Source organism: Miscanthus floridulus, chromosome 3 (assembly GCF_019320115.1).
Source record: "Miscanthus floridulus cultivar M001 chromosome 3, ASM1932011v1, whole genome shotgun sequence".
Classification (NCBI taxonomy): Eukaryota; Viridiplantae; Streptophyta; class Magnoliopsida; order Poales; family Poaceae; genus Miscanthus; species Miscanthus floridulus.
This window is the reverse complement of record NC_089582.1, coordinates 46,820,689-47,109,046: the sequence shown is the minus strand read 5'-3', so window position 1 is coordinate 47,109,046 and position 288,358 is coordinate 46,820,689. Positions and strand designations below refer to the sequence as shown.

General features: G+C 43.9%; 3 protein-coding genes, 2 long non-coding RNA genes and 2 pseudogenes across 14 annotated transcripts; 1 reads left to right on the top strand and 6 right to left on the bottom strand.

Moving 5' to 3' along the window:
• Window positions 1–19,226: 19,226 nt before the first annotated feature.
• On the bottom strand, window positions 19,227–25,812 carry LOC136541623 (phospholipase D delta-like). Of its 5 annotated transcripts, none has more exons than XM_066533603.1 (11): window positions 25,583–25,812; window positions 23,529–24,597; window positions 22,560–22,676; window positions 21,759–21,953; window positions 21,400–21,660; window positions 21,234–21,302; window positions 20,954–21,101; window positions 20,394–20,542; window positions 20,130–20,294; window positions 19,837–20,034; window positions 19,227–19,738 (listed from the first exon to the last, which is right to left on the bottom strand). In XM_066533603.1, the coding sequence occupies exons 2-11, from the start codon at window positions 24,450–24,452 to the stop codon at window positions 19,445–19,447; spliced, it is 2,520 nt and encodes an 839-aa protein (XP_066389700.1). In that variant the 5' UTR covers window positions 24,453–24,597; window positions 25,583–25,812; the 3' UTR covers window positions 19,227–19,444. The 5 variants fall into 5 exon arrangements, with proteins under 5 accessions (XP_066389700.1, XP_066389701.1, XP_066389702.1 ...); XM_066533604.1 differs by lacking the exon at window positions 25,583–25,812 and adding an exon at window positions 25,441–25,566; XM_066533605.1 differs by lacking the exon at window positions 25,583–25,812 and adding an exon at window positions 24,682–25,414.
• Window positions 25,813–35,580: 9,768 nt separating this feature from the next.
• Window positions 35,581–50,191, top strand: LOC136545642 (uncharacterized). 6 transcript variants are annotated; one of them, XR_010781111.1, is made up of 6 exons: window positions 35,581–35,835; window positions 36,000–36,247; window positions 36,325–36,432; window positions 36,572–36,655; window positions 44,676–44,794; window positions 49,906–50,191. It is a non-coding gene; the product is annotated as an uncharacterized lncRNA (long non-coding RNA). The 6 variants fall into 6 exon arrangements; XR_010781114.1 differs by lacking the exon at window positions 49,906–50,191 and having other exon boundaries at window positions 36,000–36,103; window positions 36,188–36,247; window positions 44,676–44,921; XR_010781113.1 differs by lacking the exon at window positions 44,676–44,794.
• A 44,206-nt stretch (window positions 50,192–94,397) lies between these two features.
• Window positions 94,398–95,382, bottom strand: LOC136545641 (uncharacterized). The gene is made up of 2 exons (XM_066537642.1): window positions 95,125–95,382; window positions 94,398–95,015 (listed from the first exon to the last, which is right to left on the bottom strand). Exons 1-2 carry the CDS (start codon window positions 95,380–95,382, stop codon window positions 94,398–94,400), a joined length of 876 nt encoding a protein of 291 aa, XP_066393739.1.
• A 349-nt stretch (window positions 95,383–95,731) lies between these two features.
• Window positions 95,732–97,116, bottom strand: LOC136545640 (protein ALP1-like). The gene is made up of 3 exons (XM_066537641.1): window positions 96,580–97,116; window positions 96,271–96,496; window positions 95,732–96,183 (listed from the first exon to the last, which is right to left on the bottom strand). Exons 1-3 carry the CDS (start codon window positions 97,114–97,116, stop codon window positions 95,732–95,734), a joined length of 1,215 nt encoding a protein of 404 aa, XP_066393738.1.
• A 6,446-nt stretch (window positions 97,117–103,562) lies between these two features.
• LOC136546853 (uncharacterized) lies at window positions 103,563–251,662 on the bottom strand. Its single transcript, XR_010781439.1, has 4 exons — window positions 251,630–251,662; window positions 251,477–251,546; window positions 103,775–103,873; window positions 103,563–103,686 (listed from the first exon to the last, which is right to left on the bottom strand). It is a non-coding gene; the product is annotated as an uncharacterized lncRNA (long non-coding RNA).
• On the bottom strand, window positions 123,499–134,263 carry LOC136542886 (uncharacterized; annotated as a pseudogene).
• On the bottom strand, window positions 195,178–207,645 carry LOC136542885 (uncharacterized; annotated as a pseudogene).
• Window positions 251,663–288,358: the final 36,696 nt, after the last annotated feature.

Below are 288,358 nucleotides of genomic sequence, written 5' to 3'. Positions count from 1 at the left end.
AATGATTACAAGCTTTTAATCTGGATCCTTGAAGACTATGGTACTCATAATTGGACATTGGAGCATATGGTCACCATGCGGATCCTGTTTGGAAGGATTAATATTAGATTTGGTTACCTAGATTTTGATGACGAGGACATAGTGATCACAGTTCATCCAGAATAGAGTTTAATTTTCTTTGCTAGGGAGGATGGAACAATCATCGCATATAACATGGACCGCAAGAAAGTTTATGTCATCCCTGTCCATGTCTTTTGGTATGGTAGACGTACCATTAAAAAAGAGTTCATCTGCAGACCATACTATCTTTCTTATGTTCCCTTATTCTTGAATTCATTAGTAGAGCAGTAAATAAAGCTGCATTTGATGTATCTCTCTGTCATGCATTTTAAATGGACCAATGTTGTTTGCTTGTCTATGGACATGTTAATTTCCTCAATGATGGATGTTGTCATTATTTCAGCTAAACTAGTGTGCCATCTTTGTTTTGTTTGCAAATTGAATTATTTGTTTGGTGCGCACATGTGCTACGGTGGTGTTACAGCTCCCGTCACTGTTTCATCTATTAATTCAGCTGTAGACTAATACTTATATTGATTTCTAGTGTCATGGGTACATGGGGTATGCTGATGAGGGCACTCCGAAATACAAAAAATGACACTTCAAAAGCACTACAATGCACCCACCAAATTGTACTACTAGGCTATCCTACTATTAAGTTAGCTAAACTTAAAATCATAAACGACACAGTAACAAGCATCACAGTAAGACGAGAAAACCTACAGAGTATACTGTTAGACGCGTTTAAATGTACAGAGGTCAGACTTTCTTACGTGTGCAATAACATTTTAACACCAATGGCTCCTCCGCTTTGCATTAGACTGAGGCAAGACTTCAGGTCAGACTTTCTTATGTGTGCAATAACATTACGACACCAATGGCTCCTCTGCTCTGCATTACACTGAGGCGAGACTTGCTCCTCACTGCAAGGTTCTTGCAAGTTCAACAAAGATTGACAAAGACATCAAGGCAACAAAAAACAAATAGAAACCAAATGACCTGAGCTACATCGTGCTCAACAGATTGTAAGTGCGAGACTTGCTCCTGGTGCGGAAATTGTAATGGTTGTCGCATGTACCTTCTTTAGATTTGTTTCCTTTAGGGAGCCACATAGGTATTCAAATTTACTAGGCACGCAAGAAAGTCCCACCATCATAAATCTGACCGAGCCGGACACATCTCACGTTATACATGGAAACATGTTTCGTACGAGTACTTTCATTGAATCCCTAACAAAAACAAATAAAATTGAAATAAAACAATAGAAAAGCAAAAGTAAAAGCAATATTTTAGACTTGTTCAGGTGAATCCTCGTTGCATGGTTCTTTCAAGTTCAACAAATTTTATCAAAGACACGAGTTGGCTTAAGCAGAGATCAAAGGCACTCATAAATGTTTAGCATATTATAGATCATATCAAAGACAACTAGAAAGAAGTCTGCAGCGAAAAGCAACCAATAGGGGCTACAAACTATCTACAAAATGACCAAAGGACCTGAGCTACACCACACTCAACAGAGTTTAACCCACCTAAGGCCTTGTTTGGATGCGCATGTATTCTTCTCGATCCACATGTATTGAAGTGGAATTAAACTAAATTCCATTTCATTGCACTCCAACACATGTGGATTGATGTGGATACACATGCATCCAAACAAGGCCTAATACAAAGTTCAACAAAAGTTAACACCAACATGCAAATAAAAGTTCACATATTTTGCAAGGGCATCCCGCAGATCAAACTTATTCATGACTACTAATACTACTAATATGTCCCACAGATCAAGGGCTGAGGTTGGCATGTAGGATCTCGTCCACGTCCACCTTCGGTAAGACGGCGTTGGCGGCTGGCTCGAAACTCTCTATAAGATTGGTGATGTCATCGTCCGTCGAACGCGGTGGAAAACCCTGCTCTGTCACTCCGAGGTTCACTGTTGTGCCAATCTGAAGCTAGATAGCAGCCAGCACCATGGCAGCCCCCTGACGAATGGCTTCAATTAGCATGGCTCGAATTCAAGCCAACAGGCCTTGGAGGTGCTCCTCTGCGGCCAACAGATTATCCACTCTTCCAACGGGGAAGGCTGAGTTACAGGCGGCTAGCACGGACATCTGTAGGGTGTCGACCCGCGTGCTCAGCACCACAACAAGGTTCATCATGTGTTGGGCCTGCTGTTGGGCGATCGCCAAGTCAGCTCACGCCTAGGAGGGTAGATTCTTGGAAGCTTGAAGTGCATCGCGCGTGGCGTCCAGCTTACTGCGCAGCGTCTCTGCGTTCAGCCTGGTCGATGACAAATCTGCTTGGACCTCGCGGTAATCCTTCAATAATTGATGGTACTCTACGTCATGTGAGGATTCATACTCTTCTGATGATTTGCCCACTTCGGAACCAGAGGGCTATGCGAGGATAGACGGGCTCGGCGGTGGCAAGCGGCGACAGGACGACTCTCTGGCACCACTAGGGGTAAGCCCCATGACCTAGGATGGCGCCACCATGGAAGAAGCGCTGCACAATGCAAGCCAAGTTCAAGCCCATATAGGATAAGGGGGAGAGCAATTTGATTTAGAAGGGAAACAACTTTTATCGAATTGACCGGCGTAGCATGGCATGGAATCATAGGTGGCTGCCTCCATCAGGGAATGCCTCGTGGGGCCGCTTTCCATGCACGAACGCAGACAAAGAACCGGGCTCCGGGGCAAACAAGGCTCGGGATGCCATCATGCCCATGAACACCCATTGAGATAGTAGGCAAATTCCAAATACTAGTTAAATTAAACAGCATGGGCACAAATACTAGTGTGAACATTGCTCGCATACTCTGGTTAAATGACGATAAACAACATGAAGAGCGGTGATGATCCACCTCGAAAGGGGGAACTGGCGGGTTAGAGAGCAGGCCAACAAGAGATCCATCTATCGGTGGAGGATTGCCGGCATTGAAGGCCTCCGGGGACTCCACATCAACAGACGACCTCCTCCGCTCCGCCATGGTCCTGGCAGGAGGCGTCGGCGGTGCAGTAGGGTGGAAGGCAAAAGCTTTGGGATGGAATTAGGAGCTCTGGAGAGAGAAGGCAACAAGTATAACCTTCCCTCTTGCCCCTTGTCTTTGCTGTTATAGTTTGGGGCCGTCGATCACCCCACGACCGAGACATTTACGTGGGTGGGCGACGGGGCTTTGCCCCGTCACGTCAATGCGATGGGCCAAGAGGTGATTTCCCTTGCTGGAACAGGCTGCTAACGCCACCCACGCACGCGCGCCTGTGCAAGAATGCAGGAGCACGTCATTCGGGTAGTCAAGATTTTAGACGGCCGAACCTTGTGTGATCCTGTAAAGTATAAAGTTTCTAAATAAAAATAATCCTTAATGCATGGTTCTTGCAAGTTCAACAAATCTTATCAAATACACAAAAATAAGACGAGTTGGGTTCAACACAGATCAAAGCCACTCATGACTACAACTACTACTGATACAAATGTTGTGACCGAGTGCACTTCGTAGGCAATAGTTTTACTCATAGCTCTGTACTGTATAGTGTTCGATGAGATCAAATGTGCCGTATTTGGACTTACTTGCGAGCGTAGTAAAATATGAGAGTGAAGCGAATGCGTTAGGAAAGCTGGACACAAAGAAGTGATTCGAGAAAAGGAGCTTTTCACACGCTTGAGACTTGAATGCCTAGTGCGGTTGTGATACGTCTTTTCTGTACTTATTTGATTCCAATCCAAGCAGTCACAACAGTTGAGGGGCAGACTTAAGGCGTGTCCGGCTCAGTCTGATTTACAATGGTCGAACCATCACAGGGACTCTAGGGCAAGGCAAGATAAATAATTTTTTTCAATCGGTGTGCTTCGCCTCGGGTGCTGTCGCACTCCCTCGGGAACCTCAACCAGTTGGACCACAGAAGGCGTGTTCGACCAGACATGTAGGAGTATTGACATTCCCAAGCATATACTGATGAAAACAGAGCACGTCTCCTCCATTTACGCCGATGAGATGGCGTCAGTCTTGGTGCTGATTTTTACTACATGTTAGCTCCTCCAGTAATGCCCTAATAGTGTGTGCACTCCTTGCGTTTGTGACAACACCAGAAACATAGAAAAAGAAAGCCCCCCCCCACCACCACGAGAGGAGATTGAGAACAGAGACATACCAGCAAGGATTCCTCAAGACTGTCAATTTCCCTAGTTGGCATGGCGGAGCTGAAAGAAGACATGGCAAGACCGAGCTAGAGTGACCTAGAGTGCATGAAGATCCTTCGTCCTAGATTGTATACAGAAACATTGGTAAGTGCCCGTTTTCTATGTGCTGAATCTGATCTGCTAGGGTTTGCCTTTGGGAATGAACTTGTCCCTCTATCTGGCTATGTTGATTGTTGTGCACATAGAAACTGCCGGCGACAATGGCCCAGGCCATCGGAGGTCATAGGAAACTCGAGCTTTGTCTAGACGATGAGCAGAGCCTGGCCCGGTGGAAGGTGGAGGTGTTTCCCGACGGCGGTCACTTGTACCTCTGTCGGGAATGGAAGCACTTCGCCCGCACCCTCGACCTCCAAGACGGGTTCTCTCTTGTATTACGGTATGACGGTCGGTCATAGATTAACGTTAAGGTCTTCAACCTTACCACCTACCACAAGTAGTACCCACACGACTTCAAGGCCAGTGGTAGTCAGCTCTCCCTGCCCATCGCGGAGCCAAGGAGTTTTGCAGTGATCCTGAGGAAGTACCACCTCAAAGTGAAATATCTAGTTTGCATTCATGCGAGATGCAGAATATACTGATGATGTCGCAAGTTACCATTGTCCTCTTTGTCATCAGTCTTATTTTGTTCGAGGCGAAGAACGTGCCAGTGGACTTCAAGAGAGCGCATGACTACAAGCAGTGGCGCATGGTCGAGCTGCAGATGGCTAGGCAGTCTTGGTTCATGGGCTTGGAGAGGACCCGCATGAACAAAGTCTTGCGAGTGTCATTCAAGTACGGGTGGGGCGCCTTCTGCACTGACAACAACCTCAACGTCGACGACACCTGCTTCTTCAGCATGACATTTCTATGCCAATGGTGTCTACATGGCTGTTGGATGTATTAGGATGCACCTCATATGTTTGCTTTCTATGTCTTCTCCTTATTGACAGCCAAGTTATCCATTTGGTTCCAAACAGGAGGAAGGCATCGAAAGCAAATCAATGCTTTGTGTCCACCATTCACATCACTAAGGCCAATAATGTTTAAGCTACTGATATGGAGGGAAACACATGGAGGAAAATTGATAGGCCAGATGGTCTTCACCACTCCATGCATCAAGCTCAGGGTCACTTGTATTTATGTGCTGTTGATGGTCCCAATGATTACAAGCTTTCAATCTGGATCCTTGAAAACTATGGTACTCATAATAGGACATTGGAGCATACGGTCACCACACGGATCCTATTTGGAAGGATTAATATTAGATTTGGTTACCTAGATTTTGATGACGAGGACATAGTGATCACAGTTCACCCAGAATGGAGTTTAATTTTCTTTGCTAGGGAGGATGGAACAATCATCGCATATAACATGGACCGCAAAAAAGTTCATGTCATCCCTGTCTATGTCTTTTGGTATGGTAGACGTACCGTTAAAAAAGAGTCCATCTGCAGACCATACTATCTTTCTTATGTTCCCTTGTTCTTGGATTCATTAGCAGAGCAGTAAATAAAGCTGCATTTGATGTATCTCTCTGTCATGCATTTTAAATGGACCAATGTTATTTGCTTGTCTATGGATATGCTAATTTCCTCAATGATGGATGTTGTCATTATTTCAGCTAAACTAGTGTGTCATCTTTGTTTTGTTTGCAAATTGAATTATTTATTTGGTGCGCACATGTGCTATGGTGGTGTTACAGCTCCCGTCGCTGTTTCATCTATTAATTTAGCTGTAGTAGAATACTTATATTGATTTCTAATGTCATGGGTACATGGGGTATGCTGATGAGGGCACTCCAAAATACAAAAAAATGACACTTCAAAAGGACTATAATGCACCCACCAAATTGTACTACTAGGCTATGCTACTATTAAGTTAGCTAAACTTAAAATCGTAAATAACACAGTAACAAGCATCACAGGAAGACGAAGAAACCTACGGAGGATACTGTCAAACACGTTCAAATGTACAGACGTTAGACTTTCTTACGCGTGCAATAACATTTCAACATCAATGTCTCCTCTGCTTTGCATTAGACTGAGGAGAGACTTGAGGTCGAACTTTCTTACGTGTGCAATAACATTTCAACACCAATGGTTCCTCTGCTCTGCATTACACTAAGGCGAGACTTGCTCCTCGTTGCAAGGTTCTTGCAAGTTCAACAAAGATTGACAAAGACACCAAGGCAACAAAAAACGAATAGAAACCAAACGACCTGAGCTACATTGCGCTCAATAGATTGTAAGTGCGAGACTTGCTCCTAGTGCGGAAATTGTAATGGTTGTCGCATGTTCCTTCTTTAGATTTGTTTCCTTTAGGGAGCCACATAGGTATTCAAATTTACTGGGCACGCAAGAAAGTCCCAACATCGTAAATCTGACTGGGGCAAACACATCTCACGTTATACATGAAAATCTATCTCATACGAGTTCTTTCGTTGAATCCCTAACAGAAACAAATAAAATTGAAACAAAACGATAGAAAACCAAAAGAAAAAACAATATTCTAGACTTGTTCAGATGAACTCCTCGTTGCATGGTTCTTACCAGTTCAATAAATTTTATCAAAGACACGAGTTGGCTTCAACAGATATCAAAGGCACTCATGAATGTTTAGCATATTATAGATCAGATCAAAGACAACTAAGAAATCTGCAGCGAAAAGCAACCAACGGGGGCTACAAACCAGCTACAAAATGGCCAAAGGACCTGAGCTACACCACGCTCAACAGAGTTTAACCCACCTAAGGCCTTGTTTGGATGCGCACGTATTCTTCTCGATGCACATGTATTGAAGTGGATTGGAGTGGAATTAAACTAAATTCCATTCCATTGCACTCCAACACATGTGCATTGATGTGGATACAACACACACCCCTTGTTGCTTAGCCACCTACTCGTTGGTTCGCCGCCGCCGCCCGTGATACTTCCTCGCCCTCGACCCGTCTGATGTACCGCCTCACAGTGTCGTTGTCGCCTGCATCGCCATTGTGCCTATAGAGCAATAGGGCGACTAGATAGGCCGCCAGATTATGCCTGCCATCAGCGGCGCGGGCAAGATCGTCGAGGCATGGCCGAGGGCTGTGCTTTTCCATGAATACGGTTTGTATCCCGGTGAGGAAGCAATCCTCCGGTTTGCCGACTTGGGTCAGGCCAGCTAGCGGGGGCGGAGGAGGATGAAGCAGAGGAGAGGCGGCAGACGGCATGGAGCGACGGGGTGGCGACGGCGAGGGAGTTCGCTGCCAGCGGCGGATCAGCAAACACATCCGCATTGATGGCCAGCGGCGGACCGGCGAGCGCGGGCAGTCGTGGATCGGCAAGGGTGGCGGCGGCCAAGTGCTGAGTCCAAGGTCGCCGCCAGCGGCGGACCAGCGAGCGCGGGCAGTGGCGGATCGACGAGGGCAGCGGCGGCCAAGCGCTGAGGCCACCGAGCCGCCGGGTGTCGGCGGCGGCCGGGGAGAGGAAGAGAGGGAGGCGACCTCGCGGGGTAGCAGCGAGGCGGCGGAGATTTTTTTTAGCGCCGGAGACGGGGACCGGCTGCGATGGATAGGAAGGGACGGCTGCGATGGGTGCACTGTTTGCATGCGCATGTTAAAGCACGTGGATTGGAGTGGATACATGAATTCGTTTGCTGCGATAGGAAGGGACGTTGGATGACTTCGAGGGCAACTCTGCACTGCTTGTCAGTGGATTTTTATTTCAGTATTATATATGTCCTCCAGTTCATTCAACACGTACACCACATTTCCTCTGCAGCTAACTGTGTCTGATTTCTGCTTGTAACTTGACTGAAGAAACAAACATCTCTGTTCACCATCTATAGACATATGCTCAGTTCCATTGTTGATTGTTGTCTGCTCTTGCACTTCACATTCTGAAACCCTGTCTGAATTGTTTCCTTTTCAGGTTATGTTCATATGCAACCACTGTCCATTTGTAAAACATCTGAAGAAGGACATTGCCAAGCTCACCTCTTTCTATGTGGAGGTAACGACCTGGAAGAGCTGGCAGAGCTTCCTCTTCTGTTTACATTTGTAATGACTTCTAGATAAAATATGCAGAAAGGACTTGGTGCTGTTGCCATATCATCGAACTCAGTTAGGACACATCCACAGGTTAGGAGTTGCAACCGATGATTGCCTTACTTCTCACTTAGTTTTTCTGCTTTTTTTTTTTCTGAAACAGCACCAGGAGTCTCTTTTGGACACAACATAAGGATCCCCAAAATTTATTGTGCCTTTTAATGCTTAAGGTCTGGAATGCAAGACTTTGACTATGACTACTCCGGTAAAACAAAACTACAGACTGTAAAGCACTCTTTCTTTTTTAGAATTATAGGGCATAGCCCCAGTCTTTCAACATTAGTTAAAAGACAGTTTAAACCGTTATACAGCACCATGATGGCATACCATCTGAAACCTTCAAACCAACAACCAACTACCAGCCAGAGCCTCAACGCTCAAGAACACAAACTCCAGGAAAAACGCACAGTCCTCCAAGACCTGACGAACATCAAAAGGAACACTACCACCCACCACTAAGCACAGCTAATCACACGAGGACACCAACTACGTGGATGTTACCACAGGGGATCCAGGCAGTCCTCCACCAGGGCGCTCCAGATCTTGGTACCACGCCCACCATTCTGTCGGCATCATTCTGGGAGCCATCGCACCATACCAGCAAAAGCACTCTTTCTATGTGCTCTTACATCTATCATACTCAAATTTTCAAAATTTAATCAGCATATATTACACAATAACTTTTGCTTAGTGACAGTGAGGTGCTATGCTTTTCAGTGCCCATGAATATGTTTAGTTCAAGTGCTATGCTTTTAGCATCGGAGTTCTTCCTTTTGACTAATTTTATTTATTTTTTGTTTGTCACTATTATTATTGCAACTTACAGTCTCAAGAAGTAGCTAAGGCTTTTGGAGCAGTCTGCACACCTGAGTTTTACTTATTCAAAAAAGTAAGACCACCGAGTCAAGCGTTCACCAATTGTGCAGTATCTGAATAATAACTGATTCTCTTCGTCGGAGAGCAGGACGGGCGAAGGCCTTTTGAACTTTTCTACCATGGACAGTTCGACGATTCAAGACCCAGTAACAATGTGCCAGTAACTGGAAGGTAAATTTTGCGACGTTGTATTAGCGTGCACATAACTTTGCAGCCTCCCCCTGTTTTAATCCATTCAAATTACGTTAGATTTTGTTGACTTAACCTACGTACTAGTACCTCGCCGTTGCTCGAGGCGCTCGGCAGCCGTGACATGCCGTGCGTGATGTGCCACCAAAATCGTATATCTACTCAGCGACGGGGCTAGTTCTGGTTCTGGTTGCCTGCTTGAAGACTTGATGCCGGTGCCTCCGGTGTTGTTGCATCATCCAAGGCTGTCGTTTACGTACGACTTCTATGCAAACTCTGGTGTCCGACCCGTTCCGGAGTTCATCATCGCCCCGGTCCGTTTCGACTTCATCGTTGCTGTGCTTTGGTAAGAAATCGCGCACAATGGTTCTCTCTATCTTATCTGTTCGCTTGTCCGGTTGCTGATCCTCTCGCTTTTGATCACGTACGCTAACCATGGAGCCTGTGTGCCATGCAAGCTCTATGTCCACATACGTGATTTACATCTGAATATCTGTCAACGCCAATTTGCTGATATCCATGTCTGCTGCGGCAGACCCGTAACGCCAGCACGAACCTCATCTGCAGTGCCTATACCTTGGTCGCCTGACTCGCAAGGTCCGCAGTCTTGAGACTCTAGCACCGGTCCGATGCAATCTAAGCTCGCCTCTGTTCTCCAACTTGGCTAAAGCGGTGCTCTGGTGCAGCACGCAGGACCATGCAGCTGCTGCTCGATCATGATGGATAGAGGATCGTGTTTTAAAAGGTGAGCTGCAACTCCAATTAGTTTCCTCATAATTTTATTGGTTACCACACATTCCAGACGTCATGCTTGCATCTGAAATTACATACATTATTCATCCTGTCTCGTCATGCTCCCATCATCTAATTCCATCTTATGTACATGGTTAATTCCATGTAAACTCATATCATGTGTCTTTCCGGTGCGGTTCACTGCTCCTCTGTTCATATTTCCATCGATCTTATTTCCTGATAATTCTTCTAAAGTTAACATGTTCACGCCGTAGCTATGTTTCAGCTTGTTCTTTCCGCACTAGATTTGTAGAGACGTAATTTATATGTTTATAATTAAATTGATTAATGTGCTAGCAACTAGTTTTCTAATTTAAAAGCCATATAGGTATATATTTCGGTGTTTTATAAACAAATATTAATATGACTAATTGCAAACATTAACATGCTTTTAAATTATAAGTTTGCTTAGTTTAAACACGTATATACAATTCGATTAGATGCTCGCACATGTCAATTTGCATCTGTAAGTTAAAGTTATCAGTATAAATGATGTTCAACTATTTATAATAGATAAAATATAACTAGTTTTAACCCTGTCTTTTTAAACTGAAATATATAACTTCTCTAATCTACATTAGTTAGCTCACATGATTTTGTTTAATTAAAACAAGCATGTAGGCTTTACCTTTTCTTTTATAATATAAAACATCTGGTAGCCATTTCTTTTTAACGGTAGTTTCGTTATCGACGTTTCTTGTGATCTCGTGACCGTAGAATTAGCTCTCTTTTAGTACGTTGTTTTTCTCTCATGTGGTGTACTGTTCTTAGTTGCTTTCTATTTGTTGCCTATGCATGGTGCTTGCTATGAGTAGAACTAAGAACTGTTTATGAGCGCTGAGATAAGATAAGAAGGTCATGACCGAAAGCTGATGGTGTGAGAGTTGAGCAAGTGTTTAAGGCAAGTATAGCATGGGACGATCTTTGTTTCCTATTAACCTTAATCCATTTAATTCATATATGCATGTGTCACCTTGATAAGGATTTTCTAGAATTGTACTTATGCCTCTCCTATCACTACTGGAATCTCGATTTTTTCTGTGGGTGCGAAAACCCACGGAAAAATTCGAATACCGTCAGAAAAATATTTTTCTGACGGTGTACCGTCAGAAAATAACCCACAGAAATAGAATGACAGAAAAATCGACTTTTTCTGTGGGTTCACCGTCAGAAACAATTTTTCTGTGGGTCTCACACGCACAGAAAAATTGTGTTCGCCCAGATTAAAACTAATTTTTCCATGCGTTAATCCACACAGAAAAAACGAAATAAACGCACAGAAAAAAAGAATTAAACACACAAAAAAAATTATTTTAAAACAGTAGCAACAACGTATTAAAATATATATTGTCCATACAGTAATGAAGTCTACAAGCACGGCTCATAACTAATGACTATCATCATATTTCATCATACATGAATAGTATTATTTAGCCATGCATCAACATGTTACATTCAGCAATCTCGATACATATAATCATCATGAAAGTTGTTACATATCATTGTTGTTCATAACAATGGACTCAATGTTTCAATGTCATTATACAGTTACAAAACACAATGTTATTGAAACCATATAAACAAAGCACAGCTACTGATCAACATATCTACAATCTGTTCTCAAACTAAGAAATTCCCAAAGCCTCCTGCAAAAGACCATTTTTCATTAATTAGAGTAATCTTGTGAATAGGAAAAAATATTCAGAGGTAAAGAGAAAAGTAATTTCAAATAGACATTGAACTGAATTAACAATAACTCAAGATAGTTTTTAGGCACTAGTCCACAAATTTCAGTAAGTTTATGAACCCAACCACAAGCCAAGCTGTGAGCAAGGTAACAGGAGACAGCATGCATGCAAGGATTAGCTAAACATATTTGTTATATGATGAATGTAACAGAAACAAGTTGTATAATACTATAATCCAATGAATTAGCTAAGTAAATATGGATCAAGTCTACCTTGTTAATGTGACCTCTCTTTTCTTCTCCCAGGCCACAAGCTACAGGAATAATGAGGAATGCAGCAACGTTAGAAACAACGAGGAATGTAGCAAACATATAAACAAGTTGTGTAAGCTAGGAATCAAATAACAGGAACATGGGTGAATAAAATATGGCATAAGTAGCATCATAGTTAATATGGTCCACAACCAGCCAGCCACATTAGAATTTAGAAGTAATCCACAACCACAAGGTAGTGAGCTACTAGTGGCATAATTAAAAGTAGTCCACATCCACACAGCATACATTTCCAAACCCTAGAAGCACAAAAATAGACCAATTTAGCAATCACAGACATCCCATTGATAAAAGTACAAAAGCAATAGAATGACATAAGAATAATACAAAAGCAACAAAAAGGTTCTTATCCGATACAGACAAGTGCAATAGAATGACATAAGAACAATTCCAGCTTATAAGATTATACTCAAAACCCATTTGGCACAGTGTAGCAACTCATAAGTATACAGCCAAGTGCATATATATTACACAGAAAACATGGACTCTTCTTACCATAGACACACATCTAATTAAATAGGATGTACATTCATTCTCAAGAAATGAAAAGAGAGTTACAGTAGTTCACTACAAGAGTGATCAGTAGAGGAGAAGAAATGGCACAACAATGAACTCAAGTTGGGAACAACAGTTTGAACTAACAATAGAGGAGAAGAACATTCTTCTAGAAGTTGAACCCATAATATTCTATTGTTTCTACCGGTTACAAAGATGTTCAAAACTGCAACCTGCTCAGTAGGAATCTCCAGCTCTTATTTGAACAATCAAGTATGGCAAACCTTATAAGTGCATTGCTAGACCACATCATCGATTCAGATTTCAGAAACTTTGGTGTTGCATACATACTTATCTCATGGACAAGGTTAACTGACAGACCCAAGCCCTCGATACCCTACTGGTAGACCCAAAGTTGGTCATGCACACATGTATAGGTGGCGACAGTCAAATTGTCACACAAGAAAGAGGAGCCAAACCTGATCCAATTTGAACAAACATTCAAGTCCTAACTCTTAGCATCAATCGGAGCATAAAAGCACAAGAACTACATATATTTCACCTGGAGCAAAAGAACAAGAGCAAAAGAACTCGAGAAATGGCTCAGATTTACCCATTATCAGCATGACAACTGCAACTTAATTTCACCTAGAAATTAATTTAATTCTCTCTCTAATGGGAATTGAACTGGCCACAGAACTGGTTGCTTGTACTGGTACAAGCCATCCTAGTTAAGCAGCAAACAGAACAAAATATCCCAAGTACCAGCTCATAAGGTGCTAAAGTGCAGAAGTTCTCTAATGGAAACTTGATTCATCACAGCCACTCAAGAGTAGTACAAAACAAAAAAAGTCACAAGGCATAGTTAGGGAAGGGGAGAGCAGCACGGCACGAGACTGGGGTTTCATATCATCTCAGCTCCAGATACTATTTTCATAGCATCTCACCTAAAAAGCAACCAGGGTAACAAAACAAACAAGTTAAAACATCATCGCAGATTAGAGTCATCTAAATAAAAAGCTGGACAACTTCTCAACAAACCGACTTCACCTTTATCAAGTAGTTACTAGAAAATTTTCAGAGCTCTATCATTGCCCAAGACTACTTGTAGACAATCCTAGATTAGTTAATTTTGTGTTCCATCTCTAGCAAGTTTAGTCATTTTTCACTTTAGGAGTTCAATAGACAAAAAATATCTGCACATATAGATAGCTAGCAGCTTGGCATACATCTGATTAAAAGTTAATATCAATCTGCATAATTTGGTTTACAAGAGCAAGCGATTGAAACAATTCTAGAACAAAAATGTTTTGATTCATGGGTATTGGGCAGTGTATTTCTTACTTCTTACCTGAGCATCTCCGGTTCAAATATATTCTACAAAGCTTAGAGAATGCAAATAGATAGGACACCATCAGCTAAAGCAAGAGCAGCAAACAATATCCACAGTTCTAGTAAAGAAAATCAACAACTAGGAAATCGACAACCGTCCCTTCGTTGGAGTCAAGAATAGCTTCCTAGGATCCGGGAGAGGAGGGCCGCCGCCACCACCATGCCCCGCCGCCGGCCACCACCACCACCACCGCAGCCACCGGCCAGATCCGGGAGAGGGAGGGCCAGATCCGGCTGGGTGAAGATGGGGGAGGGGAGGGGCACCCGCCGGGGAAGAAGAAGGGAGAGGGGAGGGGGGCCAGCGAGGGAGAAGAAGGGGGAGGGGAGGGCCACCGCCACCACCACGCCCCGCCGCCGGCCACCACCACCACCACCACCACAGCCACCGGCTGGATCCGGGAGAGGGAGGGCTAGATCCGGCCAGGTGAAGATGGGGGAGGGGAGGGGCACCCGCCGGGGAAGAAGAAGGGAGAGGGGAGGGGCACCGGCGGGGGAGAAGAAGGGGGAGGGGAGGGCCACCGCCACCACCACGCCCCGCCGTCGGCCACCATCACCACCACCACAGCCACCGGTCGGATCTGGGAGAGGGAGGGCCAGATCCGGTCGGGTGAAGATGGGGGAGGGGTGGGGCACCCACCGAGGAAGAAGAAGGGAGAGGGGAGGGGCGCCAGCAGGGGAGAAGAAGGGGGAGGCGAGGGCCGCCGCCGCCACCACAGCAGCCACCGGCCGGATCCGGGAGAGGGAGGGCCAGATCCGGCCGGGTGAAGATGGGGGAGGGGAGGGGCACCCGCCGGGGAAGAAGAAGGGAGAGGGGAGGGGCGCCGGCGAGGGAGAAGAAGGGGGAGGGGAGGGCCGCCACCACCACCACGCCCCGCCACCGGCCACCACCACCACCACCACCGCAACCACCGGCCGGATCTTGGAGAGGGAGGGCCGGATCCGGCCGGGTGAAGAAGGGGGAGGGGAGGAGCGGCCGCCCGCCGGGGAAGAAGAAGGGGGGGCGCCTGCGGGGGAGGAGGGGCGCTGGGGCTGGGGCGCCCGCGAGGAAGAAGGGAGAGGAGGGGCGCTGGGGCCGGGAGGGGAGGGGCGCTGCGGAAGAGAAAAGGGCGGGGTGCTCGGAGCGGCGCAGGGGCTGTGGTTTATCCGGTAGAATTTTTGTGTGCGTGTATGTATTTTTTCTGTGCGTTTTCGACGAACCGACAGAATAATGTCAATTTTTCTGTGTGTATTGACACGCACAGAAAAATCATGTAATTTTTCTGTGGGTTTTAGAATATTTCTGTCGGGATTTTTGTAACGCACAGAAAAATGACGAATTTTTCTGTGTGTATAGAGAAACACACATAGAAAAATGCAACACCCACAGAAGTATTCGAGTTTCCAGTAGTGTATGGGATATTGCATTGGGTAGCTAATGCTAGTGCTCAACGAAACCATGATCTTGTAACTTGACTAATGGTATATGCAATAAACGTTAAAATATGCTTTTTAGCAACTTAGTTTAAGAGGGCTGGAGCATTGGGTTTTATGGTGCTGTAGATTCCTCCCTATAAGGACTTATCTATAAGTGATCATCCGGGACTTACAGTACAACTATGAGGGCCACATGGCTTTGGCTTTAGCTCAGTACAAGGACCTTTTTTGTAGCTTGTTAGAGGTTACTAAAAGGCGCAAATGGGGTGTGTTTCGGGTTGGGTGTAGTGCGCCCTCTATCCTTGTGTGTATAGCCTGCGCGGAATGTGCCATCGGAAAGGGGAGCCCTACATTTGCAGGGCACAGAAACCTAGCGGCCCTAACTTGTTAGACGAACCTTTGAAAGGTTTCATAGTGTACCCTGCCTGCTTACCTTGGTAGTGTTTTGGGCACTTGCAAACCCCGGGCAAATAGGAAACACGACTCATAGTGAAGTGTACAACCTCTGCAGAGTGTAAAACTGGTATATCAGTTGTGCTCACGGTCACAAGCGGCTTTGGAACCCTTATGTAATAGAAGATCACTATTAATTATTTGTTTATGCTATTCATTAATCATGTTTACACTGATCATGTGTTTACTATGGGATTATGACAACTTGATGCTATTCATATGCTAAAATTGTGATAACTAAAAGTTAAATGTTGTTAAACCTGTGTCAAACCTTTTGAGCCTCATGAACCCCATGTTATATTTGCTGAGTACGATATGTGCTCACCCTTGCTATTTTTCCACACCACCCGACTTTAGAAAAGTTGCTAAGAAGATTGATGGAGTTACGAATAAGTTCCCAGAAGACTGATAGAAGTGCTAGGCATATGATACCCTAGTCAGCTGTCCCTGTGAAGGATGGAGCCTCAAGATTAGCTACCGTTCTATGATACTTTGATGTAAGTATTAAATATGAGTATATTTTTGTTATATAATAAAGCATTGTCTCTTAATACTATTATAATTTATCACTATATGTGTGATTTGACTTCCTAGACACATATAGTTAATACTCAGTTTTTTAAAACTGGGTGTGACGATGAGGTGCTCGTACCTCGTAGTTTTGGGCTGTGGCGAGAAATATAGCAATGTTTCACTTCTCGGTGCAATACAAAGATGGAACACGTAATTGAGGTGGGTCGTGCTCCATGTTCATATTTTGGGATTTACATCATGTGGATGAAATTAAACTTTGTTCGGCATTTGATTCTGCGCAGGTGCACAGGGGGCTGAATTTCAAGTCAGTGTTGACTGCCTCTGGGAACAGAGTTGTGCGGGAGAAACCTGGGAACTTTTCTTGTGTAACAAGGGCAAACAGTGTAGCGCTAGCACAGCAACCAGCAAAAGGCCCGTGTAAAGAATTATTTTTACACAGAAGTGCTTTACTTCTACCTTTTGTAGGATATGTAAGAGGTAGCACAAGATGTCCGTTTCACGTGATAATCCCAAAAGGCAGTGATATTATTACCTTACCTTATGATAGTATATGTTTGTGTAAGTGATAGCACAAGATGGTCTAAGCCTGGTGGAAGCAAGGTTAGAGAGAGAGAGAGAGAGAGAGAGAGAGAGAGAGAGGAGCAATCCTGTTTTGCGATTAAAAAAATTGGCTTCGCCCGGCGGACCGGAGACCTTCAGTGTGTTAGACTGACGTGATAACCAACTACACCACGAAACCATGCGTTATTTCAGAATGTATCTCTGTTTCAAATCAGTAATAATGTGCTGTCAGCTAGCCACAATTCGGTGTCGACACAATGACACCACCAATGCCAAAAGAACAGAATTCCCCAGAAAAATATTGCTATGAACCCTTCAGGCATTAGTCGTTGGAACTGTGCTCCTTTGCACATATTCTTTTTTTTTTAACAAAAGGCAGTGCCGCTCAATTAAGTAAGGGGTAAGAGTTTTACGTAAAGGAGGCACCCCTGGTGCCAACACTACGGTCGTAAGACCAGAAATGAAACACATGTCCCACCCTTAAGAGGATTTACCTATCAAAGGACACAGCCTGCGACCATGGTTTCCTTTTTCGGCCGAAATCTCTTGATATTTCTGATATATCCTTTTTATCCGTAGGTGCCGATAAGAAAATATCTATCTTTTTTGTACAAATTTTGTTTAAATTTATTTAAATTTACTTAAATTCAAATTAAATTTTATTTGAATTTGGTCCGATATTTCCGATATATCATGTTTATCCTTTTTATCTGTGACCCTCGATAAATTTTAATTCCCGAAAATGAAAACCTTGTGTGCGACGTTGCATTATATCCTCTTTTGTCAAGTAGGCCACCTGCTGGGCCGTTTTCTGGGCGTTGTTGAAGATCCTCTTATTCCTCTCATTCCATAAGTTCCATACAATGTAAATGATGATTCCATTGAACCGCCTTCGGTCTTGTTTTGGCACCTTGCTTGCCGCCTCCTCCCACCAATTGGCAAAGCAGGTACGGCTGTGGTAGTTGCACACTGAAATTTTCCTAGGACAGAATTTGGTTCCAAACTGCTCTAGCGAAAGGGCACAACAAGGAGAGATGTACCCCTGTCTCCAGGGGCCATTACACATGACACAGTGCTCTTGGTGTGGCCATCCTCTCTTCTTAAGATTATCTGCCATTAGGATTTTATCATCATGAGGATCCAGGCGTGGACTTTGCATTTGCTTTCCACATGTGCTTTCCAGATGAGGTCATGGTGAAATTTCCGATGTGAACCTCGAAATTGTATCCTATATGCCGAGCGAGTGGAGTAATTTCCTTCAGCCGTCCACTTTCAAGTGATTGAGTCCTGCACGCCCTCCGGCAGCTGCACATCTAGTAATTTGATCCACAGATCGAGATGAACTCCCTGATTTGCGCAGTTGTTGTGATACGCGTCTGCAGCGATATGATCCAACTCCCATTGTGTAATTCCTGGCTAACCGTCCTATTTTTTCTGCGTGCCAGCTTGAACAGGTTAGGAGCTAGAAATCTGGGAGCCTCCCCTTCTAGCTAGACGTGGTGCCAGAACCGAGCTTTGTGTCCATTGCCAATTGTGACCGTGGTGGAGGCATTGAACAGGAGGTGATCTATATCCTTAATTGGTACTTCCGTTGCCACCCACGGTTTGGAGTCATCCGTCCATTCCTGCCATAGCCATCGGAGGCGCAACGCTCTCCCAAATCTCTCTAAGTCTGGCACCCCCATTCCCCCAAGTCCTTGGGCATGCAGTTGGTCGGCCAATTTACTAGGCAGTGGCCTCCATTAGTATTCTCATCTCCTTTCCAAAGAAACCATCTTCGGTTTGCACATATTCAGTTTAGTCTGAATTCAGTACTAACCTGTCCTTGGACGTTGCAACATTTTTTCCCTGAAATCATATGATTCGAACATACATAGCATGAACGCAGTTTAGTCTGAATTTCAGTACTAACCTGTCCTTGGACCTTGCAACATCTTTCCCTGAAATCATATGATTCGAACACACACAGCAAGAACGACGGGAACTGAAGTGCCAAATGGGTATCTTGTATTCCAACATCTTAACCAGAACTCTATCCAGTAATCCAGATCCCTGTTTTTTAGTCGAGAAAAGATCTTTACTTAAGGTTTTTAGCCTCAATATAATCAGCTGTTACCAGAAGCTAATTTAAGCAAAGATGGCATTGAGCCCCAACGAAATTGCAATGGCCAAAGAATAATATTGCCATATGCAAAACCGTTACCGTGCACGTCTCTTTTCATCATAATGTATAATACATACACTTTTTCATCATATCATACATTACAGCCTTAGAGCTAGAAATCGACCAACAACTTTCCCAAGTATCAACCACTTGTTGGACCACGTCCAATGATTCTGACGAGCAGAGCTTCAGCTCTCCATGTGCCACCTTGGAGCTTCTTCAAGCTCCATTCAACTCACGTCGTCAACGCATTGGGGAGCGACGAGTGCGTTCCCAGCACCTTGCCACCGACATCTGGGAAGCTCTCCTGCCCAGGCAGCAGTCCCACCGTCCCATCTTGTTCAACCCTCACGGGGTACTTCATGAGGTGGCCCTTCATATCCACCATCTGTGGCGAGACATAGCACGCCCAGTTGTCATCTGCCATCTGGTTCACCCGCTGCACGCACTCCTCGGACTCTGGCTGGCGGAAGCACTCCTCCACTGTGCCCAGGTGCTCCGCCCAAAGAGACATCCTGTACCCATACACCTGCAGATGAACAGCAATGCAACCGGCACATGTGTTATGGCTTATGTGCTTCAGTGCTATCTGTGGTGCAAAGAATTCCATACAGAGGAGAGACGTGCCTGTCCTCTTGGAGGGCTGCCGCTTCCAGCCCAGCTGTAGTGAGGCTGGTACGCACCCATGGCGATCTCTGTGTCCCGTGAGCCGTCCATGGATCTCTGGTTTATGTTAGCTGATCCGATGAGCACGTACTCGTCGTCGATAATCATCCCTTTTGAGTGCACATAGATCATGAACCTCCTGAACTTCTGGGCCAAACGCTGGAAGAAAAGAAAGGAAGTCAGTCTATCCTTGTAAAACAGATCTAGTTAAATAGCACATTTGAGCAACTTATTCAAGAACGCAGTGTAGTTACCAGTGCAGAGTTCTCATTGGAATTGTTTGTCGACGAAACTTCATTCAAGACTTCACGCTTGCCAAGGCAATAGAAGTTCAGGTACTCCTGTGGATGGCTTTCATGTAGACCCTCCTTTCGTAGAGCATCTGCGACGATCTTGTACATCATGGACATGGTATGCCCCTTGAAGAGATAAAATGGAAGCAATGAAAAAAAAACAAAAGGGAAAAAACAGTGCATCAAATATTTTCAATGAAAATGCGACCATGACGAGGAGCCAACCTGCCAATAGAGTATCTCCTGCATAGCAGCAGTTGTCGGATTGCCTTCAGGCCACATCGGTATAACAATGTATGCTGCAAACCTTTCCTTTGCCTTAATCTTTCTTGCAATCTTTATGGCCAATTCAATTGGTATTAGGTTCTCAGCACCTGTTGCCAAAAGAGTAGTTCAAATCATAAGTTGGATTCGCCTTAGTGATCTTGATATAGAAAAATGCATCAAATGGTATATGCATTACATATTACTAGTTTCTTCCATCACCTTATGCAATCAAACCAGTCATATTTATGCTCTTTCTTTTTACCTTGGATAAGTGGTAAAAGGTTCAATTATTCCTCAGTCAATACTTACGAGTGCTAAAATAAGGTCGTTATTTGCTTGTAATGACAGATCTAGAACTAAACTAGGTTATATGTCTAGTAGTGGAAACTGAAGCAACAAATATTACAAGATCCAAAAGCAAGTCCTGATGTAGAGGGAATGGTGGTACAAATGGGAGGATTAAAAACAAGCGAGAACAAAACAAAAGTAATTCATGTAGCTAACAGTCAACTTGTTACCTGCACTTCGGTGTGCAGACCAGTAGTATGAAGACCCAATAAAGTACTGATTTTCAATATAGACAAAGTGCTGCGCAGATCTGATCGCTTTAACATATGCATTGTGTATGCTTTTGTCTATCTGCAGATTCTTTGCACAGACAAGATTCTGCACAACAAAAGGGTACAACAGCATCTTACAGATAGAAAGCTTGCATTTTAATGTTTTTTAAATTAATTATGCCAGGTCTCCATTAAAACAAATTCACATTCCATGGCTATTCGCTGAAATGGATCATACCTGGGATTCAGCCTCTTGAACAAGTTTTGGGAATCCTTTTACAGATCCTGAATCAATTGATCGGAAAACCTAACCAAATATGAGAAGATAAACAAATCTACAACCTAGTAGAGTAATAATAGAATAGAGCTGTTACATTGATCCCAATATGAATAACTCATTGTACCTGTACATGCCAATTTTCAGGATCCTTTTCTTCAACAACATGTGCATTTAATTCATCTGCAGAGGGGGAAACAATCCATGACATCCTATCAATTTTTACCAATGTATCATGATGCCAACTCACAGCTCTTCTGACACTGACTTTCCATTTTGCAGATTTTCTCCATCTCTGTTCAAAGTTTGTAAGTATATCATATGCAGCAGGACCCTCGATTTTACAATGTAAATCATGCCATGGCTGTCTGGGTCCATGCTTATTAACCTGTCATGATGCTGACTTTATCAATACTAGCATAGAAAGTTCTGTAAGAGAGTCAGCAAAATAGTTGGAGAGGAAAAAATAGATGGTAGAGAACTTACAGGGAATGTGGGGTTGTGGAAATCATCCTTGAAAATAGTATCTAAATCCTTGAAAAGCCTGTGTTCAGGTGTATCATATCTGCCATCACACAAGTCTAGACCACCAATAAAAGCAGTTATTTTTCGATTGTTTCCTGTGGCCTGGGTGTCTACAATGACACATTTCTGATGGTGTGTAAATAAAGTTCCTACAACCTGGAGAAGATAACTTGTTTTTTTAACATATACTAGTAGTAACTGTTACAGAACTCAGAGGTAAGGGTGTAAAGTGCTATAAAATAAGTAGGACCTATGAACTACGGATTCTAACTCCAAACCCAGAACTTCATTACGAATACTTCTGTATTCAAATTCAGTTAAGGAGACTCACCAAGAGCACTATGCAAGCAGCATGCTCATATACCTAGCCAACAGTTCATCACTCTTTTCTACCCAAGGTTTCTCCACAAGAATGCTATAACATACACAATGCGAATTTGAGTCTTCGTTTTTCAGCAGCATATATATCAAACTGCCAACTTTATCACTAACTCGCAACTTTTTATTTGAACCAAAAAGTATATACAGCTTTAATAAAATGCAAGTGGGCATCTTCTGTACAAGTTCAACATTCTATCAGCTCAAAATGTAAGTTTACGTTTTGGAGGACAATGCACAGGATGTGGAGAGTGAGTCACAATGTACATGAGAGGACAAAGGACTAACAGAGACAATAAGAATGAGTGCTTGATACGATGAAACCAGCAATGTAGCAATTCAGTGTACATGTATGTAACAACAAGGGAGAAACAATATCCAAACCTGCTGCTTGAAAATGCTAAGTTTGTTGCTAGCATAGCGAGGAGACAGCACACAATGGACACCTGAATGCCTGAAATATTTTCGAGCTTCTTCATCATGTGTATGCATGAGACCATCCTGCATTCCACCTACATCATTTCTATCAGACTATTCTTCTTTAAAGGAAGCAACAAACATGCACTAATAGTCAAAACAATAAGAGCAGTAACTGAAACTTGCAGTTTGCATTCTATTCTTCTTTAGGCTTATCTTGTTCATAATTTTTTTCAAGAAAAACACAGATGACTGATTATCATTATATTAAGATAGAAAAATATAAATAATTACAGAATACACCAAAAATTCAACATAAATAACAAAGAAGACTAAAAAGACACAACATATGCAGGTTTAAATAGTTTAACAATTGACCTTATTAGCTTAGTTCTTTGTGTATTCATCTTGACAACAATCTTAGGAGAGACACCAGGGACATTGACCATAAGGAATTACACATCCTCAAAATACCTCTAGCTTTTCAGTTATTATATTCTTCCTTTCATCATTATCACCTAGTAATTAGACAAGAGTACTATCTAGTCCTTGTTTGCTATCTGTCTACCTCTTGACAACCATTTAAGCAAAATAGTGAAAAAAAAAAACTGGACCTGCGAGGGTATGACCACCCCCAGGCATTGCATTAAGAAGAAGACCTTCTCACGCAGGCCCAGAAAACCCCCGAACCCCTGCCCCACCCTTACACAGCGGCACCGTCGCCCTGTGAGAACGGGCCGGTCCTTAGACCTGTGCTTTGGCGTAGGACAGACGAGGGGATTTTTTTAACCCCAGCCTGAAATTCGCTCCCACGGGGAGTCGAACCTAGGACCTGAGGAGTGCCGCCGGAACGCTCTATCCAGTTGGACTAGAGGATATTTATCCATTTCAGCAAAGTAGGAAATGAAGAGGTTCTATGGGAGGAAAGAATCCTACTGTTTTTAAGAGAAATTTGTCATGTGATGTTTTGTCATCCCAAAGCAACACTATAACACGGACTCCTTCTTGAACTTTGCGCTTCAAAATTTCCCCAATGGTGACAGGGTTTCCATTGGGAACAGGTTTTGTTGACTCCCTTACAAGCTTCACAGGATGATACAAGGACCAGCCGACTATGTAGATAAGGTGATGAGCCTCAATGATTGCATGACAAATATCTTCCCAGCATTTGTTTTGTTCATATGTCCTCCCACCATCCATCTCAATCTGAGGTTGAAAATTGTCAGGAACATGAGCATCTTGATATAGTGTGACCCTACCACCCTTCCTAAGAGGGAAATATGCATTTGGGACACCAACACTCTGAGGGCCATCAGCACCAACTCCATCCTTGTATAGTGGGTTCATGTCGATTGGCTTATACTGGATATTTAAATGCAGCTCAGGAGATGGCTTCATAGGATTACTGTACTGACCAGAAATTGGAAACCAGCCACCGACCATATCACCTGGTGTGATGTGCTCAACTGGTATTGAAGCCACACCGATAAGCTCTGCCCCAAAAACATCGTTGTCCTTTACAAGAAACTCAATTCTGCTAACTGAATGAGCAACTTGAACATAGAAATGTTCATCCCATTTAGGGTTCTCCGAGTTGGGAATGACTCGAGTTTGTGCCACCGTTGCTCCTGAGAGACAAACTGAAACATACGGATCACTAGTAATGATCTTCCTCATGTCTGGGTGGGTGTTCTCCGACTTCCCACAATCAGTGCTGCAAGCTCCATACCCAGTAAAGCATTTTCGCATCCTTTCTGTCATGAGATCCATATTGGGGAGACATTTTGCTTCAATTATTTGTATATCCAAGTCTCCATGCAACAGCATACTAACCCCAGATTCAGCTGAGTGCTTTCCCATTTTATCACGGTATAAAAAAGATCCACAGGACAATAAGGTGAACCAGAAACTAAACTGTCATTATCCTAGAGAAAACATCCTTTGCCAACCAAATCATACTGAAGGGCGCTGAGACCTTTATAGGTCATACAAATACAGAAGGAACCTGCAGAGTGAACTCAATTTTCAGAGGACGCATTCATAATAAACATCAGAAAAGTGAAGACAGCACATATTTTGCAATGTTTACCCCATGGACCCGAAAGCCTGAATCCCTTGGTTATGCAGTGGCATTCAGTTTCAGTAATTTGTTTTTGACAAAAGTCCAAGGAGTTTTTGGATTCTCTGAATAACATGAGATCCTATTGACTGGTTGGGAACACGGGCATTGGATCAAAGTAGAAAGAAGACACTCCACAACTTTGACATGATTGTATTGGTGCTCCCTCCTCCACTTGTATTTGGTTTGTGTAAACATCTCAAATTCATAATTGCATACGTCTGTCTAATAACTCCCTACTCCCATTCAATAGACTCACCCTAGAATCAGTCCTATGAAATCAAGTTTTCACAAGATACATCTATTGAATGATTGTATCACCAACCGGCTGTAGCAAAGAATCTGATTCCACGAGCATAAGAAGCAAAACGATCAAATCAACATATCTAGCATCTTAAGCTAAAGTGGAGGTCATCTGATTATGCGAGCAAAGGCCAAAAAGAACCTTATGATTGTTGGATAATGTATTGTGCTAGAATTCCACAGCTCTTAAGCTAAAGTGGAGGTCATCTGATTATGCGAGCAGAGGCCAAAAAAGAACCATATGATTGTTGGATAAGGTATTGTGCTAGAATTCCACAACTATATTAATATATATGTAACACACATTGTAAGGTAATCGAGTTTTACTCTCCTAAAAGCATATATATACGCTGCAATATTTCAATGATAAATGCATAACTATCACTGAGCGCTAATGCACCTAGCAATTCTAGTGGAATAACATACCTGAGCATGCAAATACAGTAACTGATTAAAACCAGAAGCCAATAAACAATCCCCAATCGGAAGCCGGAGAGAAAGGGAGAGAGGCAGAGCGGAAAGAGAGAAGAGAAATAGAAGATAAGGGAAGAGGGGACGGTGGGCAAACCGATAAATGTCCCGGTTGGCCATTCCCGTGGCGCGCGGAGTGCACGGGGCAACGAGCGGCGCAGGCGGCAGGGCCAGGGGCGCCGGTGGAGTAGCATAGACCGGGGGCTCATGCGCCCCGGTGAAAGCTGACGAACGAGCGGCCAGCGGTGGACGGGGTGCGCGCAGTTCGGGTCCCGAGCGCGCCGGGCAGAAGAGTGATGCGGCGCCTCCGTCGGCGGCGGCGGCGGGCGCGGGCCTCGTCTGGAATAAAAGAAAATTTGATAAATTTGTTTTTCGAGTAGCTAAAAAATACTGTAGGAAATATATTTGTTGACTTTCTCCTATCATTTTCAGCATTTATAGCTTTTAAAAAGTCAAAAATAATTTTGCATCAGAAATCCCGCACTATTTTAAAAAATTTTCAACCATTTTTATATTTTTTTCTAATTTATATTTGTACTGGAAATATATGTTCTCTTTATTCTGGTCACATCCTTTCACCTCTATATTGACTGATTGGATATTGTATCATGAGTCATGAATTATTTTTATAAGTCATCCTAATTATTTTATTTTTTCGCTCTTGTACATTTACGTTAGAAACCTTATTCTTTCCCCCACATTCTCCCACCTCCATATTCATCTATGGGTTACTTGCGCTTAGAGTATCTCCTAGAGTTTCTGAACTCCACTCCCCATCTTGATCTTTTAGTAATAATACTAAAAAAAATAGCTCTCCAACAACTCCATATCTCACCTCATAATCTTTACGCGCTTGGAAAATTGATCCAATAGCATGTGTATTGATCGGTCAATCTAGAGGTGGAATGACATAGGGGAAGAATAAGGTGTACGACAGGGTTATCAATGCAAATGTACAAGAGATAAAAGTAAAAAAGTGGTTGGTATGATTTAGAAATAGTCTAGGATTTCTGATATAAAATTATTTTCTATATTTTGCAAGCCAGATTTTACAAACCATTAGAGAAATACAACAAATATGTTCCCACACAGGCTACAGCTCGCTGCCCGAACCCCGAAGCCGTGCAAGTCAAAAAAAAAAGAACCCCGAAGCCACGCCCAGGGCATGCTGTTTTTTTTTAATTTTAACATTTTTTATAAACTAATTTTAAATCTAACACTGTTTTTTTTTTCAAAACTAACACTTTTGGCCGCGCCTATTGCCATGGCGCGACGAAAAGTCTGTGCCGCGCCATACATGGTGGCCCGACGGGTGGCTGACGTGGCGACGACCGGAAAGGATGACCGGTGATGTGGCAGGGCCTGCCGCGCCACCGATCTTGGCACAGCAGTGCCGCGCCTTGATCCGTGGCGCGGTAGAACCAAATAAAAGCCCCGCGGCCAGTCCCACCTGTCCGAGCAGCAAGCCCGCCTGGCTGCCGCGCCCACGTCCGCCTGCTCCAGCCCGCCGCCGAGCACGCCGGCCGCCGCGCCACGAACACCGGCACGCCATGGCCCACCGAGGCCAGCAGCCGCACCTCCCGGCCCGGTCTAGTGCGCCACCGCCGCGAGGACGAGCGCCGCTGCCGCGAGGTACCCCCTAGTGTATTTGTTGATTGAATTGACATTGTTAGTATAATAAGTTAGTAAAATAAATAAAGTTAGTATAATTAGTAAAATACAGTTAGTATAGTTAGTGAAGTTAGTTAGTTTAGTTAGTATAGGTAATATAGTAAGTTAGTATAGATAGTAAAGTTAGGTAGTTTAGTTAGTACAGTTAGTGAGTCTAGTTATACATTGGATTTAGTCTAATTAGTTGTTGTAGTTAGCCTTGTATAGATGTTAATATTAAATTAGTTAGTATAGTTATAGTTAGAATAGGTATTAATATTACTATAGACATTATGTACCACAATTTCGACGACTTGATGAAGTTTTTTGAAATGCTTTTGCAGATGGATTGTTGTGTTAGAGTTATATACGGAGGAAGTGTTAGGAGAGAAGACGGTATATTTGAGGATATGGAAGAAGAATTGGAATGGTTTGATAAACATCTTAGCTTCAACGACATTTGTGTCCGTTTGAATACAAAGTTTGGCGGTGATTTCACACCGAAGGGGAGGTTTGAGACTAGGAAGACTAGGACACACTATGTCCTCATGCCCTTACACGACCCTGCTCACTGGTCCTGCTACACTACAATGCTCCAAGGTTCCAATATGCCCATGGCTGAGGTGGTGATGGAGAATGGGTACATGATGCAAGGTATTTAGGTCGGCCCGTCCATTGATGGTGTTGGAGGCAATGAACAAGAATTAGGGGTCGAAAGGGAAACAACTCAGGATAACATGGATTTGGACGGTCAGTTGACGTAGGAGCAGTTTCACTCAACTACAGTAGGCTGTATAAGCAATGACTTCGATGTGAATGAGTTCAAACGGGTAGAGGAGGAGCAGGAGGAGGACAGGATTGGTGATGTAGTTAGCAGTGATTCAGACGATTCTGATGTTGATCAAGGAGGTACAGATACTATGCCAACACCGGTTGATGCCATACTAGTACCGGTTCATACTATGCCATTACCAGTGCCAACTGAGGTTTTGCATGGTATCCAGCTCAGGGTAGACTAGTCACAGATTTGGCAGCAGATGATACCCCCTATGATTCATGGGCCAGAATTAGCGAAGCGCAACAGTATGTTCCACCACCACCTTACACTGCGATTGAGCTTGAGCAACTAAGGTCGATGAACGTACCTTTCAGGGGCATTCCGAACTATAGGGATGTCAACATGACGGATATGGTAGTTTGTGACACCGGTCTCCAAATGTGTAGGAAATCATTGTATGACCATGAGAAAAAAAACCCTTAGGAAGGGGATGATATTCAATACTATGTCAGAGATGAAGCTCTTCCTTCAATACTATAGTGATGATATTCAATACACCGTCACTCATTCGGACCAGGAGTTGAGGTACCATGTGATATGCAAAAATGGTTGTATGTGGATGTTAAACGCACGAAAGAGACAGAGTGATGGCAAGTGGAGGATAAGTAAAGTTGTCAAACCCCACACTTGCCTATCAAATAGGGGGAAGGAAAATCATCATCAGCTCACTACACGTTATCTTGCCCATCGTATATTAGGGCTCGTTGATGACAATAACAATATTTCGTTGTCTTCTTTACAACAGTCCATATCTAGATTCATTAAGTACGATGTAAAGTACGGAAAGGCTTGGCGTGCTAAGCAAATTGCCCTAGCGATTCGATGGGGTAGTTGGGAGGAAGCGTACAATAGGGTGCCCCGCATCTTATGTGCAATGCATTACTACAACCCTAGCTTGAAATGGTTTGTGGACACCAGAGGGATGTGTTTTCCGGACCTATTGAGGCATGTCCTCTATCGTGTGTTCTGGTCGTTCGCGCAAACGGAACATGCATTCCAGTTTTGTCGGCCAGTCGTACTTGTTGATGGCACTTTTCTGACAGGAAAGTATATGGGCACCTTGATGATGGCTGCTACTATTGATCCTGAGGACCAGATAGTACCCATGGCTTTTGCTTTGGTAGAGGGAGAGAACAATAAATCGTGGTCATGGTTTGTGCGGCTTATACATGTACAAGTGCTTGGCCCATCTCGCACTATATGTTTGATCTCGGACCGTCACCTAGGGCTTCTTAATGCTGCAGCTGAGCATATAGATGGGTTCCCGCCTCTAGTGCATAGATGGTGCATGAGACACTTTGCCGCTAATTTCTGGCGGTGTCAGCGGAAGCAGGAGGTATGTGACAAGGTAAAGGCTCTATGTTGTGTACGTACAGAGCACCAGTTTAAGGAGACAAAGAGAGAACTAGACAAGATGGTAAATGGAGCGGGAAAGGCCTGGTTAGAGGCACAGATAGAATAGAAGGCTCAGTGGGCGTTAGCATATGATGAGGGAGGTTTTAGGTATGGCATCATGACCACTAACTCCTCGGAGTCCTTCAACCGTGTATTCACCGAAGTTCGATCGTTGCCTATGTCTAGAATTATTGAGTTCTCCTTTCATAAGTGCAACAAATATTTTGTGAAGAGGTGGGATCTTGCGTAGAGGAATATAGTTGAGCAGGGGTGTTTTGGAAAGGCCGGAGCTGAACATTTGAAGGAGGCCGAGGAATTGGCCAAGCAGCACACCACCGAGCCGTATGGACCCCGCGCGCCATATCTTTAGTGTATGGGGCAAGGGTGGTACAAGCTTGGGCGGCGAATGTTATGGTGGATGAAACTACTGAGTTGATCTTGAAAAGGTAGAGTGCAGTTGCAATGTCCCTCAGATCATGCATGCCCCTTGCTCTCATATGATCACGGCCTACAGGGTTCGTGGGTACAACTATGAGGATCTGCCATATATGTCACCCTTTATATCTCCGTTCGAACACCGTTAGTATTTGGGAGATGAGCTTCGAGCCATATCTTGACCCGACACAGTGGCCACCTTATAATGGTTATGACTACGTGCCGCTTCTAGATCTAATGAAGGTAGGGAAGGGTAGGAGGAAGAAGAAGCGACTCAAGGGGGACATGGATGCTATGAGAGGGTACGGTGAAGACATGTACAGCGGGGGAGACTTCAACGAGACCCGTGGTAGGAATCTTTGCTCCGTTTGCAAAGAATCTAGTCACAAGGCTAGCAGGCATAGAAGACAAGGGCAATAGGTGCTTTCATATTGTGTTCATATTGCATAACAAGTAGTTCAAATTTTGCAATGCTACATAATGTTAATTTGAATATTGTTAATTTGAACACTCTAACCCTTTGTTTATCAATTTGTAACAGGATGGCCCCTCCCACGCCGCACCAGATGTACCCCCTTCTTGAGGTGGAGTACGACGATCCCCTTCTTCCACCGAATGATGAGGTTTCCAAGATGCGTTCGAGGGATCCTTACATTCCTGGGACTTAGTTCGTTACGTCGAACTTATGTCGAACGAATATTGTCATCTGAAACTTGCAGACTCATAAACCAATGAAAATGTTATGTGGCAACTTGTCATCCATTTATTTGCTTCATATTCATTTCAACTTGCACACGGTCGCGGTAGCACTTATAGTTGTTTACAGCACCGATAACACCTCAATTGAGGCTGGTCGGTTTCTGTCTGCGTCACTGCCGCGCGCGTGGGATATGGTGCGTCACTGCCGCGCCATGGACTATGGCATGGCAGAACCTGGGCTATGGTGCGGCAGAACCTGGGCTATGGCATGGCAGAACCAGTGGGCTATGGCGCTGTATTCAAGATAATTTCACTCGATTATATTCGTTTTAGAAATTCTCAACGCATGATACAAACAGATGGGATCACTTAAGATTGACCATGGGTAATCCGAGTACATGATATATGGGTACAATACATCAATAGTTCAAATGGAATATAAGACAACACAATAGAATTTCTAGTACATAGCTACATTGATCATTAATAAAACATGGAACTAACAGACGGCGCAATCAAAAAACCCTTAGTTAGAAACATACTGAGTAAGCAACTCGTCGTCCGAGTACCAATCCTCAACCACATCCCTGTTGTCGTAGCTAGGCTCACCTGCATTGCCCTGATCTACCTTTCGCCTATAGTAAGCAGCCTCCCCTTCATCTATGGCCTGAGTCAAGAACGTGTTCTCTTCCTCCTCGTTCATGTGGCTAGGCTCACCTACATTGCTCTAACCTCCGTGTCGCCTGTAGTAAGCGGCCTCCGCTTCATCTGCGGCCTTTGCGGCCTGAGTGAAGAACACATCGTCATCCTCCCCCGCCTGCAAGCCCACCTCTACTAGAGCGATGAGCTCGCTCAGTCTGTTAGTGTCGTCCTCAGCCTCCTCCGCCTGCAAGCCCGCCTCTGCTAGAGCAATGAGCTCGCTATCTCTAGCAGTGTCGTCCTCATCCTCGCCCCCTCATCAGACAACACAATCGGTGATTCAACGGTGCGGCCAGCTCACTTTCTGTGCTCATCTAACTTCTTTTCCTCGTACCTTGCACGAGCCACCTCTGCAGCATGTCCCTCGCTGCATCCAATCCTTTCATGTATAAAATGCAATCAATTAGCAACGCAATTATATTACATTTAAAATCAGGCAACGAAAAAAGGCTTTCAAGCACTCTCTGGCACATAATGCAACAACATGCTCGTTCAAGACCTACATATGTACTCTTGTCTCCTCCCTTGCCTCCTTCCTTGCCTTCTCCTCTAACGTCATTCGTCTCTCCAATCCCCATTTGTCAAGTTCAACATCGATTGGGTTACAAATACCGCGCTGTCTAGCAAACTCACACATCTTGTCTTTGTGATGTTTAACAAAAAGGTTGACGTAGTCAGGTCCATATCCCCTCTTCCGTGCAATTACTTGCTTCCCCTTCAGTTCATCCAAGAACTTAGCTTGGCCATCATAACATTCCTACTTGTATTTCCTAGTGCTCTATTCAAACAAAAAATTATATCATATATGTCTTAGCAAAAGAAACAAAAATACAATTTCATGGTTACCATAAAAATAACCAACCTCATCATAGTCAACCATATGGCCACAATAATGGCCTATTCCAAGCTCCGAAGGGACTAGACCGTAGTTGGATTTAACACCATATTCGCACTTGACTGGAGTGCTTTGTAAATTAACCTTTCTTTCTTCTTTTGCTTTGTCTTTGGAGGTTCTTCTGGCCATTGGTTCTTAGGACCATACAACCACTCCTTGAAATGACACTTCACCATTGAATACACCTAAATAAGGTGACATTAGTACATGAACACATATAGCTCAACATTTCAACACATACACTTTGCACTTACTTCATGCTTGTTTGGACACACAAACTCCAACATATTCTTAGGGTTTATCACAGCTCAATCTCCGCAATCGCATAGAGGAGGTTCCTTGAGCCGTCTAATTGCGGCTAAGTGCTTCTCCTTAGCCGTCATTGGAGGGGGGTTAGGGGGGTGGTGGTGGAACCCACCGCTTGAAGTGCTCTCGTGGATGTCGCCCTCTCCACCAATCGTCGAAAAAGAGGTACCTAGGGTCAAACTTGTCTGCACCATCGATCCACTGAAAGAAAATCACCTCTCATGGGCCTACACAACAAAATTCCAACAAAATATTAGTAACCTAGTAATACAAATGAAGAAAAGAAACATACGAAAACAATTACTTACATTAAAACGACTGTATGTGTAGAAGCAACGAGTCACTGTGTCCGAATGTCTCGATTGAAACACGTCGGCCGGACGACCACAGTCATAGTTAGGGACAGGGAGTTCAAGAGGGACGGGGGCATGTTTGCTAGACTGTCGGGGTACAATTCTCTAGGACGACCCCATTTTCGCCATAACTGCTCCCGAAACATGTCTTCCATCTAATAAAATGGTTTAAATTAAACATCAATCAAAACAAACACAAGTTAATGTAAAATATAATCATTTGCATTGCAACTAAAATAATATAACCAACACTTATAACAACAAAAATATAAATGGTAAACATACTTCTAACTAAATAATTAATCTTAACCTTGCTAATATCTTCCTTCAAATCATAGCCCATAGTTCCCAAACATAATTTTTCTCCTAACCTTAACTCCCATTTATAATATTCCTATCCACCATTCAAACGAAAATAAAAAGTGCGTCATTACCTTGAACGAGGACGAGGAGGGAGGGAGGCGGCCGGGGAACAGAAGGGAAGGGAGGGAGGGAGGCGGCAACGGAGGGCCGAGCGGGCGGCGGGCACGGGCAGGCAGGCCTACTGCTCGGGCAGGCGGGATTGGCCGCGGGGCTTTTATTTGGCTCTGCCGTGCACGGATCAGGCGCGGCAGGCCCTGCCATGTCACCGGTCAGCATTTCCGGTCGTTGCGACGTCAGCCACCCGCCGTGCCACTATGCATGGCGTGGCACAGGCTTTTCACCGCGCCATGGCAAAAGTGGCGGCCAAAAGTGTTAGTTTTGAAAAAAAACAAACAGTGTTAAATTTAAAATTAGTTTACAAAAAATATTAAAATTATTATTTTTTGACATGGTCAGCCTAGGCCGCCGCGGCAGCTCACCCTCCATCGGCCCATGCTTGCCCACACGAACAGGAAGAAGAGAGCTCATTTTCAATATTTATAGCTTTTAAAAAGTTAAAAATAATTTTGCATCCGAAATACCGCAGTATTTTAAAATTATTTCGATCACTTTTATATTTTTTCTCATTTATATTTGTACTGGAAACATATGTTTTCTCTTTATTCTTGTCACATCATTTGACCTCTATATTGACTGATTGGATATTGTATCACGAGTTATTTTTATAAGTCACCCAAATTATTTTATATTTTTTCACTCTTTTCCATTTACATTAGAAACCTTATTCTTCCCCCACATTCTCCCACCTCCATATTCATCCATGGGTTACTTGCGCTTAGAGCATCTCCTAGAGTTTCTAAACTCCACTCCCAATCTTGATCTTTTAGTAATAATACTAAAAAATAGCTCTCCAACAACTCCCTATGTCACCTCATAATCTTTCCGCACTTGGAAATTTGATCCAATAGCGCGTGTATTGATCGGTCAATCTAGAGGTGGAATGACATAGGGGAAGAATAAGGAGTACGACAGGGTTCTCAATGCAAATGTAAAAGAGATAAAAGTAAAAAAGTGGTTGGTATGATTTAGAAATACTCTAGGATTCCTGATATAAAATTATTTTCTATATTTTGCAAGCCAGGTTTTACAAACCATTAGAGAAATACAACAAATATGTTCCCACACAGGCTACAGCTCTCTGCCCGAACCCCGAAGCCGCGCAAGTCAAAAAAAAAAAAAACCGAAGCCACGCCCTGGGCATGCTCAGCCTAGGCCGCCGTGGCAGCTCACCCTCCATCGGCCCATGCTTGCACACACGAACACGAAGAAGAGAGCTCGCCCCTCAGCGTCCCCAGGTTTTTATGGATTAAGGCATCCTATTTTCAAGAAATGTTCCGTGGATATTCCGAGGAACCCACAAAGCAACGCTCCTTTAGAGTGGTGCCTAGAAATCATCACTAATTGGTGAACTTGCAGATTAGCACCGGGGCACTACAAAAAATCACAAAACAACACTCCACCTCTATTTTAACCTCTTTCATTTTTACATAACTTTGTCAATATTTCTTGTGCTCCTGCAAGGCATGTCATCTAACCTTGTACCTTAGTCTTTTAAACAGAGACACTACTCTAACTAAATAAAAATACATGCATATAGGGTCAGTCTTAAAATGGATTAATGGAAAGATATGGAAGCTACATTAATCATAAGAATTTTAGAAACGACATAATGAATAACAAACATGAAGAAAATTGCATATTGAAAAGAAATCCAGAAAAATTCATATTGAATAATAATAATAACAATAATAATAACAACAACAACAATAATAATAATCCACTTAAACTTTACCGAAAGTAGTATCTGTATCTATTCACTATCGGTAATTTCCCCACATGCATGGGTTTATTTAGTATTTTTGATAAAAAAAATACACATAAGGGGCACAATGGGTGATTGTTTGCGCGCAACACGATTTAATTACATGCTATATTGAAAAGTTATGGAAAAATAAATAAAAGAGATTAAAATAGACTCAAAGTTTAGTGGTTCTAGTGCTACTATGTGAATTCATCAAATATTCTGTTTCTTGAAAGGAGTGTTGTTTTCTATATTTTTCTGGATATTCTCGTAGGGAACGAATCCAGTCCTAATTCCCTCTAAGCCAAACACTATTAGAAATGGATTGCTTTATTCTGTCTCCACTGTCCTCCTACCAAAACACATGCTAAGAGCTCGATGATCCTAGCCTTGAAGGATAGGAATAGGAATAGGGATATTCCATCTTTGAAGCTAGCTATCTATTCTTTATACCTCATTTAATCTTGGTCATTCATCTATTTTTCTATCCCTGTCCCACTCCCTGTATCCCTTTATCCAAACGCCCTGTAAATGGCCCAATACAGCCCATTTATATAAATAGACAAGGAAAAAAGATTTCTGCCTTCTCCCGTACCTTAGCCACCGCCGCACAGCGCCTTTGCAAGTTCGCGACGGTTCGCCGATCGGCCGGCTCCCCATCTTCCCATCCCATCGGATTGGATCGCCTTGACAGTTGACACCCGGCCGCTGAGTCCGATCCCATTAGCGGTGAGCGATGATTTGTTCCAGTTGCTTGCTGCCCGTGTTTCTCTCCTCTCCTCTTCTGATTTCACCATCGGCAGCTGCAGCAATTCTTTATTCTTTGAGATGCTCGTGGTTCCAATCATCTGGTGAGGTATATACATATATGCATTCCCCTTTCCCTCATTTTACCAGTTCTCTTATTCTCACAAGATCTAAAATAGTCCCCACTCTCAAATACCTATGGTTACAGTGTTGTTTGATGTTTGTGCTTGGTTAAATTACTGGATTTAACAAGGGCACTGATCTCCTGTTCAGTTTGACAGTCTGGAAGCAGCAGGGGATTTCCTTCAGTTCACTGCAGCTCGACAGTGACAGTGGGTTCCATGTTCCCTCTCTTGTTTGTTGCGATCACCATCCATGTGAGTGCTATTTCATCTGAATGTAATTGATTTACAGACCAAGAGCATCTCCAGCATTATCTAAAAAAATACTCTAAAAAATAGGTTTTCTGACTTTGCAAAATATACAACAGTTTCTAAAATGTCACGCCTAAAAGACAAAAGGTAATTTTACATCAGGAATCCTAAACTATTTCTAAATCACATTAACCACTTTTATAATTTATTTCTCTCTGTATAAGGAACCCTGTCTTACTTTTTTTTTTTCTTCCCCACATCCTTCCACCTCCATATTGGGCGACTATACGCGCCGTGGGAGTGGTTTTTTTCAAGTGCCAAAAGATTGTAAGGTGGGTTTGTGAGTTGTTGGAGATGAGTTTTTTCAATCTTGCCAAAATTCCTGGATTGATAGACTCTTCAGAATACTCTTGGAGATGCTCCAACAACAAATAGAGTCACTTTTTAATGCACTGCCTATTTTGTTAGCAGAATTGATACGATGAATTATGAAGAGGAAATTAAAGGGGACAATGCATTGCTTTTTCGATGCTGAAAACGTGGGTCAAACAAGTAGTAAGCTTCTTTTTTTCATATATATGAGTTAATACGTTGAACTATTTGTATTATAATTTATATGCAACTTGTGCACTTGATTGTTGAATTTAAGACTTCCAATGATATTTTTAACCTAGTATACAAGACTTCTAAGCAAAATTTTAAATTTCTTGTCTAATTCACTAATAAAAATCGTTACTATGCCATCGATTATAAAAATAAGTTATTTTCACAGAGGGCTTTAAAACCATCCCAATAAATTGTTTTTCAGGTATGGTTTTTTTTAAGACAACCACCTTTAAAAATCAGTTTTTAGGATCGGTTGACTTAAGACAGTCGTCTCTAAAAAATATTTTCATATTTTTTATAAATCATTTAGAAGTCATAAAAATAACAAAAAAATTTATGTGATCGGAAGCGCAAAGGACCACCACCGCTCAAATATTTAATTTTCACTAGTTCTAAATAAGGGCAGCCGCACCACATTGTCACTATTAATTATTTATACGACGCTATCCATTTGTACTAATATGTAAGAATCATGCAATCAATATTTTGTTTCGTAAACAATCTTAAATAGAAAAATTTTCAACTATAAAATTTTAGGTCGCCGAGCACTACAACTTTGATATTGAACATGTCTCTACCCAAGGTCTTGAAAAATTCAAAAATTTAAAATTCGATCTGAGAAATTAATATATATCTCTGGTCCCCTAAACGACCTCGAATAAAAATTCCATCAACTACAAAATTTTAAATCTCGTTGATCACTATAATTTTGATATAAATTTTGTCTTCATTCGACTTTATTTAAAATATTTACGATTTTTTCTACTGTAGCTATGTTTAAGAATGGTTGACTTGGTCATCAACCTTTAAAAATTGATTTCTAGGGGCTGTTGACTTAAGTCAACCTATTTTCACAGGCAGATGACATGAGCAACCTTCCTTAAAAATAGATATATCACTACTACACAAAATCTTTTGTGAGACGTTTTGAAATTGGCCTTAGTTAATGCGTGGGATTAACTGAGGCAGCCATTTTTTACTAACCGAGGCGGTTACAGTCAACCGCCTCGCAAAATCGATTTATGGAGGTGGTTAAAAATCTATTAACAGAGGCCTAAAAAATGCCTCTATTTTGGGAGGCGGACCTCCTAAATGTTCCGCCTCAGAAAAAAGGCGCAGAGCCCAGCCGACCCATTAGCGTAGCCATGCATGGAAGGAGCTCTTAGGGTGTTCAATCCTTCATTCCACTCGCACTCTCTCCCTCCGAAGTCGAGTGGCCGAGCGACGCCCGCACCCGAGCAGCGCCCCGGCGTCGTGACTCCACCCTCCCTCCCTCCACTCTCTCCTTCCCTCCACTAGTTCACTATCTCTCCCTTGCACCTACCCATTCTACGGCGGCGGACCAGAGCAGATCCCGGTGAGCGGCGGTGGTTCGAGCACCCTTTCCCTAAGATTCGGTGAGCCCAAGGCCATCTCCCTCATATCCCGACGATACGAGGCTTTGAGCAGCGGATCTGGCTGCAAGCGGCGGTGGTGCCCTCCCCCACCCAAGCGGCGCCCCTCTCCCTCAGATCCGGTCGCGGTGGGTCATGGCGGCCCCTCTTCTGCAGATTCAGTCGCGGCAGCGGCGGATTCGGTCGTGGCTGCAGCGGATCGAGGCACGGCGACGAGGGTGGAGGGAGGACCGGCGGATCGAGCACCCCCGACTACGGCGGCATGCGGAGTGGGGCCTGCTCCCTCAGCGGCGGCGGAGGCGGCACGCAGGGGCGACAGAGCTAGGCCCAGATCCCGCCCGTTTAGGGCTGGATACAGGTTTTTTCTTCTTTTTTGTTTTTTATTCAATTTACCGAGGCGGGCATTGAACCGCCTCGGAAAAAGATCCCATTTACCATGACCTTTTGACAGAGGCGGTTGCGATGCCCGCCTCGGTTAATAATTTCTGCCCGCGTCAGTAAAGTTTCCTGTAGCAGTGTATTTTCAGTGACGGTTTACATAACAGAGCCGCCACTAAAGATGTAAAGATGTATTTCCAGGGACGGTTTATTAGCTATATTGCTCCCAGAGTTAGTTACAAACGGTTTGCTAAGTAAATTTTTAGGCGTCGTTTGCTAAATAAAGTACCCTCAAAAGAAATAGGAAGCGCATGTAAAAATCATTTTTGTACTGGTGATTATGTATGGATTATATGAAAGTTATCTATGGATTATATGAATTGTATATAAGAAAATTGTTGGAGCATACCCTTAATAAAAATTCTGTGTCCGCCACCTGTTCAGGTGCTCCCCAAGTCCAACCACGACTCCAACCCACCTAACCGCTAACCCGGTATGGGAAAAGTACTACGGCCATCTATTTGGTGTGAAGGGGTGGTGGGCGTCATCTCCGTGGCGAGGCAGGCGGGCAGCTCCGTAGCTGGCCGGCGGACGGGCGGAGGGCGGAGCGGCGCACGTCACCGTGTCGGCAGCGACTCGCGGCAACAGACGGGGGCTGGTGCAGCTGCTAGTCTCAGGACAGGGGCTGACGCTAGGGTTGCTCGATTTGGGCTGGGTGTTGAAGACCTGTTCCCTTCTAATTCGGCCCACGACCAGGGCTGCAGCCCCAACAACCCCCCTGCCCTCTGCTCCTTACCATGCATGTGCGATGACATCACCACCAACTCCTTGTAATTGTTAAGCCCATCCCCTCAACTATATAAGGATGGGGAGCACACACAAGTTACTCACAATCTCTTGTAGCACACCTCTACCCAAACTCCGAGCACTCGGGCACAACAATAAATACTTCTTTATGCATTAGACGTAGGGATCAATCGCCTAAACTAACACTACTTAAAACTCAATTCCCTTGTCAGTGCAAAACTGACAAGGAAATATAATTGCTCTGATAATAATTAAGTTTTCTATCAGTATCACCCACCTGACAGGATAAGATATAATTTTTCTGTCGGTGGAGGCCATACCGACAAGGGAATTCTAGCTTTTAGTAGTGCAGTATAATCCTCTGTGTCATGTATGCTACCCCATCAAAACACCATGTGTGACACAAAATTTTACTTGCTGGTGGTACAAAACGTCAACAATAGGTATCCGGGAGATGGCAAATATGATTTTTGGGAAGCGCTTGATTGCCCACGTTCTTCACTATGGGTTGTATCATGTTCAATCCAAGTGGTGCCATGTACCTTTGTCTTCATTGCCAACTGCTTCAACCAGGCCCTCCCAAATATCATCGTCAACAACATCGCTCGTCCACTAGCCACAATGACATCATCTATAGACAATCAACTCGGTCATGGTTTTTTCTCGAGCAACGTAGGAGAGTTGCGTGTCATTTCATTAAATTGAGAAAAAAGAACCAAATGAGAGGCAAAGTCAACTCCACTAGGACACCTAGTACAAGGCTAACAGCGCCACACCTAGAAAGAAAACATGACAAAAAAAAACCATCTAGAGCCTAAGCAGTCGATGGAAACAACCTACAAATGAGTTGATGTGAAGCCTTAGCACTAGCCTAGCACCACAGATTACACTCATGCACTACAAGCAGAACCTTTTGAAAGCAAGAACTACCACCCTCAAAGACAAATTGGTTCCTATCTTTCCAAATCTCCCAAGCGACTATGATTATTAGCGAATTAAGCCCTTTCTTTATTTCCTTAGGATCTGCCTTGATTGTCTTGCTCCACCAGCTACTAAACCGAGAGTCCTCTGGTTGTGGTGCAAGATGAAGCAACCCTATCACAAAAAATAGTTGTCCAAATTTGCCTTGCAAACACACAAGCAATCATGTTATGTTGTGTCACTTCATTAGCCTAATCACAAGGGACAAACTATAGGTGGGAAAGCCGCTGTCTTGCAAGTCAGTCAGCAGTCTAGGAACGGTTCTTGATCGCTAGCCAGATGAAGAATTTGCAATAGAGGGCCCCCAAGACTTCTAGTATGCTTCCAAGGAGCAAACTTGATGGTCCCTGTGAAAAACACCATATAGGCTTATTTGCTAGAGTAAGAGACAGATTGTGTGAGTCTCTAATGGTGTTGATCAAGAGTGTCTTGTTGAGAGGTCATATTATTAACCATGTCCCAAAATTGCAAGAATTCCAATGAGACCTCAATTGTCAAAGCCCCCTTGATATCAGCCATCCAATTTATGTTTTGTAAAGCTTGTGCCACCTTACGTTGTTTCAAGGATCTCTTGGGAATGACTTGAATCAGGTTGGGGGCATGCTCTGCAATTGTTTTACCATGAAGCTAGCAGTCTAGCAAGAACTTAGTTGAAGTTCCATTACCAACTATGGTCTAGATGGCAATGTCAAAGAACACTTGAGCATTAGGTGGAACTTGCACAACCAAACCTTAGCAAAGACGCTCCTCATCATCTTTCTTTGGTGCCCACAACCATTGGATACAGAGTGATCATCCCATGGTTTCAAGGTTATGAATGCTAAGTCCCCCAAACAGAATAGGGCGTTGAGCCTTTTCCCATGACATAAGATAGTTACCCCATTAGCATTTTCATGGCCCTTGCACAAAAAACCACATCTTTTCTTATCTATGGCTTTTAACACCCATTTTGGCAAATCCATGGCAATCATAAGATAAATTGGGATAGTACTAACCACCACCTGTACAATGATCAAATGACCAGCCTTATTCATAAGAGATGCTTTCCATCCAGGAAGATTATCAACCACCTTGTCTATAAGAAGTAAGAGGTCAGACTTGGTGGGTTTGCGAAGAGCCAAAGGTAAGAAAAGGTAAGTACATGGAAAGTCCTTAGCTCTCATGGGAGTGTTTCTGAAATTGTTCTCAGCTCAAGATCTCTACACTGTATGTGCAAGACTGAACTTGTGTTCATATTAGTTTTGAGTCCGGAGGCATGGCCAAATAACTCTAGGTTGGGAATAATAATTTCAAGGTTAGATCTTTTTGGTTTTAGAAATATTGCCACATCATTGGCATAGAAAGAGTGCCTATGCTTAACTTGTTGTAAATCGATGGACTGGAGTTTTTGCGAGTTGCATAGCCAATTAAAGAGTTTAACCCTTCCATCACTAGAATAAATAGCACAGGAGAAAAGGGTCTCCTTGCCCAATACCATGTTGATGTAGCAAACTCACTCCTGCCCCCCATTGACTAGGACCCTAGTGGATGAAGTGGACAACAACAAGCAAATGAGATTGCACCATTTCTGTCCAAAAGCAAGTCTTTGTAGAATCTCTAGCAGAAAGCGCCATGAGACTTAATCAAAAGCTTTTTGAGATATCATGTTTTAAGAGAAAAGTGTGGCATCTTTTTCTTGTGGAGGCACTTGGCCATCTTCTGTACAATATAAAAAGTTATCTTGGATGCACCTTCCTTGCACAAAACCCACTGTGATTTATTGAGACCAATTGCTTTAGAAAAGGGGGCAAGTCGGCTGGACATGATTTTTTATACTAGTTTGGCAAAAGTATGAATTAGACTAATGGGTTGATAGTCCTTCACCTGCAAGGCGTCAACTTTCTTTAGTAGGAGCATGATGATTGTTGTGTTTAGAAGTTTAAACTTAAAGACCTGACTACGATGTACTGCATCAGGGGCCAACGACATGTCTTCCTTAATGTTTCCACAGCTAGCACGATTGAAGCGACCTATAAAACCATCTGGTCCAGGTGCATTATCAGGTGGAAAATCACAAATTGTTGACCATACTTCCTCTATAATTCAAAGGCCGCTTGAAGCTTCTCTTCATGTGAGGTGACAATATGATTTTGCACTTGGAACTTGGCTATAAAGTTTTTCTTGTGATATCTGGACTATTGATGAAAAAAGGATGTTTTGGCATCCCCCTTCTGGAGAATGAGGACCCAAGAGCATAGCTGTGCCACCATGCGCTCGAGAGATGCCATCTCAAGGCAACGCAGTTTGAGTTTCCGATGAAGCCAATCTTCACCTATGGTCTCTAGCAATTTCAAGCCTATGAAGAAGTTCCTTAGCCATCTCCAGTTGCAACTTGGTGTTGGTGATTCTTTGCTAGCAAGCCTTTGCTAAGCCACTACAGCTTGATAAAGACCCACTCAACTGAACAGGTGGTCGCAACATGTGCACTCCAAATTGAGTGGATAATGATCAGAAACTCCAGATGCAACACTTTGCAGTAGCGAATCAGGAAAAATTTCTTCCCAATCCGAACCACAGAAAGCCCGATCAAGCCTTAGCAGAGTAGGTGAATATCACTCACTGAACCAAGTATATTTTCTACCTTGGATTTCCTTTACCTCAACATCATCCAGGTAGTGGCCAAAATGCCCCATCAATGCCCTATTTAGATTTGCATTCTTTTTGTTCATTGCTTGATAAATCAAGCTAAAGTCCCTGGCAATGAGAACTGGTCCATTACAGAGGGCCCTCAAATCACGTAGCTCTTGGAGAAAATTCAACTTCTCATCATCCTCATGGGGACCATAAATACCAATAAGCCACGAATTGCGCCCCTCCATCTCGGCAAATTGGATAGAAATAGACAAGGAGTCTACCCAAGAGGTAATAGCCTGGCAGAAAGAGCTCTTCTAAGCAATCAAGAAGCAAGCTCGGTCATCAATATACATATTGTTGCTATGTCATGTTACTACATTGCGTTAGTGGAGTTTGTGTAACACCCTAGAAGAAAACAACAACAACATCCTTCTGGAGTATTACCACACTACACTATAACAAGAACGCATCATCAAAGAACATGGAAACATCAACGATCATCTAAATTGAACATTAAAATAAGTCTTCTATGATGACATAAGAAACGACATCTTCAAGCACAACCAACAAACCACAGATGTTTATTAAAACATAGAAAACCAAGGGATGGTTTTGTGCATCTGCTGCATATGTGGTGAGTTCCTAAGGGCGTCAACCCTTAAGGGGGTGAATGTAACACCCCAATGCATTAGGAGCCTGTAGTAATTGTGTTGTTGGCCCATGTGGCATGTGGAGTTGTAGTTGATGGGTTTAATACCACTTTGGAAGTTTAGGTGGGTGAGTGCGAGCTTATAATCCTTGTTGCTCCAAATGTAGCACCTTTGGGTTAACCTTTCTACAAGAAGTGAGGATGAAATTGTAAGAGAGGTGGCGATACAAGCAGGTTTTGGACGCGGGTTGTTACAGTTTTACTATAGCAATGTGGCTCGGTTATATCCAATAATAGCGCTGCTGGTGCCCCCGGCACGCACCGGATCAACGCAAGGGTATAATTTCCTAAACATTCTATTATGTTTAGTTTTTTTCTTTTAGTACTACAAGTTATGTGTTTGCTAATTTATGGAAATAACATGCTCTAATAAATTAGTAATGGAATCGTGCATATATTGCCTCTCTCATGATTTATATTCGAATATAATCCTGCAATTGCCTAAAGTTTCCAACAAAAACAACCTTGCTTGGTGAGAGATCACATTCAGGATGAAGCTGGCACTGCCAGCTATATATAAGTAACGGCTTCCATGGTCTTAATTGAGTATCAACCATTCATCAATTGCCAGAGTAGCCATTTATTTTCATCAATTGGCGATGTACAGCTAGCAGGACAACAATTCTGCCAAGCAGTTGCTTGTTGCATTGCACCCTCTTAGGGCAGTTGGAAGAACAATTTGAAGGATAATGGAGCTGCTTTCGACCTTTTAGGAATGAGACATATGGTGCATGTAACAAGTTAGGAGTCACTAGCCCGGGCCTAGCTATTTTTTGATGGTATCCTAGTATAGATATATTACCAGGTAATATGAAATGAGTTTGGAGCATGAAAACGGTGGCACCAATTCGAAGAGAGTAAGATAAACACAAACAACAGAAACTCATACAAGGTTACATCACCTTATGAAGAAGAAAACATGACTTCTTCTATTAGACACAAGACAAACAAGTACAACATACCCAATGAAAAACAAAGACACATCTACTTTTATTACTAGACACATTGCATGCCCCATATTTCAGACTGTTGCCCTGCCCCTTTCCTTATCAGCCAAATCGAGCCTCAATCATGTTGTCCTTTGCAGAATAGCAGACAGGGCATACTGTAAGATTGATTCCACATGACTTGCATGCGCAGAGGTGTTGGCATGGCAGGATTATCATACAAGCATCACGGGCACAACAAATCTTACAGAGAAGACTGGTATGTGTCCTCCCTATAGAAGCTCCCTCCATGTTCGGTGCTTGACTACAAGAGCCAGTAGACTCTAATTCAGTGGATAAACCATGTGCATGGACATTTGTTGCTTGCATAGGAGGCAGCTGGGAAATAAGCGACTTATTCATTTCATAAAACCATGTAGCAAAGTACTGCAATTCATCCCTTTCCTGTAATACAGTTTGGACAAACTCTTGAGTGTTGTGCAGTTCCATGCGTAAATGGGAAATTTCTTCATTCTTTCGCACCAACACATCTCTTGCCATTGATTCAGCAAAGTTTAATAGAGTTTCATTTTGTGAAGATATCTGTTGATGCAGTTCTACTCGTACCTGTTCATTCTGTTATAAAAATTAAATGAGATGAAATGGACAAGAAGAATTAGAAAATGTCACCAAAAACTTCAGAACAAATAGCTAAAGTGAAAACCTACATGTGCTTGAAGAATTCGGTCTACTTGTTGCTTGTGATGATCAAGAGCAGTCAAGAATGGTAACTGGGCTATTTGTTGATCACTGTCCATATGGCTATACCTAAACCTTGTTGTTCCGTAGATTGATTGTCTTGCCTTGGATAAGAGTTATGGCAGTCCACAGCAGGTTCCTGAACAGATGGGTGCCTTTTATAGCGAAGGACCAAGGGTGGGCAATCTACAGAATGATATCTTTGGCAAGATACAATAACTCAACACATTTATTTTTATGACTCATGTTCATGAATAACACATCTGCACACAAATCGAGGTACTCTGCTTCTTACCTAGCATAATTCATTGCTAAAAATACATGGTGTGGGCTGCACCTAATTCAAAGGCTGGTCAAACCAGTAGTTGATAAGCACATGATGTCTTTTGTCGTAGATGCGCGTGTATCTGTATCCTGTATAATAAATTTCTACATATATTAATGTGTAGGATTGTGTGGTAGCCCTCAAAGGCAGATCGAAGGATTCAGTCTTCCACCGTTCTATAGAATCAGATAAGAGAATAAATACATGGGATGCTTTGTTCATAAAGCTAAGAAAACAAGTTTCTTAAAATACTATCAGGTTGGTAGTACATTTCTTACACTCATTAGTCATTACTGATCCACATTCTACACATAGTTAGTGGATATTATATCATTACTTATTAGCTACCACTACGCCAGAATTGATAATCACTGTCGGGTCGAAAGCAATCATCACTACCAGCATCTATGTCGACAGAGGTTAATCGATAATGATAGGGGTGGAATATAACTGCTAGGTCGGTGACTCGGCAGTGATAATAGGAGCAACACTACCGGGTCACAGAATTACCGCGGCAAGCACTGTTGTTCGTCGGGTGTCACTGAGTGTGTGTCTCTGGTGGCTCGGGTGGACTCAAGAACACAAGAATCTCAGAGGGGACGCAACAGTTTATCCTGGTTCAGGCTATCGGGGCCCTACGTCTAGCAGCTGATGATGCTTATACTCAAGAGCACCTAAAATTTGGGGGGTTACAACAGAGTGTAAGAGAGAGATTTGGTAGGGGATCGCTCGGTGTTATCCTAAGAAGCCTCGCCGCCGGTGAGATCTTCCCCCTCATCGAAGAGGAGGAAGACGGTGGAAGCGGGGGAGGAGCTCTCAGTACTCCTCTCGGGGTGGCTCTGCTCTCATTGCAGAGCTCGAGCTATCTCGTGACGACTCGAATGATCTGTCTCAGTTTTGGAAATCGTCCTCCCCCCTCTAGGATCCGACCTCCCCTTATATATCGAGGTAGGTCGGGTACATGACTGTTTGGGGGGTTTCGCCTATGATCTACATGCACCAGAGTCCAGGAGTGTCTTGCAGCGGCGTCGTGTGTTCCTTGGCGTTGTCATGGAGCCGAAGAAGCATTGGGAATCGTCCGGTGGGTCTGTTCTAACATGTTGAGTGCCAGGCTATGTTGGCTTCGACCGGCCTCCACTAGGTGCACCTTCTGGAGGCTTCTTGGAGCCCTGAAGCCAGCGGAGAAGTTTGTCTTCTTGGGTCACGCCCCGTGCATGACCCTATCAGAGGAGCGGTTGATAGGGCCGCGCCTACTGGGCAGCACTGAGGAGCCCATGAGCCTCGGTGGCTTGGGGCATCTGTCTCTGGCCCGAGCCTTGGCTAGCGCCGAAGGCTAGGAGGGGGCCAAGGATCGGGTCCAGGCTTCCGTTGATCAGGAGCCTGAGGCTCGGGTGAGCCCCTGAGCTTTGAGCAGAGGCAGCGGGCGTGCTCGGGCTCAGCCCAATTCCTTAGCCGGATGGTGCACGTGAGCGCACCCGAGGGGTGTAGCCCCAAGCCCCCAGGCGATCCTAGAAGGGTCGATCAGAGGGTCTATCGGTCGGGAACCTTGGATCCCGAGGCTTAACATACCCCTATGTTAGGATCTCGTCAGGTGGCACTCATGACACCATGACACCACTGCTGGATTAGTGGCACTCAAAATTTTCTATGTAATTACTCAAAATTGACACCCCTCACCCTCAAATATAGGGGATGCCAAGGTCTCTCCTACCCAATGGTTGGAGCTGGTGCCATGACGCGGAGGTAGTTGAGGATGCAAGAGGGGGCTTGAGATGAACGTGGGAAGGCTTGGCCGTGGCAATGTGGCATCAGCAATAGTGTTGTTGAAGCGGTGGTCATTGTGGTCGCCGCGGCATGAAAGTTTAGCTTGCCTCTCTATGGTAAGCATGTGAACACCACCACAGCCTCGAGCTCCAGGCGGCGTAGTTGTTGGATGGGGAAACCTTGAGCTCCCAACGATGGTGGCAGCATCATGGCAGCCCACACAGACCAGGCCTAGCACCAGTGGCAGTACCTAGAGGGCCCACACACAGATCTTCACCCTTGCGATTTAGGGACCGAGGAGCTATTGTAGGGTGATTTTGTGAATGGCTCCTAAATGAGAATTTAGAGTGCGAGTTAATTTGGTTCCTAGGAATTGTGAGGAATTGACAAATAATCTAATAATGAAATAGAAAACACTTTCTAAATATTGGTTTCAATTTAAAGCATCCAAACAGACCCTTAGATATATAGAGAAACACACCATACCAACAATATATCTCTTATAGTTTTATATATGTTCTTTTTGAGAGATAGTGGATAATTAAACTGCGATAGATACTAACACATCACGACAAACTAACTGTGCTTGACTGGATCTAAGGAATACGACAGAACCATATCAGGATTAGGGTTCTTACGATTGAGGATGCCCACGAGATGTAAGGAGGATGAAGTGGTCGGAGAGGTAAGCGTCTGGCTGAACATCCATGATTTACCTACCCCATGACTCCGATGGTGGCGGAGCGGTGGTGCCTGCCGTGGTGGAGTCTGCTTGATCCATTCTGATCCGCCATGAAGCCCACGAGGCGTCGAGACACTCCGAGTCTGTCGGGTGGGGGCACGCACTGCATGTGTTCGGACACCTAGCTCAACGGAAAATTATAATAAAAATAATATAAAGTTAGCAAATTTTATAGGCCCATTTCGCACATTATAGGATCACTGAATTCACCCCACTTTAGTCAATGAGGTGTTGGAATCTCCATGTGGTTGCTAGAGTTTACTGAATTTGATGATTTGATAAAAATCCATATAGAAATTGAAATCAATAATCACATACTACAATTGAATATGAGCACCCCATCCAACACATGGATGTTTCCTTATTAGGTGCCTACTGGTTCGATTGCCTTGACTCACAGCATCCACTGCTCTCTCTTTCTCTGAATGTGAAACGCAACTTTGTCGGACATAGCCCTAAAGTCTCATTAAGGTAGTCTTTGGTTGGACATAGCTCGGCGTCGCGTTTTATAGGAGGCTGGCCGGGTAGGGGCTGTGCCACCGGCTCGCCTATTCGCCTTGGTGTCCCTTTGGTGGGACAACGGTGGCACGGAGACGATGAGGCATGCTAGCGAAGTAAAGACATGATGGGATGGAACGGGCAGACTAAACAGGAGAGCAACACGTTCTGGGGTGGTTGGCAATGCAGAGCGGCCTTGGTTGCGAGTTCATCCTTGTGCTGCTGCCTTTGTATGTGCTTGTTTGCTATGCTGTGCGTGTGTTGCTTCTGTTGTTTCTGTGTGTGCTGCACGTGCTGCAGGTGTGTACCATGTTGGTTGCGTTGCTTCTCGTGCATGGTGAAGGAGAAGGGAAAGGGAGGTAGCCAGGTAGGTAGAGCCTTTATATCATGATGGCGTCAGAGTAGTTGTGGTCGGCGGAGGGGTCTGATGGGGTGATGCAAGCTGATGTTGCATGCGGTGATGGCAGGTGTGGATGATGTTGGGTGTGGGCGATTGCTGGTGTCGCATGCCGGGGAGGGGGGCATGCAGATGCTATCGGGTGAGGATGAGCAGAGTGAAAGAGATCGAGACCTGGAGGTCGGCTCATTATGTTGTCACCGGGCACAATGTGCAGCACACATGTTTGGGTGTGGAACTCATAGGCATGTAGGTGGAGCTTGAGATGGATATGAGCTTCAGGGGAAGTTCAAATAGAGCTCAAATGATGTCTGGTTTTTGAAACAAATTTTAAAAATACTTTTGAGTATGAGTGATTTTAAAAATTTGAATTTTTAGGGTGAGCCGAATCATCCACTGAGCCGGCGGTGATTAATTTTATCACTGCTATTTTTGAACCGGTGGTGATAACCTTGTTTATCTCAGCCCACTTTCACAAACCACGTCGAAAACCGGCAATGAAGGGGGCTCACAAACCGGCAATGATGAGCATTGCGTAGAGTGAAGGCATGCAATGGTGTTCAAATATAGATTAAGGTAATATTGAAATATGTTGGGATCATGGATCATGGAAACAACTACATTGGTATGAAAATAAAATAACATAAATAAATATAAATCACTGTACTACAAGGTTACATCACATATAGGAAATACAAGCCTCCTTTCTCAGTCACATCTGATAGACTACATTTCAAATTGTTGTCTCCTCTTTACTTCTCAGCCAAATCGAGCCTCATTCATGTTGGCCTTTGCCGAATCGCATAAAGTTACATGTTTAGATTTGCTACACAAGACTTACATGCACATAGGTGTAGGCATGGCAGGATTAGCATACAAGCATCACTAACACAACAAAGCTTGCAGATAGGAGTTGGATGTGCGTTCTCTATAGTTGTTTCCTCCATGTTCATTGCTTGATTACAAGAACTTCTTGAGCCTAATTCATTGGATGAAGCAAGAGCATACACATTTGTCCCCTGCATAGGAGGCACCAGAGAAATAAGCAACTGATGCATTTCGTATGTCCCCTCAGCGAGGTACATCCACTCATCTCTGTCCTGCAATGCAGTTTGCAGAACCTGCTGAGTGTTCTGTAGTTCCATGTGTAAATGGGCAATCTCTTCATTCTTTTTCATCAGCACGTCCCTCGCCATAGATTCTGCGAGGTTCAACAGAGTTTCCTTTTGTAAAGATATTTGTTGTTGAAGTGCAACCTGTACCTTTTCGTTCTGTTAAGTGAAAAAGGAAATAACAGAGAATTAGATTTAGAGAAATTCAGCTTAAACTTCATAATTGAAGTACTTCAAAAAACCTTACATGGGCTTGAAGAACCTGGTCCACTTGAACCTTGTGCTGCTCAAGGGAAGTCCTGAATTGTGACCAGTTTATTTGCTGTTGGCCATCTATATTGCTACCTGGAGTCTCATTCAGCGATACAACGGAAAGGAGGTTCTGTGGTTGTTCTGAAGGCTGATTGGCATACAAAGGATGGGAGTTCGAACAATCCATTGCAAGTAGCAGACTTATATGGAATGTGTGTTTGACTGAATGAGAATAGAAGGTCGCTATTTATAGCGAAGAATGGATGGTGCGCAATCAACCGATTGAATCACCTATATCTTTTGAATGATACAATATTAACTCTACTCATTTAATTCGTGTGTTTCCAAAGGGCATCTACATGCAAGTCTAGGTACTCTGCTGCTTACCTATATTAATCACTGCTAACCGACAACTCCTCAAATGATGAAAAACAGATACCATCAAACTAATTCAAAGTCTAGTCAAACTAGTAGTTGATAAGCGCATGACGTCTTTCCATTCATAAATGCTTAATTGTCGTATTTATTTTTCTTACACCTTATGATCTTTTACTTACATATCATATCCTTTGTTCATAGTACTAAAACATAGCATATCTTTGTTCCCAGGGCAAAGAAAATAAGTTTGAAATTTCTTATTTGATAAGTAATATATTGTTAGTGCTTGCTATTCATCATCACCATTTCGTACTTAATTAGTGGATTCTATAAATTTATTCCACTTAGTGATGACTACCCCGCTCCTAATCGCAAGTATTTATGAGCTTCGTATCCAATTCAACTAACTTACAGATTTAAATGAGACTTCTAGAAGAAAACATAAATTTTGTTTAGCTGGTGGGTGTGAGTACTATGTGGGCGACATAGTCTACCCTATAGTAAAACTTTGTAATAAATTTATGGTCACAAACATCTCACGATGTAGAGACCGGGATTTTTTTCATTTGCTTGATGAAATAAGTTTCCCTTTATATAAAAAAGAAGAAAACATAGTGGCATAGAAGACACATGATTATCTGGAATTAGATAATCATTCACATGGCTTCATCGACAACCACCACGTGACGTTGACAACCCCACCTCTAGTAGATTCCTTGAAAAAAACAAAGTCATTCTTGCCAACAAGTATGATCTAACACCGACATAATAACTCATAAATCATTTGTGTAAAATTACAGTTAGGGTAATGCCACAAGATAACAACCATTGCTACATGACAAACATGCTCAACATGAATTCCACCTAAAAAAATTTATCAAATGCTAAATGGTAAAAAACTATATATGCAACACTAGAAATAACCTCATAGCCAAAGAAGTGATGTGATACAATATACAAGCTCACTAGTCTCAAGAAATATCATGCTCAACCTTGCATTGAGGGTAAGTTTGGTCACTAACTAGAAGCTCGATATGACCATCCTCGATGAGGTGGTCGACTGTTGCATGATTTGCTTGGAAATTGTACATGAGAACATATGTAGACAAATGAGTTTTTTCATTGTAGAATAGAAAGAGAAAATATTTGTAAACCAAACAACTATAAAAAAGATGGAGAACTAACAAGTGGGTGAATGGAAGGATCTTATGTCACATGGAAAGGAGCCCTAAAACCATATTAGCCAACATACCTGGCTCTTGAAAATAGAGCTTATGAGAATCCATAGGCAAGAACATGAATCTTGTATGTGACTATGTTACATAGCACCTAGGGTGAAAAAGGGGAGTGACTCCAATAACATAACAACCTGTTTTGTTAGCGAGTCCTGAAGACTAGCCACGAAACCATGAACCTCTATTGTATTACTATGATTACCTCAACAAATCCAGCTCTAGGGTACAGGGACTTCTTGAACGCGAGGATGAGCACAGATTCTACTGGTGTGAGCTCTCCTAGTGTCCTCAAAGAGTTAGGACTGAATGAGTTTCTAAAAAATAACCGATACAATTTGGCTGGCCGGTGGTAGCGTGCCGCCTGGAAGTGCATGCATAATGAGGAGGTACTGCTCCTGGGAAACATAATTCACAAACCGAAGTGATGGGAACTAATTCAACACCAAGAGCTTAGTTATGTAACAGAGAATATCCTCACCTAATCCACCACATATTCTTGTGATCTGGCCAACAAGTCCAGTAGTCCTGCCATATATGTCAAATGACCCCTCATCTCTTCCTCAGTGTCTCCTATAGATTTTGCCATGCCTTCAACTGTAATTCGATGGTGCACACAGAACTTCACACTGCCGTCTTGGATGGCCCTCATAAAACTGGTCTGCATTGCAGTCCAAAATCGGCCTTGTGACGTGGGTCTTGGTTCTAGAAACCAATCCTCTAAGAAAAGAAACCTCAACTCCTGAATCTTGCTACATCTCATTCTCAACAACTGGTTGGCAAAGGAAGCAAGGGGAGTAAGAATCATGTGTCATGCTACTTAGTCAAGTTGTCTCTCCCTCCTAGTTTTGTCCTACAAAGTTTTCCAAGCTAAACTAATGTAAGAATGGTGCCCACAGCGTCGTGAATTGTAACATTGTGTGGTCCGCCGCTTGGTTCTCAACCTCATGATCTCATCCTTCTCGCAATCCCATTCTTGCTGACCTTCTCAAAGGCTTGGTGGTGTTCTTTTCAATGGATAGTATAGAGTAAGTGACTCTCTTTCCCTATCTTGACTCCTTGTCCTTGTCTAATGCACATGACTCCCTTTCCCTACCAGATACCCATGACTCCTTCTCCTAGCCTAACGCTCGTGAGGCTGCTCCCCTAGACATACTAATTAATCCCAAAGTACCAAAGATACAGATGAACAATTACTTGTGTAACCAATTACATAGAAGGAAATTAGACTCCACTTGAAGAATTAGATGTATAAACTGAGACGTTTTGGATTTGAGGGTATAGATGTGCACAAGGATATTACCAGTAATGACAACACAAGCCTGTAACAGTTGAGGATAGTCGAGGAAACAGCAGGAGGAAGACATTGATGCAGAGGTATGGTGGTAGAACTGCATGCACCAAGTCTTCAGGGTTACCGCTATATAGGGATAGGAAACCGTTGGTTGTCACACTAATATGATAGACTTACATCTCATCGCTTGGTGAAGGTTTCATGCAGGGATCCTCTAACAAAGGTCTCGTGCAGAGGTCCCTGGATGGAGTAACCCAGACGAAGGATCCAAGTAGAAGGTCCTCAGACGAAGGTCCCGGACGAAGGCCTGGGGAGGGGACTCAGTAGTTGCCAGGGAGAAGATCCCTAGATGAAGGCCCAGGGCAAAGGCCCGAAGAAGGGATTCATTAGGGTTTGCAAATGAGTGGGAAGAGAGAGAGCCCATTGCCCTCATGCTCTTGGCATTATATATATTGGCAGCGGCAATTTACGTGCGGCCCCTTGCGTGGGGTAGAATTCATAAGGTACTACACTAACCCCTATTGGCAGATGTGATATCATTGAAGATGGTGGCAAAGCCCCCAATGCCGATGAGCTTGTTGAAGGTGATGCCGATGTAGACGCTGACGGTGTTGGTGAAGCCCCTTGTGGAGAAGGTGTCGGCGCATGCTATGTTTGTGTAGACGCTGAAGTTGTTGGTGAAGCACCTATGGCAAAGGTGTCGACGTAGGCTAATGTTGTTGTAGACAACGAAGGTCTTGGTGAAGTTCCTTTTTGCAGAAGGGTGAAGAAGTCTTATGAAAATGCAGCTGAGTTGATAGGGTGCATTTTTCATCAAATATCAACTTGTTGAAAGTTTTTAGACACTCCAAAAGACACTGGCTTTCTACTTGCTACAAAAGATGGTTAGTCATTTCATATAATATGCGAGTGATGAAGTTTTTATGCTTTTTATAGAGCAAAGGTCAAGATGCCTGATTATGGATAGGTCTTTGTCGGGTGAAGTTTTTGAAAGTGGCGGCCTAGATGCCTGATTTTAGATAGGTCTTTGTCGGGTTACCGCGGTGCCATACATTTGCATGAAAAATGTTAAAAGGGATAAACTTGTCATGCACCTTGCAAAAATGATAGTTATGCTTGAGGAAAGGCTAAGGTCTGCGCATAAAGAATGATGCCCTCAAATGAGAGAGGGTCATAGTTTCAGATGGCTAGCGAATCCTACCATTTAGTATCCTATGTGGTTAGTTTCATGTGAAGGTTAGCTCAAACAAAATTTGGTTGATGCATACTAGAAAGACGTGAAAAAAACAAAAGTTGAACAATACAACCTGCAAAAAAAGAGAGATAAATGTTAGCGTTTAGAGGGTTCGATGGGTGGGTGTCTGCCGAAGGTCGATTATTGATGGAGTTTGATTGTTGGTGAGGTCTGATGGTTGATGAAGTCTGCTGACTAACAAAGGTCGCTAACTGATGAAGGACGATGAAGGCAAATGACTGACGTAGGTAACTGATTGACGAAGTCTAACGACTGACGAAGGATGCTGACTGACGAAGGCCAATTAATGATGAAGGTTCCTGACTGATGATAACCAATTGTAGTTGAAGGCCACTGACTAATGAAGGTCATTGACTACCGAAGGCCAATAACAGACGATGGCCGCTGACTAACGAAGGCCAATGAATAATGAAGGCTAATGACTGATGATAACCAATTATAGATGAAGACCACTGACTGATGAAGGCCACTGACTATTGAAGGCCAATAACTAACAAAGGCCAATGAATGACAAAGGCTATTGATTGATGATAACCAATTATAGATGAAGGCCACTGACTGATGAAGGTTGATTTTTGTGAGGGATACTAACTAATGTAAACTAATGTAATTTCGTATTGTCAAAAAATGTGCATACAACAAAGAAAATATACTCTATGGGAGGGTTAGCTTGGGAGGATAAGAGATACTTACAGTGATGGTGACCTGCATGTTAGTAGCAAAAAGAGATTCAACAAAAATAAAAAAGTGTTTTAAGTTAGCCAGTTAGGGCCAAGCATGTATATCCACTCAGGCCATGCTTTTGATGTGGCGAAGGTCGCAACAACTTTCTTAGTCACAATGGTGATGAGTTGTATGCAAAGGTTAATTATCAAAATTTGCCTTAGAGGTGAAGGTTAAATCAGAATTGTGACAAGATAAATCACAAGAGGAGAAATTGCAGCTGATGAGAATTTATAGGCTGGTGAGAAATACTCACTTGTTCTAGTTTGGTTCCTACACGATGATACTTTTAGCATATGTAAAAATTAAAGTTAGTGATTGATATATATGTGCAATAACAGTCATATAATTGCGAGAAGCCAAGATTAGGATATTGCAAGGCATGCGTTAGATATGCTCAAGGTGCAAGTGCCTTAGGCTGAGCTGTTATTATCACCTTGGTCAAATGGCAAGTTCGAGAGCACTTTTGATGTCTATATCAAAGGTTAATGTTTGAGATACAAACTATTATAGTGTAGCAAGGAAGAAACAAGAGATACTTATCGTGTGTATTGGTGATCTGGAGTCCAAAAATCCAATTCCAAACTACCAATATTCAGCAGATATCCGAAGTCCAAAAATTTCAAGCGGAAGTTCCAACCCGAATTTCTAGTCCGAAGGTCCTAGGTTCAAAACCTGAATTTTGGGCTTCACTAAGGAAGGCTGATGAAACTGATTGAAGACTGATGCTCCTAGAAAAACCTGAATTTGTGGCTTTGCTAACGAAGGTTAATGAAACTAATCAAAGGCTAATGCTCCAAAAACACCCAATTTTTGGCTTCGCTGATGAAGGCTTTGAAACTGATCGAAGGCTGTTGCTCCAAGAAAAAACCCAATTTTCGACTTCACTGACGAAGGTTGATTAAACTGATCGAAGGCTGATGCTCCGAGAAAAAAACCTAGTTTTCGGCTTCACTGACAAAGGCTGATGAAATTGATTGAAAGCTGATGCTCCGAGAAAGAGTTTTCCAAAGTAGTAGGTGTCAACCTTCATTTTCTAGCTGTATATGGATGTGTATATAGATATGGATGAGAAAAACTAAACATGGCAGCTGCTGACGGCTAGCAAAAAGAACTCAGAGATTCTTCGAGGCTAACGGCTGGTAAAAAACCTAGGGATCCCAGTGTTGTTTGTCGGCAGTTTCAGACCCAGAATAATGTTGAAGCCTTCGACGCGAGAAATAAGCCAAGTGTTGTCTACCAGCAGCTTTGGGACGATAACCTGGCCTTCGCATATCAAGCACTAAAATGACCTACACATGTTGGGCATACATCCTTGCAAGGTTTGCTAGTTAGCAAATTGAGATGCTCTTAAAGAGCCATGGAGGTTCTGTGCTCAAGTGCTCTGCCAAGGTTTAGGAGCAGTTTGCTTTTTCACTTATGTTTGGCAAAAGCTTATAGCTTTCTAAACCGACAGAAGGTATTTTTCCTCTTCTTTAACAAAACTGGCCAAAGGTTTGGAAAGGCTTCGTGGTTCTAGTATTTCTATATATAAGGTATAAATGGAGATAAACACGGCAGCTAAGTTAAATTGATAGAAAACATTTCCATAGTGCAGTGGAGAAGCCCCAAGGTACTTTTTGGGGTCTTCGGTGGTTTTGTAGAGTTTTTTTTAATAGTCGAAGGTTTGGAGCTTCGCCTTTTTTGAAAAAAGTTGAACCTCTACCAGCTTTCACGCAAGGGTTTAAGGAGATTATACCTTTTCCTAAAGGTTCTTACCATCCCTCAGGGTTCTCATAGTTTCATGATGAAATCCTGATGTGAACGTCCCGTGATGAAGTGTGTACGAAGTGATGTCACATCCTTGGTACATCAAAGTTGTACTGCTTGGTCCCATGGCCAACGCAACAAGGTCAGGGTCACCGGTTGCAACTTGCATCAATTTTCCCGTAACTATGGGGCAAAGTTATCTCTGTGTTGCTTCGAGATCCATGCCACGGACCTACCAATGCTACATGCAGATATTTCTTTCTTATGCATCTCAACATTGGGTGAAAGTATGGATGCTAGTTGCAAGACATGTAAATGTGCTTGCATTGAGAACATTGTAGTCACGAACACGGATAGATGTCTCCCTAATCGCCCCCTTTCCTTGTAGCCATCCCTCATGCTTGTAACACACGAATGCCAAGTCTAGGGTCACCCAAATATTGAATGCAGGACTCCAGTGCTTCCTCTATTGACCATCATTCTGGTGCATGAATCTACAATGGCATGGGTGAGTCTAATTTGATTAAATCAACACAAGAGATAGAGGCATTCTTTTAATATTGTATCAGAAAGTGATATTTTAGGTGCTATTTTAGGGGTACCCTTGCTTTAAGTTTTAAATTTTGTTAGCTAGCTCAACATTATAATCCAAAAATATATCAAACTTGCTTGCAAGCTCATCACAGTTTTGTATGAGCTAGATAACTTTTGTTTATGTTATTTTATTTTTAATTGTTACTTAGTGCAAGTTTCTTGCAATTCTTCCACCATTTTAGCAAGATCACCATAAGACACTACAACATATGTGGCATTTTGTTACATAGAAAGCATGACAACAGGTTAAGATGTCACTAAATCATCCTATTTATGACGTTTTGAACCCAATTTGACATAGTAACAAAAAAGTAATGCACATCACAAAAAGTATCATGATTGAAGTACAATTCCAATCTATGATATTCTTTGTTGTGTCACATAGGCTGCTAATCTATGACAAAGTTTTTGCATCATGACTTATTTGGTTGATTTCTTAAACATTGTTGTCTATGTGGCCTTATGGGCTCAACTGTTAAGACAGGTCCCACTACCACGTGGAATTGGAGGAATTTCCTTCTTCTCCCAGTTCATCTTTAAAAATCATAACTTTTATATGACTTGAATGGAGATAAAATTTGTATGTGAAAAATGAGACCTACAACTTTGTAGTTTAGGGATTTTTTATTTAAGGTTGATACAATACCTAAAATATTTATGAATATTTACATACATGTTTGTAGGTTTTGACATTTTATCGACTATTTTGGTACCAAGATGGCTTCAAATGAAAATCATGTAAACTAAATGGTGGTAAATTTCATCATTAAGTACAATTCTTATATAAATTTTATCTTTATATGTGACTATATGAAAAAGTTATAATTGTTTGAAGATGTGTTGTGCAAGGGTGTGAATAAATACGCCCTCAACAACCGGACTTGGACTTCTGACATAAAAGGGGCTCTTACTGTTGGTGTAATGGTTGATTACTTCCACCTATGGGACGTCCTAGCTGATTTCCACTTGCAACCAGATGTTGAAGACAGACATATTTGGCGGTTTTCTTCAGATGGACAGTATTCGGCGAAGACTGCATACAAAGGATTTTTGTGGGGTCTATATCTTTTGAGCCATGGGAAAGAGTTTGGAAGACTTGGGCACCACCCAAATGCCGTTTCTTTGTTTGGTTGGTTGCTCACAACTGATGTTGGACAGCGGATCGCCTTGCACGCCGTGGACTCCCACATCCTGAGCATTGCCCTTTGTGTGACCAGGCTGCGGAGACTATTGATAATCTCTTGGTCTTTGCAAGAGAGTTCTGGTTCCAGCTATTTTCTTAGATTGGACCCCAAGCCTTTTCCCCACAACCCACAGAAACATCCTTCCATAATTGGTGGGAAAGAGTGAGCAATGCTGCTAGTGAGATGTTAAGGAAAGGAATGAACTCTCTCATAATCCTGGGAGCATGGACCTTATGGACACACTGTAACAAATGTGTATTCAATGGTGCAGCTCCAAGTGTTGCCGGCGCACTTGCTGTAGCTGAAGATGAAAGAAGGTCGTGGTCTTTGGCGGGGGCTCGAGGTCTATCCCTCTTGGTTGCCTTCGCTTCGGGTGGTTAGCGCCCTGCTTCTTTTTGGTTGTGTTTAGTTACTGTAACAGGCGCTTTGTCTACCTAGCAGCAGCAGTGAAGTGTGTGTGTGGGTTTAGAGTTGTGTGGGGTTTTCTTGTCCCATTTTTATCTTCTTAATATAATGATGCACAACTCTCCTGCATTTTCAAGAAAAAAGGGTGTGAATAAATTGCCTCAATTTATCCACTAGCTAGTGCAGTATATTTTAGAAAATTCATAATTTCTTCATATAACCTCGTATAGGGCAATATTTACGTAACTATTGTAGATACATAAGGGATCCCAATTTTGTAGTTCACAATTTTTTTGTTTGAATCCATTTTGGTACCACAATAATCAATATAATGTTTAGATCTACAAATAAACATAAGAACATTACATTATTTTTTAGGTATTGTTACGACCTCATATGGAAAAAAAATAATAAACTACAAATTTGTAGATCACATTTTTCTTTGTAACTTTCATGTAAATTTTATTTCCATGGAAGTTCATATGTAAAAGTTATTATTTTTTTTATAATGAGTTGATAGAAAAAAAATCTGTAGAATTATTAAATATAAGGAACCACAAGTGCTCAAATTCAAGACCTAGCTAGAAGATTAAATGTTTTGGGCAAACCACCTAGCTACGAATGTGTCGGGAACCTAATACCGGGGTACCCAAGGAGGTGGAACTAATAACCATCGAACGTTAAAAACTCCCGAACGGACAAGAGCACCGCTGCGCTTCTTGCCCGAACGACGAGAGTTTGGTTCCACCTCGCCCGATGCCCATCGACCAGCTCCGCCTCCCCCGACGGCTAGGGGATGGCTCCGCCTCGCCCGAGGGCTGAGGGCTAGACTCCGCCTCACCCAGTGCCCGTTGGCTAGGTTCCACCTCGCCCGACCCTCGAGGGCTAGGCTCCGCCTCGCTCGACCTCCGAGGGCTGGGCTCCGCCTCGCCCAACCTCCGAAGGCTAGGTTCCACCTCGCCTGATGGAACTCGCCTCGCCCGATGTCCAAATACTAGCTCCGCCTCGCCTGACAACCACTCCCCGCTCCCTCATGATAATAGGTACAGGGTAAGACAAGACGTTTGGCTCAACTGCGACATCGAGGACCATACCCTGCGCTCCTGCAGGAAAGTACCATCAGGGCGTGACGGGATAGGCGCTTAGACCCTTCTAGGCATGGCAGAGCCTAAATAGTGTTGTGGGCGCGTGCTCTTCGCCCTACAGTGTTGTAGGCGCCGCCTTCAACCTCCGGGCAAAGAACCCGACACGGACATACGACAACCACTACATTCCAAGCGGGGACTCCTGTCTTCTGCAGTGACAAACGAGCAGTCACTACGCCATCCGCTCCCCACGGGGTTAGAGATCAACAACCCCGTCCAACACGCCGCCCGTAGGGGTGGGACGGGATGCACCCACTTGCTAAAAGAGGCCAGGGCATGGCCTACGAAGATCAACAAGCACACCGCTTCTGACATGGTCTGCCATGTTATACAGGGCAGGCGCGAGAAAAAAGGAAGACCCGGCTCCTTCGAAGGACCTTCTATACCCTTGGTATTTCCTTCTTTCTCCCATCTATAGCCCCTGCTCCCCCTTGGTCTATAAAAGGGAGGGCAGGGCTCCCCACTAAGGGGACCGACTTTTGACGAACACACATCACACACAGTCAAGCTGCTATCAGGCTCTTGACATCCTTTCGACCCTTCCATCAGAGACCTAGGACCAGTCCCTCTCTCGACCGTTTGTACCCCCTACTACGAACCATTTTCGATGCTAATAACACGAGCAGCAACAGACTGGACGTAGGGACATTCAACCCGAACCAGTATAAATCTCGTGTCCTTTAGCTCACCATCCGGGCCTAACGCGCATAAATATAAATTTACTTGCCGGTGCTTATTCGAAACACCGACAGTTGGCGCGCCAGGTAGGGGACTTTGCGCGTTCCAAATCAGGCCTTGGATGGCTAACCACGCAATCAGCTAGGTCTCGGGCGCACACGTACGTTTTGGTGACCTGGTTTTCATCGTCACGCTGGGAGGAGAGCTGGCGCTGGCCCACGCGTCCGTCCAGTCTCTCCCTCCCGTCAACTTCAGCCACCGGAGGCTTGAGGGCCAGCCTGGCATCTCCCTTGGACCCCAGTCGTCTAGGGAGGCCCCATGCCGCATCACCCTCCCTCCAGAGCGCCATGTACGGAGTGCCCCAATAGCGTTTCCATTCGGCCTTCGCAACGCTACGGCAACCGCTGGCCACCTCCTGGCATTACGCATGGTTCAACCGCCTACAGACTCACCTCTTAGCCTAGGCGCTCCAGATGATCCCCATCACATGGCCCTTCATGGTCTGGGGGCTCGACCTAGTTGGGCCAATCAAAAAGGCGCTCAGGGGCTTCACCCACCTGCTTGTCACCATAGACAAGTTGACGAAATGGATCGAAGCTCGACCGATCTCCACGATCAAATCTAAACAAGCTGTGCTGTTTTTTCTCGACATCATCCACCACTTTGGAGTACCGAACTCCATCATCACAGACAACGACACATAGTTCAACGGTAGGAAATTCATTCGATTCTACAATGAACAACACATCCGGATCGATTGGGCTGCCGTCGCGCACCCCCGGATGAACGGGCAGGTTGAGTGCGCAAACAGCTTGCTCCTACAGGGCCTCAAGCCTAGGATCTTCAACCGATTGAACAAGTTCGGCACGCGCTGGGTCGCTGAGCTCTCGGTGGTGCTCTGGAGCCTAAGGACAACTCCCAGCCAGGCCACCGGCTACACACCTTTCTTCATGGTTTACGGTTCTGAGGCCGTTCTCCCAACGGACCTTGACTATGGAGCACCAAGAATTAGAGCATACAACGAACAGGGGGCCGAGGCATCCCACCAAGACACCACGGACCAACTAGATGAAGCCCGCGACATCGCCCTCCTCTGTTCGGCCAAGTACCAGCAGGCGTTGCGACGGTACCACAGCCGGCGGGTGCGGGGTCGAGCCTTCAACATAGGGGACCTTGTCCTCTGCCTCGTGCAGAGCAACAAGGACCGCCATAAGCTCTCCCCGCCCTAGGAGGGGCCGTACGTCGTTGCGGAAGTAGTCCACCCAGGCGCCTACAAGTTGAAAACCATCAACGGCGAGGTCTTCACCAACGCCTGGAACATTGAGCAGCTACGTCATTTTTACCCTTAAATAAACACATGTTTTTTCTTATCAGTTTTTGTCTTTACAAATCCCCGATCTTTAGTGACATCCGACCCCTGCAAATCGCGAGGGGCCGAACCTCACTCGGGGGCTGAAACAAATAATACAAGTATGTTTATCTTGCAAACACTTCCTATGTTATCTTTGCAAACTTTCTCTAAGTTTCCCATTCTTCTCATAACAAGTCCTAAAGACTAAGATCTCGGGAACAAATTCTGAGTACGACGGGTAGGACTACGGGAGACCCACGCCCTAGTGGCTACAACCTCTTTGCTCACCAGCATGATCAGAGCTAATTCACCTGCACTCCTAGTTTTTACAACTTGAGCCATGGGAAGGCATCGAAACCTCTTCTACAAGAAGAGGAAGCTGGAAAGCTGTTTGTCGTAACAAAAGATGGAAATTTTGTTCATTTTTGCACAAATTCACCACTTACAAATCTCTACTTAGCTTTACTACAAGTACTACTACGGTTGCCGCACCAAGCTCTCCATCGGCAATGTCCAGGCATGTACACGGGCCAGTTCGTCTACTGCGGCTGCCGCACCACGCTCTCCATTGGCAACGTCCCACGGCTCCACGGGATCTTCGAAGGCACCGTCATCTGCAACATCGAGCACCACCCCGGCGAATGCAGTGCCCCTCTGCCGGGGTGCCCAGGGACTACGCCATCATCATCAGCTCCAACCCCAACAATGGCATCGGGGCAGGGGGTGCTTCCCACCGAAGGAAGGCCGCAACGAACAACGGTAAGGTCGACGACGCTCGGCAACCTCCAGTGCCCCTCCTCCATCGGTGGCGGCGGTCCCTCCACAACAAGTGTGGTTCACACCATCTCATCTATGGTTGATGACCTCCAACTTGACATCACGCTCCTGATTCACAAGCAGATCTGTGAGTTGCTCTCTCCCACGCATCACCCTCTCTTACTTAGGAACCGCCGCATTCGGTGGAAAGGAAGGAGAAGTGGTAGCGGCTCAGAGGCTGGCTAGGGAATGGGATGAGAACTCCTCTCCCCCTCCCTATTTAAAGAAGGGTCACAGTAACGGAGAAAAGGCGAAAGGTTGGGGCAAAAAACTCTCTGCCTTCCCCTATTCAATACAAATGCAAAATCAATGCTGACAGAAATCTGAGGGGACGCGCCGGAAACAACGAGATGCGCTCTGGGCGATGGGACGCCACCTGGTAGGACCATGGAACAACCCAACAACAGAACCTCCCTCCAGGGGAGCCCAACGGGCCTCCTGGGTCGATCGGGCGGCCCAGGCAAAACAACGAACGAACAACCAATGGAAAGATAAGCACCCCTGTTTACTTACTTTGAGTGTTGAATTCTTTACCGAGCCTCCGACCCCAGCAACGGCAAGGGCACAGACATCGCTCGGGGGCTATCGAGGGCGCCTATTTGTTTAAGCACCCTCTTAGCCCGACCCCTCCTTACATTTGGGAAACCAGAAGCACGGCGTGTGGGAATATAATGGTGAAAACAACTGGACGAACCACCAGACCCTACGCCCTGATGGCTATGGTGTTTTTGTTCACCAGCATAATCGCGTTCACAGTTCCTCACATTACTAGCCTTAGCTCCTGCCTTCCTGAAAGGAGTTTGGAGGGGTCCACCTGCAGAGTCCCATTTCAGGGGGAGGCTGATAGATCACTTAAAAATCAATCGAGCGGCTCGGATCGCCGCTAAGAGACGAAAACAAAAATAGAGACACTTATGCAGGTTACGCCGGCCTCGTCGCAAATGTCTGACCCGAACCTGGCATAGACATATTTGGTAAGAACTTCCCATGGCTCATACCACCAAGGTAATGTTACCAACCTTCGCTTTTGTTTCGATTAAACTATATGCTAAATCCATATATCCAAATGTTGCATATGCAAATTCTTGCATCTCAACGCTTCGTGTCGCGTCACGAAGTGACAGCCGCCTCATTCAATATGAGTGACGCCTGACCAGGTTCAAAGGCCGACCCACAAGGGGCTCGAGGCCGCCTCATGTCAAATAGAGCTAGGGGAGAAAAACCGAAATGAGCCCCAGCGGCCTCGCTCGACCCCGTTCAGAAGCGGACAGGGACATCTCGACCTTTCTCATTTGATTCTAACCTTGAGCCAGACCCATAGAATCTCCATCGAGGAGAGGCCAACGGGCCACCTGAGCCCAGCGAACGGCTCGAGCATCTACCGGGAGGCGAGTTAAGAAGTAGTGGAATGCCACATGAGGGCCCTACCGGCCCCGTCAACGAATGATGGATCCGGATTCCACATGAACATACCCGTTAGCGAGCTCATTGAGTGCGACACTCAAGCCATCGAGGCAAGTGTCGTCAACTCAGCCCCTCCAGTCATGGAAACTGAGGACGGGGTAGCGCGCGAAAACACGGTCAACCCCTAACTGACCCTAAAGGGCTCCAGGGCTCGAGCCGCTCGATCCAAGATCGAGAGATCGATGTTCGAAGGCTGACCAGCGAAGGGTCCTGGGCCACCTCGCGTCAAACAAGAGCCAGGGGAGAAAACACAAATGAGCCTCAATGGCCTTTGCCCGACCCGCATTAAGGCAAATAGGGTCATCTCAACCTTCTTGTTCAATCCAGCCTCTAGCCGAGCCCATAGAAACCCCATTTAGGGGGAATCTATTGGAAGGCGGGCCAAGGAGTAACGGAACACCACCCGAGGGCTTCACCGACCCTACCGTGAAGCAAACGGGATCGGATTCCATCCGAACATCCCCATTAGCGAGCTCATAACGCACGGTCACGCAGTGATCATCAAAGTCCTTGGTAAGGGGTATGAGTAAATACAAACGTAAGTTCACCTCCCTCGCTCCGGTCTCTAGTAACATCCGACCCCAGCAATCGCAAGGGGTCAGATCTCACTCGAGGGCTGATAAAGGTATGGGTACCCCCATTCTTTTTTTTCCAAAAAAACATTACATTAGACCTCCTCTTCGCATCAAGACTGGTGGCAAGGTTCAGGGGAATAGACTGGTAAGACCGCAAAAAGCCCACACCCTGACAGCTACGGTAATTTTGCTCACTAGCACAATCAAAATTTCCCCTAAAATCCTCGGGCCCTATGGTCTTAACAAATGGAAGGGTCGATTGTCTAAATCTTTTTTATCGCAAAAAGAAAAGAAGGTAAGATCAAACAAACAAAACGAAAATTACGAAACCGTTTCCAGGACACAAAAGTACTGACACTTGTTCACATATTATAGATAAGTGTTTATCAAACTAACTACTTCCGCGAAGGGAGAACATCTTCTTTCAACCTATTTGCCAGGTTCCTCGTGAGGGGAGCCACTACCTTTTCCATCTCGTCCAGCTCATCGTCATCATAGACAGGCTGGAAAGCCATGGCTCATTACCTCCAGGTTGATCTCCTGAGCATAATGGGAATGGGTGACAGCAAAGGCTTGGGTGATCCCGATGTGAAGGGCGTCCTCCTCAAGTTGGCCCACCCGCGCCGTGATACCCACGGCATGAGCCGTGAGCGAGCTGGTTCCCATCAGTTGCGCCACCCCCAGGGCATCGATGACCACCCTGACAGCGGCTTGCAGAAGGTCGTGCTCGTCGCTCTCGGTTCGGAGGATCCCTCGCACCTCGGTAAGCTCTTTCTCCCACCTGGCAGCAACGCTCTCAACATCCAACCTTCGGTTCACCGCGACTCCAAGATCTGCCCAGAGGGAGTCGGCCACCCCACGTGCCTCGTCGTGCTCCCGGATGGCTCGGTCGCGATCCTCACAGACTGCACTGCGCTCCGAGCGAAGTCTTTCCTCGGTCTGGCGTAGCTCGTCCCGCTCGCGCAACCGGGTGATCATCTCGGTGTCCCAGTCCACCCTCTGTTGCAACGCCGCGGACCTCTCCTTAGTCTTCAGCCTCAGGTCTCGCTCTGTCTCCAGCTCCGCCAGGAGCTCACCGGCCCACTCACTGGCCGTGGCGTCCTTCTATAGCAGCTCATCCTGCTCCTTTCAAAGCCTAGCGGCATCCTCCTCGTCTAGCTTCACCCTCGCCGATAGGTCCTCAAACATCCCATGAGCCTCCTCCGTGTCCCGACGCGCCTTGGCCTCCCGCTGCTGGGCGGCGGCTAGTTATGCGCCCACATCTCCTCGTAGCCTGGCCTCCTCGGTAAGGCGGCCCCATTCTGCCTTTTGCTCACGAAGGAACCAGGACTTGTCTCGGCTACAAGCAACAATATTCTGAAAAGAGGACCAGAATCAGAAGACACGAAAACACAAAATGTGTGAAGAAAGAAGAAAACAAGTGAGAAGATCAAGCAGATACCCGGCTAGAAGGAACGAAGATTTCATGCAAGGCACCATTGGCCTCCCTCAGGGCACCCATCACCGCTGAGAGCCCGACATCAAGATTTTCCCGCTCCAAGCTCTCGGTAGCATCGTCAAGCGAAAAAGAACCGACGCTGGGTCCTAAGCGGTCTTCCATTGGACCGGCGGCTCACCCCGTGTGGGGGAGCAGCTGCCTCCCACCAATAGGGCCAAAGGTGGCTCCCTTTTGGTCCTCCCCACCACCGTCACGATGCACGAAGACCCTCTGGCCACATCCTCCTCCATCCAGCCTGCCCCGGGTGCCACGGCCTGGACCGCCGGTGGCATGGATTGTGCCACCCCCTCGGATGCCACCATGGCAGTGTTCGACCCCACTGGGCTTGTCGCGGTCGCGGCCACCTCCATCTAGGCCTCCGGCGGCACGAACGACGCTACTCCATCGGACGCCTTCGTGGCTGCACCTGACTCCACCCGGCCCGTGTCAGCCGCCGTCATTGAGGCTGCCGAGGGCACGAATTGCGCCACCCCTTCGGTCGCCACTGTGGCTATGCCCGGCTGCTCCTGGCTTGGCACGATCGTGGCCGCCTGCTCGACAACCTCCGAGGGCATGGGCGTCACCGTGGGCGCCTCCGGACCGACCAACAAGGCCGCAACGTTAGCACCGCTCCTTCCCAAAGTAGGGGCGACGTCGGGCTACATCATCCATCCCATCTGAAGGGCAAGGCTCTTCTTGGGCGCCAGCCCCAGAGGGCGGCCCCATCGTAAGAATCTGCAAGAGAGAAAAAGGCGTAAAATCGGAATAGAAGAAACAAAAAGGGAAAACGAGGGGAATCGGTGACATACTCTGTCGCTTTAGGGCGACGGGTATGTTTTAGGGATGAACCCCCGGACCCCTGCTCCAACTCATGTGGGCGGGACTGCTTCATGCCTGCCCCCTGCTCCGTGGTAGGGGGCTCATCTCCCATGTCTCCGAGGGCGCGGCGACAGGGTCGCTCCCCTCCATCGGCTCATAGGGTGTGGCGCCAAAGCCGCCCCCCTCCATTGGCTCATGGGGCGCGGCGCCATAGCCACCCCGACGATGATGGTGGATCCACTGGCTCCCACTGGACCCAGGGGCAGGCCCGGCTCCACCGTCCCTGTGGACTCGCTTCCCTCCACGTGGAACAGGAAGGGTCCCTGCGTGGGCAACGAGTCCTCATCCACCAGGTCACCCCAATCCACGCCGGCTGCTTCCTCATTTGACTCATCGTCATCATCATCGTCTTCATTGCTTGTCTCCTCTCCTCGATCTCGAGCTTGTTGCTTCCATATCGCCTTCTTCTTCGCAAGCTCCCATGTCTTCTTGTCCCAACCAGCCGTGGCGTGGTTCGTTGCCGCCCGGGTTGGGTCCTTCGACAATGGAGCCGGGCTATCCTTGAAGTGTAGTCCCCCCGGCTGGTCCCGCCATCCCGAGGTTGACATTAGGGGATCAGAAATTTCAAGAGAAAAGAAGAGCAATAGGCAAGAAAACTTACGAAGTCAACAAACCTCGGTTCCGGTCGCATCGGGGGATGCCCCGGCACCGGATACATGAAGTCAAGGATGGCGCCAACAGAGTCCTTCGTGGGCTCCATCACCTCCTTGATGCGCTACGCCACTTTGGAGTAAGGGAGCGTCTCGTCGACAAGCACCGTCCCTTCGAATGATGCTTTGGGCACCATCTGATACAGGGGAAGCACACGTGCCCTCAGCGGCGCAACCCTCCTCACATGGTAGGCGTCGATGATCCTCGACCCCTTCATGCCCCTCTACTTTAGAGTTTGGATGGCAGCGAGAAGGCCATTGAGTTGCTTCTTTCCCTTGCCCGGGACGCCCCACCCCCATGACCCCGGGGCCTCCAAGATGTAGCGCCCGGTGAAAGCTGGCAAGGGGGCGGCGGCGTCATTCTTGACATAGAACCATTACGAATGCCACCCCTTGTTGGAAGTGGACAGACGCATTAGTGGGTACGCCCCCCGGTTGTTGCGGAGGTGGATGCTGGCGCACCCCACCGATGCATGCAACTCTTGCTGCCCGACCCGCCTCTTCACAAGATTGACGGCAAAGAGATACCGCCACAGGTCAAAGTGGGGACTGATCCCCAAGAACCCCTCGCACAGGGCGACGAATGCTGCAATGTGCTGGATCCCGTTGGGGGTGAGGTGCTGTAGTTCCACCTGATAGTAGTCCAGCAGTCCCCAGAAAAATTGATGAGCGGGCATGGCGAATCCCCGCTCGTGGAAGTGAGCAAAAGACATGATGTACCCTTCAGGCGGCTATGGCTCCTCCTCCTCACCAAGTAGCCACCACTCCTCGGCGGCAGTCAACGGGCGAATGAGGCCTCGGCGGACAAGGCCCTCCAGGTGCAGAGTGGAGATGTTGGATTTGTACCCCGGGTCCATTGCAACGGCGGGAGCAGCACGGGGAAGAAGGCAGCAGCGAGTTTGATGGCGAGAGTAGTGCGGGTGCGAGAGGCCCAGGCAATTGGTGGCGAAGGCTGAGAACGCGAGGGCAAGGAGGCGAAGTACGAAACCCTAGGGGCAAACCCCGTGGTTTTATAGGGGCGGCGGACGCGAGAAGGGCATCGGTCCACCTCGATCTCTGAGCCCACCACGACGATCCCTATCCCTTCCCATGAAAGTCGCGCCGAGCGGTTCGCCTTCCCTAGGTGGACCAGGACTCTCTTCCCACCGAGGGAATATGGGCCACAAAGCTTTTTTCTCTCCGGCCCACCTAGGACCCCGGAGCCCAAGGGCCGTCCCAACGAGGGATGGGCCTGCAAAATGACCAGGAGTCAAGGACGCAAGCATCGCCAGGGCCTCGATCCGCAGTCAAGACCGAATCAGGCCAGCCCTGAATGAAATCCCCGCGAACGGGATACCACGATTCCCTTAAAAATATCCAGTGGACAAAAAAAACCAAGTCTTACGGCCTTACCCACGAAGGGCCCAATACTACCCCCGGGCGATTCTACTCAAATCACCCGGGGGCTCGGGGGCTACACCCACCGGGTGAGCTCGCGCGCACCCCTCATGGATTAACTCCGATGAAATCGAAACACCCCCCTGCGATTCTACTCGAATCACCCGGGGGCTCGGGGGCTACACCCATCGAGTGCGCTCGCGCGCACCCTCTGGTGAACTAACTCTGATGAAATTGAAACACCCCCTGGGCGATTCTATTCGAATCACCCGAGGGCTCGGGGGCTACACCCATCGGGTGCGCTCGCGTGCACCCTCTGGCGAACTAACTCTGACGAAATCGAAACACCCCCAGAGCAATTCTACTCGAATCACCTGGGGGCTCGGGGGCTACACCCATCGGGTTTGCTCGCGCGCACCCTCTGGCGATCTAACTCCGACGAAATCGAAACACCCCCAGGCGATTCTGCCCGAACCACCCGGGGGCTCGGGGGCTACTATCGGGAACATAATACCGGGGTACCCAAGGAAGTGGAACTAATAACCATCGAACGTTAAAAACTCCCGAATGGACAAGAGCACCGTTGCGCTTCTTGCCCAAACGACGAGAGTTTGGTTTCGCCTCGCCCGATGCCCGTCGACCAGCTCTGCCTCCCCCGACGGCTGGGGAATGGCTCCACCTCGCCTGAGGGCTGAGGGCTGAGGGCTAGACTCTGCCTCACCCGATGCCTGTTGGCTAGGTTCCGCCTCGCCCGACCCCCGAGGGCCAGGCTCCGCCTCACCCGACCCCCGAGGGCTGGGCTCCGCCTCGCCCGACCTCCGAAGGCTAGGTTCCGCCTCGCCTGACGGACCTCGCCTCACCTGATGTCCAAAGACTAGCTCCGCCTCGCCTGACAACCGCTCCCCGCTCCCTCATGATAATAGGTACATGGTAAGACAAGACGTTCGGGTCAACCGTGACATCGAGGACCATATCCTACGCTCCTGTAGGAAAGTACTATCAGGGCATGACGGGATAGGCGCTTAGACCCTTCTAGGCGTGGCAGAGCCTGAATAGTGTTGCGGGCGCGTGCTCTTCGCCCTACAGTGTTGTAGGCACCACCTTCAACCTCCGGGTGAAGAACCCGACGCGGACATACGACAACCACTACGTTCCAAGCGGGGACTCCCGTCTTCTGCAGTGACAAACGAGCAGTCACCGCGCCATCCGCTCCCCACGGGGTCGGAGATCAACAACCCCGTCCGACACGCCGCCCGCAGGGGCGGGACGGGACGCACCCACTTGCTAAAAGAGGCCAGGGCATGGCCTACGAAGATCAACAAGCACACCACTTCTGACATGGTCTGCCATGTTATACAGGGAAGGCGCGGGAAAAAAGGAAGACCCGACTCCTTCGAAGGACCTTCTATACCCTTGGTATTTTCTTCTTTCTCCTATCTGTAGCCCCTGCTCCCCCCTTGGTCTATAAAAGGGAGGGCAGGGCTCCCCACTAAGGGGACCGACTTTTGACGAACACACATCACACACAGTCAAGCTACTATCAGGCTCTTGACATCCTTTCGACCCTTCCATCAGAGACCTGGGACCAGTCCCTCTCTCGACCGTTTGTACCCCCTACTACGAACCATTTTCGGTGCTAATAACACGAGCAACAACGGACCAGACGTAGAGACATTCAGTTCGAACCAGTATAAATCTCGTGTCCTTTATTCGAAACACCGACAGAATGTGTTTGTGATAGTTAGTGCTTTCATACTTTGTAGTTTGGGGACACTTGTAACTGCGAAGCTATGAATCTATATGTGGAAACCGTTACACCATTTTTCCCATGTTTTAAAAGGCATCAAAATTTACCCTTTCTATGTAGATAAAATCGTTGTGCAAAATTAATATAACCTAGATTTGTAAAAGTTTGCGACAAGGTTTTTTTAGAGAACTAAGGAATTTTGGTAAATTTTCGAGTAGGTATGTATGAAATTCTTTTGAAGTTTCCGAATAAAATCAAAAGAAAAAAGGCTAAAAACCCAACCCACGTTTCTTTTGCTGAAATCTTCCCTGGTCTAGGTCTATTTTTACATTTTTTTCCTACGCCAGCTGGCCTCAATGGCCTAGCTGCTTGCTTCTTCCCCAGCGCAGCCTAATGGTCCAGCTTGGCCGCCTGATCTGCAGGAGAAAATATACAAAAAGAAAGCCACGGTGTCAAAAGTTGGGATCGAACCCAGGCAAAAACCAAAAAGCATAACTTAGCCTTATTTGATCTCGGGCATTGAAATTTGGTCCCATGGAAATGGATGGCTATAATGTTTTTCTCTGATTAACATGACAGGTTATTGAGGTTAAACGAGAAGATACAAGTAGATATTGAAGTAAGGAAAATAACTTTAGAGATGCCATGAATTTCTCTTGATCAATCACGAAGAGTGTCAAAAACCTAGAATTTAATCAAAAGCTATAATGCCCACTTTAGAGCAAACGTTTGACCAACATTGAATGTTCTAATCGTACTTTTGGTCGTCCAAATGATTAAGAACTAGGGGAAATATAATGCCTGACATAGATGGCTAGATCGGCGACATCCTCTTACGTCTCAAATCGAAGTATCCATAATCCTAAAGATAGCAGATAACCAAGAAAGACCTAGCTAGGTTATCTGCCAGCGCAGCCGCATGCCACTCGAAATCGGCCATCTCGATCTCTTGAGGCTCTGGATGGCTGGATCTCGATTCTCGAAGAGTGCATCCTTTCTGGCCAGGTTCATACTCTGCTGCAGCGTCCAGGGCAGCCGCCCAACTGGCACATGCTGCCAATTGAGTCAATAGAAGGGGGAGATGGCGGCGGCAGACAGAGCATGGGCGACCAGAGCCGAGCGCACAGCACCTGATTGCGTGGGAGGCTAGCTAAAGCATAGGTGTGAAGCGGATGAGCGCTGGAGTGTTCACCTCCACGTGGTAGTAGATTGGTGGGTGTATGTACGGGAGGCTCCAAGGGTACTGCACACACGGAATTTTCTCAACAAATGGGTATACATCTGAAAGCTACCGCGTTGGGTGTCATGGGTTCCTGATACCGCTCAAGCCTATATTATATGCATATAGCAAAGATACCCTATAGTGTTGTCACCAAGCTAAGTGTGCACCCGATGGTGCAACGTCTAGAGCGCTATATACAGATTCTTGACCTTGTGCAGGGCATTTTTATAAGCATGCATAGTGGAGCCGATCTAGAACATCATCGTACGTTACAATAATGCAAGGGCGACAATAGCCAACTACCGATGATTAAATCAAAACTCAAAATCCTGCAGTATTCCCAGCTATATCTGCAGCAAAAGTTGAACATTTTCTTGCCTCATGAGTGAAATGAAGTAACTACTATGCAGTTCCACGTAATAATTTGTTTTATTTCATTATGACTTATTTGATCCCTGGCACAGTATATGATACTGACATCATATCAGTACTTCCTGAACTTATTTGATTTCACGATGACTTATTTATGATCGCGTATATCAGTACTGCAGCATTTATGAACTAAAACATGAGAAACTTACATATATATTACTCACTGTTAACTGTTTGACATTTCACAGGTCAGGTCAAATCTGACCAATGACTCCGAAGTTGTAAAGTTACTATATCTGACTAATTTCCGTTAAGCTAAACACATACTCGCTAGTACACAGAATATTAGTACATGTGGTTCTAAACCTAATTTCACTGGTGTTTCTGCCTTTCGCTAGTGTCAAAGGCTAGTGAAAATCACGAATTTCACTGGCATTTTCTAGAGAACCGCGTGTGTAATTTAGTTTACACTAGCGGTTTGCTTAAGTGAACTGACAGCTGCCAGTGTAAATCCATTTAGACTGTCAATTGGGTTAAGACGAGAACCATGTATGCATGAGGCATTGAGGTGCGTAGTATGTTATTTAATTGCTAATGTGCAACTCATGACAATTAAATGAAGACGACATAATAAAATTTATTAAAATTGTATGGTTCAAGTAATGACAATCTAACACGATCTGACCTCAAAGCCATCCACCGGACCAGCATGCTGACCGATTGAATCGCACGCGTGTGCGATGACAACTGACTTGAGCCAGCGTCCTCCAGTCTCGAGTCTATGTGCCTAGTGCCAAACATTTAACAACAACACGTCCAGCTGCATTCAGCTTGAAGACAGCATCTGACGAAGGCGATGGTGTGTACAAAAGCTAGCTAGAGTGCGTCAACATAAGACCAGACAGAGGCGTGCATCGTGGCTTCCTGATGCTTCTCAATCCTAAATGTCTTTACAGACAAGATGCTCTTGCTGCATTTTGCATTATATTGCTTCATCATTTCCTGGCCAGCATAAAGCCTCTTTCCTGAGTGGTAACGTTATGGTAAATATCTCCATGTGTTATAGTAACCCAACTATCGTAAATATGTATTGACATTATCGTAAATTAGTATATAAAATTATCGTAAATGGAGGTGGCTACGGAATAACTTATTTTGTAGCTGAATATACTCTCCCTATATATATATATATATATATATATATATATATATATATATATATATATATATATATATATATATATACACACACACACACACACACACACACACACACACACACTTCAGTCCTGCTACTTTCTCCATTTCTATGGCTGGAGAACTGACTTTCTTTAGTGAGACACTAGAATTGCAATCCATCTGCAGCAAAAGAAAATTTTCTTGGTTCATTAGTGAAATGAAGTAACTAATAGGCACTATAAGTTATCATCCCTGACAGTCTATGATACTGACATCAGTAGTGCCTGAACTTATTGAATTTTAGGATGACTAATTTGGAACCATGCTTATTTGTCGTTAAAGTTCTCAAGCACACAGTATTGATTACCTAAAACAAGCAAGAACGGGAACCTCCACCAGTAGAGAAACGACCTTTGATCCACTTCGAAATTTGGCTTTAGTTCCGGTATTTTTCACGCCCGGGACTAGAGAAACCTTTAGTCCTGGTTGGTAGATCCAACCGGGACTAAAGGTCCCTGCCCAATGGCTACTGCGGCAGGCTTTTGCTGCAGGGGACCTTTAGTCCCGGTTGGAGCTACCAACCGGGACTAAAGGTTGATTTTTACTTCCGGTTGGTGCCTCCAACCGGGAGTAAAAGTCTACTCCCGGCTGGAGGCTCCGTCCTGGACTAGAAAGTGACCTTTAGTCCCGGTTTCTGTCTTCAACCGGGACTAAAGGTCCCCTCCTATATACCCCTTCTTCCTCCCCGAGCCCGAGCCACTTCGAGCTCAGTGTTCTTGCTTCATCACCGGCCTCTCTTCTTCCTCATCGCCTTTCTTCGATTCCTCATCGATTCTTCGGTTCTAAAGGTTACCAACTTTATACTCTCATGTTTCATCAGTAGCATATCTCATTTTATGGACTAGATACATGTGGTTTTTTATGGTGGATTTTTTTTATTTGTAAGCCATTTAAGCACAAAATCACTTTAAAATTTGCATATTTGGATGAAGGTTAAAGTAGTTATTCAAAACTAGTATTCAACTTTCATTTCTAGCATGCATATCACACTTCATGGTTTAGAGATATAGAGAATTTTAGAGTTTTTTTAATTTTATTTGTTTATAAAATGAGAAATTTATATTATATTAAAAATGAGTATAGAGAGTAGATGGCAACTGCTTCTGTGTCCTCGGCTTCTCATCGGGTTCCAAAACGACTGAGGCCGGACCTCCCTCTCATTGCATGCGGCAAGTGTGAGGAGAAAATTGTGGAGTACCGGGTGAGGAAGGAGTGTCCCAACAAGGGCCGCATCTTCTACAAGTGTCCGGATCGCAATGTGAGTTATTTTATCGCATTTGATGATTATGGTTAATTTATACTTATTTTCATGATGATTGTGATTAGAGTTCTAATTTTTTGTTTTAATTTCAGTGGGATGGCACTGGATGTTCAGGCTGATACTGGGAGGAAAAGTATGTTGAACACTTGCAAAACTCTCTTGCACAGGCGGCTGATGAGGCAGTGATCCTGCGAAAGAAGCCCATAGATGTTGAACAAACGCATGATCTGTCTATTATAGTTAGGATTGGTCGCGAAATCCTTATGCTGCTGAAGTGCATTTTAGCTTTAGTTTTTTAGTGGTAGTTGGGATTGTCTACATTGTAGCGAGACTTTCATAAATTAATACCTTGTGTGGTGGCATGCATGTCGTATAATTAACTAATTATGTTCTAGGTTTTAATATGGTATGTATGTCATGTAATGCAGATGAGCCGGTATTGGATGTACAATGCTGATCGCCGCTCCCAAGAGTTCATTGAGGGCGTGCATTCTTTCTTACGTGTGGCCAAGGCAAACAAACGCGATGGTTTCATGTGCTGCCCATGTGCCATATGTAAGAATTTGAAGGAATATGCTAGCTCAAGGAGTCTTCATTCACACTTGTTGAAGTCAGGTTTCATGCCAAACTATATTTGTTGGACGAAGCATGGAGAAACTGGGATTGTAATGGAAGAAGGTGAAGAAGAACAATGGGACGATGATGACATTATTGCTGAATATGGTGCCTTCAATGATACTGCAATGGGGGAAGCTGAAGAAGAGGTAGGGGCAGAAGATGAGCCCGCTGATGATCTTGGTCAGGCCATTCATGACGCACAAAGAGAATGCGAAAGTGAAAAGGAGAAGATCAAGTTCGAGCGCATGCTAAAGGATCACAAGAAATTGCTATACCCAACTTGTGATGCGGGGCAGAAAAAGTTGGGTACCACACTAGAATTGCTGCAATGGAAGGCAAAGAATGGTGTATCTGACAAGGGATTTGGGGAGTTACTAAAAATCCAAAAGAAGATGCTTCCGAAGGATAACGAATTGCCCGCCACTACGTACGAAGCAAAACAGGTAGTATGCCCTTTGGGATTAGAAATGCAGAAGATACATGCATGTCCTAATGATTGCATCCTCTACTATGGCGAGGAGTACGAGAAGTTAGATGCATGCCCGGTATGTCATGCGTCGCGGTATAAGATCAGGCGAGATGACCCTCGTGATGTTGAGGGTGAACATCCCATGAAGAAAATCCCTGCCAAGATTATGTGGTATGCTCCTATAATACCACACTTGAAATGTCTGTTCAGAAACAAAGACCATGCAAGGTTGTTGCAATGGCACAAAGAAGACCATAAGGTAGACAATATGTTGAGACACCCTACTGATGGGTCATAGTGGAGAGCAATCGATAGAGAATTCCCGGCGTTTGCAAATGACGCAAGAAACTTAAGGTTTGCTTTAAGTACGGATGGTATGAATCCTTTCGGGGAGCAGAGCAGTAGTCATAGCACTTAGCCTATTACTCTATGTATCTACAACCTTCCTCCCTGGTTATGCATGAAGCGTAAGTTTATTATGATGCCAGTGCTCATCCAAGGCCTATGGCAACCTGGCAACGACATCGATGTGTACCTGAGGCCACTAGTTGAAGAACTTCTACTTTTGTGGAATAGACCAGGTGTACGTGTGTGGGATGAGCACAAATAGGAGCACTTTGACCTGCGAGCATTGTTGTTGGTAACAATCAATGATTGACCTGCTCTAAGTAATCTTTCAGGACAATCAAACAATGGATATAATGCATGCACGCACTGTTTCGATGACATTAAAGGTATATTCTTGAAAAAATGTCGAAAGGTCGTGTACCTTGGTCATCGTCGATTTCTTCCTGCGAATCACCCCCTAAGAAAGAAAGGCAAGTATTTTAAAGGTAAGGCAGACCACCAGACCAAGCCAGGCAACCGAACTGGTAAGGATGTACTCAATATGGTCAAGGATGTGAAAATAGTATTTGGAAAGGCACATGGAAGCGAACCTATTCCAAATGACACCGACGATCGCGCACCCATGTGGAAGAAGTCCATATTTTGGGAGCTACCCTATTGGCAAGTCCTAGAGGTCCGTAGCGCGATCGACATGATGCACCTGACGAAGAATCTTTGTGTGAACCTACTAGGCTTAATGGGTGTGTATGGGAAGCCTAAGGACACACTTGAAGCACGACAGGACCTGTGGTGTTTGAAAGAATGAGACAACCTGCATCTAGAGAAGACAGATGATGGACGCCATTACTTAAGTCCTGCTAGCTACACTCTTAGCAAAGAAGAGAAGGAAAGCATGTTTGAATGCCTAGCAAGCATCAAGGTACCATCTAGATTCTCCTTGAATATAAAGGGTATAATAAATGTGCCAGAGAAGAAATTCCTAAACTTAAAGCCCCATGACTGCCACGTGCTCATGACGCAATTGCTTCCAGTTGCATTAAGAGGAATTCTACCTCCAAATATACGTCTAGCCACCGTGAAGCTATGTGCATTCCTCAATGCAATTTCTCATAAGGCAATTGATCCAATGGATCTAGCTAAACTACAGAATGATGTGGTTCAATGTCTTGTCAACTTTGAGTTGGTGTTCCCTCCTTCCTTCTTTAATATCATGACACACCTCCTAGTTCACCTGGTCAAGGAGATTAGCATTCTTGGTCTTGTGTTCCTGCACAACATGTTCCCCTTTGAGAGGTTCATGTGAGTCCTAAAGAAATATGTTCACAACCATGCTCGGCCAGAAGGAAGCATCGCCAAGGGCTATGGAACAGAGGAGGTCATTGAGTTTTGTGTTGACTTTATTCCCGACCTTGACCCGATTGGTGTTCCTGAATCGCGACATGAGGGGAGACTAAGTGGAAAGGGGACACTAGGGAAGAAAACATATATTGGTACATAGGACAATTATTTTAATAAAGCACACTACATAGTTCTACAAAACTCCTCCTTGGTGGATCTATATATCGAGACACATAAAGAGTTGCTCCGATCCGAGTTTCTAGGGAAGTCTGAAGCTTGGATTACACATCAGCATATGGAAACTTTCAGCGACTGGTTGCGAAAAGAATGTCAGGGTGATGAGAGTATTGATGAGCAACTGTATTTGTTGGCTAGGCAGCCATCGTGGCATATCCTCACATACAAAGGGTACGAGATAAATGGGAATACATTTTACATAGTAGCCCAAGATAAAAGGAGCACCAACCAAAACAGTGGTGTCCGCATAGATGCCACCGACCCTAATGGAAATAAGCAAACATATTATGGCCGCATAGAGGAGATATGGGAACTAAACTATGCACCTACTTTTAAGGTACCTTTGTTCAAGTGCCAATGGGTAAAGGCGATTGGAGGTGGGGTAGCAGTCGACAACCAGTATGGAATGACAACCATGGACCTCAACAATATTGGGTACAAAGACGAACCGTTCGTCCTTGCCAAGGATGTGAATCAGGTGTTCTATGTCAAGGACATGTCTACAAAACCGAAGAGAGGGAAAAACAACAATGACCCAATCAATGAGCCAAAGCACCACATAGTTCTTTCAGGGAAAAGAAACATCGTCGGAATTGAAGACAAGTCAGACATATCAGAAGATTATGAAAAGGATGACCGAATTCCACCCTTCACAGTGAACAAAGACCCAAGTATCTAGCTAAATGATGAGGACACTCCATGGTTATGGTGCGATCATAACCAAGGGATATACGTTAAGAAGAAGTTCACTACTGTGCCCGTTTGATATATATAGTGTATTCATATTTCTGCCGTGTATTCATATTTTCTATAATTTAAATGAATTTTCTGCTTGACGTTGGATTTCCTGTGGAGATTGTGTGATGAGAAAACAAATGATCAACGTCAATAAGATGTGAAAACTAATTTTCTGTCGAAAAACAATAGTTTTAATGATTTTAATTAAGTAGTATATTTTTGCATGGTGAAAATTATGATTATTATTTACACTATGTTAAATATTTATACGGTAAAACTAAAGAGTTTAGGTTATAGATTTTTCTTATGTATAATAATGCAAAACTAGGTCCCGAAATTCTTTTTGTAATTTTTTTGCTAATATTTTATTTACTAGGCAGTTAACAACTCTCTGCATATTTATATAAAAGAAATATATAAAAAAGGAAAAAACTTCTAGAAACTGGCGAAAAGCCAAACTGCAGCCCACCTTTACTCCCAGGTGGACCAACCACCCGGGACTAAAGATGGGCTGCGTTTTCGCGGCCCGCCAAACTCACCTTTACTCCCGGGCCATGGCTACACCCGGGACTAAAGGTCAGACCTTTAGTCTTGGTTCTAACCATCACCCGAGACTAAAGAACCTTTAGTCTTGGTTCTAACCATCACCCGGGACTGACTAAAGATGGGCTGCGTTTTCACGGCCCGCCAAAATCACCTTTACTCCTGGGCCGTGGCTACACCCGGGACTAAAGGTCAGACCTTTAGTCCCGGTTCTAACCATCACCCGGGACTAAAGAACCTTTAGTCCCAGTTCTAACCATCACCCGGGACTACAGGTCCCCCTTTATAAACCACGCCCTTCTCCCTTAGTTCTCTTCCTCAATGTCTCCGCCGCCTTCTTCTCCAACCGGATCCAGTAGCCATCAAGCCTTCTTCTCCGTCGCCTCATCTTCTCCACTAGATCGATCCGATCCAGCAGTGCCGCCCCCCTAGGCGACCACCCTAGCCTTGCCTCGTCACGCGTGCACGCTGTCACCGGCCCCACACGCACACGTGCTTCTTCTCCGGCTGGCCAGCGCACGCCTCGCGTCGTCCTCATCCCTGGCCCACCTCGCTCGTCATCATCGACGATGGCGCGCCTGTCCTCCTCAAGACCGTCCTCCTCAACGACCAAGAAAAGGCCGTCCTCCTCAACGACTGTAAGGAAAATGGACCCTAAGCCCATTTACTTTGGATTTTGGTGTTTGATGACCAACACAACCAAATTGGACTAATGAATTTGCAAGTGTTTGTTTTGTAGTCCAACAGGGTGCAAGACGTGACTTGGATGAAGGTGATGTGATGATCCGATGATCAACACCTTAAGCAAGACCTTAGGAGCACAAGAAAAGACCCAAGAGATCAAGCAAAGTCCAAGCATGAAGATAGGAACCAAGCCGTACGCAAGATCATGAAGAAACGAGCTCGCAGATGCGACTGGACGCAAGGACCGGACGCTGGACTAGTGGCTCAGTAGACAGCCAACCGGATGCAAGGACCGGACGCTGGCGGCAACCGACCGGACGCAGGAACGCAGCGTCCGATCGAGTACAGAAAGGTTCCAGAGCGGCATATCTGTGACCGGACGTGTCCGGTGGCAGGCGACCGGACGCTAGCCAGCGTCCGATCAGTGTTTTGCCGGCTCAACGGTCGGGACGACCGGACACGTCCGGTCAGTAGCAGTTTCACGGGAATTCGACCCCAACGGCTACTTTCTCAGTGGGGCTTATAAATACAACCCCCAACCGGGCATTTGAGGTGTGTGGAGCTGAGGAAACCTACCAAGGGTGTTGATACACCATTTTAGTGATCTCCACATGCAAGGTGCTTAGTGCTTTATTAGGTGATTAGCATAAGTGCTTTGCGAAGTGCTTAGGTTGATTAGACCACCGCTTATGCGCTTGCTCTAGGTTTATGCCTAGTGTTTAGTGAGGTTTGCATACCTCTTGCCACCCCATGCTTGCGAGCACAAGTGTTGTACATCGGAGGGGCTTGAAGTCTTGCGAGATCACACCAACCACGTTTGTGGTGTGGCTGCCACCGTGTACCAGAGGGAACAAGGCCCATGGTGTTTTGGCCAAAAGCTTGATAGTGAAGACGGCGGGGAGCTTCCGGGAGAGGCTTGCCGGAAGGCACGTCGGAGACCCACTTGCGCATGGGGAAGGCCTGAGGCTATCTATGGAGTTACCCGACCGGGAGCTTGGCCCTTGTGAGGGATTCCTTGCGAGGGGCTCCAACGAGGACTAGGGGGAAGCTTGCGCGCTTCTCGATACCTCGGTAAAAATACCAGAGTCATCGACGGGAGTTTGCATATCTCTACCTCGCTCTTTAGCTTCCGCATTTACATTGATTACTTTACTACGTTTGCGGTAGAGATAGCAACACACTAGCAAAACCATAGTTGCACATCTAGATAGCTTATCTATTGCATAGGTTTTGCTAGGGTTAGAAAAAGAGGCCATAGTTTAGAGTTAGAATTTTAAGTTGCCTAATTCACCCCCCTCTTAGGCGTCATGGTCCCTTCAATTGGTATCAGAGCCGGTTGGCTCATATTTGGACCCTTGCCTTAACCGCCGTTGAGCCGACGCTATTATAGAGTGGTTGGGATGGATACCGCTAGGCCTCCACAATTTGATAACACTAACTTCCTCTACTATAAGGCTAGAATGGCTTGCCACCTTGAGGCGGTTGATTTAGGTGTATGGAGAGTCACTCGTGATGGGATGAAACCCATTAAGAATCCCAAGAGTGACGAAAAAGAAATGTCTTTTAATGCTAGAGCTAAGAATTGCTTGTTTGAATCATTTAGCATGGATGTGTTTAACCAAGTGTTCACCTTAAATACGGCACATCAAATTTGGTTAAAACTCCAAGAGCTCCATGACGGCACAAGTAATGTCCGTGAGCAAAAACATTGTCTAGCTAAGCAAAATTATGATTCCTTTGCTATGAATGATGATGAGCTTGTTCGTGATATGTTTTCTCGATTGAATCTAATTATCAATGATCTCCATTCAATAGGATTATTAAAGCTAGATGATGCGGACATCGTAAGGAAGATCATCTCCATTCTACCATAAAAGAAATATGCAAGCATCATCACCATCCTTCACAACATGGAGAACTTGAGCACCATGACCCCGGGCATTGTCATTGGCAAGCTAGCGGCATTTGAAATGTCACGTAAGATGGGTCAAGGAGAAGCATCTTCATCAAGCAAAGGCAAAGCTCTCGCTTGTAGCGAGAAGAAAAAGATGAAGGGCAAGAAAGTTGAGTCAAGCTCAAGCTCAAGCTCCTCAAGTGAAGAAGAAGAAGATGAGGATGATGATGATGATGAACAAGAATCAAGTGATGATGATCAATCTTCCTCCTCCACCTCCGACTTGATGAAGAATCAATCAAACTTATCAAAAAGGTGGAGAAGATGATCGTAAGGCTCAATGTCAAGGGTGTGCCCATCCAAATTCAAGACCTCATTTTCACTAATCAAAGAAACGAGCAAAGAAAGAGAGGATGCTATGGATGCGGCGAGTTGGGGCACTTTGTGGAAGTTTGTCCAAACAAGCCCACACCCAAGGCAAAGAAGAAGGCGTGCAAGAACAAAGCCCTCACATCAATAAGGTCATGGGATGATTCTTCAAGTGAAGAAGATCATCACAAGAGTCAAGGGCGCAAGCACTCATCATCAAGCTCTTCTCGTGTGTGCCTTATGGCACGAGGTAATGAAAGCTCATCCTCTAGTGAGAGCGATAGTGATGATGATTTGCCTTCTTATAATACAATTGTGCAACAAAATCTTAAATATGCTAAAGTTTGCACTAGTCAACAAAAGAAGCTCAAAAATTTAAAAGAAGAGCTAGGTAGTTCACAAGAAGCATACAAAAATATGCTTGAACAATATGAAAACTTTGCAAATCTCAATGTTGAACTATCCACTAAAATTGAGCAACTTGAGGCTAGTGTAACAACAAATGCATGCACAATCAATGATGAGCAACTTTTAAAGAAAAATGAAAAATTAAAAGAAAAGTTAGCTAGCTCACAAGAAGCTTATAATAGTTTGCTTGCTAAAATGGAAACCATGTGCAAACATTGTGATGAGCTAACTAATAAAGTTGCTAATCTTGAAGCCGTTAGCACAAACCCCACCAAGGCATCTAAAAAGAAAAGTTATATCTTTAACATGTCAAAAAGGGATGCCCCTACTTCTTGTAATGATTTATGTTTAGACTCACCTTTGTGCAACCAAGTTTGTGTTAAGAAAGTTATTGTAGATACATGCACACAAGAGGTTGCAAAGGAGAATGAGCAACTCAAGTAAGAAGTAGCTTGCCTCACCATGGACTTGACTCAAGTAAAAGGCAAGGCGAAGCAAACCCAACTTCATCAAGATAACACCGTCAAGGGAGTGAAGAAGCTTGATGAAGGACAAACCGTGGTTTGTTACGTGTGCCACAAGGAAGGTCACAAGTCCTATGAGTGCAAGGTGAAGAATGGGGGAGGAGCAAAGAAGAAGGAGAAGAAGCAAGCAAGCAAGCTCTCCAACACCTACACCAATAAGGTGGACAAAAAGGCCTCCACACCTTATCTCTTGAAGAAGAAGAAAAATGACAAGGTGGTGGCCATCAAGGTGAACAAGGAAGCCAACAATGGGTTCAAACGCTTTTGGGTGCCAAAGGAAATCATTTCCAACATGAAGAGCACTAAGAAGGTTTGGATCCCGAAAGGGAAGTGAGAAGTTCGTCGGACTTCGGGGAATTTGGAGACTTGGCAAAGTTTGGGAGCATTTCATAGGGTGCATCATGATGGACAAAATCATTGCCAAGTGGGTTAGTGAATATTATGGACCCAAATTCCCCTTCCCATGTTAGGTAACTAGATGTTATTACTTTTCAATTGGTACATCTTGCAATTAGATTTTCCTACAATTGGTATCTTTAAGCATCTAGTTACTCTTCATGCCTAGGTCTGCATTTGCATGCTTATATCTTTTGTCATGCATACACTAGGTATTTCATATGGTAGGCTTGCTTGGTTACATTCTTAACCCTTGGAGCAAACCTACATGGTGTTAAAATTGCTTAGAAGCACGACACATAGCTTGTCTTACTTTTGTTTATCAAATATGTGCCAAAGTCCAAAATTGTAGATAATCTCTCCCGAATATCTATTTTGAAAATGATTCTCACATTCATGAGATGTCATCTTTCAAGTGGTATTTTTGATTCTAAAATCAATGTGCATGATTTCTACAAAGTATTCTACTTTTGTGTGCACATATTTAGGGGGAGTAATTCTACAACTTGGATGCTTTGAGACTAACACTTTTTCAAATGGTATCAATTTTTCAAACATATGTGTAGTAGTCTCATTGTAAGGAAATTGGAGTCCCCGGAGTTAAGCATCATTCTTTAATTGGCATCATCATGTTGATCTCATTTCATATTTATATGCTTTCTCCATGCATTATATAGATTAAACTCTCTTGTGCAATAAATTGCTATTTATGCATATGCTTTGCGTTCTACCATATGTATGCATACATTTAGGGGGAGCTTAGTCTATATAATGTGAGAGTCAAATTTTGTGATCCATTTCATTCTATACACAAAGGATCATGAAATTTGACCCTCCCTTGTGCTACTAATGTCTTCCTTTTCGGTGTTTGATGCCAAAGGGGGAGAATTTGAAGGACCAAAGGCAAGCATCAAGTTGATGTCTACAAGTGGTAATGGTCCAAGAAAGGTAGGAAAGTGGATTATGGATTAGACTAAGTAATGGTAAAATTTGTAGGAATCCATAATGACACATAGGGACTTTTGTAAGGGCAAGATGGTCTTCGATTGGTATCTAAGTAGGATTTTCTAGCATCATATAACCTTGCCCTTTGTATTGCATCCTAGCAAGTAGGTAGTTTTTAAATTTCAAAATCTCTATCATTTGCTTGCTTTGGTCGTGTTGTCATCAATCACCAAAAAGGGGGAGATTGTAAGGAAAATGGACCCTAAGCCCATTTACTTTAGATTTTGGTGTTTGATGACCAACACAATCAAATTGGACTAATGAATTTGCAAGTGTTTGTTTTGTAGTCCAACAGGGTGCAAGACATGACTTGGACGAAGGCGACGTGATGATCCGATGATCAACACCTTAAGCAAGACCTTAGGAGCACAAGAAAAGACCCAAGAGATCAAGCAAAGTCCAAGCATGAAGATAGGAACCAAGCCATACGCAAGATCACGAAGAAACGAGCTCGCAGATACGACCAGACGCAAGGACCGGACGCTGGAAGCGCGACCGGACGCTGGACCGGTGGCTAGGCAGACAGGCGACTGGATGCGAGGACTGAACGCTGGCGGCAACCGACCGGACGCAGGAACGCAGCGTCCGATCGAGTACAGAAAAGTTCTAGACGCGGTCGGTCAGGACGATTCAGCGTCCGGTCAGTAGCAGTTTCGCGGGAATTCGACCCCAACGGCTACTTTCTCAGTGGGGCTTATAAATACAACCCCCAACCGGGCATTTGAGGTGTGTGGAGCTGAGGAAACCTACCAAGGGTGTTGATACACCATTTTAGTGATCTCCACATGCAAGGTGCTTAGTGCTTTATTAGGTGATTAGCATAAGTGCTTTGCGAAGTGCTTAGGTTGATTAGACCACCGCTTATGCGCTTGCTCTAGGTTTATGCCTAGTGTTTAGTGAGGTTTGCATACCTCTTGCCACCCATGCTTGCAAGCACAAGTGTTGTACATCGGAGGGGCTTGAAGTCTTGCGAGATCACACCAACCGCGTTTGTGGTGTGGCCGCCACCGTGTACCAGAGGGAACAGGGCCCATGGCGTTTCGGCTGAAAGCTTGATAGTGAAGACGGCGGGGAGCTTCCGGGAGAGGCTTGCCGGAAGGCACGTCGAAGACCCACTTGCGCGTGGGGAAGGCCCGAGGCTATCCATGGAGTTACCCGACCGGGAGCTAGGCCCATGCGAGGGGCTCCAACGAGGACTAGGGGGAAGTTTGTGCGCTTCTCGATACCTCGGTAAAAATACCGGAGTCGTCGATGGGAGTTTGTGCATCTCTACCTCGCTCTTTAGCTTCCGCATTTACATTGATTACTTTACTATGTTTGCGGTAGAGATAGCAACACACTAGCAAAACCATAGTTGCACATCTAGATAGCTTATCTATTGCATAGGTTTTGCTAGGGTTAGAAAAAGAGGCCATAGTTTAGAGTTAGAATTTTAAGTTGCCTAATTCACCCCCCCTCTTAGGCATCACGGTCCCTTCAATGACCAAGAAAAGGCCGTCCTCCTCAATGATCCTATCCTCGCCAAGACGGAGCGCATCAAGGCCGTCCTCCTCAACAACCAAGAAAAGGTCCCTTCGTTTTTATCGCCGCTGGTTCCATTGGTAACTCGCACTGAATCTTCTCTGCTCTCACGTTGTTGCAGCCGGAGTCCGATCGAGTTGCTGGAGCTACTCCGGCGGCTGCAGGAGCTGTACCTCATGTTTGACACCTTGGATGTGAGCCACTGCCGCCACCATAATCCGTTTATGATGGATTAATTGCTCCAACCTTTTGTAATCGGATGGATGCGTGTGCCGAGCCCTCATGCCGGCAATCTTGTAATGCGATTTTACGCTGAGCCATCAAGCTCAGTGGAGCACAGGCACTGCCCGGTGTCTCGTCGTTTCCTCCTTTTTGTGCGGTAGCTTATGACGACACCAGCCCCTAGATCCGAGATATTCGACAGCGTCCATGACGTTGTAGTAGCAGGGCACGTAGTTCTCGTACTCGGGTGGGCATACCTCCGCCTCCTTGGCGTGGACGCCGCCGCCCGTGAGCTCGCCAATGTCGAGTAGGTCACTTAGAAATCATGCCTTTTATTTTTTAGAATTAATTTTTCCATGAAATGAAAAACTTAGAAAATAGTTAGAAAATTGTAGAAAATTCATACTAGTTGAACTTGCGGACCGTGTTCATCTCGGCTAGCATGTTCTTTGCCGAGCAGTAACGGACGTCAAGGAGGAGCTTTGATTCTACGAGGGAGAGCGGCAACGGTCGTGGAAGACCGTGTTCCCTTCCTCGTAGAATCGGTGTTCTTCCGTGGCCAAGTACGGTGCCATCCGGTAGAGAAATGCTTGCCGAGATTATCACATAAGCAAGGTCAACTAGTACAGATGGTTATTTATTTAAACATGTTTTTGAGCTAGAATTTGATGGATATTTGATAACTTCAGACCTACAAATGTCATCTACAAATGTTACTATCCTCGAGGTGGCACATCCTGCAGGAGTCCATTTTATAGACATAGTTTTTATTTTTTATAGATATATCTAGTGGTGTAAAAGCTAGATGGCTGCCTCGAGAGACAACATGGATGAAGAAATGATGGATATTATCAACACCGGCACTCAATTTGCCAATGGTGACTAGCAGGATGCAGATGACGGGAGTCAATACCTGTCTCTTGAAGATAACCAAGAAAATATTGTGCAATAAAATACTAGCGAGGTATATATATTTATATATATATTTGAATATTATATATATATATTTGAATATCTATCATCTATTATGTGTACACATGATATATTTTTTTAAACGTAGCCCTCTGGATCGACGACCACAACGGTGAAAAGCAAAAATATTCGAGGCCCAAAAAAACCATTGGAGGGGCGCTACATAATATCGGAATTCAATATCGAGACAGGCGAACCACTTGGTCCACATGCAAGGAAATTCGTGCAACACTGTGGGTGCCTTGTAAGGGACAGACTTCCGATCAGTTCCCGTGAATGAAGCAAAAGATCAACGAGCCTCATGTTAGTTTTGTCTCTGATCTTGATAAGAATTTAATTTGGGATAATATCCTTCAACATTTCACATTGCAAGCGGATGATTTTGATGATATCAATGATGATGAATTGAAGGAGCTAGTTCGAAAGTGGGCTATGAAGAAGATGGCCACATAATTCCAGACTTGGAAGAAATCCCTATACACAAAATACGTCAAGAAGAACCTAACGCCCAATTTCAATACTAGTGGCCCGCTCGTGAAGTTGAGGCCCTACTAGAATGATTTTGTACAGTACAAGACATCGGAAGAGGGTGAGGAACAGGTGAGAAGGAACCAAGAGAATGCCCGATAGAAGGTATACCACCATGGCATGGGATCAGGTGGCTACGCGACTACCATTCCTAAGTCAGAAAAATGGAAGCAAACATTCTTGCCAAGGGTATCACACCAGAATCACTCAATTGGCCCAAACGCGTGAAGAATTGGTTTTTTGCTCATGGGGGAAGACTGGACCTAGAGACCGGGAAGTTGGTTCATGGCCCAAAACTCGAAAGAGCAACACAAAGATTTTCTTATGCTCTACAAGCTAAAGCTATTGGTGCGTTCAGGCCCAATAGAGAGAAGAATGAACTGACGTATGCCATCGGGACTGCTGAACACAGTGGCTGAATGAGAGGTTTAGGACGGAACATTTCTTGGGAGCATGGTTTCCCTAATGATAGAGATACCTACAGAAGCCGACAGAGAAGGAAGGATGAGGAAGCAGCGCAGATCAGCAGGTTGGAGGAATATGTTCGTGAGTCACGGGAGGCGTTGCTTCAAGCATAGGAGCACGAAAAAGACATGCAAGCTAGAATGTAGGACAAAATCATAAAGCAAGTGAAAATAGCAATGAGTGCCCAAAGGCAAGCATCAGATCCAAGAATCAACATTAATATTAGCCCCCCTGATCAGTTGAAAAGTAGCTGCGCTTCCACGAAGTTGCCAAATCAAGATGACGTAATGCTACATTTTCCCGTGGATGACATCACTGCACCGTTTACATCATGTGAGCTACATATTCCAAAAGGCAATGCCACAATCATGGTGGCTCTCGGTGTTTTTTCTCCTCCAGATCCTACCAAGACACCAAGAATACATGGGACAATAATACCACCTGGATATGTTAGCGTCTCAGTGGATAGAGTTAACAAAAGTTTTAGTGATCTGGCTCTTGACATTCCAAGAGGTGATGGGGAGAAGACTCTAGGAGAAGCAGAGAATACATTCATACTATGGTGCAAGCGCTACATCATTATTCCTGGAATCTCTAGTCCACCGCCGCTTCCTCAACTGCCAGACAATAGGTGCGGACAAAAGTGAACGAAACAATTTTTTCACTAATTTTTTATTGACATGCATGATTAATAATAAAATTTTCTTATACCTAATTATTCTTTTTTGTACTCACACAGCAAGGCCTCCGCTAACCTAAGTCCAATTATTCAATCTCCAGATCATCTTAGTGCTTCGGGCAATGATTATGCAACGCCGCCACCGCCGCCACCTCCAAGGAGGTCTCCAACGCCTCCAAGGAGGTCTCCAATGGCTGCCCCGCCTCCCTTCATGACCAAGAAGCAGCCAGCTCCTAAGAGGTCCGCCCCGCAAACGAAGCCGTTGGCCCACCAGTCGGCAAAGAAGAAAGCCTCCTATAATCTAGTTATTCCCCAAAAACTGGCTTACGAGAAAAGTGAAAAGGAATTAAATGCTGCAGTACCAAAAGATGTGAGCAGTTTCTTTGAAAAAGTAAGAAAGCAACGAGAAGCGAGGGAGAACCCGGAGAAACCGTACTTCTACCTACCTCTAGATCTTCTAAGAAAGAAGGTGGACCAGAAAAAAGCGGGAATCTCAAAAGACCCTGCCAAAATCGGACTACGACCGCTCTCTCACCAAGTCATTTGAGTCGGCGCAGAAAAAGACTAGAGTAGGGAAAGGTGTTGCACAACTCGGACAACAATCGCAACAATCACTCCCCCCTCTTGTCATTTGTAATAAATATGGTTCAAACTTAGACGTACTGGATGTCGATTTTGAGGACCTGGCTTGATTTTACGAGGATACCGTTTAGACCTTGCCCAAGTGCTCACTGAAGGACCATCTGCTCCGAAAGTGGATCCTTGGAAGAAATTTGAACATGGAAAGAGTCTATACAACCCTGAGGCCTTAGGTGAACTGGGTATACAAATGTACCTGCTAAACAAGTGGTACATGGCGGCATATGAACAGGAAGAGAACTTTGTTTCTGTCAGAGTTAGAAACCAACATTACTTCCATGGCGATGACGTTATATATGTTGAGTTTTTAGAATTACAACAACTATGCCACCTGGACTCTCTCGACAAAAGTCTCATTAGCTCCTATTGTTTGTAAGTGTGATTATTTTCTACTATTAAAGTGTATATATATAAAGCTACATGTATATATATAAATTATATATCCTCACACTATATTTTTATATATGCAGATATGAGATGACAGAACTCAGAAAGAGAAAGGATAATGATGTTGGTTTCGTTGATCCAAATGTCGTATTCAAACACCCTAATCCCCCGCCTCAATGGAAATTTGAACTCGAGAAAAATCTCATGAGGTTCTTAGTGAACCAACAAAACAAGGACATACTCTTCCCCTACAACTTCAAGTGAGTGTTAAATAATTAATGTCGATCATATGGACATTTGTTCAATTATTTGCTTACTAGCTAAGCTATCTCCCATATATATATATATATGTTGACTCTAGTTAATGTCGATCATATTTGTGTATAAAAACATATGCAGCAATCACTGGATATTGATGGTCATCGATATGGCCAATAGTCGGTTGAGCATCTTAGACTCGTTAAGAAAAGAGCAAACAGAGTACCAAGACATGATATATATTATCCAAGGGTAATTTGGTCTCTCTAGCAACTATATATACCCCGATCTCTTAAGTGCAACAATTATTAAAGGCCAAATTAATTTTTTATTTTATTGGGCGCAGTGTTTGGAAAAGTTTCATTGAGAAACACCACATGAAACATTGTAAAGCGCCACTGGATGTAATCGCACACAAAGTAAGTATTAGCTATATATATATATATATATATATATATATATATATATATATATATATATATATATATATATATATATATATATATAATTCAATTAACACCATGCATACTTTCAATTCACCGGATCTTTTTTCTCGTAAAAGAGGGTTCTGAGGCAAGAACAGGGGAACAACTACTGCGGATACTATATTTGCGAGTTCATCATGGTGTACGCAAAAAGAACTCCTGAAGAGACCCTCAAAGTACGTTATATAAATATATTCATATATTCATAATTTCTTTTATTGCTCATATATATAAGTAATCACGTGACCAACATATATATATATATATATATATATATATATATATATATATATTAATACTTTTCCTTTAACTTTTATTGAAGACTCTATGGTTGAAGGAAAAAGTCATATGGAGTGACCAACTGAAAGCAATTCAAGAGACCATAGTAGGATTTCTTAATGACCAGGTCTTAAACCCCGCCGGCGAGTTCTACAATGACGTGAACGAAACATGGAAGCCAAACTAGATGTAGTGAATTTGTTATCCCAAGGATATGATAGAATATACAATACAAACTTTATTTGTAATATATATATACATATTATATGTACATAAAATAACGTACAATATATGTATATGCATGTAATATATACGTTAGTTTCATACTTTAGTTTGTACAAAATGTTCGAACATTATAAGCGTGTAGAATACGTATATTATTAGCAGCGTACAATGCGTATTCGAAAACCAAAACGAATCATCAATTGAAAATAGAAACAAAAAATAAAGAAAAAAAAGAAAACCGGGACTAAAGGGTCGGTCCACATGGCCAGGCCGAGAGGCCTCTTTAGTTCCGGTTGGTATTACCAATTTAGTCCCGGGCGAGAAACCGGGACTAAAGGAGGGACCCTTTAGTTCCGGATTCGTGCTCCCGGTTGGGAAACCGGGACTGAAGGAGTTTTCCAACCGGGAGTAAAGCCTGTTTCTGTACTAGTGCTCTAAAGGTATGTCAAACTTGTATATTTCTCACGGTTCACTGTTTTGCATTTTTGTTTTGGAGTCTTGGCAGCAAAACAATCTCTTTAGGTCAAATCGGACCAATGACTCCGAATTTGTAAAATTACCATATCTGACTAATTTTATTAAGCTGAACAAACATTCAGTAAGCTTAATGTGTTCAGAAATGCCCCAAATAGAAGAACAACATGTGCCTCTCCAGGTATTGATCAATAAACGTCCTTCCAATTGCACAACTCATCAGGGCAGTCCCAATGAAAGAAACTAGTAGTTTCTATAATATAGGATATCGCATCAAAAAATTACTGCTTTTCAACCCATGGTTTCTATGAGTAATAACTATTTTCTCTTTCTCTCTCCCAACTCTATCTTTTCCTCCAATGGGGGTGCGACACGAGCTCCCTAGAAACTGGTGGTTTCTCCCCAATAGCGATTTCATGGTTTCTTGGTGCATTGGGTCAAGAGTAGACCTGGTTTCTTCATGAAGAAACAATTTCTATGATTTTTGCTCTCTTTCTTCATTAATTATGTTGCCATGTCAGCATTTTGCCTACGTGGCAAGTCATTTAACGAGGATAGAAACCATCATCAATGCACCATTAGGACTGCCCTCAATACACAGTGCCATGTGTGGAGGAAGCCAAGGAAAATAAAGCAACATTTATATATGTGCGAGGTGTTAAATACTCCATCATCTACGGAATTGAAGTGGATTTGATCATTGATGCACACGAGGTGAATTCCCGGCGCGTTGCTGTGGAATATTATATTACCGCGCAAGGTTGAATATTATATTGCTGGCAGCAAGGTTGAACCATACATGCATGCACCAACAGTGGGGTTCGAAGATCAGCGATATGTCTATACAAAATCAGACAGGAAAATTAAATGTAAAATGATATAAAGCAATATTATTGGCCATGTTTGGATCCGCTTCTCAGCCAGCTTTTCATCATAAATAAGCTAAGTGTGTCCCAAATGCCAAGCTTCTCGGTTAGTATTTTTAATCGCTTCTCAACTTTACTGGTAGAACTCATAAGCCCAGAAGTCATGCAGGGTCAGTAAATACATAGTTTCACAATAGAGAAAAGTCCGTTGATTCATCTTGCAGGGTCAACACAAGTACGCAGCACATCAGCAGCAGAGGCTTACGAAGTGAAGAAGGATGGTGCAATGGAGACGACTTAGCAACTGATAAGGTGCAAGGGGCGATAGTCCACATTAGACGAAGAAGCCTCCGAATTTGGTCCCGGTGATCTGCCATTGGAGAAGCTCAAGGAGACACATGCCATTGGAGAATCCTCCGAATGTGGTCCCCCTCTGAACTGCGCCTGTGTTGTGCATAGAGGCGAACTATATATAGTAAATTACAGATCGACCACTCTCCTCCTCTGTGGTTCATCATTGTACTCATCGTGGAGTCAATGCTACAACAGTTGCATGCGAGCTCAGCACAGCAGACCAAGCAGCGACAGCTCAGTCCCTCAGGGACCACTCGAGGAGGGAGGAGAGGGTGCAGGACAGGGAGAAGTAAGGATGGAGAGAGTGCACGATGCGGGTGAGATGCACTACCCCAGCCAAGTTTTCTCCTGTCCTTATGTGCTACTCCCCGCGGCTGGGCTGGCCAGGAATCGTGCCTGACGGAGTCAGGGCTTGTTTGGTTTCCAGCCACAATTTGCCATGACTAATGTTAGGCACCAGCCACATGTGTGGCTTGCCATAATCTGTGGCAAAAACAAGGTGTTTGGTTAGTGACTAAGGTTTGGCAAATAAAGTGTGGTTGCTGTTTGGATTTCAGCCACAAAAATTTGGAAAATTGTTGTGGCATATGTTTGGTTTGCTGCCACATATACCTCAAGCCACATATATTACCAGTTTGCCAACCTTTACACAAAATCAGTAACCAGGAAAAACAATCAACAACCGGCTGTTTATTCTTCACGAGCAAAATAAGAACACACCATCTTCTAGCCATCATTCATTACCAGACAACTAAAAGTTCCTGAACATATTTACAAAACAGCCACGTTCAAGCTACAGGCAGGTTTAAAGGTCTAGATTACAATATTAATTACAAAAGCAGCAAGCAGCTAGGCATGGATTAGTACTACACTGCCAAAATGGGCACACATCGAACCAAACAGCCTAGTTCATGTACATCCTAAGCCATCAGGGTCATCACCACAGCCAAAATAAGCTTGCATATATATCCTAAGCCATCAGTCATCACCACAACCAAAATAAGAACCCAACCAAGTTTCTGGGCTCACCACAAGCTAAGCTTCACAGGTTAAAGCCTTCTCTGTCACATAAGAACTTGAACACCCAAGCATTCAGAGTATCGGCGCTTGCATTACATAACCAGCCACGCTTACCTTTATTCTCCTTGGTAGACAAATGTTCACCAATAAGAACCCTCTGATCTGGTGTCATTGGGATTGCCTCTAGTTTTTGCCATAATAGTGCATGAGGATCAGTAAGCTGTGGCATTTGGGGAGGGGCAGTGGCAGCAAGTGTTTCCCGAAGTGACTTCATTGTAGCAGTTATTTCATCAGTGGAACCTGCAAAACGGCTCTTGTTTCTTGGTTTCTTAGTTGGTGACTTATTGGCTCTTGGACGCTTCCTCCTAGCTTCACTAGTGCTGGAAGATGTGTTATCAAATGTAGCATGTCTGGTTGGAGTTGGCAAAGTGTCTGAATCCTCACCTTCTAGATCTTCAGGCTGTGTGTAGCAATTGAGGTCAATTAGTTCTCTTGATTCATCACTATCTGAGCCATCATCAGCATCCATGCATGTGTTCTGGTCCATAGCCAAAGATCCATCAGCATTGGATCCTATGAATAGTTCTCTCATCTCATAGTAGAACTTGATGGGCTTAGCAAGCAGGCGTCTTGCTCTATCCTGCAATCATGTGAACAACGAAATTGATTTCATATACTGCGAACAAGTGAATTGGTTTCAGATTCTAAAATAGAATAAATAATAATTAAATTTAGTGCAAGCAACTTACAGATAATTCTGCTTTCTCATATTCTGAAACAATCACCATGCATCTGGTTTCATCAAATGTGTTGCCACTATTCCTCAGAGCTGTTGCAATGTACTTCCAATTTTCTTTGTGGTACCTATAGTGACGGTCCACTTGATCAACGGTCACCCCCATAGCAAACTTCTTGTTTAACTCATTGGCACACAGCAGGAGATGTGATTTCTTGAACTTAAATCTTGTATGCTGTTTTTTCAAATACTCAATGCACCACTCTAGCATGTACTTTGACTGATCCTCATGCCAATTCAAGGACCTCTCACGGGAGGGTGCAACAACATCAACCTTAGCCTTTCCCTTGGCCATGGCTGTTTTCCATACAAGAGATATTTAATTAAAATCACAATTAAATTTGCAAGGAAAGGTACATAATAGAGATCACAGAGACTCAAATAAATTGGGATGACAGAACAACAGCCAACCTGTACCAGGTACATGTAGGTACAAAGCATCGCATTATATATGTTCCATACATAGAAAAGAAAGCATCACACTTGAATATATGTTCGATACACAGAGGTAAATCAACAAGAATTAATTTGCAAAGATAGTAGCACACAATTTCTTGAACCTAATCTAGAGCAGCTCCTACTTTATCTTCCCACATCCTTTGAGCCATGTCATCTCTTTTTCTAGCCCATGCCACATTTTCCTGGTGCATATCACTACGATTTCTAATACTTCGAGGCAAGGTTGTGTACCAAGCAGCATCATCATAAACATACTCGTCAGGACCGTCCTGTAAGATCCAATTATGAAGAGCACAACAAGCCATCACAATTTTGACTTGTGTTTTCAAAGGGAAGAACGGCTGACTCTTGAAGATTTTGAAACGATTCTTGAGGGTACCAAATGCTCGTTCAACAGTAGTTCTAAGTGAGGAATGGCGAAGATTGAATAATTCCTTCGGGTTCTGAGGCTCCCTGGTCCCCCTATATTCTTGTAGGTGATATCGAGTACCACGGTACGGAGGTAATACACCAGGCCTTGCTGCATATCCAGCATCAGCTAGGAAATATTTGCCTACATCATTGGTTTTTCTAGATTAATTAGTTAAGTATATAGGTGAAGTTTCAGATTGGAGGTATTAGGACAATGGAGTATTCCTACCTGTTGGTATGTTAAGCCCATTAGGACGTGATAGAGCATCTTGAAGCACATAAGAATCATGGGCTGATCCCTCCCATCCGGCAAGAACATATATGAACCTTAGGTCAAAATCAACTGCTGCTAGCACATTTTGGCTTGTATATGATTTTCTACCCCTAAACCGATCTTGCATATGGAAAGGTACACATGCTGGTATATGTGTACCATCGAAGGCTCCTATGCATCCCTACGGAAATATTTTTTTCAAAAAAAAGATTAATATGACACCTAAACTAAACTCCAAATTATTGATTAACAAATTTGATGTACCTCAAAATAAGGGTGAAATCTGCCCGGAGAACTTGTTATCTTTGAATGTGTCTCAACAGATCTGATACATATGAGGTCACGACCAAGGGTACAAAGGGCATCTAAAACATGATGGAAATACCTACTAACAGTTTCACTTGACCTCATGAACTCAAAACCAATTGATCTGTTTGACCAATGGTGCCCAACACAATGGATAAACATGGCAACTTGTTCCTCTATTGACACATGAAAAGTGTCCTCTAGCAAGGCACGTGATCTAAGTTCATGACAGAGTTTATGAAATACAGCTTTCCTCATACGCAACTCACTTATGCAATGGGCCTCAGTACCATGATACAAACGATTTAGACGTGCCAATCTATCAACATCTCTATCTATCATGGGAGCATAAGTTATGGCCCTTCTTCTTTTTCTTGATTTAATCCTATGCAGATACATGGCCAGACACACAAGAATACCAGCAATTAACCTTCTCCTCCATATATAATGGAAGTAGTCCAAGTAATACTGCAAGTATAGTTTTCTTTGACCCATCTAAAACATATGTTCAGAAATAAGGATGAATCAGTAATAAACTAGCAAGGCATCTCATCATTGATTTTTTTTCTCCACCAGAAAATCAATGCCAAAGGGGATAATGGAATTAACCTTCTTTGTGTGCAAGGGCTTTCCGCACTTGAACCTTCTTTATCTGCAGGGACTGATTGCGCATGACCAACACCACGAGATGGATGGATCTTCACCTGTTTCACTGATTTGTTTCAGATCTGCACACATGGAGAGAACAACCAGAGCTCAACAGGGAGGGGAGAAGCAATGCGACTGAGATGGAGAAGACGGTTGTGGGACTGATAATTTCAGATCTTTACCTGGTTGACTGAACACCACGAGAAGCAGAGGCAGTCAGGCAGTAGGGGCGGCGGCGTCCTGGTCCTTGGACTTGTGCATCGACGTAGGAGAGGCGGTGGCAGCAGGGAGCGGGCGAGCGGCGGCTCCTGTGTGGCGGCTCCTGGCCGCGACGGCAGTAGGGCGCGGCGGCCTGATGCCTGGTCGCGAAGCGCGCGGGCAGTCCCTACGGGCGGCGTCGGCGGCGGACCGGCTGGGAGGATGTTGGCATTTTTTTCGATTGGGAGGAGTGTCGGGAGATGATAGGGAGCCGGGATGCTTTTCTACTGCGGTGAAAATCCAGGTTCGACGCGCCACGGTGGGCTGGGGCGGCAAAAACGCCGGCCACCGCCCGCCACACTTTTTGCGAAGGAATTTTGTGGCGGGGTAATTTCGTGGCGGTGGCGTACCGAATCTGAATGCTGAACCAAACACCTACCAAAAACCTTGTGGCAAACTTAAGGTTAGGCGTGGCAGCCTGTGGCCACGATCCAAACAGCCCCTCAGAACAACCGACCGGGAATCCGGTGCATCGAAGGGAAATCTTTTTTTGTGGCTGGTGGGGTGCACTGGCACGAGCGCAGAAATCATTTTCGGCTGAAAAGCAGTAGCAAGCCCCACACGGCAGAGAAACACAGAAAAAAAGAGCGCGAATAGAGGGCGCCTTGCCGCCTCCCGAGCCATCCTGTCACTCCAAATCTCCCGTTCCTTTTCCCCCAAATGTGGCAGCCTCTCTCTCCTTTGCATTCCATGGTTTACAAAATGAAATATGGATAAACAATGGTCACTGATAATTGCTGTTTAAGAATGCTAGATGGTCCATCAACCAGTTGAGTAGACAATGGAGGAACTAATTTGGTACAAGAGCGTAAGAAATGATGTATAAATTAGAATTGATGGTAGGTGTATGGAAAGCGCCTTCGAGCCATCTCGCCACTGCCAAGGAACTCCAGGACGCCACACCATTGTTATTGATAATAGAAAGAAAAACTATTGCATCTGCAATTAGCAAACTGGATAGACAAAATAAAAGGTAAACAGATTGTGCAAAAGGGTTTACTGACAGTCTGACATAGATTATTCAAAGTAACTAATGGACAACTTACACGAATTCTACAGAAGATTTCACAAACTGAGAACAACAATGCACTATCACTACCGGAAACAGTAGATTTGCCGAGTGCAAAAATGTTTGCCAAGTGCATTCTATCGGGCACTCGGCAAACAAGCTCTTTGCTGAGTGCTGCAAAAAACACACTCGGCAAAATAATGGTAGTCGGCAAACAAACTCTTTGCCGAGTGCTGAAAAAAACAATCGGCAAACTAGGAAAAAACACTCGGCAAAACAGAGACACTCGACAAAAATCCGCCACGTAGACATTCGTCAGTTAGTGTGTCGGCCGTTAGGAGTTTGCCGAGTGTCTGTTAGTGGCACTCGACAAAAAAATAAGTTTGCCGAGTGTTTTTTTGCACTCGGCAAATAAATAAGTTTTTTTTCTCTTCTCACCTTGAAACTTTTTCTACCGTCCACATACAACATGTAGTACTCCATGTTAAGATTTGGTATATTTCTGGATCTATTTGCTATATTTAATTAATTTATTGCGTTTTAAGGAATTTTTTGGTATAAGTCAAATTTGAACTACAAGTGATTCAAATAATTGAATAAAATGAGTAAAAAATGATATTCTTGTTATTGAGTCTGGTGTGAGGCCTTACCCAGGAAATGAAAAGAAATTTTGAACATCTTGTACAGGAAATATGACCACGAACGTGTGGCCAAATGGCTTTTAAATTCTAAAAAAAGCAAACGAAGTCTGAACATGAGATTTGTCAAGATCTCATGATATCATACGTGGAGGCCATAGTAAAAAATTGATAAGGTTTCGCACAATCTGTCATGTATGATGTTTACAAACCGAAGTATCTCAGAAGAAGAATCGTAGCGTTGAGAAGGATTCGGTAAGATTTGGAGTCAAAGTGACGGTCGAATTGGGGTTTGACTTCAAAACTTTATGTATAGGCAATAGAGAATATAGATTGATTCATGTGTAATTTTGGTAATTTTTTGGATCTGTTTGATAATTTTAATTTATTAAGTGCAATTATAGAATTTTAATTGATATAAATTTAATTTGACCTATAACTGCATGAAATAATAAGTTTTTTTTCTCTTCTGACCTTGAAACTTTTTCTAATATCCACATACAACATGTGGTACTCCATGTTAAGATTTGGTATATTTCTAGATCTGTTTGCTATATTTAATTAATTTATTGCATTTCATGGAATTTTTTGGTATAAGTAGAATTTGAACTGCAAGTGATTCAAATAATAGAATAAAATGAGTAGAAAAATGATATTCATGTTATTGAGTCCGGTGTGTGGCCTTACCCAGGAAATGAAAAGAAATTTCGAACATCTTGTTCAGAAAACACGACCATGAACGTGCGGCCGAATGGTTTTTAAATTCTAAAAAAAGCAAACGAAGTCCAAAAATCATGAGATTTGTCAAGATCTTGTGATATCATACGTGGAGGACGTGGTAAAAAAATGAGAAGGTTTCGCACAATCTGTCATGCACGATGTTTATAAACCGAAGTAGCTAAGAGGAAGAATCGTAGCGTTGAGAAGGATTCCACTACAAGAAATACGTGGCTTTTTGATAATCTATTACGTCATAATATTTGAAAATTAAGTCATAAATTATGATTTGTGACGAACAGTTGATGTAAATTCAAATGTCAAAAAGCCATCGTCACAAATTAATTATGTGACGTTTGTATATTTATTGTCACAAGCATATGACATTGCTTAATTATCACAAAATCCTAGGCCTTGCCACGTGGCAGCTGACATGGCACAAAAAAAAGTTACAAAATGAGATTTGGCATGCTAAAGGCCACGTAGCTCATGGGCCACAAATATTTTTTATGGGCTGTTGCTATCTGGCCCATTATTTATTTTTGTTTTTTGCCATTGCAGCCCATACAAATTTCCAGCCCACACTAATTCCACCAATATAATTTTTTTAGCCCACACAATTCAGCCCATATATTTTTTTCAGCCCACATATTTCAGCCCATATGTTTTAATAGATCACACAATTGAGCCCATATTTTTTTCATCCCATAATTCAACCCATATACAATATTTCAGTACATACAATTGCATCCATATAATTTTTTCAACACATACAGAATCAAATTCAAATAAATCAACATCTCCATGAATGGTTGCAATATCACAAGCATTTCACATTCCACAAGTCTTAAAATGCAATATCATTACATCCATCCATCGATTCAATGCACATCCAAAGTCACAAGTCTCAAATTTCAACTTGCTGCTACATCCAGAGCAGCAGCAGCAGCGCAGCGGCCAAAAGCACAGCGGCACCAAAATACCATCTCACAAGCACAGCGGCCACAAATGCAGTGTCACCAAAATATCATCTAGAGCCTAATTGAGTATGAGAGCTTACTGCTAAGCATCAGGTGATGCAAACTTGCTACCAAACAAGGAGTGAAGAAAGCTTTAGATTTCACTTCCTTGCTGCCTCAACTTCTCTGTTTCTTCTTCATTCTTCCTTGTTGCCTCTTTTTGGTCCTCTACTTCTACAGATCAGACATCTGTGATCGCAGTCCTGTAGATCCCATCTTCTCAGCTTGCAATTCACTCTTAAGCTCATGTACACGATCATTCATTGCAATAGCTTTAGCATTTCTCTTCATCTCTGTGGACTGCATGCCAATATTGCAAAGAAAAGTTGATTTGGGCAGAGAACATGAGCTACAGCTTGAACAGGAGTCTTCAGATCTTTGCCTTCTTCTATTAGTTGAGCAACCTAGCAATAATAACACAAAAATTCAGATTCCTATGCTAGTTGTGTGTGTCCATAACAATATGTATGTAATGATGTCTATATAGAATGCAACCTGGTGGAAGAAATGAAGTGATGTATATGGAATGGATCCTTCTATGCTAGTGTCCAGAATATATATATATGCAATGTTGTCTATATGGAATAAAGATATGTACTAATCCGTCGTGTTGTTCATCATAGTAACAAGATAGGGAAAGGTACAATGACATCCTTCGCATTCTCATTAAAACCTGACTTGCTACTGCAGTTGGTGCCCTTGAAAATATGAATTGCAGTTGGTGGCGCATCCTTAAATTTGGTTTGCTTTTGAAATTACATACAAACAGAAAAGTAAATAACTAAAAGCATGTGAAGAGATAAATGAATAGTAGCAGCACAAAAATCCCTTTTAATTCCCTCGGGCTAGAGATGAACCGAACAAACCATTATTGACAGTGAACACATCATTTAAGGAAAGCAGCTGCACTCCCTAGTACTCAGACTTGGAATAAATTATATAGTTGTGACTGGGACAGCAGCAACATTATCTACTGTATGTATAATTCAAGGACCAAATTGTAGCAACACAACAGCATTAGCAAGATAGCAGCAGTAGCCACACAGTAGCAGCAGCAGCACAGTAGCATCAGCATTAACATTTATTCACTTGTATCCTAAGGTAGCGACCAAGTAGCAGTAGCACAGCAGCACAACAGCATTAGCAAGATAGCTAGCCCAACCAACAAGGTCCTAAATATGGGTGATTTTAGCCTAGACACCACCAAAGCACAATTCTAAAAATTAGACAACAGTACCACTCTGGACACATACAAGCTGCTAGTGGACATTCTGGACACATACAAGCTGCAGTATCAACTAATAATCATAAAAGTTTGTAAAGATGCAGCGATTTATCTTACCATGACATAGCATTTCGCAACATAGCTCCGAGATCCTGTCATCTGGTGGTACTGAACTAACTCACGGTTATCTTTGTTTTTAGACATTTTTCCTATACAAAGACAAATATTAGTGGACAAACAAACCATATTCTGTAAGGTAACATTTGTGATTGATATTAAGAAAGGATACCTTGTGCTTTGGGGTAGACCACATGTCCACGAGTTGTTTCCACTCCATGTCAGTCATGGTGGTCAGCGGTGATGTTGTTCTAACTTCATTTGCTAGTATGCCATTGAAGTTTTGCTTCTTCAGCCTGTATCTCATCTGCCGTTGTCCTTTTTTGAGCAAATCAGAAAATGCATCTTTCACTGGACCAACATTTGCGTCAATGGTGAATTGACTCTGGACAAGAGCATGAACATATCATTAAACAACATTCAAATGATATTATGGGAGTGTCCAGCAACAGCGAGCAATAAGCAATATAAACATGTGTCAACTCTAGATTATGTAGCACTATATTATGAAACAATTTGAATATACAGATAGACAAAGTGTTTGAGCTACAGCAATAGAAATATGTTTCTAACATCCACACATTTTTCTAGCTGCAGTGAGACAACAGCTGCAAAACTCTCTAACCAAAGATATTAGCCTTATGTGAACATGTGTAGAAAAATCTGCATTGGAGGCAACTTATAAAACAAGTGTAGAAAATTTCATGCGATAATTGCATATATGGAGTCTACTCCTTGATGCCAACACTACTACAGAATGGACCTGTTGTCCCGGGCGGTAACAGCCTTTAGTCCCGGTTACCGCGCCGGGACAACGATCCCGGGACTAAAGGTGGAACCTTCAGTCCCGGGTCATCGAGCCGGGATTAAAGAGGGACCTTTAGTCCCGGTTGGTAACACCAACCGGGACTAAAGGCCCTCCAGCCGAGCGAACCTGGCGCACCCTTTAGTCCCGGTTGGGGTTACCAACCGGGACTAATGGTTCACCCTTTAGTCCCGGTTGGTAACCCCAACCGGGACTAAAGGTTCCTTTTCTTTTTCTTTTTTTTTGTTTAATTTGTTTTCAGTTCAGTTACACGTATTTGTTTAATATATAATATGTTTTTATGTACGTATTCTACGTTGCTAATATAAATACACGCATGCATATAATTACATCTAATTCTCATCTTGAGCATTATTATATTCGAATAAAGTATGAAACTATATATATTATAGATATATATATATATATGTATATATACAACACTTTCATAATCTTGTTCTCGAAAATAACGATATCAATAAACATTTAATTTACATCATTTATTCCTTAAGATCAAAGTAGAACTCGCCGTTGGGATTTAGCACTTTTTCTAGAAGATATCCTGCTATTGACTCTTGAACTGCTTTCAGATGGTCTTTTTGCATGACCCTTCGTTTCAACCATTCAGTCTTGCATTTGAAATAAAAGGAAAAGTATTAATACACATATATGTATATATATTCATTTAAAAATAAATAAAAATTGATATATACGTACTCTGAGGACATCTTCAGGAGTTCTTCTTATGTGCGCAGTGATAAATTCACAAACATAGTATCCACACAAGTTATTACCTGGTTCCTGCCGCAAACACCACTGTACGAGAAGAAGATTATTCTCATCATCTCACATGTAAATTGAAGTACGATATAGTAATTAAACACGTGGGGAAGTGTATATAGTACAACTTACTGGTATTTCAACTACATTAAGTGGTGCCTTGCAATCCTTGCGATGTTGCCGAATAAACTCTTTCCAAACCCTGTGCGACCAATAATGTACGATCGTTAATAAATTATGGCAAAGTCTATTCAATAATAGTTGTGCGCGAGAGATCGAAATTACCCCTGGATAATGTCTATCATATCTTGGTATAGTGCCCGTTCTTTTCTCAACGAGTCAAAGATTAGTAACCGACTTGAGTTTAACTCAATGACAATGAGTATCCAGTGAAAACTGCATTGGTTTATACACACACGTACATGCATATAAGTTGTATTGATATTACATAAAATGTGTAGACTACATTATTATTAACACTTACTCAAAGTTGTACGAGAAAAGTATTGTTGTCTTGTCGTGCTGCTTCACGAAGAACTTCATGATATTCGTCTGTGCTTCAGATACCCAGTGGTCCTTGACAATAATATCGGTTTTGAATACGATATAAGGATCAATGAAGCCAACACTGGTGTCTTGTATTCTTTGGAGCTCTGACATCTAGAATCTATATATAAATATAAGTTACATGTGAGGATAATTATATACACGTACGCATGGAAGTGAGTTTATTAAATAAAAGTAAGAATCACTTACAAACAAAAGGAGCTCATGATTGATTTGTCCAGAGCGTCCAAGTGGAATAGTTGATGCAATTCTTCGAAACTAATATGTAAGATGTCATCGCCACGGAAGTAATGATGGTCTCTAAATCTGACAAAGATCCACTGCTCACCCCTGCCACACGCCTGCATGTACCACTTGTTGAGCAAGTACATTTGCGTACCCAATTCATTCAGAGCCGCAGGGTTGTATAGACTTTTGCCATATTTATAAGTCTTCCAGGTATCAACTTCCAGGTTCTGGATTGGAGCTTTGCCCGTCAATTGATCCAAGGTTAAACCAGTATCTTTAAAAAAAGCATTAAGGGCTTGAACCGACACTTCTCCAGAGTTGTCTGGTCGATAGACTTCTATGTTGGAACCATATTCATTAGCAACAACAAGATTTTGCATTGGTTGCTTCTGTTGTCCGAGCTGTGGGACATCCTTCCCTGATGCTCTTTTCCTTTTCTTATCTGCATCATGTGACTTCACGAGGGAGCGGTCATAGTCTGATAGTGGCGAAGGCTTACGAAGTTCAATCATCTTTTTCTTGTGAGCATCGACCTTCTGCCTCAGCACATCTCGTGGTATGTAAAAGTACGGCTTCTCCTTAAGCTTTGCTTGACTCTTGTTTTTGATATCTATAAAAAAATCTTTTACTTTTTTGTCTTCTTCAGCTGCTATTTGCTCATCAGTCTTTTCAGGAAGTATTTCTTGAGAAATAACTCTTTTTCTTGGGGTCTTCTTTGCCGCCGGGACCTTAGACGTCTTTGTAGTGCGTCGCTGTGGAGGGGGTGGGGGCGGTGTTGGAGATCGGCGTGGAGGCGATGAGGCCAGTGTTGGTGGAGACCGGCGTGGAGACGTTGGAGATCGTTGTGGAGGCGGTGGGGCCGGTGTAGGAGTTGGAGATCGTTGTGGAGGCGATGGGGCCGGTGTAGGAGTTGGAGATCGTTGTGGAGGCGATGGGGCCGGTGTAGGAGTTGGCGATCGCCGTGGGGATGAAGTCATCTCGCCCCCCGCGATGCTGTGATGAGATGGGGAATAAATGATTAGGCTAGGCTGGGGAGAGACCCTGCTATAAAAACAATTTGTGTGTCAATTATTTTTGAAGCCAATAGAAAATTAATGGAAAATAATATTTCATTCACTTTCATTCGTACCTAGGGTGAGGTAGGGGAAGCGGTGGCGCCCCAGGAATGATGATGAAGCGTTTGCACCATTGAATAAATGTCTTCTCTGTTTCTCCTAGTGTCTTCTCCCCATCACCGCCTTCAATGTCAAGAGGAACATTGCTGTAACCTTTGAGCACTCTATCGACCGAGACGCTAGCATATCAAGGTTGAATAACTGACCCATGGATTCTTGGTGTCGTCGTTCGGTCTATTGGAGATACAACCCCGACAGCCACCATGATTGATGCATTACCATCTAGAATGTGCAGCTCACATTTTGTTAGAGGCTCGGTAATGTCATCAATAGGGAAGCGCAACCCAGCGTCGTCTTGAATAACTAGCAGCTCCGTAGAAGCACAACTGCTTTTCATCTGACCAACGGGGCTAATGGTGACTCCCGGCGTTGATTGCGATTGCATTTGACTCATTGCTAGCTGCACTTGCCTCTTGATCTCCTCCTGCATTCTTGCCTCAAGAGATTTTTCTCGTTCACGTGATTCAAGCAATGCTTGTCGTGACTCATCAACAAATTGCTCCAATGCACGAATTCGTTCTGCCTCCTCATCCTTCTTTCTCTGGCGGCTTCTGTAGGTATCCTTGTCTGCTGGGAATGCGTGTAGCCACGGAACCGCCCCATAGCCTCTTGTTCGACCACCGTGTTCGGGATTCTCTAGGACATATGTCAATTCATCCTTCTCTCTGTTGGGCTTGAAAACACCACTATCAGCTTCTTCCCTAGCACGAGCTAGTCTCTGTGTTGCTCTCTCAATTTTTTGGCCAAAAATTAGCTTGCCAGTGTCTGGGTCTAGGCTTCCCCCATGAGCGTTGAATCAATTCTTCGCGCGTTGAGGCCAGTTCTTTTCTATTGTTTCAGGTATGATTCCCTTGGCAGTAATCTCTGCTTCTAGGTTCTGCCACTTGGGAATAGCACTCCTATAACCACCTGATCCCATGCGATGATGGTATTGCTTCTGTCGGGCATTCTGCCGATTCCTCATCACATGTTCCTCACTGTCTTGAGATGTCTTGTATTCTACGAAGGCATCCCAATGGGACTCCAACTTGACAAACGCCTTAGCATTGAAATTCGGCGTAGCATTCTTCAAGATAAACTTTTTATACAATGTCTTCTTCCAACTCTGGAACAATGTTGCCATCTTCTTCATTGTCTAATCCCTCACTAGCTCCTTCAAAGCATCATCTGCTTGTAATGTGAAATGCTGAGTGATATCTCTCCAAGCTAGATTCTTATCACGATCAGATACAAAACTAACATTAGGAGCGGATATCTTCTGCTTCCATTCACGAGCACTAACTGGGATCCTATCCCTTACAATGAACCCACATTGATTGACATATGTCTGAGCATGTGGTTCCAATGGTTTGCCGGTGTCGGTGTCGAATTCTGATATTATGAAACGGCCCTCTAATGGCTTTTTTGGCCCTCGGACTTTCCTACTTTTGTCGGTGGTTGATGTAGATCCAGAGACCGGCTACATGAGTAGAAACACAACGATTAACAACAAATATACGTACGCATGCATCTATAAGAGATGATAGATAATCGAATATACCTCGCCAGTATTTTCTTGCGCGACAATTTGTTGATCTTCAACCACCGGCATATTCAGGATATCCTCATAATCAGCAAAGTACTGACTCGTGTCATCTACATCCACATTGGTGCCGGCGTTGATAATATCCGCCATTATGTCATCACTCAAGTTATCATCCGGAGCAGCCATTTGTATCTTCAAGATAACACATAGATAGAATTATTATGGTACATAACATAAGTACATGTGATAACACATATAGAATTACTAAATCCAATTAAATATAATAACACATAATATTTCATAAGGATAAACAATAATAAGGTATAGGCTTTGGAATCGAATCAAAAACACTTTCGATCCAAAAACATGGAAATAAGTACATGTATATATATACACATAGAATGATACAATATATTTTCTCTCTCTCTCAACACATAGAAATAAGTGCATATGTCTATATCTCTAGATATGCATGTGATAACACATAGAATGTCTCTCTAGATATAATTTTCTCTCTCTCTCAACACATGAAAATAAGTACATGTATATATACATATAGAAATAATTAATTAAGTACCATATGTATACATATAGAATCTCTCTCTAGATATATATATATAGAGAGATAGAATATATAATTACTAAATCCAATTAAATAAATCTAACATGAAATTAGATAAACTAGTAATAGATAATACATTTTAATCTAACATATATCAAAAACTATAATAAAAAACTATCTAAAAAAAACTATCTAAATAAGTACTAATTAAAATTTAATACATTTTAATCTAACATATATCAAATACTATAATAAAAAACTATCTAAAAAAACTATCTAAATAAAGTACTAATTAAATTTTAATACATTTAAATCTAACATATATCAAAAACTACTAATTAAATCTAACATTTTAATCTAATATTGGCCGGCCGAGAGCAAGCTAAGCTCTAGCAGGCTGTGGATCAAGGCGGATGGCGTGGGCCGGCAGGGCGTGCTGGCCGGCCACGCGCGGGGCCGAGCTGAGCACCTCGATCGCGCGAGGACGACGTACGGCGGCGGAGACGGCGGGGCTCGACGACGAGGCCGCCGGGCGCGCGGGAAGCGGTCGACGGAGGGGGCTCGGGTGCGGGTAGAGACGGGGCCGGGCGAATGGCGCGGCCGGGCGGGGGTAGAAGACGACGGCGGCGCAGCAGAGACGAGCTCGATGTACGGCCGGGCGGGGCTGGGGCGACGGAGGCGAGATCGAAGATGGCGGTGGCGGCGGCGATGATCGACGTGTAGATCGAAAGGTAGAAGATGAAACCGTTCGATATATATAGGCCGGGACCCTTTAGTCCCGGCTAGTAACACCAACCGGGACTAAAAACCCTTTAGTCCCGGCTTGTATTACCATCCGGGACTAAAGGCCCAACCCTTTAGTCCCGGCTCGCCTTACAAGCCGGGACTAAAGGGTTTTTAGTCCCGGTTGGTGTTACTAGCCGGGACTAAAAGTATTTTGGGCGGGCACCGAAATTGCCGCTCACCCTTTAGTCCCGGTTCTTGGTCTGGGCCGGGACTGAAGGCACCGAAAATTTTGGCAACCCGCCAGCGTAATTGGAAAGACACTAAATGACCTCAGATGAAAAAACTCTGAATACCAAGTTTGATCATCTCAGCAAGATCTACAATTGTTACATAGATCATTTTCCCATTTGAGAAATTTTTATCAAACAGTAGTCACAATTTTCCTTATCTCTTATAGACTTTCTAAAACTATGTCACACACTTGTGAAAATTGAACTACATTTTGTTCAAGCTTTCTCAAATGAAAAAATGGTCTATATAAGGATTGTAGATATTGATGATATGAACAAACTTGGTATTCAAAACTTTTCAATTTTAGACAATCTAGGGTTCCGAAAACTAGTTTGTAGGCGTCGAAATTTAAAAATCATAAATTTGAACCGTCCAAACTTTCTCAAATGGAAAGTTGACCAAAACAACAATTGTAGATCTTTTTGAGTTTAACAAACTTGGTATTCAAAACTTTTCAATTCGAAGTCATTTAGAGTCCATAATACTAGGGTCAAAGTGTTGTTTTTTCATTTGACCAAATTTGACTTGGTCAAACTTGCTCAAATGAGACACTAAATGACCTCAGATGAAAAAACTCTGAATACCAAGTTTGATCATCTCAGCAAGATCTACAATTGTTACATAGATCATTTTCCCATTTGAGAAATTTTTATCAAACACTAGTCATAATTTTCCTTATCTCTTATAGACTTTCTAAACTATGTCACACACTTGTGAAAATTGAACTACATTTTGTTCAAGCTTTCTCAAATGAAAAAATGGTCTATATAAGGATTGTATATATTGATGATATGAACAAACTTGGTATTCAAAACTTTTCAATTTTAGACAATCTAGGGTTCTGAAAACTAGTTTGTAGGCGTCGAAATTTAAAAATCATAAATTTGAACTGTCCAAACTTTCTCAAATGGAAAGTTGACCAAAACAACAATTGTAGATCTTTTTGAGTTTAACAAACTTGGTATTCAAAACTTTTCAATTCGAAGTCATTTAGAGTCCATAATACTAGGGTCAAAGTGTTGTTTTTTTATTTGACCAAATTTGACTTGGTCAAACTTGCTCAAATGAGACACTAAATGACCTCAGATGAAAAAACTCTGAATACCAAGTTTGATCATCTCAGCAAGATCTACAATTGTTACATAGACCATTTTCCCATTTGAGAAATTTTTATGAAACACTAGTCACAATTTTCCTTATCTCTTATAGACTTTCTAAAACTATGTCACACACTTGTGAAAATTGAACTACATTTTGTTCAAGCTTTCTCAAATGAAAAAATGGTCTATATAAGGATTGTAGATATTGATGATATGAACAAACTTGGTATTCAAAAATTTTCAATTTTAGACAATCTAGGGTTCCGAAAACTAGTTTGTAGGCGTCGAAATTTAAAAATCATAAATTTGAACCGTCCAAACTTTCTCAAATGGAAAGTTGACCAAAACAACAATTGTAGATCTTTTTGAGTTTAACAAACTTGGTATTCAAAACTTTTCAATTCGAAGTCATTTAGAGTCCATAATACTAGGGTCAAAGTGTTGTTTTTTCATTTGACCAAATTTGACTTGGTCAAACTTGCTCAAATGAGACACTAAATGACCTCAGATGAAAAAACTCTGAATACCAAGTTTGATCATCTCAGCAAGATCTACAATTGTTACATAGATCATTTTCCCATTTGAGAAATTTTTATCAAACACTAGTCACAATTTTCCTTATCTCTTATAGACTTTCTAAAACTATGTCACACACTTGTGAAAATTGAACTACATTTTGTTCAAGCTTTCTCAAATGAAAAAATGGTCTATATAAGGATTGTAGATATTGATGATATGAACAAACTTGGTATTCAAAACTTTTCAATTTTAGACAATCTAGGGTTCCGAAAACTAGTTTGTAGGCGTCGAAATTTAAAAATCATAAATTTGAACCGTCCAAACTTTCTCAAATGGAAAGTTGACCAAAACAACAATTGTAGATCTTTTTGAGTTTAACAAACTTGGTATTCAAAACTTTTCAATTCGAAGTCATTTAGAGTCCATAATACTAGGGTCAAAGTGTTGTTTTTTCATTTGACCAAATTTGACTTGGTCAAACTTGCTCAAATGAGACACTAAATGACCTCAGATGAAAAACTCTGAATACCAAGTTTGATCATCTCAGCAAGATCTACAATTGTTACATAGATCATTTTCCCATTTGAGAAATTTTTATCAAACACTAGTCATAATTTTCCTTATCTCTTATAGACTTTCTAAAACTATGTCACACACTTGTGAAAATTGAACTACATTTTGTTCAAGCTTTCTCAAATGAAAAAATGGTCTATATAAGGATTGTATATATTGATGATATGAACAAACTTGGTATTCAAAACTTTTCAATTTTAGACAATCTAGGGTTCTGAAAACTAGTTTGTAGGCGTCGAAATTTAAAAATCATAAATTTGAACTGTCCAAACTTTCTCAAATGGAAAGTTGACCAAAACAACAATTGTAGATCTTTTGAGTTTAACAAACTTGGTATTCAAAACTTTTCAATTCGAAGTCATTTAGAGTCCATAATACTAGGGTCAAAGTGTTGTTTTTTTATTTGACCAAATTTGACTTGGTCAAACTTGCTCAAATGAGACACTAAATGACCTCAGATGAAAAAACTCTGAATACCAAGTTTGATCATCTCAGCAAGATCTACAATTGTTACATAGACCATTTTCCCATTTGAGAAATTTTTATGAAACACTAGTCACAATTTTCCTTATCTCTTATAGACTTTCTAAAACTATGTCACACACTTGTGAAAATTGAACTACATTTTGTTCAAGCTTTCTCAAATGAAAAAATGGTCTATATAAGGATTGTAGATATTGATGATATGAACAAACTTGGTATTCAAAAATTTTCAATTTTAGACAATCTAGGGTTCCGAAAACTAGTTTGTAGGCGTCGAAATTTAAAAATCATAAATTTGAACCGTCCAAACTTTCTCAAATGGAAAGTTGACCAAAACAACAATTGTAGATCTTTTTGAGTTTAACAAACTTGGTATTCAAAACTTTTCAATTCGAAGTCATTTAGAGTCCATAATACTAGGGTCAAAGTGTTGTTTTTTCATTTGACCAAATTTGACTTGGTCAAACTTGCTCAAATGAGACACTAAATGACCTCAGATGAAAAAACTCTGAATACCAAGTTTGATCATCTCAGCAAGATCTACAATTGTTACATAGATCATTTTCCCATTTGAGAAATTTTTATCAAACACTAGTCACAATTTTCCTTATCTCTTATAGACTTTCTAAAACTATGTCACACACTTGTGAAAATTGAACTACATTTTGTTCAAGCTTTCTCAAATGAAAAAATGGTCTATATAAGGATTGTAGATATTGATGATATGAACAAACTTGGTATTCAAAACTTTTCAATTTTAGACAATCTAGGGTTCCGAAAACTAGTTTGTAGGCGTCGAAATTTAAAAATCATAAATTTGAACCGTCCAAACTTTCTCAAATGGAAAGTTGACCAAAACAACAATTGTAGATCTTTTTGAGTTTAACAAACTTGGTATTCAAAACTTTTCAATTCGAAGTCATTTAGAGTCCATAATACTAGGGTCAAAGTGTTGTTTTTTCATTTGACCAAATTTGACTTGGTCAAACTTGCTCTAATGAGACACTAAATGACCTCAGATGAAAAAACTCTGAATACCAAGTTTGATCATCTCAGCAAGATCTACAATTGTTACATAGATCATTTTCCCATTTGAGAAATTTTTATCAAACACTAGCCACAATTTTCCTTATCTCTTATAGACTTTCTAAAACTATGTCACACACTTGTGAAAATTGAACTACATTTTGTTCAAGCTTTCTCAAATGAAAAAATGGTCTATATAAGGATTGTAGATATTGATGATATGAACAAACTTGGTATTCAAAACTTTTCAATTTTAGATAATCTAGGGTTCCGAAAACATATTACATAATATCCGTCTCTAAAACATAATATATTAAACATGCATCGTTGTATCATGCAGGCACAACAGTGAATTTCTTCTTGACGTATGACCCTTGGTTATGATCTTGTCGTAACCATGGAGTGTCTTCATCATTTAACATGATGCTTGGATCTTTCTTCACTATGAAGGGTGGAATTCGGACATTTCTTTCGTAATCTTCTGACATGTCTAACTTGTCTTCAATTCCTACTATATTTATTTTCCTAGAAAGAATTATGTGGCGCTTTGGCTCATTGATCATTGAGTTGATGTCTTCGTTTTTTCCTCTCTTTGATTTTGTAGACATGTCTTTCACATAGAACACCTGACTCACATCGGCAGCAAGGACGAATGGTTCCTCTTTGTATCCAATATTGTTGAGGTCCACTGTTGTCATTCCATACTCTTTGTCGACTGTTACCCCTCCTCCGGTCAGCTTCACCCATTGGCACCAGAACAAAGGGACTTTAAAATTAGGTGCGTAGTCTAGTTCCCATATCTCTTCTATGCGGCCATAATATGTTTGTATATTCCCATTTGGATCTGTGCCATCTATGCGAACACCACTATTTTGATTGGTGCTCCTTTTATCTTGGGCAACTGTGTAAAATGTATTCCCATTTATCTTGTACCCTTGGTACGTGAGGATATGCCACGATGGCTGCCTAGCCAACAAATACAGTTGCTCATCAATATTGTCATCGCCTTGACATTCTTTTCGCAACCAACCACTGAAACTTTTCATGTGCTGACGCCTAATCCAAGCTTCAGTCTTCCCTGGAAACTTGGATCGTAAGAACTCCTTATGTATCTCGATGTACGGATGCACCAATGACGAGTTCTGAAGAACTGTGTAGTGTGCTTTATTGAAATAATCGTCTTCCATGCCAATATATGTTTTCTTCCCTAAAGTTCCTTTACCACTGAGTCTCCCCTCATGTCGTGATTCGGGAACGTCAATCGGAGCAATGTCAGGAATAAAGTCAACACAGAACTCAATGACCTCCTCTGTTCCATAGCCCTGGGCGATGCTTCCTTCAGGCTTAGAACGGACTTTCACATATTTCTTCAAGACTCCCATAAACCTCTCGAAGGGGAACATGTTATGTAAGAACACAGGTCCAAGAATACTAATCTCCTTCACCAAATGAACTAGGATGTGTGTCATGATATTAAAGAAGGATGGAGGGAACACCAACTCAAAGCTGACAAGACATTGAACCACATCGTTCTGTAGAGTAGCTAGTTCCACTAGATTGATTGCCTTCTGAGAAATTGCATTGAGAAATGCACATAGCTTCACGGTGGCTAGACGTACATGTGGAGGTAGAATTCCTCTTAAAGCAACTGGAAGCAATTGCGTCATAAGCACGTGGCAGTCGTGGGACTTTAAGTTTAGGAATTTTTTATCTGGCACATTTATTATACCCTTTATATTGGAGGAGAATCCCGATGGGACCTTGATGCTGCTTAGACATTCGAACATGCTGTCCCTCTCTTCTTTGCTAAGCGTGTAGCTAGCAGGACTTAAGTAATGACGTCCATCACCTGTCTTCTCTGGATGAAGGTTGTCTCGTTCTTTCATGCACTGCAAGTCCTGGCGTGCTTCAAGTGAATCCTTTGGCTTCCCGTACACACCCATGAATCCTAACAGGTTCACACAAAGATTCTTTGTCAGCAACTTCCTATGATCCTCAAGCATGCGCTCCAACTTAACTTTCTCTTTTTCACTTTCCCATTCTTGTTGTGCATCACGAATGGCATCGCCAAGAGCATCACCGAGATCATCTTCTACCGCTACCTCTTCTTCATCTCCCCCCATTGTAGTATCATCAAAGGCACCATACTGAGCAATAATGTCATCAATGTCTAAATCTTCTCCTTCACCTTCTTCCATCATGACCCCACTTTCTCCATGCTTAGTCCAACATATATAGTTTGACATGAAACCTGACTTAAGCAAATGTGAATGAAGACTCATTGAGCTTGAATATTCCTTTAAATTCTTACATAGGGCACATGGACAGCATATGAAACCATCCCGCTTATTTGCCTCGGCCACACCTAAGAAATAGTGCAAGCCCTCTATAAAGTCTTGGGAGCGACGATCGGCATTGTACATTCAATGGCGTGACATAATCTGTATTACACGATAAATTATGAAAACCTTGAACATAATTAAGTATTTTATTACACAACATAAATGACACACACACGGTTGATTAATTAACTAAGCCTAGCTACAACGTAAGCAATCCCAACTATCACTAAACAAACTAAAACTACAATGCACTTCAGTAACATAATTATTTTGTGATTGTACGCAACTAAAACAGACAAATCATTCTTCTGTTGAATATCAATAAGCTTCTCCTGCTGGCTCACTGCCTCATCAGCAGCATCCGCTACCTCAAGCGCACCCAAATTCTGCACGTATGTAGCATAATCTTCCTCCCAGTACCAACCATCGCATCCATTGCCCTCCCACTGAAATTAAAGCCAAAAAATATTTAGTCAAAAATATTCAAGAAAAGCAGGTCAATTAGCCATAATTATAAAATGCGTAAGAAACTCACATCGCGATCCGGGCACTTGTAGAAAACACGACCCTTGTTGGGTCCCTGTCTCTTGACTCGGTACTCCATCACAATCTTCTGCTTACACTTGCCGCAGATAATGAGAGGGAGTTCTGGCCTCAGTCGTTTCGCAACCGAACGAGAGGCCGAGGATCCAGTAACAGTTGTCATCTACTTTCTATACTTATTTTTGCAAACTAGTGTAAATTTCATATTTTCAAATATCCATCAAATTATAGCTCAAAAACATGTTTCAATAAATAACCATCCGTACTAGTTGACCTTGCTTACGTGATCATCTCGACGAGCATTTCTCCACCGGACGGCACCGTACTTGGCCAAGGAAGAGCTCTGATTCTACGAGAAAGGGAACACGGTCTTCCACGACCGTTGCCGCTCTCCCTCGTAGAATCAAAGCTCCTCCTTGACGTCCGTTACCGCTCGGCAGAGAACATGCTCGCCGACATGAACACGGTCCGCAAGTTCAACTAGTACGGATTTTCTACAATTTTCTAACAATTTTCTAAGTTTTTCATTTCATGGAAAAATTAATTCTAAGATCACGTAAGCCACCGGGGACGAGAATGGCGCGTGCTCCAGCGAGGACGAGCGAGGCGTGATTTTGATGAACTAATTTAACTTTTGTTTATCCAAACATATATGCAAATCATCATGTGATTTTGAGCTAAAAATGACATATAAAATCATAATAAAGTCCAACATATAAAGTTACACATGCATCTACATCGCAAAATGAGATAAGCTACTGATAAAACATAAGAGGATTAAGTTTGTTACCTCCAAAATCGAAGAGCAACACCAATGGAGGGGGAGAGTGCAAGAACAATAGCAAGCTGAAGAACAGAGGCAGTGAGTTTGAATAATGGAATGGCTCGGGCTCGGGGAGGAAGAATTGAGCAGAATTATAGGCCGGGATAATTAGTCCCGGTTAGGGGTCCAAACCGGGACTAAATATTAATCTTTATTCCCGGGGCATAACCCAAACCGGGACTAAAAGCTTTAGTCCCGGCTGGTATTACCAACCGGGACTAAAGGTAAACCTTTAGTCCCGGTTGGTAATACCAGCCGGGACTAAAGATCCCTGCCCCGCGGACGACCGTTGGGCAGGGACCTTTAGTCCCGGTTGGTATTACCAACCGGGACTAAAGGGTCCTTTAGTCCCGGGGGCAAAAAATGCCGAGGCTAATGCTAAATTGGGACATCGTTCTAAAGTCTGTTCTCTAGTAGTGCAATTCTCACTCTAGTAAATAAGGAGCAGATTTAGACCAAGGCAGGACCATAACATGGGTGTGGACTTGTTTCAAGTGCACCAGGTTCACATGCTATGTTTACTATAGTATTAGCACGATTAAACGGTATGTGTGTGCAGCAAGGAAAAAAATACACAAATTGAACCAAGGTCACTAAAATAATTGATAATGGACAAACACCAAATAAAATTTTGAAAATGCAAGCAGCCAGGTATCTATTTAGTAATCCATAAACCACAAATAGGTATCTATTTAGCAGCCAGGTTACTTACACCAACTTTGTCATTGAAGTTCTTAACAACACCTTCGGCTTCTACCTTCTTATAATACTTCTAGTGAGTGAAGATTGGGACATGGTTCCGTAGAATAATACTAGCCTCTGATGCTAGTTTTGCAGCTTGCAAAGGCTCCTCTGGCCGCAGGTTTCCTTCAGCAATGTGCACTGGGATCTTGTTGCTTAACCCTCTTGAAATGTTATCCAAATCTCTACCTACATGTCTGCTTACGTGACTTTTGCTGATACATCGCCCTATCATGGAATTTGGAAATCAGTTAGATGAAATCATAGACCCATTAATGTAAATATGTAAACCATTAATAGTGGAGAGAGATTAGAATCACTTGCCTTCAGTAGACAACTCATTCTGGTTGTTGGTCTGGGTATTAGCATTGGCAGCCACCAACCCATCTTCTATGGAACCATCTTCTAGGCCTGCTGCTGTATCTTCATGAGCTGCGACCAAATCCCTTGTTCTCTGCCTAGTAATTCTTGCAGGTTGGTCTTGCTCCAGAAGTGCCACTGCCATCACTCTCTTCATTTTTCTTGTTCCTCCAGCAGGGATTGACACGTTCTGTGCCAAACTCTTGCTAACTTAAGGCTCCAAGTCCTGCATGGACTCCTACATGATACAACAAATTACAACATAATAAATAATTCTGCGTATTTAACACAAATGACTAAGCTTTGCTCATGTATTGCATATTTAACATAAATGTTGGGTTGTCATCAAGGTACTTCATCAAATACTCCTTGTTCAACGTCTTCACCATCTCCATGTAGATACAATGAGCCAGAGTCTTCGCGTGTAGCATCAGTGGCCTTTGGTCTTGAATTTCTCAGAGCAGCCCCTGCCTCTTTTATTCCAAGACTGCAGAACTTCTGACTGTTCCGCATCACTTGTTCATTCCTCTGCATCTCATATTCGTTTAGTGGAGCCTCTGTACTTGCACGAGAAAAAGAAATCACACATTAGTGAAAACATAAATGAAGAAAAATAATGAGAAAATGATATGCTCAATGCACTTAGAGGAACACAGACCATGTAAATTAAGCATGTGAGAACAAAATCTACAGATGCAGAGGTTCTCTTTAATTAGTACTGAAGTTTGACAGTGAAATATGGAACCAAATACACAGCCTTATCACTTACTGAAATAGATTTTGTGCTAATTCTGAAAAAAGAGCATACAACTATTTACACATTTAATAGCATCTCTAGTAGCCTAGCCAATCAAAGAAAAAAAGAATATCTCCCCTCAAAAAGGTTCTCTTTAATACAGCTATTTTCAGCCATGCTAATTCTAAAAGCCATGACGGAGCATATAACTAGTTAGCCCAATCGGAAACAGAACCAACTATCTCCAAATTCCTACCGACAGAAAAGGAATGTAGGGGTAGATGAGATCCAAATCAACAGTAGCCTCCCCTTGCAAATATCTAGTTCTGAGGTCAGAGCCTCTGCAGTAGTTCCCCGCCATATGGATTGCAAAATGTAACACCCTAAAATTTGCCGCTTTTCGAATAGAGCTAAATTGATTTAATTATGTATTTTTGTGCTCATGAAAACCTATGAAAATAATACTTTTCTCTTCATTAAATTAAAATTCATCATAAGTTGTAGCAACATCGTTGATGCATTATGCTGGTGCATATGATTTAATGTACTGAGTGCTTTTGATCCAAAACTCAAAAATAATTCAAATTTCATTTAAAAAGGATTTGCAAAAAAAACATTGAAATAAAAGAAAAAGAAATAAGAAACATCACCTCTCCTAGTTGTAGCCGCACAGCCCAGCGTGCTTCCTCCCGTAAGCACAGCGGCCACCGTCCGGCCAGCACCAGACGTCGGCCCCATCCTTTTCCTGGTGTCGTGCAGGAGCCGGAGACGGTCTCCGTCCGATGGAAACCGCCGCCGCCTCTGTTTTCTACGAGATTCATGTGATCCCCACGCCCAACCGTCCCTATAAGAGTCTAAGCCCTTTCCTTGTCCGTGGTTTTGCATCTACGCCGCCAGAAACTACCCATAGCTTTGCTTTCCGCCGATCGTGATCTCGCCGATCTCGACTACAACCGCTGCCACCAAAGACCTCACATGCTGCTTCATCGTCGCGCCTAGACGATCGTTGCCGAGTCCCTCCCTTCCCTGCCTGCACGAACACAGCAGCAGCAGGCAACCTCTTTGCCATGGCCACGTACGTCCAGATGGAGGAGGCCAGAGGTACAAGATGATGTATTTACAGTTTTGCCACCGATCGTTAATCCTTTACCATTTCATCGTCTTAACTCCGTTTCGAGCGATTCTAGTTGCGTTAGTTTCGTAATTTTGTGCTCTACACAGTAGTAGTAAAGTTTATCATGATAGTTAATTATGAATTTATTAACCTAATACTAATTACATTAATAATTAGTTAATGGTTTCCCAATTAAAAACAATCAGTTTAATTTCGTTCTTGTTCTTTTACGACTGTTCTGATCATGAGGTACACATTAGTAGGAAAATTTATCATGCTTCACATCTTTGAATTTTATAAGTAAGTATTAATTTGATTTGTGCTTATGCAATTGAGTTTCTAATTAAAAGTAACATAGGCATATACTTCGGTCTTTTATAAATTATTGTAAATCTAATTAATGTGCAACTAGCTTTCTAAATTAATTAAAAGCAATATAGGTTTTCCACGTCGGCCTTAATAAATGAATATTAAACTGGTTATATCAATTTAAATATATGTTTTGATTATAATTTGTTTAGCTGAACCCACGTCATATTCAGTTATAGTGTAGATGCTCTTACATGTTCTTTTAATTTGAAAAGTTAAAGTTTATTTTGATTAAATAATACATGCACATCCGCTCCTTAATACATTATTAATTATTCCATTGATAAATCCTAAACTGATGTAATGCTTACATCATTTTGGTTTTCCTTTTAAAAATAATAAATGCAAGGGCTTATACATGCTATATATGTTTTGAATATATACTCTCACTTGTTATTATATCTTTGTAAGTCAAAATTTAATTTGCATAAATGATATCAAAATAACTATAATTAAGATATGAATAGTTTATCTTAGTTTTCTAAATCTAATAACTCAAGTATAAAATGACTTAACTCAATTTAGATATTTCTCTGAGATATCTTATACATGTTTTATAATCATTAAAATAAATAAAGCATATCGATAGACATTTTCGTTTCACCATAGGTCTGATTAGTGTGATTTTCGCGTTTGTATGATCGTAGCAATGCATAGGCTAGTTTTCAAACCTTTTTATTGATTGGTGTATTGTTCTAAATTTTCTATGTTTGCTATGCATGTTTGATCGGATGCTTGTGTGGTGTTCTTTGATCATGTCCTGTCGGTGAGATTTGCGTCGGTGATCTAGAACAAGTTGGTGAGCAAGAAGCAGTTCTTTGAAGGTTTGGACTTGAAGAAGGATCTGAGTTTAAGGCAAGTATAGCTTGGGTTTTCTTTCTGTGACCATGATCTTGGGCTTGTTTAATGAAATGTGATATAAACATAAATGATGAATGTTATCCTTTGGCAAAAGCTGGGACTTACAGTACAGCTGTGAGGGCTATATGGCTCTGGCTCTAGTTGCTTAAGAAACCCTTTTCTAGCTGGTTAGAGGTCTACGAGTTGGGTATAGGATAGCCTCTGTCCTATTGAGCCTAGCTTTGGAAGCGACCTTTTACTTTATTTTGGAAGGGGGTTCCTATATCTGATGACCCTGCGGCCCTGGCCGGTTAGACGAGCTCTTGGGTGGCTTTATATGGTTCTCTGTGTTTTGGGCCTAGCTAACCCAGGCATATGAGAATCATGACTCACAGTGAAAGTGTACACCTCTGCGCAGAGTTTGATAAACTAGTATACTAGCCGTGCTCGAGGATACGGGCGGCCCAGAAAACTGAGGGAATTGTTGTATGTTCATTTAAATTGTTTATGTGCAATTCATTATTCAATTACACTTGATCATGTGGTTATGGATTACACTACCTTGTTGCTATATTTGCGGAGTTCGACATGGACTCACTCTTGCAATTTCCCCCACACCTCAGGCTGGATAATAGTCGGTCAGAGACTTGAGAAGTTGGGCTTGTGGTCAACTAGTCAGTTGGATCTAGTGGAGTGGAGTCTACACCCGGAGATTGAAGTTGTCTATCCGTTGATTGTTTTTAAGGTTATATCTTTTATACTGTGTACGTTATGTAATTAAGCATTGTTTATTGATACTACCCTTTACTTGTAGCTATATGTGAGAATTGAATTCTAAGGCTCACCTATGGTGCATATCGGGTTTTGTCCTTAAAACTGGGTGTTACACAAAATAAGAGGGGGCAATCGACAAGGTACCTTCTGTTTCACGTCTAGTTTAGGGCTGGGTCGCCGGTTTCCGACCAGGAGCCATCTTCGCGAGTTTAGGAAGCCGAGGGCCGAGCACGGAGAACGCCGTCGGAGGCGCAAGGCCTCTTCGGCGACGGAGGGCAGTGGAGGTTCCCAGGTTGCAGCCGATGGGGGCAACAAAGTGGCGGCTGCTGAGAGGAGTGAATTGGATTGACTATGGTTTGGGGGAGTGGAGAGAGGAGTAGGTCATGGTATGGGGCAATTTTACTGTACTATCCTTGTCCAAAGGATACCTGTTGTGGTATATGTCTGGATAGAAATGACATTTTGATTCTAAATTTTTTGGTGTGGCGCGGAGACATCTCGCCACTGCGCAGCTACACCAGGTGCCTAGGCATCCAATTTTTGGCGCACGCCCTGGTTTCTTATACTACTATAAAATACTGCTTTTTTATTACAAAACTAGTAAATAATGGTACAATTGATAAGACGTGTTTAATTGATAGGACAAAAAATCATTGTGCCCAATGAAAGTCATATTAGGAACAAAAACATGATTAGTTGTTTCCAACTGACTGGAATCAATTGTGTATACTACCTTTTCTCATTAGAAACTATTCGTAAAATCCACGGAGAGAAAAATTAGAGTACTACTTGGATGTCCGATCACATAGTAGTAGTACTACTACTCAGACAAAACTTGAGACAGTTGTTCGATCACATGCTCAAGATTTCCCCTGTTGTAATGCCCCTACAATGAGCCGCACCTATAAATTGACGTCGAATAATAAAAATTAAGCACTAAAATTTAAATTTTTTTAAACAACCTTGGATAGAGAAATAATTAAAATAAAAGTTGTAGATCTTGAAAAGTTATGAAACTTTGTTTATTACAACTTTTTCATTTGAAATCATTTAGTGCTTCAAAATACTATTTGAAATTTAATTTTGAAATTATCGAAGAACTCTGATTTCTCTTTTTAATCTCTAGCTAAAACTTGTAACTAGTCTTTCTCCCTCGTACTAACTTCAAATTTGATGATTTTTTCCTAAAATTTTCTAAAATTATGCTCTATCAATTTATTATGTTGTCACCGCTATTATTTTGTCCATCTTTTCATGTGACTGTGTCTTATCTATTTAAATTTTGAATTTTAAAAAATAATAACTTCAAATGTCATTTTGAAACATTAAATGATTTCAGCTGAAAAAGTTATGAACATAAAAGTTGTAGAACTCTTCAAGATCTACAACTTTTATTTTGGTCATTTACTCATCCGATGAAGTGATAGTAACATTGTTCACAAAATTTACATCTCACGAATAATGTTACTACCACAATGTCGAATGAATAAATGACCAAAATAAAAGTCGTAGATCTTGAAAAGTTATGAAACTTTGTAGTTGAGAACTTTTTTTTAAATCATCTTGTGAAGGAAAACTATGTTTGAATTTCTGATATTTGAAATTTGGATCTTTTAAACGATCTCGAATGGAGAAACAACTAAAATGAAAGTTGTAGATCTCAAAAAAGTTATGAAACTTTGTAGTTGACAACTTTTTTATTTGAAATAATCTTGTTAAGGAAAACTACGTCTGAATTTCAAAAAATTGAAATTTGAAAAGTTACGAAGCTTTGTAGTTGATAACTTTTTTATTTGATCAATATATATGTCCTTGCTATTCTAGATAATGGACAAAGATGAGGAAAAGATTTAAAAATAAGCTCTTGAAATAGGTTTCGTTGGGATAAAAAAAACTGTAAAAGATAATAGTTAGATACATGCTTGAAAACAGTTTGAAAAGTAGCAAAAAAAACAACAATCTGAGCAGGCACGGATTGGGTTCGGATCCAATCCCCAGTGAAGCACAACAACACAGCATAACATAAAAAAATAAAACAAACCAAGGCCAATGGCCCAATTCAAGTGCACTGTCAACAACTGCAGTACAGGTTATTTAAACAAAAAAATCCACATAGTCTAGATCTCCATTTTACAACAATTCACACATGACACATTCAGTCCTTGAAATAAATAACAGTAGCCTGACGCCTTCATCTTCATTTGGTGAGTTCATCATTCATTGACAATTAAATTGAAACCACAACTAAATCTGCTCGTAATCGCTATCATCGTCATCTTCTGGAGGGATTGTCGGACCTTCATTATCACTCACATATTGCCATCCAGTTTCATCTTCGCTGTCACCTAACTCATCTTGTTGCCCTTCCGCTTGTCTTTGTCTACGGAAGTCATCAACTACACTAGCATCAACACGAAAACCATCTTCACTAACTGGCTGCTCATTTTCCAGACATCCTTCAGTATGTTGAACATGCACACCTTCACAATCATCATCTTGGTAGGACAATACCGCGGCATTGGGTATATTCTCATTGTCATTTTCAGCCACACTCCACAAGTGTCTATGTGAAATTTTTTGAACAACTCGCCATTTCTCACGATACTTGGTGTCTAATAAATAAAATACCTTTGTTGCCTGTGTTGCTAGAATAAAAGGATCATCCTTGTACCACAAGCTACCATGGTTTATGCTTTTGAAGAACCCATCTTCCTTCATTTGGAACTTCTTTCCATGAGTGTCAAACCAATCACATTGAAATAGAACCACTGTCCTATCGCCACTTGAATCTGCGTTGTATCTAAGCTCAATTATTTCCATCAAGGAACCATAGAAGTCAATATCCTGGTTGTCATGTGTACCCTCAGCCATAATTCCGCTATTTTGTGTTCTTCTATTTTTCTCATGGTCTACAGTGTGGAATCGAACACCATTAACAAGACATGCTGAATAAATTTGAACTCGTAGATCAGGCTCACATGACAGTGCAAATAGCTCATCATTTATGTCTTGTCTCTCTACGTAACGAAGTTTTGTAATCTGTTGAAAAAAAGTAAAGGACATAAAAAAATTGCTTCTTAAACCAGGAAGAAAATGATGAAATAAATTAATAGAGATCAAACTCACGTGCTTCTTAAACCAGCGAGAAAATTGCTTCTCAAGGGTTTTTTGAAGATTAGGACATCCTTCATTCTCCAACTCTTTCTTGTATATCCTGAAAATGATAGATAATTCAAACATTAGAGCTAATAATTAAGTTACAAGAAATAATGAAAATAGTAGACGGGCTGACATACTCAATATATGGCTCAACCTCCGGACAATTGTTTAGCACGAACCAAACTATTTTTTCATAATCATGCTCAAGATATGTAAGATTTGGTGATCCAAGAAGATTAGTTCCATGCTGGAAAACAGATAGGTCTCTTTTCACAATAGCAACACGCTCTCTATTTCTGCCCTCCCGATTGTGTCGTGTCTCAACGTCATCACCAAAGTACCTCGAGCAAATAGTCAAACACTCAGTGGCAACATATGCTTCTGCAATGGGCCCTTCAGGCCTTGCCATGTTCCTCACAAACCGTTTCAATGTTAACAACCTTCTTTCTACTGGGTACATCCATCCATATTGTGCTGGACGTCTAAGAATTGCCTCTTCAGGTAAATGGACAGTCAGGTGTAGCATCTTTTTCTCAAGCTTGCACAGAATGATTGGGATGTCAGCTTTCAGTCTTTCCAACACATCTAACTTCAAAGTTTTTGCACAAAGTTGCCGAAAAAAATTACCTAATTCAGCAAGTGCTTGGTATATGTCCTTGTGTATGATTCCTCGGACAGCAGCAGGTATAATCCTTTAAAGAAGAATGTGACAATCATGAGTTTTCAGTCCTTGGAGGTTGCATCCATCTGCAGTAACACATGTTGCTAAGTTGGAAGCGTATCCATCTGAAAATTTTACACTCTTCAAAAAATCACAAAAATCAGCCTTCTGTGTTTTAGTCATTGTGTAAGGGGCATAGGGAGCACTATATGAATCTCCATCACGGATCAAGTGTAAATGCTTCCTAATGCCCATATCTTCCAAATCAAGCCAAGAATTTGCACTGTCCTTTGACTTCCCAGCCATGCCTAGAAATGTACTAAGGATGTACTCACATATATTTTTCTCAATGTGCATCACATCAGGATTATGCCGTAGCTTCAAACTTGACCAATACGACAAATCCCACAAACATGACCGTCACTTCTAACATTGGCCCTCTTCGTCCCGCTTTCTTTTTTTGCTTTCAGGATGCTTTCTTGCTCTGACATCCTTGACCCTCTCCAGTTGCTCCATCAGCTCATCCGTGGTAAATTTCTCTAGCTTCTCATGATTTTCAACATTACCATCAAACTCCTTCCTTCTCCTCCATGGATGGTCCCTAGCAAGGAAACACCAATGGCCAATGTAACATATCTTATTCCTTATCCTTTTGGAGCAAGGGTTTTTATCACAATGCACACAAGCATAATAACCTCTTGTGACTCTACCTGACAATGTGCTCAAAGTAGGATAATCATGAATGCACCATATTACAACAGCATGTAGATCAAACTTCTTCTTAGTAAGTGCATCAACAGTAGGGATGCCTTTCCAAATCTCTAGCAACTCCTCAACAAGTGGCACCAAGAAGACATCAATGTCCTTTCTTGGGCATTCTCGACTAGGGATAAGCAGGCCCGTGATAAAGTTTGATTGCTCTACACATTCCCATGGAGGAAAATTGTATGGGATAAGAAACTCTGGCCACATGCTATACGAGGAGCTCATTTTACCTGTAGGGGACCGTGACGCCTAAGAGGGGGGTGAATTAGGCAACTTAAAACTCTTACTCTAAACTATGGCCTCTTTTTCTACCCTTAGCAAAACCTATGCAAAAGATAAACTATCTAAATGTGCAACTACGGTTTTGCTAGTGTGTTGCTATCTCTATCGCAAAAAGGAGTAATTCAAACAATGTAAATGCAGAAGCTAAAGAGCAACATAGAGATATGCAAACTCCCGTCGATGACTCTGGTATTTTTACCGAGGTATCGAGAAGCGCACAAGCTTCCCCCTAGTCCTCGTTGGAGCCCCTCGCAAGAAATCCCTCGCAAGGGCCAAGCTCCCGGTCGGGTAACTCCGTGGATAGCCCCGGTCCTTCCCCACATGCAAGTGGGTCTCCGGTGTGCCTTTCGGCAAGCCTCTCCCGGATCGCTCCCTGCTGTCTTCACTATCAAGCTTCTGGTCAAAACGCCGCGGGCCTTGTTCCCTCCGGTACACGGTGGCGGCCACACCACAAACATGGTTGGTGTGATCTCGAAAGACTACAAGCCCCTCCAATGTAGAACAATAGTGTGCGCAAGCACCGAGTGGTAAGAGGTATGCAAACCTCAGTAAACACTAGGCCTAAACCTAGGGCAAGCGCATAAGCAGTGGTCTAATCAACCTAAGCACTTCGCAAAGCACCTACGCTAATCACCTAATGAATCACTAAGCACTATGCAAGTGGAGATCACTAAAATGATGTATCAACACCCTTGGTATGTGTCCTCAGCTCCACACATATCAAATGGCCGATTGGGGGGGGTCTATTTATAAGCCCCACTGAGAAAGTAGCCGTTGGGGATGAAATCCCACTTTTCTGCTACTCAACGGACGCTGCTTTTGTCCTAACCGGACGCGTCCGGTCGTCCCGACCGTTAGAGCGCGATCAACTGATCAGATGCTGATGGCGTCTGGTCACATGCCACCGAACACGTCCGGTCGTAATTTCACCGCTCTAGAACCTCTCTGTACTCGATCGGACACTGTAGTTCCTGCGTCCGGTCGATTAGCCACCAGGGTCCTGTCAGTGTTGAGTGTGTTGTCGGGATAATGAACAGTGCTATTGGTGCATCCGGTCACTTTACTATTCAGCGTCCGGTCGCTGCTGCTGATGGCTGCTGTTGTCGAACCTCTTGATCGGAGCGTCCTGTCGCTATAATAGCTGCATCCGGTCACTACGTTCAGTCACCTCTGTGAGCTTATTTCTTCATGATCTTGCGTCCGGCTTGGTTCCTATCTTCAGGCTTGTATTTTGCTTGATATCTTGGGTCTTCTCTTGTGCTTCTAGGGTCTTGCTTAAGGTGTTGATCGTGGGATCATCACGTCGCCTTTGTCTAAGTCATGCCTTGCACCCTATTGAACTACAAAACACTCACTTGCAAATTCATTAGTCCAATTTGATTGTGTTGGTCATCAAACACCAAAATCCATAGTAAATGGGCCTAGGGTCCATTTTCCTTACAATCTCCACCTTTTTTTGATTGATGACAACACGACCAAAACTTGCAAATAATAAAAGTTTTGGAATTTAAAAACTATTTACTTGCTAGGATGCAATGCAAAGGGCAAGGTTATATGATACTAAAAAGATACCACTTGTATGACTAAAAGATACCAATTGAAGATACCAATTGTAAAGCTAAAAGGTACCACATGTAAACATCTTTGAAAACTTATCTTGCCCTTGCAAATGTCCCCATGTGGCATTATGGATTTAAGCCTTGCTTTTTGGTCCTACAAATTCTCCCCATTACATAGACTAATCCATAATCCACTATCCTCCCTTTCTCGAACCATTACCACTTGTAAATTATTATGATCGGGCTTGGTCCTACAAATTAATGCTTGCTTTTGGTCCTACAAATTCTCCCCCTTTGGAATCAAACACTGAAAAGGAAGACATTAGTAGCACAAGGGAGGGTCAAACTTTGTGATCCTTTGTATGTGGAGTGGAATAGGTCATAAAATTTGACTCTCGTATTACATAGACTAAGCTCCCCCTAAATATATGCATACATATGATGGAGAATGTAGTTTATTCATAATTGGCAAATTAATGCTCACGTGAGTTTAATCTATATAATGCATGGAGAAAGCATATAAATACCAAAGTGAAATCAACATGATGATATCGGTTTTGAAATACCATATGTGGAAACCAATTTGATTTCTACCACTTGCAATAGGTGGTGGATATTTGAAGTATGATGCTTAACTCTAGGGACTCCATTTTCCTTACAATGAGACTACTACACACATGATAAGCTTGAAAAGGTGTTAGTCTCAAAGCATCCAACTTGTAGAGTAACCTCCCCTAAATTTGTGCACATAAGTATGGAATACTTGTAGGAGACATGCACATTGATTTTTAGAATCAACCATACCACTTGAAAGATGATATCACATGAATGTGAGAATCATTTTTGAAGGTGATATTCAGGAGAAATTATCTACAATTTGGACTTTGGCACATATTAGATGAACAATTATAAAACAAGCTATGTGTCGTGCTCCTAAACAAGTAAAACCATGTAGGTTTGCTCTCAAGGGTTAAGAATGAAACCGAGCAAGCCTACCATAAGATATACCTAGTGTATGCATGGCAAAGTGTATAAGTATGCAAATGCAAACCTAGGCATGAAAAGGAACTAGATGTTAATTACAAGAATTTGAATCTTGATACCAATTGTAAGAAATACCAATTGAAAGAAATTACATCTAGTTACCTAACATGGGGAGGGGAATTTTGGTCCATAGTATTCACTAACCCACTTGGCAATGACTTTGTCCATAATGATGCACCCATACTTTGCCAAGTCTCCAAATTCCCCGAAGTCCATCAGACATCTCACTTTCCTTTTGGGATCCAAACCTTCTTAGTGTTCTTCATATTTGAAATGATCTCTTTTGGCACCCAAAAGCGTTTGACCCCACTGTTGGCTTGCTTGTTCACCTTGATGGACACCACCTTATCATTTTTCTTCTTCTTCAAGAGATAAGGTGTGGAGGCCTTTTTGTCCACCATGTTGGTGTAGGTGTTGGAGAACATGCTTGTTTGTTTTTTCTCTTTCGTCTTTGCTCCTCCCCCATTCTTCACCTTGCACTCATAGGACTTGTGGCCTTCCTTGTGGCATACGTAGCAAACCACGGTTTGTCTTTCATCAAGCTTCTTCACTCCCTTGACGGTGTTATCTTGATGAAGTTGGGCTTGCTTTGTCTTGCCTTTCACTTGAGTCAAGTCCTTGGTGAGGCGAGCCACTTCTTGCTTGAGTTGCTCATTCTCTATTGCAACCTCTTGTGTGCATGTATCTACAACAACTTTCTCAACACAAACTTGGTTGCACAAGGGTGATCTAAACATAAATCATTGCAAGAAGTAGAGGCATCCTTTTTAGGCATTTCAAAGATAGAACTTTTCTTTTTAGGTGCCTTGGTGGGGGTTGTACCGATGGCTTCAAGATTAGCAACTTTATTAGTTAGCTCATCACAATGTTTGCACATAGTTTCCATTTTAGCAAGCAAACTTTTATAAGCATCTTGTGAGCTAGCTAACTTTTTCTTTAATTTTTCATTTTTCTTTACAAGTTGCTCATCATTGATTATGCATGCACTTGTTGTTGCACTAGCCTCAAGTTGCTCAATTTTAGTAGATAGCTCCATATTAAGATTGGCAAAAGTTTCATATTGTTCAAGCAAAGTAGCATAAGCTAGTTGTGAGCTATCTAGTTTTTCTTTTAATTTTTCAAGCTTCTTTTGTTGACTAGTGCAAACTTTAGCAAAGTTAAGATTTTCTTGCACAATTTCATCATAAGAAGGTAGTTCATCATCACTATCACTATTATTGTCACTATCACTAGGGATAGACTTTTTGTTGTCTCATGCCATAAGGCACACACATGAGGTGCTTGATGATGAGTGTCTGTGCCCTCGCCTCTTGTGATGGTCTTCTTCTTCACTTGAAGAATCATCCCATGACCTTATTGATGTGAGGGCTTTGTCCTTGCACGCCTTCTTCTTTGTCTTGGGTGTGGGCTTGTTTGGATAAACTTCCATAAAGTGCCCCAACTCACCGCATCCATAGCATCCTCTCTTTCTTTGCTCATTTATTTGATTGGTGAAGATGAAATCTTGAATTTGGATGGGCACACCCCTAACATTGAGCTTTTGGATCATCTTATCCACCTTGTTGATAAGTTTGATTGATTCTTCATCAAGGTCAGAGGTGGAGGAGGAAGATTGATCATCATCACTTGAATCATCATCATCATCATCCTCATCTTCTTCTTCATCTTCACTTGAGGAGCTTGAGCTTGAGCTTGTCTCAACTTGCTTGCCCTTCATCTTCTTTTTCTCACTACATGTGAGAGCTTTGCCTTTGCTTGATGAAGAGGCTTCTTCTTGACCCATCTTGCGTGACATTTCAAATGCCACTATCTTGCCAATGACTATGGCCGGGGTCATGATTCTCAAGTCCTCCATGTTGTGAAGGATGGTGATGATGCTTGCATATTTCTTTTGTGGTAGCACGTAGATGATCTTCCTCACAATGTCCACATCATCTGGCTTGGTTAATCCTATTGAATGGAGCTCATTGATAATTAGATTCAAATGATAATATATATCACAAACAAGCTCATCATCATTCATTTCAAAGGAATCATAATTTTGTTTAGCTAGACAATGTTTTTGCGCATGGACTTTAGTTGTGCCATCATGGAGCTCTTGGAGTTTTAACCAAATTTCATGTGCCGTATTTAAAGTGAACACTTGGTTAAACACATCCATGCTAAAAGATTCAAACAAGCAATTCTTAGCTCTAGCACTAAAATGCATTTCTTTTTCTTCCCTCTTTGTGGGTTTATCGGGATTCTTAATGGGTTTCATCCCGTCACGAGTGACTCTCCAAACACCCAAATCAACTGCCTCAAGATGACAAGCCATTCTAGCTTTATAATAAGAGAAGTTAGTGCCGTCAAAGTGTGGAGGCCTAGAGGTATCCATCCCAACCACTCTAAATAGCATCAGCTCAACGGCAGTTAAGCCAAAGGTCCAAATTGAGCCAACCTAGCTCTGATATCACTTGTAGGGGACCATGATGCCTAAGATGGGGGGTGAATTAGGCAACTTAAAACTATTACTCTAAACTATGGCCTCTTTTTCTACCCTTAGCAAAACCTATGCAAAAGATAAACTATCTAAATGTGCAACTACAGTTTTGCTAGTGTGTTGCTATCTCTACCGCAAAAAAGGAGTAATTCAAGCAATTTAAATGTGGAAGCTAAAGAGCAAGCTAGAGATATGCAAACTTCCATTGATGACTCCGGTATTTTTACCAAGGTATTGAGAAGCGCATAAGCTTCCCCCTAGTCCTCGTTGGAGCCCCTCGCAAGGGCCAAGCTCCCGGTCGAGTAACTCCGTGGATAGCCTCGGGCCTTCCCCATGCGCAAGTGGGTCTCTGTTGTGCCTTCCAGGTAGCCTCTCCTAGACCGCTCCCCACCGTCTTCACTATCAAGCTTTCGGCCAAAATGCCGTGGGCCTTGTTCTCTCTGGTACACTATGACAACCACACCACAAACATAGTTGGTGTGATCTCGCAAGACTACAAGCCCCTCCAATGTACAATAATGGTGCGCACAAGCACCGTGTGGGAAGTGGTATGCAAACCTCACTAAACACTAGGCCTAAACCTAGAGCAAGCACATAAGCGGTGGTCTAATCAACCTAAGCACTTCGCAAAGGACCTACGCTAATCACCTAATGAATCGCTAAGCACTATGCAAGTGGAGATCACTAAAATGGTGTATCAACACCCTTGATATGTTTCCTTAGCCCCACACATATCAAATGGCCGGTTGGGGGGTCTATTTATAAGCCCCACTAAGAAAGTAGCCATTGGGGACGAAATCCCGCTTTTCTGCTACTAACCGGACGCTGCTTTTCTCCTGACCGGATGCGTTCGGTCATCCCGACGGTTAGAGCGTGATCAACTGATCGGACGCTGATGGCGTCCGGTCACATGCCACCGGACGCGTTCGGTCACAATTTCACCACTCTAGAACCTCTCTGTACTCGATCGGACGCTGCAGTTCCTACGTACGATCGATTAGCCGCCAGTGTCCGGACAGTGCTGAGTGTGTTGCCGGGATGATGAACAGTGCCATCGGCATGTCCGGTCACTTTACTGTTTAGCGTCTGGTCCCTGCTGCTGATACCTGCTGTTGCCGAGCCTCTTGATCGGAGTGTCCGATCACTATAAGAGCTGCATCCTATCACTGCGTCCGGTCACCTCTGTGAGCTCGTTTCTTCGCGATCTTGCGTCCGGCTTGGTTTTTATCTTTGTGCTTGGACTTTGCTTGATATCTTGGGTCTTCTCTTATGCTTGTATGGTCTTGCTTTAGGTGTTGATCGTGGGATCATCACGTTGCCTTTGTCGAAGTCATGTCTTGCACCCTATTGAACTACAAAACACTTACTTGCAAATTCATTAGTCTAATTTGGTTGTGTTGGTCATCAAACACCAAAATCCAAAGTAAATGAGCCTAGGGTCCATTTTTCTTACATTACCAAATGGATTGAAACCATAAGTAGCAAGGCCAAGTCTTATGTTCCTTGCATCTTTTGCAAACCACCCATACTTTCTGTCAAAATCTTTCCATGCCTCACCATCAGTTGGATGGCTAAGCTCATTCTCCACTAGGTTCCTCTTCAACTTGTGCTATTGCACCTCCTCTACCGTTCTTTTGGAAAAAAGATTCTCTTCAGCCTATGAATCAATGGAAAATGTCGCAAAACCTTCTTAGGAACCTTCTTTCTTCCACCATTGTCTTTCCATCTTGATGCACCACAAACTGGACAAACATCATTTTTTTCTAGATTCTTCCAAAATAGAACACAATTATTCAGGCGCACATGGATTGAATTGTATCTGAGCCCCAATGCATAGATAAGTCTCTTTGCTTCCACATATGATGCAGGAATAGAGCAATTTAGGAATGATGATGACAACAAATTCAGTATCACTATGAATGCAACATTAGAAATTCAGTAAAATGACTTGATATGAAGTAACTTCACCACAAAAGAAAACATTGTGCAAGGACCACTAGGATACAATTCTTGCTTCATCTTTTCCAATAGAATTGCAAACATAGATTTTTCCCTTTACCTTCATCTTCAGTTGTGTACAACTCCTCTACCATACCATGAATTCCATTGTCAGGGTCATCTTCTTCATCCACATTCGTGCCAAAATCCTCATTCAGATTAGTCTGTTCATCAACATGGTCATCAATTTCATGTGGTACAACCTCCAATGGTTCTCCATGATGTACCCATATAGTGTAAGTAGTAGCCATCCCATGAATATACAAGTGATCCTGCACCTATCCTTTAGGTTTGCGAATCCGATTCAAACACTGACGACATGGATAGAGCATCTCTTCATCATCATTGAATCTCTTGGAAACAAAGGTCATGAATTCATTCACCCCATTCACGTGTTCCCTACTGAACATCCTACTCTTGATCCAAGATCTATCCATCTACACCAAATCATGAGATACACTTGCTAAAAAATAACATATATATGATATTTGACCAAAATTATCAAACATGTGACATGTCATTATTTAAATGCAATCTATACACAATAGTTGAGCATTGCTTTATCTTCCATAATGGGTTAAATAAATCTACACAAATCTTTTTTGTCCAAGTAACCACATACTCTTTATATATATTTCTTGCTAACAAACAAACACTAAGATACAAAATTGTATTACCATGAACTATTGTCCTGCAATTGGCGCAAAGCAGTAAGAACTACTAAGCACTAAGATGCAAGACTGTACCACTCTTGTAGGCTAGCACTGTGAGGAGATCAGGAGACCAAATCAAGGGTTCTCTGCTGCTTGATGGAGATCAGCTCTAGCCATGTTATTGGCAACACCGGTCGGCCTACTCGCCAAGCCATTACTCTACCACGTGCTGCTCCACTCAATGCTGGCCTTGGGTAGCACCGTTGGCCGCTGGATGCCACGCTGCGCGCCTCGTGCCTTGCCAGCAGCGCCGCTCGCCTCACCGGCCCTTAGATGTAGTAGCTCCCCTAGCCGCTGGATCCGCCACTGCTGGCCATACCTGTAGTACACTCGAACCAAAGTCCATGAACACTAGTTTGTTCACATATGGTACATTACCTGCTATAGATATAATATATAGAATAAAATGCGTTTCATGACAAAACCACGCACATAGCTCAGTGGTTTGCTTGCCACTTGTGAACCATGAGATCATGGGTTAGAGACCGCGCCCACTATTTTTTAGCAATTTTGCAGCCTTTAGGCTGTGTTGCCAGCGGGTTTTCTGGGGCGTGGCTCTTGGGCATGGTGCAAGCAGGCTTTTTGGGTCGCGGCTATTAGGCATAGCACACCAGATTGGCCCATTTAAGTGCCCATTTTAGCTTCCACGAACAAGTGGCCCAATGACATGGCAATACGCCTTGCCAACTTGGACAACAATATTTAAAATAATTTAATAAATATTTTGTGACACATAAATAGGCCTTATGACATAGCAAATATTGTTACTGGACCTAGTCGGACTAGTTGTTTGACATTTTGTGACACATAAAATGCACATTTGTTGTATGACATTTGTATGACATTTTTATAATCACTAAATCGAAATACCTAAAATATAATGTCATAAATCAGATGATATAGTGACATTATGACTTGTTGTCATACTAAATACGTCAAAAAGCCACATATTTCTTATAGTGTTCGGTAAGATTTGAAGTTAAAGTGACGGTCGAATTGGGGGTTGACTTCAAAACTTTTTGTATAGGAAATAAAGAACATAGATTGATTCATGTAAAATTTTGGTAATTTTTTGGATTCGTTGGATAATTTTAATTTATTAAGTGCAATTATAGAATTTTAATTGATATAAATTGAATTTGAGCTATCACTACATGAAATAATAAGTTTTTTTCTTTTGACCTTAAAACTTTTTCTGCTATCCACATACAACATGTGGTACTCCATTTTAAGATTTGGTATATTTCTGGATCTGTTTGCTATATTTAATTAATATATTGCATTTTAAGGAATTTTTTGGTATAAGTCAAATTTGAACTGCAAGTGATTCAAATAATAGAATAAAATGAGTAGAAAAATGATATTCATGTTATTGAGTCCTGTGTGAGGCCTTACCTAGGAAATGAAAAGAAATTTCAAATATCTTATTCAGGAAACACGACAACGAACGTGTGGTCGAATGGTTTTTAAATTCTAAAAAAGCAAACGAAGTCTGAAAATAATGAGATTTGTCACGATCTCGTGATATCATACGGGGAGGCTGTGGTAAAAAATTGAGAAGGTTTTGCACAATCTATCACGTATGTTGTTTACAAACCGAAGTATCTTAGAAGAAGAATCGTAGTGTTGAGAAGGATTCGATAAGATTTAGAGTCAAAGTGACGATCGAATTGGGGTTTGACTTCAAAACTTTTTATATAGGCAATAAAGAACATAGATTGATTCATGTGAAATTTTGGTAATTTATTGGATCCATTTGTTATTTTAATTTATTAAGTGCAATTATAGAATTTTAATTGATATACATCGAATTTGAGATATAACTGCATGAAATAATAAGTTTTTTTTCACTTCTGGCCTTGAAACTTTTTCTACTCTCCACATACACCATGTGGTACTCCATGTTAAGAGTTGGTATATTTCTAGATCTGTTTGCTATATTTAATTAATTTATTGCTTTTCAAGGAATTTTTTTTGGTATAAGTCAAACTTGAACTACAAGTGATTCAAATAATAGAATAAAATGAATAGAAAAATGATATTCATATTATTGAGTCCAGTGTGAGGCCTTACCTAGGAAATGAAAAGAAATTTCGAACATCTTGTTTAGTAAACACGACCACGAACGTGTGGTCGAATGGTTTTTAAATTCTAAAAAAGCAAACAAAGTCTGAAAATCATGAGATTTGTCAAGATATGATAATATCAAAGGTGGAGGCTATGGTAAAAAATTGAGAATGTTTCGCACAATCTGTCATGTACAAAGTTTACAAACTGAAGTATCTCAGAAGAAGAATCATAGCATTGAGACAGATTCGGTAAGATTTGGACTGAAAGTGACGATCAAATTGGGGTTTGACTTCAAAACTTTTTGTATAGGTAATATAGAACATAGACTAATTCATGTGTAATTTTAGTAATTTTTTGGATCCGTTTGATAATTTTAATTTATTAAGTGCTATTATAGAATTTTAATTGATATACATTGAATATGAGCTATAACTGCATGAAATAATAAGTTTTTTTCACTTCTGGACATGAAACTTTTTCTACTCTATACATACAACATTTGGTACTCCATGTTAAGATTTGGTGTATTTCTGGATTCGTTGGCTATATTTAATTAATTTATTGCTTTTTAAGGAATTTTTTAGTATAAGTCAAATTTGAACTACAAGTGAATCAAATAATAGAATCAAATGAGTAGAAAAATGATATTCATGTGATTGAGTTTAGTGTGAGGCCTTACCCAAGAAATGAAAAGAAATTTCAAACATCTTGTTCAGGAAACATGACCATGAACGTGTGGCCGAATGGTTTTTAAATTCTAAAAAAAGCAAATGAAGACTGAAAATCATGAGATTTGTCAAGATCCCATGATATCATACGTGGAGGCTTGGTAAAAAATTGAGAATGTTTCACACAATCTGTCATGTACGATGTTTACAAACTGAAGTATCTCAGAAGAAGAATCAAAGCTTTGAGACGAATTTGGTAAGATTTGCAGTCAAAGTGACGATCGAATTGGGGTTTGACATCAAAATTTTTTGTATAGGCAATAGAGAACATAGATTGATTCATGTATAATTTTGGTAATTTATTGGACCTGTTTGATAATTTTAATTTATTAAGTGCTATTATAGAATTTTAATTGATATACATTGAATTTGAGCCATAACTGCATGAAATAATAAGTTTTTTTTCAGTTCTGGCCTTGAAACTTTTTCTACTCTCTACATACAATATTTGGTACTCCATGTTAAGATTTGGTATATTTCTATATCCATTTGCTATACTTAATTAATTTCTTTCTTTTTAAGCAATATTTTGGTATAAGTCAAATTTGAACTGCAAGTGATTCAAATTATAGAATAAAATGAGTATAAAAATGGTATTCATGTTATTGAGTTTAGTGTGAGGCCTTACTCGAGAAATGAAAAGAAATTCCGAACATCTTGTTTAGGAAACATGACCCCGAACGTGTGGCCGAATGGTTTTTAAATTCTAAAAAAAAGCAAACAAAGTCTAAAAATCATGAGATTTGTTAAGATCTCGTGATATCATATGTGGAGGCTATGGTAAAAATTGAGAAGGTTTCGCACAATCTGTCACATAAGATGTTTATAAACCGAAGTATCTCAGAAGAAAAATCGTAGCGTTGAGAAGGATTCAGTAAGATTTGGAGTCAAAGTGACGATCGAATTAGGGTTTGACTTCAAAACTTTTTGTATAGGTAATAGAGAACATATATTGATTCATGTTAAATTTTGGTAATTTTTTAGACCCGTTTGATAATTTTAATTTATTAAGTATAATTATAGAATTTTAATTGATATACATTGAATTTGAGCTATAACTGCATGAAATAATAATTTTTTTTCACTTTTGGCCTTGAAACGTTTTCTACTCTCTACATACAACATGTGGTACTCCATGTTAAGATTTGGTATATTTCTAGATCCGTTTGCTATATTTAATTAATTTATTGCTTTTCAAGGAATTTTTTGGTGTAAGTCAAATTTGAACTGCAAGTGATTCAAATAATCGAATAAAATGAATAGAAAAATAATATTCATGTTATTGAGTCTAGTGTGAGGCCTTACCCAGGGAATGAAAAGAAATTTCGAACATCTTGTTCAGGAAACACGATGACGAACATGTGGTCGAATGGCTTTTAAATTCTAAAAATAGCAAACGAAGTCTGAAAATCATGAGATTTGTCAAGATCTCATGACATCATACATGGAGGCTATGGTAAAAAATTGAGAATGTTTCACACAATCTGACATGTACGATGTTGACAAACCGAAGTATCTTAGAAAAAGAATCGTAGCATTGAGAAGGATTCGATAAGATTTGGAGTCAAAATGACGATCGAATTAGGGTTTAACTTCAAAACTTTTTGTATAGCCAATAGAGAATATAGATTGATTCATGTGTAATTTTGGTAATTTTTTGGATCCGTTTGATAATTTTAATTTATTAAGTGCAATTATAGAATTTTAATTGATATACATTGAATTTGAGCTATCTGCATGAAATAATGAGTTTTTTTCACTTCTAGCCTTAAAACCTTTTCTACTCTCTACATACAACATGTGTTACTCCATGCTAAGATTTGGTATATTTTTGGATCCGTTTGCTATATTTAATTAATTTATTGCTTTTCAAGGAATTTTTTGGTATAAGTCAAATTTGAACTACAAGTGATTCAAATAATAGAATAAAATGAGTAGAAAAATGATATTCATGTTATTGAGTCCAGTCTAAGGCCTTACCCTAGAAATGAAAAGAAATTCCGAACATCTTGTTTAGCAAACACGACCATGAACGTGTGGTCGAATGATTTTTAAATTCTAAAAAAAGCAAACAAAGTCTAAAAATCATGAGATTTGTCAAGATCTCATGATATCATACGTGGAGGCTATGGTAAAAAATTGTGAATGTTTCGCACAATCTGACATGTACGATGTTTACAAACCGAAGTATCTTAGAAGAAGAATCGTAGCGTTAAGAAGGATTTGGTAAGATTTAGAGTCAAAGTGATTATCGAATTAGGGTTTGAATTCAAAACTTTTTGTATATGCAATAGTGAACATAGATTGATTCATGTGTAATTTTGGTAATTTTTTGGATCCGTTTGATAATTTTAATTTATTAAGTGCAATTATAGAATTTTAATTGATATACATTGAATTTGAACTATAACTGCATGAAATAATAAGTTTTTTTTTCACTGCTAGCCTTGAAACTTTTTCTACTCTCTACATACAACATGTGGTACTCCATGTCAAGATTTGGTATAATTCTAGATCCATTTGCGATATTTAATTAATTTATTGTTTTTCAAGGATTTTTTTGGTATAAGTCAAATTTGAACTGCAAGTGATTCAAATAATAGAATAAAATGAGTAGAAAAATAATATTCATGTTATTGAGTTCAGTGTGAGGCCTTACTAGGGAAATGCAAAGAAATTTCGAAAATCTTGTTTAGGAATCACATCCATGAACGTGTGGCCGAATGGTTTTTAGATTCTAAAAAAAACAAACAAAGCCTAAAAATCATGAGATTTGTCAAGATATGATGATCTTATACATGGAGGCTTTGTTAAAAAATTGAGAAGGTTTCACACAATTTGTCACATATGATGTTTACAAACCGAAGCGTGTCAGGATAAGAATCATAACGTTGAGAAGGATTCGGTAAGATTTGGAGTCAAAGTGACGATCAAATTAGGGTTTGGCTTCAAAACTTTTTGTATAGGCAATAGAGAACATAGATTGTTTATGTGAAATTTTGGTAATTTTTTAAATCTATTTGATAATTTAATTTATTAAATGTAATAATACAATTTTAATTGATATAAATTGAATTTGAGTTATAACTGCATGAAATAATGGAATAATATTCGTAGAAAAATCCAATATATATTGTTGAGTGAATTTGACAAGGTATTTTCAAAGTTCATTGGAACAAATTTAGAAAAACACGGTATGGAATAGAAGGAAAATAAAAAAAAAACTAGGTTTAACGAGTGCCCCTAATCTGCCACTCGGTAAACCGGGGTTTGCCGAGTGTTAGGTCTAGGACACTCGGCAACCCCCCCCCCCCGACTGCACACACGCACAGTGTGCAAAAGAAAAAAAATGGGTTTACCGAGTGCCCCTGTTCTGGCACTCGGCAAAGCTAGGGTTTGCAGAGTGTCAGATCAGGGGCACCCCACCTAGGTTGGTCGCACGCACACACACAGCCACCCATGCCCAGCCGCCTGCCCCACGCTCATAGCCGGCCCCGCTCACACGCTAGCGCTGCTTGCTATGTGCCCACCGCCTATCCCGCCCCCACCACCTACCATGCACCCACACCCCACCGCCTGCCTCGCCCTCACCACCTACCTCGAGCCTCAAACACACGCACGTGACACACACAGCACACACACTACCGCCGCCGCCCTAGAAGCCCGACGCCGCTGCCGTCCTAGAAGCCCGATGCCGCACCTCATCGTTCACTGGTAGACGAAACAATCCACGTGACTCTTTCTCATGTCTCTGACCAACGGATGTAGGTGTGGCTAGCAAGTGCAAGGCATGGCGGGCAGTGTGTCGTGTATGGTGCGGCACGGCGGCATGAGCACGGCTCCTCCACCGGCGGCACTTGGCCCCCTTCCCCGACCATAGGAACTCGGTCACCTCGCCACGGCAGCGGCGCGTGGCATAGCGAGGGTAAGGCAGAGCGGTAAGCCTCTGCTCCATGCCTCCATCATGCCTAGAGCCGAGGTCGTCACCGCCACTAGTGCATGCTAGGCGCTTAGGTGAGCCTGCTCTCTACTGCTACTGGGGATCGACCGCATCACGCTCCGCTACCACTGTAGTACGCCATGCGCTCGTCATCATCGCTGGAAGCCATGATGCTGAAACCTCACGCTAGGCGCTCAGGTGAGCCCGCTCTCTACGGCGCTGCTGCTGGGGATTGACCGCATCACACTCTACCACCACCGTAGTACGTCGTGCGCTCGTTGGCACCACCAAAAGACACGACGCTAAAATAGCCAGACCGAACCCTGCTCTATGCCTCCATCACGCCAGGACCTAAGGTTGTCGTCGCCGCCACCGCACGCTAGGCGCTTGGGTCTTCATCGGCCCCTTCGTTAGGTTTTTGTTAGCCACCCAACAGGTATGCCTACCCCTTCTCTTCCCTTTATGCTTTGTGAATTTGTATTCGGATCTGATCTATTTTCATTTTAGCATACGGTTCTACATTCATTGATCTCCTTAAATTTGAATGTTCCTAGCCCTTATGCTACTAGGATCCTGATTAGAGTTCATACAAATAAAATTCAGAAATAAGTAGATTTGGTGAGTTTGATGGTGAACCTAATGTCCAACTAGAGAAAAGCAATGTCATGTTAATGGGGCCTGCTTACTCTGCTTTGGTTGATAGTTAGATCATGTAGTAGTTCATATGGTCACACATGGCATTGTGTCATCAGATTGAGGGTGTAATACTTATTTGGCCAAGGGAATATGTGACTTCTTATTGAGACCTATTTGAAAATTGTGATGTGATCTTTTCTTTAGTCCGATGGCTATGGTAATGATGAAATGGGAGCAATGCATTGCACCTTATTTTTTAGGTTTGAGTCATGATTAGTTCCAAGGCTCTAGGATGCTCACACTTTCATGTAAACTCTGTTAGCTCTACAACAAGTTATTTCAGCATTATTTCTTGGACTCTGTATGTGGTTGCGACCATCATGCCATTGGTTTGTTGTAGGTTTTGGTTACCTCACCCTTCAGGGGAGGTGCTGCCAAAATTTATAATTGACACTATTATGTTCGTTTGTTGTAGGAAAGGCTATTGCTAGGATCATTCCCCACCATCCTCGACTCGTCACTTTGTAGGACAGGAAGGTGAGGCATCCTACACCCCTCTTTCCATATCATGTTCGTATATCACGTAACCTAGCTAGGCGACTCCCGTTCGAAAGAGATACGATTGGAAATATGCAGATTTTTGCATATCTATAACCGTATTATTTCAAATTGTCCATGTTTTTTGGATAGTCCGAGGATGTGTAGATGGAGTTAGTTTCCATGCTCTACTTAGATCTAAGATAGAGTTTCAGTAGCATCTCCCTGTTGTTCTCCGGATACACAATCTCCCTGCCAGGACGTGTATTTGGAGAACAGCGGGAAGGTGCTGCCGAAATTCTGTCTTGATAGGAGTAGAGCATGGAAACTAACCCCATCTCCACATCCTCGGGTGGGATTAGGACCTATCTTCACCTATTAGATAGTATAGGAACTTGTAGATTCAATTGATTTTTATATTACTTGCTGATATGTTAGAGGATGGATGACCATGAGTGGATATACATGGGCCGCTCTAGTTAGGGATCGTTGACCGATGAATGGATTGAGAAGACCAATGCTTTCTTGGAACTAGCATTTGCAAGGGTTAAAGGAGCACATGCCACTTGGTGTCCCTGCAGCATTTGTGCAAACATGCGTCGACAAATAAAGGTGGTTATGGGTAAACATCTTTACAAGAGTGGATTTACGGCAGACTATACTCGATGGATCTACCATGGTGAATTTGATCGTGTGAGAGATGAGGTCATGAGACAACGCATCGAGGATTATGATGCTAATGCCGGGGTAGGAGACATGTTAAATGACTATCATGAAGCACACTTTGATGAAGGACGTAGGGAGGAGGAGCCAGAGCCAACCACAAAGGCGTATTACTATATGTTGTCTATGGTGCAGCAACCCCTTCATAGGCATGCCAAGGTTTCTCAACTGGATGCCATTGCACGCCTAATGGTCATAAAGTCCCAATTTAGCTTGAGTCAAGAAGCCTTCGATGTTATGCTGATAGTTGTTGGTAGCCTGCTCCTGGATGGTCACATCCTGCCAAAGAGCATGTATGAGGCATAGAAACTCCTTCGTGCACTTAAGATGCCATATGAGCAGATACATGCTTGTCCAAAGGGATGCATCTTATTTAGGAAAGAACATGCGCAAGCAAAGTACTGTGTGAAGTGTAAATCATCTAGGTTCCTAGAGGTAGACTCTTGTGATGGTCAGAAGAGGCAGCTCACTGTCCCCGTGAAGATCCTATGGTACCTTCCATTCATACTGAGGATCCAACGGCTTTATATGACTAAGGAATCCATGAAATAGATGACATGGCACAAATATGAACATCGATACAATCCTGAGAAGCTGGTGTATCCATCCGATGGTGAAGCATGGACAAGGTTTGATATGATTCATCGTGCGAAAGTTCTAGAGGCTCGTAATGTACATGTTGTGCTGGCAATAGATGGGTTCAATCCTTATGGAATGGTGGCTACCTCATACACTTATTGGCCCAAGTTCGTTATCCCTCTCAATCTCCCCCCTGGTGTTCTCTTTCAAAGACAGAACATATTATTGTCGTTGATAATTCCTAAACACCTGGGGAATAATATGAGTGTGTACATGGAGCCTCTGATTGATGATTTGGTCCATGCTTGGGAGGAAAGGGTATGGACATACGACCGAGCTACAAAGACAAACTTCAAAATGCATGTTTGGTACTAGTACTCCCTGCATGACTTTCTAGCGTATGGGATATTTTATGGCTGGTGTGTTCATGGGAAGTTGAAAGGTCCTAATATGGCTAGAGGGGGGTGAATAGCCTATTCAAAAAATCTACAAACCAACTAGAGCAATTTGATTAGTATAACAAATAGCAAAATGCAAACTTGCTCTAGCTCTACAAGGGTTGCAAGCCACCTATCCAACAATTCTAGTTACTATGATCACTAGACACTTAATTTGCTAAGTCACTACTCACTAAAAGCTCTCACACTTGCTACACTAAAGAGGTCCACTAGATGAACTCAAAACAACAAAGCAAGCTCTCAATTCTAATTACACTAAAGAGCTTGCTAGAACTAGTTTGCGAGAATATAAATGAGTGAGTAGGGTGATTATATTGCCATGTAGAGGAGTGAACCAATCACAAGATGAACACTAAATCAATCATCAGGAGAATACCAAAGGGCAAGAGACAAACAATTTTCTCCCGAGGTTCACGTGCTTGCCATCACGCTATGTCCTCGTTGTGTCGACCAACACTTAGGTGGTTTGGCAGCTAAGAGGTGTTGCACAAACCTCGTCCACACAATTGGACACCACAAGAACCTACCCACAAGTGAGGTAACTCAATGACATGAGCAATCCACTAGGATTACCATTCGGCGCTCCACTAAGGAAGGCGCAAGTCCCCTCACAATCACTGGGAGATGGCCATGAACAATCACCAACTCATGTCAATCCTCCTCCGCTGCACCAAGCCATCTAGGTGGTGGCAACCACCAAGAGCAACAAGCGAATCCTGTAGTGAAACATGAACACCAAGTGCCTCTAGATACAATCACTCAAGCAATGCACTTGGATTCTCTCCCAATCTCACAAAGATGTTGAATCAATGATGGAGATGAGTGGGAGGGCTTTGGCTAAGCTCACAAGGTTGCTATGTCAATGCAAATGGCCAAGAGGGTGAGCTTGAGCCGGCCATGGGGCTTAAATAGAAGCCCCCATGAAATAGAGCCATTGGCTCCTCAGTTCACTAAAAATCAGGGCGACCGAACGCGCCGGATAGATCGACCGAACAATGGACCCTAGCCTCTGGTCGTGCGATGCATGCCACGTGGCACCTACTTCAAACGCTGATCGCCCGATCTCAACGATCATCAGTACATTTATGTTGTGACCAGACGAGCTACTTTGAAGTGACCGGACGCACCAACACCAGCGTCTAGTCATTTCTAGTAAGGTTCCACTCATGACCAAATGCGTCCAGTCATTCCTGACCGGACGTAGGACCCTAGTGTCCGATCACTTCTAGTAAGCTTCTAGAGATGGAAATTCGTGACCGGACATGTCCGGTCGGTCACTATCAGACACAACATCAGTGTCTGGTCCTTTCTCCTCTTTTCTGTGCTACCACGTCAGCGGGACCGGACACACCCTGATAGCATCCGGTCACAAAGTGACCCAGCATCTGGTCGAAGACTAATTCCAGCGTCTTCACTGCTTCCATTGACCGGACGCTCCGGTCCAGTTGAGGCCAGTGTTTGAACACTCTGCCAGTGAAGTTTCTTACCCTTGCTCCCAAGTGCTAAACACAATGTGTATCACCTTTGTGCATGTGTGTTGGCATATTTTCATAAACATTTTCAAGGGTGTTAGCACTCCACTAAATCCTAAATGCATATGCAATGAGTTAGAGCATCTAGTGGCACTTTGATAACCGCATTTCGATACGAGTTTCACCCCTCTTAATAGTATGGCTATTGATCCTAAATGTGATCACACTCTCTAAGTGTCTCGATCACTAAATCGAAAAGCTCCTATCAATTTCACCTGTGCCTTGAGCTTTTTGTTTTTCTTTCCTATTTTCCAAGTCCAAGCATATGATCATCACCATGCCATCACCATCATCATCATGTCATGATCTTCATTTGCTTCACCACTTGGAATGTGCCACCTATCTCATAATCACTTTGATAAACTAGGTTAGCACTTAGGGTTTCATCAATTTACCAAAACCAAACTAGAGCTTTCAAAAGTTCTCATGCCTAGTATGCAAGGCGTCTCTAATGTTCATTTGGTTGACGAAGGGTGGCAAGTATTCTTCGTTTGACAAACATCGACAATTCCTCCCTCTTCACCAACCATTTAGATGAGACATCAAGAACTTTACGAAAGATGTAGTTGAAGGCCCTGCACCCTAGATGATGATTGGTGCCACAGTTCATGCGTAGTTAGATGCTCTCAAGGTCAATGATCAAGGAGATCATTTTCTAGGATATGGTGAGCAACATGCATGGACTCACAAGTCGTGCTTGTGGAACCTCCCCTATTTTGATGACCTCCTACTTCCACATAACATTGATGTAATGCACACTAAAAAGAATGTCACCGAGGCAATTTTTGGTACAATCATGGACATTCTTGATAAGACAAAGGATAATGTTAAGGCTAGAGTGGATCAAGCGAGGTTATGCAATAGACCAAAGCTAGACATGGTGCCTCCCGGAGGTGGGAAGTCATGGAGAAAGCCTAAGGCTGATTTCATTCTGACAAGGGCCCAAAGGAGGGAAGTACTAGAATGGTTCCAAATGTTAATGTTCCTTGATGGGTATGCAGCGAATCTAAAGAGGGGAGTGCACTTAGCTGCTTTGCGAATCAACAGGCTCAAGAGTCATGACTACCACATATGGCTTAAGCGGCTACTGCCGGTGATGGTTAGAGGCTATGTCCCTGAGCATGTCTGGATAGTGCTGGTGGAGTTGAGCAATTTCTTCCGCCAGCTTTGTGCTAAGGAGTTATCTCGTACCATGGTTGCAAACATGGAAAGAATGGCGCCTGTGTTGCTCTGCAGGTTGGAGAAGATCTTTCCATCTGGCTTCTTCAATCCGATGCAGCATTTGATTTTGCACCTCCCGTATGATGCATGAATGGGGGGCCTGTGCAGGGCTGTTAGTGCTATTCAATTAAGAGATTTCAAAAGGTTCTGGCATGAATCAAGGGAACCTACCCCATAGGAAACTTTGACCCTTCTTAGAGAGGGTGCGGGAAATGGAATGCTCGATTTCATTTCTTGGTTCAAACGGAAGGTACTATCCAATTTGGCTCATACTTAGTTTGACATTACAAGTTGCTCATATGTGTGACTAACATAATGAACTACCCTGCTTGAACTTGTAGGGACAAACAGATGTGTCTATGAGTGCTGAGTTGAGACAGGTTGCCAATGGTTGTGCCTATAGGGTCAGGTCATTTACCGGTTATGACGTGAATGGATATCGCTTTCACACAACAAGCCACGAGCAGAGTCGGCCTAATCGAAGAACCACAAATACTAGAGTTTTTACGCAAGGCTTAGATAGGGTTGAGTATTATGGAAGAATTGAAGAAATATACGAACTCATGTATCATGGTTGCAAACCTTTTAATCCTGTTATATTCAAATGCCATTGGTTTGATCCTGAAGTAGTGATGCGGACCCCTAATCTTGGGCTAGTCGAAATTCGACAATCATCCGTCTTACCAGGAGACGATGCCTATATTGTGGCTCAACAGGCCATGCAAGTTTATTATTCCTCATACCCATGCCAAACTATAGACCGTCTTAAGGGTTGGGATGTTGTGTACAAGGTATCGCCACATAGTAAACTATGTGTCCCAAACAATCAAGATTACAACATAGACCCCAACACATATGATGGAGAGTTCTTCCAAGAAGATGGGCTCAAAGGGAGTTTTGAGATAGACTTAATCGAAGCTCAGTGTATGGAAGTAGACAATGAAAGTGGTGCTGACGAGGATGCCGGAGACGAGGTTCAGAATGTGAAGGACTTAGAATTACTTCAGCGATTACATCTAAGCAATGACGGTGATGACAACATTCCGCCTTCGAAGCACGGGGATGATTATATCGGCATGTGTGATAGTGATGATGAGACTTATGATCCAGCTAATCCCGATCATGATGATTATTTCTAATACATGTATGATCCGTGCTAATTGATTTATTATTTGTCATACCATGTTATTTTCTAAGTATGTTTTGTTTATTTTGCATCTATTTTGATGTATTATCTATGCTAATTGGTTTACTCTTTTTAATTGCAGGTGATTGAACAATGGTGGATGGTGTGAGGAGGATAACGTCACTTTACTCAAAAGCGACAGCGACGCGTAAAGGGTCCAATGCAGCTGAGGGGTCCGGGAAGAGACCTTGGGGTAGACCCAAGGGTCATGGGAAGGGTGGAGGCAAGACGAGGCCACCGTCTGTAACACCCTAAAATTTGCATAATTTTGAAATAGGAGAAAATGATTAATTATGCATTTTTGTGAGCATTTGAATTTAGGAAAAATAATAAATTTTATCAAATTAAAATCAAATATAGGTTTACAATCATGTGTGTGCATTCATGCCGCTGCATATTAATTTTTGAGTCGTGTGATTTGAAATCAAATTTCAACTTGATTTGAATTTCACATTCAAATTGGTTTGGAAACTGGTTTGAAAAATAGAAAAGAATTTCCTTCTCCGTTTCTCAAATTTGGCATGTTGGCTTGCTTCTCTGTGCCAGCCCACTCGCGCTCGCGCCTCTCTTCTCTCTCTGCGTGGCCCAGCATTTCCCCTTCCCATGGCCCACTGAAGTTGGCCCAACAGTGCTGGCCCAGGTCTGAGCCACGCCCGCGTGTTCCCCTCCCTCTTTGAGTCATTGATCGCCCTGGCCCACATGTTGGAGCCGTCTTCTTTGGCTCTAGTCTGAGCCGGACATCGTCGCCGCCGACGCCGTTTGTGTCTGTCTCCTCTACGTGCCATGCCATGCCGCCCAAGCCAACCTAGCCTCATAAATAGCCGGCCGAGCCCGCGCTGCCTCCCTATTCCGCCTTGGAGCAAGATTTTCATCCCTGCTCGAGCTCGTAGCCGCCTAGCCCTAGCCACCTCCATTGCCATCTGCCTCGCCGAGCGCCACACTGCCTTTGTCACTCCCCCGCTTATTTTTTGGTTCTGGTGAGTTCCCCATCCTCTCCTCTCGTTTGGAAGACCGTGCACCGTAGGCTCCTAACCAACATCTCCAACGAGCTCATTACCGCTCCGGCCATGGCGCCACCGTGTCCGTCCTATTCCGGCCGGCCGCCATCGTCTCCTCCCCGCCCGATCCAATCACGGCCGTCCAAATCTAATTCAGCGGCCCAAGATCAAGGATACCCCTTCACTAGCGTTTTTGCAAAAAACCCCTTACAATTAATTAGATCTTAACCCATAGTCCATAGCGTCTTTCTAGATTTTGTTTCCTTCTTTTGAAAGCGTACTTTGTTTCGGTTAAATCTAAAATATGTTTTCACCTATTTACAGTTTTGCCACTAATCTTGTTTTAGCCATAAAATCTCCGTTTTAACTCCGATTTGATCCATTCAAGGTGCGTTAGGTTTGTAATTCCCTAATCTACATGTTTATACTACTGTTAAGTAGGTTTTTAACTTTTAAAATTCAAGGTTAGATTTAATCTATTATTTTACTAAAGGAAAACTTGTTTAATTCATAACTTCTTCGTTTTAGCTCTGATTTTTGTGATCTTCGTGTCTGTGTGTTCGTAGCGAGACGTAGATTCGTTTTCCAAACTTTTCATCTAGATTTTATGCTATTGGTGTACTGTTCTAATCTATAGCTTTTGTTTGCTATGCATGATTGCTTCTGGATGCTTGTATATTGATGTGATTATCGGGTATAGACGGTGAGCAATTCGTGGGAGGTCAAGGGTACTACTTTGACAAGAAGGATCAGCTGGAGTACTTTGTTCAAGGCAAGCATGGGATCATCCTTGTTTCCTATTCACTTTAATACATTAAATTCATGTTGCATGTATCACCTTGATAGGGATTCCGTAGAATTGAACTTATACCTTGTCACCTATGGGATATGCATTGGGTACCTTTGCTAGTGCTCAATTAAACCATGATCTTGTAACTTGACTAATGGTATATGCAATAAATATTAAAACATGACTTTTTAGCAACTTGGAAACAGGGGGCTGGAGTGTTTAGCTACTTTCTAAATGCTTCAGATTCCTCTCCCTAAGGACTTATCTGTAAGTAATGATCTAGGACTTATAGTACAGCTGTGAGGGATACATGGCTCTATCTTTAGCTTAGTATGAGGACCTCTTCTAGCTTGTTAGTGGTTACCTTTATTGGCATAAGAATGGCTTGCTGAATTGGGTATAGTGCGGCCTCTGTCCCCATGTGTATAGGTTGCGTGTCAATGTGCCATCAGGAAGGGGGGCTCTACATCTGTTTGCCGAGTGAATCTAATGGCCCTAACTTGCTAGTCGAACCTTTGAAAGGCTTCATAGTGACCCTTGCCTGCTCACCTTGGAAGTGTTTTGGGAGTTGCAAACCCAGTCATATGAGTATCATGACTCACAGTGAAAGTGTACAACCTTTGCATAGTGTAAAACTAGTATATCAGCCGTGCTCACTGTCACAAGTGGCCTTGGAACAATTATGGAATAGATGAACACTAAGAATTATCTGTTTATGCTATTCATTACTCATGTTTACATTGATCATGTGTTTTGCATTGGGAATTGAAACAACTTGTTGTTACTCTTAAGTTAAAATTGTGACAACTAAAAGCTGAATGCTATTAAACCTATGTCAAGCCTTTTGAGCCTCATGAACCCCATGTTACACTTCTTGAGTATGACACGTACTTACGCTTGTTTATTTTCATTATTTAGATAAAAATCTTGGATGGGTAACAGATGGCTATGGTAATGATGACTTTCCTGAGGATTATGAGACTTGTGGTCAACCAGTTGACGTCCCTGTGTTATGGAGCTTCTGCAAGAGTTTTTTCTTTATACTTCCGCTACATTTATGTGAAGACTCTGTCTTATTATACGTGATGTAATAAACACTTGTGATGGTACTATCTATAATTTGTCGGCTTATGTGTGTGACTGATCTCTGGGCGCACATAAGATTATGCATCCCATTTTATCCTTAAAATCGGGTGTGACAATTTCTTGTGGAGACCTTTTCATTTGCTGTTTGGTACTCCAAGACCAGTCAACAGACATGATTTATTTAATCGAATGTGTAAATTGGGGAGGAGCAAACATAATCTACCTTTGTTTCTTAACTGCAGCAGCAGAGTTGCGCTGGACCATTTGGGTCACAAGAAATGAAGTGGTGTTGGACAGATGTAGAATAAAATCTTTCTTGTAGGTACTATTTAGGGAATGCTTTGGCTTCGGCAATGGGCACACCTATAGTGTCCTGAGGACCAGGAGATGCTCCTACATGCTGCTCGTCTACTAGAGGATATAAAATAATCTACTGCTCTCCCTCTGTATGCGTGGCAGGGGCTGGCGACAAAAGGGCTCCCCTGCTACTACACTATAGCCACAGCAGGGGCAGGCACCGAAAGGCTCCCTTGCCGCACTGTAGCCACAGCAGGGGTAGGCGCCAAAGTCAGCTCTACTATCATATTTAGTCACTATAGTAGCATGGTAGCCTGGAATGTCTATGTACTCAGATTAGATGGGTAGAGTTGTATATATAGCTTCCCACTGCAACTCAGTAAAGAGAGCGAGTTTAGTTTTGCCATCACTTCTGTAGAGCTCCGGCCAATGCTGGTGCTTGTGCTATGTGTGTGTGCACTCTGTTCTCTCTCCCTCTTCTTCCTCTAGCCATAGTGTGTGGTCGAGAACGACTGTGAGCGGTCGGCTCACCCGTGCGGGAGATCCAGGGGCCAACAAGTGTATTGGAGCCGTACAAGCACCATCGTTGGACTAACCACTACGATGATGGATGGTTCGGAGATGGGCGACTGCAGCGGCGCTGCTATGGCTGCCTAGCCACGATAGGAGGTCATCGTGCACACGATGTGGGAGGTCCATGGCACTTGTTGGCTGACGCTGACTCGCACCAACTATGGCGAGTGGGTGGTGACCATGAAGGTCAAGCTCAGAGCTCGACGGCTCTAGAATGCCATTGACAAGGGCATCAACAACGAAGAAGATGACATGTCAGCGTTGGAGGCTATCCTCCCTGCTGTGCCAGCATAGTACAGGGAGCCATTGGACGCAAAGAACTCCGCTAAGGAGGCATGGGAGCCATTGCAGCGATGCGCATCGGCTCTGACCACGCAAGGAAGGTGACGGCCTAGCTGCTGAAGCAAGAGTACACCAACCTCAAGTTCAAGGATGGTGAGTCATTGGAGGACTTCTCCCTCCGCCTACAGCCGCTCATCAGCAAGCTGAGGAGCCATGACATCACCATCGACGAAGAAGAGGCGGTCTCCAAGTACTTCCACTCAGTGCCGGTGAAGTACATCTAGATTGCTCTCTCCATAGATATGATGCTGGACTTGTCCACCCTGACCATTGAGGATGTGATAGGCAATCTGTGGGTGGTGGACGAGCGCATGGAGCAGGCCACAGTAACGACGGACAGCATCAAGTTGCTAATGACAGAGGAGGAGTGGACTGCCTAGAAGAAGTCCGGGTAAGCCTCCTCCAGCCACGGTGGCGATGGCAAGCGCTGCGGCAAGCCTTCTTCGGAGAAGAAGAAGAAGAAGGTCAACCCCAGCGCCTGTCGGCGCTACGGGAAAACGGGCCATTGGGCAAAGGAGTGCCCAAATCGCAAGCAGAAGAAGCCTGAGGCTCATTTAGCATAGGCTAAAAAGGATGATGAGGTCACTCTCCTGATGGTGATGTTCTGTGTAGTGCACGATGTTGAGGCCAAGGAGAAGGGAGAGGTGATGGCGGTGGAAGGGCACGGCAAAGCTTTGAAGGCTGTCAACCTCGACGAACCACGCGCCCAAGTCCACCTTGGACGTGTGGGCGACGAGCAGGAGCTGCGGTGGTACCTGGACTCCGGTGCCAGCCACCACATGACGAGCTCCAAGGCAACCTTCTCCGAGCTCGACGGCAACGTGACCAACACGGTGAAGTTCGGTGATAGCTCAAGGGTGGCGATCCGAGGGCATGTCACCATCATCTTTAGGTGCCAGAACATTGAGTACCAAGCGCTGATGATTGTGTACTACATCCCACGGCCGTGTTCAAGCATCGTCAGCATCGGGTAGCTAGACGAGCTCGGATGCGAGGTACTGATCGAGAGCAGGATCCTGAAGATTCTAGATCAGGAGCAGTGTCTTCTCGCAAAGGAAAAATGCTCATGTAATCGATTGTACCTGCTTGACTTGAAGGTGGAGCAGCCAGTGTGCCTGGCAGCATGTGACACCAAGGAGCTGTGGCTGTGGCATGCCTAGTTCGGCCATCTCAGCTTTGACATGCTCGGTTGGCTAGAAAAGATGGTTCGAGGGCTGCCCCACATCAAGCATGCAGGCGACCTGTGTGACAACTGCCTGGCCGGGAAGTAGAGGAGGCTGCCATTCCCAAAGGCGACCAAGTATCGCACAGCGGACGCTCTCGAGCTCGTCCACGGTGATCTCTATGGGCCAATCAGAAACGGTGGTCGGCGGTACTTCCTCCTACTCGTGGATGATTGCACTCGCTATATGTGGCTGCAACTCCTAACGAGCAAGGACGAGGCGGTGGAGGCGATCAAGAAGTTCAAGGCACACGTGGAGGCAGAGAGTGGTAAGAAGCTACGCGTGCTGTGGACTGATCGTGGTGGCAAATTCACTTTAGTGGAGTTTGCTACATACTGCGTGGATCAGGGTGTGGTGCGACACCGCACCGCACCATACTCACCACAACAGAATGGCATGGTGGAGCGGCGGAACTAGACGGTGGTCGGCATGGCTTGATCCATGATGAAGGCCAAGAGCATGCTGACAAGGTTCTAGGGTGAGGCGGTGACCACAGCGGTGTTCATCCTCAACTGCGCACCCACAAAGGCCCTGTAGGGCGTGACACCGTTCGAAGCGTGGTATGGGCGCAAGCTGAGCATGTCCTTCCTCCGAACATTCGGCTGCATCGGCCATGGTAGGAAGACGAAGTCGGTCCTCACCAAGCTAGAGGACAGGAGCACACCGATGGTGCTCCTAGGCTACGAGGAGGGCACCAAGGCATACCGACTCTATGACCCACACGGAGGTAAGGTGGTTGTCTCACGCAACGTCGTGTTCGATGAGAAGGCGGCCTAGGATTTTGATAGTCTAGGCACGGGGGAAGCTGGCGGCTTCACCAGCACCTTTGTCGTCGAGCACCTGGCCATCCACGATGGTGGAGACGCTAGAGAGGAGGTGCCAACCACTCCAGCAATAGAGCCAAGCACTCTAGGAGTGGTGCTGAGCGGTCCTGCAGTGGTGCCGACCACTCCAGGATGGGTGCTGAACACTCCCATAGCAGAGCCGAGAGGTTCTGTAGTGGTGCCGATCACTCTAGGACAGGTGCTGAATGCTCCCGTAGCGGAGCCGAGAGGTCTTCCAGTGGTGCCGACCACTCCAAGACTAGTGCCGAGCACTCCGGGAGGGGTGCCGACCACTCCAGGAGTGGCGATGAGCGGTCTAGGTGTAGTGCCAAGCACTGCAGCCGAGGTGCCCAGCACTCTAAGTGTTGTGCCGACCACTCTGATGGAACTGGGGACTCCATCGACGCTGATCGAGTTTGCCTCACCTCTAAGCGACATCACTGAGTTTGTGGATGCCTTCCACGATGGTGAGGAGGTGCGGTTCCGCAGACTGGATAATATCGTCGGCGGCACAGGGTCCTCAGGCCTAGTGGGTTGACTGCTCACTGACCCAAAGCTGCTTCTCGTCAGTGCAGAGGAACCACCCACGTTCGCGCTGGCCGAGCGTGATGCAAATTGGAGACGGGCGATGCTGGAGGAGATGAAGGCGATCGAAGAAAACGAGACTTGCGAGCTCGTCGATCCACCTCTAGGATGTCGTCCGATCGGCCTAAAGTGGGTGTACAAAGTCAAGCAGTACGAGCGCGGCACCATTGTCAAGCACAAGGCGCGCCTCGTTGCTCGAGGCTTTGTCCAGCGCGAGGGCATTGACTTCGAGGAAGTCTTTGCGCCGGTAGCGCGCATGGAGTCCATCCAACTATTGCTAGATTTAGTAGCAGCGAAGGACTGGCGCGTCCATCACCTGGACATAAAATCGACCTTCGTCAAGGGCGAGCTGGTGGAGATGGTCTTCGTCAGGTAACCTCTGGGTTTCGCCATCAAGGGAGCAGAGCACATGGTGCTCCGACTGCGCAAGGCGCTCTACGGGCTGCAGCAGGCCCCGTGAGCGTGGAACGCCAAGCTTGATGCCACGTTGGGCGAGCTTGGGTTCATGCAGTGCGCGACCTAGCACATGCTCTACACGCAGCGACGGGGAAGGAAGAGCTCGTTGTGGACATGTATGTGAACGACTTGATCGTCACCGGCGTGCGTGCGGAGGACATCGACAGCTTCAAGCGCAAGATGGTGGCTCGTTTTTGAATGAGCATTCTCGGTGCGCTCTCCTACTACCTCGGCATCGAGGTGAGATAGGGGAAGGAGGCGCTCATGCTCGGTCAGAGCCCATACGCCTTGAAGCTATTGGAGCGGAGCGGCATGGCTGAGTGCAAGCCGTGCGTGACTCCGATGGAGGAGCGGCTGAAGCTAACGAAGGCCAGTACCGCGGCGAAGGTAGATGCAACACTCTACCGGAGCGTCGTTGGTGGTCTGCACTACCTAGTCCACACAAGGTTGGACATTGCGTTTGCCGTGGGCTACGTCAGCCACTTCATGGAGGATCCCCGAGAGGATCACTGGGCTGTGGTGAAGCGGCTGTTGCGCTACGTCAAGGGGATGGTGGATCAGGTGATCGTCTTCCCTAAGACCGGCAGAAGTAGGCTGCAGCTCACTGTGTTCAGTGATGCAGACGTGGTGGGGGACATCGACGGATGGCGGAGCACCTCTGACGTGCTCGTCTTTCTCGGGTCGGCTCCAATCTCATGGTTGTCGCTGAAACAGAAGGTGGTGGCGCTGTCGACGTGCGAGGTAGAGTACGTGGCAGCGGCCACAGCGGTGTGCCAAGCTGTGTGGCGACGCTGGCTGTTGGGCGAGCTGACCGGTGTGGAAGCTCACCCACTAGCACTGATGGTGGACAACCAGCCCGCCATCACCCTCGCGAAGAATCCGGTTCTCCACGACCGGAGCAACCACATCGACGTCAAGTTCCACTTCCTCAAGGACTGTGTCGATGGAGGGCAGATCGTCATCGAGTTCGTCGAAACTGGTCGACAACTCGCGGACGTCTTCACCAAGCCGGTCAACCATCTTCGGTTCACGGAGCTGAAGAAGATGATCGGCATGGTAGAGGTTTTAGGGTTAGCAGCAGGATTAGGGAAAGAATTGTAAAATAATCTGCTCCCTCTGTACGCGCGGCAGGGACAGGCGATGAAAGGGCTCCCCTGCTGCTGCACTATAGTACAGTCATGTTGCAAGTTTTGGTGACACTAAATGTTTTAGGTGTTTCAGGTGTTTGTGTGGCTTCCTGTTAGTTCATGTTAGTGGCCTTGCTTGGGTTCTCAGCGATCACCATCGCCTACGACCTAAGAATTGGCATCAGAGCATGGTTTAAAGCTTGGACACATGACTGTACTATTGAAAGGGGCATATTCATGCCGCGAGGACGCCACATTACCTCTCCTACGACAGTATTGACACTGCGCGTACCTCCTTTCTAGTGGCCACAGCTTCAGTAGCAGTGGGAACAACAGCCACGGATACCAAGTGTACCACCACGTGGTCATGGAGGAAGATGGACAGGTGAACTACTAGTAGTTTCCAAGTGTACCACCATGTACTCATTGCTGACTAAGATGAACTATACTGATTGGCATCTACTCATGAAGATCAATGGGAAGCCATTGGTGAAGGATGCGGGAGAGCAGCAAGACAATGTCGAGACTCGAGATCCTGCTATCACGTTGGACTGTGCTCTCTAAGGTGGCGCTTGAACAACATCCTCAATAGTAGTTTCCACGGCCTAGAATCTCACATTACAAGTATTAATAGTTTAATGGTTACATTTTTTACAAGCAACTAATTAGAATCGGTTATCTTTAGTCTCTATCATTGTTTCCTAACACAAGACACAACTATATTCTCTCTAATTTCAATAAAATTGTAACAAACTACCAACTATTTTATATGTGTTTGTATTGCTTTGCTCCTATGTGTATTGTGTATAGTATTTAGTTGAAACCTTAACTACGCTTTATGTATGAGCTATTGTTGTAATTTTCTTTACATCTTGAATCTATATTTTGACATTACACTTGTAACCTTATTAGTTGTTGCATATTTTCTATGTACTAAACTGAAACTCTAGTTCTTACATAATATTGTCTCTTTTATCAAACTTTTTTCCGTTATATTTTATTTAGAAATGGATTCTAGCTAGTTTCTAGTAGATTACAATCTTAGTTACTGCAATGGAATAAATAGTCGTCTCGACATGCACCATGTCACTTAAGAGTTAAGATGCTCAGTTTTCTCCATCAAAGAGTTATATACGTAGTGGTACTGGTTTATAAAATAATTTTGGTTTTGCTTCCACAATATTTCTCGGAAAATATATAAACTTATCTAGATTAAGAACTTACCAAAATGATTATTATAAAGTTTTGTAATTTTAAATGAGTTGGTAGTATCATTGGTATTTGGTTTGTCAAGTGAATATTTTTCCATGATGAATCAACTAGACAAATATATATTTATTGCTAATGTATGGGTATACATATTGACACATATAACTTGAGGATACATTGAATTTAAGAGTGGTCGAAGTGGTTAATTTTGACAAAAATCATAACAATAATATAAAAATAAATTTTAATGTTAATATCAGTCTGATATTTTTTATATTGGTCCAATTTATATGACTCCTTTTGCCTATACCATTTGCATACATGCTGGTGAACATGGTAGGGCCAGATCGGATTGGCCAAGTCAGCAGCCAGGATCCTGCTTGCAGTTTTCATTGTGGATGGTGAGCAATCACCAGTTGAATCAAAAGGCGTGAGAATTGGGAATTAAGACTTGACCTGGCATCCGCGTATCTGAATCAATGGCCATCGCGCGTGGCAGGCTAGGTTGTTCAAAGCTGAAACCTCAGTTGTGGTGCCGTTTACAACAATGGACATTCTTGCTGCACATAGCACGAAGCATCTTTTTGCAATGGAGCTGGTGCCTACGGAAGCCACTGCACCTTGACCACCCGGAGCCATACAAGCGGAAAAGAAATTTGGTCGTCATGTGTTCCTGATGCTTCTCAATCCTAAATCTACTGAGTATATAGAGAAGATGCAATTGCTGCACATTGCTTTATAATCTCCTGGCCAAGAAAGAGCCTACTACCATAGTAGCAACACAACTCATCTATAGGCTCTCACCAAATGTGAAGTGCCTTGACTTGTCACAACCGAAGGATCTTGAAACTACGCTACATATATATTGGTACTTGAGCTTGTACAAGTCTTATTTTATAATGGGTACTGTACCGTTATATTCCAGACATCAGGGAGCACATGCTCATCGCTCCTGTGCAAATATCCATTTCTGACATTAATTGAACACATTGCTGACTCTTGTCGGTGAAGTGAAAGCAATAGGCAGCTCTAACTTATATATGATTCATGACAGATTGGAGAACACGATCACTCAGAGAACGGACACGAAAAGCAACAGGAGAACCTCCAATAACAGATTGGAGAATTGAGGCAACTAATTGTTCTGACAAACGAAACTTGCACCTTCCAACCGAGACAACGAGGAAGAACTCCCGAGCAGAGAGGGAGGGATCAAAACTGACCGGAGAGTTGTAGCGACGGAGAATCTCGGCTTCCACCACTTTCCCAGGCCGATGAACAAGCCCCGGGAGATCCATGGAGGAACTGATCAACAGATGCCTCATTCCAAACCTTAAGTGCATTTGAGGCCCAATAAGAAGCAGCCCATTTAGGCCTATCTAGCTGCTGCCGCTCCTTTCATTATTGTTTGGAATATGAAGCGTCAAGGCGTCGTGGCTCTGGCTTCCTTCCTTTGTCGGCCAAAAGCTGTTGTTCGACTGTTCGTCTTCCTGTCTGCTCCTTCGCCAGTTTGCCAGACACCACTGCGCCGCGCTGGTACTGCTGGATTGGGAGACTGGAGTCTGGATGTGAGATGCCACACCACGCCGCCGCCTGTCCAAAATTGACACCCACCGCCAGCTGCCGTCCACAAGCAGCAGCAGGTAATCCATAATCATAAATCATCTAGTGATATTCTCCTATCTAATTAATAGTCACTAGTGATTCTAAATTTCCCTTTCCAATTTCACCATTACAAAGTAGATGTGTTTAATGTTGCAGTTGATCAACAAGTAGCAGAGTTGGAAGATCGATTCAGTTCTTAAGCGACAGATCCAGTAAAAAGTAGATGTGTTTAATGTCCCCCTCCCTCTACTTGTCCACTGCCCGCGCCCCCCCGCCCCCCCTACTCCAATCCTGGCTCCGCCCCTGGCTCAATTCATGTGTTTTGTGGCCAACATTTCCCCTATCTCTAGCAATATCGGTTCCTGATGCTTCTCAATTGTGAATGTCTTTATAGAGACGACGCTTCATATTTTCTTGGCCAGCATAAATTAACCTCCTAACTCCTCAGTTCTACTTGAGTAGTAACTGGTCCATGTGCTTAATAAATTTTGATGAGTTAAATTAATAATAAAGGAGAAAATAGTTTGGTAGGAAAGAATCACAATCTTATCTGCATTATATGGATTACTATTTAATGCATGCATATAATGTCTCGCCTACTGAAATTAAATATGATTTTTTTTTCTAAATAATAGTAATAATATGCCAAGATTCTTTTCTTGGCAATATACTACTACAGAAAACTAATCCTAGGCGGGCAAAATGACTTTACGCAAGCGGGCACTCAGTCCGCCTCCGTTCTAACGTATTAACAAAGGCGGCACGCTGCCCCACCTGTGTAAATCAAATTACAATAACAAATAAAGCACCCGAGCCCAACACCGAGCCCATACAGGGGCCGACGTCGAGCAAAGCCATGCCACGCCGTCCAAGATCCGCCATTGCCGCCGTCCTGGATCTGCAACCGTTGGATTTGCACCTGGACACACTGAGCGGCCCGCCACCGCCAGATCCGTACCAGGACACGTCGAGGGACTCATCGCCTCGTGATCTCGCATGCCTCGACATGGATCTCACCTGTCGTCGCTGGAGGTGGTGGGGCCGGCCCGGAGCGCCGTCGCTGTAGCTGGATTTGGTGAACCACCGTGTGGGCGCTCCGCCCCACTGGCTGGTGATTGGATCCGCTCGGTGGTGGCTGGATCCGCGCCCCCGCCGCTGGTGGTGGCCAGATCCATGCCTCCGCTGCCGCCGGTGGCCAGATCCACCGCTAGTGGCTAGTTGGTGTCCAGATCTGCGTCGGGAGCCAGGAGATACACTAGGGGGCCGGCGCTGTCGCTTGGGCTTGGGAGCCGCTGCCGCTGCGCGCGCTCATCGCGCCCTGCCTGTTGGCTATGGTGGAGAGGGAGGCGCCGCCGCCCGGCGGGAGGGAGGGGCACCGCGCCCTGCGTTCTGGCTATGGCGGAGAGGGAGAGGGACACGGGAGAGGGAGGGGCGCGTCACTGCTCGGGGGAAAGGGAGCGGTGTCGTGCTCGAGAGAGGAAGGAGCCTAAGAGAGAGAGAGATTGGATATGGGAAAACCCAAACTCCTGGTTTTATATAAGCCCGATAGAAGCAGATATGGGCTTTGCCTAGGCCTCGCGCATTTTTACAAAGGCGGGGCCTGTTAGAGGTCTGCCTCTGCGAAACTGGTCTCCATTTTTGAAGGTGGACCTGTTAAAAGGCCCGCCTCCGTAAATCCATTTTAGGCCGCCTCCATAAATTCATGTTAGAAGGTAGGCAATTTTCCACCGCCTCCGTAAATAAAATATCTGCGTCTAAAAATCCTCAGGTATTTTTAGGAGAAGGTTGGATTTTTTGACCGTCTCTGTTAATGATGGGACAGTGTGTCGCAAAATCATGTGTGGTGACATCAAATTATCATTAGAACTTTAGCTCTATCCCGAGTATTATGTAAATGGAAGAACGCAAGGAGATGTTCCAAATGAGAGGTATGGGGAAAACAAATAGCAGTATTTTTTTTTGTTGCAAGCATTTAGCTGCATAAATAGTCTGGTTACAACCCGACCAACCCATCATACCAGCCCAAAAACAAACCGCACATGAAGGCTAGTACAGGTTGGTTTGCATCTGGTTTATACCAACCAACCGGTTCAGGTCATCTTCTTCCTCTTGGAGCTGTGGGCGTGGGTGGCTCAGATGGAGTTGTTCTACGACGCTATGTCCGAGTCCGCTCATTACCAGACCCAGAGTTTTTCGTGACGGCCAGAAACTGTCAGGAAAGGCCGAAAGACAGACAGGAATTTACTCCTGATGGCCAGTCGTCAGGAAAGGACCGTCAGGAACAGCTCAACAGGAATAACTGATATTTCCTGACGGCTTACCTTTGACCAGTCAAACCCGAAACCTAGTAGCCAAACCGTCAGGAATTAAAACATAAACCGACAGGAATGTCTTTGTCCTGTCCTGTCATAGGGGCCGACAGGAAAAAATTCGGACTATCAGAAACATCATTTCATTTGAATGAATTATATTATACATTTAATCAGTCAATTCTAGATGTTCATGCATCTACACAGGGCACATTACACAATTTAACACAAGTGATCCATGAAGAGTTTATTCATCATAAATTCACATGTCCCCAATCCAAATAGACCGAACTGTACAGACTAGTGAACTAGGAATACAGCAATATGACAGCTCTTATATACTGTTGGTTTAGAGCAACATGCAAATCTTTACTACACAACAGGTCTAGCTCCTAAATATAGAGTTCACAGGAACATTTGGACAGCACAACAGAAAAGTCCTTGCTTGCACAAAAGAAAAGTCCTTGCTGGAGTTGACATCACTACAAGTATGGGTGTGACCCAATGACCTACAAGGAGTAGAGTTATAGATTATGTAATCTGCAAAAATAAGATATTATCTTTATACACAAGACAGCCAGATCAGTACTTGCAGGACACAACTAGAAAATCTGTACAGACCTCTTACACTCGTTTTGATGTAAATTAGAGACAAATAGGAACAAACAACATGAGGGACGGTATGTGTACTTGCAGTTCCCAGTTAGCTACTACAGAATGTATTTGGAATAAAGGAAAATGGAAAGAAATTCAGATGAATTCAATGTAGCAAGAGACAACTACTTGTAAAATCCACCAAGAGACATTGTCAGTGTGGTCTGCTTAGTTTGGACTATGGAAAACAGACATTGGCCCATTATTTTACTTTGAACTCCTTTCATTTCACTTCAAGTCTGATACTTCTAAGATAAAGATATGTTGGTACAGATATTTTTGCAAGTCATTCATTTTTCATTCCTTTCTTTCCTTGTTAAATTGATCAGATACTACCTTAACTTGTTAAGATCTTTTGCTATCTTAAGATTGGTAACAGGAATAAGAAAAAAACAGTTGCACAAATGACTTTTTTTCATCCTATTTGATTATCTGTTAACAACACTAGTGCTAGTGTGACCAGCATCTGTAAATCCTACAAAAGGAGCAACTACTTTTGCTTCTTGTAGTTCAAGAGCCAACTGATAAGAGTAGCAAGATATCGAAGTACTACTATAGCTGCAGCTACCAAACAATCATGTAAACATTTTTTGCACAGATAACACTAGTCACGAACCTGATTGCACTGGGAGTTCTTGAAGCCTTTGTCCACCGTATTGCCATCAATGGGGCTGTTTAAGAATACACAGATTCAGAAGCTATCTTAGTTTGTGTGGTGACATAAACAAAAAAGTGCCTTGACAAGATAGTATTCTGAAATGGCATGCTGCTGCGTATCACTGAAAATATGTTTTGAGCAGAGATGGAACTACTCCTAGCCATGCATATGCATGCTCACTACCGGAATTCAGAGGTTTGCTGTGTGCCCACGGCACACAGCGAAGGAAAAAAAAACACTCGGCAACGTGTGTTTTTTGTCGAGCACTCAGCAAAAACGTTGCCGAGTGCTAAACTGACACTCGGCATAAAATATTTCGAAAATATATAAAAAAATCCACTGCCACCACCACGCTGCTGCCGCCACACTACTGGCCCAAAGAGCAAAAGAACGAAATGCTCACCTAGTACTGAAACCTTCGCGTAGACAGAGTTCAGAAAGAAAAACTCTTTAATTGTGTATAAAGAAAAAAAGTTGGATTCTATTGGTTCGGAGTCTCAGTTGCACATGTAGAAAGCATTGCAACACTTACTATTGGGACTGAGATTCTGAAGACCAAATTTGTACCTTCACTGCTAAAGGAACGAACTTGGCTCGATCCATCGGTAATTTCAACCACACCCTTTTCTTCCCCTATAGCATCAACACCGCAGCAAATCAGCAAATTGATACTGCCTTCGTTCAGCACTGAACTGAAAACCTTCTGAAGGTTTGTCGATTGGATGGACGAGATCAGAAATGGGGGCCCAGACGTACCACAGACTTCCAGTGAGAGAGCGACACCGTGAGCGAGCGTGCAAGGCCGGCCTTGTCGGCAGGCAGCCTGTCGGCGTCGATGATGACCCCGCCGTACTCGGCGTCGGTGGGCTCCAGCACGAAGTTGTTCTCCAGGGCCATGGATGACAGCAGTAGCGCAGGGGTCAGCAGCCATCGGGTGAGAAATCCAAACACAGGGGAGGTCAAATCGAATCTAGAAAGAGAGCAAGACCCAAACCTCCAGTCAGATCCAGAACTTGGAGCTGCGGCCATGACGGTGCGACGGGAGAGGGAGGGAGGGGAGGGGGCGGCAGCGCCGGGAGAGGGAGGGGAGGGTGGGAGGGGGCGGCGGCCGGGTGACTTTTATAAGGTGCCCAATTTGTCGAGTGTCGAACCTAAACACTCGGCAAACTTAGATTTGCCGAGTGTCAGATCACAGCACTTGGCAAACTTATCTTTGTCGAGTGTCTGCACTCGGCAAACCTTTTTTCCCTATTTCGTTCTTTTCCATACCGAGTCTTCCTCCTTCCAGATGTACTTTGAAAATACCTTGTCAAATTGACTCAACAATATATATATGATTTTTCTACGAATATTACTCCATTATTTTATGCAGTTACAACTCAAATTTAATTTATATCAATTAAAATTCTATAATTGCACTTAATAAATTAAAATTATCAAACGGATCCAAAAAATTACCAAAATTTCACATGAAATAATCTATGTTCTCCATTGCCTATACAAAAAGTTTTGAAGTCAAACCCCAAATCGACCGTCACTTTGACTCTAAATCTTACCGAATCCTTCTCAACGCTACGATTCTTCTTCTGAGATACTTCAGTTTGTAAACATCGTACGTGATAAATTGTGTGAAACATTCTCAATTTTTTACCACAGCCTCCACGTATGATATTATCACATCATGACAAATCTCATGATTTTTAGACTTTGTTTGCTTTTTTTAGATTTTAAAAATCATTCGGCCACACGTTCATGGTCATGTTTTCTGAACAAGATGTTCGAAATTTCTTTTCATTTCCCAGATAAGACCTCACATTGGACTCACTAACATGAATATCATTTTTCTACTCCTTTTATTCTATTATTTGAATCACTTGTAGTTCAAATTTGACATACCAAAAAATTCCTAGAAATACAATAAATTAATTAAATATAGCAAACAGATAAGAAAATATACCAAATTTTAATATGGAATACCACATGTTCTATGTGGAGAGTAGAAAAAGTTTCAAGGTCAGAAGAGGGAAAAAGTGAAATTATTTGCCGAGTGCTAAATAATTACACTCGGCAAACATATTTATTTGCCGAGTGCCAAATAATTGCACTCGGCAAACATATTTCTTTGCCGAGTGCCTAGCTTTGCTAAGTGTTTTTTTTCTGGGTTGCGGAGTGCCAGGCTTTGCCGAGTGTTTTTTTTTTGCTTTTTTGTCGAGTGTAATTATTTTGCCGAGTGTTTTTGTGGCAGCACTCGACAAAGAACTTCTTTGTCGAGTGTCCGATAGAATGTACTCGACAAAGATTCTTGCACTCGGCAAACTAAGGGTTTCCGGTAGTGGCGCTGTTGCTTTAGCTGAGCACAAGCACAAGCCGGCCATCACATGTGCAAGAAAGTAATCATAAATGATCTATTAATAAATGTCAACTAGTTTATCAAACTAATTCATCTAAAGTTATACACAATTCCTAGTCTACTGCATCAATAGGCGATGCGCGTCGGCTCCGACCGTGCAAAGAAGGCGACGGCTCAGCTGCTGAAGCAGGAGTACGCCAACCTCAAGTTCAAGGATGGTGAGTCGGTGGAGGACTTCTCCCTCCGCCTGCAGTCGCTCATCCGCAAGCTGAGGAGCCACAACATCACCATCGACGAAGAAGAGACGGTCTCCAAGTACCTCCACTCCATGCCGGTGAAGTACATCCAGATCGCTCTCTCCATATAGACGATGCTGGACTTGTCCACTCTCACCATTGAGGATGTGACAGGCCATTTGTGGGTGGTGGATGAGCGCATGGAGCAGGCCACAACAACGACGGACAGCGGCAAGCTGCTGCTGACAGAGGAGGAGTGGGCTGCTCGGATGAAGTCCGAGGAAGCCTCCTACTACCGCGGTGGCGATGGTAAGCGCCGTGGCTAGCCTTCTTCAGAGAAGAAGAAGAAGATCGACCCCAATGCCTGCTGACGCTGTAGGAAGACAGGCCATTGGGCAAAGGAGTGCCCAAATTGCAAGCAAGAGAAAAAGGCTGAGGCTTATTTAGCGCAGGTTGATGAGGATGATGAGACCACTCTCCTGATGGCGACGCTCTCTACACTGCACGACTTTGAGGCCAAGGAGAAGGGAGAGGTGATGGCATTGGAAGGGCATGGCAAGGCTCTGAAGGTTGTCAACCTCGATGAACCGCGCGCCCAAGTCCACCTTGGATGTGTGGACAGCGAGCAGGAGCAGCGGTGGTACCTGGACTCCTATGCTAGCAACCACATGATGGGCTCCAAGGCAGCCTTCTCCGAGCTTGACAGCAACATGACCGGCATGGTGAAGTTCGGTGATGGCTCAAGGGTGGTGATCCGAGGGCATGGCACCATCATCTTTAGGTGCCAGAATGGTGAGCACCATGTGCTAATAGATGTATACTACATCCCACAGCTGTGTTCAAGCATCATTAGTATCAGGCAGCTAGACGAGTGCGGATGCGAAGTACTAATCGAGAGCGGGATCCTAAAGATTCGGGATTGGGAGCTAATGGAGACGGGGATCTCGATCTTCTGTCAGGTAGAGGTAACTATCGTCATGGCGGAGAATGACACACCAATCCGGCTTCAGATACAAAGATCGAACCCTGTAATCTTAGCACCACAACTCCTCTGGTTATCAACCAAGACACGGATCCGGTTGACCTCCCCAAGAAGGCTAATCTCTGCCTACGCAATGAAGAACACAAGCAAGAACAAGAAAGAAAGCAACCAAATTGCAGATGCATGATTAATCTCACGAGTTGGGGTCTCACAAACCGATGAACGGCGAAACTGTTCTTGACAGAATAATCTAAGCAAAACCCGAACCCTAAGGGAGGGGCGGCGGCTATTTATGAAGACTCTAGGGTCATGCAAGACCCCTAGACACGCCCCTAATAGGCCCAAACTCAATACATGGTCCAACGGACCAAAAGACGGTGTCGTAGCACCCTGGCAGATTCTGGATGCTGACTTGTTTTGACGATTCCCGTTAATTCCGAATAGCTTTTGATGTGAAACCACTTGGCTTGGCTTCCTTATCAAATTCGCTTTCCATCCATATATGGATCATTGAAAACGGAGTCTGGATGCGTCCTAGGTGACCAGTTTAAGGCAGACTGGTCCTGGAGGCCGAGGCAGACTCGAATTCTTGTTGGACTGGGCCTCCGGCTTGTGTTGGACGTCCTTGCTGGTCATCATCACCTCCACCACTTCCTCTAAGTCCTTTGTGACCCTCTCCAATGTTCCTAAGCAAGATAACATCATTAGGTAGTAGTCTATTCTCAAAAGTGTGAAAAGTATCGCTTAAGAACGAGCTCACCTCTAAATTGAGTTGTCGCTTTCGAGCCCGGGTCATTGGACCTTGCATGATGGTTGAAGGATCAGCGGGTACCTCTGAAGAAGTGATGTCCTCATCAGCCTCCCCCTCTTGAATTGGAGTCGTCCTCGACTCAAGCTCATCTTCTTCTCCCAAATAAGATTTCAAATCTGCAATGTTAAAAGTGGGACTAACCCCGAACTCGGGTGGCAATTCAAGTTTGTAGGCATTAGCATTTATTTTCTCAATGATCTTATAAGGACCAGCTGCTCTTGGCATTAATTTAGACTTATGTAGCTTAGGAAATCTATCTTTTCTTAAATGTAACCAAACCAAATCACTCGGTTCAAGTGTAATCTCTTTTCTACCTTTACTACCAGCAATTCTATACTTTTCATTCATGCTTTCAATATTTGCTTTAGTTGTTTCATGCAACTTATGAATAAAATCAGCACGCTCTCTAGCATCACTATGTATTCTCTCAGTGGTAGGTAAAGGCAAAAGATCAATAGGAGCATGGGGGTTAAAACCATACACTACCTGAAAAGGATTTACCTTAGTGGTGGAATGTTCTGCCCTATTATATGCAAACTCCACATGCGGCAAACACTCTTCCCACATCTTCAAATTGCGCTTCAAAATGGCTCTCAACATGGTGGACAATGTTCGATTCACAACCTCAGTTTGCCCATCAGTTTGGGGATGACATGTTGTAGAAAACAACAGCTTGGTCCCCAATTTATTCCACAACGTGCGCCAAAAATGACTCAAGAATTTTGCATCACGATCTAAAATAATAGTAGAAGGCATACCATGCAAGCGAACGATTTCTTGAAAGAAAAGGTCAGCAATATGAACAACATCGTCGCTCTTATGATAAGGAATAAAATGTGCCATCTTAGAAAAACAATCAACCACCACAAAAATACTATCCCTCCCCCTCTTAGTCCTTGGCAATCCCAACACAAAATCCATAGATATATCTACCCAAGGAGTAGAAGGAACGGGAAGAGGCATATACAAACCATGTGGGTTCAACCGCGACTTAGCTTTTTGACATATGGCACACTGAGCCACATACCGCTCTACATCTCGCCTCATTCTTGGCCAAAAGAAGTGTGTGGATAGCACCTCCTCCGTCTTCTTGGCACCAAAATGTCCCATCAATCCGCCTCCATGTGCCTCCTGCAACAACAAAAGACGAACGGAACCAACTGGAATGCATAGGCGGTTAGCTCTAAACAAAAATCCATCGCTGATCATAAACTTATTCTATGTGCGTCCCTCTCTACAATTAAGCAACACATCCTTAAAATCAGGATCAAGCGCATATTGTTCTTTAATGGATTGAAGACCAAAAATCCGGCAATCAAGTTGGGACAGCAGTGTATATCTTCTAGACAAAGCATCAACAATCACATTATCCTTCCCTTTATTGTGTTTGATAATATAAGGAAAAGATTCAATAAATTCAACCCATTTAGCATGCTTACAATTTAGATTATTTTAAGAGCGAAGATACTTAAGCGATTCATGATCAGAATGAATAACAAATTCTTTAGGCCACAAATAATGACGCCATGTCTCCAAAGAACGAACAAGTGCATACAATTCTTTATCATACGTGGAATAATTAAGAACAGGACCATGTAATTTTTCGCTAAAGTAAGCAACTGGTTTACCATCTTGCATCAAAATACCACCAATGCCAACTCCACTAGCATCACATTCTAGCTCAAAAGTCTTACCAAAATTTGGAAGTTGCAGCAATGGTGCGTGTGTAAGCTTGTCCTTCAAAGTGTCAAAGGACTCCTCTTGTGCCTCTCCCCAATGAAACACCACTCCTTTCTTCGTCAACTCATGCAATGGGGTAGCAATAGTGCTGAAATCTTTGACGAAGCGGTGGTAGAATCATGCAAGACCAAGAAAACTCCTCACCTGTGTGACGGTTTGGGGAACTGGCCAGCTCTTTATGGCTTCAATTTTCATCTCATCCACCTCAATTCCCTGTGGAGTTACAACATAGCCAAGAAAAGAAACTCGATCCATGCAAAAGATGCACTTCTCAAGGTTACCAAATAAACGTGCATCACGTAAAGCATTAAAAACAGCATGTAAGTGATCCATATGTTCATCAAAAGACTTGATGTAAATCAATATATCATCAAAGTAAACTACCACAAAATGTCCAATAAAAGCTCTTAAAACCTCATTCATTAAGCGCATGAAAGTGCTAGGTGCATTTATCAAACCAAAAGGCATTACTAACCACTCATACAACCCGAATTTGGTTTTAAACGCAGTTTTCCATTCACCTCCAAGTTTCATTCTAACCTGGTGGTAGCCACTTCACAAGTCAATCTTAGTGAAAATTATAGAACCACACAACTCATCTAGCATGTCGTCTAGCCTAGGAATAGGATGACGATACCGAATAGTAATATTATTGATGGCTCTACAATCAACACACATACGCCAAGTTCCATCTTTCTTAGGAACCAAAAGTACAGGAACGGCACAAGGACTAAGGCTTTCACGTACATACCCGTGGTCCAAAAGATCTTGGACTTGCCCCTGAAAATCCTTAGTCTCCTCAGGATTGGTTTGATAGGCAGCTCGGTTGGGCAAGGTTGCTCCCGGAATCAAATCGATTTGATGCTCTATCCCTCTCATAGGTGGTAGTCCCGGGGGTATCTCAGCTGGAAAAATGTCCTCATACTTCTACAAAAGGTTAGTGATAGCAGAAGGTACCGAGCTAACAATATCATCAAGCGAAAACATAGCTCGTTTGCATACCAAAGCATAGCAAATATCATCATCAGAAATTTCAGCAAAGTCACATTTTGTTGCAAGCATAACACCACCCTTCAATTTAATCCCCTCAGCCTTAGAAATAGATGTAGACTTATCCTTTTTAGGTGGGAAAATAGAATTCGCAACTTGCTGATTTTCAGATTGAACATCATTCAAACTAGCAGCGCGTTCTCTATCAGCTTGTACAATTTGAGCAGGGGTCAAAGGTACCAAAGTAATTTTCTTTCCTTTATGCACAAAAGTGTGTTTATTACTTCTACCATGGTGTGTAGCATCATTATCATGTTCCCAAGGACGACCCAATAAAAGTGAACAAGCTTGCATAGGTACCACATCACAATCAACAGAATCAGCATAAGAACTAATGGAAAATGAAACTCTGCAAGTTTGTGTTACCTTTGCTTTACCAGAATCATTTAGCCACTGAATATGGTATGGACGTGGGTGTGGACATGTGGTCAAGCCAAGCTTCTTGACCAAATCAGAACTCACCAAATTGTTGTAGCTACCTCCATCAATAATGACATGTGCTCGATGGTCGCTGATCGATGATGAAGAAAATCTGGAACAAGTTATGGCATTTTAGCTTCTCAGGTTGCTGGACTTGTGAGCTGAGCACCCGTTGTACAATGATGCTCCTATAGGACGTCATGGCCTCGTCACCAAGGACTTCGCCATCCTCCTCATCTGCATCTTGGTCTTCTTCATCCTCAATGTCAGAGGTTCTGATGTAACCATCTTCTGTAGCAATATATGCCTGCTGACTTGGGTAGTCCTTCTGCACATGGCCAATGCCATGGCAGTGGTGGCACTGAATACCCGAAGTGCGTCCCGTTGATGCAACGGATGAGGAACTCTTGGTAGGCACCTGCAAAGAATTTTTACCTAAATCTGAAGGTCGTGCGGGAGGTGCCTTAGGTGTAGCGGAAACTCCAGAGGCATCCAAAAAGTGGTTGGCTTGGTCATCCCCAAAGATGGTGCCGAGCGTGGCATGTACGTGCTAGTGCTGACCTTGCTCTTTCCCTGCTGTTCACGCCCCTGCAATTCCTTTTCTGCAAGCATAGCAAACTGAAACAACTGGTTGACAGTGTTAAATTCTTTATAATCAACAATGTCCTGAATCTCACGCCTCAAACCTGAATAAAAATGACAAATGGCATCTTCGTTTCCCTCCACAACACTACAGCGCATCAATCCCTTTTGGAGCTCACCATAGTAATCCTATACAGATTTATCTCCTTGTTCTAAGCGAATCAATTTCTTACGCAAGTCTCTATGATAAGGAGGAACAAAACGATCACGCATAGCTACCTTAAGTTCTTCCCATGTACCAGGTAAAGCATCCTGTGCAGCTAGCCCATTCCACCAAATAATGGCAAAATCCTTAAACTCACTAGTAGCTTGTCAAACTCTATGCTGCTCAGGTACAAGGTGGGCACTAAACTTTTGTTCTACCATCATCTCTGAATCAAGATACCCCTCAGCATCATAATGACCCGAAAAAGATGGTATTGTGAACTTAATTTTAGCATAAGGATCATCGGGCACACGGTGATTATTACCTTGACGGTGGTGGTGGTGGACACCACCCATACCTGTCGTGTTGCGGTGAAGATGTTGTCGTAATCTCTCTTGTCGGACAGCTGCTCGACCTATGTTCCCGTTGGCATCATACACCGTGTCTTAACCATCGGTGTTGCTGCCGGAGACGTCGTTGTTGCCCGCCACAAAGGTTTCCAACTCATTAACCTTGTCGGTTAGCGTGGAAATTCGCTTGTCCAATCTCTCCATGCTATTGCCAATGTTGAGCTCAATGAGTGCATCAGTGACGGCCTTCCTGACGGCCTCATTCATCCTTTTTTGGGCATCCTCTACAACAGCTTGCAGTTGCTCTTGACTGACACACTCGCTGAAACCCTTAGGATTGTTATCTCCAGTCTGTTCACCTCCTGCCATTGTAAACACAAAAACAGGAACAAACGGTGAAAGTTATCCCTACCAAATGACTACGTGGTTGCAGTGGTGTCACTTTTCACAGCAAGTGGAAGCACCTTACCAAGATATTACAAAGTTCTTACCAACGCAAGCAGTGGGCGGTACAACCGGCGGCTGGTTCGTGATACCTGTGAGGCAGTGGTACCAAGATTGCAAATCCCTTTGTCTGTACTGATCTGAAGAATTTGTGGAGCTTGGAAGACAAACAAAGTGTAATATGTATATCTGGCACACAAGTCAGTAACAGAAAGTAATGCTGAATTATAGTCCAAAGTATTTGTTCTCGTTGCTGATCTAAAGTGTTGCAAGTACCAGGTGTATGACAAAAGTATGGTGGATAGCAAGGTGATAGATATGAGAAAAACAAGTATGGTGGATGGAAACAGCAACACAAACAAGGAACCAGACAACACACGCTAACACAGCTCACTTTGGTCTTCTCTATGTGCTCCTCTAAATATTGTTCCTCTTTTGCCCCTCTCTTTTTTTCTATTTTTTGGGCTATCGTTGTTTTTTTTGGAAAATTTTGACTTTTTTATTTTATTTTTTTGATATTTTTCCTTTACTTAGGAGCACAAAAGAAGTAACCACAGAAAATATGAGCTCAAACAAGTGAAAGACGTGGCCTATGGAATTTTTAGAAAACTGGATCAAAATAAAAAAAAACCTTGTGACCACGAAACGAGGATCTTGTGACCACTTTTTGAGCAATCTAAATTTTCTGAACCCTAACAAAGTAGGGATGGACGGATCCAAAAATTTTTTCTGATCGATTTGCATATATGGAACGTCGAAAACGGAGTTCGTATGCGAAAACTAGACCAGTTTTAAGAATTGGCTCCGAATTAGAGGACAAAACGAGAACAATGTGTGCAAAATTGGTCACAATAGCCAAGATTTGATGGAAACGATGGGGGAAAACACATGAACTAGACTCTAACACGACCTAACCAGCAACAAGACCTCGACTAGGACACAAACTCAACACGATGGACTCTGAAACTGAAATATGCAAAGGTTATGACGCGGAAGGTTCTAGGACAGGAAAAACGAGTATGGCACTGGACTATGGGACGAATGCGAAACACTCAAAACAAGGGAATAAAAGTGAACCTGATGGTATACCTTAGCTCTGATTACCACTTAATGGAGATGGGGATCCCGATCTTCCGTTAGGTAGAGGTAACTATCGTTGTGGCGGAGAATGACACACCGACCCGGCTTTAGATCCAAAGATCGAACCCTACAATCTTAGCACCACAACTCCTCTGGTTATCAACCAAGACACGGATCCAGTTGACCTCGCCAAGAAGGCTAATCCCTGCCTGCGCAACGAAGAACACAAGCAAGAACAAGAAAGAAAGCAACCAAATTACAGATGAATGATTAATCTCACGAGTTGGGGTCTCACAAACCGATGAACGGCGAAACTGTTCTTGACAGAATAATCTAAGCAAAACCCAAACCCTAAGGGAGGGGTGACGGCTGTTTATGAAGACTCTAGGGTCATGCAAGACCCCTGGACACACCCCTAATGGGCCCAAACTCGATACATGGTCCAATGGACCAAAAGACGGTGTCGCAGCACCATGGGTGATTCTGGATGCTGACTTGTTTCGACGATTCCTGTTGATTCCGAACAGATTTTGATGTGAAACCACTTGTATTGGCTTCCTTATCAAATTAGCTTTCCATCCATATGTGGATCATCGAAAACAGAGTCCGGATGCGTTCTGGGTGACCAGTTTAAGGCAGACTGGTCCTGGAGGCCGAGACAGACTCGAATTCTTGTTGGACTGGGCCTCCGGCTTGTGTTGGACGTCCTTGCTGGTCATCATCGCCTCCACCACTTCCTCTAAGTCCTTCATGACCCTCTCCAATGTTCCTAAGCAAGATAATATCATTAGGTAGTAGTCTATTCTCAAAAGTGTGAAAAGTATCGCTTAAGAACGAGCTCACCTCTAAATTGAGTTGTTGCTTTCGAGCCCGGGCCATTGGACCTTGAATGATGGTTGAAGGATCAGCGGGTACCTCTAAAGAAGTGATGTCCTCATCAAGAGCGGCGTCTTCTCATGAAGGTAAAACGCTCACGTAATCGATTGTACCTGCTCGACTTGAAGGTGGAGCAGCCGGTGTGCTTGGCAGCATGGCACACCGAGGAGCCATGGCTATGGCATGCCTGGTTCAGCCATCTCAGCTTTGACACGCTCGGTCGGCTGGAGAAGATGGTCCAAGGGCTACCCCACATCAAGCACACAGGCGAGCTATGTGACAGTTGCTTGGCCGGGAAGTAGAGATGGTTGTCGTTCCCAAAGGCGGCCAAGTATCACGCGGCGAATGCTCTCAAGCACGTCCACAACGATCTCTGTGGGCCAATCAGAAATAGTGGTCGCCAGTACTTCGTCCTGCTCATGGATGATTGCAGTCGCTATATGTGGCTGCAACTCCGGATGAACAAGGACGAGGCGGCAGAGGCGATCAAGAAGTTAAAGGCGCGCGCAGATGTGGAGAGCGGCAAGAAGCTGCACGTGCTGCGGACTAATCGCGGTGGCGAATTCACTTCGGTGGAGTTCACTGCGTACTATGCGGATCAGGGTGTGGTGCGACACCACACTGCATCGTACTCGCCACAGCAAGGATGGCGTGGTGGAGCGGCGGAACCAGATGGTGGTCGACATGGCTCGATCCATGATGAAGGCCAAGAGCATGTCGGCAAGGTTCTAGGGTGAGGCAGTGACCACAGCGGTGTTCATCCTCAACCATGCGCCCATAAAGGCCCTCAAGGGCGTGATGTCATTTGAAGCTTGGTATGGGTGCAAGCCGAGCGTGTCCTTCCTCTGGACATTCAGCTGCATCGGCCATGTCAGGAAGACGAAGCTGGTCCTCACCAAGCTGGAGGACAGGAGCAAACCGATGGTGCTCCTGGGCTACGAGGAGGGCACCAAGGCGTACCGGCTCTATGACCCACACAGAGGCAAAATGGTTGTCTCGCGCGACATCATGTTCGATGAGAAGGCGGCCTAGGACTAGGACAGTCTAGGCACGGGGGAAGCTGGTGGCTTCACCAGCACCTTCGACGTCAAGCACTTGGTCATCCATGGTGGTGGAGACGGTGGAGAGGAGGTGCTGACCACTCCAGCAGTAGAGCCGAGCACTCATGGGGTAGTGCTAAGCACTCTAGGAGGGGCGCTGAGCACTCCAGGAGTGGTGCCGAGCGGTCCTACAGTGGTGCCGACCACTCTAGGACGGGTGCCAAACGCTCCCGTAGCGGAGCCGAGAGGTCTTGTAGTGATGCCAAGCACTCCAAGACTGGTGCCAAGCCCTCTGGGAGGGGTGCCGACCACCACAGGAGTGGTGACGAGCGGTCCAGGAGTAGTGCCAAGCACTATAGCTAGGGTGCCGAGCACTTCAGGTGTTGTGCCGACCACTCTGGCGGAATAGGGGACTCCGTCGATGCCGATCGAGTTCGCCTCACCTCCAAGCGACATCACTGAGTTCGTGGATGCCTTCCATGACAGTGAGGAGGTGCGGTTCCACAGGCTGGACGACATCATCGGTAGCACAGTATCGTCAGGCCTGGTGGGTTGGCTGCTCAATGACCCAAAGCTGCTTCTTGTCAGTGTAGAGGAACCACCCACGTTCGCGCTGGCCGAGCACGATGCAAATTGGCGATGGGCGATGCTGGAGGAGATGAAGGCGATCGAGGAAAACTAGACTTGGGAGCTCGTCGATCCACCTCTAGGATGTCGTCCGATTGGCCTAAAGTGGTTGTACAAGGTCAAGCGGGATGAGTGCGGCGCCATTGTCAAGCACAAGGCGCGCCTCGTCGCCCGAGGCTTTGTCCAGCGCGAGGGCATCGACTTCGAGGAAGTCTTTGCGCCAGTAGCACGCATGGAGTCCATCCGACTGCTGCTGGCTTTGGCAGTAGTGAAGGACTGGCGCGTCTATCACCTGGACATAAAATCGTCCTTCCTCAATGGCGAGCTGGCAGAGACGGTGTTCGTCAGGCAACCTCTGGGTTTCGCCATCAAGGGAGCGGAGCATAGGGTGCTCCGACTGCGCAAGGCGCTCTACGGGTTGCGGCATGCCCTGCGAGCATGGAATGCTAAGCTTGACGCCATGCTGGGTGAGCTTGGGTTCACACGGTGCGCAACCGAGCACATGCTCTACATGCGGCGATGGAGAAAGGAGGAGCTCATCGTCAGCATGTATGTGGACGACTTGATCATCACCGGCGCACGTGCAGAGGACATCGACAACTTCAAGAGCCAGATGGTGGCTTGTTTTCGAATGAGCAATCTCGGCACACTCTCCTACTACCTTGGCATCGAGGTGAGACAGGGGAAGGAGGCGCTCACGCTCGGTCAGAGCGCATACACCTCGAAGTTGTTGGAGCGGAGTGGCATGGCGGAGTGCAAGCTGTGCGTGACTCCGATGGAGGAGCGGCTGAAGCTGATGAGGCCACTACCATGGCGAAGGTAGATGCAACACTCTACCGGAGCATCATCATGGTCTACGCTACCTAGTCCACACGAGGCCCGACATTGCATTCGCCGTGGGCTACATCAGCCGCTTCATGGAGGATCCCCGAGAGGATCACTGGGCTGCGGTGAAGCGGCTGCTGCGCTACGTCAAGGGGACGGTGGATCAGGTGATCATCTTCTTCAAGACCAGCAGAAGTAGGATGCAGCTCACTGTGTTCAGCGATGCAGATATGGCAGGGGACATCGACGGATGGCGGAGCACCTCTGGCGTGGTCGTCTTCCTTGGGTCGGCTCCAATCTCATGGTTGTCATTGAAACAGAAGGTGGTGGCGCTGTCCACATGCGAGGCAGAGTACGTGGCAGTGGCCACAGTGGCGTGCCAAGCTGTGTGGCTACGCCTGCTGCTAGTCGAGCTAACCGGTGTGGAAGCTCACCCACCAGCACTGATGGTGGACAACCAGCCCGCTATCGCCCTCATGAAGAATCCAGTTCTCCATGACCGGAGCAAGCACATCGACGTCAAGTTTCACTTCCTCAGAGACTGTGTCGATGGAGGGCAGATCGTCATCGAGTTCGTCGAAACTGGTCGGCAACTCACGGACGTCCTCACCGAGCCGCTCGGCCGTCTTCGGTTCATGGAGCTGAAGAAGATGATCGACATGGTGGAGGTTCTAGGGTTAGCAGCAAGATTAGGGAAAGAATTATAAAATAATCTGCTGCTCTTTCTCTACACGCGCGGCAGGGGCAGGCGCTGAAAGGGCATCCCTGCTGCTGCACTGTAGCTGCGGAAGGGGCAGGCGCCAAAAGGCTCCCATGCCGCACTGTAGCCACGGTAGGGGCAGGCGCCAAAGTCAGCTCTGCTGCTACATCTAGTCACTGTAGCAGCATGGCAGCCTGGCATGTCTGTGTACTAGGATTAGATGGGTAGAGATGTATATATAGCTTCCCATTGTAACTCAGTAGAGAGAGCGAGTTCAGTTTTGCCATCTCCTCTGTAGAGCTCCGACCAACGCTGGTGCTTGTGCTGTGTGTGCGCGCGCTCTGTTCTCCCTCCCTCTTCTTCCTCGAGCCGTAGTGTGTGGTCGGGAACGACGGTGAGCGGTCGGCTCACCCGTGCGGAAGATCCAGGGCCAACAGAGGAGGCTGCATTGCGTTTTTTTGCGTCGTTTCGATGGTTATCTACTTGTTGGATTGGTCTCCGTTAGTGAAACTCTGGTGTTTGTTTATTTTAGCTTGGACGCATCTGTGCTAGATCCTTCAGTTCAAGTAGTTTGTAATAAGTGGCCTGATTCTACCTTGGGTAGATGAAGCCGGATTTTTATCTTTTATGTAAAAAAAATCCTATTTTAGAGTTCATATTGTAGGGTAGCTGTCGGGAAGAAGTCTTTTGGGCTAGTCAAAGTGAAATTGCAACAAAAATAGACTTCAACGGCTTTGCTCCGAAACTTCCTCTTCATCTGCACAGCTTGCTGCTATTTTTACAACAGCGTGATCTGACCTCAAAAGCCTTACAGGACTGTGAACTCTTGCACCTGATTAGATCACAGTGCATGCCTGCTGAGAATAGAAACTTGGGCCAACATTCTCATCTCCGAGACAACAGTCATCACCTCTGGCTGGGTCCTTACCACCTCCATTCACGTGTCTTGTACCGAACATTTTACATCAACGCATGCAGATTCGAGCTTCACTAAGCTCGAAGCATTGTCTGAGAGATGGGCTGGACTGCTGGAACATACAGAAGCTAGTTTACCTCAACCAGGATGAGGTGTTCAAAACCCCAATCTGCTCAATCGTGATGCTTCTCAATCATATCACGAATGTGTTTATAGAGAAGTTGCTCCTGATGCATTTTGGCTTCATCATTTTCTGGCCAGCACAAATTAGCCTCCTGAGTTCTACTTGAGTAGTAACTGGTCCATGTGATCTGCTCAGTCAATTTTGATGAGTTCAACTAACAAAGGAGAATCGTTTCTCAGAGAAAATCAAATGAGAAGATTTACTTTGATAGGCAATAAAGAATCAGTCTTATTCTGCAATATATGGATTACTATTAAATGCATGCAAAGATTGTCTTGCCTATTTAAAATAAATATGCAACAGTCCTTGTGGAAAATAAAAGTAACAATATGCCATGATTCTTTTCTGGCCAATATATACCACAGCACCATTTCTTCTGAGCGACATCAAATTACCTATCATAGATAACTTTAGCTACGTCCTGAGTATTGTGTGAAATGGAAGAATGGGGGAGGCTATCATGATGGACATAAGAGGTATCGGGGAACAAAATAGCACTGAATTTTTCTTGCAAGCTTTGAAAATGTCAGCATGCAAGACGCATGCTACCGCCCACAATATATATATGATTTTTCTACGAATATTACTCCATTATTTTATTCAGTTACAGCTCAAATATAATTTATATCAATTAAAATTCTATAATTGCACTTAATAAATTAAAATTATCAAACGGATCCAAAAAATTACCAAAATTTCACATGAAATAATCTATGTTCTCTATTGCCTATACAAAAAGTTTTGAAGTCAAACCCCAATTCGACCGTCACTTTGACTCCAAATCTTACCGAATCCTTCTTAACGCTATGATTCTTCTTCTGAGATGCTTCAGTTTGTAAACATCGTACGTGATAAATTGTGTGAAACCTTCTCAATTTTTTACCACAACCTCCACGTATGATATCATCACATCATGACAAATCTCATGATTTTTAGACTTTGTTTGCTTTTTTTAGAATTTAAAAACCATTCGGCCACACGTTCATGGTCATGTTTTCTAAACAAGATGTTCGAAATTTCTTTTCATTTCCCAGGTAAGGCCTCACATTGGACTCCACCAACATGAATATCATTTTTCTACTCATTTTATTCTATTATTTGAATCACTTGTAGTTCAAATTTGACTTATACCAAAAAATTCCTAGAAATGCAATAAATTAATTAAATATAGCAAACAGATCAAAAAATATACCAAATTTTAACATGGAATACCACATGTTTTATGTGGAGAGTAGAAAAAGTTTCAAGTTCAGAAGAGGAAAAAATTGAAATTATTTGTCGAGTGCTAAATAATTACACTCAGCAAACGTATTTATTTGCCGAGTGCCAAATAATTGCACTCGGCAAACATATTTCTTTGCCGAGTGCCTAGCTTTGCTAAGTGTTTTTTTTCTGGGTTGCCGAGTGCCAGGCTTTGCCGAGTGTTTTTTTGGCTTTTTTGCCGAGTGCAATTATTTTGCCGAGTGTTTTTGTGGCAACACTCGGCAAAGAACTTCTTTGCTGAGTGTCCGATAGAATGCACTCGGCAAAGATTCTTGCACCCGGCAAACTAAGGGTTTCCGGTAGTGGCGCTGCTGCTTTAGCTGAGCACAAGCACAAGCCGGCCATCACATGTGCAAGAAAGTAATCATAAATGATCTATTAATAAATGTCAATTAGTTTATCAAACTAATTCATCTAAAGTTATACACAATTCCTGGTCTACTGCATCAATAGGCAATGCAAGTCAATTGACCTATTAATAAATGTCAACTAATTTATCAAAAGTAGCTACTTAGGCCCATCATCAGTAAAATAAGTTGTAAGTTCGAATCAACATATTGTAGCAGCAACCCATCATCCATAATATTGCATAAATGATAGATGCAAATATTTGCACACAATTACCCTTGCGATATTTCTTCGACACTTGCTCTGATTGCTGAGTCGATTCCATGTGCTTTGAAGAAAAAAGATTGACCAAGATTTGTTACCTAGAAAACCAGAGAAAAAACAGCAGGTTTGGGATTAGATAATTTATTGCATACTAGTAGTAGGCTAGATAAACAACATCATAAGCAGATATAGAACTAATCCTGGCCATGCATGCATGCTGCTGCTTCAGCTGAGCACAAGCACATGCTACTGAGTCTTCTAATAACATATTAAGAAATCCTCGCAATTAGCCTTCTAACACTCAAAGTGTGAAAAATATCTATTTAATACTACTAATAATATATAGGTAGTCATGGTTCTATATGAACTCACAGGTTGAGTAGTGTACAAGGATAATGTAGTATATCTGAAGTTAAGTTGAACTAAATGTGCGGAAAAGAAAGAAACTCTGCAAGTGTGAGCCCCTGATTGAATCCTACAACCAATTTAGCAATTGGTTGCTCAGGTAGCAACTCACAACGTGAGATTAATGGCGTATATTATTTGAATAATATGGATGTTTCTTCATGCAATTCTTTTTTCTTTGGTTATTAGCAGAATAGAAGTAGTAGCATGCTTACAGGATGAATCTCTATATGTCTTTGCCAAAGTTTTAGCAAACCAGAAAGAGCGTCAAGATAATATACCGGGGCTAAACACAGGAAATTTGGCATTAACAGTTACTTTGTTCTTCTAAATTTTCATAATCTCTGCATATTTCTTATAAGTGTTACAGTGAAATAATTTCTTGTGGTGACTCAAATATTTAGCAGTAGCACTCAATCTCTGTTTCAACAAATAGAGATTTGCATGAGTATTCAATTCTAAAGAATCAATTAAAGGCAAAGCAAGAGACTCACTTCTACATATCATACCTCCAAGATGCAGATAGTACTGAACCTAGGCCTTCCTTTACTTCCAGTGGAATACCATCGAAAAATTACACTGCATCCAAAAGCAAAACATGATTAATTTATAGAAAATGACAGCCTGCAATTGCTACCCTGTTCGCATTGGGTGAAATGCCATATCCAATATCCCTAAAAAAATACCAGATCAAATGCATAATGGAAAACAGGCTCCTTATTAGCATGGGAAGACAATGGAATACAAGCCTTTCGACTGCAGGTTTATGCACATCTAAGCCCGACCTTGGGGAAGGCCGCTGTCAAAGCAGCCTCTGCCACCACCACTGCGTGCCATGGGGGGGGGGGGGGGGGGAGGGGCGCGGATCTGAGGAGATTGAGTGAGAGAGAGAGAGAGGGTGGGGGAGCAGCTCGTGCGGATTGGGAAGGACCATATGTGCTGTGGTGGTGTGCCTTCCGGATAGGGCCCTTGGGGAGGCGGCGGCGTGGGCGTCAGGAGGCCCATCGGGGCGGTGGCCGCGTCGGCGACGGCGGCGTTGGCGTGGGAGAGGCACCTCAGGCGGGAGCGAGCACCTCGACGAGGCAGTAGCACGGGCAGCGAGGAGCCCCTCTGGGCGGCGGCGGCATGGGAGGGACCCTGGGGCGGCGGCGGGAGAAAAATGGGTGGACCGCGGGCTGGTGAGACAGAGGATAGGGTTTGGCGTGTTTTATGTCCTGGCATGGGACTCACAGTGGCTAGTTAGGAGCGTTGGTCAATTTTTTCGGCTGAGCCGCGTGCGGGATAAGAGTCCTGACGGTTTGGGCTGGGCCGCCAGAGTCATCAAAGGATTCCTGACGGTTTTCACGTTTCCTGTGGGCTCTTAAGAACCTACAGGAATATTCATGACCTCTCCTGACGGTTTTTAACTACCAACAGGAGTACTCCCTGTTCCTGACGATTTATATAAAAGCGTCAGGAAAAAACTAAACCGTCAGGAAAACCCCAGCTCTGGTAGTAACGTCGTATCTCGACTTAATTTCATGCACCGCCTAGGCGCCGGAGATTGATTTTCTCCCGTCGGCTCAGATTAGTCCCCTCGGCTACGCATCTTCCGTCGCTGTCGCCGTAGTCTCCTCTGTGTGCGCAACTAGCTTGTCACTAGTGTGGCGGCGTGGCCCTCTCTGTGTGTACATAGTATGTGTGTGTCAGTAGTTGCGCTCCCCCGTCTATGTTAAAGGGAGAGCTGACGAGCAAGGGATCGTGGTACTTTTTTTGTGTGTGATCCTTGCCTGTTACGTTTCTTAAATATTTCTCCCAGCCGGATTAACTTTATTTTTTTAGTTCTGATCTGATATTTCCGGTCTGGCCGAGCATTATACTTTGCTCCAAGAACGTGTAACCATTCTTGCCGTCTCAGTTTTCTGTTTGGAATAAAATTACAGACTCCTGAGCGATCTCCAACTAAGCATGCCTGCCGTTGAGGCAAAACCAATGACCCGGGACTGAAGGTTGCACCTTTAGTCCCGGGATCGTTGTCCCGGCGCGGTAACCGGGACTAAAGGCCATTACCGCCCGGGACAACATGTCCATTCTGTAGTAGTGGTAGAGCTCCTGCGATGACGATAATTCGCAAATGCTCATCCATAGCGAAACAAATGAACGAAATTCCGACAGCTTTTAATTCCTTTTTAGGAAAAAATAATTTCCACCTATTACCCTATTTGGCAGTATGCAGCAGCGCGGGACTGCTTGCATGCGCGCACGGCTGTATAGTGCCTATGACGTCAGCGCTGATGTAGGCGGGAAAAAAGCGAAATATTTATTTTAAATTGCTATAACTTCTAAATGGTGTATCTAATTTCAATTCCGTCTGCACCGGTGTGTTCTACGCAACGAGACGAGCAAAACTATACCCCACTTGTATATGTTTCAAAGAATTTTTTTCCTAGTAGCAACTTATACATACAAACTTATACGTATAACTTATGCGAAAAACTTAAAACTCAAGAGTTATGAAACACAACTTATTTACAAAAAGTTATTAAACACAAATGGTCGGATTAACTTATAACTTGTGCCAAAGCTTGTAAACATAAAAATTATTAACACACAAAAGAAAGGAATTAACTTATAACTTTTACCAAAACTTAGATACACAAAAGTTATAAAACACAACTTATGTATAAAAGTTATCATGCACAGCTTGTGTATATAAGTTATTCAATACAATTTGTGTGCATATGTTGTAAGTTATTATAAGTTATATGTTACAAGTTAATATACTTAAATTGCTACTAGAAAACAAAATCTTGTTGTAAGTTACGTGATAAAAGTTATGTTATAAGTTAACTCTATAATTTTCAAGTTTTTCGCATAAGTTAAATATTATAAGTTATGTGATATAAGTTATATGTTATAAGTTAATTCTTGAGTTTTCAAGTTTTTCGCATACGTTATATGTTATAAGTTATGTGATACAAGTTATGTTTTATAAGTCAGTACACATAAATTGTTCCTAGAAAAAATGGTTCTTCGAAACATATGCAACTGGGGTTTAGTTTTTGTTGCCTCATCACGTAGAACACACCGGTGCAGACGGAATTAAAAATGCATACGCCGTTCAGAAGTTATAGCATTTTGAAATAAATGTTTTGCTTTTTTTAACATTGCATGAGCGCCGATGTGTCAGCACGCGGGGGAGGGCTCCATCGTTCGCATGCACCGTGCAGGAGCAAGGAGCGCGGGTGAGAATCGTTCGCTGGATCCGGATTGAGTGAATGTTCACTAGATTGGATTTGGGGAGCTCCTGCCACTTTCTTCAGAAAAAGGTTGTTAGTTTGTTACGATTTCATTGATGCTTTACTCATCTGTAGTCTCCAAGTTTTCTATCATTTAGCATCCTCTGCTTCCTTTTGCTAGAGTGAACAATGAAGCCATCCCAACTCAAGCTGTCAGTGGCGTCAAGATCGTGGTATCGGTCGAGCTCATCCGTGGACCACTCCAAGGTCCGTGGGTAGCATACTAGCATATCATCGTCTCCACCGTGGAGAAACCCCTGGGCTCTGTAAGTAAGGCATGGAATCCTGAGTTCCTGCTTATTTCCTTTTGTTGCAGATAGTGTTGAGCTTGACATGGAAATTCTCCTCCCGAGCGCGCGTCCTTGTATGGCATACGCATGTGTGCATGCACGTATGGTGGACGACAAGATTAGCTTGCTTGTTCCTCACGCATATGTCCTTGTATTACCTTTTTATCGCTTTCCTATTTTAGCGTCGGAGATGTATATAAATAGTAGACTAATGTATTAAGGAAAGCTGCAGCGGTTTGCACAGCACCAAAAATACATGTGTCTCGTTCTCTGTTCTAGCGAGTTCTTGAGAGTTCGTGGTTATTGGCTCATCCTCGCCGGAGTTCCGATCATCGCCGGAGAGAGTTCCGGATGACATTTGGTACAGGAGCCGTTGATCAGAAGGGATGGACCACTAATCTGTTCCGCCGCACGGTGGCCGAGGAGGGCGACGAGGTCGCCGCGTATCACCCTCGCCAGCGCCCCACAAAGGGCACCTCTAGGTCGTGATCCACCACGGTGTAACAGTAACGTCCACCGCCGGCACTGAGTTCCCCATGCTCACACGCACCAACTACCAGGAGTGGGCGCGGTTGATGCAGGTGAACTTGGAGGCGGCGGGGTGGTGGTGGTACACTGTCAAGCCTGAGGAAGGTGAGGAGCTCGTCTGGCCCTCCCTGCGATCCTGTGATCCATGCCACCTGACATGCTCGCAGGTCTTCGCGAGAGGAGTACAGCAGCAACAGCGTGGGCGGCGATCAAGCGGATCCGTGTCGGGGTCCAGCAGGTGCGCGAGGCCAATGTGCAGCAGCTCCGGCGTGAGTTCAGCACCCTGGTGTGGAAGGAGGTGGAGACCGCGGAAGATTTCACGAACTGCATCACCGAGCTTGCCACTGATCTACGTCTGCTCGATGACAACGTCACCGATGCCGAGGTCATGAGGAAGATGCTGCAGGTCATGCCGGAGCACCTTGCTCAGGTGACGATCTCCATCAAGACCCTGCTTGACATCAACAACGTCTTCGTCGAGGAGGTGACTAGCAGGCTGCGCGCCGTCGAGCAGCGACGCAAGCCACCGCCCTTCCTCGACAACCAGGGCCTGCTGCTTCTCTTTGAAGAGGAGTGGCTCACCAGGCTCAATCTCCGCGAGTCCGAGGAGAGGGGCAGCGGGAGTAGCTCCAGCGGCGCTAGCGGCAAAAAGCGTCGTGGCCGTGGGCGTGGCAAAGACGAGAGCTCTGGCTCTGCGTCACGTGATGGCAACAAGGGCTAGTCTGACGGTAGACAAGCCCCCAACCGTGACCAGTGCAAGCATTGCGGCAAATACGACCATTGGGCCAACGATTGCAGTAGCAAGCCAAAGGGCGAGGCACACGTCGCACATGCTGAAGAAGACTCGAAGCCCACGCTGCTGATGGCTCGAGCCACCGTCTTGCCCAACACGCCGCTGCCAGAACGCGCCGCCACTGCTCCAACTCTGTCCTAGCGCCTGCCCCTACGCAACATCGAGGGGAAAGTCTTCGAGCAACTCGACGGCGAGATGGAGCGCGATGACAGCCTGCGGTACCTCGATAGCGGGGCAACCAACCACATGATGGGCTGCTGCCTGGGACACCTTCATCCACATCAACACAGCGATCCGTTCGCACTGTCAAGTTCGGTGACGGTTCAGAGGTCGCGATCGAGGGATCTGGCACCATGCTGTTCGAGGGCAAGACCGGCAAGCAACTCCTGCTCACGGGGGTGTACTTAATCCCAAGGCTGACGACCAACATAATCAGCCTCGGCCAGCTTGACGAAGGCTGCTGTGACGTCCACACCAAGGACGGCGTCCTTCGGATTCATGATGACAAAGGCCTGTTGATCGCGCGAGTCCAGCGCTCGGCGAACCGGCTGTACCTGCTAGGCGTCAAGATTGGGCAACCACTCTGCCTGGCCACACGTGCTAGCGACAACGCGTGGTTGTGACATGAGCGCTACGGTCATCTGCACTTCGACGCCCTGCGCAAGCTACAGCAGCAGGACATGGTGCACGGGCTGCCCCACGTCGAGCACGTCCACTAGTTCTGCGCTGACTACGTCACCACCAAGCTGAAGAGGAGTCCGTTCCATCACAGGCGAAGCAGAGGGTGGAGGGGTTGCTGGACTTGGTCCATGGCAATCTGTGCGGCCCCATTACGCCGTCCACACCCAGCGGTAAGCAATATTTTTTTCTGTTGGTTGATGACAAGAGCGGGTACATGTGGGTGGTGCTGTTCGGCGCCAAGAGCGACACCCTCGCCGCCATCAAGAATTCCAGGCAAAGGTGGAGGTGCAGATAGGCTGGCGTCTGCGCGTTGTGCGCACTAACAATGGAGGTGAGTTCACCTCTGTTGCATTCGAGGAGTACTGTGCCGAGCACGCGGTGTCGAGCAGCAGCACTCGGCGCCGTACACGCCGCAGTAGAGCGGCGTCGTTGAGTGGCGGAACCAAACTATCATCACCATGGCGCGCAGTCTGCTGAAGAGCCAGAACATGCCAGCGATGTTTTGGAGCGAGGTGGTAGCCACCGCCGTCTTCCTGCTGAACTGGGCGCCCACCAAGGCCGTTGACAGCATGATGTCGTATCAGGCCTGGCATAGTTACAGACAGGATGTCCACTGCTGTGCATGTTCGGGTGTGTGACGTATGTCAAGGCGAAGAAACTGCACCTGAAGAAGCTCGACGACCGCGGCACTCCAGTTGTCTTCATTGACTATGAGCCAGGCGCCAACGCGTGGCGCTTCTATGACCCAGCGATGCGTCGCACCGTCGTGTCCAGGGATGCGTTCTTCGATGAGATGACATCCTAGAGCTGGAAGGACGAGGGCGAGGACCTAGAGGTCGGTGTGGACCTCGTCATGGAGTACCACTCGATGGAGCTAGGCACCAGGCGCGTCGACATTGACACCACTACAGGAGCACTAGAGCCACCGGCGACACCAGTCTCTGCAGCGAGCCCCGTCGCTCCTTTGGCAGGCACACCAGCGAGCCCCGGTGCTTCCATGGCAGGCACACCGGTGATGTCGCCCACTGCACCGACTCCTCCTGTGACTCCAGCACCGACATCAACTCGACTGCGCCAGTGGGAGTTCGTCTCGCCACCTCTGAACGCGGAGAAGTACTGGGACGCCGACAACGATGATGACGTCGAGCCAAGGTAGCACACTATCGACAACATCCTCAGAGCGGCGTCACCACCTAGCCTTGCCGTGTGTCAGGTAGCTACTAAGCTCCATGTGCAGATCGAGGAGGAGCCAGCCACCTTCGCCGAGGCCGAGAAGTACAAGGTGAAGAAGAACGCCGCCGGTGAGGTGATCAAGCACAAGGCGCGGCACGTCGTGAAGAAGGCTCGCCTGAAGCTATCGAAGGCTAGTACAGCTGCGCTGGTGGACGCCACTGAGTACCGGGGCCTTGTCGGCTGCCTCCGGTACTTGGTGCATACTAGGCCGGACATCGATTTGGCCGTCGGCTATGTCAGCAGGTTCATGGAGAAACCCACCACTGAGCACCTCAACGCGGTGAAGCGGGTCCTACGCTACATTGTGGGCACGATCGACTACGACTACTACTACAAGCATGGTGGCAAGGAGCTGAAGCTGCTCGGGTACAACGACGCCGACATGGACGGCGATATTGATACAAGGATGAGCACCACCGGCGTGCTGTTCTTCCTTGTGGACCGGGATTCTTTAGAGCGAGCCACTACTGGATTCAGGTTCTTTGCCGAGTGCCTGAGGCACTCGACAAAGCCTTTGCCGAGTGCGGCACTCGGCAAAGCACACACGGCAAAAAATTGATCGACAAAGCACTCTTTGCTGAGTGTATTTTATCGGGCACTCGGCAAAGAAAAGCGACCGTCACGGCGCCGGTCCCGTTGACGGTCACTTTGCCGAGTGTCAACCCTGCAGGCACTCGGCAAAGATTTTTTTAATTTTTTTTTAAAAATTTCTTTGCCGAGTGCCAACCCTCCAGGAACTCGGCAAATATTTTTATTTTTTTTTAAAAATTCTTTGCCGAGCGCCAACCCGGAAGGCACTCGGCAAAGAGCTTTTATTTTTTTTTAAATTTTCTTTGCCGAGTGCTACCCCTCTAGGCACTCGGCAAAGATTTTTTATTTTTTTTAAAACTCTTTGTCGAGTGCCAACACGGCAGGCACTCGGCAAAGTTTAAATTTTTTTTTAAAATTTCTTTGCCGAGTGTTATAGTCACAGCACTTGGCAAAGCTGGAAAATCTATTTTCTGGTCGCCCATTTTGCCAGCTTTGCCGAGTGTTGTGACCATTGCGCTCGGCAAAGGGGTCCTTTGCCGAGTGCAACACTCGGCAAAGTGACCCAAAATGGCAAATTTTATTTTATTTTTTGCATTCCATCATGACAAATACATTCATACAAACATATATCACATATATATCTCATCCATCACATATATATCTCATCCATCGCATATATGTCTCATCCATCGCATATATATCTCATCCATCACATATATATCTCATCCATCCACACATCCATCCGCCCATATCACATCCATCACAATATATAATAATAAGTGCTCAAGTCCATCCAAATAAGTTTACAAGTCCATCAAAGTTCACAAGTGCATCACAAGTATATCACAAGTCCATCACCAAGTGAACAACAAATGTAAAAAATACAACATGCACTCATCTCGCCCACTGCGACTGTGGTGAAGGCCCAGATGCATCATTCGTAGGTGCATGAGGTGGATTATTCGAACCACCGTCAGATGGAGACTGCACAAATGAGAAAAGATTGCATGTGAGACAAGATTATTTTGATAGCTAATCTAGGACGATAGAGGCCATACAAGCAAAGCACAAGCGAAAGTAAAAAAACTTTGATACTCACAGGAGTAGCTGCAGCTGCAGGACGCGGAGGCGGAGGTGGAACCAATAGCCCAGGTAGCAGAGATAAGCCCATACATTGCCCAAGCCCTTGTAGGAAATCCGTAATGTCCATCAGCCTCTGCGCCTGGGCCTGCCGCTTGGCCCGCTCGGCCTCCAACTGGGCCCCCAGCTCCTGATGTTCCTTTATTTCTTGTTCCAGCTGGGCCTGCAATATTTCACTCCAATGTTTCAGTAATGCAAAGCTAATTAAGGTGTGTAAAGATCAATGTATGACGAGTAAAACAGGAATAACCTCGAGTGCGTCGACCCGGTGCTGTGCAGCGGTCGGCCGTGTGCGAATGGCCAGGCTCTCGCTCATGCTCCGTGCTCGAATCTGGGAGAGAGAGGGAGTAGAGGCCGTGTCGATGACGCCGTCGCCAAGCCAAAAACGCCCATGCTTCTTGCCTTGCCCCGCCCTCATGACGGCCTCTCCATCGAAGTCCTGGGTGCTCGGATCATGGTCTGCCCCATGGAGCGACCTCGCCACCTCAGTGTACTCACTGATGCGGGAGTGGACGCTCGGGTTCGTGTATGCCTCGGGCGGGTCCTCCAGGTTGAAGGAGACATCGGACGTCGCCTTACCCTTATGGGCCATACACCATGCCTGGAAGTCCGAGCGAGCCTGGCCACTATGTGACGCCGACTGCGAGAAAGACAGCACGATGATTAGAAATCAAACAGAACTGAGCGTGAGAATAGATAAATCAATTCGCGTACCCATGCTTGTTTGTATCCGGCGAGGTTGCGGCTGCCTTGATGGTGTACTGGACCTTGCATCAGTAAACGACGGTCCCAGGCATCCCTGTGCATCTTGAGGTACTCCTCCGTGAACCACCTATCCACCATCATCGCCCAACACTCGGGATATGCTTGGCACCACCAGGGAATCACCTACACGTCATCAAGTATTGGACATATAAGAAGATCAAATTAAACCAACTTAATCTCAAATCGAATCAATATTGATGTTCTTCATTTACCTCAAGGTACTGCTCCCGGGTCAGCTGCATCTCTCTTGTGTCTTTCTTGGTTTTCCTCTCTCCAAGCTTTGACCTGTAGTAGGTTATGATGGCCTGGATGCGCGCCTCGTGATGCATGTCGGTGACGAGTTTTTTACAGACTTTGGTAGTCGCCTGCTCCGCCCTGGCCTCAAATCCCTCCTCGCATCTGTAATAAGTCTGCATACAAAAGCGATGTATCGATTCATTATTTCAAGAAAAGTCCAATGAATGCGACGTATTGAGCAATGTTGTGTAAGGGAGACTTACCCAAAACTCTGCCTTCACCCACGCCACCTTGTTGGGGTACTCCGCATTGGAGGCGACGACGTAGTGGTCAAACGAGTAGGCCGGCTCCGTCTTCGATGCGTACGTGACAATGCCGGGGAAGTGCTGCCTGCACAGAAGACCCAGGATGCCGTTGACTAGCCGTGCGCTACCACCCGACACAACCATCCAGTTCCTGCACAAGTAATTAAGAAAAATTATTAGTTTTTTTCATCATATCATATGAAGTAGTGGTGATAACATATACAGTTACTTACTTTTGTCCTTCGGGAAGAATCACTGGGCGTTGGTGAGGAAGCGGAACCTGTGGGTGGCTCACGGGAACTCACAAGTAGACACTCGAAGAGGAGTTGGAGGAAGCGGAACCCATGCCTGCCGCCTCCCCCCCTCCTCCTCCTCCACCTCCACCTCCTCATCCTCTGTCTGCCGAACCAACTCCTCGTCTGACTCATCCACGGACGCCACCTCCTCCTGCGGCTGGCGGTCCTCCTCACGTGGCATGGGAGGAGACGGCCCCCTCCTACGGCTAGCGGTCCTCCTCCTCCTATTTGATCCCTCTGTCGCCCCCTCCTGCGACCGGCGTGGTCTTTGGTAAATCGAGTTCACAGACCTATGACGGTCGCCCGCCATCTTTGTTCAATCACCTGCAATAAAAAAGAAAAACAAGACGTAATTAGAAATAGGTGCAAAAATAAACAAAACATAATTACAAAAAACATAGTATTACATGTATTAGAAATATATGCAAAAATGAACAAAACATAATTACAAAAAACATAATATTAGATGTATTAGAAATAATCTTCATGATTGAAATTAGCTGGATCATAGGTCTCGTCATCACTATCAACATTGTCCAACTCATCAACACTATCCGAAGGAGGAATGTTGTCTTCATTGTCATTGCCAAAATGTAATCGCTCAAGCATTTGTATGTCCTTCAGATTTCGCACCTCGTCTCCAGCGTCCTCGTCATCATCCCTTTCATTATCTACTTCCATTCCTATCTCTTCGGTTAAGTCTATGTCAAACCTCCCTTGTAGCCCCTCTTCTTGATAGAACTCTCCATCATATGTGTTTGGGTTGAAGTTGTACTCTTCATCGTTTGGGACAGGTAGTTTACCGTGTGGCGATACCTTGTGCACAATAGACCAACCCTTAAGATGCTCGGTGTCTTTGCACGCGTATGATGTATAATAAACCTGGACGGCCTGTTAAGCCACAATGTAGACATCTTTTCCTGGATAGACGGAATCCTGTCGAATCTCGACTAGCCCAAGCTTAGGGGTCCGTCTCGTTACACCAGGATGAAACCAGTGGCATTTGAATATGACAGGAGTAAGAGGTTTGGAACCATAAAATGATAGTTCATAGATTTCTTCAATTCTTCCATAATAGTCAAGTCCATCAGTGCCGGACGTAACAACTCCGCTGTTTGTGGTTTGTCGATTGGGCCGACTCTGCTCGTAGCTTGCTATGTGAAAATGATATCCATTCACATCATAACCAGTAAATGACTTGACCCTAACGGCACAGCCATTTGCAACCTGTCTTAACTCATCACTTATAGGCGCATCAGTTTGGGCTTTCTGTTTGAACCAACAAATGAAATCGGGGCTCCCTGGTCCCGCACCCCATGAAAGAAGGGTATCATTTTCTTGCGGGGTAGGTTGCCTTGATCCATGCCAGGATTGACGAAGAAATTCCCTGTACCAACGAGAAACAAGGGGGTTGGACGACGAAACAAGGACATACAGCAAAATGAAACAAGTTCGTTTAGAACTTACCGAATGAACGGTTGCACCTCGACAAGGTTGGTCAACACATATAGCATGATACTGCGCCACTCTTCATTTTTCAATTGCTTAGTGGTCAATGCACTTGCGCTTCCAAGTTGCCCTTGGAAAAGGCTAAGGTTCGATTCATTTTCGCCAGCATTGTAACGAGGGGATGGATTATGAACGTTAGGAAGTTTCTCAGTGTAGTATTTCTCTATGAAGTTCGACACCTCCTCTAGAATGTATGCCTCTGCAATGGAAGCCTCAATTCTGGCTTTATTTCTACATTTTTTGCGAAGAGTCTTCAGACATCTCTCGATTGGATAGCACCAACGGTTCTGCACGGGCCCCCCATCCGTGCCTCATACGGGAGGTGCACAATCAAATGCTGCATCGACAAGAAGCAGGCGGGTGGAAAGATCTTCTCTAACTTACAGAGCAACACGGGTGCCGCTTTTTCCAAGTCATCAATGACGGTCCGAGAGAGCTTGTTGGCATAAAGCTGGCGGAATAAGTAGCTCAACTCTGCCAGCACTTGCCAGACATGCTCCGAGACATAGCCTCGAACCATCGCCAGAAGAAGCCGCTCAATCCATATGTGGTAGTCATGACTCTTCATCCCGTTGACTCGCAGAGTGCCTAAGTTAACTCCCCTCTTTAGATTCGCTGCATACCCATCAGGGAACATTAGCTTCTTGATCCATTCAAGTACTTCCCTCCTTTGGTCCTTTTTCAAGACAAAATCATCCTTAGGCCTTCTCCAGGTCTTGCCACGACTAGGAGGTTGCATCTATTGATTTGGTCTATCGCACAACATTGCCAGGTCTACTCTAGCCTTTGGGTTGTCCTTAGACTTTTCAGTGTCCATGAGTGTTGTCCAAAGTGCCTCAGCGACATTCTTTTTAGTGTGCATTACATCAATGTTATGTGGTAGAAGAAGGTCATCAAAATAGGGGAGCCTCGTCATGCCCGAGATATGAGTCCACATATGCTGCTCACCATATCCCACAAAACCACCTTCTTCATTGGGCACGAGAGCACCTATCTGAGCATGAACCTCGGCACCATTCATCATCCGCGGTGCAGGGTTTGTCACTTTGACGCCTTTCGTAAAGTTCTTGATGTCTTGTTTGAATGGATGGTCAAGAGGTAGGAATTGACGATGTCTATCAAACGACGAATACTTGCCACCCTTCTGCAACCAAATAAACCTCACACCTTCCTTGCATATTGGACATGGGAACTTCCCGTGAACACACCAGGCGCAGAATATCCCATACGCCAGGAAGTCATGCAGGGAGTAGTGGTACCAAACGTGCATTTTGAAGGTTGTCTTTGTAGCTCGATCGTATGTCCATACCCCTTTGTCCCAAGCACGGACCAATTCATCAAACACGGGCTCCATGAACACACCCATATTACTCCCTGGGTGTCCAGGAATTATCAACGACAAGAATATGTTATGTCGTTGAAAGGAGACACCGGGGGGGAGATTAAGGGGGATAACAAAGATGGGCCAACATGTGTATGGGGCAGCCATCATTCCATAAGGATTGAACCCATCTGTTGCTAACGCGACACGTACATTACGAGCCTCATTTGCTTTGTCACGATGTTTGTCATTAAAGCGGATCCAAGCTTCACCATCGGATGGATGTACCATCTTGTCAGGATTGTACCGTTTGCCATTTTTGTGCCATGTCATCTATTTCGCAGATTCCTCGGTCATGTATAGCCGTTGGATCCTTGGTAGGAACGGAAGGTACCATAGGATTTTCATGGGGATCGTAAGTTGCCTCTTCTGGCCATCATCAGAGTCTACCTCCAGGTACCTGGAGGATTTACACTTTGGACAGAACTTTGCATGCTCGTGTTCTTTCCTAAATAGGAGGCACCCTTTCGGACAAGCATGTATCTGCTCATACGGCATCTTAAGTGCTCAAAGGAGTTTCTGTGACTCGTACATGCTCTTCGGTAGAATGTGGCCCTCCGGAAGCAAGGTGCCAATCACGGCCAACATCTTATCGAAGCCAGGTCGACTTAAGTTTAACTCGGACTTCAACCCCATTAAGCGTCCAATGGCATCCAGTTGAGACACCATTGACCGATCGTGAAGGGGTTTTTGTGCTGAGTCCATCATATCGTAGAACGCCTGTGCGGCTACTTCCATCTCCTCCTTCTCATGTCCCTCATCGAACTGTCCTTGGTGAAAGTCATCTAACATGTCTGCTACCCCAGCATCAGCATCAAAAGCCTCCACCCGTGGTCTCACCACCTCCTCTCTCATACGATGGGCTTCACCATGGTGGACCCACCAGGTGTAGTCCGGCGTAAATCCATTCTTCACAAGATGTTTACCCATTTCCACCTTGTTTACCCTTCTCCTGTTTCCACATTTGCTGCAGGGACACAAAACTAGGCAATGTCCTTTAGCAGTGTTGCCAAATGCACTGTTCAAGAAAGCATCGGTCTTGTTCATCCATTCCGTGGTGTAATCACTCTGACTTCTCCAGCCCGTGTACATCCACTGACGGTCATCCATCCTCTAACATATGTATCGACGAGTAATGTAACCATCAATTGCATCTACATGGTGTTCCTACTGTCTAATAGGTGAGGATAGGTCCTAATCCCACCCGTAGATGCGTAGATGAGGTTAGTTTCCATGCTCTACTCCTATCCGAGACAGAATTTCGGCAGCACCTCCCCGCTGTTCTCTAGATACACGTCCTACCAAAGAAGAGTGTGTATCCGGAGAACAACAGGGAGGTGATGCCGAAACTCTGTCTCGGACTAGAGCAGAACATGGAAACTAACCCATCTACGCATCCGCGGGCTGTCCAAAAAGCGTGGATAATCCAAAATAGATACGGTCATAGATATGCAAAGATCTGCATACCTCCAACCGTATCTCTTTCGAACGGGAGACGCCTAACTGGGTTACGCAATCTACGACAATGATACGAAAAGAGGGGTTATACCTAGGGTGGCGACGGAGTCAGGCTAGTGGCACCGTGGCGGGTCAGTGCAGTGGCGAGACGACGCGGTGTAGGCAGACCGACATGGTAGCGAGAACTCTGACTCAACTCTGACGGGCTCTTCTCTACAAAAATGGTACAAAATACTATCATTTACAAAAAAAATTCGGCAGAACCTCCCCTGCATGGTGAGGTTTCCAAAACCTGCAAAAAACAACGGCACGATGGCCGACAAGCACATATGGCTCAACAGAAGCCATGTAGTTTGGATATCAATCCATGCAGAAGAATATATCAAAATAGTACCACTACTTGTACTACTACCTTCACTATTGCTACTACTACTACCATTGGTTCTTCTACTACTACCACTATTGCTACAACTACTACCATTAGTTGTACTACTACTACTACCACTATTTCTACTACTACTACCACTAATTCTACTACTAATACTACCACTAGTTGTACTAATACTACCACTAGTACAACTAATACTACTACAACTACCACTACCTCGACAATAATAAGTGAGAAGGCATACCTGACGGGCGACGGGGTAGGGGCGGGAGGCGTCGGGATCGGGCAGAGTCGGGGACGGGGTGGAGCACGGATGGCGTCGGGGCGGGTGGTCCACGGGGCGTGGCCGGGGGCAGGGCAAGGCCAGAAAAAAGGCGCGGCCGAGGCGTAGGGCCGGCCAGGGTCAGGGCGGCGCGGCCGGGGGAAGGGCCAGCCGGGGGAAGGGCCAGCCAGGGGCACGGCACGGCTTGGCGAGCGGGCAGCGGGCGACGCGGCTGGGGGAAGGGCCGGCTGGGGGCACGGCGCGGCCGGCGGCAGGGCGCGACGGCAGCGGGCGCGCGGCCAGGGGACGGGCCGGCCGGGGGCAGGGCCGGCCGAGGGCAAGGCGGCGCGGGCGGCCGGGCGCAGGGCGCACGGGCAGCGCGGCGGCCGGGTGGCGCGGGCGCACGGCGGCCGGTGGCGGCGCGGGCGAGCGGGGCGGTGTGGGCGCGGCGCGCGGCGCGGAGGCGGGGGTGGGCAGGCGTGGGCGCGGGGTGGCTGGCTGTGACTGCCCGGCCGGTCAAAAACCGCTAAGTCCGCGGCTTTGCCAAGTGCCGGATCAGGGAGGCACTCGGCAAAGATTTGTTTTTTTTTTGTTTTTAATTTCTTTGCCGAGTGCCCCAGATCTGGCACTCGGCAAAGATTTAAATTTTTTTTTTAAAATTCTTTGCCAAGCGTCTCAGATCTGGCGCTCGGCAAAGAAAATTTTTTTATTTTTAAAATACTTTGCCGAGTGCCCCTGGACGGCACTCGGTAAAGATTTAATTTTTTTTTATTATTTTTTTACCGAGTGCTCCTGTGGATGCACTCGGCAAAGAGGAAATTTAAAAAAAAATTTAAAACATTCTTTGCCGAGTGCCTGATAATTGGCACTCGGCAAAGACACCCTTTGGCGAGTGCCATGCCCCGGCACTCGGCAACGTTTTTTTGTTTTTTTGTTTTTGGCCTCCAATTTTTTTGTGCAGCCTTTTTAAAGCACCAGGAACTCCTAGTTACAATTTGGAAAATTTTTGTGGCTTTTTGTTATATTTAGTTACTTTATTTCGTTTACTTGAATTTTTTCGGAAATTAGAAATTTGAACTGCACGTGGTACGAATAATGGAGTTTAACGATTCGAAAATTGATAGTCATGTTAGTGAGTGTTGTGAGAGGCCGTATCCAGGAACGGACCCAAAAGTTCGGACATCTTGTTCACGAAATATGTCCGCGAAATTGCGTGTGAAGTGTTTATAAATTCTATAAAAAATAAACGAAGTCCGAAAATCATGAAACTTGTTGAGATGTCGTGATATCATATGTGGAGGCTATGATAAAAATTTCAGAAGATTTCGTGCACGTTGTCACGTACGATGCTTACAAACCAGGACATCTCCACATGTGATATCAGATACTTTGGGAGCACTCGGTAAAGATGGCTTTGCCGAGTGTTTTTTTTTGGCACCCGGCAAAGATGTATTTTCCCGAGTGCCATTTTTTTGCACTCGGCAAAATGCGTCTTTGCCGAGTGCCATTTTTTGGCACTCGGCAAAATACGTCCTTGCCGAGTGCCTTTTTTTTGGCACTCGGCAAAGAGGTATTTTGCCATGTGCATTTTTTTTTGCCCTCGGCAAATTATTTTTTCAAAGCAATTTTTGAGGCCCGAAATGAATTCAAATGAAAAACTTTTTAACTACAAAGTTGCATAACTTCTCAAGATCTACAAAGTTTATTTTGGTCATTTCTTCATTTGACAAAACGACAATAACGTTATTCATAAAATCTACATCTCTCTTATATGTCTCATATTAGTTTCATGAAAGTAGAAGAGTGATATATAAGATTTGTGAATAATGTTACTACCACTATGTTGGATGAACAAATGACCAAAATAAACTTTGTAGATCTTGAGAAGTTATGAAATTTTGTAGTTGGCAACATTTTGATTTGAAATCATCTTGTCATGCAAAAACGGCGTTTGAATTTGAAAATTTTAAAATTTGAATTTTTCAAAAGACCTCGGATGGAAAAACTTCCTAAACGAAAATTGTAGATCTCCAAAAGTTATGAAACTATGTAGTTGACAATTTTTTTATTTGAAATCATCTTATCATGCAAAACTACGTTTGAATCTCTCAAATTTAAAATTCGAATTTTTCAAACGACCTCGGATGAAAAAACTTCCTAAATGAAAACCAGCGCAATGGTGCCAGTTGCATCTCCTGGTGCTGCCTACACTAGGAGTGGGAGCGCAATGGTGAGCGCAGCGCATCCGGCGGAGGCGTGGACTTGGGGTGCGGCGTACGGAGAGCATGTGTGCTATGCCTGATTGTTTGGATAGTGGTAGAGTTTGATGTTGCATAGCTCATATAAGTCTGCTGTACTGCTTGGATTCATTGCCTTTCAAGTCTCGTTCAGTTACTATATAATGATCATTGCTGCACATTCTATTACTGGTCTTAGGAGTTGGGGACATGTTTTGTGTCAGCTTATAATATTATAACTCTTTATCGGTGACTTACAGAGTCTGTCTATGGTGCCTGTATAATTGGGAGCATGAGTTTTTCTCTTCTTGCCTCGACGCTTTTGCTATCGGTTTGATGAGAGCTATGTGTTTATCATATGATTCGGCGCTCCACTTGCATGGTGAAATGAAAACCAGCATGCTACTCGCCTACTCTTTTTCGTAGCTGAATTATCTCATGCCCAAAAATGGATGGATAGATCGGCATGAGTAATGCCAAATTGTGTTGCAAACATCAATCTTGCAGAGTCAGCTTGAACTGTATCTTTCCCTGCAATACTGCAGAAAGCGTAATGGCAGTGGCACCCAAAAGTAATCACGGTTTTCCAATTGTATCCTAAAGCATACATAGCTGAAACAACTCATCACATCCATAGTTCGTACTTCAACATTTCTAGAGATACAAAAAACAAGGCATGTCCACCGAACTGCCACTGCAAGTAATTTCGTGCAACATTGAACAGTTGAAACGGCTCAAAAATGGCTACAGTTGGCAACCCATAAATGAAGCACCTCATCACTGGAGCAATAAAATATTTCATAACAATCCTATAAAGTCAAACCCATCCCAGAAACCGGTGAGTCATTCACATAAATGCCACATCATCAAGGCACTGCATTAGTAGTTTAATATATATGAAGACAAGGAATTTTTTAGGAGAGGTACTGAATATTAACAATTCAATCACTCCTAGCGTCACACTTCAGAAGTCCAGCTGATTTTGACGGTAACCTTTTACTCTTGGAGCGCTGTTATGACACTTGGTTAAGCTACAGATAACCATAACTCTGCAGAATTGCAAAAACAAAAAGTACTGGTTAGCTATAATTTAAACTCTCATGCAAACAAAGACAGTAATCTAACGGGATTGAAGTATTAGTGTCATGTGGACTACAGAAAATAGAATACAACCTATCAGGAAAAAAGCTACATTTGTTTAGCAAGTTAATTAGCTAACTGTGACAAAGGTCAGCCAGTGAATTTCATTAATATTCTTGTCACCACTGCTGAGATTTTACCCTCTTTATTATTTCCCAGCAAGTAAACAAAGTACCATATATACACAAAGCTAAGCGAACGGGAACCAAAACCCTTATATATCTAAAAATAATTTAACAAGGAGATAATTGACATGCTGAAAGCAAACAGGAAGTACATTAGATGTATATATAATGAAAATCTTGAATACTGCATTGAGATAAATCCAGTTTCATCGGGAACTTACTATGTCCTCAATGTGCGCGAGCTTCGCCTTATTCTCTTCTGTTTCACACCAATGCTGTAGTTCCTGGTTCCCACGAATATCTAGATTCTGGAGGCTGGTGAGCTGCTGTATACATGTAGGCAAAGACTTGATGCTATTACAGCCCTTGATGAGCAGTCTTTTGAGAGAGATGTCGCTCAGCCATTCTGGCAGTGCTGATATGCTGTCACACTTTTCCAACTCCAGCGACTTAAGGGAGGAGAGCTGCTGTATACCATCTGGCAAGCTCGTCAAATTTGGACTTGTAGAGAAAGTCAACTCCTGGAAGGCAGGGCAGTGGTGAAACAGCCTGAATCTATGGCTCTGGCAATATATGATGGTCAGGCTGGTGGTTTGGGTAGAGCTGGAGCCATGGTTATTACTAGTTTCTATTTCCTTCAATGAAGAGATAACTAGGTCGCTCACAGCTATAATGTACCGACTACACTTTGGTGGACATGGTTTCAACCTCAACCTTGGACAATTAATCGCATCGAATACATCTAGCATAGGGAACATTAACTTCTCCACACCATCTTCGCCAGGGAATGTTGTATATATCCCATTCCACCAAACTTGCCATATGATATACACTGAAGTTTGCCAACCGGGGAAATGCACTTTTGCCACCACATATACTGCTGTCAATTTTTTGAATGTTGGGTGCTGCGGAGAGCCACAGTCTTTCTAGGTACGGTAACAGTCCCAGTGGTGGCAGGGGTCTACATGTAGGAAGATTAATGATTGTAAGGTAAGGTTAGGTAGATGTTGAGAAATGTCCATGAGCCAGCTAGGAAAGATCGGACTGACATAACTTTGTAGAACCAAGGACATCAGACTCTTCTGTGGCACTAGTTCTCCCAACAAATCCTTGTGCTCCAGACGTTGACCAGCACAAAAGAACTCAGCAGGCATCGCCGTCCATGCCAGTGTCAATTTTAAGAGATGCTCTTTGGTCGACAGGTTAAGTCCCTGGCCTTCTTCAAGAGACATGACGTCTTCAAGGCAACATATATGTAACTCCTCAACCTTTTCACCCTCGAGCTGATGCAGATTGCTGCAGTCACTGATGCCATCAGCACTAACCTTAAAGAGTGGCAATGTTTGTGAATAATGCAACAGAGAAGTGGCCTGATCTATCAGTTCGTCGGCGCAACAGTTCAGCCCTATAGACTTCAGTCCAGTTGCACAACGTATACTCTCTGGAATGGACTGGAGCTCATCGCAAACCTCGTGATTCAATGTATGCAACCATTTGAGGTTACCAATACTTTCTGGTAGATACCTAAGTTCACGATTTAAGCTTAGGTCCAGATTCTCCGGATTGGTAAGGCTACCAATGAAGTCAAGATAGCCGTCATTCTGTTCAACATCAAAGAGTCCACGTAAGCTGCGTCTTAAATTTAAAACCTTGAGGTTGGTGAGGTTTCTCATAGCAACAGGTAGACCACGCTTCTCCAAATTATCTGCTATCAAATAGTCTGACATTTGAAGATATTGTAAGGCGGTGAGGCCACTCAGAGCTCATGGTAGTCCATTCACAATAGTGGACTTTTGCAAATTCAGATGCAGCAAATTATGCAACATCTTAAATGACTCAAGAAGTTCCCTGACACCACAATATGACATGTTTAAATACTCTAGATTAACGAGTCTGCCTATAGCTTCTGGTAGCCGTGCAATATAACTACAAAAATGATAAGTTCAAATATTGGAGTTGTATGAGGCCACACAAAGAATCAGGTAGGACTTCAAGGCCGGGGCATTTGGATAACATGAGGTGCTGCAAGTTTGTGAGATTACCAATTGAGTCCGGCAGATTTTAATCCAGAACAACCTGACATGTCAAGATGCACCAAACATTTTGAATCACCAAATGATTCTGGCAGTTTTGATATGCCAGAGCAACCTGACAAACCCAGATATTTCAAACACTCGGCGAGCTTGCCAATTGATTCTGGTAGTGCAGAAATGTGAGCAGATCTGTTCAGGTTGTGAGCATTTTCAGAAGAATTTTGCACTCGGCAAAGTCTCTGTTTCCAGTAGTGAGCTGCAAGACTAGTGGCTAAGAAGAACCTTTGAGGAACAGGACAAGAAGAAACTTAAGTATTATGCCTTGGCAGTCTTCAGGGGATCAGAATGCACTGGATCCGCTTATGGGCGCTGCTGCAAAAGAAGAGGACAGACCCCGAATAAATTAGGGGTACCGTGTGCTTGAGACGACCGTGATGGACCTTTTTGCTTATCATGGCTGGAGTTTTAGTGGCAGACTAGCGAAGTTTGTGCTTTTTTTATCTGTGGCGTTTCTGTTGGTTGAGACTTATCATTTGGGAGGAGCATGGCCACATTGTCAATTTAAGGCACTGTGAACTCTTCTTCTCGGACTCCTAGGTGGTTGGAGGCCTGAATAAAGGATGATAGTTCAAAGTTCACACTGTATCCCGTTGAATTGACAAATGCCCGATCTTTCTTTGTATGTTTAATTTCCCACAGAAGCTACTCTTTGTCTGCATGTGCAGAGAGTGATATTCGAATATATGTTTCTAATTTGGCGATGAGATTTTCCTGTGTCTAATTGTTGCATTGGCAAGGCAGAATTTTGTTTGAGCATCTCCAAACTTTACCCATTTTATAGAGCTTCTCTGCTCCCAATAAGTTCTTTGTTGGTTTGGGAGGGTGAGAAGTCTTCCCCTAAGAATATCTCTGAAGTTCCATTCTTATAGACTAAGATCTCTATACTCCTCAATTGTTTCCAGAAATTCTAGTACCAACTTAACATTTCCAACGTTCTTCAGGTCGGATAACTTTGAATTTCTCAGTTTTAAAGCACTTTTGAGAGTTTTAAGCATAGCTGCAAGTCTCTTAGGACTGTCTCCTCGGATGGCATTGGTTGACCATGCTTGCATTAGTATTCCCTGAAAGCCCTCATGTTCTAGCCAATAGTTATTAAATCAAAAAATTTGGCCTTTGGGAATGGTCATTGAGATGGAGATCCTAACGGGGCAATGATGAGAGGTTTACATAACTCCGGTTTGCCTAAAAAAACAAATTAAATGTTTACACCCATTCCCTTTAGATCTGATGCTGCCAATTGCGGCTGCAAGAAACCGTCTTGTATGAATGCTGTACACGCCACCGCCATTGGTGATGAATGCAGTAGTAGAATACTAATAAAAAGAGCGTTACGGATTCCCAATGCCCCTCAATCCTGATTATTGCCTGAATGCATATAGTGAATATGCCCTTGCTTTGCTGGCTTGCATGTAACTTCCTAGCAGAGTAGTATATGTTAGTCCAAGTGTTCCTACTTATTTTGCAGGTCCATGGTTCAACCTAGCGATCTGGAAATCCATCTGCACTTCTGCAGCGCATTTTTATAGGCATGTCTGCTTGTGCATATCTAGTATTTAATTCCAATCATGCGAGGACAAGAGCTAACAAATACCAGTAATAATAATCGATACTCCCAAAATGAACAGGGATATATATGCTACTTTCTCCATTCCAATGGCTGGATGATCGACCTTTAGGGAGAGTACAGTACATTGAAAGAACTTCCATCCACATCTGAAGCAAAAGCTGAGCACTCCATTGCCTAATGGCAGTGTTCACTTTATGATGCTAACATCCCTTCTTCCAGACAACAAGCTAAGTGAACGTCTAACAGTCTGACAGACTTACATATCTTTCCCGCAGCCACTGTTTCTCATTTTTTGTCGGGAATTTCAGCTGCAAACATATCGTACCGCTTTAATTTACAGGTCAAACTCTGACCAATGGCAATAATATGGCTCCAAAATTTTTAAATTATTATAAGTTTGTAATTTAAATTAGGCTGAACCGATATTCAGTAAGCTTAATTTTCATGTTAGGTACAAATGCCCCAAATAAAAGGAAACAATGTGACTCTGCGTGTGTAGATCAACAAACATTCTTCCTAATGCACAACTAATAAGCAGAAGGACACCATCCTTGAAACGCATGACCTAGTGGGCTGTGCACTGAAGGGTAAGGCAAGGGAAAATAACCAACGCGCGCGGTGTTAAAAACGCATCGTCCAGTGAACTGATGTGAATTTAATCACTAAAGTATATATCTATGATTTGGAGGTCAATTTCGCCGTCATTATTAACTTTAGTTAATTCGTCCTCACTTTAATGGCATTCTTATTGTACTAAGGCCTCACTGAATCTTCTTGCTATTTTTTTGGTAAAGGAAGCATTTATTATTTTCTCGTGTGGAATACATCGAGTTGATACAAAACCTTGAAAAATTACTTTATGCTTCAGCTTGGCATTGAAAAAGAAGAACCACACACCGCGTTTAGTTCATCAGCCGATCCGGCGCCGCCCAAAACATAGGGTACTGTAGATGCAGTACTATTTGTTTTTATTTGGTAATAATTGTCCAATCGTTAACTAGTTAGGCTCAAAACGTCCGTCTCGCAGAGTACAACCAAACTGTGTAATTAGTTTTTGATTTCGTCAACATTTAGTACTCCATGTATGTACCGCAAGTTTGATGTGACGAGGAATCTTCTTTTTACATAGTGCCAAATTCTAGAAATGGTGGGAACTAAACATGGCCTAGAACGCTACCAATTAATGTTCCCGGAGATGGCAACCTTGGCCACCAATACCAAGTGCCATGAAACCGCCATGTATATATCCGGCTTTTGGAGAATATCCCATATACGGAACCAGTGAACAACCAAGAATATAGTCTCTAAAGGCAAACAATATTTTTTTGTTTCCAAAGACTAATATATTTCTCCAATGTACATATGTGATCCAGATGTGAATACTCGTACATTAAGGGATGTAAGTTAAAGACTGCACTAGACTAGATTGGTAATTGTACAGGAACCTCACATTTGTGAATACGCGTACATCACAAATGTTACTACGCACACTCAACCAGTGGGATGCAACTCGAAGCAAGTAGTGATGAGCTCGTATGTACCAGAAGCACTAGCTAGGATCCATACAAAGCAGTTGCTGAAGCGACTGTGTGTCACGGAGTGCACTCGACTATGTGTGACTATTTGTCCAATGAACATATATGATGTCCCGCAACTGCGAAATGTAGTGCCCTTTATTTTAAAAGAGTGACAAGGGCTTTGCCGTCGTTATTTTTATTAGACGAAAAAAAAAGGAAACCAAGTATAGCCAAAGAAAAACAAAAACAACTGGCCACTTCAGCCATGGCCCAAGGGTAACCAACAAAGGAAACAAATGGCATAACGAAGATGGCCTGTGCTGAAGCGATAAAAACAATACCCAAAGGCCAAAACAACTCTACTGCAGAAACAGAATAGAGAGCTTAGAAGAACAAGATTGGAGTAGGTTGAGGTTGTAACTCCAAGTTGTACTGCGTAATATTATCCTTGCATAGACAGACGATCGACTCGCTTGGGACTTTTCTAAATGTTGGAAAATTCTCCAGGTGCACAGACTTGACCACGTTTATTTTGTAAAACTGCAAGCCTTACAAACATGCTGGGGTGTCTCGGGCTCAACCTTGCAAAGCGCTCGCGACCAGCCTTCCACGAAAGTTTACGGCCGTCCCTTTTCAACCAGGTACGAAACTACAGGAAACTCGTTCGACTGAGCTACACACCTCGGACATTGATCGTGTGTGAACATGACTAGACGTGGTTTATGGGTTCCCAGTGCTTAGAAATGATAGGCAATATAAACGACGAAGAACAGTAGATCAAACATAGGGGACACGAGATTTAACGTGGAAAACTCTTCTAAGGAAGAAGGGAAAAAATCATGGGCACCAGCCAGCAAATCTTCACTATATCGGGTGAGGTTACAAATGTCAGGGATTTACAATTTTTCTTATCCCAAGATGACGGTTTACAGCAAGTATATATAACCCTAATAGGCGACGATCCGTACCGCTTCGCTTCGGCCCAAGCCTCCCGGCGCAGACCTCTTAAAACCATGTGACATCATAAAAGAATCAAACCTTTTATACCATTGACGAGGAGACTGTTTCAAACCATATAAGGACCTCTTTAATTTGCAAACATGATCCTCCTTACTAGGTACTATGAACCCTTCTGGCTGGTCCATGTATATCTCCTCGAGCTCTCCATGTAGAAACACAGTCTTTACATCTAACTGCTCAAGCTCAAGATCTCGCATAGCAACAATACCGAAAAATGTACGAATTGAACTATGCTTTACAACTGGAGAGAACATATCATTATAATCAACACCAGAAATCTGACTGAAACCTTTGCTACTAACCTTGCCTTAAATCTTGGAGGCTCACTAGGAGATAAACCCTCCATTCTCTTGAAGATCCCATGTGCCATTTTTCTCGAGTGACTGCATCTCCTCTTGCATAGTGAAAATCCACTTCTCACGGTCACCAGAAACAACAACTTCAGTGTACGTAGCTGGCTCATGAATGTTCTCCACCTGTTCAGCACAATTAAAGGCATAATGAGCCATATCACATTCCTCAATTAAACGTGGACGAGGTCCACAATTCCTCTTTGTTCTACGATCTGCAATAGACTGATTTTGAGGCTACAAAATAGGAGGTGAGTGCTGAACAATATCATGAACATTGTTATCAACAATTTTAGTTTCCTGATCATCTACGTGCTCCACCTGCGTGCTAACATGTTGCTGCTCCTCATCAGAATCAACTGGAGAAATATCTGTGGACAAGTTGTCATTAAACATAACAGATTCATTAAAAACAACGCTCCTGCTCATGAAAGTCTTTTTAGTTTTAGGATTCCATAACTTATATCCTTTAACTCTAGAACCATAACCAAGAAACAGACACTTAATGGCTCTAGGTTCTAGCTTTCCATTATCAACATGAGCATAAGCAGTGCAACCAAAAACTCTCAACTGTGAATAATCAGCAGGCATACCAAACCATACCTCAATGAGAGTTTTCTTATTAAGTGGGATAGATGGTGACCGGTTGATCTAGTAACAAGCGGTGTTAGCAGCCTCAGCCCAAAAACACCTGTTCATATGAGCATTGGACAACATGCAACGAGCCCTCGAGATGATGGTTCAGTTCATGCGCTCAGCCACACCATTTTGCTGAGGAGTGTACGGGATGGTGTGGTGCCTGACAATGCCTTCTTCCCTGCAGTAATCATTAAAAGCGTCCGAACAGAATTCACCACCATTGTCAGTACGAAGCAATTTTACCTTATTTTCAGTTTGCCTTTCTATCATAACTTTGCACTCTTTAAAAGCAGCAAAAGTATCATCTTTATTTTTTAGAAAATAACACCACACTTTTCTAGAGTAATCATCAATAATGGTAAGCATGTAACGAGCACCACCATAAGAGGGCTTACGAGATGGCCCCCACAGATCAGCATGTGCATAATCAAGTGTACCTTTGGTGGTATGAACAGATGCATTGAATTTTACCCTCTTGTGCTTACCAAAAACACAGTGCTCAGAGAACTTCATCTTACCCACAGTGCAGCCATCCAGCAGGTCTCTCTTGATCAATTCTACCATACCATGTTCACTCATATGCCCAAGACGCATATGCCAGAGATTAGTTTTACTTGGTTCATCATTAGAAACAGTAGCAGCAATGATAGAACCATGTAAAGTACTTCCTCTAAGAACATATAACTTTGCAGAATTCATATCACCTATCATATGAATGAGAGAGCCTTTTGATACCTTACACACTCCACCTGAACCGGAGTGTCTGTACCCCTCGGCATCAAGCGTGCTGAGGGAGATGGGATTTCTAGCCATCCCTGGTATATGTCTCACATCTTTCAGTGTGCATATCATGCCATCATGCATCTTGATCTGAACGGAGCCAATGCCCACGATCTCATGTGGGTTGTTATCTCCCATACGCACGACATCTCCACTCTGCACAGACTCGTAAGAACTGAACCAATCTCTGTTAGAGCATATATGAAACGGGCATTCAGAATCAAGTATCCATTCATCACGACTAGCAACACAACCAGCAAAAACAACAAGAACGTCTCCCGAATCAGAAGTATCAACAGCGGAGACAACAGAGGCCTTACCATCACCATCGGATTTGTTTTTTGGTTTATATGTACCGTTTATTTTCTCCTTATTCTGCAGCTTCCAACAATTCTCAATGACATGAGTTTCTTTCTTACAATACCTGTAGAACTTATCCCTGCCTCTGGACTTCGAACGACCTTTACCGTTCTTGCTCTTGTCTCGATTATTGTTGTTGTTGTAGGTTTTCTGCTCGGGCCTGCCTCTAACCTGCAACAATTCGCCCGTGGAGGACGACACGTCAGACTGAACCATACCTTTCATCTTCTCCCTCGACTGGAGGGCCTCATATACTTCCGCAAGGGTTAGTTCATCACGGCTTAATAGTATGGTATCTCAGAAATTTGCAAACGAACTAGGCAGTGAGCATAACAGTAGAAGAGCTAAATCTTCATCATCATATTTTACCTCCATCAACACTAGGTCGGCAACGATCTCCTTAAAGATCGATAAGTGGTTCATCACCGAACCACCTTCTTGCAGCTTGTGTGTGAACAACTTTATCTTCACGTGCATCTTACTGGTTAGATCCTTGGACATGCAGATCGACTCCAGCTTGAGCCAAAGTTCTGCGGCAGTTTTCTCCTGCAGCACTTCTTGCAAAAATATCATTATATAGATGAAGTTGAATCAGAGACAGAGCCTCACGATCCTTCCGCTTCTCTTCAGCGATCCATGACTTCTGCCCTTTGCCTCCGAAACCATCCAACGCCTCATCAAGATCCAAAGATTGTGCCAGAATCGCCCGCATCTTGACTTGCCACAGAGCAAATCTCGTCTTGTAATCCAGCAGCGGTAGATCAAACTTCATTGATGCCATTGCGAAACCCTAATGTGAAACCAAGCTCTGGTACCACTTGTTAGAAACAATAGACAATATAAATGACGAAGAACAATAGATTAAACACAGGGGACACGAGATTTAGCGTGGAAAACCCTTCCAAGGAAGAAGGGAAAAAACCACGGGCACCAGCCAGCAAATCTTCACTATATCGAGTGAGGTTACAAACGTCGGGGATTTATAACTTTTCTTATCCCAAGACGACGGCTTATAGGAAGTATATATAGATGGAAAACCCTAATCCGCTTTGCTTCGGCCCAAGCCTCCCGGCGACAGGCCTCGCTTCGCTCCGGTAGAAGTTAGCCTTTATCTTGTATATAACTGAATTTGGATCACAACTCAACACGCTCAAGCCTTAATGTATATAGTGAAGATGAACTTGCTTTGCATTGTTGGCTTGCATGTAACCTCCTGCTTGCAGAGTATATGACTCGCCCTAGTGCCCCTATTCTGTTTGCTGGTCCATGGTTAAACCTAGGCATCTAGATCTGGAGCTTTGACCTTGTACAGGGAATTTTTATAGGCATGTCTAGTTGTGCGCATCGAGCATCGAGCATTGTTGTTACAATCGTGCAAGGACATGAGCTTACAACTACCGATAATTAAATCGAAACTCCCGAAACGAGGACATCAGGAAGAGGCACACACACACACACACACATATATATACACACACACACACACTTCCGTCCTGCTACTTTCTCCGTTCCTATGGCTTGATAAAAAAATCGACCTTTAGGGACTGCTCTGCAGCAAAAGTTGAGCACTCCATTGCCTCAGTGACAGCGTGCAGCTTCTGATGCGGAATGTTCCTACTGCCTGACAACAAACCTTGTTTGGATACATTCGCTACCTCAAGTGAAAGTCCAACAGTATGACAAACTTATCTTTCTCGCAGTCATTGTTTCCCATGTTGGCTATCGAATTTCACCACTGAACATATCCTGCTTTACAGGTCAAATTCTAACCAATAATATGGCTCCAAACTTTTAAAATTATTATTACTGAACAATTTTTATTAGAATGAACTGACATTAAGTAACCATAATGTTCATGTTACATACAAATACCGGGCTTTGCTGTGATTCGTTCATGAACTAGATCGGACGGTTACGATCACTTGTTGCCTTGTAGGAGGTAGTAGGTGAAATATATATTATTTAGTTTTTTATTTTGTAAAATAAGATAAAGAAGGAAAGTTTCAGATTAAAAAAATATTTGTTTTAGACCTCATTGATAAATGCATAATATGCTGAGGGTGGCAAATCTTTTTGTTTGGAACTTTGGACGTGACATACATGTAATGTATACTTTTCCTTTGTCATGACAAATCTTTTTGATCCATCTAATTAGCATGTACTTTTTTTATGCATCAATACACTTTTTTATCCATCATCGTTGCATTGCCATTGGAGATCTTCGTTGATGTTATATACCACGGAAGCGGACATGAACAAAAGAAGATTAAATATAAGAATCTATAACATGTTTTTTAATCTATGTTTCAGTCTTTCAGCTAGTAAAATCCATCGCGTCAATAGTCAAATTCCAAATACATGTTATGCAACAGAAGGAATGTTTAATTAACTAGGCTAATGCCCGTGCGTTGCGCCTAGACAATATTTAAACACAGTCTTTACTTTATTTTTCCTAAATCTAAGCAAACTTTTGGTAAATGCAGATAATATTTTCAAAAATTCAAATAATAATTTGTTAGGCGTTCTCGAATAGGCCAAGGGATCAAATTCATTATGGAAACACAATCGCAACAACTTTTCTACTGTAAGATCTCTAGCTAGGACGCGTGAGCCGGGACCGAGATAGACGATGATGTTTTAGTCTTTTTTGGTGTAGACACTACTACAAAAACGATTTTCTAAGACGGTAGCCCTTTTTCTATAGAGGCTGCTCCTGATTTAGCCAGTTCTATAGTGCCTTGCCAAACAAGCCGCCTCTAAGATGATTTATAGAGGCGGCTCTAACCCCAGCCACCTCTACAAATTAATCTTCAGAGGTGGCTGTTGTCTGCAACCGTCTGTAAAAATAAGGGATTTTAAACACGGTTGTTGTCACCAGCGCCGCCTCTAAAGAAATGTTAGTAGAGGCGGTTGTGGTTGGAGCCGCCTCTGAATACCATTTGTAGAGGCGGCCCTATGTAGTGCTGTCCATACAAATTATCCTTTGTATAAGTAACACACCACTTCTTCCTCCTCGGGATTTTTACTGTACACACGAGGAGGAGGAAGGGGGCCTCAGGCTATGTCCTAAAGGACACCAATTTAGAGGGGGGGTTCTTATTTTGATTCCTTTGGTGGAGGAGGCTTTAAAAGGTAAGTAGATGCTAATCCAAACCTTTGTTTGAAATTTTAGTGGTAGATTATTGTGTAATTATGGTTCTCATTTTCTTTCTCTCTTCCATTTTGGTTGAGGAATTTATGGAAAATGCATTTCTATCAAATCTTTGAAGGTGATATGGTAAATTCAATAGGGTAACAAGAGTTTACCATCACCTAACCACCATGTCTTCATTTTAGTGATCTATTTAATAGTTTTAGGGGAAGATGGTTTGCATCTACACTAGTAGAGAAATAACCTTTCATCCGCTTTGATTTTGGGCTTTAGTCTCGGTATTTTTTGCGTCCGGGAGTAAAAGAAGAATTAGTCCCGGTTGGAGCTACCAACAGGAACTAAAGGCCCCTGTCCTGGCACGCTTTCGCAGCAGGCCACCTTTAGTCCCGGTTGGTGTTACCAACCGGGACTAAAGGCAACCCGGACTAAAGGTCGACCTTTAGTCCCGGTTGGTAACACCAACCGGGACTAAAGGGTGACCTTTTAGTCCCGGTTGGTGTCACCAACTCAGATTAAAGGTCTCCCACCCGGGACTAAAGGTACCCCACAGGTCAATTCAAAAGGAGAGTGTCCAGGACCCTGTCACATGTGGTGTACAGCTGAATTGGTAAAGAGTTTATGCGCGAGGAAAGAGGTCATGGGTTCGAATCTCACACATCGCAAAATAGGTCTCCCTACAATTTTGTTTATTTTTCTCCTGAGGATGGACCTTTAGTCCCGGTTATGTGACCCGGGACTAAAGGCCAGGACCTTTAGTCCCGGACTAAAGCCAGTTCCCAACCGGGACTACAACCCATTTCTCTACTAGTGCTAGATCTAGATCTAGAACTAGGGTTTGGCATTAGTTTTTTTATTGTTAACATTCATGTTATTTTTTACTTAGTATATGGGATTAAGTTTGCATGAACAATAACGGTGAAATATTATATTGTTACATACTAATTATTATGTTCCTTTGGTTTATTAATTATTCTTGTACCTGACTTTGTCTTTTTGTTTTTTCTTTGTTTATCATTGTAGATGGAGCATAGGAAGCCATGGCTGTCTGGTTTAAGGTGGAAGCCAGGTTTCCGACAAAAAGTTGATGTATTGCTTGAAGCCGCTCGGAATCATTCATAGCAATAAAGAACAGAATCGAAATTCTTTGTTTGTGTAGCAATTGCAATAATGGTATAGCATGGAATGATGTGACTATTGATCACACTTGATTGTGCAAGGTTTTGTAAAGGATTATAAAGTTTGGATCCATCACGGTGATGAGACATGAGAAACATGAACTATAGCAGAAGAGCTTGATGCATTTATAGATGGGCTTGATGGAGAAGTACTGTTTACTAGTGCCCACAAAGATTTTGGTGTTGGTGGTGGTGGTCGGCTTGCTGAGGATGACATGGGTGGGAACGATGGTCGAGGGCGATTGGGGGACGAACCTGGTGGCAATAATGCCGGTGGAGGATATATGGGGGGCGAAGCTGATGGTGATTATATGTAGAAATGCTTCAGGCCATTGGATCAAAGGTGATATACTCAAGAGCGCAAAAGGTCTAGAAAATTTGGAAAGGGTTAAAAAGGCAGCAAAGGAGAGTCTGTATTGTATTGAAAAGGGTTATCCGACACACTGGACGGTGCTACGTTTTGTGCTTGAGTTGCTGATCCTAAATGCTAAGTATGGTTGGTCGGACTGTAGTTTCAATGATCTATTGTGTCTCTTGTCATGGTTGCTCCCACATTCAAACTCAGTTCCCACCAACACATACAAAGTGAAGAAGCTTATTAGTCCATTCACAATGGGGATTAAAAATAATCCTTGCATGCCAGAAGCACTATATCCTTCAAGTCAGTAGATAAATGCCGTAGGTGTGGCGCCAGTCGTTACAAGAACAATGACCTATACAACGGGGACGAAGCCTCCATGGGCAAAAAGGGTTAGAAGGGTGGGAAAAAGAGGAACAATGTCCTTTGCCTCCTGTGACTATGCTAGCGACAAGGAGACATGGGGACCAACACGCAGCTGTGATCAATACATTATTTGTAATTTTAAATTGGAGCTTGAATCCCCTAGTTTCTACTTTATAACCATATATGGTGGTTTAACAATCTTATTGACGTTGTCATCATCTTCGATAGTGGTGATAGAAAGGGCCTCAGTAGCCAGTCATCTTGTGCTGCCCACTAGGTTCTGTCCGCCTTCGTCTTAGTTTCGGCAACCCTTGCGCTCAGTCAAGTATGCACACAGCTCTCACATGTGTACGCCTTGGTTCCCTTAGTGGTTGGCTAAGAAAAACTCACAGTGTGCTGAGTCGTGCACTGATCGGGACGCAGCCAGGAGCAAAATGCGAGAACGGCACAACCAGATTATATATAAATTTTCCATTCCAATAAATTGCAATACAACAACAGAAAACTTTGCAAGTTTTGGCGACACAAAATCTTTTCAGTGTTCTACATGGACAACTATTTAATGCATCTTCATAATATCTCCCCTACTCAACACAAATACAATACAATTGTTTGCAAAAAAATTTATTACTGCACATGTTTCTTTTCTAATAAATAATATGTACCAGGGGGCACCCTTTCTTTGGAGTGACACCATGTTATCAGTCATGAAGATCTTTAACTATGCCCTATGTATCACATGGAAATTACTAGAATGCAAGGAACGGATGAATGAAATGAGAGGTACCAGAAAACATAATATCACCAATCATTGTTCAGGCTTTGAATAAAATGTCTGCAAGAGCCATTTCGAAGGTGTCGAGATGCTCATTAATTATGCAACAGCAACAGTCCACATATGAGGATATGCTACTATCAACGGCCAAGTCCGTGCAGTGTTGTTAGGTGAACCTCAGATTGATTCAGGCCTTTCGTCTCTTCCACCAAAATTAATTTAGTGACAAACTCAGTGTGAGTCGAGTGGTTGTTCCTCTTTCTGTCATCCCAGCACTGCAACCCTTGGTTCCCGTTCACCTTTGCCTCTTGTGACCCTGCCAGCGACAAGTAGATGGGACGACCAATCCGCAGCTAACATCAATGTATACTAGTCATAAATTTAAATTTGAGCTTGTATTTTGATCTCTAGTTTCTACTTTTTAGCCATGTGGTGGTTTCCTGTTCATGTTCGACCGTATGTGGTGACAGCAAGGGCCTCAGTAACTAGTCATCTTGTGCTGCCCGCTAGTTTCCGTCCGCCTTCATCTTGGTTCCAGCAAAGCAACCCATGCGCTCAGTCAAGTATGCACACAAGCTTTCACATGTGTACCGTGTGTAGCATGGTTCGATCTGTTAGTGCTTCTGTTAGGAACCTGGATAGATTGGTAACAGAGAGAGAGAGTTTGGGAGAGATTGAAAAGAACGAGAGTTCAGATTCCAGAGACGAGGTGTCTCATGGCCAATTTACTACTGTCATCTCTGATAGATCCCAAACAAGTTTTGTTCACCTATTTTACATACGTCTCCCTCATTTCCCCGGCAAGACGCACACACGCACGCTTAGAAAACGAGCCCACTAGCAGGTGTACAGCTTCCACCAACATAAGCACGCCAGGAAAACTACAGCTAGTCTCTGACCTGGCAGCACCTCTCTTCAGTAATACAGTTTCTATTTAGGCCTTCTCATTAGTCATCTTTAAGAGAGCTTCCCGTTTCCTTGCCAGCCACCGTTCCTTCTTCATCTTCCTCCCCATCCCAGTGACGAAGGTGACAGCTTGGTGTCATGGGGTAGAAACCACGGCATGCATTGTTGTACGTCGGATGTCACTAAGTGCGGGTCTTCGATGGCTTAGGTGGACTCAAGAACACAAAGAACACACAGAGGACGCAGTAGTTTATCCTGGTTCGGCCTATCGAGGCCCTACGTCCAGCAGTAGAAGTTTATTGTATTTGAGAGCACCCAAATCGAGGGGGGGGGGTGGTTTTATAATAGACTATAAGAGATTTGGAAGGGGATCACTCGGTTCTATCCTAGGCTCGTTGACGGTGAGGTCTCTTCCTCGTTGGAGAGGAAGAAGACGATGACAGGGAGGAGCTCTCGGTACTCCTCTCGGGGTGGCCCTGCTCTCGGTGCAGAGTTCTGAGTTATCGTGGGGCCTTGTCGGCTTGGATCGGCTTCCACCAGGTGCACCCTATTGAGCGGTTTTGTCCCCTTGCACTACTATAGAATGGACTTGTTGTCCCGGACGGTAACGGCCTTTAGTCCCGGTTACCGCGCCGAGACAACGATCCCAGGACTAAAGGTGCCACCTTTAGTCCCGGGTCATCGAACCGGGACTAAAGAGGGACCTTTAGTCCTGGTTGGGGTTACCAACCGGGACTAAAGCCCCTCCAGCCGAGCAAACGTGGCCGCACCCTTTAGTCCCGGTTGGTAACCCCAACCGGGACTAAAGGTTCCTTTTCTTTTTCTTTTTTTTGTTTAATTTGTTTTCAGTTCAGTTCAGTTACACGTATTTATTTAATATATAATATGTTTTTATGTATGTATTCTACACTGCTAATATAAATACACGCACGCATATAATTACATCTAATTCTCATCTCGAGCATTATTATATTCGAATAAAGTATGAACCTATATATATTATAGATATATATATGTATATATACAACACTTTCATAATCTTGTTCTCGAAAATAACGATATCAATAAACATTTAATTTACATCATTTATTCCTTAGAATCAAAGTAGAACTCGCCGTTGGGATTTAGCACTTTTTCTAGAAGATATCCTGCTATTGACTCTTGAACTGCTTTCAGATGGTCTTTTTGCATGACCCTTTATTTCAACCATTCAGTCTTGCATTTGAAATAAAAGGAAAAGTATTAATACATATATATATATATATTCATTTAAAAATAAATAAAAAATTGATATATACGTACTCTGAGGACATCTTTAGGAGTTCTTTTTATGTGCGCAGTGATAAATTCACAAACGTAGTATCCACACAAGTTATTACCTGGTTTCTGCCGCAAACACCACTGTATGAGAAGAAGATTATTCTCATCATCTCACATGTAAATTGAAGTACGATATAGTAATTAAACACGTGGGGAAGTGTATATAGTACAACTTACTGGTATTTCAACTACATTAAGTGGTGCCTTGCAATCCTTGCGATGTTGCCGAATAAACTCTTTCCAAACCCTGTGCGACCAATAATGTACGATCGTTAATAAATTATGGCAAAGCCTATTCAATAATAGTTGTGCGCGAGAGATCGAAATTACCCCTGGATAATGTCTATCATATCTTGGTATAGTGCCCGCTCTTTTCTCAACGAGTCAAAGATTACTAACCGACTTGAGTTTAACTCAATGACAATGAGTATCCAGTGAAACCTACATTGGTTTATACACACACGTACATGCATATAAGTTGTATTGATATTACATAAAATGTGTAGACAACATTATTATTAACACTTACTCAAAGTTGTACGGGAAAAGTATTGTTGTCTTGTCGTGTTGCTTCACGAAGAACATCATGATATTCTCCTGTGCTTCAGATACCCACCGCTCCTTGACAATAATACCGGTTTTGAATATGATATAAGGATCAATGAAGCCAACACTGGTGTCTTGTATTCTTTGGAGCTCTGACATCTGGAATCTGTATATAAATATAAGTTATATGTGAGGATAATTATATACACGTATGCATGGAAGTGAGTTTATTAAATAAAAGTAAGAATCACTTACAAACAAAAGGAGCTAATGATTGATTTGTCCAGAGTGTCCATGTGGTATAGTTGATGCAATTCTTCGAAACTAATATGTAAGATGTCATCACCATGGAAGTAATGATGGTCTCTAAATCTGACAAAGATCCACTACTCACCCCTGCCACACGCCTGCATGTACCACTTGTTGAGCAAGTATATTTGCGTACCCAATTCATTCAGAGCCGTAGGGTTGTACAGACTTTTGCTATATTTATAAGTCTTCCAGGTATCAACTTCCAGGTTCTGGATTGGAGCTTTGCCCATCAATTGATCCAAGGTTAAACCAGTATCTTGAAAAAAAAGCATTAAGGGCTTGAACCGACACTTCTCCAGAGTTGTCTGGTCGATAGACTTCTATGTTGGAACCATATTCATTAGCAACAACAAGATTTTGCATTGGTTGCTTCTGTTGTCCGAGCTGTGGGACATCCTTCCCTGATGCTCTTTTCCTTTTCTTATCTGCATCATGTGACTTCACGAGGGAGCGGTCATAGTCTGATAGTGGCGAAGGCTTACGAAGTTCAATCATCTTTTTCTTGTGAGCATCGACCTTCTGCCTCAGCACCTCTCGTGGTAGGTAAAAGTATGGCTTCTCCTTAAGCTTCGCTTGACTCTTGTTTTTGGTATCTATAAAAAAATCTTTCACTTTTTGTCTTCTTCAGCTGCTATTTGCTCATCAGTCTTTTCAGGAAGTATTTCTTGAGAAATAACTCTTTTTCTCGGGATCTTCTTTGCCGCTGGGACCTTAGATGTCTTTGTAGTGCGTCGCTGTGGAGGGGGTGGGGGCGGTGTTGGAGACCGGCGTGGAGGTGATGTGGCCGGTGTTGGTGGAGACCGGCGTGGAGGCGTTGGAGATCGTTGTGGAGGCGGTGGGGCTGGTGTAGGAGTTGGAGATCGTTGTGGAGGCGATGGGGCCGGTGTAGGAGTTGGCGATCGCCCTGGGGATGAAGTCGTCTCGCCCCCCGCGACGCTGTGATGAGATGGGGAATGAATGATTAGGCTAGGCTGGGGGGAGACCCTGCTACAAAAACAAGTTGTGTGTCAATTATTTTTGAAGCCAATAGAAAATTAATGGAAAATAATATTTCATTCACTTTCATTCGTACCTAGGGTGAGGTAGGGGAAGCGGTGGCGCCCTAGGAATGATGATGAAGCGTTTGCGCCATTGAATAAATGTCTTCTCTACTTCTCCTAGTGTCTTCTCCCCATCACCGCCTTCAATGTCAAGAGGAACATTACTGTAACCTTTGAGCACTCTATCGACCGAGACGCTAGCATATCTAGGTTGAATAACTGACCCATGGATTCTTGGTGTCTTCGTTCGGTCTATTGGAGATACAACCCCGACAGCCACCATGATTGATGCATTATTACCATCTGGAATGTGCAGCTCACATGTTGTTAGAGGCTCGGTAATGTCATCAACAGGGAAGCGCAACCCAGCATCGTCTTGAATAACTGGCAGCTCCGTAGAAGCACAACTGCTTTTCATCTGGCCAACGGGGCTAATGGTGACTCCCGGCGTTGATTGCGATTGCATTTGACTCATTGCTAGCTGCACTTGCCTCTTGATCTCCTCCTGCATTCTTGCCTCAAGAGATTTTGCTTGTTCACGTGATTCAAGCAATGCTTATCGTGACTCATCAACAAATTGCTCCAATGCACGGATTCATTTTGCCTCCTCATCCTTCTTTCTCTGGCAGCTTCTGTAGGTATCCTTGTCTGCTGGGAATGCGTGTAGCCACGGAACCGCCCCATAGCCTCTTGTTCGACCACCGTGTTCGGGATTCTCTAGGGTATATGTCAATTCATCCTTCTCTCTGTTGGGCTTGAAAACAAAACTATCAGCTTCTTCCCTAGCACGAGCTAGTCTCTGTGTTGCTCTCTCAATTTTTTGGCCAAAAATTAGCTTGCCAGTGTCTGGGTCTAGGCTTCCCCCATGAGCGTAGAACCAATTCTTCACGCGTTGAGGCCAGTTCTTCTCTATTGTTTCAGGTATAATTCCCTTGGCAGTAATCTCTGGTTCTAGGTTCTGCCACTTGGGAATAGCACTCCTATAACCACCTGATCCCATGCGATGATGGTATTGCTTCTGTCGGGCATTCTGCCGATTCCTCATCACACGTTCCTCACTGTCTTGAGATGTCTTGTATTCTACGAAGGCATCCCAATGGGACTCCAACTTGATAAACGCCTTAGCATTGAAATTCGACGTAGCATTCTTCAAGATAAACTTTTTATACAATGTCTTCTTCCAACTCTGAAACAATGTTGCCATCTTCTTCATTGTCCAATCCCTCACTAGCTCCTTCAAAGCATCATCTGCTTGTAATGTGAAATGCTGAGTGATATCTCTCCAAGCTAGGTTCTTGTCACGATCAGATACAAAACTAACATTAGGAGCGGATATCTTCTGCTTCCATTCACGAGCACTAACTGGGATCCTATCCCTTACAACGAACCCACATTGATTGACATATGTCTGAGCATATGGTCCCAATGGTTTGCCGGTGTCGGTGTTGAATTCTGATATTATGAAACGGCCCTCTAATGGCTTTTTTGGCCCTCGGACTTTCCTACTTTTGTCGGTGGTTGATGTAGATCCAGAGACCGGCTACATGAGTAGAAACACAACGATTAACAACAAATATACGTATGCATGCATCTATAAGAGATGATAGATAATCGAATATACCTCGCCAGTATTTTCTTGCGTGACAATTTGTTGATCTTAAACCACCGGCATATTCAGGATATCCTCATAATCAGCAAAGTACTGACTCGTGTCATCTACATCCACATTGGTGCCGGCGTTGATAATATCCGCCATTATGTCATCACTCAAGTTATCATCCGGAGCAGCCATTTGTATCTTCAAGATAACACATAGATAGAATTACTATGATACATAACATAAGTACATGTGATAACACATATAGAATTACTAAATTCAATTAAATATAATAACACATAATATTTCATAAAGATAAACAATAATAAGGTATAGGCTTTGGAATCGAATCAAAAACACTTTCGATCCAAAAACATGGAAATAAGTACATGTATATATATACACATAGAATGATACACTATATTTTCTCTCTCTCTCAACACATAGAAATAAGTGCATATGTCTATATCTCTAGATATGCATGTGATACACATAGAATGTCTCTCTAGATACAATTTTCTCTCTCTCTCAACACATGAAAATAAGTACATGTATATACATATAGAAATAATTAAGTACATATGTATACATATAGAATCTCTCTCTAGATATAATATATATAGAGAGATAGAATATATAATTACTAAATCCAATTAAATAAATCTAACATGAAATTAGATAAACTAGTAATAGATAATACATTTTAATCTAACATATATCAAAAACTATAATAAAAAACTATCTAAAAAACTATCTAAATAAAATACTAATTAAATTTTAATACATTTAAATCTAATATATCAAAAACTATCTAAAAAATAACTAAAAACTAACAATAAACTACTAATTAAAATTTAATACATTTTAATCTAACATACAGCCGAGACTTTGTAAAAAAAATCTAAAAAACATGGCCGATCGAGAGCAGCAGATCAATAGTTCGACGGAGGCCGTACGGTGGGCGCGCGGGAAGCGTCGGCGACGGAGGGTGGGGTCGGGTGCGGCGGCGGAGATGGGATGCGGCGATGCGGGCCGGGAGAATGGCGCGGTCGGGCGGGGGTAGACGACGACGGCGGCGCGGCAGAGAGGAGCTCGACGACGGTGGATGGCGCAGCCGGGCGAGGCTAAGCAACGGAGGCGAGATCGAAGATGAACAGAACAGACGTTCGATATATATAGCCCGGGACCCTTTAGTCTCGGCTGGTAACACCAGCCGGGACTAAAGGACATTTAGTCCCGGCTGACCTTTAGTCCCGGTTGGTCTTACCAGCCGGGACTAAATGTCCTTTAGTCCCGGCTGGTGTTACCAGCCGGGACTAAAGGTATTTTTTGACGGGCACCGAAATTGCCGTCCACCCTTTAGTCCCGGTTCTTGGTCTCGGCTGGGACTGAAGGCCTGAAAATTTTGGCTACCCGCCAGCGTAATTGAAAAGGCCTGGGATTTTGATTTTGTTTAATACTAGGTTAATCAATTAATTCCATAGCAACTTTAATACTTTGCAATATTTATTTTAAAAATACTATTGATTAACTAATTATTTATTCTAAATAGGAAAATTTTGTAACCTAAAGTTTTTAATTTCTTTTATGAATATAGAATATAAATGTTACTAATACTAAGTATTTTGTTAATGCAAAAATATATTTGTAACTTAAAATTAATAAAACTAATATTATTCGATAGGAAATTTATTATCACATTATTGTAACGTCAATGTTTCAATTTTTTCTCGGTTTTTGACCAAAATTGACAGGAATTTTTTGTTGAACCTATAAAAATAAAGAAAATGTAGTATTTTTTGTAGGCGTCGAAATTTAAAAATCACAAATTTGAACCATCCAAACTTTCTCAAATGGAAAGTTGACCAAAACAACAATTGTAGATCTTTTTGAGTTTAACAAACTTGGTATTCAAAACTTTTCAATTTGAAGTCATTTAGAGTTCATAATACTAGAGTCAAAGTGTTGTTTTTTTATTTGACCAAATTTGACTTGGTCAAACTTGCTCAAATGAGACACTAAATGACCTCAGATGAAAAAACTCTGAATACCAAGTTTGATCATCTCAGCAAGATCTACAATTGTGAAGTCATAACATATTACATAATATCCGTCTCTAAAATATAATATATTAAACATGCATCGTTGTATCATGCGGGCACAACAATGAATTTCTTCTTGACGTATGACCCTTGGTTATAATCTTGTCGTAACCATGGAGTGTCTTCATCATTTAACATGATGCTTGGATCTTTCTTCACTATGAAGGGTGGAATTCGGACATTTCGTTCGTAATCTTCTGACATGTCTGACTTGTCTTCAATTCCCACTATATTTATTTTCCCAGAAAGAATTATGTGGCGCTTTGGCTCATTGATCATTGAGTTGATGTCTTCGTTTTTTCCTCTCTTTGATTTTGTAGACATGTCTTTCACATAGAACACCTGACTCACATCGGCAGCAAGGACGAATGGTTCCTCTTTGTACCCAATATTGTTGAGGTCCACTATTGTCATTCCATACTCTTTGTCAACTGTTACCCCTCCTCCGGTCAGCTTCACCCATTGGCACCGGAACAAAGGGACTTTAAAATTAGGTGTGTAGTCTAGTTCCCATATCTCTTCTGTGCGGCCATAATATGTTTGTATATTCCCATTTGGATCTGTGCCATCTATGCGAACACCAATATTTTGATTGGTGCTCCTTTTATCTTGGGCAACTGTGTAAAATGTATTCCCATTTATCTCGTACCCTTGGTACGTGAGGATATGCCACGATGGCTGCCTAGCCAACAAATACAGTTGCTCATCAATATTGTCATCGCCTTGACATTCTTTTCGCAACCAACCACTGAAACTTTCCATGTGTTGACGCCTAATCCAAGCTTCAGTCTTCCCTGAAAACTTGGATCGTAAGAACTCCTTATGTATCTCGATGTACGGATGCACCAATGACGAGTTCTGAAGAACTGTGTAGTGTGCTTTATTGAAATAATCGTCTTCCATGCCGATATATGTTTTCTTCCCTAAAGTTTCTTTACCACTGAGTCACCCCTCGTGTCGTGATTCGGGAACGCCAATCGGGGCAAGGTTAGGAATAAAGTCAACACAGAACTCAATGACCTCCTCTGTTCCATAGCCCTGGGCGATGCTTCCTTCAGGCTTAGAACGGACTTTCACATATTTCTTCAAGACTCCCATAAACCTCTCGAAGGGGAACATGTTATGTAAGAACACAGGTCCAAGAATACTAATCTCCATCACCAAATGAACTAGGATGTGTGTTATGATATTAAAGAAGGATGGAGGGAACACCAACTCAAAGCTGACAAGACATTGAACCACATCATTCTATAGAGTAGCTAGTTCCACTAGATTGATTGCCTTCTGAGAAATTGCATTAAGGAATGCACATAGCTTCACGGTGGCTAGACGTACATGTGGAGGTAGAATTCCTCTTAAAGCAACTGGAAGCAATTGCGTCATAAGCACGTGGCAGTCGTGGGACTTTAAGTTTAGGAATTTCTTATCTGGCACATTTATTATACCCTTTATATTGGAGGAGAATCCTGATGGGACCTTGATGCTGCTTAGACATTCGAACATGCTATCCCTCTCTTCTTTGCTAAGCGTGTAGCTAGCAGGACTTAAGTAATGACGTCCATCATCTGTCTTCTCTGGATAAAGGTTGTCTCGTTCTTTCATGCCCTGCAAGTCCTGGCATGCTTCAAGTGAATCCTTTGGCTTCCCGTACACACCCATGAATCATAATAGGTTCACACAAAGATTCTTTGTCAGGTGCATCACGTCGATTGCATTGCGGACCTCTAGGACTTGCCAATAGGGTAGCTCCCAAAAGATGGACTTCTTCTTCTACATGGGTGCGTGTCCCTTAGCATCTCTGGGAATAGATTCACTGCCTTGTCCCTTTCCAAATACTACTTTCATATCCTTGACCATTGCGAGTACATCTTCCTCGGTTCGGTTATGAGGCTTCTTCCGGTGGTCTGGCTTACCTTTAAAATGCTTCCTTTTCTTTCTTACTTGGTGATTTAAAGGAAGGAATCGATGATGGCCAAGGTACACGACCTTTCGACATCTTTTCAAATATATACTATCAAGGTCATCAAAACAATGTGTGCATGCATTATATCCTTTGTTTGTCTGACCTGAAAGATTACGTAAAGCAGGCCAATCATTGATTGTTACGAACAACATTGCTCGTAGGTCAAAGTGTTCTTGTTTGTACTCATCCCAGACACGTACACCTAGTTTGTTCCATAAAACTAGAAGTTCTTCAACTAATGGCTTCAGATAGACATCAATATCGTTGCCAGGTTGTCTCGGACCTTGGATGAGAATCGGCATCATAATGAACTTCCGCTTCATGCATAACCATGGAGGAAGGTTGTAGATACATAGAGTAACTGGCCAAGTGCTATGACTAGTGCTCTGCTCTCCAAAAGGATTCATACCATCTGTACTTAAGGCGAACCTTAAGTTTCTAGCCTCATTTGCAAACTCTGGAAATTCCCTGTCTATCGCTCTCCACTGGGACCCATCAGCTGGGTGTCTCAGCATATTGTCTACCTTACGGTCTTCTTTATACCACCGCAACAACTTTGCATGGTCTTTATTTCTGAACAAACGTTTTAAGCGTGGTATTATAGGAGCATACCACATAACCTTGGCAGGGATTTTCTTTCTAGGACGTTGTTCACCCTCGACGTCACCAGGATCATCGCGTCTGATCTTATATCGCGATGCTTTACATACCAGGCATTCATCCAAATTCTCGTATTCATTGCCATGGTAGAGGATGTAGTCATTAGGACATGCATGTATCTTCTAGATTTTTAATCCCAATGGGCAAACAACCTTTTTTGCTTCGGACGTAGTGGTGGGCAATTCATTTGGCTTCGGAAGCATCTTCTTTATGAGGTTCAATAAATTCCCAAATGCCTTGTCGGATATACCATTCTTTGCCTTCCACTGTAGCAATTCCAGTGTTGTACCCAGCTTTTTTTGCCCCTCTTCGGCCGTCGGGTATAGCAACTTCCTATGATCCTCAAGCATGCGCTCGAACTTAACTTTCTCTTTTTCACTTTCCCATTCTTGTTGTGCATCACGAATGGCATCGCCAAGAGCATCACCGAGATCATCTTCTACCGCTACCTCTTCTTCATCTCCCCCCATTGTAGTATCATCAAAGGCACCATACTGAACAATAATGTCATCAATGTCTAAATCTTCTCCTTCACCTTCTTCCATCATGACCCCACTTTCTCCATGCTTAGTCTAACATATATAGTTTGACATGAAACCTGACTTAAGCAAATGTGAATGAAGACTCATTGAGCTTGAATATTCCTTTAAATTCTTACATAGGGCACATGAACAGCACATGAAACCATCCCGCTTATTTGCCTCGGCCACACCTAAGAAATAGTGCAAGCCCTCAATAAAGTCTTGGGAGTGGCAATCGGCATTGTACATCCAATGGCGTGACATAATCTGTATTACACGATAAATTATGAAAACCTTGAACATAATTAAGTATTTTATTACACAACATAAATGACACACACACGGTTGATTAATTAACTAAGTCTGGCTACAACGTAAGCAATCCCAACTATCACTAAACAAACTAAAACTACAATGCACTCCAGTAACATAATTATTTCGTGATCGTACGCAACTAAAACAGATAAATCATTCTTCTGTTGAATATCAATAAGCTTCTCCTGCTGGCTCACTGCCTCATCAGCAGCAGCCGCTACCTCAAGCGCACCCAAATTCTGCACGTATGTAGCATAATCTTCCTCCCAGTACCAACCATCGCATCCATTGCCCTCCCACTGAAATTAAAGCCAAAAAATATTTAGTCAAAAATATTCAAGAAAAGCAGGTCAATTAGCCATAATTATAAAATGCGTAAGAAACTCACATCGCGATCCGGGCACTTGTAGAAAACACGACCCTTGTTGGGTCCCTGTCTCTTGACTCGGTACTCCATCACAATCTTCTGCTTACACTTGCCGCAGATAATGAGAGGGAGTTCTGGCCTCAGTCGTTTCGCAACCGAACGAGAGGCCGATGATCCGGTACCGGTTGTCATCTACTTTCTATACTTATTTTTGCAAACTAGTGTAAATTTCATATTTTCTAAAATGATATATTTAAACAAAACTAGTACGGATTTCACATGTTTCAATAAATAACCATCCATACTAGTTGACCTTGCTTACGTGATCATCTCGGCCAGTATTTCTCCACCGGACGGCACCGTACTTGGTCAAGGAAGAGCTCCGATTCTACGACAAAGGGAACACGGTCTTCCACGACTGTTGCCGCTCTCCCTCGTAGCATCAAAGTTCCTCCTTGACGTCCGTTACCGCTCGGCAGAGAACATGTTGGCCGAGCTGAACACGGTCCGCAAGTTCAACTAGTACGGATTTTCTATAATTTTCTAACTATTTACTAAGTTTTTCATTTCATGGAAAATTTAATTCTAAAAAAAAGGCATGATTTCTAAGTAGTTCATTTCATGGAAAAAATAATTCTAAGTGACCTGCTCGATATCGGCGAGCTCGCGGACGTTTAGGTTGCCGAGGATAGTAACATTTGTAGATGCCATTTGTAGGTCTGAAGTTATCAAATATCCATCAAATTATAGCTCAAAAACATGTTTCAATAAATAACCATCCGTACTAGTTGACCTTGCTTACGTGATCAACTCGGCGAGCATTTCTCCACCGGACGGCACCGTACTTGGCCAAGGAAGAGCTCCGATTCTACGAGAAAGGGAACACGGTCTTCCACGACCGTTGCCGCTCTCCCTCGTAGAATCAAAGCTCCTCCTTGACGTCCGTTACTGCTCGGCAGAGAACATGCTCGCCGACCTGAACACGATCCGCAAGTTCAACTAGTACGGATTTTCTACAATTTTCTAACTATTTTCTAAGTTTTTCATTTCATGGAAAATTTAATTCTAAAAATAAAAGGCATGATTTCTAAGTATTTCATTTCATGGAAAAAATAATTCTAAGTGACCTGCTCGATATCGGCGAGCTCATGGGCGTTTAGGTTGCCGAGGATAGTAACATTTGTAGATGACATTTGTAGGTCTGAAGTTATCAAATATCCATCAAATTATAGCTCAAAAACATGTTTCTATAAATAACCATCCGTATTAGTTGACCTTGCTTACGTGATCATCTCGGCGAGCATTTTTCCACCGGACGGCACCATACTTGCCAAGGAAGAGCTCTGATTCTACGAGAAAGGGAACACGGTCTTCCACGACCGTTGCCACTCTCCCTCGTAGAATCAAAGCTCCTCCTTGACGTCCGTTACCGCTCGGCAGAGAACATGCTTGCCGAGCTGAACACGGTCCGCAAGTTCAACTAGTACGGATTTTCTACAATTTTCTAACAATTTTCTAAGTTTTTCATTTCATGGAAAAATTAATTCTAAGATCACGTAAGCCACCGGGGACGAGGATGGCGCGTGCTCCAGCGAGGATGAGCGAGGCGTGATTTTGATGAACTAATTTAACTTTTGTTTATCCAAACATATATGCAAATCATCATGTGATTTTGAGCTAAAAATGACATATAAAATCATAATAAAGTCCAACATATAAAGTTACACATGCATCTACATCGCAAAATGAGATAAGCTACTGATAAAACATAAGAGGATTAAGTTTGTTACCTCCAAAATCGAAGAGCAACACCAATGGAGGGGGAGAGAGCAAGAACAACAGCAAGCTGAAGAACAGAGGCAGTGAGTTTGAATGGAATGGCTCGGGCTCGGGGAGGAAGAAATGAGCTGAATTATAAGCCGGGATTATTAGTCCCGGTTAGGGGTCCAAACCAGGACTAAAGATTAATCTTTATTCCCGGGGCATCACCAAAACCGGGACTAAAAGCTTTAGTCCCGGTTGGTATTAGGTAAATCTTTAGTCCCGGGGGCAAAAAATGCCGAGGCTAATGCTAATTTGGGACATCGTTCTAAAGTCTGTTCTCTAGTAGTGTTGTGTCATGCCCCGTGCGTGACTTTATCGGAGGAGTGGATGACAGCGCTGGGCAGCGCCAAGGAGCCCCGAGCCTTGGGTGCTTGGGGCGCTGGGTTCCAGCCCAGCCCTGTGCTGGAGGCGGAGCCAAGGATCAGGCTCGGGCGAGCCCCCGAGCCCTGAGCATAGGCCAAGGGCGTGCTCGGGTTCCGCCCAATCCTCAGCCGGAAGGTACATGCGAGCGCACCTGATGGGTGTTGCCCCCGAGCCCCCGAGCGATCCTGGAGGGATCGATCGGGGGTCCTTTAGTCGGGAACCTCTTACCCCGTTTCTTAACATATCCCTATGTTATAGTCTTGTCACTTGGTCATCGCGAGAAAGGCTCACAGCGAGCTGAGTCGTGCGCTGATCCGGACACAGCCAAGAGCACAACCCAAGACTGGCTCGACAGCTTGTATTTCAATCAAACAAATTCAATATAACAACAGAAAATGCTGCAATTTTTGGGGGCACAAAATCTTTTTTGGTGTTCCAGTTGTTTGTGTGGCTTCTTGTTTGTCCATATTAGTGGTCTTGATTGAGCTCTCACCGATCACCGTTGCCTGGGGACCATTCTTATCGGTTCTCATAATACTCTCACGTCCAGTAACTGTACGGAAACAAATTCTTTTTTTTCCAAAGGAGAGGTGATGTCTTTCTACAAAATTTCATTAGCTCCTATTTGTGGTGCACTATTTTGTAGAATACAGGCAGTAGTTATGACCCATTCGATTGAAAAGAGGCAATAGTTTGCATTTTTCATTGGAAATTTTCTAGAATAAACTGTCGCATCTTCCTTCAATTCCGTATGTGGGATATCCACTCAATTAGAATTCATGGTAAAGCAGATAACACAATCACTCTAAGTTATAGATTACTCTCAGTTGCAACACACGTAATGTTTGCTAGTAAATAAAATAGTAAAAAACACAGAGGAGGACCGTCCGAGCAACTCATGACACTGATGTTCCCTCCTACTTTAAAATTAATAGATGCTGTATCAATAATATAATTATAAACTTTAACTTTAATATCTGTCTGATAAATGTTTGGATATTGCTAACATTTATATGACTCTTTTTGGACCAACAAAAATATCTATACCATTTGCATACTTACCGATGAGCTCGGTTTGACCATATCGAATCGGCCAAGTCACCAGGCTGCCAGGATCCAGTTGCAATTTTCACTGTGGACGGTGAGCAATCGCAAACCGAATCGCAAGGCGTGCGAGCTGAGAATAAAGACTTGGGCTGTCATCCGCGTCTCTGAATCAACGGCGTGTGGCCGGCTAGGTCCTTTACATGCCCCCTCATATGTGGTTCCTTTTACGACAACGCACAATCTTGGTGCACTCAGCTCAAAGCCATCCTTTCCAATGGAACTGGTGTATTCAGAAGATTGTGTGCCTTGACTATCCTTAGGCATGCAGGTAGAACTGAAACTGGGGCGTCATGGGTTCTTGATGCTTCTCAATCCTAGATGGATTTAATTTATAGAGAAGATATGGTTTTGCTGCATTTTGCTTCATAATTTCTTGGCAAACAAAAAGCATCCTACCATAGTACGTAGCAACCCAACTCGTCTATAGGCTCTCACATAATGTGAAGTGTCTTAGCTTTTCACAATGTAACGATCCTGAAACTACACTACATATATATTATTGGTGCCTGACCTTGTCAAGTCTCATTTTATAGGCTTGCTTGGTCCGCATATGTACAAACCAATTATTATCTGTACACTGATATCAAAACTAATGGTAACTAATTCAAAACATAAAATCAGGAAGGAGTCTTTGAGCCAATTCTTGATCATATAGCAGCTTAGGCCTGTCCTCCTCGAGCTGAGCACTCCACTTCTACAGTAGTGAATTTGCGACATACAAAACTTCAATGGTATGCTCAGAAACTTCCACTCTGTAGTCAACTTATTACTATTTTTCCATCTTTATTATCTTACTTTTTGAATTTCTCTTGACATGATTTTTAGACGTTCTAGATGACCTTGGCGATCCTAGAACAACTCTAAGTGTGTCTCCCTAATGGTTCTTCCCAGGAGGCATTCCTATGATGTCTTGACGCTTGATAGAAAATAGGCCAGTGTCGCGGGTTTGTAACAGCGGCGAGCATCGTGATTGTAGAAGATTATTATTTCATATATGTTTAGCCCAAAACAGTTCATGACAAACTAGCAGTTGTTATAGTTCACGAGGGACACAATTGAACAATAACTATTTTTTTCAGATTTAGGTAACATGAATTCACTACTCCACTTCTATAACGAAAATGCTAATGACGAATCCGAAATCGTCATAGAAGATCATTTTTTATGACGAAAATTCCCGTTTCGTCATAGATCAGTGGTGACGATCCTGCAACCCTCCCTTTCTATGACGAAATTAGGCATCGTCACAAAAAACGTCATAGAAGAGCATAGGGTTTCGTCACAGATCACTCGCGCAACTCATCTGTGATGATCTCGTTTAAACCTATGATGAACAGGGCTTCATCATTGAACTAATTACACATCTGTGACAGGCAATATTTGATCTGTAACGAACGGCTTCATCATAGATCTCCACACTGTACTTTCTCCATCCGACGTGTACATGTGGGACCTGCAGTTACTCATCCGTGACGCTTGCAATTCGTCATAAAAGTCTCCGCTCGATGCTTTCACCGTGCGACGTGTACTTGTGGGACCTGCAGTTACTCATCTGTGACGCTTGCAATTCATCTTAGAAGTCTCCACTCGGTCCTTTCTCCATCCGATGAGTACCTGTGGAATCCTTCAGCATCCGACCTGTGGGACCCGATGGCTTAGTGTCAAATGTACCTATGGAACCGTTCTGCATCTCCATCCGACCCATGGGACCCGACGGGTTGCGTGTCACGTATACCTATGGGACTATCCGCCCTTTGGGACCCGACGACCAGTGGGACATTTCTCCATCTCCATCTGACCTGTGGGACCCGATGGCTTGCATGTCATTTGTTGACATCGGGGTTTAATAAATTCAAACTCAAAAAAACCAAGAGACCTGGGAGTCGAACCCGGGACCTAGATCAAGGAATAGACCGTCTTCACCATTGCGCTAGATGTCTGGTTATGTTGACATGTCTTTAGAATCCTAATAGTTGTATATGTTCTCTGTGTGGTCAGGTTGACTTATATATTGGATGTATACCCTATAAGTGGAAACAAATATGTGCCTGTTGGACTTGAGGTGGCGGTGGCAGCAATGGAGGATCCCCAGTGTATTGTGGTGGCTCAGGCGTTCTTTTGGAGGTTAGGCGGTAGGTCTTCCCGGTGGAGCGCGGCAGCATTGGCGTTCATGTCCGTCGTATGTCATGACAGAGGGACGACATATCTGATCCACAGGTCTCCTTTCTCGCCTTTTCCTGCCTTCATTGTTTTGGTCCTTGCATGAACATGAGGTATACCAGAAATATTATAGCGTTACAGATCTGGTTAGGCCAATGCTGATGAAAAGAACTAGGAGGTGGCACTGGTTGGCTTTCTGCTGGTGTTTTGGTTTTCTGCATATGCTCAGTGTTCTTACTGTAAATGCATGTGTGCAACTAGGCCTGTTAATTGTCAAGTGCTTGCTTGATTATACCTATCTGTCTAGGCAAACATACAGGCCCTTCGCTTCTGCCTTAAACTATTTTTTCTGTCCAGTGCTTGCTTGATTCTATATTTCTATTTTGTATGCTCCAGTGTCACCGGTGAGTCCTTATGGTATTTTGAACTTGTAATATATCTGAGGCCACATTTCTATGCCAATGGTGTCTACATGGCTGTTGGATTTATTAGGATGCAGCTCATATGTTTGCTTTCTGTGTCTTCTCCTTGTTCACAACCAAGTTATCCATTTAGTTCCAAACAAGAGGAAGGCATAGAAAGTAAATCAATGCTTTGTGTCCATCATTCATATCACTGAGGCCAATAATGTTTAAGCTACACATGTTGCTACTGATGCCAATGATGATCACTACCACTTGTTCACTAACATTCTACTTATGAAAACTCAGGAAGCTCAATTAACTGCTGAAATTACAATGGTTACAACTCCATTAACTGCTACTCTAGTTTGAGTTATATATATCTATGTGGTGCTACTCTAAATTTACATGAGGTCGTATCATGAAAATTGTTAATGGTTGTTCAAGTTGCACTTTGGTATGAGTTGTGGACTTCACTGATGGATCTTTGTAGGATTATTTTCCTGTTCAGTGATCTCATTACTGAGGAAGCTCTCATCGTACTGCACACTGACGAAATGGAGGAGGCCTCCAACAAGAGGAACGCACTGGCCAGCCTCACGGAGGATGTTGTTTTTGAGATCCTCTGCCACCTCCCCGCACATTCCTTGTTCTGCTGCAAATGTGTTTGTCACTCCTGGAAAAACCTCATCGAGGACCCCAACAACCATAAGAAGCTGCCCCAGACTATGACCGGCTTCTTCTACGAGTGAGAACGGCAATCGAAACTTCACCAGCGTCGTCTGTGGTGTACGCCCCCGCTCCTTGGAATTCTTGCCCTTCAACATTGGCAATGTAGCTCTCTCAGATTGCTGCAACGACATCATCCTATGCTGGTGCCTTGGGGCTAATGGATACCGCTATGTCGTCTACAATCCAATTGCCCAGAAGTTTAAAATTCTGCCGCCTAGCACCCATGATGTTAGCCATGCTATTGGTGAGGCTCGCTTGGCGTTCGATCTGATAGCCTCCTCGCACTTCCATGTGATTGAATATGTGGATGTCAACGCTGTGTGCGCAGGTGTAGAGATCTACTGATCTCAAACTGCAGCATGGATCTATAAGGAATCTGAATGGGGCGAGCATACTGATGTGGCATTTTACAGACAACCAAGTGTGTTTCTTAACGATTGTCTGCACATTATGGGGTACTCTAGGAGGTACTCTATGATATTTGTTGTGGATATAGATTTATGATACAAACCAAGTAAACGCCACAGAACATGGTTACAGACGTATAATCGGTAACACAAGTATTTTCGACACAAAGGTGTCACAAATGTTGAACTGTGACCGAAATTTCAACTATTATGGCCCTGTTCTCTTCGCTGAAAAGACAAGCTAAAAAGTATTGTTCGCTGATTTGTTATATAATAAAAATATTGTTCCTTCGCTGAAAAAGTACGGCTTAAAAAATGAAATGATACCGAATATCATGTCTCTTGTAGTGCGACCAGCGACTCTTTTTCAAGCATGGCAGCAATTGGTCTCCACAGGCGGTTGATAGACAGAAGCCGGATCCCCAAGAGCTGGCACTTGCTAGTCTTGAAGAGCATAACGGTGTTTCACCATGATCTAGAGCTGAGCGGGCGGTAATGGTGGGGCCTCCTTTCGGCAGGAACTCGGCACAGACCTGGACAGAAGTGGAGATGAGACCCATGAGAACATTGGATTAGTTACAGATCAAAATGAGACAGTTAATATTACTAATTGTCTATTGTGTGCACTGGTACGTACGCAAGCTAGAGTGCGTTGTGCTGGGGCAATCGTGCAAGTGGAATGGAAACTCAAGCACTGTGGGTTCCTGATGCTTCTCAAGCCTAAATGTCTTTACAGATATCTTGTTATTGCTGCATTTTGCTCCATCGTTTCTGAGCCAGCTTAAAGGCTCCAACATAATTTTCAGTGCCTTGGCTTGTGGCAAGCTAACAATCCTAAAACTAAACTACTGGTGCTTCAACTTGTACATGTCATTTTATATATAGGCATGCCAGGAACATAAACCAATTATTATTGGTACTATACAGTCACGAAAGTAAAGAGTGAACTAAGATAATTAATTCAAAACATAAACTCAGACACATCAGGGAGCACATGTTCAACAGTAATGCTATTAGAACTTCCAAATTTTAATAAAAGCACATTAGGGGCCTGCACCCTCCTGTTTTCCTCAAAAACAGTAATGCTATTACACATCCATTTGCGACCTTTGTCGGTGAAATGGAAGTTCGTAGGCAGCTGTATGACTTGTATACGATTCCTGACACTTTGTCGTTTGTGATACTAACTTTAACAGGGGCTGCCTGAAACTTATTCAATTTCATGATGACCTCACGCAGTTGGAATGGTTCACTTTTTTAAGTTGCAAGCATTTATTATTGTGGACAAATTAAGTGAGAAGCTCTGATATGAGAAATAAAGTCACTTTCTCTGTCCAAATAATAAATATCCGATTTCCATTTTGCATTGCTCTTGAAATTGGAGAGCTAAATATTTGATAATGCTTTCCAGGGCTTCTGAGTAATGCTTCCGTTTCTAATTCTATTATTGGGTGATCATCATTAGCCTGCACAGATAAATAAACAAGCTTACCAAGCTCCTTTGGTCGCCCAATGCATAATATTGGTTGGTTGGTCTTGTATTAAGCATCTACTGACTCATCAGTTTTGTTGAGGCATCCAAGTAAATCATGGTTCCAGATAAAACCTGGTAAAAATAGTATTTAGTTGATCATCAGTTGGAATGTATATATGATTTAGCCCAAAACAATTCATGAAAAACTACAAGTTGTTACATTTGACCTTGGACACAGTCCAACACTACTTAAAAAAAGGATGCTCAAGCCTAAATACTTCTCAAGCTAGTGAATGAGAATGATATTTTTGTTTTTGGAACCAAATACTTGTGCAGGAAATAAACATTTGCTTCCCATCACAACTAAAAAAGATGAACTAAAATCGTTGTCTTCTTTAAATACTTTGGGTTATATTGAATTTGATACTTTATGCAGCCTGAGTAGTTAGGAAGAGAAATTTAAAAGTGTTGAATTGGCATGGTTGTCTAGATGTACATAACACTTTATTGGCAAATATAATATTAAAGGAGAGTATATGGTGCATCGTGTCTACATTTTTTCAAATATGAAATCTCCTTTTGTTGTGCAATAATATGATCAACTAAATGGTTGCAGTAGCTATAATCATGTCATGTCGAGATCTCCAAGTTTTATTTTAAAGAAACAGGTTAAATTTCAAGAGGGGAAGAAATAGTGTCTACTATCTACATGACACCTATGCATGCAAGCTCATCAAAGTCCAACATTCGGTTCGTCGGTAGCCCGAGTGCTTCATTGCACCTCAATATCACGTCAATCCCGAGTGCAATTGAGCTCAATGAGCACTCAATGGAAAGCTTGTTTGATAAGCTTTCAAATAGATCTGGTACCACCTCAATATCACATTGGCAAGGCCTCCAAATGGTCAAGATATGCTATCCCTGTTTCTGCCGGGAGCTACGGCGTCGTCATGGGTTTTTTGTTCACCCTTGGGACACTGGCCCAAGTTGGAGCACGCCCCCAAGGAGATGGAGAACACAACAAGGAAGCCCTTGGACGTCCTCTCACTTAGCCACCACCATAGGAGGGTAGCAAGGGCGTCCAAGCCAAGTTGGAGGCCTAATCCATGTCAAGTTTGAGTCCATCTCGGGCTCCAGGAGCAGCCTGTAATAAAACGGACGTCCAGGACTCATTCGGACTCCGTTTTTATGATCCGTGTATGGATGGAAAACTAATTTCATAAGATAACTATGGCTTCAATTTGAGCTCAAAATTTGATTGGGATCAATGGGAATCGTTGAAACAAATCAGTATCCAGAATCTGTTAGGGTGTTGCATGACCGTGTTTGGTCCATTGGCCCATATATCGTCTTTGAGCCTATTAGGGGGATGCGTCTAGGGGGAGCGACGATCCTTAGACCATATATTCAGTTGCCACCGACATTGTTAGGGTTTGAGGTTTTGCTTTAGATTAATATGTCTTTGAAACCCCACGTTCAGATCTTAATCATACATTTACAAATTGTCACTTTACTTGAGTTGCATTTTATCTTGTTCTTGCTTGTGTTCTTTGATTCACAATAGGGATTAGCCTTCTCCGTGAGGTCAACTGGGTTGTGACACGGTTGATAATCAGAGGAGACGTGGTGCTAAGGTTGTAGGGCTCGGCTCTTTGGATTCGAAGCCGGATCGGTGTGTCACTCTCCACCAAATCGATAGTTATCTTGAATCTAATGGAAGATTGAGAACCCTGTCCCCATCAGAAGGGAGAGGGAAGATGAGAGGAGAATGCACCAGGACTAGGAAGGGGCACTTGGCTACGAGGTTGTTGCCGGTGTGGATGAACTTGAGGATCGATGGAGAGGACGCCCTCCTGCCTCCATTGTGATCTTGTGGAGCTTCTTGGCACCGTCGGAGGTGAGGTCCAAGCCTCCTAGGTGAGGTGTCGCCGAACCTCCTTCCCTAGTGTGCCGCTTGCGATGCTGCACAATAGCTGCCTCCTCCTCCTCCTAGACTCGGTCGCGACAGCCACCGTCACCTCCACCTCACGAGATCCGCCAAAGCTGCCTCCTCACGAGATCTGCAACTGCTCACCTCGTGGGATCTTACACTACCTAGTCGACTCGTGAGGGTGGCACCAGTCGTCAAACCAGAGCTCAAGACTCAAAGATCCGCACTTGATTCTGTAGGCGGCTTGTGGGAGAGACTCAAGCCAAATAGGGAAAGAGAGTTGTGTTGTGCCGTAGGTGAGGAGCGACAGCGACCGGGTATAGTTTAGCTAGGGTTTGCTAAGCGGGCGTATTTTTTACCGTCCGATCATGAATTGGATGGTTGTTCTCCCTCCGTCCTAAAATATAGTGCATTCTGGCATTTGAAAATTGTCCTCAAATATAGTGTACTCGGGTAACAAGAAGATAATGTTTACTTAAAAAAATACATGATTATTTTGTATAAGGAAAGTAATTCAGGTACTTGTCATATTTTGTATAAGGAAACTAGGAGTTCACCCTTTAATCATGTGAAAAAGAATCAGGTTTCAGTATATTAGGAAGGTAAGTGAAGGGTACGTACGTCTATTACACTCTCCCTTATTTTATCTGAAAATGGCTAGAATGCACTATATTGAGGATGGAGGGAGTAGGTGACTGGTCTAAGAGACTGCCTACAACACATAACGGACTGGCCTGAACTAAAGAAACTCACCGTATTTCATTTTATATATTTTTTAAGTGAATTAAGAGGGTGGCACTTAGTGACAAACTCATTTGAATTTTCCATCCAACAAATGTATTTTCAAATCTATTTGAATGTTTCTGAACACGACAGCCAGCTAAGAGCGGTGCGGGAAAGAGTGAGGCAAATTCAGCTGCGAAAATTTTGGCAGCCAAAACTGGCGCCACTGAAATCAAAATGCAGCACATTTCTATTTTATTTTCTCTTTTTTTTAAAACAAAATATTACGTAGATGAGAAATACTATACACCACATTTCCCTTTTATTTTCTATTTTCCTATTTTTAAAAAAAGTTTATTACGTAGATGGATGTGTGCTTGGAAAGAATCTAATAGCAAACAAGGCCTCAATTTTTGTGGCTTACGTGATATTCTTGGTCTGTTTATATATAGCCACATGTGTGCTTCTCTCTACCATGAGGAGACGAGGTGGGACACAACTGAGCGCCTGTGCAGTCTCCAACAGGTCGTCGAGCCGTATTCATGCACTGTTGTTTGCTTCTTGGACAGTAATGGGCTGCTTGTTGGTGCTAATATGAGTCCACAAGCAAGCAATCCCCATATCACATTGCACGTTTATACTCGTTTATTCATTTAAGCCATGATACAAATACTGTGCTTGCAGTTTTCAGTGTTCACCCCAAAACATGATCTGACCTCAAAGCCCAGAGGGACTATGAACTCTTCCACCGATTAGATCACCAGCCTGTTCGCTTGTTGGTTTCAGCCAGCCCAAACCAGTCAGCCAACAGTGTTTTCCTCTCACAATAAACCAGCACCAGCCAGCCCAAACCAGCCCAGAAACCAACCAGCGAACAGGCACAGCACATGCCCGCTGAGAGCTGAGACTTGGGCCCGCATGCTTGTCTCCAAGACAACCAGCATGGCTGCTGGGTGGGTCTTTACCACCTCAATTCACATGCTCTAGGCCAAGCATTTTACGACAATGCACGGTGTAGCTGCATTCAGCTTGAAGCAAGATTAAAGAAGTCGGCTAGAACATATCGACGCTAGTGTGCCTCAACCAGGACGAGGTGTGCAAGCGAACCCCAAAATCTGGCAATGTGGGTTCACGATGCTTCTAAATCCTGAATATCTCTATATAGTGACGATGATGCTGCTGCTTGTGCATTTTGTCTTCATCTCACTTGGTGGTCAGCATAAATTTGCCTCCTACCTGAGTAGCTGGTCCACGTACTCTTATGCAATGCACAGTGCCTTCGGTGGTCACAGCCTAGTGATCCTGAAACTACAACAGTGGTGCTTGAGCTTGTACCAGGCATTTTATAGTCTTGCTTGGTTTAGTCATGCTACTAGAACATCCATTAGCCATAAAAATGAACACACTGCTGCCACTTCTGGTTGATACGAAAGAAGTAGGTAGCTCCATAACTTATATATGATCTGTAATGTTGTGTTGTCTGTGGAGTTAACTTTCAATTGATGCTACCTGAAACTTAATGAGTTCATGATGATCCCACGAAGTCCGTATGGCTTGATGAATTCTGAAGCTCTAATATGAGAAATTTTTGCGACCTCATTTGAGCACGTTTCATATTTTTCACATCCCAAAAACACTTTTGACATCATCCAATCCTTCCCGGGAAGTTTTCGGACTTTTCCCGAACCTTTTCCCATTTTTCCAAGAGCAAAATCTAATTTTGGACGCTGTAAAATCCCATTTCACGGGCTCCAAATACTTTATTTGGATTCATTATCTCCCAATCTATCTCTCGAAGTTTTTCTTCAATTTTCTGAATTTTGGAAATATTTTTGGGGAATTTAAAATGATTTCAGCTTTTACTGGAATTGTTTTTGAACTGAAAATGGTTTTTGAAAAATCCCGAAATTATAAAAATCACTCGTTTTCCCCGACCTCAAACCCTAAAATTTTATATATATATGCTGGTGTTCTCGTGCTCGTTCCAGATCAGAAAACACCATCGCGAGCCGCCACTCCTAACACCGTACATCTATTGCTATCGCCGAAGTTCTACCTGTCTAGGCCATCCTCGGTGTGTCCCGCAAAAACTCACACTATAAAGTACAGGGTTTAAAATAAAAGAAAAAGGACTTGCTTTGAATTATTTTTGAAAGAGAGTGGATTGCGGGTTTATTAGATAGAAACAGAGGGGTTTATTGGCAAAAGGCCCTGCTGATCAGATTGACTAGGTCGCCGCTAACGCTGGCGCTGATGTGGCGACACGTGGTGGGGCGTGGCTAGCTAGAGTGCAAACACGGGCGGTAGACCGGGTGCAGACTGCGCTGGTGGACCTAGTTCACACTGTGCTGGTGGACCGATTACACAAATAAAAAGGGTACGCAATCTGGAGCATTGATTCAGAGATGGATGGCTCAGGCGGGTTGGGGTACTTCACCTGGCTGGAATAGGGCTCCGGCGCGGTGGCTGCCATTGACGACGGTGGGAGATCGCTGGCGAAACAGGGAAAAGGGCTTGGGACCTCGGTTTCCCACGGAATCTACTCAGAAAGAAAGAGGAGGGAACGATGATGTCACCTCAGCACTTGGCATGGACGGAGATGGCTCAGTGACGGCGCAGGGCATGGTGGGACGGACGGCGTCAGCGGAGATCTAGGTCTACGACGGTGAGGGAGCTCTGGGGTGTGGCGGTTCAAGGAAAGAGGCATGGCACCTGGGCTTGCTATTTATAGGGCCACGTTGGCTTGAAGTGCATGCAAGACGGAGGGGAATGAGGCGACAGTGGACTCAGCCGATGATGTCCGGCGCTGCGATAGGAGGAAGACAAGCTACACTGACAAGCGAGGCCCGCCTGGCAGACATAGTGGGAGAGGAAGAACGCGGGAGGCTTCAGCTTGGGCCGGGAAGATAGGCCTACGACGCGGCTTGGCCTGGGCCAGGGCACGAGAGAGGCCTGCGGGACGGTGCTGCGGGACCGTGGCGCAGCGGCCCACGTGGGAGAGGGAAACGATGACGCTGCTGGGCTTTGCGGGAAAAAGAGAAACGGGCTGCGGGGAAGGGAGCAGGCCGGCTAGGGCAAAGAAATAGAGGAGAGGAATACCCTTTTCTTTTTATCACAAGTGTTTTCCAAATGCATTTTCAAATCCATTTGAAACAATTTGAAGTTTAGTTTCAAACCACACAATAGAAAAGAAATCCTATGCAACAACATGAATGCACAACCATGTTGCAAAACTTATGATGAATTTTAATTTCAATAAAGATTATTATTTTCCCTAGGTTTAAATGTACACAAAAATTCATAATTAAATGAATTTAACTCTATTTGAAGAAAAGCAAATTTTAGGGTGTTACAACTTAGTGTAAACACACGTTGCACGCCATTAGATGCTCTCACGTGTTACTTAGTTTTTGCAAGTTAAAGTATAATTGTTATATAAAGGACATTGAAATATTTGTAATTAAAAACATGACTAGATTTAGCTCGGTCTATCAATTAAAATGTATAGTGACTAATCTGAATTATTATTTTTGCATAGTTTTGTTTAGTCAAAATCAACTAAGCATGTAGCTAACTCCCAGTAGTCGTCTCTTTTCAATCGTAGCTCTGTTCTCAACGCTTCTTGTGATCTCGTGACCGTAGCAGTTAGCTCTCTTTTAGTATGATGTTTTATCTTGTGTGGTGTATTGTTCCTAGTTTCCTTGTTTTGTTGCTTGTATGTTTGCCTATGCATGGTGATTGCTACGAGTAGAACAAGAACCATTTATGAGTGTTGAAGATCAGAATGTGATGACTAGAAGCGAAGTATGAGGAAGTTTCAGCAAGTGTAAAAAGCAAGCATAATATGAGGCTCCTTGTTACCTAATAACATTATAATCATCTTTTCATGTGCATGTGTCTAATATGATGAAACATTAAGGACCTTACCTAGTATACTTTTGTTTCCTTGTTCCTTGTTACCTACTAGGTTTATGCATATGGTAGTTCATGCTAGTTGCTCTACTTTAATGAAGAAGCTCCATAATATACATAACTTCCTTGGTAGTGGGTCAAGGGGCTCGCAACGACCTCAGACGAAAGGGAAATCATGACACACGGTGAAAGTGTACAACCTCTGTAGAGTATAAAACTGTTATAACAGCCGTGCTCATGGTCACGAGCAGCTTGGAAAACTCACAGAATTATGGGTTCTTATTGTACTATGGTGTTCGTCATCATGCTTAATCATTATTGTCATATTGCCATTGTTTATGTTCATGTGGAAACCGGGGCTTAAGCATAATTTAACAACTCTTGTCCTAATGATAAAACTTGATCTTCCAAAATTGCTTATCGCAGTTCAGCCATGTCGAACCTTTTGAGTCTACATCCCCTCATATTATGCTTGTTAAGAAGTGGTTTGCTTGCGCTTGCTTTACTTTTCAATTACTTTGGAAATCCCAGATGGGTATACCAGATGGTGGAGGTAGTGAGTTTTCTAAGAAGTGCTAGGCGTATGTTACCCCTAGTCAACCATCCCTGTGGTGTTTGGAGGCTTTGCTTGAATATTACAATTTATGATTCCGGTACTTTGATGCATGTGTTGTATCTATGTAAGTGTTAATGAAATATTGTTACTCGTTATGTAATAACACTATGCTTGATACTTTGTCATTTGTCGTCATATGTGTGTGATTGATTCCTAGGCACATATGGTGTACATCTAGTTTTGTTCTTAAAACTGGGCATGACAATATTAAAAAGAAAAGAAGCTTACTAACACATGATCCTAGTAAGCCTAACCTGACCAGGATCAACACCATCCTTGTGAGACTAACCTCACATGGATTTACCCACAAATTTCAAGATCAAACTAAATAAAAACCATTTGCAATGTGTCCTATCTCATCACTAAGAGAAACTACTACAACAACAACATAACAAGCAACTACACTCCTAGAAATAAAGACCACATCTCATAGGCTATCCAACAAAGCTAGATCAAGAGACACAACAACCAATTAACCTCCGTGTGACCATGGCACATCATGATGACCCAATGAAGACCCAACCTCATCTCGAAGCATGGTATCTTGCAATACTTCTTTACAAATGGAGACTGTCCTGATGTTGGTTGATGGGGAATCCTTAGTGGGCTACACTTGTTAGACAAGCCTTTGAAAGGCTTCATAGCGAACCCTATCGACCCTCCTTGGTAGTGGGTCAAGGGGCTCGCATGCAACAACCTCGGGCGAAAGGGAAGTCATGACTTACGGTGAAAGTGTACAACCTCTGCAGAGTGTAAAACTATTATAATAGCCATGCTCATGGTCATGAGCAGCTTAGAAAACTCACGGAATTATGGGTTCTTATTGTACTATGGTGTTCATCATCATGCTTAATCATTATTGTCATATTGCCATTGTTTATGTTCATGTGAAAACCGGGGCTTAAGCATAATTTAACAACTCATGTCCTAGTGATAAAACTTGATCTTCTAAAATTGCTTATCGCAGTTCAGCCATGTTGAACCTTTTGAGTCTTCATCCCCTCATATTATGCTTGTTCAGAAGTGGTTTGCTTTGTTGCTTTACTTTTCAATTACTTTGGAAAATCCCAGATGGGTATACCAGATGGTGGAGCTAGTGAGTTTTCTAAGAAGTGCTAGGCGTATGTTTCCCCTAGTCAACTATCCCTGTGGTGTTTGGAGGCTTTGCTTGAAGATTACAATTTATGATTCTGGTACTTTGATGCATGCGTTGTCTCTATGTAAGTGTCAATGTAATTGTCGGTGCAAAAAGTGACCAACACATAAATATTTATAGTTTTGTCATACATTGTGATCGGATGTGGCCTAGCACTCAATGCCACAGGGTTTATACTGGTTTAGACAATGTGCCCTACGTCCAGTTTGAGTCAGTCGATGACTTTATTCCTGAGCACAAGTGCTCGAAGTTTGTTGTGGGGTTACAAACGAGAGGGAGAAAGATGGGGGTGCAAGAGGTCTGGTCGGACTTTGGACTGAAGGGCCGAGAGTGACAGGAGCTCCTATGTGTGCTAAGTATTCGAGCGTATGCTTTGTGTAGCTTTAGAGTGTCTAAAGCTAGTAGAGGGTGAATCGATCGTTTGTTGTTCGGATCGTCTGAGAGTCCTCGGAGTTGTCGTTGGAGTTGTTGTGAAATCGATCCTCTATATTGGGAGAGAGCGCATCCCCTTTTATAGATGAAGGGGATGGCCTTACAAGTGAGAGAAAGAGAGTACATCTACTAAGTCTTGTTGCCCATGCCGTCGGGTATAAGATGATTGTAGGCGCCCACAACACTGTTTATGATAGACACATGTGGGAGGTTTTACCGCATTCACCATGTATGGCAAATGACAGCGCCCACAACACTGTTGATGCCTAGAGGCATGTGGGGGGTTTTACCGGGATTGCCTAGTATGGGAATTGATGGCGCCCATAAGACTATATGGCAAAACGTTGACGCCCACAACACTGTTTGGGTTCTGTCATGCCTAGAAGGTTGTATGTCACCCTTCAAACATGTCCTGTCGGTACTGTCCTACAGGTGTATAGGGTATGGTCCTTGGTTATGCAGTTAACTTGAGCGCCCTGCCTTTACTTGCTTCACCCGTTTCCTGGATCCTCATCGAGCGGGCGTCCCCGACCGGTTGGTCCTAGTCGGCTCTGACTGGGCCAGTCGAAGAAGAGCTATAAGCAGAGGTTCGGTGCATCCCCGGTCAGAGACGTGGGTCGGAGTCAGAAGCGGCATTGGCTAGGGCTTCTAGTCAGAGAGGCGGGCTAGAGTTGGAAGCAAGGCCTTCTAGTTGGAAAGGCGGCCCGGGGCCGAAAGCGAGTCCTTCTGGTCGGAGAGGCAGGCCAGAGTTGGAAGCGGGCGCCGTTCCTCCTATCTAGGCCTTCTGGTCGGAGATTGGATCACCCTTCTAGCCTGTTGTTAGGTATTTGGGCTAGCCCAGGAGTTGTGCATCATTCACAATGTCATCTGCTGGGCCAAGCTTTTGCTGGGGAAGCAGGTCCATGAGGGACCCTGGGTTTATGAACCCAACAGGAGCCCTCAAGCCCCTGGGCGATTCAAGTAGAATCGTTTAGGGGATTTTTGTTTTTTGACAGAGGGTGCGCGTGACCGCACCCACGGGTGTAGCCTCCAAGCCCCCAGGCGATTCGGGTAGAATCGTCTGGGTGGTTTTTCATGATTGCCAGTGGGGGAATTTTTTGTTTCGACAGTGGGTGCGTGCGAGGGCACACGTGGGTGTAGCCCCCGGGTGATTCAGGCAGAATCGCTTGGGGGGTTTTGTCAGCGGGCGTGAGTGTGTGCACCTTGGTGGGCATAGCCTCCTCTTTCTAGTTTCTAACCCATCGTTTCTAGGAGTGTGGTCCTAGACATTTGGTCGTAGCTGAGGGACTATGCAGGACGGAGTCATCAACCAGGGCATTGGGCGCGCCAAGGGATAGCCGAGGGAATGGGCGAGATGGAGTCGCGGACCTAGGCATTGGGCGTAGTCAAGGGATAGCCGAGGGATCGAGCGAGATAGACTCATGGACCCAGGCATCAGGCACAGCCGAGGGACAGCCAAGAGATCAGGCGAGATAGACTCGTGGACCCAGGTGTCGGGCGTAGCCGAGGGACAGCCAAGGGATCGAATGAGATAGACTCGCAGACCCAGGCATCAGGCGCAACCGAGGGATCGAGCGAGATGGAGTCATGGATCCAGGGATCGGGCGAGTTGGAGTCACCAACCAAGGCGTCGGGCGCGGCCGAGGGACAGCTGATGGATCAGGAAAGATAGACTCATAGACCTAGGCATCAAGTGCAGCTGAGGGATTGGGTGAGATGGAGTTGTGGACCTAGGCATTAGGTGCAGCCAAGGGATAGTCGAGGGATCGAGCGAGACAAACTCATGGACCTAGGCGTCGGGCGCAGCTGAGGGATTGGGTGAGACAGAGTCGTGGATCTAGGGATCGGGCGAGATGGAGTCGGGTGACATGTTGTAAGTCCAACACCTCAAAGGTTAGGACCTCCAAGCAGAAGTTGGCTTGGTGACCAAACATGATGGACAGGTCGATCTGCTTGAGCGGGTACGCCTGCGCTCCCGGGATCACACCGTGGAAGGGAGAGCTCGCCGAGCGGAGCTCCGACCAGGGGATAAGCATGGCGTCGAGGGTGTTGATGCAGAGGATGTTGAGGCTGCTGCCTCCATCCATCAGCACCTTGGTGAGGCGCTTCTTGCGGACGATGGGGTCGACGATGACCGGGTAGCGTTCCGGTCTGGTGATGTGGGATGTATGATCCCTCTGATCAAAACTGATCGGAGATTCTGACCAGCGAAGGAAGGAGGGGACAGCCGTTTCAGCGATGCACGCCTCTCGGTAGCGCACTTTGTGCTGGCGCTTGGAGTAGATGGCATCGGATCCCCAAAGATCATGATGCATTCCTCGGGGTTAGGGAAACTGGCCCCATCCTTGCCTGTTGTGCCTCCTTTCTTGGCTACTGCCTCCTTGCCCTTTCCTTCTTTCGGCCCGCCATCCTATCACATGAAGCACTTGAGGAGCTCACAATCCTTGTAGAGTTGCTTAATGGGGTAAGCATGGTTGGTGTAGGGGCTATCCATGAGCTTGTCGAAGTGGTCAGGTAGGCCCTGCTGGGGCTACTTGCCCATGCGATCAGCTACGGCGACCAACGCGGAGTTGGCCAGTCGGCGCCGATCCTTCTTATTCTTTTTGCCCCTCTACGTGGAGGGCCCTCCTTTTGGTCCTCGCGCTTGGCCTTGCCTTTGTCCCATCCTCTATTGAAGACTACTCAGACTGCCTCCTCACTAGAGGCATGGTTCATGGCGATGTCGAGCAGGTCAGGGGTGGTATGGGGCTTTAGGCAGCCAAGCTTGTGGATCAGGGACTCGTAGGTTGTCCTAGAGAGGAACGTGCTGATGACGTCTATGTTGATGACATCAGTGAGGGAGTTGCACCGCTTTGAGAACCTATGGATGTAATCCCGTAGGGACTCATTGGGCTCCTCCTAGCAGCTCTTGAGGTCCTAGGAGTTCCCAGGGTAGACATATGTCCCTTAGAAGTTCCCAACGAAGATCCTCTTGAGGTCCACCTAATCGTGGATGCTGTTGTGTGGGAGGAATTTGAGTCATGCTGGAACATGTTCCCCCACGCAAATGGGGAGGTACTGAATGATGAACTAGTCATCATCCACTCCTCTAGCTTGGTAGGCAAGCCAAAAGTCTTTGAGCCATATGCCGAGGTTCGTCTCCCCAGTATACTTGGCGATGTTGGTCGACGGTCAGAAGTGCTGTGGGAACGGCGCTCTCTGGATGCGTTGGCCAAAGGCCCGTGGTCCTAGGCCATCCGGGCTAGGACTCTGGTCGTCTAGCCGGCAACCATGCCTAGGGTGCATTTCATCGCTCCCTTCGATGTTCTGGTCGGGGTCCATGTCGCCTACCCTTACTGCCGCCTGATGGACGTCATCATCATGTTGGACCCAATGCAGTTGCTAATGACGCTGCGAGCGTCTCGGTTTGGCCCGAGGCGTTCGCGCACAGGCGGCCGGTGTGGAGCGGGCGCTAGGTCAGGCCGTGGTGCAGCTACGGCCTCCTGTTTCATGCTTGGTGGCTGCAGCGGTGAGCGGATGGAGCGATTCATCTAGTGCGTCCCCACTCACATGGTGGGGAGAGAGGCCACGAGTCAGTGGCGCAACGTGGAGCTCTCCGCCTATTCAATGGTGGCGGTTTCCACCAGGGCCTAGAGGTTTTGGTGGATCGCCTATTCCTAGGGGTTGTCCGACTCGGGAAGGCCGCGCAGGAGCATCGCCGCCGCGATGATGTTCTGGCCAGCCCGAGTGAATTGTGGGGGATTGTTCCCCCCATCGATGATGTTGCGCTAGACCTGGCAGGCGCGACCCTGGGCGTCGCTCGCTGGGTTACACGCATGGGGTGCAGCGAGCTACACCGAGCGTGCCGACGTAGGTGGCGGCTAGTTCTACCACCATTGTCGTAGCTCCTCGCCGTGCGCCTGGGCACATGTGAGGGCATCTGCACGAGGGTCCAAAGGGGGTGTGGGTCTGTAGAGACTCCGCCACCACCGGCGGCTATCCTAGAGCATCTGCCATAGTGCACTCCTAGGATAGACGGTGGCTAAGTGCCATGACGTCGTCGATGCTGGAGCTGCGCTCTCAACATCTTCATCCTTGAGGTCATGAAAGGTGGCAGGAGCGTAGCTCGCCATCCCCATGAATTCGTATGTGAGAGGGGGCGGCGCCAGCATCCTTCGAAGCCCCCAGGCTTACGCGTCCATGGGGGACGCGAGGCCATAGGGGAACCGGTCGCATGGCGGTCGTGGCAGGGACAATGGGGTCCCCCCAGAGAATCAATGGAAAATAGTTAATAGCGAGTAAATAACAAATCATACATTACTACAGTGGGGTTGGAGCCTAGCGTAGGCTCGGAGCAAAGCACATGCGCCTCGTCGTTGATGTCGCTGGGAGTCCTGGAGCTGACGGAGGACGCGCCTCCTCCGACGGGCGCTAGAACAAGTGCCTCCTCATGGAGGTGCGGCAAGCCGAGCCGGTCAGCGACGAAGTCCAAGCTTCCAAAGAGGAAGGTCTGGGATGGCTCGAAGATGGGTGGAATCCACATCCCAATAGGTGGGAGTGCGGGAAACCCCAGCGAGCCAAAGCGAGTCGTATTGCTTGAGCCCACCATGGCGAAGATGGTGGAAAGATGGGCCATCCGATGACCAAAAGCGTGAACGTACGACGTCCTCTCCATGAATGGCGCCAACTGTCGGTGCAGAAAGTGACCAACACGTAAATATTTGTAGTTTTGCCGTACGTTGTGATTGGATGTGGCCTAGCACTCAATGACACAGGGTTTATACTGGTTCAGGCAATGTGACCTACGTCCAGTTTGAGTCAGTCGATAACTTTATTCCTGAGCCCAGGTGCTCGAAGTTTGCTACGGGGTTACAAACGAGAGGGAGAAAGATAGGGGGTGCAAGAGGTCCGGTCGGACTCCGAACCGAAGGGCCGAGAGTGACGGGAGCTCCTACGTGCGCTAAGTATTAGAGCGTGTGCTCTATGTAGCTTTAGAGTCTCTAAAGCTAGCAGAGGGTGAATCAATCATTTGTTACTCAGATCGTCCGAGAGTCCTCGGAGTTGTCGTTGGAGTTGTTGTGAAATCAATCCTCTGTATTGGGAGAGAGTGCATCCCCTTTTATAGATGTAGGGGACGGCCTTACAAGTGAGAGAAAGAGAGTACGTGTACTAAGTCTTGTTGCCCACGCCGTTGGGTACAAGATGATTGTAGGCGCCCACAACACTGTTTTATACCAGACGCATGTGGGAGGTTTTACCGCATTCACCATGTATGGCAAATGACGGCGCCCACAACACTGTTGATGCCCAGAGGCATGTGGGGGTTTTACCGTGTTTGCCTAGTATGGGAATTGATGGGGCCCATAACACTATAGGGCAAAACGTCGACGCCCACAACACTGCTTGGGTTCCGTCATGCCTGGAAGGTTGCAGGTCACCCTTCTGACATGTCCTGTCGGTACTGTCCTACAGGTATATAGGGTATGGTCCTTGGTTTTGCTGTTAACTTGAGCACCCTGCCTTACTTGCTTCGTCCGTTTCCTAGGTCCTCACCAAGTGGGCATCCCCGGTCGGTTGGTCCCAGTCGGCTCTGACTGGGCCACTCGGAGAAAAGCTGTAAGCAGAGGTTTGGTGCATCCCTGGTCGGAGATGCGGGTCGGAGTCAGAAGCGGCATTGGCCAGGGCTTCCAGTCAGAGAGGCAGGCTAGAGTCGGACGCGAGGCCTTCCAGTCAGAGAGGCGGGCCGGAGCTGGAAGCAAGGCCTTCAGGTTGGAGAGGTGGGCTGGAGTTGGAAGCAGGCGCCGTTCCTCCTGTCCAGGCCTTCCGGTCGGAGATTGGATCGCCCTTCTGGCCTGTCGTTAGGTATTTGGGCCAACCCAGGAGTTGCGCTTCGTTCGCAATGTCGTCTGCTGGGCCAAGCTTTTGCTAGGGAGCAGGTCCATGAGGGACCCCGGTTTTATGAACCCGACAGTAATATTGTTACTCGTTATGTAATAACACTATGCTTGATACTTTGTCATTTGTCGTCATATGTGTCTGATTGATTCCTGGGCACATATGGTGTACATCTAGTTTTGTTCTTAAAATTGGGCATGACAATATTAAAAAGAAAAGAAGCTAACATATGATCCTAGTAGGCCTAACCTGACCAGGATCAACACCATCCTTGTGAGACTAACCTCACATGGATTTACCCTCAAAATTCAAGATCAAACTAAATAAAAACCATTTACAACGTGTCCTATCTCATCACTAAGAGAAACAGCTACTACAACAACATAACAAGCAACTACACTCCTAGAAATAAAGACCACATCTCATAGGCTATAAAATGAAGCTAGATCAAGAGACACAACAACCAATTAACCTCCGTGTGACCATGGCACATCATGATGACCCGATGAAGACCCAACCTCATCTCGAAGCATGAAATCTTGCAATACTTCTTTGCAAATGGAGACTGTCCTGATGTTGGTTCCTACCTCAGTCGAGGCCCTGACCAAGGCAACCCAGTTGAAAAGAAGAGATGAGAACAAAAGGAGAGGGCACCTTAGGTGTGACCAAATGTGAGACATCACCTCTGGGAACTATGACCAAGGTTGCGTCCATTGCTCCTACTGCCACCTCAAGGGGAGGCAACAACAATAGTAAATCATTGTAAAGCTCAAGTTCCATGGCGGGTAAAGCTCTTAGATCACCTTACACACCAAATCAAGATGAAGCATCACCTCTATTGTGATACAGGCGCCAAACATGGGAGATCACACAACACACCGGGGACTCGAGATTGGGTAACAACGTTCGGCCAAAGCCTACGTCCTCTGGGCATGCTTACGAGCACTTCTCCCTAAAACCGCAACACCGGTCGCTCAGGGCACCTATCAAAGCTACCGGCACCCCCGCGATCCTGTCACTTTGCGTTGCTTCTCACTTATGTTTTGTTATAGGTGCAGCCCCTCCTCCTTTTATAGAGGATCTAAGTTACAAGAGCACAGCGACGGAGCCAGCGGTGGGGCTGGGGGACTCGAGCCCCCCTACTGATCCTGGGCACGTGGAGCCCCCCTAAGTCCTCCCTTAAAATTTTAGGTATATATGTATTAGGTAGGAGGGGCTAAAGTTAAAAGAAGATAAAAAAGTCTCTATTCTTTTGTTCAGCCCCTCCTGAATTTTTTTCTCGCTTCGTCACTGCAAGAGCAAACACCTAGCTCTGCCAAACCCTATAATGCTATTTACAACACAAGTTGACCGTAATCCCTTTTAGTACAAATTAATATTCGACATATTTCTTACAACCTCTTTGGTGATTCCCACTCAATTACACATGATGGAAAGTACTCTGACTCCAAAAGGGCCACAACACAGTGATGTCTAGGTCATTGAAAGGAGGAGCCGGATTCAGGGCATCAACCATGCTGACCGTGATGGGAGCTGCACCTACCATGACCTTGCTAGCGGCGACAGAGAGAATGCTGCAGGGCCAAATAGCGGAGCACAGCTCTCTGCATGACAACAATTTAGTTTCACGGAGATTTAATTTCAGCATGCGAGATTCATTTGGTGATGGTAGCATGGTTCAGGCACCCAAATTGTTAAAATTCAGTTTTGTACTTTACATCGAACGATATGTAAGAGAGATAAAACCCGTGGCAAACTCAATGTCACATATATCGTCATTCCAGATTTGTTCCACAATGATATCATTTGCTTTTAACTTGTTTTTACTTCATTCTATCCACTGACAGTTTGTTTGTTGGGCAGAACGATGGTATCAGCCAGGTACCCAACTGAGGCTCCCGCTTCAGTCCTCTCTGTGGTCGGTAACCAAGTATGCCAAAAGAAAACCAGACATGATAGCCTTCATTTCATGGACTTGTAACCACACCAATCGAACAATCACACGGCAGGTATGCGTGCTGAGGCTAGTACACATCCTCAGCGTGGCGTCTCGCTAGCAATGAGTTGCCTTCAGCTATTTTAAATACGGAAGCGAAGCTACATTCCCTCATGGGCGCCGACATCCGCAAGTTGAAGGGGTACTCGGAGAGTACTGTGGGTTCCTCATGCATCTCAAGCCTAACTGCCATTTGCTTGCTGCGTTTTTGCTTCACCATTTCCCTGGCCATAATTAAGCCACCTGCTAGATCATAGTAAATCTTCTATGTGCTCTCACACAATTATATGCAGTGCCTTTCGCTTGTTGCAGCTTGACAATCCTGAAATTACACTATTGGTGATTGAGCTTGTATAAATCATTTTATATATAGGCATGCATGGCTATCGCCTTGCTTAGTCGTATCGTATAAACCAATTATTATTGGTACTATACATAGAGTGATTCATGAAAGTAAAGAGTGAACTACCATAAACTTTAGATTGACTATGAGGGTGACAAGTACACGGTTACATAGGCAAAGATGTCTACTAGGCTTTTGGTTTACAGAAACGGACCAACCATACAGATTATTGCCTAGCACAAAGAACAAAGCAATCTAACAAATATGTAATTTAGGCACAGTCTTCGTTTGTGTATATTTGTGCACAGGTAGATAGCATATGTAAGCGAAGTGTAGGAACCTGCACACTAGTAGAGAAATGACCTTTGATCCCACCTCAAAATTTGGCTTTAGTCCCGGTATTTTTCGCGCCCGAAACTAGAGATACATTTAGTCCCGGTTTGTAGCTCTAACCGGGACTAAAGGTCCCTGCCCAACGGCTACTGCGGCAGGCTTTTGCTGCAGGGGACCTTAAGTCCCGGTTGGAATTACCAACCGGGACTAAAGGTTAACTTTTACTCCCGGTTGGTCCCTCCAACCGGGAGTAATAGTCTACTCCCAGCTAGAGGCTCCGTCCGGGACTAGAAAGGTACCTTTAGTCCCGGTTTCTGTCTCCAACCGGGACTAAAGGTCCCCTCTTATATAGCCCTTGTTCCTCCCTGAGCCCGAGCCACTCCGAGCTCAGTGTTCTTGCTTCATCGCTGGCCTCTCTTCTTCCCACTACTACAGAATGGACTTGTTGTCCCGGGCGGTAACGGCCTTTAGTCCTGGTTACCGCGCCGGGACAACGATCCCGGGACTAAAGGTGCCACCTTTAGTCCTGGGTCATCGAGGCGGGACTAAAGAGGGACCTTTAGTCCCGGTTGGTGTTACCAACCGGGACTAAAGGCCCTCCAGCCGAGCAAACGTGGCCGCACCCTTTAGTCCCGGTTGGTAACCCCAACCGGGACTAAAGGTTCCTTTTCTTTTTCTTTTTTTTTTGTTTAATTTGTTTTCAGTTCAGTTACACGTATTTGTTTAATATATAATATGTTTTTATGTACGTATTCTACGCTGCTAATATAAATACACGCACGCATATAATTACATCTAATTCTCATCTCGAGCATTATTATATTCGAATAAAGTATGAACCTATATATATTATAGATATATATATATATATGTATATATACAACACTTTCATAATCTTGTTCTTGAAAATAACGATATCAATAAACATTTAATTTACATCATTTATTCCTTAGGATCAAAGTAGAACTCGCCGTTGGGATTTAGCACTTTTTCTAGAAGATATCCTGCTATTGACTCTTGAACTGCTTTCAGATGGTCTTTTTGCATGACTCTTCGTTTCAACCATTCAGTCTTGCATTTGAAATAAAAGGAAAAGTATTAATACATATATATATATATATTCATTTAAAAATAAATAAAAAATTGATATATACGTACTCTGAGGACATCTTTAGGAGTTCTTCTTATGTGCGCAGTGATAAATTCACAAACGTAGTATCCACACAAGTTATTACCTGGTTCCTGCCGCAAACACCACTGTACGAGAAGAAGATTATTCTCATCATCTCACACGTAAATTGAAGTACGATATAGTATAATTAAACACGTGGGGAAGTGTATATAGTACAACTTACTGGTATTTCAACTACATTAAGTGGTGCCTTACAATCCTTGCGATGTTGCCGAATAAACTCTTTCCAAACCCTGTGCGACCAATAATGTACGATCGTTAATAAATTATGGCAGAGTCTATTCAATAATAGTTGTGCGTGAGAGATCGAAATTACCCCTGGATAATGTCTATCATATCTTGGTATAGTGCCCGCTCTTTTCTCAACGAGTCAAAGATTACTAACCGACTTGAGTTTAACTCAGTGACAATAAGTATCCAGTGAAACCTGCATTGGTTTATACACACACGTACATGCATATAAGTTGTATTGATATTACATAAAATGTGCAGACTACATTATTATTAACACTTACTCAAAGTTGTACAGGAAAAGTATTGTTGTCTTGTCGTGCTGCTTCACGAAGAACATCATGATATTCTCCTGTGCTTCAGATACCCACCGCTCCTTCACAATAATACCGGTTTTGAATACGATATAAGGATCAATGAAGCCAACACTGGTGTCTTGTATTCTTTGGAGCTCTGACATCTGGAATCTGTATATAAATATAAGTTACATGTGAGGATAATTATATACACGTACGCATGGAAGTGAGTTTATTAAATAAAAGTAAGAATCACTTACAAACAAAAGGAGCTAATGGTTGATTTGTCCAGAGCGTCCATGTGGTATAGTTGATGCAATTCTTCGAAACTAATATGTAAGATGTCATCGCCACGGAAGTAATGATGGTCTCTAAATCTGACAAAGATCCACTGCTCACCCCTGCCACACGCCTGCATGTACCACTTGTTGAGCAAGTACATTTGCGTACCCAATTCATTCAGAGCCGCAGGGTTGTATAGACTTTTGTCATATTTATAAGTCTTCCAGGTATCTTGAAAAAAAGCATTAAGGGCTTGAACCGACACTTCTCTAGAGTTGTCTGGTCGATAGACTTCTATGTTGGAACCATATTCATTAGCAACAACAAGATTTTGCATTGGTTGCTTCTGTTGTCCGAGCTGTGGGACATCCTTCCCTGATGCTCTTTTCCTTTTCTTATCTGCATCATGTGACTTCACGAGGGAGCGGTCATAGTCTGATAGTGGCGAAGGCTTACGAAGTTCAATCATCTTTTTCTTGTGAGCATCGACCTTCTGCCTCAGCACCTCTCGTGGTAGGTAAAAGTACGGCTTCTCCTTAAGCTTCGCTTGACTCTTGTTTTTGGTATCTATAAAAAAAATCTTTCACTTTTTTGTCTTCTTCAGCTGCTATTTGCTCATCAGTCTTTTTAGGAAGTATTTCTTGAGAAATAACTCTTTTTCTTGGGGTCTTCTTTGCCGCCGGGACCTTTGACGTCTTTGTAGTGCGTCGCTGTGGAGGGGGTGGGGCGGTGTTGGAGACCGGCGTGGAGGCGATGTGGCCAGTGTTGGTGGAGACCGGCGTGGAGGCGTTGGAGATCGTTGTGGAGGCGGTGGGGCCGGTGTAGGAGTTGGAGATCGTTGTGGAGGCGATGGGGCCGGTGTAGGAGTTGGCGATCGTCGTGGAGATGAAGTCGTCTCGCCCCCCGCGACGCTATGATGAGATGGGGAATGAATGATTAGGCTAGGCAGGGGGGAGACCCTGCTACAAAAACAAGTTGTGTGTCAATTATTTTTGAAGCCAATAGAAAATTAATGGAAAATAATATTTCATTCACTTTCATTCGTACATAGGGTGAGGTAGGGGAAGCGGTGGTGCCCCAGGAATGATGATGAAGCGTTTGCGCCATTGAATAAATGTCCTCTGCTTCTCCTAGTGTCTTCTCCCCATCACCGCCTTCAATGTCAAGAGGAACATTGTTGTAACCTTTGAGCACTCTATCGACTGAGACGCTAGCATATCCAGGTTGAATAACTGACCCATGGATTCTTGGTGTCTTCGTTTGGTCTATTGGAGATACAACCCCGACAGCCACCATGATTGATGCATTATTACCATCTGGAATGTGCAGCTCACATGTTGTTAGAGGCTCGGTAATGTCATCAACAGGGAAGCGCAACCCAGCGTCGTCTTGAATAACTGGCAGCTCCGTAGAAGCACAACTGCTTTTTATCTGACCAATGGGGCTAATGGTGACTCCCAGCGTTGATTGCGATTGCATTTGACTCATTGCTAGCTACACTTGCCTTTTGATCTCCTCTTGCATTCTTGCCTCAAGAGATTTTTCTCGTTCACGTGATTCAAGCAATGCTTGTCGTGACTCATCAACAAATTGCTCCAATGCACGGATTCGTTCTGCCTCCTCATCCTTCTTTCTCTGGCGGCTTCTGTAGGTATCCTTGTCTGCTGGGAATGCGTGTAGCCACGGAACTGCCCCATAGCCTCTTGTTCGACCACCGTGTTCGGGATTCTCTAGGGCATATGTCAATTCATCCTTCTCTCTGTTGGGCTTGAAAACACCACTATCAGCTTCTTCCCTAGCACGAGCTAGTCTCTGTGTTGCTCTCTCAATTTTTTGGCCGAAAATTAGCTTGCCCCATGAGCGTAGAACCAATTCTTCACGTGTTGAGACCAGTTCTTCTCTATTGTTTTAGGTATGATTCCCTTGGCAGTAATCTCTTCTTCTAGGTTCTGCCACTTGGGAATAGCACTCTTATAACCACCTGATCCCATGCGATGATGGTATTGCTTCTGTCAGGCATTCTACCGATTCCTCATCACACGTTCCTCACTGTCTTGGGATGTCTTGTATTCTACGAAGGCATCCTAATGGGACTCCAACTTGACAAACGCCTTAGCATTGAAATTCGGCGTAGCATTCTTCAAGATAAACTTTTTATACAATGTCTTCTTCCAACCCTGGAACAATGTTGCCATCTTCTTCATTGTCCAATCCCTCACTAGCTCCTTCAAAGCATCATCTGCTTGTAATGTGAAATGCTGAGTGATATCTCTCCAAGCTAGGTTCTTGTCATGATCAGATACAAAACTAACATTAGGAGCAGATATCTTCTGCTTCCATTCACGAGCACTAACTGGGATCCTATCCCTTACAACGAACCCACATTGATTGACATATGTCTGAGCATGTGGTCCCAATGGTTTGCCGGTGTCAGTATCGAATTCTGATATTATGAAGCGGCCCTCTAATGGCTTTTTTGGCCCTCGGACTTTCCTACTTTTGTCGGTGGTTGATGTAGATCCAAAGACTGGCTACATGAGTAGAAACACAACGATTAACAACAAATATACGTACGCATGCATCTATAAGAGATGATAGATAATCGAATATACCTCGCCAGTATTTTCTTGCGCGACAATTTGTTGATCTTCAACCACCGGCATATTCAGGATATCCTCATAATCAGCAAAGTACTGACTCGTGTCATCTACATCCACATTGGTGTCGGTGTTGATAATATCCGCCATTATGTCATCACTCAAGTTATCATCCGGAGCAGCCATTTGTATCTTCAAGATAACACATAGATAGAATTACAATGGTACATAACATAAGTACATGTGATAACACATATAGAATTACTAAATCCAATTAAATATAATAACACATAATATTTCATAAGGATAAACAATAATAAGGTATAGGCTTTGGAATCGAATCAAAAACACTTTCGATCCAAAAACATGGAAATAAGTACATGTATATATATACACATAGAATGATACAATATATTTTCTCTCTCTCTCAACACATAGAAATAAGTGCATATGTCTATATCTCTAGATATGCATGTGATACACATAGAATGTCTCTCTAGATACAATTTTCTCTCTCTCTCAACACATGAAAATAAGTACATGTATATATACATATAGAAATAATTAAGTACATATGTATACATATAGAATCTCTCTCTAGATATAATATATATAGAGAGATAGAATATATAATTACTAAATCCAATTAAATAAATCTAACATGAAATTAGATAAACTAGTTATAGATAATACATTTTAATCTAACATATATCAAAAACTATAATAAAAAACTATCTAAAAACTATCTAAATAAAATACTAATCAAAATTTAATACATTTAAATCTAATATATCAAAAACTATCTAAAAAATAACTAAAAAACTAACAATAAACTACTAATTAAAATTTAATACATTTTAATCTAACATACAGCCGAGACTTTGTAAACAAAAATCTAAAAAACATGGCCGATCGAGAGTAGCAGATCAAGAGTTCGACGGAGGCCGTACGGTGGGCGCGCGGGAAGCGTCGGCGATGGAGGGTGGGGTCGGGTGCGGCGGCGGAGACGGGATGCGGCGATGCGGGCCAGGAGAATGGCGTGGTCGGGCGGGGGTAGACGACGATGGCGGCGCGGCAGAGACGAGCTCGACGACGGCGGATGGCGCGGCCGGGCGGGGCTGAGCGACGGAGGCGAGATCGAAGATGAACAAAACAGACGTTCGATATATATAGGCCGGGACCCTTTAGTCCCGGCTGATAAGACCAACCGGGACTAAAGGTCCAACCCTTTAGTCCCGGTTGGTCTTACCAGCCGGGACTAAATGTCTTTTAGTCCCGGCTGGTGTTACCAGCCAGGACTAAAGGTATTTTTTGGTGGGCACCGAAATTGCCGCCCACCCTTTAGTCCCGGTTCTTGGTCTGGGTCGGGACTGAAGCCCTGAAAATTTTGGCAACCCGCCAGCGTAATTGGAAAGGCCTGGGATTTTGATTTTGTTTAATACTAGGTTAATCAATTAATTCCATAGCAACTTCAATACTTTGCAATATTTATTTTAAAAAATACTATTGATTAACTAATTATTTATTGTAAATAGGAAAATTTTGTAACCTAAAGTTTTTAATTTCTTTTATGAATATAGAATATAAATGTTACTAATACTAAGTATTTTGTTAATGCAAAAATATATTTGTAACTTAAAATTAATAAAACTAATATTATTCGACAGGAAATTTATTATCACATTATTGTAACGTCAATGTTTCAATTTTTTCTCGGTTTTTGACCAAAATTGACAGGAATTTTTTGTTGAACCTATAAAAATAAAGAAAATGTAGTATTTTTTGTTCTACAACTTTTTCAAATGAAAAATGGCCTATATAAGGATTGTATATATTGATGAGCTTAACAACCTCGGTATTCAAAACTTTTCAATTTGAGACAATCTAGGGTCCCGAAAACTAGTTTATAGGCGTCGAAATTTAAAAATCACAAATTTGAAACGTCCAAACTTTCTCAAATGGAAAGTTGACCAAAACAACAATTGTAGATCTTTTTGATTTTAACAAACTTGGTATTCAAAACTTTTCAATTTTAAGTTATTTAGAGTTCATAATACTAGAGTCAAAGTGTTGTTTTTTTATTTGACTAAATTTGACTTGGTCAAACTTGCTCAAATGAGACACTAAATGACCTCAGATGAAAAAACTCTGAATACCAAGTTTGATCATCTCAGCAAGATCTACAATTGTTACATAGCTCATTTTCCCATTTGAGAATTTTTTATCAAACACTAGTCACAACTTCTTGAATCTCATATATACTTTCTAAAACTATGTCACACACTTGTGAAATTTGAACTACATTTTGTTCAAGCTTTCTCAAATGAAAAAATGGCCTATATAAGGATTGTAGATATTGATGAGCTTAACAAACTTGGTATTCAAAACGTTTCAATTTGAGACAATATAGGGTCCCGAAAACTAGTTTATAGGCGTCGAAATTTAAAAATCACAAATTTGAATCGTCCAAATTTTTTCAAATGGAAAGTTGACCAAAACAACAATTGTAGATCTTTTTGAGTTTAACAAACTTGGTATTCAAAACTTTTCAATTTGAAGTCATTTAGAGTTCATAATACTAGAGTCAAAGTATTGTTTTTTTATTTGACCAAATTTGACTTGGTCAAACTTGCTCAAATGAGACACTAAATGACCTCAGATGAAAAAACTCTGAATACCAAGTTTGATCATCTCAGCAAGATCTACAATTGTTACATAGCTCATTTTCCCATTTGAGAAATTTTTATCAAACACTAGTCATAACTTCTTGAATCTCATATATACTTTATAAAACTATGTCACACACTTGTGAAATTTGAACTACATTTTGTTCAAGCTTTCTCAAATGAAAAAATGGCCTATATAAGGATTGTATATATTGATGAGCTTAATAAACTTGGTATTCAAAACTTTTCAATTTGAGACAATATAGGGTCCCGAAAACTAGTTTGTAGGCGTCGAAATTTAAAAATCACAAATTTGAACCATCCAAACTTTCTCAAATGGAAAGTTGACCAAACACAACAATTGTAGATCTTTTTGAGTTTGATCATCTCAGCAAGATCTACAATTATGAAGTCATAACATATTACATAATATGCGTCTCTAAAACATAATATATTAAACATGCATCGTTGTATCATGCGGGCACAACAGTGAATTTCTTCTTGACGTATGACCCTTGGTTATGATCTTGTCGTAACCATGGAGTGTCTTCATCATTTAACATGATGCTTGGATCTTTCTTCACTATGAAGGGTGGAATTTGGACATTTCTTTCGTAATCTTCTGACATGTCTGACTTGTCTTCAATTCCCACTATATTTATTTTTCCAGAAAGAATTATGTGGCGCTTTGGCTCATTGATCATTGAGTTTATGTCTTCGTTTTTTCCTCTCTTTGATTTTGTAGATATGTCTTTCACATAGAACACCTGACTCACATCGGCGGCAAGGATGAATGGTTCCTCTTTGTACCCAATATTGTTGAGGTCCACTGTTGTCATTCCATACTCTTTGTCGACTGTTACCCCTCCTTCGGTCAGCTTCACCCATTGGCACCGGAACAAAGGGACTTTAAAATTAGGTGCGTAGTCTAGTTCCCATATCTCTTCTATGCGGCCATAATATGTTTGTATATTCCCATTTGGATCTGTGCCATCTATGTGAACACCACTATTTTGATTGGTGCTCCTTATATCTTGGGCAAATGTGTAAAATGTATTCCCATTTATCTCGTACCCTTGGTACGTGAGGATATGCCACGATGGCTGCCTAGCCAACAAATACAGTTGCTCATCAATATTATCATCGCCTTGACATTCTTTTCACAACCAACCACTGAAATTTTCCATGTGCTGACGCCTAATCCAAGCTTCAGTCTTCCCTAGAAACTTGGATCGTAAGAACTCCTTATGTATCTCGATGTACGGATGCACCAATGATGAGTTCTAAAGAACTGTGTAGTATGCTTTATTGAAATAATTGTCTTCCATGCCGATATATGTTTTCTTCCCTAAAGTTCCTTTACCACTGAGTCGCCCCTCGTGTCGTGATTCGGGAACGCCAATCGGGGCAAGGTCAGGAATAAAGTCAACACAGAACTCAATGACCTCCTCTGTTCCATAGCCCTGGGCGATGCTTCCTTCAGGCTTAGAACGGACTTTCACATATTTCTTCAAGACTCCCATAAACCTCTCGAAGGGGAACATGTTATGTAAGAACACAGGTCCAAGAATACTAATCTCCTTCACCAAATGAACTAGGATGTGTGTCATGATATTAAAGAAGGATGGAGGGAACACCAACTCAAAGCTGACAAGACATTGAACCACATCATTCTATAGAGTAGCTAGTTCCACTGGATTGATTGCCTTCTGAGAAATTGCATTGAGGAATGCACATAGCTTCACGGTGGCTAGACGTACATGTGGAGGTAGAATTCCTCTTAAAGCAACTGGAAGCAATTGCGTCATAAGCACATGGCAGTCATGGGACTTTAAGTTTAGGAGTTTCTTATCTGGCACATTTATTATACCCTTTATATTGGAGGAGAATCCTGATGGGACCTTGATGCTGCTTAGACATTCGAACATGCTGTCCCTCTCTTCTTTGCTAAGCGTGTAGCTAGCAGGACTTAAGTAATGACGTCCATCATCTGTCTTCTCTGGATGAAGGTTGTCTCGTTCTTTCATGCCCTGCAAGTCCTGGCGTGCTTCAAGTGAATCCTTTGGCTTCCCATACACACCCATGAATCCTAACAGGTTCACACAAAGATTCTTTGTTAGGTGCATCACGTCGATTGCGTTGCGGACCTCTAGGACTTGCCAATAGGGTAGCTCCCAAAAGATGGACTTCTTCTTCCACATGGGTGCATGTCCCTTAGCATCTTTGGGAACAGATTCACTGCCTTGTCCCTTTCCAAATACTACTTTCACATCCTTGACCATTGCGAGTACATCTTCCCCGGTTCGGTTATGAGGCTTCTTCTGGTGGTCTGGCTTACCTTTAAAATGCTTCCCTTTCTTTCTTACTTGGTGATTCAACGGAAGGAATCGACGATGGCCAAGGTACATGACCTTTCGACATCTTTTCAAATATATACTGTCAAGGTCATCAAAACAATGTGTGCATGCATTATATCCTTTGTTTGTCTGACCTGAAAGATTACTTAAAGCAGGCCAATCATTGATTGTTACGAACAACATTGCTCGTAGGTCAAAGTGTTCTTATTTGTACTCATCCCAGACACGTACACCTGGTTTGTTCCATAAAACTAGAAGTTCTTCAAGTAATGGCTTCAGATAGACATCAATATCGTTGCCAGGCTGCCTCGAACCTTGGATGAGGATCGGCATCATAATGAACTTCCGCTTCATGCATAACCATGGAGGAAGGTTGTAGATACATAGAGTAACTGGCCAAGTGCTATGACTAGTGCTCTGCTCTCCAAAAGGATTCATACCATCTGTACTTAAGGCGAACCTTAAGTTTCTAGCCTCATTTGCAAACTCTAGAAATTCCCTGTCTATCGCTCTCCACTGGGACCAATCAGCTGGGTGTCTCAGCATGTTGTCTACCTTATGGTCTTCTTTATACCACCGCAACAACTTTGCATGGTCTTTATTTCTGAACAAACGTTTTAAGCGTGGTATTATAGGAGCATACCACATAACCTTGGCAGGGATTTTCTTTCTAGGACGTTGTTCATCCTCGACGTCACTAGGATCATCGCGCCTGATCTTATACCGCGATGCTTTATATACCAGGCATTCATCCAAATTCTCGTATCCATTGCCATGGTAGAGGATGTAGTCATTAGGACATGCATGTATCTTCTGGATTTTTAATCCCAATGGGCAGACAACCTTTTTTGCTTCGTACGTAGTGGTGGGCAATTCATTTGGCTTCGGAAGCATCTTCTTTATGAGGTTCAATAAATTCCCAAATGCCTTGTCGGATATACCATTCTTTGCCTTCCACTGTAGCAATTCCAGTGTTGTACCCAGCTTTTTTTGCCCCTCTTCGGCCGTCGGGTATAGCAACTTCCTATGATCCTCAAGCATGCGCTCGAGCTTAACTTTCTCTTTTTCACATTCCCATTCTTGTTGTGCATCATGAATGGCATCGCCAAGAGCATCACCGAGATCATCTTCTACCGCTACCTCTTCTTCATCTCCCCCCATTGTAGTATCATCAAAGGCACCATACTGAGCAATAATGTCATCAATGTCTAAATCTTCTCCTTAACCTTCTTCCATCATGACCCCGCTTTCTCCATGCTTAGTCCAACATATATAGTTTGACATGAAACCTGACTTAAGCAAATGTGAATGAAGACTCATTGAGCTTGAATATTCCTTTAAATTCTTACATATGGCACATGGACAGCACATGAAACCATCCCGCTTATTTGCCTCGGCCACACCTAAGAAATAGTGCAAGCCCTCAATAAAGTCTTGGGAGTGGCGATCGGCATTGTACATCCAATGGCGTGACATAATCTGTATTACACGACAAATTATGAAAACCTTGAACATAATTAAGTATTTTATTACACAACATAAATGATACACACACGGTTGATTAATTAACTAAGTCTGGCTACAACGTAAGCAATCCCAACTATCACTAAATAAACTAAAACTATAATGCACTTCAGTAACATAATTATTTCGTGATCATACGCAACTAAAACAGACAAATCATTCTTCTGTTGAATATCAATAAGCTTCTCCTGCTGGCTCACTGCCTCATCAGCAGCAGCCACTACCTCAAGCGCACCCAAATTCTGCACGTATGTAGCATAATCTTCCTCCCAGTACCAACCATCGCATCCATTGCCCTCCCACTGAAATTAAAGCCAAAAAATATTTAGTCAAAAATATTCAAGAAAAGCAGGTCAATTAGCCATAATTATAAAATGCGTAAGAAACTCACATCGCGATCCGGGCACTTGTAGAAAACACGACCCTTGTTGGGTCCCTATCTCTTAACTCGGTACTCCATTCCAATCTTCTGCTTACACTTGCCGCAGATAATGAGAGGGAGTTCTGGCCTCAGTCGTTTCACAACCGAACGAGAGGCCGATGATCCGGTACCAGTTGTCATCTACTTTCTATACTTATTTTTGCAAACTAGTGTTAATTTCATATTTTCTAAAATGATATATTTAAACAAAACTAGTACGGATTTCACATGTTTCAATAAATAACCATCCGTACTAGTTGACATTGCTTACGTGATCATCTCGGCCAGCATTTCTCCACTGGATGGCACCGTACTTGGCCAAGGAAGAGCTCCGATTCTACGAGAAAGGGAACACGGTCTTCCACGACCGTTGCCGCTCTCCCTCGTAGCATCAAAGTTCCTCCTTGACGTCCATTACCGCTCGGCAGAGAACATGTTGACCGAGCTAAACACGGTCCACAAGTTCAACTAGTACGGATTTTCTATAATTTTCTAACTATTTACTAAGTTTTTCATTTCATGGAAAATTTAATTCTAAAAAAAGGCATGATTTCTAAGTAGTTCATTTCATGGAAAAAATAATTCTAAGTGACCTGCTTGATATCGGCGAGCTCGCGGACGTTTAGGTTGCCGAGGATAGTAACATTTGTAGATCACATTTGTAGGTCTGAAGTTATCAAATATCCATCAAATTATAGCTCAAAAACATGTTTCAATAAATAACAATCCGTACTAGTTGACCTTGCTTACGTGATCAACTCGGCGAGCATTTCTCCACCGGACGGCACCGTACTTGGCCAAGGAAGAGCTCCGATTCTACGAGAAAGGGAACACGGTCTTCCACGACCGTTGCCGCTCTCCCTCGTAGAATCAAAGCTCCTCCTTGACGTCCATTACCGCTCAGCAGAGAACATGCTCGCCGACCTGAACACGGTCCGTAAGTTCAACTAGTACGGGTTTTCTACAATTTTCTAACTATTTTCTAAGTTTTTCATTTCATGGAAAATTTAATTCTAAAAAATAAAAGGCATGATTTCTAAGTATTTCATTTCATGGAAAAAATAATTCTAAGTGACCTGCTCGATATCGGCGAGCTCGTGCGCGTTTAGGTTGCCGAGGATAGTAACATTTGTAGATGACATTTGTAGGTCTGAAGTTATCAAATATCCATCAAATTATAGCTCAAAAACATATTTCTATAAATAACCATCCGTACTAGTTGACCTTGCTTACGTGATCATCTCGGTGAGCATTTCTCCACTGGACGGCACCGTACTTGCCATGGAAGAGCTCCGATTCTACGAGAAAGGGAACACGGTCTTCCACGCCCGTTGCCGCTCTTCCTCGTAGAATCAAAGCTCCTCCTTGACGTCCGTTACCGCTCGGCAGAGAACATACTTGCCGAGCTGAACACGGTCCGCAAGTTCAACTAGTACGGATTTTCTACAATTTTCTAACAATTTTCTAAGTTTACATATAAAATCATAATAAAGTCCAACATATAAAGTTACACATGCATCTACATCGCAAAATGAGATAAGCTACTGATAAAACATAAGAGGATTAAGTTTGTTACCTCCAAAATCAAAGAGCAACACCAATGGAGGGGGAGAGAGCAAGAACAACAGCAAGCTGAAGAACAGAGGCAATGAGTTTGAATGGAATGGCCCAGGCTCGGGGAGGAAGAAATGAGCAGAATTATAGGCCGGGATTATTAGTCCCGGTTAGGGGTCCAAACCAGGACTAAAGATTAATCTTTATTCCTGGGGCATCACCCAAACCGGGACTAAAAGCTTTAGTCCCGGTTGGTAATACCAGCCGGGACTAAAGATCCCTGCCCCGTGGACGACCGTAGGGCAGGGACCTTTAGTCCCGGTTGGTATTATCAACCGGGACTAAAGGGTCCTTTAGTCCCGGGAGCAAAAAATGCCGAGGCTAATGCTAATTTGGGACATCGTTCTAAAGTCTGTTCTCTAGTAGTGTCCTTATCACCGGTGTATCACAAGATTTCTTCCATTCCTCCGTTGATTCTTTGGTTCTAAAGGTTACCAACTTTATACTCTCATGTTTCATCAGTAGCTTATTTCATTTTGTGGACTAGATATATGTGGTTTTTTTATGGTAGATTTTTTTATTTGTAAGCCATTTAAGCTCAAAATCACTTTAAAGTTTGCGTATTTGGATGAAGGAAGGTTAAAGTAGTTATTCAAAACTAGTATTGAGTTTTCAATTCTAGCATGCATAGCACACTTCATGGTTTAGAGATATAGAGAATTTTAGTGTTTTTTTAATTTTATTTGTTTATAAAATAAGAAATTTATATCATATTAAAAATGAGTATAGAGAGTAGATGGCAACTGCTTCTGGGTCCTCGGCCTCTCATCGGGTTCCAAAGCGACTGAAGCCGGACCTTCCTCTCATTGCATGTGGCAAGTGCGAGGAAAAGATTGTGATGGAGTACCAGGTGAGGAAGAAGTGTCCCAACAAGGGCCGTATCTTCTACAAGTGCCCGGATCGCAATGTGAGTTATTTTGTCGCATTTGATGATTATGGTTAATTTATACTTATTTTCATGATGATTGTGATTAAAGTTCTAATTTTTTGTTTTAATTTCAGTGGGATGACACTGAATGTTCAGGCTGGTACTGGCAGGAAGAGTATGTTGAACACATGCAAAACTCTCTTCCATAAGCGGCTATGGCGGCTGATGAGGCAGTGATCCTGCAGAAGAAGCCCATAGATGTTGAACAAATGCATGATTTGTCTGTTTTAGTTGGGATTGGTCGCGAAATCCTTATGCTGCTGAAGTGCATTTTAGCTTTAGTTTTTTTAGTGGTAGTTGGGATTGTCTACATTATAGCGAGACTTTCATAAATTAATACCTTATGTGGTAGCATGCATGTCGTATATTTAACTAATTATGTTCTAGATTTTAATATGGTATGTATGTCATGTAATGCAGATGAGCTGGCATTGGATGTACAATGCTGATCGCCGCTCCCAAAAGTTCATTGAGGGCGTGCATTCTTTCTTACATGTGGCCGAGGCAAACAAACGCGATGGTTTCATGTGCTGCCCATGTGCAATATGTAAGAAGGAATATGTTAGCTCAAGGAGTCTTCATTCACACTTGTTGAAGTTGGGTTTCATGCCAAACTATATTTGTTGGACGAAGCACGGAAGAAACCAAGGTTGTAATGGAAGAAGGTGAAGAAGAACAATGGGACGATGATGACATTATTGCTGAATATGGTGCCTTCAATGATACTGCAATGGGGGAAGCTGAAGAAGAGGTAGTGGCAGAAGATGAGCCCGCTGATGATCTTGGTCAGGCCATTCGTGACGCACAAAAAGAATGCGAAAGTGAAAAGGAGAAGATCAAGTTCGAGCGCATGCTAGAGGATCACAAGAAATTGCTATACCAAACTTGTGATGCGAGACAGAAAAAGTTGGATACCACACTGGAATTGCTGCAATGGAAGGCAAAGAATGATGTATCTCGACAAGGGATTTGGGGAGTTACTAAAAATCCAAAAGAAGATGCTTCCGAAGGATAACGAATTGCCCGTCACTACGTACGAAGCAAAACAGGTAGTCTGCCCTTTGCCATTAGAAATCCAGAAGATACATGCATGTCCTAATGACTGCATTCTCTACCATGGTGAGGAGTACGAGAAGTTAGATACATGCCCGGTATGTCATGCATCGTGGTATAAGATTAGGCGAGATGACCCTGGTGATGTTGAGGGTGAACGTCCCACGAAGAAAATCCCTGCCAAGATTATGTGGTATGCTCCTATAATACCACGCTTGAAACGTCTGTTCAGAAACAAAGACCATGCAAAGTTGTTGCGATGGCATAAAGAAGACCGTAAGGTAGATAATATGTTGAGACACCCTGCTGATGGGTCCCAGTGGAGAGCAATCGATAGAGAATTCCTGAAGTTTGCAAATGACGCAAGAAACTTAAGGTTTGCTTTAAGTACGGATGGTATGAATACTTTCGGGGAGCAGAGCAGTAGTCATAGCACTTGGCCTATTACTCTATGTATCTACAACCTTCCCCCCTGGTTATGCGTGAAGCGTAAGTTTATTATGATGCCAGTGCTCATCCAAGGCCCAAGGCAACCTGGCAACAACATCGATGTGTACCTGAGGCCACTAGTTGAAGAACTTCTACTTTTGTGGAACAGACCAGGTGTACGTGTGTGGGATGAGCACAAACAGGAGCACTTTGACCTGCGAGCATTGTTGTTCGTAACAATCAATGATTGGCCTGCTCTAAGTAATCTTTCAGGACAATCAGACAAGGGATATAATGCATGCACGCACTGTTTCGATGACATTAAAGGTATATTCTTGAAAAAATGTCGAATGGTCGTGTACCTTGGCCATCGTCGATTTCTTTCTGCGAATCACCCCCTAAGAAAGAAAGGCAAGCATTTTAAAGGTAAGGTAGACCACCAGACCAAGCCGGGCAACCGAACTGGTGAGGATGTACTCAATATACTCAATATGGGCAAGAACAGGGGAACAACTACTGCGGATACTATGTTTGCAAGTTCATCATGGCGTACTAAAAAAGAACTCCTGAAGAGAACCTCAAAGTACGTTATATAAATATATTCATATATTTACAATTTCTTTTATTGCTAATATATATAAGTAATCACGTGACCAACACACACACATATATATATATATATAATACTTCACACACACACACACACATATATATATTAATACTTTTCCTTTAACTTTTATTGAAGACTCTATGGTTGAAGGAAAAAGTCATACGATGTGACCAACTAAAAGCAATTCAAGAGACCATAGCAGGATTTCTTAATGACCAGGTTCTCAACCCCGCCGGCGAGTTCTACAATGACATCAACAAAATATGGAAGCCAAACCAGATGGAGTGAATTTGTTATCCCAAAGATATGATAGAATATACAATGCAAGCTTTATTTGTAATATATATATATATATACATATTATATGTCCATAAAATTACGTACAATATATGTATATGCATGTAATATATACGTTAGTTTCATACTTTAGTTTGTACAAAATGTTCGAACATTATAAACGTATAGAATACGTATATTATTAGCAGCGTAGAATGCGTATTCGAAAACCTATTCGAAAACCAAAACGAATCATCAATTGAAAATAGAAATAAAAAAAGAAAAAAAAATAAAACCTTTAGTCCCGGTTGATAATACCAACCGAGACTAAAGGGACGACCCACGTGGCCAGGCCGGGAGGCCTCTTTAGTCCCGGTTGGAATTACCAACCGGGACTAAAGGTGGACATTTAGTCCCGGGCGCGAAACCGGGACTAAAGGAGGGGCCCTTTAGTCCCAGAATCGTGCTCCCGGTTCCAAAACCGGGACTGAATGGGGTTGAGAACCAGGAGTACAGCTCGTTTCTCTACTAGTGGCAGCAAGCAACATACTACCCTCTCACGAACAAAGCCAAGGTCAACCTCCACATACATGCTTAGTGCGTTGATGCTGAACTAGTATGCAGAGTTTGAAACTCGAGGACAAGTTGGCGCAACCATAAGGCCTCGCACTACTACCAAAACCATCTTTAGCAACAAAGGCCATTATTTTAGAGTCGGTTCAATCAAAATACGCCTCTAAAAATGGTTTCTTATCGAAACGAGCCGCCTCAAGAAATCCATTTTTTGAGATGGCCGACATCTAGATCCAGCCGCCTATAGAAATTGATTTCTAGAGGTAGCTTGATCTAGAGCCATATCTAAAAATAGGTGTAGCACTGTAAAATTCTTAACTTTTTCAAATGAAGTCAAATGAAAACAAACTTTAAAATCGTTGTGATTCCTAAAATTCAGTCTCAAGTTCACATATTTTGAAATTTAAATTTTTAATTTTTGTAAACAATTTTAGATGGAGAAATGACCAAAACTAACGTTACAGTTCACAAAAGGATATAAAAAGTTCAAGTTGAGAACATTTTTATTTGAAATCATTTATGGTCCCAAAATTTAGTTTGAATTTATCACATATTGAAATTCAAAATTTTCAAATGACCTTGGATTGAGGAATGATAAAAACCAAAGTTGTAGATCTCGTAGAGGTAGGCAGCTTTGTATTTGTAACTTTTTCATTGGAAACATTATGTTGGAACTTCTCACATTGGTAATTAAAATTTTCAAACGAGCTCGATGGAGAAACGACCAATACCAAAGTTGTAGTACTCGACTATGTCTACAACTTTGTAGTTGAAATCTTTTTCATTTGAATTCCCTAGCGGTCCTAAAATTTAAACACCCTTGGATGGCGAGACGACCAAATAACGTTGTAGTACTCGATGATATCTATAACTATCAAGTTGAAACATTTTTCGGTTGAAATTGTTTATGGTCCTAGATATTTTTTCAAAATTTAGGAAAGTAAATAAGATCAAGGGAAATGTATATGCCCTTTACACATAAATTGCTTTGGAGTGGAGTGGTTAGAGGAGATACGTGTGAGGCCGAGGATCTTGAGTTCGGATCCCGGTGGCACATATATCCACGTGAAAAATCATGTGACTTGTACCTTGTAACTGGTGGGGTCTTTCCAGGTCAAAACAAATTTTTCTATTTTTTGGCCCTGTTCTCAGATTTCTCGAAAACATAATTAATGCCGGTTGGTAAAATAAACCGATGGTGATAATCTGTTCACTATCTATTCCCAACTGGTTGTGATGACCATAATTATCACCAACAGCTTTCACCATCGAGCAGTGGCGGATCCAGAAACGGGCTCCGCCCCGGGCTAACTGCTGCGATGGCCTGCTGGCCTTTCTCCTCCTCGCCTCCTCGGGGTGGGCTAATGGGCTGAAAGGCCTTTTTATGCCGTTTTATAAAGCAATTCCCCACTGCTCATGGGCCTCGCCCCGGGCTGCAGCCCGGGCAGCCCGGAGCCCAAATCCGCCCCTGCCATCGAGGGGCCAAAACTGTTAGTGATAGAGAGTTCTGAACTTGCAGCGATGAAGATTCTATAGTAGTGCTAGCATGTTTTGACAATATAGATGTACAGAAAGCCTGAAGCCTCTTTTTTGCTTGGCACAAGCACGGCACGGCCCGTGCCTGGGCTGGCTTGACCTGATGACTAGGGCAGTGCTTTGGTCGCTCCTCGAGCACAACAAGCCTAGGTCTTTTTCATGGGCCAGATAAAAGCCCGCTATCCAGATGGCGGGCATATATATACCACTCCTAAACCTAAATCCATAATTGCCATCCTCTGTCCCTGTTGCCTCCTACTGGCCGCATTCATTCCTTGTAAATCGTGAAACCAGAGCCAGGATTCTCCTCCCCTTTAGATTACTCCTTAAAAGGTTCTCTTCTCTTACTCCTCGCCAGATTTTCCTCTCTAGAGAGTTGCAAGCATTCTCCTCTCCAAACTAGTTGCGGGCCAGGAGGCAAGGATCCTCCTCACCAGTTCTTCTTCTCGAATCGAGATCGAAGGCCGCCTCCTCGGACAAAGCTCCTCCCGACCGTGTTCCCAGGCGTCGTTGCTCGACCACGTCGCGCGGCCTCTCGCCGCAGCATAATGTTGGTTTCTTCTCACACTACCGGAAACGTCAAATTTGCCGAGTGTTTTTATGTTTGCCGAGTGTATTCTCTCGGGCACTTGGCAAACAAGTTCTTTGCCGAGTGCTGCGCTAAAAACACTCGGTAAAAAAATACTCGGCAAAAAGGAGGTTTGCCGAGTGTAAAAAAAACACTTGGCAAAGAGGGGGTTTGCCGAGTGTTTTCTTTTTTACACTCGGCAAAGAAATAAAATCTTTTTTCTAGGAAAGAAGGAGAAGAAAATAAAACACTTTGCCGAGTGCCCTGATCTAGGACACTCGGCAAAGAAATAAAATCTTTTTTCTAAAAAACAAAAAAAAATGAAGAAAAAACATTTTGCCGAGTGCCCAGATCTAGGACACTCGGCAAAGGAAAAAACATGCTTAATTAACCGGTGCCCACCCGCACCCCTCCCTCCCCCTTCTTCTTCCTCCACCCGCGCCCTCTCTCCGCCACGCCGCTCCCCTCCCTCCCCTCCTCCGGCACACCCCTCCCCTCCTCCTCCGGCGCGCCCTCCCCTCCCTCTCCGGCGCGGCCCCATCCTCCCCTCCCTCCTCCCTTGCCTCCTCCCCAGATCCGCCCGCCCGCGCCCCTCCCCTCCCCCTTCTTCTTCCCCCACCCCGCCCTGTCTCCGCCGCGCCGCTCCCCTCCCTCACCTCCTCCGACGTGCCCCTCCCCTCCATCTCCGGCGTGGCCCCGTCCTCCCCTCCCTCCTCCCCAGATCCACCCACCCGCTCCCTCTCTCCCTCTCCAGATCAGGGAGTGGTGGTGGTGGTGAGCTCGCTGGCGTGGTGGTGGTGGTGAGCTCGCCGGAGCTGCGCGAGCCAGTCGAGCGCGAGGTGGCGGCGGCGCCTCTCTCCTCTTCATCTCCTCCATAGGTGGTGGATCCGGCGCCCCTCCCCCTTCTTCCTTGCGGTGGTAGATCCAGTGGCGTCGGGGGCGGATTGGGTCGCGGTGGTGGCGGATTGAGACGCGGCTGGGGTGGATTGGGTCATGGTGGCGGCGGATCAAGGCGTGGTGGATCTGCCCCGTCCACCTCCGGCGATGGCGGAGGGAGGAGCGGCAGATCCGGTGGTGGATCGATATGTGCAGAAGAAGGGCACAGAGAGCATCAACAACAAGCTGCAGCTGGTTATGTTTTCGTCGATTGTGGTAATTATTGATGTATGATGTTCTATGATGCCTTTTGCAATCTATAAATGTCATGGATGGTTTTGGTAGTGGCGATTGTTAGTATCTTCCAGCTAAATATGTTGAGGAATATGCTTTGTTTTTTTTATTGTCTGTGTATGAATTAACTTGTATATGTACCTACAGATTTGTTTTAGGTAGTTCACTGTCAGGATTTAGAGTTTGGACATCCCATTGTATAATGGGACTGAAGTTTGCCTCTTTGGCTTGCTTTTACCACCGCCTTAGAGATGAATACAATACCCTAGAACAATGCCAGTTTTCCATGATAGAGTTCCTTTTGACCTCTTCATATCTGGAGGACAACTGGAGGCTGCAACAATATTGCTTTCACGTTTTTTTAGTAGGGTTATTTCCTTTTTGTTGGCTGTTTTTGTTCGTTCCATTATGTCTGAATAGTGAACGTGGTTCAATTTGCAAAATATTAGTGAGGTTTTAACTTTAGCATATAAAACTGTTGTATTGTTGCATAGTTTATGAATGGGGCTGGAGTTTGGCTCTTTGGCTTTATTTTTCTGTGCCATTGAGATGAATGCAGCACCCTCACTACTGGATTTAGGCGCTTTGCCGAGTGCCTGCAGCACTCGGCAAAGCCCCAAATACACTCGGCAAAGGCTTTGCCGAGTGCCGCACTCGACAATGGCCACTCGGGGAAAAAATGGCCGGCAAAGCAGCCTTTGCCGAGAGCCATTTCTCGGGCACTCAGCAAAGCTTTTGCCGAGTGTCGAGCCAGCCCTCGGCAAAGAAAACGAGCGGTCAAGGCCCAGGAAACAGTGACCGCGGCTTTGTCGAGTGCCAACCCGGACGGCACTCGGCAAAGTTTTTCATTTTTTTTAAATTCTTTGCCGAGCGCCGCCTGGGCGGGCACTTGGCAAAGTTTTTTGTTTTTATTTTTTTTAAATTCTTTCTTTGCCGAGCGCCGCTCGGGATGGCACTCGGCAAAGTTTTTAATTTTTTTTAAAATTTCTTTGCCGAGCGCCGCCCGGGATGGCACTCGGCAAAGTTTTTTATTTTTTTTGTTGAAAAATTTCTTTGCTGAGCGCCGGACGGGTGGCACTCGGCAAAGTTTTTATTTTTTTAAAAAAAAATCTTTGTCGAGTGCTATGGTCATGGCACTCGGCAAAGCTGGGAAACGGGTTGCTACATTTTCCAGCTTTGCCGAGTGCAGTGACTATTGCACTCGGCAAACTGACCAAAACAGTGTTTTTTTCATTTTTTACATTCCATCACGACAAACACAAATTATCACATATATCTCACTTCCATCCAAATATGCATCACATATTTATCACATCCATCGCATATATCACATTCATCACATATATCACATACATCAATCCAAACATCTATCGCATATATCACATTTATCCAAATATACCACTAGTGCATGACAAGTATATCAGAAATCCATCACCAAGTGAACAACAAATGCAAATACAACTAATGCTACTCATCAGAAAGGTGGAAACCGAGTGCCCGGTGAAGGAAAAGCTGGATCAGTCAGAGGCACATGAGCTGGATTATTTGAACCCTCCGACTGAGGCTGCACAAAGGAGAAGACATTGCATGTGTTAGACAAGATTACTTGGAAAGCTAATCTAGGTCATACAAGCAAAGCACAAGCGAAAACTCACAGGAGTAGCTGCAACTGCAGGAGTCGGAGGTGGAGCGAACAGCCTAGGTGGCACAGCTAGACCCGTATGTTGCCCAAGAGTCTGCATGAACTGCATCATTTCCGCCATCCTCTACGCTTGGGCCTCTCGCGCGGCCCGCTCGGACTGCAGCTAGGCCGCTAGGTCCTGACGTTGCCTTGCTTCTTCTTCCAGCCGGGCCTGCAATATTTCACTCAAATGTTTTAGTAATGCAAAGCTAATTAAGGTGTGTAAAGATCAATCTACGACGAGTAAAACAGGAATAACATCGAGTGCGTTGGCCCGTTGTTGTGAAGCGCTTGGCCATGGCCGTATGGCCGAGCCTTCACTCGTGCTCCGTGCTCAGATCTAGGAGAGAGAGGGAGTAGAGGTCGAGTCGATGACGCTATCACCAAGCTAGTACCGCTCATGCTTCTTGCCTCCACCCACCCTCATGACGATCTCTGCATCAAAGTCCTAGGTGCTTGGGTCGTACTGTGGCCCATGGACCGACCTTGCCGATGACGTGTACTCACTGATGCGGGTGTGGACACTCGGGTTGGTGTACGCCTCGGGCGGGTCCTCCGGGTTGTAGGAGACGGCGGACGTCGCCTTGCCCTTGTGGGACATATACCATGCCTAGAAGTCAGAGCATTGCTGACCACCATGTGCCTCCAACTACGAGAAAGACAGCAAGATGATTAGAAATCAGGCATAATTGAGCGTCAGAATAGATAAATGAATTCGCGTACCCATAATTGTTTGTATCCGGCGAGGTTGCGGTTGCCTTGATGGTGTGCTGGACCTTGCATCTGCAAACGCCGCTCCTGGGCAGCTTCGTGCGTCTCGGCCCACGCGGGCGTGAACCACTTGTCCACGATCATCGCCCAGCACTTGAGATACGAGGAGCACCACCAGGGACACATCTACACATCATCAAGTATTTGACATATAAAAAGATCAAATTAAACCAACTTAATCTCAAAACGAATCAATATTAATGTTCTTTAACTACCTCAAGGTACTGGTCCCAGGTCAGTGTCATCTTTCTTGCTTCTTCTTTGCTGACCTTCTTTCCAAGTTTTGACCCATAGTAGGTTATGATGGTCTGGATGCGCGTCTCGTGATGCATGTCGGTGATGAGTTTTTTACAGGCTTTGGTAGCTACCAAATCTGCCCTGGCCTCAGATCCCTCCTCGCATCTAAAATAAGTCTACATACAGATGCGATGTATCCATTCATTATTTCAAGAAAAGTCTAATGAATGTGATGTATTGAGTAGTGTAGTGCGAGGGAGACTTACCCAAAACTCCGCCTTCACCCGCTCCGCCTTGTTGGAGTAACCCACATCGGGGCGACGGCGTAGTGGTCAAACGTTCAGGCCGGCTCCCTCCTGCTGGCGTAGTCAACTAGGCCAGGATAGTGTTGCCTACATAGAAGACCCAGGACGCCATTGACCAGGCGTCTGTGACCACCACCCGACACAATCGTCCAGTTCTTGCACAAGTAATTAAGAAAAATTATTAGTTTCTCTATCGATTTTCAACATATCATATGAAGTGGTGGTGATTAAATCTAAAGTTACATACTTTTGCCCTTCGGGGCGAATCATTGGGCGTTGGTGAGGAAGTGGAACCAGAGGGAGGCTCGCCGAACCTCGCATGTAGATGTTGGACGAACCAGAGGAAGCGGAACCCATACCATCCTCCTCGTGTGTCCCCTCCCCCTCGTGCACCCCCTCGTCCTCATCCGTCTACCGAACGAGCTTGTCGTCATCCCTGGGCCTTGCCTCCTCCTCGTCCTCCTCACACTGTGTGGTAGGAGGCGGCGGCGGCTGCCTCCTGCGGCCACTGCTCCTCCTCCTCCTCCTATCCGACGACCCCTCACCTAGAGCAGAATTTGCAGTGCGTCGTGTTTGGTAAAGCGAGGACATGTCCCTGTGACGGTCGCTTCGGCCCGTCATCTTTGTTCAATCACCTGCAATTAAAAAGAATAAACAAGACATAATTAGAAATAGAAATAGATGCAAAATAAACAAAACATAATTACAAAAACATAGTATTACATGTATTAGAAATAATCTTCATGATTGGGATTAGCTGGATCATAGGTCTCGTCATCACTATCAACATTGTCATTGCCCAAATAATCAACACTATCCGAAGGAGGAATGTTGTCTTCATTGTCATTGCCTAAACGTAATCGCTCAAGCATTTCGAAGTCCTTCACATTTTGCACCTCATCTCCAGCGTCCTCGTCAGATATCACATGTGGAGATGTCCTGGTTTGTATGCTTCGTACGTAATAAATTCACTACTACAGGAATCAATTTGCGCAACGTGGCCAAAATGGGCTCCGTGTCGGGCACCTCTTTTGCCCGCCACGGTTAACCGGTGACCGGCCAGCGAGGCCGGCCACCGAGGCGCCCGCTGCGGGAAAAGGGTTTATTGCGGTGGGCCACCTTACTTGCTCGCCGCAGGAAATCATTATTTACCGCGGCGGGCGGTATGAATCGCCCGCCGCGGTTAATACGATTTACCGTGGCGGGCTCTTTAAACTGCCCTCCATGGTAAAGAGTTGATTTACCGAGGTGGGCGCTTTATCTTGCCCGCTGCGGTAAAGCCTGTACAAATACACAGCAACAACCCTTCATCTTCTCCACGGGTCTTCCTCTCTCAAACTCATGGGGGGGAGGCTTTGCCCTAAAATTTGAGGAAACTTTTGATTTGAGTTGAAGGGCTTGGATTTGAGGGAGGAGGACATCATAAGAGGTTCATAAAGGCTCTCCCTCTCTCCTTCCATCCTCTCTCTCTATTTCCATCACCTAGAGTTCTCTCTAGATCTAGATCTAGATCTAGATCAATTTTAATGGAAAAAATGATGTCATGTATTTCTTTAACTTTAGATTCATCATAGATGCATGCTTTATCTTTCACATCGTCATGTCCTCTCTTTTTCATGATTTTGGACGTAAAAATCATCAATTTCTCCTAATTCTTCTTTATTTAATGTTGATTGTGATGGATAATGTTCACAGGTATGATGGATAGGTCGGAATGGATGTACCGGATCGATAGAGTGAATGATCCGCGGTACCTCTTTGAATTAAGGAAGTTTATTGCTGCTAGTAAAGTGCACCATGAGAGACTGAAGCGGATGACAACCATATGTCCATGTTCTCATTGCAAGAACCTGAAAGCCCACTGAGACAGCGAGGTGCAAACTCATTTGATCATGTATGGTTTCGTCGAGGGCTACACAGTCTGGACATTTCACGGTGAAAGAGTTGGTGTGAGTGGCGGTGCATCTGGAGTGAGCTCTTCGACGCCGACGACAACAGCACCACCAGTGAATAAAGATCCTTTAGGAGCACTCGGCTCCTCATCATCTTCAGCAGCAGCTGCGCCAGCCGACAGTGACAATAGTTATCGTTGTGATTACATCATGGTGGATGATCTAATGCAAGACATGGCCGACGAAGCCGGCAACGGTGGGGATGGTTAGGATACTGTGAGCCAACCCGAGGATGTGCAGCTTGTTGAAGATCTAGTCAAACACTTCGATGAAGACGACGTTGTGTTGGGTTGCCCAAAGTGGTTGGAGAATTTCAGAGAGTTGAAGCAGGCGGTAGTTGATCCTCTCTATAAGGACGGCGGCGATTGTCCGAAGGAGTGCACGGTGCTCCGTTTTAACCTCCATATGTTGATGTTGAAGGCTCGTCATGGTTGGTCTGACACTAGCTTCAATGAGTTGTTAAGCTACCTTGCCACCACGTACCCAACGGCTAACAAGGTGCCCGCCAATACTTATCGGGCCAAGAAGCTGATCCGGCCAGTGGCGATGAAGCTTAGCAAAGTTTGACTGCATGCCCTAACCACTGCATCCTATATCGGGGCAATGAGTATGAGAATTTGACGAGTTGTCCGCACTGCGGCTTTAGTCGGTACAAGAAAAATGCTGGTTGTCGCGTGGATGTAGAAGACGAGGGAGGCTTGCGAGGTGGTCGGAAGAAGAACAAGAAGGGGGCAAAGAAGAGCAGTGCGGCCAAATAGGTCTCGGCTCAGCAGGATGATGAAGAAGAGGGTTACACGCACAGGAAAAGTCCAGCACTATCGGTGTGGTACCTGCCTGTGACCGATCGCCTGCGTGCAATATTCGGGAACCTAGACGATGCCAAGCTCATGTCCTAGCATGCATCAGCTGACCGCCTGAAAGATGATGGCAAGCTACGGCACCCATCCAATGTCAAGCAGTGGAAGGATTTCGACGTGGCCTACCCAGAGTTTGGCAAGGAGCCCAAGCATGTTAGGTTCACGCTGAGTACCGACAGGATGAACCCGTTCGGTGAGCTTAGCAGCTCGCACAGCACTTGGCCTATCGTGCTCACCATGTACAACCTACCTCCCCATCTATGTCAGAAGCGTATGTACCTTATGCTGACCATGCTTATCTCCGGACCGAAGCAGCCTGGCAATGATATAGATGTGTTCCTGGAGCCATTCATGGAGGAAATGAAGATACTATTTGATGTTGGGGTCCAGATGGTGGATGCATCCCGCAAGGAGAAGTTCACACTAAAAGCAATCATCTTTGTCACCATCACCGATTACCCTGGTCTCTTCTCACTATCGGGGCAAATCAAAGGGAAGACCAGCTATGTAATTTGCATCGACGGGACCTACTACACTTACCTTAAGGGATCCAATAAGATGGTGTACACGAGGTACAGACGGTTCCTTGCCAAAAATCATAGGTATAGAAGAAGTATTATGAACAAATACTTTGACAATCAGGACGAGCCGCAGCGTGATCAACCGACGCAGACTAGTTGGGGGACAAAGGTGTATGAGATGGTCAAGGACATGCATCAGGTGGAGTTTGGAAAGAAGAAGAAGCCGCCTAAAGAGGGGACCAAGCAGACAAGGAAGCGAAAGCGGGACCAGACGAAGGAAGTCCCCGCCGCTGTTCCTTTCAAGAAGAAGTCAATTTTCTTCAAGTACCTGTCGTATTGGAAAACACTAAATACACCCCATGCCATCGACTACATGCACCTGGAGAAAAATGTCTTCGAAAGCATGATCAGTGTCTTGCTGGACATCAAGGGCAAGACAAAGGATGGTATTAAGTCACGAACGGATCTTGTCAATCTAGGCATCAGGCCGGACCTTCACCCGGGACCGCCTCAGAATGGTAAAGTCAATATCCCAGGTGCGGCCTGCAACCTAACGCAAGATGGGAGGACAGCTTTTCTTAAGTTGCTTAGGGGGTATCAAGGTGCTAACTGGTTTCTCTTCCAACATCAAGAGCCTGGTCTCCATGAAAGACCTCATAATGACCGGCTACAACTCACATGACTGCCACATCATGCTGACGGTGTTCCTACCAATTGTGATTAGGGCTATCCTGTCCTAGAGTATGTGAAGATGGTCATCACACGGATGTCATACTTCTTTAACCGCATCACCCTAGAAGGTCATTGATAAGGCTGAGCTGCCTACCCTAAAGGAGTTCATCAGCGGAGACCCTTTGCCAGCTCGAGATGTGCTTTCCACCATCTTACTTTGATATTATGCCACACCTAATGATGCATATGGTCGATCAGATCCATCAACTGGGCCCCGTGTACCTACACCAGATGTGGACGTACGAGCGGTTCATGTCCACCCTCAACAGATACGTCCATAACCGCTGCTTACCCGGAGGGCTCTATGATCGAGGCATACACAATGGAGGAGGCCGTGAACTGGTGTATGAGGTACATAAGAGATGGGAGGGTGATTGGGCTGCCTGTCCATCACCACGAAGGCAAAACCTCAGGGATGGGGTGCACTAGGCCGAAAAGTACGCACCGATATGGCAAACCGAATGGTGCAAGAAGCTCATTACAGCATCCTTCATCAGTTAGTGAGCATGGAGAAATACATTGAAAAGCACCTGGAAGAGATCCGCGCCGCTAATGACGGACAGCGCACGGAGGCATGGGTCTAGAACCATCACAAGAGCAATTTCATAGAGTGGCTCAAAGAGCAACACATACCCCTTGAAGGATGCCCTGATGAAGATACGGAGACCGTTAAGAGGCTTGTGTTAGGCCCATCCAGCCAAATCACCACGTGGCAAGGGTATGACGTCTAGGGCTACAGGTTCCACACGAAAGACAAGGACAAGAAGAGCTCGGCACAGAACTGCGGTGTTCGATACGAGGGCGAAGAAGAGTCCACGGGCCAGAGGAGGCAATACTATGGGCAAGTCGAAGAATATGGGAACTTGACTATGGCCAAAACCTACGCATAACCGTCTTCCGTTAGCCAGTGGGTCAAACCGAATGCGGTTGCAGTGGACAGTTATGGGCTAACCACCGTGGACCTCAAAAGTATCGGCTACAAAGATGACCCATGGGTACTAGCAACCAATGTCGCGCAAGTGGCCTACTATATATATGCAGAGGACCCAAAAAGGCATGTGGTTGTGTCCAGGAAAGCAGCGGATTGTGGGAGCTGATGGGGTGCAGAGTCCCGAACAATACAACAACTACGCAGAGCTTCGAGCTTTTTACCGATCATCCAAAGAAGATCAAGGCCGTCGAGGACCGATTCAACAAGTCCAGGATGATGCCGTGGGCCCGCCCCGACGGTGAGAAGAGGACGGTGAAAGCACCTGCACCAAAATGATATATGTATCCTAGAGACATATATGTAATAATATAGCTCGATCTATTGAAGACAAGTTTTGTAACTTATTATTAATATCATGGAACCATACTACTCTACTAGTACTACTGAATCTACTACTACTACTATACAATACTACTCTACTAGTACTACTCAACCTACTACTACTATCTATTGTACTAATACTACTCTCTACTACTCACATGTACTCTACTACTACACAGCACTACTCTACTACTACTACTACACAGCAAATGCAAAATGCAAAATAAGTTTTAGATTGATAATAAATATCAGTGTTAGATTGAATGAGGAAATGCAAAAATATTAACCAGTGGCGGGCACGTAACAGCGCCCGCCGCGGTTAATAGATTAATCGCGGCAGGCAGTCTAAGGTGCCCGCTGCAGTAAACATTTACCACGGCGGGCGGCTTATATTGCCCGCCGCGGTTAATCCGTGGCTATATATGTGCCGATGCTCGCCCAAATTTTCTAAGTCTTTCATGTGCGTGCGGTTAACCCGAAGGGCTGTTGAAACTTAGCACCGCCGCCGCCATCCCCGCCGTCGAGCTCCTCCGCGGTGACCCCCGCCCCCGTCCTCCTCCCCCATGCCCATGCCCCGCCCCCGTCCTCCTCTCCCCAGAACCCTTGCTCCGACCGCCGAGCTCCTCCGCACTGGGTCCCATCCTCGGAACCCTAGCGCCGGCCACCGAGCTCCTCCGCGGCCACCGCACGCGCCCCCTGCCCCCGTCCTCCTCCCCGGTCACCGTCCACATGCCGGGCCCCGTCCTTGGAGCCCAGAGCCATAGCTCCGGCCGCCGACACCGAAGGCCACCGTTGTTGCCCCCGCTAACTTTGGTCGACCACACCCAGATGTGGTCTACTTTGACCTGCACCACCGGCTCTTTGGTGTGAATGTCCCCGAGCGCAGAGTGGTGGACTACGAGGCCAACCAACATGAGCTCGTGAATGTGCCTGAGGCGCCGCTGCCACAGATGGGCTCTAGCCGCTACCTCCTCACTTGGAACCTGCTGCGCCCAGGCTGAGGTAAGAACTACGTTCCAGCAAACTAAATTCTACTATGCTTGCTTGTTTCTTGCAAATGATCCCTGCTGGAGAAGTTTATCTGGTAGTAGTACCGTTGGTTCTGTAATTACATGCTTCGAATCTCAACAGCAGTAGGTGATGAATGTTTCTGCAACATGTAGTTGTCTAGTACTGCTACATTCCCTGATTTAGGAGGTTTAGTTTGTCCATGAGCAGTCATCAGTATTGTTAAATGAAACTTGTGAACTAATTTTAGGAGATCTTGCTAGAAAGGATGCCTTTCTAAATTTGTTTGAGTTCATATGACTGTTGCAGAATGCAGTTTCATAACCATAATCAGACGCACAATTGAAGTGCAATTGCATAACATTGACACCCAAAACAAGCTCTAACAGACACCTAGTGCTAAACCATTAGCAGTAGTAGATAGACTAAAGTAACTGTTCAGTTTGATCCTATAATCCTACAGTATATCTCCATTATTGTGAACATTAGCAGAATAAAGGATTCAATATAAACTAGTGATTTTATCATTTTAAGCTTTAGCATACCTTTCCCTGGGCAAATTTGTAATTGCAAAGTGCTGTCCTGAGCTTCATACTTTTCTCTTAAAAATTTACATATAATGTTTGATTGGTTCATGTTTATGATGTGCTTATCATTGTCTTGGCTCTTTTACATTTCAAAGAATTCATTGAGAAGGATTACTTCAAATCTGAAAACAAAATCACTAAAAGGATAGATAACATGACAAAATATATGACTTTTCCATGTCTTACAATGTCATCAGTGAGTAAGAGGCAAATCTGTGCAAGATGAATTTCAGTCAGTAAGAGGCAACTTTATAGAAACCAATGATATGAAGATGACCTTGACTCTCAGGGGAGCTATGGCACCCTCTTGCAGTCAAAATATTATTTTTGTCTTGCCTTATAGTGTCCATTTGATAGAAAGTGCTGCATAAATAGTGATGTCTGCATTCAGTGAAAAAAATATAAAAAGCACACACAGGATATGAAATCAATAGTAATCCGAGGTTTGAAATTGGGATGAATTTTGATAAATTGGGATGGAATTGGGATGAATTTTTGTTTGAGCGTGATGCTTTCTTATGCTGAGGCAGCGACGATGAGATAGTTCCAGTTTCATGCATATCAACTCACGCAGCTCCTCCCCAGTCCCCCCTCCCCTGTCCCTACTACTACCCCTATCTCTCTATAATACTATACTGTGATGTGATGTTATTTTATCCTATTTTTGGCGATGAGATCAAGTGGGCTTGTATCTAATCCTATTTTTGGATTTCTATTGCTGCCTGTGATGCTAGACTTCAATGCTATTTTTGGCAGTGTCAATTTTTGGATTTCTGTTGCTGCCTGTGATGCCAGACTTCAATGCTGAGCAATGCCACTGCCTATGATGCCTCTAATAGGTTATGATGCCTATGATGCAATTTTGCATTCCCTTGCTTCCTTCTACAACAGTGTGAGTGCTCAGTTTGATGGTCGAAGACTTAGCCCTACCACTGTGTGCTCAGTTTGAGTGCTCAGTGTCCTTCTACTATAGAATACTACTACTACTATACAATCTACTACTAAACTCTACTCAATCTTCTACTAAACTCTGCTAACACTGCTACTACTGAACTCTACTACTACTGTCATGCTGGCTGCTGTCTTGCTGACTAAATTGAGCAGTTCCTCTACTACTCTTACTCTTACTGACTAAATTTGATTGAGCTGTGATGGGGGTTTATTGCTGCCTATGATGCCAAACAAACTTTTGAGCTATACAGCTCTTACTCTACTCCTCTTACTCTACTCTACTCTACTCTCACCTCCTCTAGTCTTCTACTCTATCTTGATGGCCGAAGGACTTAGCCCTTTAGGACCGAATTTTGAAACTATCTTGATGGCTTTTGTTTGGTATTTGCAATGATGATTCTTTTCACACTTCTAAGCTGAGGCAGTGGCATATGCAATGATGTGAACCCATTTATGCTGAGATAGCGGCGATGATGATCGAGTGCCCCCGCTAAACTAGGATGGCTTGTATACCAGATACAAGCAACCAGTTTAAAAGCGATGTGATGACAATGGGGCAAATCCGAGCCAACTACTACTACTTTACTACTCTAGTACTACTCTACTATACTACTCTAGTACTACTCTACTTTACTACTCTATAACTGTGTCTATACAACTGAAATATGTATTCATTGTAGCTTTCCTAATGGCGAAGGAACCTGATAAGCGAATGGCGCGACCCTACCCCTAGTGCATCATCATCAACTAGCCTCGAGAGCCAAGTGTCTGTGACCCTGAGGCCAACAAAGAAACATCGTACAGAGGACAAAGATGATCCGACCTACCAACCGAGGGACGACGAAGTTGAAAGTGCGCGGTCTCCAAACCCTGAACAGATGCCGGTGGTGCCTCGAGAATTGAATTTTGAGGAGGAACAAGTTAGGGACAAAGAACCCCCCGCTCCATCTCCAACCACTTTAGGCAAGTCTAGGGGTCAGAGGATAAAGTTGAGAAGGGGGGAACACGGGAGGCACCGTAGGGAAACCCACGGCGAAGTCCATGTGATCCATGAGGTGAGACCAGAGGGAAACCCGTTGCCGCCACCCATGGTCCTTGCCAAGTTCAACAACCAGGTGGCATGTATAGTCAAGGACAAGGTGGAGATCACTTGGGAGGAGTGGAACAATGTCCCGGTCGACTACAAGACACATATCTGGGGTGAGGTGACGAGGAGCTTCCATTATCTCGAGGATGCCGATCTGAACAAGTGCAGGGAGTGGGTCATGCACGTGGTAGGAAGAGCCTTTAGAAACTTCAAGTCCATGCTGACCAGGTACTACCTGAAGCTAGGCAAGTCACCCTATGTCAAATACACTATGGTGAAGGAACATCACTGGGAAGAGTTCTGCAAACAAAGAACAACAGAAGAAGCAAAGGCAAAGAGCACCAAGTTCAACGCACTCGCGAAGAAGAACCTGCACCCCCACCACTTGGGCATGACTGGGTTTGCTGGTAAGAGGCCCCAGTGGCAGGAGGAAGAAAGGGCTAGAGCTGCTGCTGGGCTTCCCAATCCGTACGACAGTGTAGACTTGAGGGCTAAGGACTTCATCTATGCCCGCAAGCTGAAGAAGCTCAAGGAGGGCATGAGCAAGTTCAATGAGCTCAAGTTCGAGGAGGTGGAGAGGGCTCTCATCGAGGTCGCTAAATCCAAGGATAGCTTTGAGGTTCGTAGGGGCCAAGACTTGCTGACCCCGGCGCTAGGAACCCCCGAGCATGTGGCCACGTCCGTGGCATGTCGTCGAAGATGAGCTAGAACTCAGTGGAGTCATGGCAATCTGATGCTGCCACATACCGGTCAAGGCAGAGGTATAAGGGGGGCATCTTTTAGAAGGGCTATGATCAAGGTGTAGCCGAAATGATCAGCCGGTCCATAAAAGAAGCCTTCACAAGCAATGACCCAGATATGGTGTCGATGAGGTCACAGATGCTTCGCCAGGCTGGCGTGGCCGTGCCTCAAGTTCCACAAGGGCAGACACAAGGGCAGCCACTGTCGATGATCAAGGATCGTCCAAGGCACCCTGTCGACGACATTCGGGAACCCATGCGCGTCCACCTCATGATCCCATTCGACAGGGCGAAAAAGTTGACCGTGGGTGAGGGTTACATGCACCCCAAAGAAGATATCAAAGATTTCAACCAAGACCAGATCCCTGCCAACTATGCTGCCATGATACTTACATGGTATGTGACCGAATACGAAGAATTTGAAATGGAATATCCAACTACAGAAGGGGTAACAATCCTTGGAGCTGCCTTGGGTTCCGAAGTCCTGTGGAACAAGGATGACATAGAGATCATTCTCTCGACGCCAACTTCTACGCTGACGGCAACACCAGCATCACAACCATCCGTTGCCGGATCTTGTCCCCCCGATGATCTAGATCACGGCGACGGCGATGACGAAGGCAATGGCGGGGATGACAAGGGAAGGAACTCACCCCGAGGCATAAGCCCTCACCCTCGTTCTCCTCCTCCAACAACAAGTCCACCTCCACCTCCCGGCAGTCCGTCTAAGGGCATGAGCAGAGGACCGGGAGGCACAAGCCCTCACCCTCGTTCTTCTCCTCTAACAACAAGTCCACCTCCACCTCCCGACAGTCCGTCTAAGGGCACGAGCAAAGGACCAGGAGGCACAAGCCCTCACCCTCGTTCTCCTCCTCCAACAACAAGTCCACCTCCACCTCCCGGCAGTCCGTCTAAGGGCATGAGCAAAGGACCGAGAGGCACGGAGGAACCAGGGCCAAAGACACCACCTGCTGCCATTGCGAGCACAAGCCACTGTCCTCCACCACCGACGAAGACTAAAGGCGACCAAGGGCAGCTCACATACTCACTTGAGTTCGAAAGGTATGGTAGCGGCGAGCATAATTTGCTAATAACTTTTCTTTGCCATAATATGGTACTAACATTTCTATCCCAGGCCGAGATCACCTTTCCTATCTATTTCCTGAATCGGATGACTGCCCCGGCCATTACGAGCATGGGAAGTTCATGATAACCAAGGCCCAACTCGTTGACGAGGAAAGGTGGGAGACAAGGAGGTTTCATCTTTGGTACATGGAAGCGGCAAAAGCTAGCCTGCATGGTTTTCTAGTCAAAGTTGTGGCAGAGTACTTCCACTTGCCCGGCAACGATGTAGAACTCCCCGTGGACTTCCACGACATGTACATACTACTGCGGGAACAAGACCTTGACATCGCCCAAGTCACCTTGTTCTCTATGTAAGTGATGAATTGCGAGTTTCACATATCACCTGCCTTTGAATCGGTCAAGACTACTTATATATGCCACGATGGCTTGTCCTTGCAGGTTGATGGACCTATATATCCAAGGAACTAAAACTTGATGTTATCTATCTATCTCCAATGCATATTGCTCAAAGAATCATCATTGGTTACCACCTAGATGACAATCATCCAACCATGAAAGACTTGACCAAGCAACAGAGAGAGGCGCACAGGAAGAAACTGATGGACAATGAGAAGTTGAACATTTCAAGGTACATACTAGGAGCAATCAAGAAGATCAGGGGAAATGGGTGTATCCTAGCTGCCTACCACTTTGGGTAAGTCGAAGACATGCCTGTAGAGATAAGTGGGTAGCTAGCTAGAATTATTATTTCTCATCGTAACCTGTGTTTTGTTTCAATGGCGTAGCCAAGGCCTCGAGGGTCACTGGGTTGCATTTATCATCTACCCTCAGGATGGCAGGGCCTGCGTATTTGATTCGTTGACAGTGCCAAACTTAAAAGGGTACAAGGCCTTTGAAGATTGCCTCAGAGTGTAAGTTACTGAAATGTCTTCTCATATGCGTTCTAATGCCCTGCCTAATACTAGTACATTTCGTATAGCGCTTATAAGGAGTACGTGAAGGATCCTGAATGCTATGATCGAAGAACAGAGAATTTTAAGGCTAAGCATAAGAACCGCATCAAAATCAGACGCAACTTTCCGGTAAGTATTTGAAAGGTTTAATTGTGCTTTCCGTTCATATGCGTTCTAATGCCTGTGTTGTAATGCTTGTGTATCGATCATGCAGTGTGCCAAACAACTGGTAGGATCACAAACCTATGGCTTCTATGCCTGTGAGTTCCTAAGGGTGTGCAAGCAGTACAGCAGCAGTTGGAGGATGCTCAAGAATGGATTGAACTGGTCGAGAGACGTGCAAAGCACCCAACACAGCTTCAAGCAGACAAAGGCGGACATATGTAAGTTTGTCTTAGACAAATACGTGCTTGAAGGGGGCACGTTCTTCAATGAGAACAACCCACTAGCGATTTTACCGGAGTACGAGAGGCTGAGGAAATGGCCCACGATGATGCGTCCGCAGGATTACAGCTTAGCGCATGTATAACGACTTTAATATGTAAATGTAATGAATTAACGATGACAAGAACGACTAAGTGAATGTATATATATGTATATTATCTCATGTGTAATGCCTGCATACTTTTTAAGTTTAATCTGTGAAATCTGGATGTGATTTGAATTTGAATTTATATGCCTGCTGTATTTTTTTTAATTCAGAAAATAATTTACCGAGGCGGGCAAATAATAAAGCCCGCCACGGCTAATGAACATAACCGCGGCGGGCCACAAAAGGTGTCCGCCGCGGTAAAATAATTTACCGCAGCGGGCGGTGTAACGTGCCCGCCGCGGTAAAAGTATATTTACCGCAACGGGCACGTTACACCGTCCGCCATGGTAAATCGGTTAACTGCGGTGGGCAAAGCCGCCCGCCGTGGTTAAGCCACGATTTACCGTGGCCTCTAGGCCGCGGCGGATGGCTTTACCCGCCGCGGGAAACCAAAAACGCCCGCCTCCAGTAAAGTTTGTGTAGTAGTGACTTGCACCAAACCTTCTTAAATTTTTATCACATCCTCCACATACGATATCATGACATCTCGACAAGTTTCATGATTTCCGGATTTTGTTTGCATTTTATAGAATTTAAAAACAATTCGTCCGCAAGTTCGTGGTCATGTTTCGTGAACAAGATGTTCGAAATTTTGGGTCCGTTCCTGGATACGGCCTCACACTACACTCAATACCATGAATATCATTTTTAATCATTAAATTCCATTATTCGATGCACGTGCAGTTCAAATTTGCATTTTTTGAAAAAATCAATTAAATGAAATAAATTAAATAAATATAGTAAACAGTTCGGAAAATGTACTAAATTTCAACATAGAGTAGCAAGTACTGTAAGAGGACTACAGAAAAAGTTTGGAGGTCAAAATACAAAAAAAAATGGTTTGCCGAGTGTCATCTTTTGACACTCGGCAAATATGCTCTTTGCCGAGTGCCAGATGGTAGGCACTTGGCAAAGTGTTCCCTTTGCCGAGTGTTCATGGGGACACTCGGCAAAGTGCGTGCCAATTTTTTAAAAAAAAAAGTTTGCCGAGTGCCTCTCCGCCCGGCACTCGGCAAAGTGGTAATTTTGTTTTTTTTTAAAATACGATGGAGTGCGGTTTAGGGTTTAGATTAAAAAAAAGGAAAAAATCTTTGCCGAGTGCCCCGATCTGGCACTCGGCAAACCGGCAACCCTAGTCCTTTGCCGAGTGTCAGGGTCTGGCACTCGGCAAAGAAGTGGTTTGCCGAGTGCCTACCCGCTGGAACTCGGCAAACCTGGACGGCAGGCGGTGGCCGTTACCTGACGCCATTTTTTGCCGAGCGCCAAAGTTTGCCGAGTGCCTGACACTCGGCAAAAAGGGCCTTTGCCGAGTGTCTGGCTTTGCCGAGTGCCTCACACTCGGCAAAGTCTTCTTTGCCGAGTGTATATTTTTGCCGAGTACGACACTCGGCAAAATAGCTCTTTGCCGAGTGCCCGATTTTTAGCCATCGGCAAAGAAAGTTGCACTCGGCAAAGACCCTGTTTCCCGTAGTGCCTAGAACAAACCCAACCTCCTGATTAAAGTTCTTGATTTATTCTATAAACCTGGAATACAATTGGAGGTTGAAATATTTGCTAACTTAGTAGACCACAACAAGTGGTTCAGGTATGTTTGAGTGATGGGGTCGTCTCAGCATGCAGAATACTGACGAGTACGCTTTGTTAACATTGTGCAAACATTATTGTTTTGGCACCTGGGAACACTTAAGAAAAGGTGGTGTTGGCTTCCGAGTACATATGATTTTGAGCTCTTACAGTCTGATTCTGATGTCTGTATTCAGGAAAGCTGATCATCATCGCGAACAACTGCCCTCCACTTAGGAAGTCTGAGATTGAGTACTATGCTATGCTGGCCAAAGTTAGCGTGCACCATTTCCATGGAAGTAAGACCACCTTCATCCTTTCAGGATTATCTATTGCAAGTTCTGTTTGTTTTTAGTTATTTGGAGTTGTACTTGGCACCACTCATTTAATCGACTAAGGTTGGCGTTGTAAATTTTGCTATTATGTGTTCAACCCATTGTTTTGTTGACATTTCAGACAACGTTGATCTTGGCACTGCCTGCGGCAAGTACTACAGGGTGTGCTGCCTCAGTATCATCGACCCAGGTTCGTTTCTGTTAAATTGTCATTATCTTCTTCCGCTCGGAACTGTCACTGAACAATTGTTACCTCCTGTAATGTCTCTGCTCCAGGTGACTTAGACATCATCAGCACCACCCCTGGCACCCAGTGAGTGAAGAGTCAGGAGCTTCGCCTGTCACTAGTTGAGATGAGATATAGGGCTCAAACTTCCGCTGCAAGCCCTATAGCCATTTCTTTTTTATCTTTTAGTTATGTAATTGTGCTATCACGTGTCCATCTACCATACTGTGATACTGATAATACCTCGTATGGCTGCTATGTAAGGCATATCCATCTTGTTTGATGAGATCGTTATTTTTTTCTTTGGAAAATAGATTTGCCGAGTGTAGTTCCTAAAAACACTCGGCAAACAATAATAGTATGCTGAGAAAAAAATATATTTTTTTCATTGGAAAATAGATTTGCCGAGTGTAATTCT

Excerpts from the sequence above, each read along its gene's own strand:
- LOC136541623 (XM_066533603.1), bottom strand. The coding sequence starts at position 24,452 with ATGGGAAAGCACTCAGCTGAATCTGGGGTTAGTATGCTGTTGCATGGA. Across the intron at positions 21,661-21,758 it reads TCCACAACCCCACATTCCCT|GTTAATAAGCATGGACCCAG; the intron begins GTAAGTTCTCTA and ends GCATCATGACAG. Across the intron at positions 21,102-21,233 it reads TTCAAGAGGCTGAATCCCAG|AATCTTGTCTGTGCAAAGAA; the intron begins GTATGATCCATT and ends TTTGTTGTGCAG.
- LOC136545641 (XM_066537642.1), bottom strand. The coding sequence starts at position 95,382 with ATGCTAGAGTGGTGCATTGAGTATTTGAAAAAACAGCATACAAGATTT. Across the intron at positions 95,016-95,124 it reads ATGAGAAAGCAGAATTATCT|GATAGAGCAAGACGCCTGCT; the intron begins GTAAGTTGCTTG and ends ACATGATTGCAG.
- LOC136545640 (XM_066537641.1), bottom strand. The coding sequence starts at position 97,116 with ATGGGTCAAAGAAAACTATACTTGCAGTATTACTTGGACTACTTCCAT. Across the intron at positions 96,497-96,579 it reads GATTTCACCCTTATTTTGAG|GGATGCATAGGAGCCTTCGA; the intron begins GTACATCAAATT and ends ATATTTCCGTAG. Across the intron at positions 96,184-96,270 it reads TGGGCTTAACATACCAACAG|GCAAATATTTCCTAGCTGAT; the intron begins GTAGGAATACTC and ends CCAATGATGTAG.